The 288,358-nt window shown below is 45.7% G+C and overlaps 1 protein-coding gene and 1 long non-coding RNA gene across 3 annotated transcripts in view; one reads left to right on the top strand and one right to left on the bottom strand.

The window, feature by feature from the left end:
- Positions 1 to 67,648: 67,648 nt before the first annotated feature.
- MED13L (mediator complex subunit 13L) lies at positions 67,649 to 258,241 on the top strand. 2 transcript variants are annotated; one of them, XM_048513786.1, is made up of 31 exons: positions 67,649 to 68,319; positions 92,283 to 92,520; positions 145,127 to 145,211; positions 152,300 to 152,383; positions 195,740 to 195,885; positions 197,287 to 197,478; positions 198,071 to 198,259; positions 201,060 to 201,222; positions 202,227 to 202,331; positions 205,038 to 205,763; positions 213,124 to 213,346; positions 214,224 to 214,329; positions 214,652 to 214,776; positions 216,007 to 216,070; positions 221,717 to 221,937; positions 223,510 to 223,715; positions 226,834 to 227,780; positions 229,298 to 229,477; positions 229,946 to 230,169; positions 232,092 to 232,284; positions 235,060 to 235,510; positions 236,018 to 236,237; positions 237,150 to 237,338; positions 238,709 to 238,932; positions 240,843 to 240,985; positions 242,299 to 242,457; positions 244,601 to 244,777; positions 249,549 to 249,691; positions 252,301 to 252,462; positions 253,940 to 254,052; positions 255,359 to 258,241. In XM_048513786.1, exons 1-31 carry the CDS (start codon positions 68,260 to 68,262, stop codon positions 255,489 to 255,491), a joined length of 6,591 nt encoding a protein of 2,196 aa, XP_048369743.1. In that variant the 5' UTR covers positions 67,649 to 68,259; the 3' UTR covers positions 255,492 to 258,241. The 2 variants fall into 2 exon arrangements, with proteins under 2 accessions (XP_048369743.1, XP_048369742.1); XM_048513785.1 differs by having other exon boundaries at positions 216,007 to 216,106.
- Positions 258,242 to 284,494: 26,253 nt separating this feature from the next.
- The window catches only part of LOC125443122, a 4,434-nt gene continuing 570 nt past the window's right edge, over positions 284,495 to 288,358 (bottom strand). Inside the window, exons 2-3 of the long non-coding RNA XR_007246073.1 lie at positions 287,290 to 287,359; positions 284,495 to 284,790 (exon numbers count right to left, since the gene is read on the bottom strand). This is a non-coding gene — a long non-coding RNA (uncharacterized LOC125443122). The remainder of the gene's footprint in view (positions 284,791 to 287,289; positions 287,360 to 288,358) is intronic.

Here is a 288,358-nt window from a genome sequence, read left to right as displayed (position 1 = left end):
TTATAATGGCAAGTGGAGGGATGGAGTGGGAGACAATCAGTGACCACCCCCTCCCAAAGCCCAGTGGAACAGCTCCGTTTTACAGGCCCTGCGGAACTGTCCAAGGTCCCGCAGGGCCCTGGTGGCTGGAGGGAGAGCATTCCACCAGGCAGGGACCAGGGTAGTGAAGGCCCTGACCTGGGTAGAGGCCAGTTGCATCATTGAGATTTGCCTCCATGAAAAATATCTGGAGATTTTGGGGGTGGAGCTTGAAGAGGTTGGGGTTTGGGGAGGGGAGGGACGGACTTCACTGGGGTACAATTCCATAGATTCTGCCCTCCAAAGTGGCATTTTCTCCAGGTGAACTGATCTCTGTTGCCTGGAGTCGGAGATCAACTATAATAATGGGAGATCTCCAGCCACCTCCTGTAGGATGGCAACCTTATTCATGGGGTTGTTACTGTGAGGATAAAATGGAGGATGGGAGAAGGGTGCTGTAGGCTGCTCTGTGTCTCCATGGGGGAGAAAAGTGGGACATAAAGACCTAAATAAAAATGTTCTCAGCGTTTCCCAGCTGCAATGACAACTGGTTGTGTTGCGGCTGCTTTCCCTTCTCCTCCTCCTTGCCCTCTAATAGCCTGGAAAGTGGAGTAATTGAGAAATGAGCTATGAACATTCCTGCACTGAAAATATAGTGCATTAGGGCTGGCTGGCTGCAAATACCAAGTTCTGCATGTGGAATTCTGAAGGCCAGGAGGTGAGAGCTCTCAGCAAATGTTTACGGGATCCGATCCAAAGACTCAACTGCTTCTCAGACAGCCATAAGATGCCTTCCAATTGAGGGGAGGAGAGCGGGAAATAATGAACTCCTCCAAGGCTCAGTCATACCCAGACCCTTGAATTCCTGCTTCCTGTGGGTTTGTGTGAGTTTGTGCATGTTGCTGTGTGCACAGATCTTGCGGGATGGGCTAGGGAAGTTGCTTTGGCATCTGTAGACCCGGCTGCCCAAATGCCAAGGTAAATAATGACAAAAATATTGTGCGCACGTTTTAATTCCTATAATTTCCTGCCGCCCTGAGGCTGCAGTAACATACACACCCTTTCCCCCAAATGTTTCTAATTTATTTCTCGGGGCTAGAATTAGCTCATCTGTCCTCCTTTGCCACATTTTTTTTAAAAAAAAATTCTCCAGATGACGGCTCTGAAGAGGAACTGAGTCACTTCTGTATTCTGTACAGCACCTAGCACACGACTGGCACTGAATAAATGTTAAGGGATCCCATGTGATCCCTGGGGGTCCATATTGGGGGATGCCCAGGTGTATAACTTATGACCAAAATGTTTCTGTTTGCCCAGGCTTTTAATTCAGGGATTGATCTTTTATCCCTATTTGGGCTGGCTTTTTAATGATGGGTTTTAATTAATAATGTTCAATGTTTTGATTTTAATTATTTTATTTTGTAAGGCATCTCTGTCAGGATCCTGAAGAGGCAGCGTTAAAATTGTCTAAATAAATAAGCAAGCATCTCTCTCTCTCTCTCTCTCTCTCTCTCTCTGTGTGTGTGTGTGTGAGAGAGAGAGAGAGAGAGAGAGATGCCAATTGAAACAGCGGTGCTGGCAAGGAGAACATTAACTCTCCCCTCCAGCACCATTTCCTGATTAAGCAGTTCCCCTTCCTCAGCTGTGTCTAGTTAAGAAAAAAGACCTGCACAATAAAGGGGGGAAAAACCTGCAGAACTCCCAGTCAAAAATAACAGGTGAAGCCATTTCAAGGGGCAGGCAGGAAGTGGGGAAATTAACTCTTTCGTTCCCTAGTGTGGCACTACTGAGCTATATTTCCCCTTCATCTCTGATTTTTGCATCTTGGATCTAAGGATCCAAATATAGTCTAGTTCCTAGAGCTGATTCAGGACTCAGACTCAAGGTGATTTCCAAGACAGAGGGAGATCTGGCCTGTAGGCACTGGTTAATCACAGACGTAACTGTAATTGGCCATAAGGCCATTCTTAGAAGACTTCTAACTTAAATTCAGCAGTGAAACCTGGGATAGCACTTGGTGGACTTGATCCAATCCAAGAGGCATCTGAGGTCGATTCCCCACTGAAAAAATGAATGTAGATACAAACCGGTTTGGGAAAAACTGGAACCTTTTGAGCACAGTTTCAGTGTCCCCACTACAGCTTCTGCCCCACAAACCATCCTTGTTCCCCGAAACGTAGCAGCAACAAAGGATTCCCCACTGGATTGAACACGCAATTCGCTCAGGGGCTATCCTGATTGGCTGTTGCGTTGTGTTGGGGCGGGAATTTTTTTTAACCTTCTGGATCCACGTCTCTGCGAGCATGCGCAGAACGACCTTATGCGGAAACGAAGAAACAGGCGATTAAAGTGAAGCCCTGTTTCTGCGCACCTCCATGTCGTCGGATCCATGTGGATACGACGTGTAGCACTGCTTTGTATTGTCTTCTACTCAGTCAATCAGTCAAAACTGGCCCCATGTTGCTTCATATCCACGTGGATCTCTGGTCCACAAAATAAAAAAAGGCTGCGCGCGCATCGCGCACAGCCCACTGCATTCTCATTGGATGTGAGGCTCCACATCACTACCAGCGGCAGGAAAAACAAATCCGGATTCACCCCCCCCCCCCCAACTTCCCCACCGCTCCAGACTGCCCATGCAGTTTTTGAAAAGGTCTACTTTCTTCCAGGTTCTAAAATAACACATGCTGAAGGTGGCACGTGCCGGAAACGAGATGAAAGCGTGTTCAGCGCTGGTGCAGTGGGGAGTTCTGCTGGAAACCTGGATATTTGGTGTGACGAGCACACATCTAATCCTCAGTGGGGAATCGACCTGAGTTGGGAAAGAGAGCCAGAACTTCTTGGATTAAATACAGTGTTTTAAAAGGACATTTTGTGTGTAAAGTTCCGTCAAGTCGCATTGGACTTATGGAGACCCCAGCAAGAGGCTTTTGAAACAAGCGAGAAGCAGAGGTGGTTTGCCATTCCCTTCCTCTGCAGAGTCTTCCTTGATGGTCTGCCTTCCAAGCACTGACCCTGCTTAGCTTCCGAGTTTTGATGAGATCAGGCCTCCCTCCCAAATGACATTTCAGAGAGACAAAATGTTTCTTTGCAGGCAGTCACCTGCCCAGTGATTGCTTCTTGACGGGGGGTGGGGTGCAAAATGGGATGAGGTGGAGAAGAGTGATCCACGTGTAGCAGTGATCTCGGTGCTTCGTCCAGGAGAAGATGATGACCACGCATAGGGAAGACGGTAGCCCAAAGGTATGCATGAAAGGCAGATAGAAGCATACGTATCGGCGTAACATATCTGTGTAACACTGTAGACATAAAAGAGGTATACTGTATATTGCATTTGAGATTAGGAATATCGTTCTTGTTAAAATCTGTTTCAGGGTGTGGCCTGTATCAGCTCCCTAAATACCCAGCTGATTTTTCTTCCATTAAGCTCTTGTGAAAGAGAGCAGGAGAGAGAGAGAGAGAGAGAGAGAGAGAGAGAGAGAGAGAGAGAGACCCACTTGTGCACAATGGTTTAATTTAAGTTTTCGGCTGCTTCCTCTTTTCTAAATATAGACTTGATTAATTATTCAGAACATACCTTTTGTGGCTGAGCAGTTCCTCTCATAGCTGCTGAGACCCAAGACATGTTTTGCTTTTCAATAATTAATTTTTATTTCATAAGCATACAAAGAAATACCTTGCAGGGAAGGGAGGTTGAGGAGACCGGGGCGAAGCGGTGATAGTGGTGGGTGGTTAAGGGCATACATCCTGCTGGATCACACTGATATCCCATCAGTCCCAGCACCCTGTTTCCCACAGGGGCCTTTCATATGCTTTGGAATACCCACAAGCAAGGCAGGGAAGCCAAAGCGTTCTCTTTTTGCAGCCCTCATCCAGAGGATTAGAAAGGAAGAAAAGCTGGACACTGGTGCGTCCTCTGCCCCTGCCACGGCAACATCTGCCCCTGCCCCGCCCCACCCCACAACGCGCCCCCACACACCCTACCATGCCCCTGCCACGCCCCTCAACATCCCCACCACGTCCCACAGGACACGGCCCCCCCGGTGCATTGCACCCCCGTCTCCTTGGAGCTATGCCTCTGCCTCCACTTGAATTCAGAGATATGGATGTGAGGGCTATCTGGCTGCGACATGTGTCACCCCATTGATCGCCAGGGTTGATTCGGCTGATCTGGCTGGCTAAGCAGGTGTCCCCTACCTCCCTCACCGCTCCATGTGCGCCCCTCCCGAAGCTGCGAGCTCGGTGGAAGAGGACGACCATCCCAGATAGAAGGAGTGTACCGTTCTTCGGTCAAGGGTATACGATAGCTGCGCTCCCCTGCTAGAACCTCCAAACAATTCAGAGATATATCACCTGTGAAGATGTAGGTTCCAATTAGCTATCATGAAGACCAGCCTTTGAGGACCTCTCTCTCCTGAAAATGTCTAATCCCCCTTCAAAGGTGTTGCTACACCCAGAGGCGACAAGTTCCCCAGATTAATTAGGGCAGACACTTGCAGGTTGAAATGTGGAAATGTCTGGGTTTCATGCTTCAGGCATGGTTTGTCTCTGAATTCTGTACTAGGAGCTTCAGATTGTCATTTTCATTGTGTGTGAGCCTATGAACCCATTACGTTTGACACCGCCCAGAGCCCTCCGGGGATGGGGCGGCATAAAAGCTTAATAAATAAATAAATAAATAAATAAACTTAAGTGCCAGGTGAGGAGTGGGACGGGATGGGGGGGGGGCTTTTAGTGAAACATCAGCTGCGAGTGCCCTGTAAGAATGGAGTTCTCAACTGTGTGGAGCCCCGGTTTGGACCAGGACTGTGCTACAGAGATAGAAATGGCTCCCCCCTCCACCTCTCAAAGCATTTTCCTGAACCAAAATGGCCTGTGAACAGCTGGACATGTAGCCCAGTACACATGCAGCAATTGACAGGCCAAATATCACGTTCTTGGGGGCATTATGGGATAGGAAAATGGGTGTGGGAGGCAAACCCCCTTTCCCCTCACACATTATGGTTCCAATCCAGATCAGGGTCCTGCACACTCGACAACTGAGTTTCTGTGGGGAGCTTCTCCGACTGCAACTCTCTGTGCCAATTTGGTGTAAAACTTAGGCCCCTTTCGCACAGGCAGAAGAATGCACTTTCAGTGCACTTTGCAGCTGGATTTGACTGCTCAAGAATAAGAAATTAAGTTCATATCTGGCTAGAAATCCTTTGGTAGCACTCCCACCTGTCTACCTTGCTGGATTAACTGTCGCCCCTTCCGCACATGCAGAATAATGCACTTTCAATCCACTTTCAGTGAACTTTGCAGCTGGATTTTACTGTGCAAAATAGCAAAATCCACTTTCAAACAATTGTGAAAGTGGATTGAAAGCGCATTATTCTGCATGTGCGGAAGTGACCTTTGGCCCTGTGAAGTTAACCGTGTCCTGAGTGAGGTTGTTGGCCCATCTACCTCAATATTGTCTACTCTGCCTAGATGGCCTAGGATAGCACTGTGTGCATTTCATATATTTCCCATAGTTCCATTATGGCTGCCAGCTCTTGATTCTCAACATTCTGGTTCTTGGGCTGGGCCAGGTGGTGGAGCCAAGGAGAAACCTGGCAGTCTCTGAGAGGAGCAGAACTGATTGCCAACATTTTTTATGTACTCCTCTAACTAGCCTTAGCAGGCACAGAGGTTTTTATTGGGGCTGGGGGCTGGCGGGGGGGGGGGGGGTCTCTGCAAACATAATGTGTTCCAGTCTCCCTTTTATTTTCATTTTAAAGATCCCCAAGTTTTAAATTTATTATGAAACGTCCTCATTGATTGCAGTGGCAGACACCGCCGGTTTTCTCTTGCCTGCAATTTTGGCATTTTGCGTCCAAATTGCATAACATTTTTGAGCGTTCTGCTGATTCCCCAAGACATCAGAACTGCCAAATTTCAGGAAGACAAAAAAAATGCCCATTGTAGAGGCAGTCAAAAGGTACCCAAATGCTTCTTTGCTGTAGACAGGAGACCTTTCCAATCTGTTGTTTATGCTACTCCTGCCCTTCTGTAACCCCTCTGTGAACTCAACATGCTCCTCTAGCTGATGTATCAACTGCGAAGTGTGTCTACAGTGTAGCTTTGGATTGTCATAAAGCAATAGGAAGGCGCATGAACAATGAAACCAATAAGGTATCGCACTGGTTTTGGTCTTCTTCATTATGTTTGGTTTTCCATTTGCTTAAAAAACAAATGCACAGCACTGATTTGGGCTTGCATGGTAGTGCGCAGTATCTGGGTGGGAGGGCATTCTCCGCAGAGGGTGCTAAGACTCTTTGCTTCGCTCTGGTGGAAAGCAGCCAATACTTGTACCTACATGCCGGTTTCCGTCTAATCCATAAGTGAACAGGTAGAAAATGCAGTCTCTGATTTGGTCCGTAAGAAACTGAGTTACCATGTTGCTCTGCTTCCGTCCCACCCTGCCGACCAGGAATCAGTGTAACCTGTGGCACCATGAGGCAGCCATGTGAAGGAAGCACACAGGCATTCTGTCGTATGTGAACTGGTGAGCTGAGTTTGGTTTTCTTATTGTGTACCAGTGTGTACGATTGACACAGTTCAACCAGGAATGCAAACAAAATAATGCAGCAGAATGTGATGGCAATCAGCCATGGACCCTAGCTTCTATATATATTCACAATTCTGACAATTCTATATACACTCACAATTCTGACAAATAGCCAGAAATGATAAATAAACAAATAAAGCAAACCCCACCCCTCCTTTTACCATAATTTACCTGCCTTAGCATTGAAGGTTGTTTTTTGGGTCAAGGTAATTTAAAACATGGCAGACATTTCAAAAGTGCCAGGTATATACACTGAGAGTTGTGCTTTTTAACAGCCTGTGGTGTGATCTCGATGTATCTTAAAGTAACTCAAAGAGTGAACAATTGAGAGTGGGTTTTGTGTGAAGTTGGAAAAATCACATACGTGGTGAAATAATTCTGGGGTCAACATGAGCAGACCTCTGTCCAGGTGTACGCTCATGTGAATGAATGTAAGGTCTGAAGTTAGTGGTCATGATTACTGGGGCAAAGAAGGGCACATCAGCTTCCATCTCTCCAATCCTCCCGCGCATCTACAAGATAGGAAACAACCAACCTGTGGGATCACCACTCCCAGTATCACCCCGCCTCCTTAGATCATCTTTATAGGGTCTTCTAAGTGCCTGGCCCATGAATTGCCTGCTTGTCAATCACCAAGGCAAGGGGATTTTCAGTGGTTGTCCCTTCTCTCTAGAATCAGCTCCCCAAGGGAGTCAGTGCCCTGTGGGATCTTCCAGCATTCAGCAGGACAAGCAAGATTGCTTTATTTTGTACCGCCTCTACTTAACCAGGGAGTTATGAACGAGGGAGCTGGCCATTTGTTTAAACTTCTCCAAGTAATTTGTTGTCAAGCCAGTGTTTCGATTGGCTTTATTGCTCTGTTTGTTGCATTGATTTATTTGTGTTTGTATTTATGATATTTTGAAACATTGTAAGCTGCCCCAGTCCTCTATGACAGTGATGGCGAACCTTTTTAAGACCAAGTGCCCAAGTTGCAACCCAAACTCCAGTTATTTATCGCAAAGTGCCAACCCGGCAATTTAACCTGAATGCTGAGGTTTTAGTTTAGAAAAAACCAGTTGGCTCCCTCTTCCTCGGCCCCACCCGCTCGAACAGGGGCCAGCCTGCTCTAGCCTCCAGCAATTCCTGGTGCGCTGCTCTGTGCCTCTCTAGCCTCTCTGCCTCCTCTGCACCCCGCCCCCCTCGGGCAGAAGCCACCTGGACCACAGGCACCAGGCCTGCCAGCTGAATCCTCCCTGGTGACCATGGTGCGCGCATGTCATGCTCAGTGCCCCAGGCCAGCCTAGAAGTGTGTGTGTGTGTGTGGGGGGGTGATTTTCCATCCACCCCCCACATGACGAACTCTGTGTGTGCGTGCCCACAGAGAGGGCTCCGAGTGCCACCTCTGGCACCCGTGTCATAGGTTCCCCATCACTGCTCTATGGGTAGAGGGTGCTGGGTATAAATCAAATAAACAAATTTTATAGGAAGGGTATTTTCAAAGCAGTCCTCAATAAGGTCCGAGTTGCTACTGTTTCAGAGACAAACCAGTGCTCAAAATGCATCTCTTTCCCCAAATCCTCTAGACATGATCCAGCCGAAACTGAGGATTTCAATGTCCTGTTGAGTTTGGCGGTAGTGAAAATCATACATGCTTAATTCCCCCCCCCCCCCGCCTGCGCAATTAACAGAACAAAAAACTGTTTCATTTTGGTTAGATTATGACCTCTGTGAATATTTTGTCAAACTTTTGCCAGATATGGATATAACATTCTGACTTTTTATTTGAGTGTTTGATATATGATATTTGATTACAATATTTTATATTTGACAGGCCTTATTTCTCTATGTTTGATGCCATATGATATGTAGTTAGTCTTAGCTAGAGTTTGACAGCTGTCATGCGGCAAGCATTTAGTATTTGATCATACAGTTATTGGCAGTTTATGAGAGTTTTGAAAAAGTCAAAATCAAACCAAACAAGAGATTGTGATACGTCCAAAGCCCTGAGATCGTGAAACTGGATAAAAAAATGTATTCAGAATTAAATTCAGAAATTTGCATGGAGAGGGAAATTAATTCAAGAACTAGTCTATAAAATTTGACTGGTGAGAAAGGAAATGTTGTCATAGCTTAAATGTTCATGAATGTTTTCCAGCTCTTTAAAAAGATCCTGTTGAGCATGTACAAGTGCGTAGGAAGAACACCTGTTCTGCACAACAGTCTATTGGTTCACCAGACACCAGTGGAAATGGCTGTCTGCAGGGCTTGCAAGATCGTTCTGTTTCACTGGCACTTCTTTTGAAGGGTTATGGTTGCCGTCCTCCAGGTGGGCTACAGGAGACCTTCCAGAATTATAACTGATCTCCAAGCTACAGAGGAAATGGCACCCTTGGAAGGCAGACTTTGGGGCGTCACGGGCCAGCTGAGCTCCCACCTACCCCCAAATTCTACCATCCTGAGGCACTATCCCAGAAGCTTCATCTGAGAGCTAGTGTCTGCTGTTACTTTTATATTGACTATAAGCTCATTGTCTGTCTTGTCCCACCTGGTGGGGGATGTTTCTGATGGCGTGGGGGATGGGTGGGGAATGGTGCCACAATCAGTAGAGTTTGGGGTCAGGGGAGATGTTGGAGAAGAACAGGCCAGGCAATGGAAAGGGACAGCAGACATTTGCATCCAGGTGCACCTCTTGGTCCTTCTTCCAGCCAGGGGGATGCTGGTGACCATATCAATACCCCAATGGATTTAAATCTCTTGTTTTAAAATGTCAGGTCAGTTACAGGTAAAATGGCTGCCATCCACAATTTTATTCTGGATGAGAGGACTGACCTGGCATATATCACTGAGACTTAGGCTTTTTTTTTTTTGCATGTTTGGTCTCTTTGGGTCAAGTGTACGTTACCTTTGGGTCAGGCAAAGTGGTGGCTAGGCTCAAGAGAAGCATCAGGGCGTCTCCTCGTGTGTGACTGAGGAAATGCATGGAGACCCACTGTGAAGAATCCAGCCATGGCCAAAACTGTAAGTGCACAAAGGGCCTTAGTTGGGGGAGGGAGAGGTGTTGACTTTTCAGAACTGTGCCCCCCCCCCCAGATATTCAGTGACACATCAGCATAAACTTGGTGGGTGGGGAGGTACTGCTGCGTTAGTCTCTTGGGATTCTATCCCAGGTCAATACCCTGTCTGGGACTCTGAGAGCATGTAGTGTGAGACAAGATTGGAATTCTATTGGCATACGGCCCACAACTGTAAACTGTATTTCCTCAGTGGTGTTTTGAAAACCGCCTTGGGTTGCATAAGAAAAACAGGATATAAATATTTTAAACGAGTAGGTAAATAACAGAGCTGTCCTAGAGGTATGTAACTCTGCCTTGCAGTTCAAGTATTTCTCTGGATCATTAGTGGGATATTTTGTTGAAACCCTCCCGCTCGTTTTCCACTCGGCATAGAAATGGATGTCTGCAATCTCTCAAGACATTTTTATTTGTCTAAGCTCTTGTAAACTATGGTCGGCTTGTTTTTGTATCTCTCTTTTACTGTTTATTATCTGCTGTTGTTACCCAGCCCCATTGTTGCTACTAATCATTTTTTGTAAGTATTTTAGGGTGCAGTCCTGAGCAGAGTTATGCCCTTCTAGATGCATTGATTTCAATGGACTCAGAAGTGTGTAGCTCTGCCAAGAACGGCCCTGTTAATTATCTGTCGGATGCTGGTCTTTTAGTTTAATTGTCGTATAATTGTCAGTATCACTGAGTCTGGTTTTATAGTGAACATTTAATGTTTTTATGTTTTAATGTGTGAAAATCTGCCTTGAAAATGTTTAATTGAGAGCGTGGCACTTAAACATATTAAATAAATAAATCTTATTTGCAAGTAATGGAAGAGAAAGATAGTAGCTTTGTATGGGGTCCCAGTGTAAATTTCCCCTCTCGTGTCAGCAGATTTGGGCATGCAGTGCCATTCTGATACTTTCCTGAGAGCAAGCCCTGTTGAAGAACATATGACTTCTGAGAAGAACTGCTGAGGTCCTTCTCACGGAAGCAGTTGATACTATGCCTGGTGTCTGCCACTGCAGACCGGCTCTGGATCAAGTGATGGACCACTCCTCCATACCAAAAATACCCTGCACATATAAAACTAGCCCATCAAGCTTCGAAGAAAGTTAGGCTAGAATTCTCCCCTTTGACATCTAAATTTTGATGGGCAGGGGGCTTATTTAATTACTAGTTTTTGAGGAGCATTCAATTATGTGAGCCCCCTCTCATATTCTGAAGTGCTTCGACCCAGATTAGGAGAAGAGAATGTGATTCAGTGATAGGCCACCATTTAACCCAGGAGTTCCCAACAGTTTTAAGCAGAGGTGGGATCCAGCAGGTTCTCACAGGTTCCCGAGTAGGTTACTAATTATTTGTGTGTGCCAAGAGGGGGTTACTAATTGGTGATTTTGCCACGTGATTTTTGCCTTAGTTATGCCCCTCCTCTCAGCAGTAGCACGCAGAACTTGAAGCAGTCTAGCAGGAGGTGCACCGGCGTGCGTGGCAGCTTGCGCCTACATGCATTCGTTTCCCGCCCAAGGACCGGCGTAGCGGCTGCGTCCTTGCCACAGCCCAGCCCAGGAATGCCCCGTTCCCAGAATGCCCGGCCACGCCCCTGTTGTGCCCCGCCCAGCCCCATTGGCGCTACGCCACAGTTTGAATTCCACCACCATGGGAACCTGTTACTAAAATTTTTGAATCCCACCACTGGTTTTAAGCCCATGTGTGCCTTCAGAGTTTTGAGAAGGGGTGGTGAGTGGTACTCCAAAACGTCTGCTGTAAGAGGTGCAGCCAAACCCAAAATGACGGTCTTAGAGGTGAATTCAAATGGAATGCTTCTCTCCTCAAGCATTCCTGAAGGAATACCTGAAGGGAGAATGGAACTACACATCGCCAAGGGAAAGCCTAATGTTTACCAGACCTCCTGTTCCCCAGTGGGAAATCCTTTCATTTGAATGAACAATCCTGCCTTACAATGGGCCTGCCCACTTTCCGAAAGCTTGCCAGGTGCCAAAGGACATAGTGGCTGGCACTATGGTTCTCATCGATGCCAGTTTGGGAAGCCCTAGTCCAACTGAATGCCATCTTGGATTATCAGCAGCTTTTCTTGAAATCCCCAAACACTGGGACTTCTTTCAACTGGAGATGCCAGCTCAACCCCTTCTGCCTGCCAACCGTGTCCTCTTCCACAAAGCTGTAATCCTTGCCCCGAGTTTTTTTTTCATCTGCCCACAGAACTCAAAAGCCAGACTCCTGGATTCCGCAGCTGTTTCATGAATGGATGGAGAACGCTGAGTAGCCTCGGGTGTGGGGTTGGTGTTTGCTTTGCTTCACATCCTTCATTGATAACTCTGGGGCTGCCGCAATCCAGCCCCCAGGTGTTTATATGAACGGATCCTTTGCAGCTTTGCAGCAGGGCCGACTGGTTCCTTTTTGCCAATTTATTTGCTTAAGGTTTAGAGGGGATTTCTGAGCTTTGGTGAAAGGAGATATCTCATCTCTGAATAAAGCCTGGTGCGCTGTGGCGCTTTTTGTAAACTGGCAGAGCCTCAAGGTCCAATTATTCATCATGTTCTTCGCTGAACTGGGTCGCCTCACTGTACTTGCCTCAAAGTGCCATTTCTCAGCTCTGCAGCTATTTTCCTTAAGAGCAGTTCTGTAACGTTATGGGTATGCTGTGCATTGTAGAGAGATCATGCATCCTTATACAGATGCAGCTGAAAGGAGAATTAAGAAAGAAGAGCCCTTCTGGACCAATGGTCCAAAGAGTCCTGCATCCTATTATCCCATAATGACCAACCAGATGCCTTTAGAAAGTGCAGAAGCCGGGCACAGGCTGAAGAATTATTTATTGCTCTTCTTTCCCAGTAACTGTTGAACAGAGGTAGACTGCCTCTGAACATGGACGTTTCACAGGCATCCTGGTGACTGGCTACTGATGGGCTTCTCCTCCTATCAGATTCTCTTTTTAAAGTCATCTATAATCCATCACTATCATGTGTGGCAGTGAGTGCTCACTGTTAATTATGCATCGCAGCATTTTCTTTTTGTGTCCTGAGTTGGCTGCCCACCTGCTTCATTGGGAGAATGTTTTGGGAGAGGAATAATTGAATCATAGAGTTGGAAGAGACCCCAAGGGCCATCAAGTCCAACCCCCTGCAGTGCAGGAACACACATTCAAAGCACTCCAGTCAGATGGCCATCCAGCCTCTCTTAAAAAACCTCCAAAGAAGGAGACTCCACCACACTCCGAGATAGTGCATTCCACTGTCGGACAGCCCAAGAGACAAAGAAAAACTTCTCTGAATCCTCTGAATCTGATCCACTGGATCTGATCCACTGGATCTGAATCTGAACTTTGTAAGCCTCTTCCATGCTCACTCTTAGGCCAGTTATACACTGCTGCTCTGCTGTGCAGTAAGGGAACGTTTCCTTTGTGGCACAGATTTCTGTGCCTATGTGCTTACACTTATGGTGCCACTGATGCAGGAAACCTCATGCTTAATGAGCAGGGAAAGCCCGATATTTCCTCTTGCTTCAGGGTTTGCTCCTTTTGGTTGCTCCCCCATCCAAGCCAAGAATGTGGTTTGTTTGTTTTTACCCCTTAAATTTAATATCGATCTTCCTTATATCAATATTGTGCAGGCTGCTGCTATTCTTTTTAAAGGGCTGGGGGAAAAAACAAAACAAAAACTAGAATCTTCATTTTTGGCTTGACCAGGGGAGTGACCCAGAAGGGGGGCGCACTGGGCAATGGGGCACTTCCTTGTGTGTAAACAAGGAAATGCAAATAGACCCCGGTGTGAAGGCACTGAGGGGTAAGGAGTGGTCCAGGAAGCGCTACATGCATAATAAGCCTTAATCTCCTCCCCCGTAAAAAAAACCCCCAGAGGTGTGTGGTACTTTTATTGTAGGGAAGTCATTTTAATCCCTTGACCATTTAGTTTATCCCTTTCTGTATGTTTTCCAAATCTACTTCACCCCTTTTGAGACTTAGCTACCAGAACTCTACATGGTCTGCTAGATCCAGCAGTTTTTTTTGTCTTCAACCGTCTTCTTAGAGATGGTTTTTTTGGGGTGGGGTTATTCAAAGGGTTTTTTTTTTCAAAAAAAGGAGGTTCCCTCTCCTGATTTTAGTTATTTAATCTGTAAAACTAGACTTAGAATGGCCTCTGTTCCTTGTTCAAATGACAAATCATGTGGCGTGCAACTGTGTATTGTTTATTGGTTTACTCTATCATTGCACCAAATAATTTAGCAGAGGTGAAAAATCACCTTGTTTTCTTCCTCCCCCTTCCTCCCCCTTTCCTTTATTTCATGTTATTTCTCTGTTTCTGAGATCTGTACAGAATGTACAGTGATGCCATGCTGTTGCTCTTTGCCCCAACTTTCCATTCCTTCAATTCCTATGTGACTTTATTTTCTCTGCTTTTTTACCGTTGCACACTGATGTGCATAAAAAGCAGTCCTGATGTAATTGCCCACACTGAAGCATCAAGATTTGCGTGTGACGTCTTAACAATATGCAGAGGTGAATGGGAGCATCAGTAAAACACCCCATAAAAATAATCTTGATGCCATCGTGCTTACAAGTACATCAAAGTCACTTTTTTTTTGTACTGCTGCTTTTGATCTATGCCCCTGCGCACATCTCATAGGGGGAAAACACAAACAAATTGAAGGTACTGAAAGCTACAGCAACTTGTCCATCATCTAGTACCAAAATGTTTGAACATTTCTAATTAAAATAGAATTCAGGAAGAGAGGAACACAGTAGGGGAAATTCAGAAAAGTTAAGGAATGCAATCAGGAAAAATCTACTTACCCTTACATAAATGTGCAAATTGATATTTGTGTTCATGGTGACCATCAGCAACTGTATGTGGTTTCTCAGCATGCGTGTACCGCATATGCTAGCATTAATTTACACGTCTGTAGGTTCTTTTGGGGAATCGCAGAGGAAGTCGGTCTCCGTTTTATTCAACCTCTTGCTTTCCATTTCCAGTGGCATTTTTCCCTACAGCGTTTTGTTGTGCTGGATCCATGCTTTTATACTTCCCAAAATGTATCCACCATGAATGGTCTTTCAATAAAAATGGACTTTGGAGTATTCTTTGGAGTTGATTCTAATGGTATGATTTTTTTTATCTGAAAATGTAACAGCAGAATGCTTTCCATTGGCATAGGGCAAGTTTCCCTACACAGCACTGCCAAAATGTTTCATAGTTGCCTTGGAACAGCTTGGCTGCCGCATTTCGACTCCTCTTGCACAAGAGACTGTCACTCATGTCAGAATCGCTGCTCTTGTGATGCGCACCGAGGGTAAATTTAGGATAAGATTGTCAGACCCAGTTTGATTTTTTTAGACCACAGAAGTCAGCTTTATGTTGGTGTTTAAGTGGGAGAAATCTAACACATTTTCCCTTTGTTGGTATTTTTGTTCATTATATCCATCTGTTTCAGAATTGAAAAGAAATCTAAGTTAATAGATCCAGATAAAAGATTGCAATGTGAAGGTGAACAAATGTGCAGAGAGATCAGGGATAGTGATTCTAATATTTTTGACTGCCAGTGTTCTGATACAGTTCTCAACCTGATTGACCAACCTCTGTGTGTGTGTGTGTGTGTGTGTGTGTGTGTGTGTGTGTGTGTGTATATATATAAAAGGTAGAAAAGGTATATATATATAAAAGGTAGAAATCATATATATTAGGTGGAAATCTAGCTTATTCAAGAGAAAGGTTCTTGCCTAACTTTCCTGGTATGCTTGTTTTCTCTGTGTGGGGATTTTTTCAAACAGAAGAAAACTTGATTATGTGAAACTTCACCTACAGTTTAAAGTAGAACTATTACTGTAAATGCTGGCTATTTCTGTAAGAGCGGAGCCAGATATTGGCATCTGAAATTACTGCAAAATACACCTTGTTGTTATTGTATACGATTGCATCAAGATTTCCTTTTCTTCAAGGTTTCACTGACATTTACCTGTGCTCATCTATATTGATAAAACACATAAAATACGGCTTCATACGACTGTACATATAATCATAGGGAAATCACAGAGCTATTTTGTAGCATTGCAGCAATGTTCACATATATATCAGTATGTAGAAGACAGAAAAGCTGCACATGGACTGAAGGAACAGAATGTTGCAGCAAATTGTACAATTACACTTCTCCATAAAAAATTTAGAAATTTAAAATAAAAAAGCAGCCCAATATAGGGTTGACAGGCCTGGTCCAGTAGGGTTGGCCATCAGGGACCATGTGATGTCATTCCAGGGAAAACCCAGAAGTGACATCATGATTCCCTAAGAATGGTCAGAAATCAGAGCTTTCAGTGATATATAACTAGATAGGACTAATGCCACTTATGGATTTCCCCTGGAAGTGATGTCATGCTGTTGGTTCCAAAGCCATTTTTTAAAAACAACTTTCTCCACCATTGCTCTGAGCAGCAATAGGAAAGAGGGCTGGGGTGAGGGGGGGATTTGCTACCCCCACTAGGGATGGCAGTTCTCCCAATGGAAGATTCCTAATACAATGATCCTATTTTGAAAACAAGACCAGATGTCTGAAACTCTGAAGAAAGTGCCCCCCCACCAGCTGGTCCAGGTGTGCCCCAAGTCACCAGCTGGATGGGTTGGGGATCACTTGCCCACCAATGAAGCAGAACAAATTGTGTGTGGGAAATTGTGTGTGGGAAATTGCTCTGGAACCTAGAAGTGTTACCACTTTGGGTGATGTTCTAGGAGCCCCCCCCCCCCCAATCTCTTTGGTCTTTATAAATTAACATTCCAGGTTCTGATGCTCCCCCTTTCTCCCACCACATTGGCCAACTAGGGTGTGCCTGGAGCTGGCCAGCTGGCTAGGTTGTACGACACATGGCTGCTGGTCAGTGAGCTGGCTGGAACCTTGGAGAGCTGCTGTTAGCCCCAGTAGATGCTACAGAGTTAAATATACCAACAGAGTTAGATATACCAGTGGTCTGGGTCAATATAATACAACTTTATATGTTGGCTGCAATTAGAAGAGGGGCTGTGGCTCAGTGGTAGATCAGTCGTTTTGCATCCTGAAGGTTCCAGGTTCAGTCCCTGGCACCTCCAAATCAAAGACAACAGGACCAAGGAAGTCCTTTGCAGGAGAGCTGCTTCCAATCAAAGATGACAATACTCAGCTAGATTGACCAATAACGTGACTTGGTGTAAGACAGTTAGGCAGTGGTGGGATCCAAAAATTTTAGTAACAGGTTCCCATGGTGGTGGGATTCAAACTGTGGCATAGCACCAGTGGGGTTGGGCGGGACACCACGGGGGCATGGCAGGGCATTCTGGGGCGGGGCATTCCTGGGCAGGGCTGTGGCAAGGATGCAGCCGCTGCGCCGGTCCTTGGGTGGGAAACGAATGCACGCAGGCGCAGGCTGCCACGCACGCCGGTGCACCTCCTGCTAGACTGCTTCAAGTTCTGCGCGCTGCTGCTGAGAGGAGGGGCGTAACTAAGGCAAAAATCACGTGGCAAAATCACCAATTAGTAACCCCCTCTCGGCACACACACATAATTAGTAACCTACTCTCGGGAACCTGTGAGAACCTGCTGGATCCCACCTCTGCAGTTAGGTATCTGTTCTTGCTTGGTTAGTTTGCGACCAATCATCAAGTAACAGTAACAAAAAATTCAGGGCCCCAAGAAAAAGAGAGCTGTGAAGATGTGAGGAACACTGAGGGGGGGAAAATAATAAAGAGGAGCAGTTGCCTCTGAGCTGGCGAAGCAGAGACTGAAATGAGCGTCGACAACCTGCTGGCTGAAGTCCAGCATCACAATTAATGCTAATATCATCGAGCTCTTCCAGGGAAACAGCCTGCCCATCTCGCTCCCGACAATTTAGTTTTCAAAAAGGTTGGCCAAGGAGCTCCTAGAAAGGATTCCCACATTGCTGTGATTCCACAAGTTGGGAAAGGTGTGGTGATTCCGGAGGGCTTGCGACACTCACACCTAATTGCTTTTGACGATAGCTGGATCGTGCTTTTATTTGTCTTTTATTTTATTTGTAATATAATTTAGAGGCCGCCCTTCTCCAAACAAGCTCAGGGCAGCTTATAACACATTAATAACACAACTCATAAAATCAACAGTTGGAATCATGATTCCCCAATATAATAACCACCAATGGCACCTTAATCCATTGTAAAACAGAAGCTGGGAGTAGAGAGAGAAGTAGGAGCACAGGGCAGCCAGCTCTGTTGGAATGCCATTGCTGTCCACAACCGTAGGCCTTGGGGAATAGCTCTGTCTTGTAGACCCCGCAGAACTGTGCTGAGTCCCACAGCGCCTGAATCTCATTCGACAGGTGATTGGTGTTTGGAATATGCTGCCACAGGAGGTGGTGATGGCCACTAACCTGGATAGCTTTAAAAAGGGCTTGGACAGATTTATGGAGGAGAAGTCGATCCATGGCTACCAATCTTGATCCTCCTTGATCTGAGATTGCAAATGCCTGAGCAGACCAGGTGCTCAGGAGCAGCAGCAGCAGCAGAAGGCCATTGCTTTCACCTCCTGCATGTGAGCTCCCAAAGGCACCTGGTGGGCCACTGCGAGTAGCAGAGTGCTGGACTAGATGGACTCTGGTGTGATCCAGCAGGCTAGTTCTTATGACAGAGCATTCAGTTTTTACTGTGACCTGCCTCAAGGCAAGTTCAACCTGCTGTAAATAAGAAAATGAATTCTGGCAACTGAAAACGGCCTGAATTGGAAGCTTCAATCCACCCTCCTCTTCAGTATGAAACTTTGGAATTTCCTCCCTATCCATTTGGTGGATTTTTGTGAGAAGGGAAGGTCCTGTGATCCAAAACAAGAGAGTGGTGTGGCAAATCAGTTCCTATACTGCCTGCAAATGGTGCATTTACCAAATCAGCTCTGGGGGAAGCAGTTGGAGTGGAGGGGGGGGGGGCTGAGGGTTGTGGCAAAACACAAATGCCAAGAAAGGTCGGCGCCACAGGAGAATTTATGCATGCCATGGAATTTCTCCATGAGTTTCAGCAAGCTCCTTTGTCATAGGCAGCGGTAAAGAGCAGTAGACGACAATAAAGCTAATCTAAAACTAACAAAAAATGTGAATCACAAAGAGCCTAGCGGCATCTTAAAAGATTAACAAGTTCATTGTGGCTTAAGTTTTCTCTGAGCCAGAGCCTGCTGCCACAGAAGCATGATGTGCTATGTGGTCTTGGCAGAAAGATACAAACAGCAGTATACAAATGGGTACAAACAGTGGGGGCAGGGTTGGGAGGCCCCAGCAGTTGGATGTGTTACATTATTATTGTGTGTAAAGTACACGTCTGGTCACAGCTGACTTACGGTGACCCCATCAAGATACTTTCAGGGCAAGTAAGGAACAAAAGTGGTTGACCATTTCCTTCCTCTGCAAAGCCTTCTTTAGAGGTCTCCCTTACAAGTACCGACCCTGCTCAACTTATGATGTCTGATGGAATCTTATGATGCATCAACTTATGATGTCTGATGAGAAAAATTTTATTTATTTTAATTTTATTACATTTATTAATCACATTTATACCCCGCCTTTTTCAAGCAGGCTCAAGACTCAAGGAGACTCATGCCACCTTCCCTCCATACATTATTATTAGAACACAAATTAAAATAAAACTTTGTTAAGGGAATACATAACCCAGTTAAACCAGGTATGGATCATTCTCAGCTGCTGATAACCCAGTGCATATCAACCTTGAATGGAAGTCAATGGCTTTCTGTAGTTAACAAGCTACTTCCAGTCTCTATTGAGCCCAAGCACAATCTTTTCAAATCTGTACGTGAATTTGAACTGAGCAGTTGGAAGATTTGAATAACACTCGGAAGAAGAGCAACAGGGTACAAAATGGATGAAGACAGAAATTGCTGCTGAAAAGGACATAATTATCTTAATACAAACATCAAGATGATGTGGGGTTTTTTTTTTTGAAGAAACTCTTAATCAGATTTAGATAAGATATATGAAGTAGCTAAATAAGCTATGGAAAATACAGTACAGAAACTGATGTATGCTAAGAATGCTCCCATTCTCATCATCCCTTCTGAAGACAAAAATTGAGGGAGGGGGGTGTTTCTGTTCCCCAAGTGAAATATTATCTGGTGAGATCTCCTCCATTCCTGCTGGGTGATCTTGGGCTAGTAACAGTTCTCTCAGAACTCTCTCAGCCCCACATACCTCACAAGGTGTAGGGAGAGGAAGAGAAGGAGTTTGTCAGCCGCTTTGAGACTCCTCATAGGACTGAAAAGCAGGGTATACATCTAAATGATTCTTTTTCAAAATGGGCTATCACAGATTCATCAATGAAGAATTTAAATAATTAGTCTGACTCTCACAAATGATTTAGACATGACCTCCAACAACCTTAATCTCTTTTTTTTCCCCTGGCACTTGTTCCTGGCAAGTAACTATGCTTGTTTTAACTTTTGGGAAATGGCTGCTGAAAATGTTGTTAATGTGAGTGGCTAACACTGTCCTGGTCTCAATTTCAGTTCTCTCCTCCGGATCCTTTGCAGTTGCACCTTGAAGTAGGCACATGAACACATCTTCTCTTGAACGCACATTTATATGTAAACGCACAAGCAACAGACCTTCTTCTTGAACTCTGCAAAGCAGCACAAAGATACACACTGAGATGGCTATATAAATCATAAATAGTCATGAACACGGAGGTGCCATTTTCAGCGCAACCTGCCGATTCACCAGCTCTTTTTGAGCCAACGTCAACAACAGATTATGAGGTATTGCATTTTTTCTAGCATATCTTTGATCTGAAGAACAAACAAACATAATGTCTTGTTAAAACTACGTGATGGACAACGGCAAGCAGAAGGATCGCAGTTGTGGAGAAGCACAATCATGCTTGATGGGAGCCTTATCCCCCAGGAAGCCTGCAAATCTTGGGAGGCATTCACAATGCTGGGGAGCAAATGGGGATCATTTGGGATTTTTGAGGCACCCCCATATCTCTGCTTGCAATGTCTTCTAACAGCCTGCTAAAGAGAGTTGTTTTATACTTTTCATTCTTCTCTGAAGGTAAAATCCCAGATTTCTTTCCTAATATTTTTAAAATGTGGCAGACGGCTGACAGGAATCAATTCTAAGCTTAAAGACAGAATCCCCAACTTTGGTGAGGCTATGCATGCTTAATGGCATTTTGAGAACTGACAGTGCTTGCCACCACAGAACCACTGCCTCGAGGGATGGGACTAGTCTCAGAGATTCCACAAAACATTATAAGGTTCTAACCCAAGCAGTCTCTTACACTGAGGGCAGCTGTTTCTGAAGGGGTGCTGTCCCGAAACGCCTGCTGTTCCAGTGAAGAAGAAGAGTTTGGATTTATATCCCCCCTTTCTCTCCTGTAGGAGACTCAAAGGGGCTTACAATCTCCTTGCCCTTGCTCCCTCACAACAAACACCCTGTGAGGTGGGTGGGGCTGAGAGAGCTCTGAGAAGCTGTGACTAGCCCAAGGTCACCCAGCTGATGTGTGTGGAATTTCTGAGTGGAGGGGCCTCCTGGTAATAGCATCCAGGTTTAGATGTGCAGTCTGCCTCAGAAATTCTCATTAGCTACAATGGAGCAAAGTCACTGCAAAACAAAGATTCTTGGCCAGATTAGAATTTTCAGGGTATCATCTGTTAACTATTCTTACTGATGCTACCCAAGTTTGGTGAAGTTATGCTCAGGGGGACCAAAGCTAGGTCCCTCAAATGGGTAGCCCCATCTCAGGTTAGCTCCCCATCCCCACAATGGGATGATATCCATTTCCATAACTTTTGGGCAGGCCAGGAGAAGTTTCAGGACCCCAGATTCTCCCTTTAGGGTGGATTTAAAAGAAGAATCTGAGCTCCCTAGTTTAAACACCATGGAGTTGTTTCTTAGGCTAACAACCTACCTCCTGAACCCTGCCAGGGAAAGGGCGGCACACAAAACTAATAAATGAAATTAAATGTGGCCTGCCCTGACAGGAAAAGGCAGCTCCGGGCTCTGCCCAGCATGTAGAACCTCGGCTTGTGGGTTCTGTGGAGCAGAACTTGGGATGGATCTTGCAAACACTTCAAAATAAATTTCCTATTTTACTTTTCACTTAAATCTTATCTCAATGTAGAAATTAGTAATACAGCAAAAACATTACCTTATTCAAGTTTAACAATTCACTTTTCCCCTACTCACAGCTTGTCAACCCCAAGTCCATTTCTTCTAGGTGGCCCAAGAATGAATGAATGAATGAATGAATGAATGAATGAATGAATGAATGAATGAATGAATGAATGAATGAATGAATTCATTCATTCATTCATTCATTCATTCATTCATTCATTCAATTTGATAAACCGCCCTACCCCCGGAGGGCTCAGGGCAGTGTACAACAACAAATAATAACAAAATAAAACAAATCGAATAACCCCAGTTAAAATATACAAAACCTTAAAACTATAAAACTATAGCAGCAGTAACCCTCAATAAGTGATTAATAATAAGAGATGTCTGGCATCAAACCCCAGTGATCAAACCCTGGGAGGGAGGGGGTTGGCAGATGGTCAAATATATAGCCAGTGTGCAGGGCAGCAAAAGGGGGGCCTCCAGGTGAACTCTTGGGTGTGTTGGCCTCAAAAGATGAAGGTCCCAAGAGAATTCCCACCAAATAAACACAGTCCTGCAACAACAAATTTTAAAATTTACAATCCAGAACAAAAGCCTCCCTCCCTAACTAGTTCCCACACAAATATCATAGTTCTCTTGAACAAGGTGTTAATAGCCTCTAATTAAATTTCAAGCTTCCTGTCAGGCAGCTTTGCTTTCCCTCTTCTGCTTTTCATGCATTCTGCACCCTTCTGCCTCTAGAGGATCCACCCCTTCCTGGCTCATCCATTCCTATGTAGGGATTAAACAAACAGGCTTCCTGGGAAAGAAAGGCCAGGTTTCCAGGGCCTTGAGGGATGGGAGGGTTATTTTCCTTTTGCAGTCTGATTCTGAAATGTAGGATTAGCTTTTCACTTGGAGGAGGAAGTAAACAAGTACCAGAAAAATACTTTTGCAGGCAATATGGAATCCTCAGGCACCACACTGGGGTGATTGCATTCTTACTGAGTGTATACTTGAGATCTGTGGATTGTATGCTTATATCATAAACATATCTATATAAATGAAATAAACTGAGTCTTGTGCCACCTTGCAAGCTATAACAAAAATGTATTCTGCCATAAACTTTTGTGAACAGAGGCTTATTTAAATTAGGCATGTACAAATAAAGTCGCCTGTTTTTATATCCTGTTTTTATGTCCTGCATTTTTTTACCTGTGACTTAGGGAGCCGTCTATGAGGCTGGGGTGTTCTTGATGGGCCGTAATGGATTCAAGGTTAAAAACCTCTAGCAATGTATAAGGCCAAGAACCAGGAGGGGGTACTGATCCTCGGTAGGAGAACGGGACTGGAGCAAACTTCTGTGGAAAGGTTAGTGTGGATAATTTAAGACACCTTGGCCTGGTCTACACGGGCAGCAGAATTAGGGGGTAGACTTCTGAGGTGGCAAAGTGGGCTGTACCACTTCAGGCTGCTGGTGAAAGATGCTATTTCCAGTGCTCCTTTTCTAAAAACTCCTTGCATGCAAAAAATTAGCACAAGGAGAAAGGTTGCAAGCGAGTCTTTTAAGTGCTGTGCCAGGTAATTAATATAGGGAACTTTGGAAAATGTAACCCCTCCTCTGAAGTCTGAAATATAATGGTTCATTCTACCACCTCCTTGTTCAGCTGAGGTCATCACCACCTCATTGTGTTAGGTATATAGGACAGGCATTGACATCTCCTGTGCCCCAGCGTGGTGTGTAGCGGTTAAGGGCAGGTGGATTCTAATCTGGAGAGCTGGGTTTGATTCTCCACTCCTCAGTGGCAGAGGCTTATCCGGTGAACCAGATGTATTTCCGCACTCCTACATTCCTGCTGGATGACCTTGGGCTAGTCAAAGTTCTCAGCCCCACCTACCTCACAAGGTGGAGAGGGAGAGGAAGGGAAAGGAGCTTGTGAGCCACCTTGAGTCTCACTACAGGAGAGAAAGGTGGGGTATAAATCCAAACCACTGCTCCTCCTCTCCTCCTCCTCCTTGCATTAGAATTTGCTTGTATTTATTTAGGGATTAAGCTGTTTCGTACCAAACGGCCACATTCCCTCCACATGTGGCCCACCCCATAACCCCCACAGATTTCTGGCTACAACCCTGACTGTGAAGTAACTTCCGAGTAATGTGAAAATTGTTGCTGTGGAGAGTTAGAACATTTAGCCGAGGAAACGTTTCCCCCCAAATGAGCTGTTTAGGCGCGCTGATGGAGTGACTGACTGCCTTCTCCCCTCCCCCTGCTGGCTTTCTCCAGCAGATTCCATTAAACAGTGTCGAGGAAAATAAAAGGAGTGAGGCTGGGTCAGACTGCCGGGTAGAGAGGGTCAGACAAGGTTAAGCAGGTCAGGTCTCATTTCTCTGTCTTCCCAAGCTCCCCTAAGCTCCGGATCATTGCATAGAAATTATGCCATTTAATCAGCTGTTAGCAATTTGAGCTCTGCACAGGAGCTGCTGAAATCAAAGGAGGAGGAAGTATCATAAGGGAGGGGGGGAGGGCATGGACTGAAACAGTCAAAGAAGGCCAGATAATTAGCCCACGAGGTTATTGCTCTTTGGAATAAATTTGCCACGATCACTATCACTACAGTTCGCAAATGCAACCTTTTGCTTTATCATACATAAAAGACGGCAAGGTCCTGTCTTGATATCTGGTGATGGAGGGAAAAGCAGCACGAGGTGCCACAGCAAACACGGACCTGCCACGGATCTGGGCCCATTGCTTCTCAAGTTGTGCACCCGAGCTTGGCAACGGCATCATTACGCCGCCGCCAGTCGAGCGCGTCTCAATAGGGTGGTGAAATAACGATGATGTCCTGACAAAATCGTTTTCACCCCCTGACCTCCCAATGCTTCAGCAATTAAATAAAAAAGCAAACCAGCACAGAAATGCCGAGCAGAAGGAAGGTAAATCACCAGTATCGTTCTAAAAGCCAGGAAACTAAGGTCAATTCCCCACTGGTGGAATCATTCTGGGATAGCCCCTGCAGTGGTCCTGGAACTCCCCAAGGCTCCCGTCTCAAACTTGGATCTGTTCCAGCTCTGCCCCTTCTTCCCAGTATTTTTTTTAAAACCACCAGGGAGGTACACCTTTTTCGGTTGTTCTGTGGCGAACACAGGATGAATCCGGTATCATGGGGAATCCTAACCCCCTGGCATGTGTCTCCCGTTCGTGCTGTCAGCCAATCACAGCTAAGTGTCTTGGGCATGCACAGAATGGGAGACTCACGGTGGGCAGAAATGCGCCTTTTAAATTTTTTTTCTTGCATATGAAGCCACAACCATACAACTAATAGGTGTACGTTTATGCACTGTTTCTAGCTACATAGAACACTGCTTTGTGACGATGTGGCTGCATAGCCGTTACGTAAAAAAACAAATAAAAAAAGGAATGCCCATTCATGTTCCTGCTCTAAAGCAACAGCCAATCAGAAACGAGGAGCAGAAGAGGCGCCAAGGTGATCCCGCCCTCTGATCACGGTTCCAACACGAGACCTTGGCTGCCGTGGGGAGTGACAGACAGGTTCGACTAGGTACTGTAATTTATGGTCCCAGTTCAATCCCAGAACGATTCTGCCAGTGGGGAATCGACCTGAGATGTTTGGAAACGTGGTATCACCTGAGGGATTCTGCCTAATTCTGTGGTGGAACTCAATAAAGGCCCTGAGGGGAAGCCCGTGACTACATGCTGTAATCCTTGTTCTTGCCACCACATCAGACGTACATAGCAGGAAAGGGGTGTGTGGGTTCTCAAACATGAGAGATGCAGGTGTGACAAGATCAGTAATCTGTGGACCAAACTAGGACTCATTCTCAAGAACCGTTGTGGGTATGGCCCTAGAAAGGATCCACCAACGATGGGCAAACTGGGTTGAGGCTGCGGCTCTAAGCGGTAGAATGTGTTAACTTCCTCTCATACCATATCCCTGATTGTCCCCCCACCTGGCTGCTTTAAGTACCCCAAGCGAAAATATTCCGAAGCCACCATTTGGGGAAAAGACAGGTGTATATGTAATTCACGTCTCTTTTCCCCGCCAGGGCTTGCTTATAAGAACATAAGAACAAGCCAGCTGGATCAGACCAGAGTCCATCTAGTCCAGCTCTCTGCTACTTAGAGTGGCCCACCAGGTGCCTTTGGGAGCTCACATGCAGGATGTGAAAGCAATGGCCTTCTGCAGCTGCTGCTCCTGAGCACCTGGTCTGCTAAGGCATTTGCAATCTCAGATCAAAGAGGATCAAGATTGGTAGCCATAGATAGACTTCTCCTCCATAAATCTGTCCAAGCCCCTTTTAAAGCTATCCAGGTTAGTGGCCATCACCACCTCCTGTGGCAGCATATTCCAAACACCAATCACACGTTGCGTGAAGAAGTGTTTTCTTTTATTAGTCCTAATTCTTCCCCCCAGCATTTTCAATGAATGCCCTCCTGGTTCTAGTATTGTGAGAAAGACAGAAAAATTTCTCTCTGTCAACATTTTCTACCCCATGCATAATTTTATAGACTGCTTGCTTTCCCTCCCTCCCTCCCTCCCTCCCTCCCTCCCTCCCTCCCTCCATGAAGTTCTCAAGGCAGTTGAAAAGATGGCTTACAGTAGTCCTGCCAGAAGAGGCCAATTTTCATTCAGAAATCAGTCCTTGGACAGAGGGGCAAGAGTTTCCTTTCCTTTCCCAGTCATTCTTGTCCTGATCCAGATTGGGGAGCCTTTTAAATTAATCTCCCTCTTAAAATGACTGTCGTCGGGCCTTGCTGCCTTTGGAGAAAGAGCTTGGCCCCACGTTAAAAACACCTTTCAGCATTTTCCAGATGAAAATGGGGAGATTTTTGTCACATTCCCTCATCTCATACCAGAGATCACTGCCCATACCTCTTCCCTGCTATTATGAATCGCTAAAGGCTGTACTCCATCTGCTGTTTGCTTTGTTCATTCGCTCTCCAGCAGCCTCTGCCTTCCACTGATACCAAAGCCAAGAGGGTATAATAGATATAATAGGAAAGCACAGTTGTCCTACAGTATATTTGTCTCAGAAGATGGAAATGAGCCTCGGCAGCATTTGCAGTGGCCAGCTTTACTCTGCATGACACCTAAATTGTATGTTCATTAGAAACACGAACCCCCCCCCCCCTTTAACTGCTAGGGTCTGGAATGAGGAATAAATTCTGAGGAAGGGCAACTGTGTAGCAACTTGCACTGGAATAATGGAATCATAGAGTTGGAAGAGACCCCAAGGGGCCATCAAGTCCAACCCCCTGCCATGCAGGAACACACAATCAAAACACTCCCGACATATGCTCATCCAGCCTCTGTTTTAAAGCCTCCAAAGAAGGAGACTCCACCACTCTGAGGCAGTGAATTCCACTGTCAAACAGCCCTGACCATTAGAAAGTTCTTCCTAATGTTTAGGTGGAATCTCTTTTCCTTCACCTTGAAACCATTACTCCTGGTCCTAGTCTCTGGAGCAGCAGAAAACAAGCTTGCTCTCTCACCAACATGACATCCCTTCAAATACCTAACCATGGCTATCATGTCACTTCTTAACCTTCTTCTCACCAAACTAAACATCCCCAGCTCCCGAAGCCTTTCTTCGTACGGCATGGATTCCAGACATTTTGCCATTTTGGTTGCCTTCCTCTGGACACGTTCCAGCTTGTCAATATCCTTCTTGAATTGCGGTGTTCAGAACTGAACACAGCACTTTAGGTGAGGTCTGACCAATGCAGAGTAGAGTGGTTCAATTACTTCCCTCAATCTAATATCATTTTAACAAGAGCCTTGTGTCTGTGGGTACTGGCGCCCCAGCAACTGTGTGTACTACTCGTGTGTGCTACTCATGATGTTCCCAATATGTGTGGTTATCATGTTGTCTGAGCAGGGACAACCTACCGGTACGTATTTTGCATTACATATAGTTTAAATACACACAACGCAGAACACTGGAACGTCCAGTGGTTGGTTGATGATGTACTAAAGCTGTTTGTACCTGCAAAGTCCACATGTTGCGCCTGTTCAGACAGCATGATGAGGGTGCATACTGGAAAGATATATGAAGAAGAAGAAGATGAAGATGATGATGATGAAGATGATGATGATGATGATTTATATCCCACCTTTCTCTCCTGTAAGGAGACTCAAGGTGGCCTACAAGCTCCTTTCCCTTCCTCTCCCCATGACAGACACCTTGTGAAGTAGGTGGGACTGAGTTCCGAAGAACTGTGACTAGCCCGAGGTCACCCAGCAGGAATGTAGTGGTACAGAAACACATCTGGTTCACCAGATAAGCCTCTGCCACTCAGGTGGAAGAGTGGGGAATCAAATCCGGTTCTCTAGATTAGAAACCACCTGCTCTTAACCACTACACCACGCTGGTTACTGGTCTTCTGTTTCATCTGAACATAACATCTGAAAGAGCTACAGCTTTAAAAACAAAACAAAACTGGGTTTGTGGCTTGTTATGTGGACCTGAAAAATGGTCCACATTTTTTTCTTTCACAAAAAGAAACAGCCAACACAGGTCAAGTTGTACCAGTGTAGAATGCAGCGGCTTGAAGAACTTTTCCTAATGAATTATCCCAACTAATTGCACTATTTCAAGCCCCCAATTTGGTCCTTACTCAGGAGAGTAGTTCATTGTAGTTAATCCAGCCCTGCCAGGATAAGGAAATTGGGCTGCTATACACCAAAATGGGGGAGAGTTCGGAAATGCTTCTGTTTTTTATTTCTTCCTGCTTGTTAATTATTGAAGCCAAGGACTGAAAAGACAAAGGAACTTCCAGCTACTGAAAGTCAAGCTTGTCTCTGGTTTTACAGTCCTTTCAGGTGGCAGCAATGCAGATAAGATGTTGGGCTGAGTCTCCTCTGACATTAAGGACTTTAAGGACTTGCCTGACAATTAAGGAAGGGAAAACCCTTATCCCGATGACAGGCAGAAACATCGTGAAATAATTAAAGGGGACGAGGACAGAGTGGCTGTACTTGGGCTTCGTAGAAAGTTTCCCCCACAGATGTAGCTTATGAGCAAAAATAAATGTGCTTTGAGGCAAAGGATATGCCCAAGACACTGCTTGGGAGGAGATCTCTGAAGTGTTGTCTGTTGCATGTGTCTGCATCTGCTTTTGCTGCTCTTGTGGCTGCCATGGAGCCAGTCTGCCTATGGAACTCCGACATGGGGCAAATGTTACCCCCAGGGCTGTTTGGGCTTGGAGAATGGTATGAGCGGGGAGGCAGATGCCCCTTCTCCCTATGCCATGGTTCCAAGCCAAATTGGGCCTCTGCAATACTTTCGACAGCCATTCCCTATATCTGCCACCTGGCTGAAGGAACACTGAGAATGGGTGCCCGCCCTCCCCTGACCCAGAACTTTGCTAGTTAAAAAATGTAATGTAAATTTTAGCCTCAGTCATTATATTTGGAAGCATCCAACCACATATACTGCCAAGAGCATATGCTACTAACAGACCCCACCCCCAATATGCATGGGTACCATTTGGTATGAATAAGGCACCGACATGTATTTCCTGCTTACACACATCTTGCTATGAACCCTGTTTTTTATGTAATGTGTACTGACGCTGAAAATATGCCTGATACCCTTTTTTTTTACTAAATGGCAACCGTGCATATTGGGAGGATCATGGGTAATGCATGACCCTGGTTCATGTAAGAACTGAGAAGTGTTCATTAACATGCTGTATGTTCTTGTAGCATCTCTTGAGGGAGCAACTGAGGTTGGAGAAATGGCAAGGAGAAAGTATTAAAATACTTCCCTCTTCCATATTGCAGTCCTGATCTGAATCCCCATGACTACAGTAATGTATACAGACACTTAGGCACATTCAGGCATGGCAGTAGAATGTTGAGAGCCCAAGAAGTTAACATGGAACTCCACGTGATTTACTAGAGAGAACTATAGAGGGTTTTTAGCCAGAGCACCGAGAGTTCTGAAGAAAGAACTGATTTGAATGTCAGAGTGAACGGTTGTTCTGTAGTAGCTCCATTCTCTAGAGGCTGAGGGCCAGTTCTAATAAGCTGAGCTACTGTGATTAAGTGCCAGAAAGGACACATTAAAGTTAGGGAGTCTATGCTAAAGTCCTGGAGTTAACCATAACACAGTAACACTGATTAATCACACTGGTGGTTGATTTTCTTGATTGTCTTTACCATTAAGATTTGGTAGTTTTGTTTAGCATCATCTGGAAGTGGTGTCACTTCTGGTTTCTGGCACAATCCCTCCTGACTTTGTCCTGCTACAACTGCAGTAAGTTAGCCTGAACTGTCTGACAATTCAGTGGCTCAGGTAACTCCTGGGCTGGCAAGCAGGCACCGCCTGCCTTACTAAGGCACAGAAAGGCCTTTGGCTGGCAATTCTTAACAATTCTGTGCTTTCTTTTTTGTTTTTTGCTAGTAACTGGTATTATTAAAAGGTAAGGGTAGTCCCCTGTGCAAGCACCAGGCCATTACTGACCCATGGGGTGACGTCTCATCATAATGTTTACTAGGCAGACTTTGTTTACAAGGTGGTTTTCCATAGCCTTCCCTCGTCATCTACACTTTTCCCACAGCAAGCTGGATACTCATTTGACCAACCTCGGAAAGATGGAAGACTGAGTCAACATTAAGCATGCTACCTGAAACCAACTTCTGTCGGGATCAAACTGGGGGCAGAGTTTTGACCGCAATACTGCAGCTTACCAGTCATGCCACAGCGATCCTAACCGGGATTCATGACTGGGATTAAATTATGGGGGAATTAAAAAGCAGGGAATTTACTGGATATGTGCTTTTATCCATTGTAGTCATGGACTCCTGACTTGAAATCAGTCTCCGGGCAAGGTGTGGTTGCAAAAGCCCACTGAGATATTGGACTGTTGCTTTTCTTATCAGCCTACATGGAGTAGATTGAACTGAAAGTCTTAGTGAGAATTTAATCCATTTGCTTCACAGCTGGATTTTGTCACATGTCAATGCTGGAGCAGATGGCACCGTGTGTGTTTGGCATCCCCAAATCCGTGGCCAGGGGCTTTCTTTGTAAAAGGGAGGAGACAGGCACAGTAAGCTACCTTTCCCTTTAATCCCTTAATTATAACCATATAAAATACAAATCAATACAACGCATTACTTGATTAATCTAAACACCACATTGAAAAGAATTATGTGTATCTAAAGAGAGATAATCACAGTTGCGAAAGGAAGAGGAAATCTCCGGTAGCATTTTTTTGACCACATAGATAATGATGACAGAATGGCCAGTTAAACAGTGCAGGAGACTGTTCTGGGAGGGGATAGGCCCAGTTGGATTAGGTCCCAGTAGTAGGCCAATAGAGAGGTCTTGTCTAGTTGGCTACAGATTCCGCTTGGAAGATGATGTTTCCCAATACTTTTAACCAAAGGTTGATCCTAGTTACGAGTCTATGTGCCTTGGGGTGAGAATTAATAAAAATGGTGAGAAGGAGTGGGGCAAGACCCTTGCTACCGGTATCTCAAGAGCCTCTGGATCAGAGGTTACGATGACTTTTTAAGGAAGTGGTTTCGACGGATGGTTGCACATTGCACTTTGGAACATGCACACTTTAAATGTGGAGTTTCTACAGATCCTTCGGCAGAGGCCGAGCATTATCTCTTTGCAGTAGCAAAAAAGATCCTAGAAAGTAGGTCGTGGAATTAATCCTGCCGGTTCCAGCAATTAGAGTATACAATGGGGTCGAAAGTTCATGCCGAGACTGGAAATGCAGATTGAGACGGAGGGGTCCCCGCTTCCTTCGCACTGGATGTGGCAAACTCCCCGAGCCGCTTTGGGCAGCGGAACTTGTTCTAAATTGGAACTTGTTTCTTTCTCAAACCGTTTAGGTGTCGGATCCCGCAAAGGGTGTGAGCAGGAATGTGCAAATATGCCCGTTTTCATATGTTGTTATTTTGATGCCTTTTGTCTCATCCCTTTTCATTGTCGGAGGCCCCGATTCAGTCACTTTTACACCATTGTGATACCATCTTCGCTATTGATAATGCAGCCGGCACAAAAACAGACGTCTGTTTTAACATCAAGAATTCTGTCGGGTTTCATTAGCGTGGCCAGAAGGGGAAAGCTGCAGTTCCGGACTGGGCAGGGAGAACCCAGTGGGGATTTTCCAGACTGAACCAGTGTGTTTGGTAACATTTCCAGACACAAGGGATGTACAATGCAGCTCGGGATGCAATCCGGGATCAACAGGTTAATCTGCAAAAACTCAAGTTGATTAGTAGGAGGGGACAATATTAATCTGTGAAGGCAAATCTGAATCAACATGCCTGTAAACGAAGGCATTATTTATTCTTCAAAGGAACTATAATTCTGATGCATTGTAATAGGGCTCCTGGGGGGCGGGTTTCCGGATATCAGCTTGAATAATTTCTGAATGACTTCTGGATTGTTCTGGTTAATGCTGCACTGCTTTGAACTGTTTGCCTTTTCCTTTTACTCTTTTAGCTTGCTTCTCTTTGTGCTTTCTGCGCTCTGACAGCTATTACATGATATCTCCTGCTTATTGTGTGTGTTTATTGGCTTTTGTTAATTGTACTGTCTTGTTTTGTTTTTACTATTAATCCATTTGGGGCATTCTTTCGGGTTTATATGAAGAATCAACCGCAGGGAATGAAAAGAGAACTTCAAGGACAGTGCTTTCCTTTCCTTCTAGCTTTTGTTTACTCAACTGTTTATTGAATTATTATTATTTCTTCATCTTTATCCCAGCTTTCCTACAAAGACCTCAGGGCTGTGATGTAGGTTTGGTGAGAGAGAGGGATTAGACCTACGTCACCCATTTAGCTTCATGGCAGAATTACGATCTAGACCCAGATACAGGCCTTTTCTGCATGCATAGTTTAGCATAGATTGTCCCAGTGGTCAAACCTTGTGTCTTGGAAAATCGTTCCACATGCCTCCACCTGTGAAATCGTTCCACATGCCTCCACCTCCACCTCCCGTGTCTCTTCAGTTGCATTTATTCCACATGCTGCTGCTGAAAATCCATTAATGCAGGTGGTGGTGGGACATCCTCTGTGATGCAGAACAACCCTTTCCCTTATTTTTCTTTTGCTCGGGCTCTGCAGGGTCACCGTGCTGTTACAAGGGAGCAGCCATTCAAAAATGTCTTGGCCTCCATTTCTACCATTCAAAACTACCCACATAAAATGGAAGCCCCACCCCTCCCCAAACGTACTGGAGCAGTCACCCTTATCTGAAGGAGCAGAAATATGTAGCTTTCCCTTGCACAGAAAACCACATTTTCCAGGCAAATTGGAGCTTCAGTAACACATAGTCATTACTGTGGAACTCTCTTGTCAATTTCCTCCTGCAAAAGCAACTTTCCCTGTCAATGTATTGTCGAAGGCTTTCACGGCCAGATTCAACTGGTTGTGGTGGGTTTTCCGGGCTGCGTGGCCGTGGTCTGGTAGATCTTGTTCCTAGCGTTTCGCCTGCATCTGTGGCTGGCATCTTCAGAGGTGTATCACAGAGAAAAGTTTCACACTGTGTATCACAGAGGTGTATCACAGAGAAAAGTTTCACACTGTGTCTAAGTAAGTGAGAAGGGAAAGTTTAGTGTGGTATATTGTCCATGTCCCAGGGTGGGGAACCAATCATTAAGTGTTTGGGTGGAACTTGCTATGCAAAGGTGTGGTTGAGTGCATTGTATTGCGGGTAGGGTTATAAATCCAAAAAAATGTTTTGAAAAGGTTAAAGACTGCTGACACAGATGATCTGTCAAAAATGTGGGCTTTCCATCCAAAATATTGATTGTTGAACCACACAAATGCACGTGTTCATGGGACACACAGAACACTCTGATGTCTCAGCAGTTCCCATTCATTCCAGTGGTCCTTTCTGGTGGATTGTGCCCTGCAAAATCCAAAATAATCTACTCTGCATTGTAAACTTCTCATGGAATGGATTGTCAAAGGCTTTCATGGCCGGATTCGACTGGTTGTTGTGGGTTTTCCGGGCTGTGTGGCCGTGGTCTGATAGATTTTGTTCCTAACATTTCGCCTGCATCTGTGGCCGGCATCTTCAGAGGTGTATCACAGAGTCTGTTACAGCCCAGAAAACCCACAACAACCAGTTCTCATGGAATGGATTTGGATAAGGGTGAGATCTTTTCACATTGTTTTAAATTACTCAGCAAATGCATCCTCTATCCAGTGACCATTTTCCAACATACAATATCCCATATAAAAGCTTTTTGGGATCTACATTGACATGAATGTATCCTTTTATCGCATTCTCCTTAACATACCAGGAACTTCCAAGACAGCCTTTCTGGCATATATTCTTGGCTTTCTGGCGTATATTCTTGGCTAGCAGCAAAGAACAGGGAAAGGGGATCAGAATTCAAAGAGAATAAACCAGGCAACCGGCCCGCCTTAAAAGCCCTGCGTAGACTGTGAAAGACTGCAAAGTTGACCGTGATTCGCCCTTGTCTTGTTCCCGGATAAGACCCCGTGTTTCATTTGGGGGCACGCGGGTCGCTTTCTCCCACACTTTGGCATCTGTGATTGGTGCATTGTTTAAAAGCTACAAGGAGCAATCTTGAACTCCAGAGGAAGCTGGCAATAAAAGTTGGTGTCTATAAAAAGAAACATGTGGTCGGGAAATGGTTTCCTTTTCTGAGTCAAAGCAGAGCAACTGTGGAGTCAGAAATTCCAAAGCTGAAGGGTCAGGGAGACTTCCAAGATGACTGAACCATATGGTGAACACTCCTGCCTCCCCCCCCCTCTCCCACTGCCTGCTTCCCTTTGGAATTCCAATGGAGAATGACACTGTGTTGATAGCTCTTGCTAACTGCGGTGGGGCTACTTTCTCCCTGTTGCCCTCTGCTCCCCTTTCCAGCTTTGCATTGCTTTTTTTGATAACATTGTCCTGTGCAGTCCTAAACAGAGTCACACCCTTTTGACTCTGAATTCAATGGATGGAACACCAGTGGGGATCGCACCGTAAAACTATTATATTGTTATTATGCCAGGGAGGTCCAGGCAGTATGATCGGCCCTTCCCTGCTTTCCTTTTGTCCTCACGGCAACCATGTGAGTATCTGACGAAGGGAGCGTTGATTCTTGAAAGCTTATACCTCAACAATCTTGTAGGTCTCTACAGTGCTACTGGAGTGGAGTCTGGCTGTTCTACTGCAGACTAAAAGGGCTACGCTCTGAAACTAGCTTCATGTGAGCTTTGTTAGTTGAGAGAGCAAGCGAGAGAGATTGGTCCACAGCCGCCCAGCCAGCTTGGGGTCTGGATCTGAACCCTGACCTATCTGCCAGCGTGGTGTAGTGGTTAAGAGCGGCGGACTCTAATCTGGAGAATCAGGTTTGATTCCCGCTCCTCCATAAGAAACCTGCTGGTTGACCTGGGGCTAGTTCTCTCAGAACTCTCTCACCTGCCTCACAAGGTGTCTGTTGTGTGGGGAGGGGAAATGAGTGGAAGCTGCTTTGAGATTTCTTAAAGGTAGAGAAAAGTGGGGTATAAAAACCAACTCTTCCTCTTTCTAGTCTGCCACCCTCTACAATTACACTGGAAAAGCTTTGCCATTTATTCACATGAGTCTTGATTGACTACATTTGCAAATGACTAAAGGAATAGCACCAGAGGTGGGATGCAGCCTATTCGCACCTATTCGGTAGAACCGGTTACTAAAATTTTCTCAGTTTGGAGAACCGGTTATTAATGATTAACTCCACTAGGGACAAGGGGGTCATCTCTGTCCCTGGGTACAACAAATCTCATCAAGTGGGGGATGCAAAATCACCCCCCAGGGCCTCCTGCGGCCCCCCTGCCCCCCATGGCACCCCCCCCCACGTGTGTATGAACCATATGAAATAATACAATATATAGTAATTCTAATTTTTTTGTTCATTGGTATAAAGGTTGGGAAAGTATTTTAGGTAAAGATTTTTCATTTTCTTTTTTCCCCTTGAAATTTATATTGCGAACATGCGAAGCTACGCAGGTGCAGCCAGTCAGATTGCGGGAGGATCGACATGGCTGCGGGGGTTCATTTCTGCATGTCTTCGCAGCTACACGTGCGTTGTAAACATTTTTTTTAAAAAAGAAGCATTTTCAAAGGCAAGAAACCTGAATTGTTTCCATGGGCTCAAATCACTTTTTGAACGTGTAAACGGCACACATGCAAACGGAAAAAAGGAAAGCGGATTCGTTTACAATGACTGTACCTTGTTGTAAATATGCTGTGTGGAGTCCATCCTAGAAAGGGGATTTTAAAAAAATGATGTTCTTTTCTGTTCTAAAACCAGAGTCTTGTTTTTTAAATAATAGCCACTGTGTCAAAAATTGTCATTTTTTTAAAAGAAAAAAGGTGGGGCAAAACAGGTATGATTGAATGCTGACTGTTCCTACCCTGACTACAGCCTATTTTTAGGGTTCATTCAAATTGCATATTTCGAAAACAGATTTTTAAGATTTCAAACTGAAGATAACAATGAAGCTCGTGTTTTCCCCTAAAACCCCATCCTTGCCAAAAAGTCTACATCAAAACAATAAATAAAGCAAAATTCTGTAACTGGTATAAATTAAGTGAAACAGTTTTTGCATCTTTTGCAAGATTTATTCTGGAAGAGGAGCCAACAGTCTGCAAGGAGCCGGAATCAGCTTGAGCTTTCTTTTAACATCTGTTATTCCTTATAAGGAGCTCCATGTGCTATACCTGGACTGTCCCCATTTTATCCACACAACAATCCTGTGAGGTGGGTTATGTTGGGAGCGACATTTGAGCCAAAGACGTTCGGCAAGGAGCGTTGCAGCATTCCAGTTCCCTAACTGTGGGCAGCCTGACGAACATCCTCTGCAAACCAATGTTATGCAAATCAAGTATGAGAACATCTGCTAATTATGCTAATCAAGCACATTCATTATCCCATTGAGCATCAGTTGCTGTTTTGCATCTGCTCCAAAAAGTCAAAGGATCAGTGGAGCATCTTTTCACTGGACTGTTTTGTCATGCCAGAATCTTTTCCTGCTTTTTCCTCAGGCATCAGCAAACTCGTCAGGGAGAGTTCTTCCAGTCATGTCAGTTGTAGCCGAGACTTTCTTCCTTGGCTACAGTTACAGAAGGCAGAACTGTACTTGTCTATCACTGCACTATTGGGCAAAATGCTGTCAACACATTTTGAAGAAGCAGAAGAAGAGTTTGGATTGATACCCCACCTTTCTGTCCTGTAGGGAGACTCAAGGTGGCTTACAAGCTCCTTCCCCTTCCTCTTCCCACAACAGACACTTTGTGAGGTGGGTGGGGCTGAGAGAGTTCCAAGAGAACTGGGACTAGCCCAAGGTCACCCAGCAGGAATGTAGGAGATCTTACCAGATAAGCCTCTGCCACTCAGGTGGAGGAGTGGGGAATCAAATGCGGTTCTCCAGATTAGAATCCACCTGCTCTTAACCTCTACACCCACGCTGGTTGTCATATCCCTGCATCTAGAAGAGTTTGGATTTTTGGATTTATATCCCCCCTTTCTCTCCTGCAGGAGACTCAAAGGGGCTTACAATCTCCTTGCTCTTCCCCCCTCACAACAAACACCCTGTGAGGTGGGTGGGGCTGAGAGAGCTCTGAGAAGCTGTGACTCGACCAAGGTCACCCAGCTGGCATGTGTGGGAGTGTACAGGCTAATCTGAATTCCCCAGATAAACCTCCACAACTCAGGCGGCAGAGCTGGGAATCAAACCCGGTTCCTCCAGATTAGATACATGAGCTCTTAACCTCCTACGCCACTGCTGCTCTACCAGGACTTTTTTTTCCCATCAAGGCCCATCTGACTAATGGCGACCCCTGGTGGGGCTTTCAAGCCGAGAAACATTCAGAGGTGGTTTGCCATTGCTTTCCTCTGCAAAGCAGCCCTGGTATTTCTTGGTGGTCTCCCATCCAAATACTTGCCAGGGCTGACCCCACTTAGAGTGAGTTAGATGGGGCTGAGAGAGTTCCAAGAAAACTGTGACTAGCCCAAGGTCACCCAGCAGGAATGTAGGAGATCTCACCAGATAAGCCTCTGCCACTCAGGTGGAGGAGTGGGAAATCAGACCCAGTTCTCCAGATTAGAGTACACCTGCTCTTGACCACTATACCACGCTGGCTCTATAGGTCCATGTATTGTGGATGGTGAGTGGAGTCTGCCCTGGCAGGGATGGCTCCCCTTTCTCTGCAAATGAAGCTATTAGGAAATCTCTTCTGTTGGCTTGCTATTTAATAAAAGAAATGTTGGGCACCACAAAAGGAAATCAGAGCCAGCCTCTACTGACACCAAGTAACCTGCACAGGATCCAGGGACAAAATACAAGGCAACTTGGCTAATGACAACCTTCCAGAGAGTACCATTGCTGCCGGAGATTGAATGTGCAACCTGCAGTTAAAAAGGTAACGTTTCCCCTTCTGTTCTATCTGACCCTGGGTACCACTGCAAGCAGTGATTTCATCGGCAAGCCGTTTTTGTGGGGTAGTTTGCCATTGCTTTCCCCAGCAACCTGTAGACAGTGATACAAAAGCAGAGAAAGAGTACAATCAGCAACAGACTACGTCAGAGGTGGGATCCAGCAGGTTCTCACAGGTTCCCGAGAGTAGGTTACTAATTATTTGTGTGTGCCGAGAGGGGGTTACTAATTGGTGATTTTGCCACGTGATTTTTGCCTTAGTTACGCCCCTCCTCTCAGCAGTAGCGCGCAGAACTTGAAGCAGTCTAGCAGGAGGTGCACCGGCGTGCGTGGCAGCTTGCGCCTACATGCATTCGTTTCCTGCCCAAGGACCGGCGCAGCGGCTGCGTCCTTGCCACAGCTCTGCCCTGGAATGCCCTGCCCCTGGAATGCCCGGCCACGCCCCCGTCATGCCCCGCCCAGCCCCATTGGTGCTACGCCACAGTTTGAATTCCACCACCATGGGAACCTGTTACTAAAATTTTTGGATCCCACCACTGACTACGGTCCCCTGACTTTATCTGGACCTGGCTTTATTTTTATTGGTAGAATTTTCTAAAATGGATGATCTTGAGCAAGTTACTCTCTCCCAGTCTATACTATTTCAGAGGACAAAATGTGAACTTAGTTCATATACCACTCTGAACTTTGTAGAGAAAAACGGAAGCTGTATCATTCCTGGTCTTCCAAAAGGACTAGAGCATCGTTCCTTAACACCTGAATCACCGGGGACCTCTATCCATCTGTCGGTGAAGCTCCTAAGGTGATTTTTACTGTAATAGTTACATGATGTTTCCTTTTCAGCAGGAGATTTTGACACGGTGATTAATTCTGCAGTAAAAGCATTAAAGGCTTTAAACAGATTTAACACCTAACCGCGGTTTGTTTTTTCTCCCTCAACCCTTGTTCAGCATTATAGACAGATACCTGAACCATGGTCATAGAATATAAAACTGATATTCGAAGTGGGTTTGAAAACATATTTTGCAATTTCCACAGTTAAGCATTATACAGATTAAAGCTTTGCTATCTGACGCTTGACTATCCAAAATGCTCAGTTAACGGGTGTCACCCAGAAGGCAAACTCCTAGCCCCATGGCCAACATACCCCTGTGTCTTTGAATGCATACATACCTCACTCCTGTCTCTCCAGCTGGCTAGCTTCATGCCTCTGGCTGTTGCAGAGATTCTGATAGCTGGCACTGCCAGGTGATGTCATCTTCAGACGCCTTCTTCCACCTCAGTCTGCCTCAACCTGTTGGGAGCCAGTTCTGCAAGAGGGCTCCTGGGCAGCTAGCCTCTTCGTCTGCCTGACGCATAAGAGGAGTCTGTGAAGTTGGGATGAAGGGGAAGCGGGAGTTTACAGCAGATTCCTCTTAGTACATGGTGTGGCAGAGCAATAAAGTTGAGTATCTGGCATATTACCCTGTTTCCCCCAAAATAAGACATCCCCGGAGAATAAGACGTAGTAGAGGTTTTGCTGCAGTACTAAATATAAAGCATCCCCCGAAAGTAAGTAGCAAAACTTTTGTTTGGAAGCATGCCCGTCGAACAGAACACCAGAGCATGCAGCTGTGGAGCGGAAAATTAAGACATCCCCTGAAAATAAGACATAGCACATCTTTGGGAGCAAAAATTAATATAAGACACTGTCTTATTTTCGGGGAAACACGGTAGATTAGCCAGCACCATCACTACCTTTTACCCACAAGTCAGTTGTGTACCGCCCAGGGGGACATAAGGGGTCAAATGTCCCCAGACTGTGGCCATTCAGTCACGTGGGAGGGGCGGAAAATTGCCCTCACACCCCTCCTCCTTCTTCCCAGGTCCATACACTGACTTTGTGGTGGGGGAGGCCAGCACTTGTAACAGAGGCGTATCTAGGGAAAATGTAGCCTGGTGCCAAAGTTAGTTGCAAGATAGTTAGCTAGTTAGCAAGATAGTGGCATGCTATCTTTCCCTCTTTCCTGTCCTAAAGGTACTTCCTAACAGACATTTACCTTTTACCCTTTTAATCAGTGTGTTACCCGCTTCTTTGTGTGGTAAACTCCAACAAGGAGCAGAAGACAGGAGAACTGGGTGGATGAGAGGGTCAATGAGGGGCCATGGGAAAGGAAAGCATGGCTGGTTGCTTTAGGGCAGGGAATGGAGAAGTAAGAAAGATTGGGGGGAAGACATGGAGGCAGAACTGATGGAGGTCAGGCAAGCAGAGGCTAGCAGCAGAGGCGTAGCAAGGGGGGAAAGCGCCCGGTGCACCGGTGTATCCTCCACCCCTGCCCCGCCCTGCCCTGGAACACCCCACCCTGGAATGATCCAGTCACACCCCTGGAATGCTCTCGCTATACCCCTACAGGGGCGCGCGCCCAGTGTGTCGTGCCCCCCCGTCCCCTTGGAGCTACGCCTCTGGCTAGCAAGGGGAGGGAATGGGCTTTCCCCAACCCTGTGAGTCCTCATGGCCCCCCCTTCTTTGTGATACTAATTTGCAACTCTCCCCCCATTTACACAAAAAGTAATCATATACTTACAACCTAATAAGCAGCTTTATTCTTTCGTTTACTTGCAAAAAACCTCTTCTTTGTGAAGAATATGTCCAACTTGCTTTTGTCCTGAAACAGCACTTGTGATTATGGCTTTGTTCTAACACCGCCGCCAAAGCAGAAACAGCGGCATGCAGGTTTGTGAAATATTTGCGTCCCTTCCGTGTTGACTGCTTTTTGCAGATGGTCATATTTCACTGCCAAGCAACAGCTTTCCTCCCTGCCACCTTGTCAGCATCCGTGACAGCGAGATTTCCCTCTGACTAAGCCCCTGACCAAATGCCAGTGCATGGAGCCAGTTAGGGTCAGCAGGAGAAATAACCTAGAATGACAGAAGGCAATGTCTGTTGTTGGAATAAAACAGCAGCCTGTATACATTTGTCATTAACCTCTTAAAATATGTATTTATCAGAACAATAAATAAATGGCTAGAAGGATACATTAAGAAGGTAATGGGGGCCGGAATCGGAAAGCGAAATAATAACTGTTAGAAATCTGTATAGATTTGTCATTAAACGCTAAAAATATATGTTTTGCGGAACAATAAATAAATGGCTAGAAGAATAAGTTAAGAAGGTAAGGAGGGGCCAGTATCAGAGAACAGAATAATAATAGTCATTTGTATTCAAAGTTGTCAGTAGTGGAGGACTGGGAAAAGCAAACAAGATTGCTGGGCAGTTTAAATATTAACAGCATCATCCTAAATAGAGTGGCATTGGTTGAAGTTGTCGTTGCCAACTTCCAGGTGGTGACTGGAGATCTCCTCAGATTACAGCTGATCTCCAGGTGATAGAGACCAGTTCCCCTGGAGAAAAGGGCTGCTTTGAAAGGGGGACCCTATGGCCGTGGACCCTATGACCCTATGACCTTTGGCACTCCAGATGTTATAGACTACAATTCCCATCAGCCCCTGCCAGCATGGCCATTGGCCGTGCTGGCAGGGGCTGATGGGAATTGTAGTCCATAACATCTGGAGTGCCAAAGGTTCATCACCACTGCCCTATGGCATTGTGCCCCTCCCCAAACCCCACCCTCCTCAAGCTCCACCCCCAGAATCTCCAAGTTATTTTCCATCCTGAAACTGGAAACCCTGTCCTTATGTTTTGAAATGTGCAACTCTGTCTAAGATGGGACTGTTAAGCTGGACCAAAAATTACTCTAGGAAGGCCTGAATCTCATGTGCTTCCCCGGCTTTGATCATGCTGAGCTTCAGTCGGTGAACACATTTTAATTGGGGGGGGGGGGTTGCCTTGAAATCAGGATTCTAAACCAGGTTAAACATACTGGGCACGTGCGTCATGCCACAATGTGTTTAAATAAAGCTGGGGAATGAAGGTTGGGCAAGCATTGGATGCTTCAGCTCTTGGATGGGGCTGGAGAGGTGGTAGAGGCAGTCGACCCCAAAATCTGCCACTCAAGTAGGGCTGCTGTCTGACCCTAACCAGTGCACATTGGCCTGCTAATGCAGTCACTTGCCTGCTGATTCTGATCAACTTGATGGGACAAAGCATGCGGGGAAAGAATCACGTAGGAACCCAGAAGTAGTGTACAATGCTATAGGAAGCTCCCCGATCTCTATGGCTTTTTCTATAGAGATTTCAGGGATTCCTAGAGCATCAAATATATATAATGAGCCAGAGACAGGATCTAGTTTACAGAAGGGGGGAAAAACCTGTCTGGCTCTAGTGCGAACTTTAAAACTCTATTTTTAATGAAAATAATTAAAATAATTAAAACATCCACTAATGGTGTAGAAGTGAAGGATACCAGTGTCTGATGCCTTTAAATACTCAACTTCCATAGATGAGTTTCATGTACTCATAGATGAATGTGCACACATCAGGATGTTGATAGAGAAATCCTTGGCTGGATTAGTGAATCTCTTTCAAAGTGATAACTTTATTACATTTTGTAATAAAGAGATTTGATATTATTGTATTTGGGACCCCCTATGTGTGTATTATTCATTGTTTTATTGTTGTTGTGATTTATAATATGTATACTTTTGCTGTTGATTAAGAGTTGTGGTTCTGTTTTATAAATGTTTTAATTATTTTAATTAAAAATAGAGTTTTAAAGTTCTCACTAGAGCCAGACAGTATTCCTAGAGTATCACCCAGAAGTGATGTCTTTTCCGGGTTTGGCTGTAAATCCCCTCCTCGCCTTTCCACACCATGGCAATGGAGAGGCCTGGAAACTCTACGCATTGCCTGATTCCTGTATAGGTCTTTTTGAACTATTATGTCTTGGGGAAAACTTTGAAAGCCTTACTGCGCATGTGTGACTTTGCAGTGCTATATTTAAAACTGCTGCGAAGGAAAGAGGGAAGGAGTACAATGCGCTACCCTTGTTAAGGAGGGCCATAGGTGCAACATGAAGGCTGGGTGCGGCAGCCTCAGGTGGCATCCCTCATGGCCAAGGTGGCCAACCTATGGCACTCCCGATGTTCATGGACTACAATTCCCATCAGCCCCTGCCAGCATGGCTGATGGGAATTGTAGTCCATGAACATCTGGAGTGCCATAGGTTCGCCACCACTGCCTTATGGACTTCTTACTGCACATCCCAGCCTTATCTGAGGAACCCCCTTTCACTACCAGACTGATAGCTGCTCAACCACTCAACCAGCAACTTTGCTATTAAGGATGATCACAAAATCTGATTACACTGGATTTTTTGCAATTAAATCGGGTTGCGCTTTTATTCCCCTACCCTTCAGACTGCTCATTAGATCAAATCTTGATCCAATAAATAGTCCAATAAACTCTGCATTTTAATAATCATAATTTCCCCCAGTGCAGGTGGAGACAGTAGACAATGGAGAAAAGAATTAAGTCCCACGGATACTTGCACCTGCAATATTGAAAGTCAGGAGATTACTGGGAATATATGTTCGCACCTTTAATAATGTAGTACAAAACGCAGCTAAGGGAGAGAAAATAATTTGTAAATCCTGTCAGGGTCCTGTGATTTGGTGATCAATGAAGAGCAGCCACACTTCTTTGGCTCTCGGAGTAAAGGGATTTGTGTCTTTGGTTGACGCTCAGCGTCTTCTGCTCAGACTTAATGCGAAAGTGTGGTTCAACTTTGACAGTCTGTGAAACCATGCCAGGGAATAAGACTGGACATGCCACTTGCAACCAGTTAAGCTTACCTGTGGTTAACAAATTGCTTCCCTTCTTGGCACCTGTGGAAATCTAGGCAGGATCCAACTCAGTGTGTAAAAGCTACCGGATTGGCCAGAAGCGTACGTTTTCCTGACGAATAATTACATCGAGTTTGAAAGCGGGGAGGGAGGGCTCGTCCCTCATCCTCTCTAAACGATGCCCTTCAGTCCGATGGCACCCCAATAAATCTTTTGCTCGAGTGCTTTTGAGGGAGCATCCTCCTGCGCGTCGAGCCAGAGAATGTAGATGGGAGGGGGGGAAAACAGAGCACGTGGAACAGATGGAACGAGAGAGATATAGAGAGAAAAGAAACAGGAGGGAAATTGGCAGGGAGGCTGGAATGCTGAAATGCTATGGGTTGAGGGGTGCAAGGAACAAGGCCAAGATGACTCATGGTGACTATGGAACGATCCAGGTTTTTCTTAGCAGGAGAGTAGGGCTTGTTCCTTCTTCTCCAACCTCTACACAGCATAGACCAGCACTTTGGACCTGCTGCTCACATTGTTGCTGAAAAGCACACATTCCCTAGAAGTAGCTCGTCTCCAAGTAGAGTAGAGTTGCGCCCTCTTCAGAGCAGGGAGAGAGCTGGGGAGTGCTTGACAAATAGTGGGGAACGGGGCCTGAAAGGAACTATAAAAGCAACCATGAGGGCGGGGATTAGTTCAGGAATGTTTTTCCTATGTCTGGCAGCTTCCTGCTCGAATTAAATCTGTGGCTACTCAAACATAACCATTTCCGATGCTGAAAGAACTTCTGGGTAGTGGGAAAAAAACCCCGTGCGAATCATGTGTAAAATTGTCACATGTGAGGATCACATATCTGTTTAACTGTGTGCAATGGTGGGGTGGGGGTGGGGCACAATCCTTTCTGACTTGGAAGCAGAAGCATCAAAAAGGATCGGTAGATTATACTGTCCCTTGAAAGGTGATGGTTGTGGGGAGGGTTCCCCTACTTGTGCTGGCTGTCCTAAGTATGGTTTATTTTCACATGTATCTATTGAAATATTTATACCCTGCTTTCCTCCCCAGTGGAGCCCTTGGGCAATTAGGGATGGTGCCATTGTGGAGCTGTCCTGCTGCCTACAGGGGACTTTTGAGTGGCACAGGAGGCAACCCCCCCCCCCAAATCCCCTTCCTTCTGCCCCAAAGCCCTCCACTGGGCTCAATGGGGTTAAGGGTGGTGGAAGTCCAATCCCCGGGCACCGGCATCCCTGAGGGTAAAGCTAGGATGGAAGCTGACTAACGTTGGCTTCACCCCCAGCCACACCTCTGGAATACCCCTGATACACTAGCAAGGCAGAAGAAGAAGAGTTTGGATTTATATCCCACCTTTCTCTCCTGTAAGGAGTCTCAAGGTGGCCTATAAGCTCCTTTCCCTTCCTCTCCCCACAACAGACCCCATGTGAAGTAGGTGGGGCTGAGAGAGTTCCGAGAGAACTGTGACTAAGCCCAAGGTCACCCAGATGGAATGTAGGCGTGCGGAAACATCTCTGGTTCACCAGATAAGTGTCTGCCACTCCGGTGGAGGAGTGGGGATTCAAATTATGTTCTCCAGATTAGAACCCATCTGCTCTTAACCACTATACCACTCTGGTAAATGCCCCAGTAGGGCAAATCCACTGGTTTAGGGCCCACCACCTCCACAACTCCCTTCGCACCCCCCTCGGCCCAGATTGGACCATTAAACTGTTTTCCTTGCCTCTGTTTTATTCTCAGAGCAATGATGGGTAGGTAAGGCTGAGTAAGTGTGACTGGCCAAAGGTCACCCAGCAAGCTTATATCACAGCGAGGAATGTCAGACCCTAGTATGAAACTGGGTTATATCACGCTGACTCATTATTAATGTAAGCATTTTTAATATTCAAACTATCAATCAATCAATCATTTATTTACAGTCAACGACCAGTACAACAAAACAAATATGCATCTATTTCACAGTGCCATTAGCATAAACTATATGTGTACAAAAAATACACTAAAAGTACAGATCAAGGATAATATGTAATCTAAGGTATATACAAAGGGGATATTTACGTGAACTGAATATTGTTGTTATTATTTGTTTACAGTCAATGACTAGTACTTAAAATCTCACCATAGTAGCGAAACAGTAGATAAAATACATTGATTGGTACAGGAGTTAAGATCCTGGTATGAAACTGTGTTATATCACACTGGCCCCTTCCGCACACACAAAATAATGTGTTTTCAAACCACTTTCACAACTGTTTGCAAGTGGATTTTGCTATTCCGCATAGCTTCAAAGAGCACTGAAAGCAGTTTGAAAGTGCATTGTTCTGCTTGTGCGGAATGAGCCGCTGACTCATTATTCATGTAAGCATTTTTAATATTCAAACTATTTTTCCCAACAAACTTCTCACCTTTCCTTTTTGTTTTACACGCAGAGAACTGAGGCTTGGAGTAGGAGCTCCACTTTTCTCTCCTGAGACGAATGGAGTTGCTTGTGAATTGGTTAATTGTGCATAACATGTGTATTGTGGTGCAGTCAAAATAAAAGGGGCCACAGACAGCCTCAGATTGGTTGTACAGAGAACACTGCAGGTTTTACTAAACTGTTGTATGCAAAACAAACAAATGTTTGTATGGGTAGGTTTGTTAAAAGATGGACTTGTTAATGTTTTGGATCAACAAGTACTGGGATGGGGGTTTGACTGTGTATATTCTTTAAAATGTTGTATATTATTACTGGGTGTTGTTTGTTTCTGTAAATGTAGAATTTATAAATAACCAATCCTGGATTTAATCCTGTAGCCTTTGGGTAAAAGGATTGCTTCGTGTTGCACCCATTGATGTAGACCACAAGTTTTTAGAAGTTTCTGGAAAAGACCAAAGCTCAGCTGAGCCTGGTTGGACTATAGCAAAAGGGAGCGTTTGCTTGTCCTAATACACTTTTAGGCCACCTTCCGCACATGCAGAATAATGCACTTTCAATCCACTTTCACAATTGTTTGCAAGTAGATGTTGCTATTCCACACAGCTGCAAACTGCATTGAAAGTGGATTGAAAGTGCATTATTCTGCATGGGCAGAAGGGGCCATGGATTGGGAACGTGTGACCTAAATGCGTATTAGGACAAGCAAACGCTCCCTTTTGCTGTAATCCAGCCAGGCTCAGCTGAGCTCTGGGACTCCGAGGACTCCTTGGATGAAGAGTCGGATTGTGGCATTATGTTCCACCCCCAGGCAGCAGCAGTGGCGCCAACAGAGGCGGCGGCCCCTGTGGGATCGGACCCAGAGCCAGGAACCAGCCCAAAAGCTCCTTAACCCCCTGGCACCAGATCAGCTGCCTTCCTGCCACGTCCCCCGGGGCCCCGTAAGCATTGCAGAAGACAGCTGCACAGTGACCTCCAGGGCAGGAGGTGTAGCACACTTGGCAGCCTTGCAGTGCCCCAGCCTCAGCAATGGAGAGGAGTTCTTACAGGAGCAGGGCTGACACAAGGGTCAGGTGCATGGCATTTCCAGCTGACTGAGCAGTATCCTGGCTAAAAGAGGCTGAGAAAGGGGAGGCCATATGGAAGCGAGGCCTCTCCTCGCCACTATCCTTGCTGTGTGTATTTGAGCTGTTTACTCTTCCCTGATCTTGGCTTGTTCCTTTAGATTTGTACCCACTGTAACATCGTTCTGGATTTGAAGTTTGTGAGTGTGAACTCTTTTCACTGCCTTTGGAACTGGCTACCGAGGCCTTTTACACACTTATTGCTAGTGGCGTGGCTGTGTGTTTCTCAGTGGTGGTTTCCTGTGGTTTTCTGCTGAAAAGGGAACTCTCCTGCTGGGAAGTGGCCCAACTGCATTGCTTTGATCTGCCATTTTGCCTACCCTTCTTCTTTTCCTTCTTTTTTTTATGGGGTGCCATCTTTGGCCTATTGATAATTCAATACAGCATATCAGTTCCACTGGTCTATTGAACTATTGGTAGACCAGCAGCATGAAAATAAGAAGAACAGCCTGGCCGGAAGAGCTGTTGGATGGGCACTTCAACTGCTTTCAGAAACTGTGCGGATTCTCTGATCTGCGGCTCAGTGAGTTGGAAAATGTGTGCACAACCAAGAATCTGACCTGAAGGGAATGTACACTACTTGCAGACAAGTGCATAAATGGCCTCCGTGTTCTCTCTCTGTGTGCCTGACACCTCTTTAATTTCTTTCTCTACCTATTTATATCTTTCACTGCCGATTTTGTAGATTAATTAGTGTTTATTCGCATATTGCATTTTTGTTCATGCTGCATGTACAGTCAATCGTTTATACACATAAAGCCAATTTACTGATGCACAAATAATATTGAAAAATATGTATAATTTTATAGGAGAGATCTGGTGAGACTGGGGCGAAATAATGGCACCAAGCGAAGAATCATAAGTTCGATTCACAGAAGGCAGACACGAAAAAACAAAAGAGGGATTTTTTGGATCCAAACACCATGAATCAAATTTCCAAAACCATCCCTGGAAATACAGGCAATACATAAAGACAACACCTTTTAACAGCACTCCTGCCTATGCAGGCTCAGTCCTATGTTGGCACAGAAGCCAGTCATAAAAATGGACTTCGTTTACTGACTTTCTTTACATCCTGCCTTTCCCTCCAATGGCGAGTTTACATAATTTCCTTGACTTCCATATTATCTTCACAACAACCCTATGAGGCTGAGTATGTGTGACTGGTTCAGCATCACTGAGAAAGCTTCCACGGCAGAGCAGAGATTGGAACCTTGGTCTCCCAGGGCCTGGTCCAATGCTCTAACCCAGGGGTCTGCAACCTGTGGCTCTCCAGATATTCATGGACTACAATTCCCAATCAACCATGCTGGCAGGGGCTGATGGGATTTGTAGTCCATGAACATCTGGAGAGCTGCAGGTTGCAGACCCCTGCTCTAACCCATAGGTGCAAAGCTCACCGCCCTCCAGATGTTATGGACTACAGTCCCCATCATCCCCTGCCAGCATCATGCTGGCAGGGGATGATGGGAACTGTAGTCCATAACATCTGGAGGGCCGCAAGTTTGACACCTATGCTCTAACCACTACACCACATGGGCCTTTGTGCTTAGGGTGCATATGTATTTGTATAGGGTAGAATGCCCAGAGGAAGGGCTAAAGTGGGTGCTTAGGCAGTGGGTGGGGCTATTCAGTAGAATGTCACTCCTTCTCCACCTGTGTGGCTGGTATCCACCTATGCTATGAACGCAAACCTAAAGTCTTCATTTTAAAAGAACAAAAGTACATTAATAATTTACCCAAGAATCTGGCACTCTCTTTCCCTGGGATTCTCACTTACCAAATCCCAGGGGAGAACATTAGAAATTGGATGTATGCCAGTAACTTTCTACATTGTAGGCTGTCCTTTGGAGAGAGGGGGGAAAAATCAAGTCATTACTAGTTCCTTGAATAATTAAACCAGAAACACTTTCAGCAGAGTAATTCTTCATGGGGCTAATATCTGTAGCAGCAACTGGTTATAAAATAGGATTTTCTCGGTGATCCCCCCTTTAAAGTCGAGGCCCCAGAAAGTAATGTTCCATTTGCTTGAATGGCACAACTGAGGTGTTATCAACCCAGGGAACTGGTGGAAAAGTTTTCTTCTCTAGCCTGTCTCTGTTTCAGTCTTCTCTTCCCTCTTGTAATCCCAGCCAAAGCTTGTGGCTCTAAGTTTATCAAGATTCCATGAATCGCAGGCAGGCCTTTTAAATTGTCAAAGGAATGTCTTCAAAGGTATCCAGCCAATTCATTTCTTCAGAAAGGGGGTGGCTTTGTGTGGGCAGCACAAATACCTTGTGCCGTTTTATGCTGTCGGCGTTCGCTTGAGCTTTCCGAGGTCTGCATGTGGGCTGGGTGTCTTTATTTTCCTTTTCTCCAGTTTTGTATCTAGGCCAGTCTCATGGTGAACATCGCAAGTTTGTGGGCTGAAACATGCAGTATTCATAATCCTTGGCATGCAGTTGTGGCTCGAGTAGAAGCAAATCACCTACTAGTATGGTTGCCAATTCTGGCTTGGGAAAATTCCTGGAAATTTGGAAGCTGTACCTAGAGAGGACGGCGCTGATACCATTGAGTCCACCCTCTGAAGTTGTGGTTGCCTCCAGGGAAGCTGATCTCCATAGTCTGGAATTCCTGGCCCCACCTAAAAATTGGTTGCCCGGCCCATTATTGACATTCTTTCTATCACATCTTTTCCCAAGGAACTTTGGATGCTGCACATGGTTTCCTCCTGCTCCATCAAATGCTCAACGTGCTTATGAGGGAGGTTAGACTGTAAAAAAAAAAGAGACTGGCACTGAATTATGCAGTGAATTTTATGGCTGAGAAGTTATTTGAACCCTGGTCTTCATAGCTGGAAATGATCTCTGTCAATAAATGACTCATGGAGTCCAATCCTAAGCACATTTATTTAGAAGCATGTCCCCCTGCATTTGATGGAATCTATTTTATTTCACTTATTCTTAAGGTTATGCCCTAAGGTTTGGATCTTGACTAAATTGACCATTTCTAAAGTCACCTTTCCTACTGCAGCCACTTGTTCCTCAGGGTCTCCAATGCCTTAGGAGCAACATTTAGTGGAGATTGGTGAGCTACAGGAGAGGAAAAGCAGGAAAATTCAATTCTGCCTTTGGAAAATTTAGTCTGGATCTAACCGTAAGGCTACAGTCCCCATGTACACTTCCCATTGGGATGGACAGGAGCTGACCTAGGGCTGTCAAGAGTGGGAGACCTCCTGGCAACAGCTCCTGACTCCCACTGGTGCTAGCTAGGGTGGCAGAGAAAAATCAAGCTGGAAATTGATGTCACGTTGATAGTGTGATATCACTTCCTAGGTGAAGTGGAGCAGGAAGTGACATCAGACATTGACATGACACTCTAGGGTTCACCAGAAACTCTATGGTAAAATCATGAATTTTTCTAGTGAATCATAAGGTGTCATAAGGACATCATCTCTGAGTTCATTCTGGAAGTGACATTGTGCTGCCAACATGATGGTGCCCCCTTGTTCCCACCTCAGTTTCCCACCAGCTGACAGCCTTAGTCTAACTACACCTTTATAGTATTTCCAAATCCTGTCAAAACATACAGGTGCAGAAAGTTTTCTGTTCATAACACGCCCACCAATATTAAAAATTAATTGAGGTGCCTGGGGGCAGTTGGATATATTTTCTTCAACATGATGGATTTGATTATGATGCTGATGATGACGACGACAATGTCAACGACAACAATGACTCTGCTGTGCTTGTTTGCTGCATTTTGGAACCCCAATTGGCAAAAAAGAGACTGGGCAGCCATTTGAATCAGATAAAAGGCAGTGTAAGATTGAAACACCTCTTTTCTGCCTAGCATATCTCTGTTCTAAATGACTTTCCAGATGCTTTTCTTTCCAGAAAACCGTGTTGGGGCTTTGCATGTATTGTGTCATAACCCCCTTGCCCCCCCCCCCCCCCCGTAACACCATCCGGTGCACCATGCTGCTTTTTTGCATAATACTAAGCCAAGAAGATAATTCTGAACTGTTAAATATGAGAACCTGCGACAGACCTTTTACTTTTTCCGTAGTATATCTTTCACTGTTGCTCTCTCTGCTTGCACAGAGCAGGCAACAGCAGAATAAATGAATGCAGGAGACAGGAAAAAAACTTAAGAAATGGAGGTGGGAGTAGAAGCTCAGGGCAGTGTTATTTGGTATAAGAATAGAGGTGTTAGATGTAGATCATGTCCGTATATACACCTTTAAAAAGGGGAGGTGCGTTCTAAGCTAACAGATCAAACAGAAACATTTTGTGTGGTCTTTCCTTTGGTGAGATAGTTTATTGCATGCAGCGCACTTTTGAGAGCTTTAAAAATGTCACCCCTCCTTTAAAACTTGCATCCAAGAGTGGTATGGTAGACTGTCGATTCTACCAGCTGCACTGATAGGGTTGCCAATTGGCCTTTGGAAAAACGTCCTGTCTCTTTAATGGAAGCTGAATGTGTGGAAATTGGCAGTTGAAGCTTTTCAAGGCATGAAAATAAATGTGCCTTTATTAAAGGGACAGGAGAGCTTTCACCAGGCCAGTTGGCAACTCTGCCTATCAACCATTTCCCTTCACGTGGCTCAGCTGTCCGCAGACCTGGTTGTTGGAGTGGGTTGTAATTAAAGCCCCCGTTGAGGGGTATTCCCGCAGTCACCCACTTCTATGCTATTTTGGTTGAGGGGCATTCAGGCAGACGCCCACACTTTTATGCTGAATCAAAGAACTCTGTCAAACAAATATTTCAATGAAGGGATGTTTGTACTGCCAAGTTAAGCATGCTGTTTTTTTTAAAGGCATTCAGCCTGCATCAGGATGGGGTGAGTAGCAATATGGATGACAGAAAGTTGATGGCATATTTATTTAGGTCATTTCTATTTATTTTATTTCTATTTTTAAAATATGCATGTGCTTTCTCTCCAGAGACCTGCTCCAGCTGGCTTACAACTAATACAACAAAACCATTCACATATGACCATTAAAACCACTGGGCAATGCCACTGAAATATAACCATTAAAACACAGGCCTATTTGAATGCTTAAACCTTTGAAGAAGAAGAAGAAGAAAAAGAAAAAGAAAAAGAAAAAGAAGAAGAAAAAGAAGAAGAAGAAGAAGAAGAAGAAGAAACAACGTCTTCTTACAAACTCCTTTCCCTTCTCCCCTCACAACAAACACCCTGTGAGGTAGGTGGGGCTGAGAGAGCTCAGAAGAACTGTGACTCGCCCAAGGTCACCCAGCTGGCGTGTGTGGGAGGGCCCAGGCTAATCTGAATTCCCCAGACCAGCCTCCACAGCTCAGGTGGCAGAGCCGGGAATCAAACCCGGTTCCTCCAGATTAGAGTACACCTGCTCTTAGCCACTATGCAACCGCATGGGATATGCAAGGAATTGAATGCGGACCCTTCTTAGGGTTGCGAACTGTGGACTGGGAAATTATGGAGATTTAGAGGTTGAGCCTGGGTAGGAGAAAAGAAGGAGTTCCTAAGGGTTGTGATGCCACAGCATTTACCCTTCAAAGCTGCCATTTTGTCTCCTAGGGGGACTGATCTTTTTAGCCCAGAGGTTATTTGTAGCTTTGGAAGAACTCCAGGCCCCACCTGGGGATTGGCAATGGCATACCTTCTGCCTATAACAGGCCCCATTGATATGAGTACTGCCCGACACTGAATTAGATCACTGGTCCATCTAGCTCCTAGGTGTCAAACTCGCGGCCCTCCAGATGTTATGGACTACAGTTCCCATCATCCCCTGCCAGCATGATGAGTTTGACACCAGTTATTTTAATTGGCAGCAGGCCTCAGGCAGAGACAGGCTTTCCGCCAGAATCCTCTACCTAAGATCCTTTTAAACAGGAAATGCCAGGGGTTGAACTTGAGACTTTCTGCTTGCAAAGCATGTGCTCTTCCACTGAGCCACCGCTCCTCCTAACTTCATTGCTATATGTTAATTAGACGAGAATGTTAAGATTCCTGCTGGCTAACAGGGAGGGTGAACAAGAAAGGGGGAGAGCCTGTTGAACTGCTTGGCTTGCAGCTCTATTGGGTGACCTGGCTCTTTCCTTCCTTTATGGCAGGACTCCTTCCAGTTCATCCCTGTGACTGATTTTACGCCAAGTGCTGCATGACTGCTTCTATATAGATCTAAAATGCTCGCTGTGGGCACGTTCATGCTCATTTCTGTCCATGTGGCCTTCTCACACACACTCTTCAAAAAATCTCCGAAGTGTATGTATTTAGATCTAACAATCACCCCATTCTTAAGGTTTGGAATAAATCCCTGTAATATTAGAAAACAAATATCAGTTGCAGTTAGTTAAAACACTGGGCAGATTGCTGAGCAGGAAACTTTACAAGTCAAGATATGTTTTACAAGAAGATTTAGAAGAATGCCAAAATATATGCGTGTGTGTGTGTGTGTGTAATGTACTTCTGGAGAACAACAAGGAGAATAAGCCATTGTGGGAAAAGATAGTTGTCTGCTTTCTTGGCAGAGATCTTTTGAGTTAAATGGCTGCATTGCAGACAGAAATCTAACCGGTGCAGCATTGCTTGGCTCTCTGGGATGGAGAAAGCATCGGTTGTAGAAACTTTTGATGATCACGCAGACATTAAATTCACAGGAAAACATAAGAAGAGCACTTTGCCCTAAGCCAGGATCCTGTTTTTTGTAGTGGCCTCACAGCTGTTTCTAAGAAGCTATAAGTAAGGCATTGAAACAGCACCTTCTAAATGTCCCCAGAATAATTGTATTCTAAGGTATACTGCCTCTGAAACTGGAGGTTATACTGAGTTTCCAGTTTCTGAAACTGGAGATTATAATATAGTATATGGGTAATGTGATAAACTATAGAATACCAAAAAACACTATGCCCATTGGCTAACCACACTTATTACCCACAAAACCACGCATAGGGGGAAAGTGCAAGTGCTCTATTCATATACAAAAGTGCAACACAAACATATGTGCAAACTACAAAGACTATACATCCAGACCGCTGTTAAAGTGCATCCTATTATTATAATGCACACTCTTTTCTTAGGAATTTAAGTCCTATATGTATCACAGTCCGTGAGAGTTTCTAAGTATATGACAGTATTTCAATCCAGCATCAAAGTCCATGAATATCTCATTGATTCAGGCGGCAGAGCAGCAGTGGCGTAGGAGGTTAAGAACTCGTGTATCTATTCTGGAGGAACTGGGTTTGATTCCCAGCTCTGCCGCCTGAGCCGTGGAGGCTTATCTGGGGAATTCAGATTAGCCTGTGCACTCCCACACACGCCAGCTGGGTGACCTTGGGCTAGTCACAGTTTTTCGGAGCTCTCTCAGACCCACCTACCTCACAGGGTGTTTGTTGTGAGGGGGGAAGGGCGAGGAGTTTGTAAGCCCCTTTGAGTCTCCTGCAGGAGAGAAAGGGGGGATATAAATCCAAACTCCTCTTCCTCCTCTTCCTCCTCTCCTTCTTCTCCTTCTTCTCCTTCTCCTCCTCCTCCTCCTCCTTCTTCTTCTATGTGCAACAATATTCCAGCCCCAGTCGCAAATAGGGTTTTGGGCTGGAATATTGTTTCACATTGAGGATGCACTTTAACAGCTGACTGTATGCGTGGTTTTGTGGGTAATAAGTGTGGTCCTGCAGTGGTCAACCAGTATCTCTGGGAAGCCCAAAATAGCTTTGTGAAGGCAATGGCAAACTTCTGTTGCATATGCTCAGAATCATCTTATACTTAGAGGAATACTATCTCTGAACCTGGAAATTCTATTATTGATCATGTACAAGAATATGCAACACACCCACCCACACACCCACCTTTCTAGATCAGAGCAAGGATCTCTCTGATTCAGCATCTCCTTTCCTACATCAGGGTAACCAGGTGAATCCAGTAAGCACACAAGCAGCGCAAGAAGGTGTTAATTCCCCCAGGAAAATCCAAACCCACAAGAAAACAGAGTCGAGGGAGACGACCTGCAAGTGATTGGGAAGAACTTTTCAAATAAGTCCTGACACTTTAAAAGAAAAGTACTGGCTGAATATTAAATGCCTGAAATTCCTACCCCTTTTTTCTAGACCAGTAGTTTTTATACATCATAAATTTTGGGGGAGATTTTTTTTAACTTTGAAAAAGGCTTTTCCCGGTGGCCAGCTGTTACATATCAGTTTGTGCAGGCATCCTGCTTCTTTCACTCTTTAACTGGGGATCTTGTACTTTTACTGGATTTTTTAAAAAGAGGCAAAACATTAACCGTTTAGTTCATTTCAGGGCATGGGAGAATCAGACTAAAATAAAATATGCTGGACCTGAGCAGAGCAATGTTTAGTTGTTAAAACCCAGTGGCTGTTTGTATCTGAATGAGAAATGCAGCACAGAGATCTAACTTTGGTATAATTTTATTGCACAGATACCTACTTGCTTTTGCATACTCTTCAACATCTATCGGATGAAAGCATCGAAACTCTCCTTATTGAGAGTCAGTACTTAGGTTCTCTAATGTTAACACATTACTAACATTACGCACTAACTACTAACTATATTTACTTGCTCATAGTTTGCCAGGTACTAATTGAAATGTGAAAGGTATATTTTAGGGTTCTCCAACATGGAGCCTTATGGGCTGTATGACACCATCCAGTACTTCCCCTGGCGCCCACTGAACTTTTCAAAGAGTGAGTGGGGCCACTGAAGGCAGGACTTGTTATTGCTGTCCTAATTCAACTAAAAGAATGTAATAAGCAGCCACGGCCAGCATGGTGTAGTGGTTTAGAGCAGGTGGATTCTAATCTGGAGAACGGGGTTTGATTCCCCACTCCTCCACCTGAGTGGCAGAGGCTTATCTGGTGAACCAGAGGTGTTTTCGCACTCCTACATTCCTGCTGGGTGACCTTGGGCTAATCACAGTTCTTCAGAACTCTCTCAGTCCCACCTGCCTCACAAGGTGTCTGTTGTGGGAAGAGGAAAAGGAAGGAACTTGTAGGCCAGCTTGAGTCTCCTTACAGGAGAGAAAGGTGGGATATAAATCCAAACTCCTCCTCCTCCTTCTTAATGCAGTGGTTCCCAAAGTGGGAGGTAGTTCTGAGGAATATAAAAGCTTGCACCCTAATCTGTAATATTTTAGATTGGCTGTAATTATACTGCTGGTATGTTTGGAGTTGTTGTAGGGGAGGGAGTCATTGTGCTTTGTATTATTATTAATGTTCTTATTACTAAATTACTAAATACTAATATATTTATTAGAGTCCTCTTTGTTTGAGAAGGTTTGTGAAAATCTTGAATCACACTCCAGCGGTTTCCTCCACATTCCAGATGTGGTCACAATTGTGTCAGGAAACAGACAAAACAGAGTGTTTAGGGTTGCCAGCAGCCTGGGGAAAAAATGTCCTACCCCTTTAATAGTGGTCTAAGGGAATGCTGTTAACCACATGATGTTATTTACTTCTGTGCCTTTAAAAGCCTCACTTCCCCTTTCCATTGTTTGTATTGAAAGGAAGGGTCTGCAACCTGCCGCTCTCCAGATGTTCATGGACTACAATTCTCATCAGCCCCTGCCAGCATGGCACCGAGATGCCAATTGGCCATGCTGGCAGGGGCTGATGGGATTTGTAGTCCATGAACATCTGGAGAGCCAGATGGTTGGCAGCCCCTCCCCCTCCTGAGTCAGCTCAGTGGGTCCACCTGCAAACGGCAGAAGTTCTCCAAGCCCTAAGACAAAGATCTATTTGCAAGTGGTATGAATGTGTGTGTGAAAGTGTGAAGGAAACATGGGTGTACGGTTGGTGTTCCATTCATACGCATACTTTAATGAACTTATGCCACTCCCCATTTTTCCATCCGCATTCAGCCTCAATTATTTATGATTGTTGTTTGAAATAGTTTCTGTTCCCCAGGACCAAATCAAAGGGGATTTTGATCTAGCCCTGATCCCGAGTTCTTAAATCTCTATGTGCAGCATTAAGATTTACAGGACAATTTTAATTCCTTAGTCTCCGTGCCAAGAGTGATATGTTCCACATGTGCTGTACATGAGGTGTTACCTGATTGGACACTTCCAGGATCTCAACTTACCAGCAAAGGCACTTTATCCTCTGGGTAGCCTTTGGCAGGCGAAGAAGGAAGCTGGCTGGATTGCAGAAGGTCAAAAGGTGCTCATGAATAATGTCGGTATACTTCTGCTCGCCTCTTGCAGCCCCGGCGTTGATCAGCAGCCTTTAGTGAATGAGCTGAGCTCTTGGCAAAGCCCGATCATAACTATTTGCTTGATGCCGGAGAACTGCGACCAGACAGGCCCAACTTCTGCCTGGAGGGCTAGTAGGAGCCTGTTGCGGAATTATTAATTCCTTTGGAATTTCAGGGAGGGTTATTATTTTTTAAAAGCTGAAAAGGAGCACCGGACCCAGAGGGATACTCTTTATCCCTGTGCTGCTTGTAAAAGGCAGATAATGCTGCTTTTTTATTTATTTGCCAGATTTATACTCTGATTTTGAGACACGTATAAATACAGGATGCCTTCACCGAGATGCGAATCAAACCCAACACAGACTCTTTACCCTTATCTTCAAAGCCTTCCCATGTGTTTATCTTTGTGCTCTCATAAACTAATACGGGCCTCCCCTTGACCTTTGCTGTTGCAGATCTAAATAGGATTGCCAATCTCCAGGTGGGACCTGGAGATCTGGGATTACAACTGACCTCTGAACTACAGAGGTCATTTCCCCTGGGGAAAACAGGTGTTTTGGAGGGAGGGCTGTATGGGGTTACACTCTGCTGAGGTTCCTCCCTTTACCAAATCATGCCTTACCCAGGTTCCACGCACAAATCTCCAGGAATTTCCTGACCTGAATTGGGTATGTAAACCCAGCATTTCACATGCTTGTACAATTTCCCCCTCCGTGCCTGTGGTGGAGAAACCCAGTAAAAACTCTCTCTTATTACCTGTGATTTATGAAGGCACATTGCTGGGCTAACCAGAATTAGGGTCTTTCCCCACTTTCTTGGATTCCCCAGCGCGCGGCATCCCAGGTGCGCGCCCAGGCATCCCCACGACCCCACGCTCTGCGCGGGGTCATCAAAAGGTGCCCTTAAGAAGAGTGCCTGGGATGCCCCGTGCTGAGGGGGCGCGACAGCGGCAGCGTTGGGGCGGTTGCGCTGTCGCCGCCCCTCTCGTGGGGAGTGGGGCCCCTCGCTACTCTCCTCAAGTAGCGCGGGGTTTAAGGTAAGTGGGGAAAGGCCCTTAGTCTTCTACCTCAACTGGGGTGTTGAACCTAGATTAAGTCTGCACGTGAATATGGTTTTGGGTGCATGTGTGGAAACTATCTCCCATGAACACTAATATTCTTGACGTTCGGGAGGGCCACCTGTAGAAGCTGGTTGAATTGTTTCAGCAAGTGTTTGGTGACAGGTGGATGACTGCTCCATTTGATCATGTCTAACTACAGCTTGTCTGATATATCTGTTTTAAGGGTTTTCAAATTATCATTTTAATGATCATCGACCTTGAGTCTGTGATTGGAGATATGCTCGTGTTCTAATTGGCAGTGGTTAATTTTACACCTCCAGGTTAGCATATTATCAGTTTCCTTCGCCAGCATGGCCAATTGGCCATGCTGGCAGGGGCTGATGGGAATTGTAGTCCATAACATCTGGAGTGCCAAAGGTTTGCCACCACTGTAAGATGGCAACTCGAACAGGGACAGTGGTGCACCCTGGGTCTCAGAAAATAGGGATACTCTCCATTAATATTGACACAGTTCCTTCCACATTGCTGGGGTTGGGACATGGCGCCCCTGTGATCTGGAAAACTGCACTAAATTTTTTTTGACAAGGTGGCTGCCTCTGGGTTGAAGTGAGTGATGAAGCTGCAGTTTTTTTCTGGCGGCCCGTGTGTGGCGGCAGCTTTTTGGCTTCTCTGAGCCTGCTCTGGAGGTGGCGGATGGTGGCCTTGGCAGCAATGGCTCCTCGATAGCGGCAGACATGGACTTTTTATTGGCAGTCCCCTTGTGGTACCCGCTTTGGGGGGTGCTTGTGTTGGGGGCGGTGGGATCCGGCACCCACCCAAGATAAGCTGAAATCACGATGTGGAAAGTTGCATTGTTGAAGGGGACAACTGTAGATGTAACGCACATCCCTTTGATGTGAAAAGATTGTGGCAGCTTGAGTCACTATTAGAAGCGCAAGAACTGTCAAATCTCAGGGTAATCCTGGAGCAGGGGGTGCTTTGGGGGGGGGGAATAGAGGATTTTCATACAGGTTCTGTTCCAGTTTTGCAGGTGACTTGATTACAGTGTTGCGCTAACAAAATCAATCTGAGTTTATTTAGTAGAACCACATCAATCTGACAGTATAATAAGCAGTTGAACCCCCCTTCTCTCTTCTTCTTCTTTTTTTTTTTTGCTGTTTTCCCCATTATCTTCTTTTTCTTTGAAGTAATTTGGATTTCTGGATGTCTTTGTTAAGTCTGAATGTCACAAACACGTCCAATTTCCACAACTTTGGAAGCTGTACAAAGAGATCTACCGAGGCGCAGTCATAAAAATCTGTAGCACAGCCCTCCGTTTTGATTTGAAAGACACTCTTTTCATTAAGACCAGAAAATCCTGCTTGGGAAAGTGCAGGCATCTGACTGTTCGTTTTTCTGGGAATGACAATTTAAAAGGGAAAGCCGCCCCCCAACCCCACCTGCGTATGTAGATCGTCTGTCATAGCAAACAGCTATCTGAACACGAAGCCCTAAAATTTGGTTTCATTTATAACCTATCTTTGTCTCCAATGGCTTATAGCTTCCTCCATCCCTCCATTTTATCCTCACAGCACACTTGGAAGGATGTGGCTGGCAGGCTTCTATGGCAGAGTGGGGATTTGAGCCTGTGTGTCCCAGATCCTAATCTGACACTCTAACCATGCTGACTTGCAATAATGGACAAACAGCCCCTGCCTAGGGCCCCTTCCGCACATGCAGAATAACACATTTTCAATCCACTTCCACAATGGTTTGCCAGTGGATTTTGCCATTCTGCGCAGTAAAATCCAGCTGCAAAGTGCACTGAAAGTGGATTGAAAGTGTGTTATTCTGCATTAGAACTTGCCCATAGAATCCTGGGTGAACAGAACGAGCACAGTGCAGTAGACATGTGTCTGTTCAGCATGACCCCCATTTCAGGCAGCACTCCTGCCCCCACATAGCACAGGTTATTCAGAAATACACAGAAACGTGTATGTACATCTTTACCAATCTCTAGGATTCAGACCACACCATACAAATAGGGAGCAATTGGGCTATGGTCCTTGGGCACGACAGGGGCAGTCTTAGTGATTCTGGGCCACGTTGGAAGGTGGACACTACGGCATTATACCCCATTGAAATCCCTCCCAAACCCCACCCTTCTCAGGCCCAAAATTTCCAGGTATTTCCCAACCCAGCATGGGCAACCATTATATGCCATAGAATTTGTCCTCTGAAGCTGCCGTTTTTTTCCAGCTGTAACTCTAGGAGAACTCCAATCTCCACCTGGAGGTTGGTATCCCTGAGCCAGACCCTGTGCTCACTGCCTGAGAGAGTCAATGCTTGTTTCAGTAAAGACCTGGGTCCTTTTCTCCAATAACTCCAACCAGCTGAGTTCTCAATGATTTGTTGTAACAGTTCAAAGCAAAGAAATAAAACTTAAATGCAATTACTCAGCTGAATACAGTCTTATTTGGAAGTTCTTTGTCCCCATTCCAGGAACTCATGGTCCAGAGATCCTTCTCTGACCACGTCTCAAGATGGAATCCAAAAACCTTTGTTTCCCTCCTCTCAGGAAAACTCAGTTCAGGCACTAGGTCTCAGGCCTTTTAAGTTGCATCCCGGCACCTCTGCATAGTTTTCTGACCTCCCTCCTGGAGATCAAAAGGCAAAGATGCTTTTCCAGTCAGTAGGGATAGCATCATTCCATGACAGCATCCTATACAGGAGGCTAATAAAAAGGCTTTTTATCTCTTCTTTTCTCCAGCATTAAGAGCAGGTGGATGCTAATTTGTAGTGGTTAAGAGCAGGTGGATTCTAATCTGGAGAACCGGGTTTGATCCCCCACTCTTCCACCTGAGTGGCAGTGCTTATCTGGTGCACCAGATGTGTTTCCGCACTCCTACATTCCTGCTGGGTGACCTTGAACTAGTCACAGTTCTTTAGAACTCTCTCAGCCCCACCTGCCTCTCAAGGTGTCTGTTGTGGGGAGAGGAAGGGAAAGGAGCTTGTAAGCCACCTTGAGTCTCCTTACAGGAGAGAAAGGGGGGGGGGGGTATAAATCCAAACTCTTCTTCTTCTGCCATTTTAACAGAGGGTCTTGATGAAGAATTTTGCACAGCTCAAAAGCTTGTATACTATTCTGTGGTATTTTAGTTCGTCTCAGAATTAAATGGCTGTTGTTTTGGAGGAATAGTTTTTGTAAATAAATTCCAGCCCTCTGTAACCTTATGTAGCTGCACAGTAGCCTATTTTTTCCTATTTACGTTTACACTTCAAGGGACCTCCGCATGGATCCCCAATGTCATCTATCATTAGGATGATTCATTATATTTTCATTAGTTTTATTATGGCAAATATAATTAAAGAAGTGCAAATGAAGACAGCGATTCCCACAGAAGGAACACTGAAGTTTAATCAAAGGCTTTCATGGCCGGAATCATTAGAATGTTGTGGGTTTTCTGGATTGTATGGCCGTGTTCCAATAGTATTTTCTTCTGACGTTTTGCCTGCATCTGCCAGCCACAGATTCAGGTGAAACGTCAGGAGAAAATACTACTGGAACACGGCCATACAACCCGGAAAACCCACAACATCCTAACATTGAAGTTTGTTAAAAGTAGACTCAAAAATAGTAAAATCTAGAAAAATAACACATTGAAAGAAACCCAGCAGCAAATAAGTTGGTACTGGTTTCAGGAGGGATACGTCATTTATTTTCAACCTAACTTAAATCTAATGTAATTTTGGACTTAGTTCGAAACCGAAATCTAAAATAGTGTCGATTCCAACTCAAACTGATTACTAAATTGATAGTGTTTGTTGCAATCATTGTAGCAATGTAATTGTGAAAAACTTGCATTTAGCCTTTTATGATTTGTATTTTGTATTGCGTATTTTATATTTGTTTATTAGAAAGGATTGTTTTTGAAATGTTGATTGTAGTTGGATTTTGGAATTATTGTAAAAAGAAGAGCAGGAAGAGTTGGTTTTTATATCCCACTTTTCTCTATGGTAAGGAGTCTCAAAGTGGCTTAAAACCGTTTTCCCTTCCTCTCTCCACACAACAGATGCCTTGAGAGGTAGGTGGGATTGAGAGAGTTCTGAGAGAACTGTGACTAGTCCAAGGTCACCCAACAGGCTGCATGTGTAGAAGTGGGGAATCAAACATGGCTCTCCAGATTCGAGGCCGCTGCTCTTATCCTCTACACTACGTTGGCTTTTTAAAATATAAATATTTTATTCCCAGTGTTGTATGTAATGGGCTTCTGGGCCTCATAGTCTGTTGCTACTGCAAAAAATGAAGCACCTCCAAATTAATTTTTCTTGCTTTTGTGAAGCCATTTTATAGAAAGTTCGAGAAGGAAATGCTTATCTGTTGCAGAACACAAAACAAGGGAGACAAACGCTGCTGGTGTTTGAAAATATCTGCTATCATCACATCTCTTCCACTCTGAATCTACTTATGACATATCAGTGGTGCTTGGCCCCTTAAGATTTAAACAAGTGACTGGCGCTTACTTACGCTGCAAGCAACTTAAACAGGATATTAGATTTTAATGACCTGCCTAGTCAAGGGTATAGATACTAGGTAAACAGGAACCTCCTCATAGAACCCCAGAGAATGACAATCCCAAATACGCTTTGACTTATTTGAGTCTTGAGTTGTGCTTCGAGAATTGTAAAGTGTGCCCTAAAACAGTTTATTGGTAAATCACTCAGGGCTCTGGTTTTTTTTTTTTTTGGCAATTAAAACAAAAAGAAAACTGAATTGAGCTTTGCAGCATGTATAAAATGCTGCAGTGTAATAAAAATGTTTCATGATCACCTCTTCAGAGTGCTGAGTAGAGGCATCTTTTATAGCCCCTGTGTTTGCTGTTTTAGATATTATCCGTCAGTACCCTGGTCTTAGCGGCTGTGTTCCTTAATGTGTTTATTTCACTATATTCCGAGACTGTCTTTCAGCCATGGCTCCCATGGCAGTTTACAATAAAAACAAATTTAAACTATTTAAGTTTTTTAAAAAAGATTATAAGATGGAATGGTCATTGTGAAACAGGATGCTGTACTAGATGGACCACTAGTCTGATCCAGAAGCATAAAATATCATAAAAGAAATAAATGGATTGAGAACACCAGCAACGAGGCAAGCCGAGAAGGCTTACGACGTGACAACATATGAAAGCACAGAGAAATCAGATCAAATTAGACTTGATTAGAATCATGGACTAGTATGGCACAAAGAAATTAAAACAGGCGTCTTTGATACATGCCTAAAGGAAAACTTTTTGCCCAAGCCAGAGGTACTAGTAGCTTACATAAGAGCATAAGAAAAGCAATGCTGGATCAGGCCAAGGGCCTATACAAAAAGGTACACAGTACAAATTACAACCACCAGAGCAATACAGCGTGCGCTGTGTGTACTGGAACGTACAAGCAATAAATTGCTATGCACCTGTGTTTAAGGTTAATATACCTTCACTGCAGTAACAGCAAAATACAAGTATTCATAGTGCATGTACACAGAGCAACTGTACACTGTGTATTTAGAAACGATTGCTTGCAAAGTTACATGGGTCAGAAAACAGGTACAGTAAAAGAAGAAAACTAAATGCACTAATGACAGTGCTTCAGACAATTATATCTGGAGACAACAATACCCAGTTGTGCGAACACGCAATTAGGTTAAGAAGAAGCAAAGCTGGCCTTCAGGAGAAGTAAATGGAAAGCTCTGTGAATCGGTTTCGCTCTTTCAGTGCTTCTTCAAGACTTTTCTCAAAAGGATGCCACAGTTGCAAGCTTTTATGCTGTCTCTTATCTTCTTTTGCTTTAAGCATTGGCAGAGGTGGTATCTCGGGTTCAATACCACAACGTTCATAGCACAACAATCAGAAGAACTAAAAGAACCTCTGAAAAGTTTGCCTGTATGCTGCACCAGACCAAGGCCCATCAAGTCTAGAAGTCTGTTCCCACACTGGTCGCCCAAGTGTCTCTAGAAAGTCCCCAAACAAAATGACTGTGGCAGCATTATCTTGCCTCTGTTCCACAGCTGCTCTGATGCTAGAAAGGATAAGCATGCATTATGACTAGTAGCCATTTTGACTAGCACTGTCCTCCATGAACATGGCCACTTCCCTTTTAAAGCCTTCTAAGTTGACCACCATCATCATATCCTGTGGCAGGGAGTTCCACAATGAAACTATGTGTTATGTAAAGAAATACTTCCTTTGGTTTGTTTTGAATCTCTCACCCTTCAGCTTCAGCAAAGTCAGCTACAGTAATGGTAGGAAAAGGAAGGGGGCGACACTCAGTGGCCCACGGGGCGTGGGGGGGCACAACACCCTGGGCGGAGCAGCAGAGCAGGTGTGGCTGGGCTGTTGAGGGGGCATGGTGGGGGCGTTCCTGGGCACGGTGAGGGCAGGCGACGCTGCAGCAAAGGTGCAGGGTGTGCACCCTGGGCGTGGCTTCCCCTTGTTCTGCCTCTGACACTTAGGCCCCGTCTATACATGCAGAATAATGCACTTTCAATCCACTTTCACAATAGTTTGCCAATGGATTTTGATATTCCGCACAGTAAAATCCAGCTGCAAAGTGCATTGAAAGTGGTTTGCTAGTGCATTATTCTGTATGTGCAGAAGGGGCCTTAGATGGTGTTGAGCTGGGCTGCAGCTAACCTGTTGAGGAGCAGCAGTCCCAATTCTGGCCTCCTTTTCTCAGCTACGACTGAGTTTTGGCCCCTCCCCCAAATCACCTGCATTTAGACCAGTTTTTATGTCCAGGTAACATCTGGGTGCCTGCATTTTTATACTGTTTTTATTCATTCTTCCTTTTCAACTAGAGAAAAAAAAATCTCTGTAATGTCTAAAATGCTGTTCTCGAGCCTTATTAAACACACATATTTATTATGCTTTTTTTATGACAAAAAACAAGGAACTCTCCAACTTTCACCCACATGGCTGTCAGTTTTGGTTCCGTTGTCAGTTAACACACTTGTCTTTCAGTCTTGGAAACAAGCTCTCTCTCGGCCTGCTAACGGCTGCCTCTGCATCGGGGTTGCTTGGCTCTGCTAAAGCTGGCCAATGGTATAGCTCTTGGGAGCCCAGCAAAGGAAAAGGACTACAAGGCAGCTGTGAGCACATTTGACAGAAGGTCACAGGTAGGCTTGTGGGATGCAGGTAGGTGGGCTGAAAGGATGCTGTATGTTGGAGGCTGGTGGCGGGCAGAGGAAGGGAAGGGCTCTGGGCATTTTCTGTTCCAAATCTGGAACTGGCCCCAGGAGAGTCCTCTGCCACTTTAAGGACCAGCACAAAGGTTTAGAACTCCTGAGATGTGCTGAGGACCTTCTGAAAAGCATGGCCAGGCAATGGCACCCACAGGCACCATTGGCCCAAATTCCCTTCACTCACTGTAGGCCAAAATTCCTTTCACTCACGGAGGGAGGGGAGGGAGGGGGAGGGGTGGCATGCAAGGGAAGGGGGGAGTGAGTGAGGGGTGGCATGCGAGGGAGGGGAGGGAGGGGGCCCGGCATCTGGACATGGCCAACCCACCCTAGTGGAGGGAGGGGAAGGGGAGGAAGGGGTGGCATGCAAGGGAGAGGAGGGAGGGGACTCCATCTCAGCACAAAGGTTTAGAACTCATTTTTGCCAGGGGTGTGTGTGTGTGTGTGTGTGTATGGTACATAAGAGTGTATAATATTTTATTAGTGTACAATATTTCCCCAGATGTTTATATAAACATACATCCCTCCATCATGCCTGGAAACAGTTCCAACCGTAAGCATTCCTCCTTACCAATAGGCTGCGGCAGGAACATCCTTGGGAAGCAATGAGCTGCTAGCTGAGAATCCCCTCCCTTGGGGACCATTTTTATTGGATTGCCATTTGTATTATTTGTTGATTCTTGTGAGCTGCTTTGGGAAACGGGTTTTTTTTTGGGTGTTCTTTTTCGTTCTTTCTGGAGAACATGATGAAAACAAAGAAACAAGTTGTCTGCCTGTGTATAATTTGTTTGTTATCCTCAGATGTGTTCTTTATAATCCAGCTAAGGTAACAAACCTTTATGAGGATAACTATATTTTTGGGAGTGTGCTTATGCCACAACAACGCTGTTCAGATAAGTCCTAGATCAGTGATGGTGAACCTTTTGAGCTCGGTGTGTCAAAAATTTGAAAAAATACCTAACTTGATTGTGCTGGCATGTCCCCCCTCCTCCCCAAACAAAAGAGAAACCATTCTTTACGTATTCATTTATTTTAAAAATATATAATCCAATCATGTGTGGGGCTTTGTATTATATAAAGAAATGTCAAATAGTTACAAAAATTACAAATAATAATCATAAAAATGACTCACTCAGACAGAGTAATTGTTGTTGGATTTCACCCAAAAAGTTGTGATGTGCCATCACTGTCCTAGATTCTGTTTGGTTTTTTTTTAACTTGTGGACCTGGGGTTAAATCTGAAATTTACTTATCTGGGAGTGATAAGGCCCCTTCAATAAACTGGGACTTCTGAGTAAAAACGCACAGGAATATAATGCACATCCCCGCCCCTTCTCGTAGGGTAGCCGCGTTAAAAAGTGCGGCTGCAGAACTTTCGCGGCTGGGAGCTTCGTGCAATCCGACATGGTGGACTGAAGCCCATAAAAGTTTGTGGCACCACAGATGTTTCCTTTCGCGCTCGGTCACTCACTCCTCTTCGACACCGCTCAAACAGGTCGGGAGGGCGCGACAGAGACAGAAAGAGCGAGAGCCCGCTACCACCTTTGCGCATCCCACTGTGGCGAGGTGCCAGCCGGACAGCCCCACTCCTCCCTCCGCCCCTGCTCTCTAGCGCCCCTGGCGGCGTCGAAGAAGGCGAGCCTGCCCAGTTGTTTGTCATGGACGCCTCCTCCAGCCGCCGTCGCGCTCCTCTCCCTCCCCCTCCCATCCTGCCGGGAGACAACCCCACGTGGTCTGGGCTGAGCCAATGGCGATGCGCGGAGCTGCTGGCGGCCGCCATTGCTGTCAGAGCGGAGAGCGGGCGGGCGAGTGTGTGGTGCGAGGCGGCGCTGAGGGGGAGCCCGCCGGTGGCGGCGACGGCGGTCGTAGTGGCGGCGGGGGCAGGAAGGACGGGAGACGGGCAGGCGGGGCGAGCGAGGGTGCCCGGCGCGCCTCTGCCGGTCCGTGAGGAGGAGGAGCAGCAGCAGCCGCCGCCACTACAGCGGAGGAATCCGCGCTCGCTCAATCCTTGCGAGGAGAAAAGAGGCGGCGGAGCGAGAGGGAAGGAAGGAAGGAGGGACGGAGGCCGCTTCCTCCGCGTCGGCCCGACAGGGACCCACCCGGGCCGCCGCCCCGCAGCGCGTCACACCCTCCGCCGCACACCGCCCGGCGGGCGACTGACTGGCTGAAGGGGAGTCCGGCCCCGCCCGCCCGCTCGGGGGCGCCACACCGCCTCCCCCTCCCGCCTCTGCGCCGGGGGCAGGGGGAGAGGAGAGGGGAGGGGGGCCTCGCGCTCGCTACCTCCCCCCCCCCCCGCCGCCGCCGCCGCCGCCGCCGCCAGTCAATCGGCCGGCCGGGCCCGCCCACCTGCGCGTCGTCCTCAGACATGCCCCGCTCTGGAGGCCGGGCTCGCCGAGGAGGATCATGACTGCGGCGGCGAACGGGGCGAGCCTGGAGGACTGTCACTCCAACCTCTTCTCCCTGGTGAGTGACGGCTCGAGGGATCGCGGGCGGGCGGGGGGGGGAGAGGTGTTGCGAAGGGGCAGCCTTGGGGGGGGGGGAGGCGGGAAGGGGGAGGAAGAAAGAGACCAGGAGAGCCCGATCCGGCGCTGGCGGGTTTGCTCAGCTCCTTGCTGGGCGGTCTTTGCTTTCGCTTCCCAGCAAACGTGCAACGTTACTCGGCTCCTTCCCGTCCTGCCCTCCGCGCTGGGCGATCCTTGCTCTCGCTTCCCAGCAAATGTGCAGCATCAGTGCATCCCGGCCGTGCTTGCATTGAAGTCGGTGGAGGGGTATTACCGCTCGGCCCCGTTCAGTGCTTCCTCGGAAGTGGGGCCTGAGCCGGAAACGCCTTTCTCAAGGGCTGCGCAGCCCGATCCTGTGCAGCGTTTGGCTCGGAAGCATGCCTGGCTGGAGGCTTACAGTGCGCGGCTTGAAGACGGAAACGGGGGTGGGGGAGAAAGTGTGTGTCAAAGGCGACCCACCCGGGCTCAGTTCCAGGCCTCCTGCTGTTGCTGCGCCTCTGCCTCTTCTTGAACCCGCTTCCATCCCCCTCCCTGCCGGTGGCAGCAACTTCACCGGCCTTTATAGCTCAGACTTGACACCCCTGGCTCGCCCCTCCCCCCAGCCCCGTTGGCCCCACCCCTACTAGGTCCCTGCTACCTTTTTTTCGTGCTTCCCTCCTCTCTCTCTAGCCAAGCTGTCGTTTGCGCCCTGCGGGGCTTTGCGCGGATGGAGCTCTGCCTGCGCCACTCTCCTCCCTCCCCCGTGGAAGCAAGAGCAGTCTTGCTGTGGCCTGGGATCCCGTCCACTCTTCGGGGGCTTGTGTGCATTGTAAGGTGAATGGCCTCTCCTCCCCGCACCGTTTTAGGCAGCTCGTGCGTCGTGATCCAGCTTGCGAGGCTCTTCGCGGGCTGTCTGGCGACCTGCAGGCGTCAGCTGGCTTGGCTGGTGTTGCAGCCTGACTCTCCTTTGCCGCTGAGATCGCCCGGGGTTGGGCGAGGAACCTGGGAACAAAACAACCTGCCACCCCCCCCCCCCCCTCTTTGTTTTTTTTAAAAGCTGAAAATGCAGCGTTTGCTTGCCGGGTCTTCAGAGAGCAAACATGTCATTTTCTGTCTCCCTCCCCCCAACGTGAGGTTGGTAATTGACAACTTTCACTTTGTACTTGGATTGCCTGTCTTTATCTGAACCACTTCAAGGGTCAGCTGTTCAGACTAGCAGCTACCTACAGATCTTTTCAGAAAAGGTCAGCTGAACATGAATAAGGCAGACAATTGTTTCCCGAAGAGATCACCGAATGCATAGGGATCTACTTTTCTGAAAGACAGGTGAAAAATGACGTCTTGGCTGGCGGGTCTTTGCCTGGTCAGCAGCCTTCTGGGAGGTGGGTTTATGTAGTGCATGGGTTTGTTTATGACTGAAACATAGCTAATAACACAGGTTAAATTAGAGTGGCCTGTATGGACTCCATTGTAAGAGGAAGGGCACTGAGTTCAAGGTGTGGGGTCCTAATCAGTTTACCTTTGGTGGAATTGGTAAGGAATGAAGGACTGGAGTTTGTTATGTCTTTTGATCTCCAGCTGTTGGGTTGAATACACACTTGAATTGAATTTAAAATGGGTTGTGTCTGTGGGACCATAGCCCTTTGTTTGTTGATGGTGTTTCAGCAGGTCATAAAAGCAAAATGGATGGGGAGAAAAAAGGAACAAAAGGATAGGTGAAGTGGATCTCATACAACAGTTATGGTTAATGGGAAGCCTCAGGTCTGAAAGGGTTAAAGATAGTAGTCTAGCTTTTCTGCGAATCCCTGTAACATAACTCCTACCCTTTCCTCTCTGCCCTATTGCCCTGAAGGTTACTACTGTTTTGTTCCTTGTGTCTTTATAGAAACTGTGTCTGCATTCATTTATTTAGTATTTTGTAGACATCTGGCCCTCCTCTTTTTAAAGTGGATTGATGATGTATCTAATATTTTCTATAACTTCAGTGGCTTCCCATATTTTTCAGATCAGTTGAGTTTGGCTGGTGCTTCTTCCATTTTTGATGTAATTCTGGAAGGGTTGCTTCTTGAGAAACATGCTTCCTTGGTCATCTTTTTGCAGTGTCTGCTTTGATTTGTGTCTGATGATTGATTGATCTGCACATATATGCTGGTAGTGACTTGTGTGCAGATGATTCTTTCAGTGGTAAAAACAAAAAGGTCACAAACAAGCTGTAATAAAACATTTTTGCTCGGGATGTGGTGATCATCTATTAACTTGAGTAGCTTGTGTGTTTATTTGGTGAGGAATCTGAGTAGATTGGGGAGAACATTTATTTGTAGCTTGTCCACTCACACATTTATTTTTTAAATGTAACTAGGCAGCAACAGTGGCACTTCCGCATTTATTTTAAAAAAATAAATCTTCTGAAATAGAAATTGTGTCCACATAATCAGTGGGACTGAGTTTCATGTAATGTTTTACCATCATAGAGCTGATTTAACCCAGTTGTCTTCAAACCATAACATGTAAAATTCGACTGCAAGTTTCACTGGATTCAGTAAAGTCTTAAATAAGACTTCACAGTTTACTTTAAAAAGTGTTCTTACTTGCAACAGAAGAATCCAGAGTTGCATTAAACTAGAATTTCTTAAATCCACTTTTGCTTCAAAGCATATTTATCAGAAGTTTGTATTTTCTATTTCTTTATGCATTTACTTTATTTATGCCCCAATTTTCTCCCATGTGGGGACCCAAAGCAGTTTAGTTATTCTCCTCCATTTTATCCTCAGAGCAGCACTATGAGATTGACTAGGCTGACAGTGTGTGACTCTCCATGGTAGAGTGAGGGTTTAGACCTGGGTTTCCCAGATCCTTGCCTGACTCTCTAACTGCTATCACAATGACTTTCCTAATTTTATTTATATTGTGTTGTGTATGGGAATTTCAGTCTACTGAATGCTAACTTGTAATGCTAACTTGTTTAAAGGAATCATTCAACGCATAGGTAAGAAATGTTAAATGACCCATATAAAATATGGTGAAGAATGCATAATATTGTGCAATCATTAATTTACCAGGCTTTTTAAACAGAAAAACCCAAGATCATATCATTTGTTGTTTACCTGTAAGCTAAACTTTATAAAGGTTAAAGGTGCTATAGACTGAATAATAAAACTCAGGTGCTTCCCTGACAGGATTGATTTGTGAATTCCAGAGGTCTATAATAGGAAGTGTATTTCCTATTGCATGCAACACTTGGCATTCTGGATTGTGTCCATTGGGGTGTGATCCAGCTCTATTAACTTGAATATAATGGGGATTTAATTGTGTACCATTACCAAATGAATTAAACATGGCTGTTGCTGCTTTTTGATACATCAACATTTTAAGAAGCTAATATTATAAAAAGGCTGCCTGTTTGGAAAGAGATACAGGAATTATGATTTGCTTGTAATGTTGATATTTTTAAAAAGCGTCCAGTGCTTATACAATTTTTGCACAGTTAATAGATTTGCCAAAAAAGATACAAAGGTGTAGAAATCTCCCCCTGCCATAGGGATTGTAAAACATGCTGTGTTCAGAATTCCCTGTTAGTGAAACAGAATGCTTTAAAAGCACCAGTTATGCTTGTAAACTATACATGTCTGAATTAGTATGAATGATTTTACATGTTTTTCTGGTTTTACAACTGCACACTGTTGTTGCTATTGAAGTACTACTTGTTAAGTGGACTTTTCCAACCATAGTTCCTTTAAAAACAATATCCTTAAGTTTAACAGAAACATAGGAATGTTCAAGTCTGGGTAATCCCATACTTCCTCCCAAATCTCAAGTGGTGTACACCATTTTTCTCTCATCTGTTTTATCTTCACAACAACCCAGTGAGGTAGGTCTGAGGTCACTCAGCAGGTAGATTGGAGATTTGAACCTGGTCTTTCAGATCCTAGTCAATCACCCCACCCACTCGATGATGAAAATTGAAATGCAGATGTATTTAGTTAAGTGTCTATCGTTGAATGAGATGTTGTGTAAAACATACACTGAGGTAGGGTGCTTTTATTAAAAGCTCTGTAGTTCTGTGCAGCTTTATTTCATTAGAGCTGCTCTTACCCAGTGATATTTCCCAGTTTGTGGCTACAATCTTGCTCACAGGCAGCTTGAATCTCAGTGATGTAAATTGAAGTTGACAGCCTTACTGCATGAACAGCAGCCCATGTCTGCTTTACTTGCTAAGAAGCATTTTTTTTAAGTAGTACCTACCTGCGTTCGTATCCTTTATTTGCTTGGTAACCAGTAAAGAAGATACTGGTCAATTACTTAAAGAATGCTTTCTTGACACTATATGCTTTACTTTCATTGCCTTCCTAAACAGCCCTACTTAGAATCTGACTTACTTAGATCTATTTATTGGGGCTTATTCCAGGAAAGCATTTTTAGGATTGTGCTGTTTATATTGTAAGACCGCTCTATTTATGACTGTCAGTGATGCCCCGTCAAGTTTAATTACCTGCCCCCAAATGCTTATGACATAATACCGATAAAATAGAAGCAAACTAAAATTCATGAATTGTTTGGTGCAAATTTCTCTTCACCCCTGCTGTTGTCTTGCAGGATTAAGCAACAGCGGTCTTGGGTTCAGTTCAGCCTGGAGGAGTTTTGTCTTTGGCCCACAGTGTAGATCCCGTGCCCTTTTCAACTTGTTTTTGCATAAGCTGAAACAGACCGTTTTAACCACCTGTTCCCCAGCGTGCATGCCAGCAGAGGCTTGGGCAGAACAGTCCTTTTAAAGCAGCTCTAGTGCTACTTCTGTGGACAAGACACAGCAAGCAGCAATTAGCAATTAAGGTGCATGAAGAGGAGAGTTGGGAGAGCAGGACAATTCCACTTGAGATGGAAAGACATTGAAGAACCATGGGCTTGCATTGTGGAGTGACTGTGTCAAGGCCCAAATTAGTACTGTGTTGCTTCTTCAGCGTTTTAAAATTTGCACCATAAACGTATGGTTTATATGTTTTAACATAAGGTTTTATTATTGTGGCTTTACATTTATACTCAATTATAACGTTATATTCAATATTTATATTGTAGCATTGTCCTACTTAAATCTGTGAGCCACCTTGTGAAACTAGAAGGGTTGAACAGGCAAGGTGTATACATATGTACATATGTACATATTTAAATACATTTAAATTATTAAATTTAATAAATTAAAATGCACCCAGAGGACTTATGAGTCAGGGCACTTTAACCCTTTCCCTTCTGTCAATTTTCCTTTGTGGCATATTTCTTGTTTTTCCTGTGTTGGGAGTTGGACTACAGTCTTGAACTGTGCCACTGGGTTCTGGGAGTGAGTGAAGGTCTAATTATTAGCCTTCCTTTTCCCCATCAAGACTTCTTCCTGATGACTCTGCTCCAAAGGGATTAGACAGTTCAAGCAACTGGTTTATTCTCCTGTTTCTCTTTGGAGCTATGAGATAGTCTTTCTTGACCTGTGGTTGGTCAGATTTAGACTCACAGGAAGGTGTCATCTACCTTCCCTGCCTTCGGAAGATACTGGGCTTCCTTAACCTTCAGCAGTGTCGCTGGTACATCTCTCTTGGCCTCGGGTGCTCAACTTGGTGAGTCATTTGCTAAAAATCATTATCATCTCCTGCTTTTTTTTTCCATTTGGGGAAGGGAAGAGTGAAAAGTAGCTGCTTGGTATCAGTGGGCAAACAACCAGAGGGGAAAGGGTTAAGAACTTCCAATGTTCACTTGCCTTCCGAATTGCAACTCCCTTGACTGTGTTTTGTAAAAGAGAAAAAGGTCAGTTAATCTGAGAGGTTCACAGCAGTTTGACACGGGCCTGTGTTTATCATAGCATTGGCATCTGTCATATGAGAACAAATGCTTTTGAAAATAACTTTTCAGTGTATGAGCAACCTGATGATACCTGATATAAACTTATATAAAGGATCTTGTGAATGTTGGCTATTTTGTATCCGGTCTTTTGTTGGAAGGTTTCATTTGTTGCGTTTCAAGTAGTCTCCCTGGTGGGAATTCAAATGCCTGTGTAGAATCTGGCAGTATTGGGTTTCTCATGGATTTCCACAGGTCCTCAGAAATGCTGATCAGTGATGAAATTACCTGAATGTGGAAGAGAAAGGTATAGACATTATTTGCACAAGGGAGGCAGGAATTTTAGGAGCCTCCTCGTAGAAATCCAGATGGGGGGAGGTAAGTCCCAAGAGAATGTCCTTTGGGGGTTTGGGTCTGGCACCTGGATAGATTCTCTTGTAGTGCATATCCATCTGTTACATAGTAAGTTCTTATAATTAGATGGGAAATACAATACAGGTTTTGTACTGGCCAAATTTGGTGAAGGGTCTGTTTTGCTGTTAAATGATAGTTTTATCAAAAGTAATTTGAGATCAGATATAGACTCCACATTTCTTGTATTGTGCTGCATTCTGTCCACAATTCTGTTCCTTCAAGTGCTAACAGTAGCAAGAAAATGTATATGTATCTTTAAAAACTTGAAGTAAGCAAAGAGAAAATAATTATTTATCTAGGATGTAAGTAAAGGCTTCAGAAATCACTACATTCAGACTTTAATGAAGAACGTACAATGGAAGATGCAAGTTTCATTTTGGTTTTATTCATTAGTAAGATATTTGAATTTCTTTATGCTTATCCTCATTGTTTGGGATCATTCTTGTTTAGAGACTTCATATGTTGAATCTGAAGTAATTTCTGGATTGCAGGATTTGTACGAGTAATCTAATATTTAATTTCATTGAGCCTAATTAATTCTGAATTGAATTGTCCAATATATGGCCCAGAACATTTTATTACAGCCATAAACTTGATCTGTGAAAGTGCCTTAATAGTATTTGTCACTGAAGAGTTGGTTGTCTGATAAAAAGGATCTGTTTTAATACAGTGGCTGTAACCCCTTGTTACATTTTCTGTACACTGTTTTGTCTCCACAGACAATATCCTGTTAGCTCCAGTGTACAAGTCACTAAATTGCTTTTAAAAACTTCCTGAAGCTGAGAAACAAGGGTATTTTTTTTCCAGGGGAGTGGACTTCTTAAATATCCCCCCCCCAAAAAAATGATAGTTTAATCAAACAGTTTTAAGTCAAGTTGGGTAGCTGTCAAACCAGATCAAAAATATGGCGTAATCCAGCGCATGCAGTCCTTGTAGAGAAATTATATATTGGGATACAGGCAGACTTTTTTGCAAACTGGCTGTAGGGAAACCTTAATCTGTATCTATATAATATGCATTTATCCTTCTGATGAGAATTCACTTGTGCAGTGCACAGCTAGGCATTTTTGCTCAGCAGAACATGTTGCCTGTTTGTTCCTGCAGTTGTCTGGACTGAGGGTATATTGTTAAATTAATTTGTTTAAATGGATTAAGGCACTGAAAAGGCAAAGCATTATTCTTAAGCAAAAAGTAATATTGACTTTAGTTCTTACAAAGAAATGTTAATAGCTTGTACAAAATATTGTACATAAAGCCTTGAAAAAAAAACCCTTAATTTGCCAATATGTTCAGCTGTTACAAGATCTCCTTGTCTCAGTATGCTGGATTTCCCCGAGGACACAGCTATTCAATGGCCTCAGTTCCCTTTTGTCATTCTTTCAATCACATCACTTTTAAAATCTTTTCTGCTCTCTTCCTTCCCTTTGTGTCAACGGCTTTGAGCTCTTTAACTTAATAGAGAAGCGAACATTGATGTACAAATAACATATAGACATAGTGATGCAACTCTTGGATTCTTTTGTAAAATCGTTTTGATATGACATGTACTCTTAACTCATTGCCAGGGTAAAACACTAGGAACCCCCCCCCCCCCGCCCCTTATTTAGGAAAGAAAAGTTCCAGAAAACTATAGCAAAAAAAACTTTTTTGTCCAGGGGAAACCAGATTCAAGTCTTCTGATATGGTTTAGTATTTATGCTTTTAGAGCAGTTTGCTGGATTGTGGCCATTGTAATGAATATTTTTGATTGGCTCTTGGAGTCATAAAATATTCTAACTGTAGTTCTGTTATGTTAATGTTTTGTAGGTCAATCCACTATATAGATTCTGGCTTCCAAATTGGGTACAACCCAATACCCTCTGTGTCTTGCAAAGGGAAGTTGTGCAGCAACAATACCTTTTGGGTTAATCTGTTTTATTAAATGAATGGTGAGCTGTATGCTGTGAGTGCACATATCCATGGCTGTAGCATATACACACAATGCAGTGTCTAATGTTCATTATCTCTTTGTTTAGTATAAGTGCCTTTTTTATATAAAAGCGAATGGAAATATTTTCTCTTATGGTACTTCACGATGAGATGATCACTTATATGTGAGATGCGGTATTCAAAAAAAGGACGCTTATCCTTCTCAAAGTTGTGTAATAACATTCAAGTCATCGTGCCACTTGAAGATAAGTGCATGTTTCTTTAAGGACTGCCACAAATGGTGAACGGAATTTTCATGAGGTATAGCCTGTATTGAATAACTCGCCATCCATTCCCCATCATGCGTTTGAGGGTTGGATGTGTGTGTCTGTGTAAGCATTTTTTAAAAAAAGCTATTTGAAGTGTTGTTTTATTACTGCTGCTTTTTATAGCAATAGAAAATTTAGAGTTGTGGTTCATTATTTCACTTTTTTAATATGTTTGTGCTGTTGCCTGGGCTGTGGTGACTTTTGGGTAAATAGAATCTGTCAGTTTGATTTTTGGAATGTAAATAATGTACTTTTCAGCATCCAGCTATGAAGATAAATATCAGGCTTCTGGCTGAGGGTCAGCTTCCTTATAATGTTAAGCTAGAAGGAATTCTGTTGGTGCTAAGCTGAAACGTTCTTAGCGATGAGTGCTTTCTCAATAGTGTACTTGGGTACCAAGAGGGAGTCTCCTGTTCCTCTGAGAGACTTGTGAGATGGAATGCTTAGCAGGGCCAGCTTCCCACAGAATCCTGACTGGTTTGCTTATCTTCCTTCCTCCTTCAGTGCCTTATGTGGTGCCTTCACTTTGCCCTGCAGCAAGAACTGTGGATTTCTAGCAGGCAAGATTGCTGTACCAGAATGAGGAGTTAAAGTTCGACTACCAGTGCTTTTGCGACAGAGCTCTTGAAGGAGTAGAAGCAAGTGTGGGTGATGGTAGATTTGAGTCTTGAATGCAAAAATATTTGTATTCAAGCTTGCTTTCAAAAATAAAGCTAATTTTGGGAAAGGCATGCCCTCTTGTTGGGTATCTGAGAATTGGCAGCATGATATCATCTTTCAACCATGGTTTAAGTTTCTTGTCAGTTAATAGTGACTACTTTGTTTGGTCGGTTTGCAACCTTCCTCCAAGAATACAAAAGGCTGGCTATAGTGCATGATGTTAATGCTAAATTGAAGTAATGCTAAATTGAAGTAATGATATTTTTCAATTTCACCTTAGGTGGAACTGAAAAAGTCCTAACTTACCTTGATGTCAAGAAATTTGAGGGTCCCTTCGACTCCAGGGTTGGTGTAAAAAATGTATATGATACTTAGATCTTGTCTTGGATAGTTTTTTTAAAAAAATCTAGTACAGAAGAATCAGATGGCAAGGGATGGCTTGCATTTGCTGCCTTGAGTCAAGAGAAAATGTGGAATAGAAATATTTTAATACATTTTGTAATTTTTTAATTGTCTGATTTTTCTTCAAGTCCATGTTTGATTCTGAGCACGATCTACTTGCTGGTTTCGTTTCTTATAAAATGAAATATCCTGAAATCCTTCATCACTATTACAGACACAGTTTTTCTGAAGTTTGTTACTAAATTACGTTGTGTTGATTAACTGAGGTGCTTTTCCATAGAGTAGTACACTTCTTTTAAAATACAGTTCAAAGTTAGTTTCAGTAAAACATCTGCATGTGGTAATAAAAATCTGAAAAATTAAGTTATTCATTTCATAGCCAGATTTTTGTCTGACTAGGAATAGTTGCAATCCTATGAGGTCAGTCTGCGGTTATTTGATGGACTGGCTGTATAAATATGGAATCTATTTAGCTGGTGTTTCTGACTTTAACGTTCAAAAAGCAAAACTAAGTTTCTGTTCCTTTGTAGCATTTACATGTTTGGATTGTGTCTGAAGGCTAATAAAAACTGCTTTATCCACAAAAACATTTGCGCCTATTAGTAGTTTTAGGGTAATCAGCGGCTTGGATCGTATGCCACCTGTGTGAAGCTGTGCGGCTCAAATGGAGACATTCCTGACTGCCCTTGTTCCATGACAGACTTCTGTACACCACCCATTGTATATCTGTGGGTCAGTGGACTTTCAGGAAAACCTTTGGAGTCAAACTGGGAAGAGGGGTTTCAGTCAGAATGTAGAATTGGTGAGAATTGCCCTTCGTATTGTTTTCTACCTCAAGTGCCTACCATGTGTTGAAATGGCGCTTGGTGTGTGTGATGCTTTGCAGAGTACAAGGAAGGGTCCCTGTTGCGAGGAACTTATCTGCATTTTGAAGCCAGGGAGATGACAAAGGGAGGTGAAGGTGGAGATAGACAGAGGAAGAATATCCATTTCACATACAGCTGCTTTCAGTTTTCATTTCTGTCGCCTCAGTCCTTGCTACAATTACAATTTTGACAACCATTTTGCACCCAAGTACTCCTGCAGACACTCTCCAAGCACTGACAGATGATTTATCACTTTGCCAAATACCTTAACAAATACTTTGTCACATTAACAGGCACCTTTAGTGCTTTAAGCCAGTGCTTAAAACGCTTTGTCAGGCACCCAGGTACTTCAACAGATCCTGAAACACGTTGACATATGATTCACCTTGGGGACTGAGCTTCCATCCCTGGAGTTTTGTAGGAAAATCAGGAGCTGTGCTGTGGCAATCCAGAGGCAGTTCCTGTCACATATATGATTCTTGGGAACATCATCACCAAAAAGCCTGTAAACCTCTCCCCTCTTTGCTTGTTCCTGCTTTGCTTGATGCTTTTGAAGATGAATTCATGAAGCTGCCTTAAGCAGGCCGTTAATTCAACAAGGTCACTGTTATCTATTTAGACTGACTGTGACTCTCCAAGGTCTCAGGTCTTTCTCATCATCTGCTGGTGATGATGGAAGCTTCCATCAAGTTGCTGTCAATGTATGTCGACTTTGTAAGGTTTTCAAGGTGGTTTGCTATTGCCTGTCTCTGGGTAGTGACCCTGGATTATCTTGGTGGTCTCACATTCCAGTACTAGCTGGAACTGACCTTGGTTAGCTTCTGAGATCTGATGAGATCACTCTAGCCTTGACCATCCAGGTTAGGGATCACCTACTACCATCTCCTTTTAACCAGAGGTGCTGGGGATCAAACGTGGGACATGTGTTCTCAGTTGGTGCTCTGGCAATAAGTCACGCTCTTCTCCAAAGATATCAGGCAGTAGTTAGTAACAGACTGATTGCTGTACCAAAAATCCAGGAATTGCATAGTTTTCAGCAAAAGCAAAAGGGAGCCCTGTGCACCTTAAAGCCAGCCAGATTTATTGAAGCATAAGGTTCAGATAATGGAAGGGCGCTGTAGCCTGCAAACAGCTTATGATTCAATAAATCTTAGCCTTTAAAGTGTCACACAACTCCTGTTTGTATTTTCTGTACCATACTAACATGGATACTCCACTGGAACAATTAGAAAGACTTTTAAGGATGTAGAAGAGGCAGCGTAAACAACATTATAAAGTCTTGCTTTGTTCACACTTTATGACATAGAAAATATTTTGTGAGATGTTTCTCAATTTCCCCAGAAAATTTCTGATCCCCCCCCCCCCCCACTACACAAACATTTGATAAAGTCTGGGGAAGCCTCCTAGGGCTTCACATTTTTTGCTCCATTAATGTGATTCATTTTTAATTCATTTTAAATATCACCTGCTTAGTTCAAGTGGGCAAATGTATATTCTTGTCCCGAGAATGGCACTTTCTGGGATGTTAGCAATCAGAGTGTTCTTTCCTTCCTCTTTGCTGGAGGAACAAATGTTTAGAGTGTTGTTTTTGGTGGACTTTGTGCCCTTTGTTGGGCCACCTGTCTCCTGGACCCGTGCCAGTGTTGCTGCTAAGAGATTGAGACTGGGTAGATTATATATCTTGATACTACTGTGATTATGCTGCAGCCTGTAAAGCACAGAAGGCTGTCTGGTCTTTTACAGACCATATTATTTCTATTCCCTGAAATACAGTGGCAGAGACAAATATAAATGATTGGGATGTTGTACTGTATTAAGAAGAGAGATTATTTTTTGTGCCTCCTTCTGGAATGTCAACTTTTTAAATATTGAGACAGTGATCATTTGACATCTATGTGATGGACACTTAGAGAGGCTAAACGTAGGCAATTTTCCAGTCTTAAATCCTATATGGGCCTATGCGCTTAGTCTCATTCATTCTCATAATTCTTCTTTCTGAGATGTACATCTGGTGCAAAGTGCCTCAAGCTGCTATTTCTCCAAGATTAAGGATTATTCATTGATGGCACACTTAACTGATTGTTTTCTGATGTGCTGGGTTTTTTTTAATGTTAAAAGGTTTGCAGCGTCTTCATTCACAGTGCTTAATATAACTAATTTCTATGTTGGAGTTCCGACGGATTCTAGAGATGGTGGCTATTCAGGGATCACATTTTTCCAAATGAATGTTTATGATAGTTTTTGGGTCTGGAGTAGAATATAGTAGAATAATGGGCCCCAGAATATCAAGATTGGAGCTTCTTAGTGCTGGAGTGGTTTTTGTGAAACTATGCTCACCTGGAGCTTGTATATATTTTAGTTGCAATCTTTGATTTCTCTGGCAGTCTTATTATGGCAGTAGGTTTGGAATTCCAGCATTTATACACCTTACAGCTTTTTGGTAATGGGATATCTATATAAGCCAGTTTATACATCTTGCATGGTGCCGTACAAGTGTTATTTGTTTTGTTATGTGTACACTAGTCAGGAAGGTGTACTCACGGCAAAGTTAAATGTTTGTGCTGCAAACACAAACTTTCCCCTCCTGTATGCATTTATTGCCTTTGTGCTAGAAGAACGCCATGTGCAAAATGGCCGTCTGTGTACATGTTTATGTAGTGAAAGTAAGTCCCAGGAATGCCTGTCATCTGGGGACTCCTTACTCAGCTGCTATCACTCAACTGTGATCACAGCTGTTAAGAATCCCAACAGACCTTTGTCTTCTATTGCAAGCAGCAGTGCCATTGCTTAAGGAATCCCTAGTTTATTGATACTGACCTGACCTGACACCTTTTATTCCTGTGGTATCAACTGTCACCTTTCTCCCGCTGCCAGATATGGCACCTGAGGTGTAGTGGTTAGACTATTGAACTAGGACCCCAGGGTCAAATTTTACAAGTAGAAGCTTGCTGGATACCCTTGGACCGGCCATATGCGCTCAGCCCAACCTACCTCAAAGCATCATTGTGAGGATGAAATGGAGCAGAAAAGCCTCCTTGGGTCCACATTGGAGAGGAAGGTGGGATATAAATGAAGTAAATTAAATAAATGGATTTCTTTCTTGTTGGTTACTAATCCAGATTTCCCCTTTTCTTTTTTTGCTTCCTCAAAATTGCACAGTCCGGTAGTAGGAATAGGGGCAGGAAGAACACGCTGACAAGATGCTTTGTTTGGGTCCTGCCCCTGCCTTGCTTGTAGACTGGCTTGCGTTCCTTCCCTTTTGTGCCACCTATGAGAGGTGCACATATAAGTGAGGGGGCAGAGGAAGGGACAAAGGCAATATTAGATGGCCTTCCCCTTTTCCCCTTCTTCCTTGTTCATGGGCTACTTTGTGCTTCGGTTCTTCATCCAGCAAGTGATGTGCTTGTGGAAAATTGCTTATTCATGATAAGCTCTTCAGTTCAAGAGTTTTAATAAGAACAATCCTTAAAAATGCACTTGATAATCCTGAGAATTAAATTTAAAATGGCAAATTGTGAGGAGAAAACTGGAATCCTTGGACTAGCAAGAAGAATTCTGGAGGTTTTGCTGGAGTCTGACTGCTTACAATATGTAGCATGCATGCTCTGCAGTGATAATAGGACTCATTCTTTTCAGGGAATCTAAGTCAATTGGTAGTAACTCTATAGGACTAGGAGAGAGTACAGTTTGGTTAGGTGTAACAGATGAGGAAAATCATGGAGGTTAAGAAAACAATCCACTAAAAGTGATTTGTATGTTCAGAACTATAATGAAAATAATGTTCAACAATTGGGCTATGATAACTTACAGATATTGCACAAGAAATATTGGCTGCAGTGCAGTTTTTCAGATAGCCACCGGAGAGACAGACACTGAAATAATTTCTATTATTTTTCCTTTGCAAGTTTTAGCTGAGTAATGTATGAAATGGGGATCAGCCAGTGAGGTTGATACCTATTGAAAGTTGACAACCAGTTCTGTTTCTTGCAGAGCTGGTTCAATTTGTGTTGTAGATTAATTGAAAAAGCACTTACAGGAAGAGTCTAAAGTACACAGAAGTTGAAACAGGGTGGTGCATATGTAGTCAGTCTAATTTGTTAAAATGCATATGTAAGAAAGTTTATATAAGTAGCCTGCTTAGAAGGCATACACCTCCACTGGGGTGAATCTAAACCAAACAATGGGTTATCAAGTATTTATACCCATAGAATAAATATTCAGGGATCTGTTTCAACAGCACTGGCTATGATCTAAATGCAGCCCCCAAACTTCAGAGATTGAATAGAAACAAAGTTGCAAAATTGTTAGCCTTAAATCTTGTTATTTGCAGGTAGGAATAATTGGTAACAACAAATGGGGGACCTGCCAGATTGATGAAGGAGGGAGCTGTAATTCCCTCCAGCTTCTCCCTTCTCAACTATCCATGCCAGTCTTCCTCAACCCTCTTATCAGCCAGACTCCTCATCAGCTGGGCACCTGCAGGGAGGGAGGGGTGAAGCAGAAAGGGCATCTTTTCCTCTGAGCTGGAGGACATCTTGTGGGTGATTCCCATCATCCCATCGGGGAGGCAGGAAATAATTCTTTTCTCTTCTTCCTGTTGGAGTGGGAATCAGAACTGTTGGAGTCAGTTCTTTTCTTGCCTCAAGAAGTGGCTTAGCTAGGTTACCTAAGCTATTCTGTGCCTTCTTAACCTCTGTTCTCCTGTTTTTACTTATTTCTCTACCTTTAGTGCTAGGCTCTCTGTTTCAGTCTCTCTGTGTCTTCTCTATTCACCTCCTTTGACTTTGAAAGGGACGAGTGAAGTGCCAGCAGACTTCCAGATGTGGGGAAGAGATCCTCCTGCCATTTTAGTACCTGAACAGTTCTGTGGCCAGATGACCCAAGTCATTCATAAGAGTTGAAAATCAGAGAAGCGTGTCAGAGGATCAGATGGACGCTCCTCTGGCAGTGGGAACTTTGGAGGACCTCTTTAGCACACCAGCAATGACTGCTTTACAGGAGCCAGAAGATGTGGTGGCCTGCTCAGCACCGAAGGTGAAAAGCATGTGAATCTGCTCAGAGTGGCTGCCACAACATCAAACTGCTGTTCCCGAGGCTCCGAAGACTCCAGCAAGCTTCAGTTCAGTGCAGCCAAAGTAGGGGAGACTTCCAGCCCCCACCAACAGGTGCAGGATGGAAGAGCTAAATGGGAGGTATCACAACCATGACCAGTCACCCCCCTCCCCCCCATCTTCTCAGAAGATTTTTATTCCTTTGTCAGGGATATCCTGCAAGAGGAAGTTATAAAGCAGGATATTCCAGATCTGGACTCCAGAACCTCAAACTGTGCCTCTACCTCAAGTCCTAACTGGGGTGGGGTTCCTCTGGGTGGGCAAACCCTGACTTGCCAAAGCAACCTTAAAAAGATCTCATACTAGTCCCATTAGAGATCTATCATTCCCTCTTGACAGTGAGTCTGAGAGGGAGAAGGGAGAACTCTTCTCTGAAGGTGAAGAGTGGGTATATGATCCAGAAATCTTTGAGCAAGAGGCCATATTTTTTAAAGCAGAGGACTACAAACACCTTTCTAGATGTCTGGCAGCCCTCCACATGCAAGAACGTGGTGGTGGTGATGGGGAGGAACCTCTTGACCCTGAGATCAAATCTTCTCACACTGGTGACAAGGAGTTTTTTTTTTTGGCATATCCTCTCCAAGGGGGAAAACTGCTTGGCAAGGCCCTGAATCAGATACTAGTTGAGACTAAAGAGAAGACCAAGGCCATGCCCAAGAGCCTCAGGCGATCAGACATACATTCTTTTGGTCAGTAGTCCTTTTGTTGCCAAGTTTTGACAGAACTCCAAAAGGATCAGCTGGACTCAACCCAGATAACAGTTCTGGAAGAGCCAGTTTAACTGCAAGTTCTCCCCCAGGAATGATAGACCCAACCAGGACAACAAGTCCAAGAAAGCATGATGCCAAAACGCCACCGATGGAGACAGGCTAGCATCCTTTGCTCAAACATGGATCTAGTCAGAAGCCAACAGCTGGCCCATATAGGTCATATCCTTAGGGTACAAAAACGAATTCACTCTGATCCCTCCCAATTGCATGCTAGCATCCCCCTGTCCTTCAAGAGCAACAAAAGAGCGAAGACCAGAGCAGAGTCCAACATCTGCTGGACATTCAAACCACTTGTGCATTGGAACTTTTATATATATATGTGGCCCCACTGGATGGATTTTTTGATCTGTAATCTCTGGCCATGTTCAGAATTAGATGCATCAATAATTTTGTCACAATAGTGTTGATTCCTAGGTACAGTCTTATATGTATTATTCTCTCCCATCTTGCTGCAAAATTTGTCACTGAAGGATTTAGCTTTTCCAAAAGAAGAAGAGTTTGTATTTATACTCCACATTTCTCTCCTGTAAGACAGTCCTTCCTTTCCTCTCCCCACCACAGACATTTTGTGAGGCTGAGAGAGTTCTGAAGAACAGTGACTAATCTAAGATCACCCAGCTGGTGAGGCCAGTGAGACTGAGAAAGTTCTGAAGAACTGTGACTAGTCTAAGATCATGTGTAGGAGCAGGGTATCAAACCCTGTTCTCCAGATTACAGTTAACCACTGTACCACGCATGCTGCTTCCTTATCTTTATTTATTTAAATGTTTATATGTTGTCATTTGTTGAAGCCTCAAGGTGACTTACAGTGTATTTTAATACTGTTATAACCGAACAATGAAAACTTACAAGCAAAATAAAGACACCATGAACAATTAAAGTTGGGCAAACAGTGGAACATGGTTATAGTCTAGGCTCAGAATAACAGTGCTTAGGAATCACCGGCCAAATGTTCTTGAACAATATTGTCTTGGGTGCTTGTCTGAAGTCTGTTATAAAATATCTTTGAATCACTTTGTTTAAAAATAAACCGAGGCATTTAAAAATAGGTTGCTTAGAAACAAAAGGAATTCTGCTTTTTTCTTCATACACTTGATGAAATTTTGACTCATGTCTACTTTGGGTTTAACGTAGCTGCTGCAGATTTTCCTAGTCTTTCAAATCATTAGTTTGTATACATGTGCTGGCTAATTTAAATTTAACTGGAAGTAAGTCTGCTGGAGTTAAAATGTAGAATATAAGAAGATAATACAATCAACATCTACCCTGTTTTCCCCGAAAATAAGCCCTAACCCGAAAATAAGCCCTAGCGTGATTTTTTGGGATTTTTGAAGGATGCTTGAAATATAAACCCTATTCCAAAAATAAGCCCTAGTTACAGATTCCCTGACACAGCTGATCTGGTCATGTGGAGTGGGGGTGGGGGGTGCAAAATCATGGGAAAAAAATAAGACATCCCCTGGAAATAAGCCCACTGCATCTTTTGGAGCAAAAATTAATATAAGACCCTGTGTTATTTTTGGGGAAACACAGTAACATGTTTAGGCTTTCTCCCTAGTCCCTGGCAGGGGCTGATGGGAATTGTAGTCCATGAACATTTGGAGTGCCATAGGTTCACCACCACTGCCTTATTCTGTTAATAAGTCTCAAGCTATTTCTTTGTGGATGATCTACCTGTCGCTGTTTCTGAGAGAAAAAAAATTCTATAAGAAAATCCTTGATGAGCTGAATATGACCTGGTGGCTCTTGCTTGTAAGTATGATTGGGGACCAGCTGAGGCAAAAGTTCATTTGATGCATTACAGAGGCCTCTTGGGGATAATTTTTTAGACACTGTGAAATCATTAGAAGCTGGCTGCTCTCCTAGTAATACTGCAGTTTGGGCTGGGCAGTCGTAGCCTAATAAACATGGGGTTCTGTGTGTATGTTTATGGCCTTCCCATAGCCAATTGATTAGCTGCTGAACATCTAGTAAATCTTTTAGGGTCAAACTACATATGGCTGATCATTGTATTTAGCGTACACAGACATTTTTTACAGAGTACAGTCCCAGAGGCTGTAGTCTGGCAGGGAAACTCAGGACAAGGATTTGGAAAGGCTCAAGCTTAGTGGTGGTTTTTCCTGCTACCCACAGTTGTGTTTTACCCTGCAGGAAAAAACCCCTTAACATTACTGTTATCTGCCTTGTTGGGGGTGTTGTCCTTTCTTGTTCGCGAGTTTTAAGAATGTGATCTTAGTATTTATACTTAAATGTCTACTGTAGGAAATGCCAATGTATTCATTGCAAATATAATTGCTGCCTTAAATGTGCATCTACTCAAGTGGCAATGGTAGCTTTTCTGTACCAGTAAGAATAACTTTTTCTGCCTAGAGTGTAGCTTGATGGAAATATTAAAGTGGTAGCTGAACTCCATTGTTACAATAACAAGGAAGTATCAAAGGATTGCCGACGTATTCCTTTTTATCCTTTTGGGAAAGAGTCACGCCAACATTTTAGCCTAGGCCAAAATGGGTAAAAGTTGTATGTTTTCTTTAGTATAGCAAAGTCATGTCTTGCACAGTTACATATATATTGGACTGTGTCCACGTGCATTTTGATTTGCTGCAGTATACAAACTTCATTTGAATTTTAGGTTTATTGGCCTTTTGAAAATGTGGCATAAGACGAACCTCTTTCCTTGTAATGCTTTCTAGGAGATATGAATTATATGCAGTCACTGCTTAGATGGATTTTAGTCCTTGGAGACAGTGGTCTTTGAGCAAATAACCCTCATTGATGAATGAGGAGATTTGGCCCTGGGCCATGGAGAAGTTATGTTGCTTGGCTGCATGTAGCACTTAGGAAGCATCTTAACTCTGTTCCCCCCCCCCCCCCCCCCAAGAAAGAGCCAGCTGGAAACTAAAATACTATGAGATCTCAGGTTTCCAAATTACTGATACAGCATTTTGTGGGAAAAATTATGATGTATTCCGTAATGTGATCACAAAGCTCAGCTTTAGTTTAAATTGGCAGTAACTGCCTTGTAAGATGCTTATTGAGTTTGTTCTGTGTAGTGGTCAGGAGAATTTGAAAGGGTTTCTTAAAGTATTAAAGCCTGGGAAAGGCTCTGTCAGTTCTGAAATTATTTTGACAATGTATGAAACTTCAAATTATGTACATGCAGCTAGAATGTTGAACTTGGGCGCTCACATGATGATGGAATCTGGTTAGGTTGATATTGTGTTGATAGTTGCCATCAGTATTAAAATGGGAAGTCATGATTGAATCACTTATCAAGGAACTGTAGGGGAATTGGGTAGTGCAATTGTGTAGCACTCCACTTTTTCTTGAGGATAGAATTTTGGAAGTGTAGCTTTCCTTCTGAGTCTTAACTTTGTTTGACCGTAAAGATGAAGAGGGCAGCTTTTGTAATTTGTCTTGCATTTTGCATAGTTGGTGCTAGCAGGCAACATTGGTGTCCGCTGTGCTTGGCTTCATTTCAGAATGGTACTGACACTTGGCTTCATTCAGAATGGTACTGACACTGGAGTGATCTTAGGAAAAATGTGGAGAAATAGGGGAGGATCTATAGTTCAGTGGCGGACGTGCACTTCGTATGCAGAAAATTCCTAGTATCTACATTTGAAAAGAATGCAACAATAATATGAGGCTACTGAAACTATATATCCAATAGTAAGGTCGGTGGCACCATAGTCAGTGGATGTAGCTGAAGAAGCTTAAACCTAGTATAACTAGGACATTTGTTCTGGAAATTTGATTGGTATGCATAAGATTTAATACTCTACTTAAAAACCAAACAAGACACCAGCTGTTGGATGGTAGTAACATTCAGAGTAGTCAAAAACTTGCATGGTATTACCAGGGGAGCAATCAGATTGTAACACAAACTTGTAATTTGAAGTGCTTTTGGAATTGGAAAAGCTAAATGATGTCGTTGAAAGCCTAGCTTTTAATGTCCCTTTGTATTGTCATTTCTATTAAAAATGAGTTGAGGCATATGATCCTTACCCTTCTTACCAAATGTCTGGTCACTGAGCAGTCCTATTTTATTTGGGGAGGAAGAAGAGCTCTCAATTGCTGTAGTTAAGATCCTGGAAAGGAAAGAAGTTAGCAAAGTAGCTGCTGTTGGACAATGGGAGCAGTGTGATGCTGTCTAGAGAGGAAATGAGGGAATGGATGCAAGCAATGGGAAAGAAATGCTTCAACTAACAGGACATTCAGTGCCAGACAGTACATTGCAGTCATGTGATTTGTTATTAGGTGGTTCTCTTGGGGGGAGCAGTAGTTACTCTTGAAAAGGATAAGCCATATTTTCCTCTCCATTCAGCACCCTTTCTGTCTGCCTCCAGAGATCTGGGCATGCAGTCTCTAGTATATTGTTGCAGGCTTTCACGGCTGGAATCACTAGGGTGTTGTGGGTTTTCCAGGTTGTATGGTCGTGTTTCAGTAGCATTTTCTCCTGACGTTTTGCCTATATCTGTGGCTGGCTTCTTCAGAGGATCTGATGGTCTTCTAGTGTATAGCAGTTTTAATACCAGTGGTTCTTTAGGACTAACTTCATAATATTGGAGGGAGAGGGAAGGAACAGAATGTGAAGAAGTTCTCTATGGGAAAAAGAAATGAGGCTGCATGTAGGACTGTTTAATACAACATGAGCTGAAAGGGCAGTAGGATTGGGGTGATGTTCCCCTGTGTGATCCGAATCGCTCACTGGCAGATCTCCACATGTACAGTCATTTTTCTCAAAGGCTCTTCTTTTGCTTCTTTGCCTTCTGATCTTCCCAAAACATGTTTTTGTTGGAGGGTCAGGATTGCTTTCAGACACCTTGTGCACTCTCTTGACTTCCTCCAAGGATATTGTTGAGCAGTGGCCTCATGTCTTTTTGCTCCCCTGATTTAGAGGTATTCCCTGCAGCAATTTCTTGGGCACTTTCATACAACCCTTTTGTATGTTAATAAGATTCAACCATCTCATCACTGTTAGGATTCTGGACTCAGACCAGTGAGGGATCCAGTCCTTCATTCTGATGTTGCTTCACTCTGAAAATAACCAAAAGTCCACCAGTGAGCAGCCAGGTTATAGAGCTTTGATGCAATGTCAGTGCAGATCCTAATTGTGCTCCAAATAGCAGATGTCCTCCACTAGCACCCAGGAAAATAAAAAGGGCATCCCAAACCCTTAATTTTTGTGGTTGGCTCTCCTCCAGAGCCTTCTTCCACCCCAAGCACTAAATCACTGGACTGGTCATAGTTCAGAATTAAATCTCCTCTGCTCATTGTTGATAAGAATTTAACCATCTTGACTTTCTTTGTCTTTACATTTATATTGTCTTCATATTTTATTTTTAACTCTTCCCATGTTGGAGCATATATTTATGAAGAACACAGTGGATGTGCTAGGCACGAGAGCATGTAGCCATTGGGTGTACCAATTTAATAATTCACATAATGAATTTGGGTGAATGCACATGAATTTTCATTAATTTGTTTTACACATTTGTCTCCATCTGTAGGCAGAATATAAATAAGTGGTACCAGAACTCTAAATGTTTGTTTGCTTTTGAAACAAGGGAACTGCTTTCTGTTTCCCCTAACATGCCAAATGATTTCTGAAATGTATTTTATACTTTAGAAGAGTGATTAGTCACTAATGACCAAAATTTCTGATATTACATTAAAAAAATATGAACAATCTGAGTAGTAATCCTGTTCTTTTAGTCTTAGGTACGCCAGTAGCAGATGCATGTATTTGGAAATTGATGAAGAAGCATTACAAAACTGAGTGGTTTAAAAATGTAATTTCAGAATAGGTCATAATGTTATAAATTGAACTGAAATGAAGGAAAATGAAGAAAAACCATTTTTTATTAACATGAAGTAACTTAAGAGTCTCTCTGCTTCCATTTTGTAATGAAATAAATAGCTGCCTGTCTGGGGATCAATCCATCCCATAATGTTTGCAACAGTAGTTTTTGGAATTTCAGTAGACCCAGTGTTGAAATCAGGAGCGTCAACAGCAACATGCCCCTGAAAATGAAACTACAGCTGCTTGCCATTCGGGTTTTCACGTATTTTGTTTCTGTGGCTTCTTTGTTCCCTAAAATAGTCTTTACCTACAAAGCATAGTAAGTTCTGAAGGAGAAGAACTCCACAGAAACATGCTTAGTTTTTTTCTGAAGTTTCTCCTTATTCATTTTCTGCAGGATTAACCTTGAACTTGTGCTGCATGAATATCAATAGTCTTCCTTTTAAAGAGGCCCTGAAAGTTTAATGAGGAGCACTAATAGGACCTGGTGTTTTTTTTAAAAAAATTTGAACTGTTTTAAGGAACAGCCCATTCAAAGCAATACTCTTGTCCCATTAATTCAGAGTAAGGGAGGAACAGGGCTTTCTGACCAAAACCCGTTTGATTAATTGATCAATTAAGTATTGATTCAGGATTGTGAAATTTTATAAAGAAGAAGAGTTTGGATTTAAACCTTGCCTTTCTCTCCTGTAAGAAGGCTCAAAAGCAGCTTACAAATGCCCTCACTTCCTCTCCCTGCAACGGACACCTTGTGAGGTAGATGGGGCAGAGAGAGTTCTGAGAGACCTGTGACTAGGCCAGGATCACCCAGCAGGCTTCATGTGCAGGAGTGGGGGAACAAATCCAGTTCACCAAATGAGAGTCTGCTGCTCATGTGGAGGAGTAGGGAATCAAACCCGGTTCTTCACATTAGAGTCCCCCGCTCTTAACCACTATGTCATGTTGGATATTTTAATCATGAATAGTTAAATTACTAATAAATAGTGTTCTGAAACAATGAAATTAACTTTAAGAGCCCTATCTGGGGAGGGGGGGAGGTGATGAATCTGCTGTGAGTGGTGAGTGGCAGTGCCGGCAGATTTGCCCTTCCTGGGGCATTTACCTCAGCAGAGGGGTGAAATCACCAGTGTCCAACTGCCATGGCCCTCCCTGGGGCTGAAATGTGGCACTGGAAGTGGCACCAATGCTCCTGCAGCCGCTGGCGTGGTGGGAGTGGGTTAGGGCACATTATGGCAGCAGCCAAGAGTTGAGATGTAAGCCACCCTTTTGGTTTGGCATAAGTTGCTAAACCCAATGAAGACTTCTTGGAGGCAGGGAGGCTTTTGCGCTTTTGAAGCCTCCCCACGCTGTGCTTTTGAAGCCTCCCCACCCCCCTTGGGAGTGAAGGGATGGGGTGGCTGCTGGGCCGTGGTGGGCCACTTGGACTCGTGGACAGGGCTGTAAAAAATGGTAATGAAATAAGTAGTTCAAAATGCATACTAGAGGAGCTCTTAACAAGGCATGCTAATCTTTCTATCGGTGCGTCAAACAGCTTTTCTGGAGCATCAGGGTTAGTTTGCAATTGCATTATAGTAAACCTGGGGATTCAAGGTTTTTTGCTTGGAAATGAATGGATGTAAGTCAGTGGTTCCCAACCTTCCTAATGCCGTGACCCTTTAATACAGTTCTTCATGTTGTGGTGACCCCCAACCCTAACATTTATCCATTTTACAGATGGAGAACACTGATGCAGAGAGTCTTAGGAGACCCCTGTGAAAGGGTCGTTCAACCCCCAAAGGGGTCCCGACCCCCAGATTGAGAACCACTGATGTAAGTTTTCCTAACCAGAGTTTTAATACATTTCAATTTTGTTTCCTGCAGGCGGAACTCACTGGCATCAAGTGGCGGAGGTATAACTTTGAAGGCCATGGCGACTGTGGCCCTATTATCTCAGCCCCCGCTCAAGACGATCCAATTCTTCTGAGCTTCATCCGCTGTTTGCAGGCCAATCTGCTGTGTGTCTGGCGTCGTGATGTCAAGCCGGATTGTAAGGAGTTATGGATTTTCTGGTGGGGAGATGAACCTAACTTAGTAGATGTGATACATCGTGAGCTGCACAGTAAGTATTTTCTTCACCTCTCCCATTTTAGAATTATCTGATTTTGCGACGAAAGGCTCCTTTTCCACATTTCTTTGTCTTCAGACTATTGATGCAGGGAGTTGTGCAAAAGAGTTCAATTTAAGAAATACTAAATCAGAAATTAATTAGATGTGGACATATTTATGCTTTGATATATAGGTGCTTGTCTGCAGATTTAAATGTCTGCTGAGTTAAAATATATAGATGAAGAGTCCAAAGACATGGTGGCGTAATGCAAAGTTCAGGTACATGTGTTCAATGTTTAAGTGATAGGGAGGTTTTTCCTCTGCTCTGTAGTAACCTTTTAACATTAGATGTCCTTTCTGTTACCACAAATTTTAAACAATTTTGGTCCTTTACTTTTTAAATTTTTGTTTCCCCCCACAAAACTGTTTAGTAAACTCTGTAGAAGAATGATAGAACAGTGAGCATTCTCTTGGAGGTAGGTGATTTCCACCCCATCTCATGGAGGCAGGAAAAAGAATTCCACCAAACTGTTTAGTAAACTCTATATAAGAATTACAGAATAGTGAACATTATCTATCCTTCAGGTTGACTCTATGCCATTATCCTCGACTGAAGTCCCTCTCCTTCCCATATAGGGTCATTGTGAACATAATTGTAGACTATAAATTTGCAGCTTTGATGTGGATTTGAAAAGTGCCCGTACTTACGTCACAAATATCCAGGTAGTCATACAACAAAATACATAAGACAATTACTGTAGTGCAGGGGTCTCCAACATACGGCCCTCCAAATTTTCATGGACTATGATTTCCATTAGCTCCGCTAATTGGCCATGCTGGCAGGAGCTGATGGGAATCCGAGTCCATGAACATCTGGAACCACCCTGCTGTAGTGGTTTGTTTAGTTACATACTTTTAATGTACCTTTCTACAGGACCCAAAGTGAGCAAGGGATATGTGTATGATTTGTTGAATTGTAATGGACGTATGCAGTGCTGAATTTCAGAATTCTTCAAATGTGGCCAACTTAACAGCTGTAAGATTTTTTTTTTTGTAAAAAGAGATACACAGGAGAATTTTTATGATCTGCTCCAGGGATCTCCATCAGCATCCACTGCGACCTTTTCTGGTGCCCCCCAAGTATTTTTAGGAAGTGAGTGGTGCCAGATGGGACTTTTGCTCAGCAAGGCTTCATATTAACTATTGGAGATCTGGTTGACTGTGCAGAAATTTTAAAATATTAGTTTAGCAGCAGTTGCCACTAGTGGTGGCAATCTTTTCAGTATGTTCGAGCTTGGGTTTAACAGACCCAGAAGTTTTAAAAGATTTTTCTGAATTTTTTTGGGTTATTTAAATTGACCCCCCTCCCAATGCTCTTGCCTTTGAACGCCACATGGGTCTTGGAGGCAGCGGGGGACACAAAGCTGAACCTGTGCCACCTGCTGTCTCTGAGACCCATGTAGAGTCTGGAGGCAGGCACAGAATTGAATGCTGGACCCTGCCAGGCTGAGCCCAGCATATGGTGGGCTTGGTTTGACTTGGTCTAGCTTTAAACTGCAGGCTCTGCCTCCAAAGATCTAATGGACTTTGCATGTGGAGTCAATGACCAGGCCGAACCCGCAGTTCAATGCTGGGCTCGGCCTGGCCGAATCCAGCTATAAACTGTGGACTTCGAAGATAGTGAATGTAGTTTTAACACTAGACACAGCCAGGCTGCAGATGAGGAAGGGAGGAAGAGGGGGAGACAGTTTTGTTATAATGTGGGAGGCCAAAAATGTAATGCCAAAAAAAAATCTGCATTTTTTAGGATCTGATTTTTTACTCCCTTTTATTGCCACCTATTTCATTTGAAACCAACCCCAGCCCCCCAAATACCGACAAGGTATTTTGTCGGGGGTTTTCTGGTTTGGGCTTATCCACTCCTAGTTGCTACCACAGCACACAAATCTACATTGTGCTACTGAAGTTAAATTGTGGCAGTCATTTTGTGGCTGGCTCCGCCTTCTCTGGCAACCATTTTGCAACACCATCTTGTTGTCTTAGAATTCCAAATATGCCCACAGACTCGAAAAGGTTGGGAATCCCTGATCTGCTCTTTCTTTTTAAAAATCTACTAGATTGATTGCTCTTGGGTCAGATATTTAGATTCTTCAGTGGTGTTATCCTGTAATTGACTCTTTGTTATGTGTGTTGTGCATTGTATTGTATATTTTATTTGTTGGGAGAGTTTGAGTGATATAAAGCGGTGTTATGGGTCAATAAACTGTTTAGTTTGTAATCTGCTCGGTCAGAACACCCAAAAGGCAATAAATGACATATTGTAGTAAAGCTGACACTGTATTTCGCAAAGCCTAATTGTTTCTGCTTTGCTACATTAGTTTGGGACTGTGATTACGAAAGTTTAGCATGCTTCTGTTTTACTCTGCTTTGTAACATACCAGTGTTATCATCCATAGGTCTTTACAAGATGCATGTCTTCATGAATACCAGATTGTTTACTTGGCAAGGGAACCTGAGAAATCTCGGAACAGGGATGATTTCTGTGTGCCTCTTGGCCTATTTTATGCAGGTAGCAATGCATTCATGTATAATTAAAGAGATGGCTCAGAAGTGCTGCATCCAGCGATTCCAGGGATGTTAATTTTTTATGAGGCACCTGTTCAGAGTGGAGGCATGGGTGACATTCCTACTTACCCAGCTAAGCTTTAATAATATGTTTTCTCTTATGAAATGTAGTTTATTTAATATTTCAAGTATGGTCTGGGGCTTAAGTGTGTTCAGTGATCATCCTACTGGATGGAAATTGTGGCTTACTGCTTCCTTTGCTTTTGTAAAAAGGTGTCTCTACTTTACATGTAATGCTTTAAGTAACAGAATTGTAGTACTTTCTTTTTCCAGAGTTAGCTGTGAATTGAAAATCATGTGATATCTAGTGAGTTGAATTTGTCATCGCGTATTTGAGTTTGTATTTTGGCACTTCGTATGTTACAATGTAATCCATCTCAAAGAAAGAAAAAGAAAGCACCTGTCACTGGCTGAGATTTGCATAAGATAATGCGAAATCTTTCTGCTAAGGGTGTCTTCTAAGGAAGAAAAGAGAAATCTTCGAAATAAATTTGATAGTAGAAAGATCTGGGAGCACGAGGTCGAAAGAAAGGGCAAAGCAGACATGAATGGGGAAAGAAGGAACTATTGTGGTGGTAGGGGATTTATTTTGCTGGTGGTGGGGAGAAATTTGAAATACGTTCAGTACATTCTTACCAACCCTGAAATTATTGGACTGTTTTCATTCAAAAAAAAAAATCATTCAGAATTTAGGTAACAATATTTGGCATATTTTTGAAATTGAACAGGTTATTATTTTTGTTTTGTGAAAATACCCAGTTGTATCTATCTGTGCTATCTTGCCCATCAGTGCTATGGAAAGTGTTAACTCAAAATGCTGCAAGCAGTATAATCTTACTACTTTTTTTGGGGAAGTATCAGTCTTCTAATGCAACTCCAACATCTGGTTGACATCTTAGAGTAGCATAAGCCATTGTTGGGTGAGACGTTATAGCTGCTGTGTAGTTTGCTGGGCTTTTCCTGGACATCATATTTCTTTGCCATTTGCAGAACAGTTCCTGTGCATTCCATATGTATATATTTAGCTTCCTTCCTCCTTCAGGAAATGAGAGCTGGGAGTTCACAAAGGAATTTTAAAAAAATGTTTTTGAGCTTATTGCAGGCTAGTAAGAAGTACTGACTACCTCTTAGAAAAATTCCCTCATGGTTTTGCATGTATACAGTGTTGAATTTACACAGTGCTTGAGTGCATCTGTAGAAGAGCCGTTCTGGTCTGATTCGTAGTGCTCTTCTGAAGCTTTCATTCCTATTAATCATGGTGGATTCCTTTAACTTAAATTTGCAGTAAAAGCACTGTGGAAAATATCAATCCAAGCTACTTATTTCTGCCAGAGTTCCTTTAAATTCATGGCTGAGATCTGAAGAGTATTTGACATATTTCACGGAACGGCAGATTCCCACCCTGTGGTCTGGAAAGGCATATTGTAAAAATGGCTTCTCCTACATTACTGGGTTGGGGTAAGCTGGTATTAAAAAACAGAATTCTTCAGGGGACAGAATTATTTGGGAGATTCTTCAGATCCTGGCCTATGTATGTTTAAACCAGGGGTCCCTGACCTTTTTGAGCCTGTGGGCACCGCTGGAATTCTGATCTACAGTGTGGTGGGTGCAGCCACAAAATGGCTGCCACAGGAGGCGGAGTCAGCCACAAATAGTTAAGGAGCGAAGTTATACCTAACTTCTATGACGACTTCAGCATCTCAGGCAGAAGCTCCTTGTTTAAGATGCTTGTGCTGTGGTGGCAACTGTCGCCAAAGCAACGGTTTTAAAAATCTGCATAGCCAGTCAGAAACCCTGCAGGGCAAGAGCTGATCGGACCCCACCTCCGGAATCAGTGGGCGGATGCCGAGAAAGGTGTTGGCGGGTGCCACATTGGGGACCCTGATTTAAACAGCAGCATGCCAGTTCTCCTTATACTGTGAATCCATTGATCCACCTGGCACAGTATTGACATCTCTGTCACTTCCTCTTGATGGTCTTAAGCGGAGGTCTTTCCCAGCTAGGCTGCTTGATACTCTTAACTGGAGATGCTGGCTGAACTAGGAGCTTCTTCATGCAAAGTATGTGCTCAGCTCCTGAGTTCCTTCTTCTCTCTAAAATGTACCTGTTCACAGCTAAAGACAGCTATTATACTACCCAGGAGCACAATCCAAAACCAGCTGGCATGCGTCCTGAATGCCTTTTGCGCTATGGAATTTATATCTACCTAGGGAGAGTAATAATGAAATTAAGACTTTATTTGTGTCTAACTGGAAACATGTAAGGATGCTAAGCAAAAGCCCTCCAGATGAAGTGCCCAGAACTTTCTAAGAGCAAGAGAGCCTGTTGTTACTGGGTGGAGTGTTTTCCTGATTACATGAAAAAGTGAATGTCCATGCTGTTCGTTAGTGTAAATGTTCATAATGTGCACAGTAATATGACAATAGGTTGTATGTGTGTTTTATAATGCTTGACTTTCATATTTTATGTATTTTTTCCTTGGCTTATTCTTTTATTTAGAAAAGCTGGCTTTAATTCATTGGGCTTCCCTTCCATGAAAAACGTTTTTGTGATGACACAACTCTTTGGCTTCTAAAATCTCCTCAAGTAATGAAACAGAGTCTTTGGATTTAACCTGGTGTGTTGGTAGTTCTAGTTTAAAAAAATCATGAGCATAAACCCCACTTTTTAAGACAAATGTTTGTATCACAACTGTGTTTCTCTTTTGAAGGTTTTTACTCTGCCATCCACAGCACTTAGGCTGGCTTACGAATTTTAAAATTGTAAAATTAATAAAACGACTAAACAACAACTGAAAAAAACAATATCAGAAACAACCAGTTTAGTAAACATCAGAATGGTAGCAATAATAAAACTGATCAATCGTCAGAGTTGTCGAAGAATGGTCTTCAGTCTTTACCTGGCACCTAAAGGACACAGTTATTTGTTATACTTGTGAATTAGTTTCCCACTAAGTGACAGAAGGCAGTGAAGTAGTTTAATGAGCTTCCCTGGAGATTCTGCTCATAGAATAGGTGCCACCGATGAAAAGGCTTTGCTTCTTAACGTAGCTGATCCTCGATTCAGGTAGGTAGCTATATTGGCTTGACATCAGAAAAAAGGTTTGGTTCTAGACTCAGACCAACAAAGTTTTATTTTTGGTAGAAGCTTGTGTGCGAATGCACGTCTTGTGGGTGTTTTCCAACTGGTACTCAGCGAGGCGGGGTCTCAAAACTTGTCTCTTCCTGTGGTCTGGTTGGAACACCCCTTTTGTTCCTCAGTATGTTTCCTGCCTCAGCAGGAAGAGCAGCACTGAGAGAGCTCCTCCAGCTTAGAGCATTCTACCCTATCCTTCTATCTCTTTGTTCTGTGTGACTTTTTGTTTCTTGTCTGTCTGTCTCGATTTGTCTCGTTTGTCGGGGAAGGAGTCCTTGGTGTAAACTGGGATTCCCCCCCTCCTTCTGCTCCACTTCCCACCTAAAACTCCAGGGCAGTATGGATGCCCGCCATTTTTCTCCCCCTCGGGAGGTTTTTTCATGGTCCTCAGCGGAGAGGACTCGCTCCTCCCGCAAGGCACATTCCCCAGAAAAGGGGCAGAATGGCCAGAATTCGCCCCGCAACGCAAAATCAAAAGAGCCGGCCAAGAAAAAGGCGCGTGGAGGAGGCGCGCCGCCGGCGGGAACCGCGATCGGCATGGAGAGCTGAACAACGAGCACCAGCGCCCCCTACAGGGATGCAAAGGGTGCGATTCAGCCACAGCAGGCAGGAGAGGCCCGCGCAGACTGCCCTCCTTCCCGGGCTCACTGAGCACAGGAGCAAGGAACTCCAGAGGCCCGGAACTTCTTCACAGCAGCTGGTAGACTTATTCAGAAAGTCCATGAGGGAGGAGATCAGATCCTATCATAGGGAATACCATAGATGGGCTAGGTCTCCCTCCACCTCTGCCTCTCCTTCTCCATCTAGTTCCCCCAGACGCAGGTCCAGTTGTCACTGGGACTCCCTAATGTTCCCGGGGGAGGAGGGGATCAGTGAGAGGGAGTGCGATGCTTCCAATCATTCTCTGACCCAGAGGAAGCCCTGCCCTCCTCCACAGACCAGGTACATAGATTTTTCAAGGTGGAATATATTTCTCTCCCAGCCTCAGCACAGGGCATTAGGGAAGGTTTAGAGAGAATACTACTGACTGTCTCCTTCCAGGCAGATGCCAACTTTGACGCCTTCCTCACCATCGCCAGGGCTATCGCCACCGCTTCGGTTCCTAGATGTCTTGCCTGGCTCAGATCCTGGCAAGCAGATTTCCATTCCAAGCAGCTGGTATCGGGATTCCTCTTCCAAGGGGGAACTCTTTTCGGCCAAGAACGGGAAAAGATCTTAGTAGAAACCAAAGGCAATAAAAAGACCATGCCCAAATCCTTCAGAAACGAGCACTCCACTTCCAAGTCCAATACAACATTTCGCTCTCACAGGACCCTCCCTAGGCCACCAAGGGATGGCAGACAATGGCAACCTCAGCAGAGCTTCCGCAGAAGACTGAATAACAACATCCAGTCCTTTCGTTCGCAGTCCAAACCAGGCAAGTCCTTTGGAAATGACAGGAACAACAACAACAAGTCCTGACTACATGGCTCCAGTCGGTGGTCATCTTCAACACTTCCAATCCCATTGGTCAGGCGACCACGTGGACAACTGGACCAGGGACATCGTTCAATCGGGATACGTCATAGAATTCAACAGAATGCCCAAACCCCGGTTCCTCTCCTTTCCTCACAACTCAAGTCTCATCAAAGCCAAAAGGACACATCTCGCCATACAACACCTACTTCACATCAATGCCATCGAGCCAGTGCCCCAATTGGAGAGGTCCTCTGGAGTATTCTCTCACTTCTTTACAGTACCCAAAAGAAACGGCAACTGGAGGGCGATTCTAAACCTGAGATTCGTAAATCAGCACATCAAATTAAAACATTACCAAATGGAGACCTTCTGCTCAATTACAGAAAATCTTTGGCTGGGGTAATTCCTCACCTCACTGGAACTGACATAGGCCTATCTCCACGTGGCCATCCATTCATCCCATTGGAAGTTCCTCTGATTCGCCATAGGAGAGGAACAATATCAATTCTGAGCAGTTCCCTTCGGGCTCTCCACAGCTCTCCACTTCTCGAAGGTGCTCCTAGCGCCCTTCACCCTCTTATGACAGGAGGCCATCCACACACATCCGTATCTAGACAAAATTCTGGTGAGGTCCAGATCCGAACAACAAGCAATTATAGACGTCACAAGAACGCAGGAGGTTCTACGCCAACACGGGTTTCTGATCAATGCCTCCAAAAGCAACACAACACCTTCCCAGAGGATGGAACATCTGGGAGTGATCATAGATACCTCCAAGAACGTGCTCTTCGTCTCTGCGTCCAAGATTGCCAAGATCCAATCATCAGTGAATCACAACATCACATCCAAGAGAGCATCCCTGCTTCAGCTGGCCAGTCTCTTGGGACTCATGGTCTCCATCTTCGACATGGTCCAATGGGGAAGGCTACATGCCTGTCCTCTCCAGATGTTTCTCCAGCCCTTTCAGTTCCAGATCATGAAGAAGAGGGACCGCTCCCTGTTCTTGCTGACCCGTCTCAAATCCCGCCTCAGATGGTGGACCCAAAGGCACAACCTGGAGAAGGGAAAATATATATTTCCACCTACGCCGGATAGAGGTGTTCACGGATGCCAGCTTGCAAGGATGGGGAGCCACGGTACAGGACCACTTCATGCAGGGCCAATGGACAACAGAACAGAACGTTCTCGAGACCAGGGCCATCTTCTTGGCGCTTCAACAGTTCTTACCAGTGATCAAGGGATCCCATGTCCTCATCCGCATGGACAACATGTCAGCCAAGTCATACCTGAACAATCAAGGAGGATCCAGATCATCCTGACTGCACTGGGAGGCGATGATCGTCCTGTCCTGGTCGGAGAAGCACCTCCTGTCGATATCAGCAGAACACATCCAAGGACGACTCAACATCACGGCAGACTGGCTGAGTCGTCAGACAATAGAAGAAGTGGAATGGCAACTCAGTCCATCCATCTTCAATATGATATCTCAGAGGTTTGGTGAACCACAGTTAAACCTGTTTGCCTCGGCCTCCAACCACCAGATCCCAGCCTTCATGTCGAGGTTTCATCATCCGGCAGCCTTTGGGGTGGACGCCCTCACGGCCTCTTGGCCCAAGGTATTTGCTGAGCAGCCACCTGGTCCTTGGTGTCTTCTTTCATCAGACATTACAAAATTCGTACAATGGCAGCTTCAGAGGCCACCTTCGGCAGAAGAGTGCTGGAGCATATTATTGGGGATTGATCCTGACCCACCCATTGAGGGACACTGCTCTGGGAGGTCCCACAAGACGTCCTCCTCTGCCAGTAGAACAGTCCATTGGTTACTTACCGTGAAGGGGCCTTCTACTGGATGGAAAGGAGGACGTCTTGGCCCTCCTGGGATCATTATTACTCCCCAATACTTCTACACATTCTTCTCCTGAACACGGACAGACACACACACAGTGACAAGCCCATCCTCAGGGCAGCTTCAATACTTTCTCTCATGTTGTTGTTTATGATTACTGTTATGTAATTGTTGTTCTTGTTACTTCCTTTTTGTGGAGCACTTCAAGTTATGGTTAAAGTAGGGAGTGCCACTACTGCTTTGACAGTCGTCAACTGAGGAACAAAAGGGGCGTTCCAACCAGACCACATGAAGTGACAAGTGTTGAGACCCTGCCTCCCTGAGTACCGGTTGGAAAACACCCACAAGACATCCTCCTTTCTGTCCAGTAGAAGGCCCCTTCGCGGTAAGTAACCAATGGACCGTTCTTTAGATATCAGCAAATCCTATTTTCTGAAAGGAGGGAACATAGGACAGAGACATCCCTGTACAGCATGTCTGAAGCACTGCCTGCATTTTACAGTGAATTCTTGTACATCGTGTATGTGCACATCTGTTTGTAAGAAAGGGCCAGTGTGCATTCATTTGACATAGGAAACTGGGGACCAGTATCTAAGTAGATATGTGGATTCATTCACGTGGTCAGCTGTGGGGAAAAAAAGACAGCCCTTCCTTTTGTGTGGGCTTGAAATATTTATTTCGCTTGCCTGGTGTTAAAAAAATATGACGGAAGCTCTAAGGAATATTCCTGCCAATACTCTTGTATTGATAGTAAAGTTGGATAGTCAACTACTGTGACTTACTTAATATTTATAAATCACTATGTGGCCATTTCACTGATGGATAAAACTATAAATCTAAGGAATGCAACTAAATAAATCTTTTGAAAATGACTAAAAGTACATGCCATCAACATTAAATTAAACAGCTGTTCTTTGATGCAAGGCTCTTCCCTTGTTGGTGCTGTCCCATTGCCTTCAGCTGTCATGTCCTTCTATCTTTGTTCTCCCCAGGCCTCAGAATAAGGAGAGGGGGAGATGAGAGTTACTGTACCCAGGTCCACCCTCTTTGTCCCTGGAGTATTGCCATCTCTCTTACAGGCTTAATGTCCTAGTTGCTCCCTTTGGCCTCTTGATGTGTGTCTGTCCAGTCCTCCTGATTAGCCAGAACCCCGCTCCCTTGATCCTCCCTGGGCCACCAAATGGTCCAGCAACTGAAACACCATGCTCTGCCAATGCCTACCCTTCCCCACCCTCTCACTGGCCTGATCTGGGGCAATTACTAGCAGGGTTGTCCTTACCCAGTGTCTTCTGAGTCCTGATCTAGCTCCTCCTTGTCTCTGTCCTGGCTGGGCAGTCACTGACTTTTGCTGCTGGGTTGGCTGTACCAAGGATTATGTCCTCCTCCACTCTAAGGAGAAGGACACTTCACGGGTAAGTACAATGGTCATTCCCACAAATAGAGGCTGGCTGCTCAGATGCCATCATGAGGACTCCATTGTTGGACACTGTTGGAGATACTGTGAAGGAGCGAGGGCTTTGCTCAGTCCTAATTTTAGCAGTGGCAACCTGGCTTGGTGAGGCTGTCTGGGGTTGTCAGTGGGGTGGTTGGTTTGGCCAGTAAACCCAGACGCTCCATCTTAAGTTGCTGCTTAATTGGAGAAAGGCTCCTCAGGCTGGAAAAAGGACTCAGCGCCCTAAAGATAATGTGCTAAGAAGGAAATGTCCCCAATACTTCCTTACATTTAGTTCCTTAGGAAGTTTTGAAATCCTTAATAGGATTCACAGCAGAGTCCCTTTTGCAGATGCTACTGTGAATTGCAAAACAAAAAATTGATATGCATGATGCTTTCCAGTCATGACTATCCAGTGCAGAACAATCCTTCCCACTCACATACTTCGTTTCTGTTCAGCGCTGTTCCTGCCTTCAGCAACGAAACTCAGAGAAATCCAGTATTCTACTGGGACTGAAGTTGAAGTTAAAGCTGGATATCTACTAAACTTAACGTCCTAAAAAGTGTTTGCCCGATTATTGGGCAGAATTTCTGTGCACAGCACAATGAAAAGGTGGTTTCTTCCTCAGATATGAGGAAGACATGAGTCTGTTTTTGATGGTGTGGAGAGCCACGAGTATAATGAACTCAGCCTGAAACCAGTGATTTAATCTGTTATGCATGCTCATGCTCTGTATTGCAGCCATATAACACTACAAACATACTAAATTGTGTAGTAGACTAACCTGCTGCTGATTTTCCTTACAATTGAAACCGACATGAAATAATGAAAGGGAGCTAAACAGGTATCCTTATTAAAAGATTCCATATAAATGATTTTTGTTTTTTTTATTATTTATACTTTGGTACAAAACAAAGTGAATGGTAGGAATATCAGTTAATTTTTCTTGCTCTCCTTCCAGACCCCAGAGGGTCATGGCCCTGCTGGATTAGAATTACTTCGTTGACCTGAGGCTGCTTGCTTAATATGCGGGATTGCATTGTAACATTTCAATATATCGAATGGTAGCTAACATGTCTTTTTAAAAACGGGTTCATTATCTAAAATCAAAGATACTTTTACCCAATCACTCAGAGAAATTTTGTGCTCATGTTTCTTCTGACCTGAATGCTTCTTGGAAATATTACTGCTCATTTGATGTGCATGGACTTGAGATCTTTAATTTAATGGACAATGTCTTGATTGACTTTATTTTTCTAAAACCATTTGAAGGTTACATGCTGCTAATGTAGGATGGATTTCCCTGAATCCTTATATGTGGTTGTGGGATCCAATTAGCATTTTTCCTTGATAATGCTATACATGGTACTATTTTTATTGAAACTGTCTGAAATCATTAGATACAATGTAGCCTATGTCTAGATACTGATCCAAAAACGGTGGGAGCAGGAGATGGTCAGCAGTTAATTAATTGCTAATTAAATGTGTAATTCACAGCGTGTATAAACTTGGGTTGCATGTGAAGACTTCCTAGGATTTAGACTGTTTTAAAGAATGGTAAAAGATTTCCTTACTTCCCATTAACAGGATTCTTCTCAACCAGTGCAACAGAAATACTCTGAGAAAATATATCTGTATGCATATGTTGGATGCTTATTTGTGAATACAGTCTTGGGCTGAAATTATATTTAGCATAGAAGAACCATTTCTTAAAGTATAAAACAGCCATTAGGGAGGAATTATGCTGGGAAAGCAGCCCTAGGGGAAGGTTTAACCTCTATATCCCATAACACGTTTCTTCCATTTTCCATTTTTTGCTCCTGCCACCCTGAAAGGAAGTGGACCAGAGCTACTGGCACAAAGGGAAGGCTGTCCAGTGATCTGTGGGTGGTGAGTCACTGAGTTGAAGGGGTAGCTCTTCTGCTTCCTCAGAGATAAGACCATCAGAGGGCCTACAGAGTTCACACTCAAAGTTACTAAGAACACCAGCTTTCTGGTCTGGGGAGCTGTTCCCAAGAGCTGGGATTTTCCCTTGTAATAAAAAGGGGTTTAGCCAGGGCAGAGGTCTGCAACCTGCGACTCTCCAGATGTTCATGGACTACAAATTCCATCAGCTTCTGCCAGCATGGCCAATTGGCCATGCTGGTAGGGACTGATGGGAATTGTAGTCCATGAACATCTGGAGAGTCGCAGGTTGTAGGCTCCTGAGCCAGGGGAACCAAAAGGTATGGTTTTCTTGCCTTTTCCAGGCATCCATAAAACATATGTAAAGATTCTGGGTGGCATATACACATGCTCACTCAGGGTCTAATTTGCCATCCAGAACCGAAGTGGTTAAACTCAGCCAAGTGAATGGCAAAACAGTCTAGATTATCCGGAGGATGTTATGAAATTCTTACTAGCTTCCTATATAGCTCACTTGTCTGATGCTACCAACAGAGTTTTTGTAAGTTGGCGTTAGGAAAAAAATAATTCCTTGGTTCAGTCATTTTTTTCAAGCTGTATGTCTTAAAGTCCGTGGCCGTGGGAGACTACAGTGGATGCCAGCCTATGGTGTACAGGTTGCTTATTTTTTTTTAATCAAAACTTGTTCATGAGGGTCAGAAAATCTGGGTCAGTGTAGAATGGAAGGTATGGAAGGAGCCAGCTAGGGGGTGGAAACTGGGGAACATTGATAAAACCTTTCAGCTCTTACTTGGGGCTGTTCAGTTCCTAGCCTATGTTTATTTACGAAAATGTTGTAAAACCATAGTATGCCATTTATTTTTTAGAAGTTAGCTGAATAATACTTATATTGAAATGAGATTTTGTGTAGCAGGTAATTACATACATTAAAGAACCAAAAAACTTGAATTAATCAACAAATACATGCAAATTGTGGGAAAATTGTTTCAGTGTCTTCATGTAACCTTTGTAATCTAAACACTTGAAAGGGATTGAGAGAGCTATTAAATGTGGCTGGGATTAGTTAGAGTGGAGTGTGAACTGAGGTCCAACTTCTGAAAGTAAATAAAATCACTGTTAGCACAGGCAAGTTACTGAACCATGTAATTAGGTTTTTTCATTGAAAATAAGATATTATCTGAAGCGGCAGCAGGGCAGTATGTAAAGAATTTATATTCTAGTTATATGATAATTAAACAATCATTAAAAGATGCACTTTGAAAAAATGTTGCTTGAGGGAAGAATCTAATCAGGAGGAGGCTTTGCTATACTTTGGGAAATTTTGAGAAGTGTCTTTTACAGTAGCAAATATGCTTGCTTCGGGGGAATCCTTTTTCTAGTGAAATGAGGTCACTTAACTGTGTAAAGTAAATCTAAGTTAACTTCCACTGAGATCACAGTTAATAGTATTCATTGCTAATGTCTGTGTTGTAGACTGAATCATATGAACAAAACATAGCTAATTTGACAAACAGATGAACTGTTACCTGGGAATTTTTCTGTTTGAACCAATAATTATTGCTATCTTTCTGATTCATTCTGTTAAAGAGCATAAATCTGTGGGCAATATGTTGTTTGTCTTCTAAGAAACAAATAGACTATGCAGATGATTTTTTGTGTTAGTCATGATTAAATTTCAAGCATGTTTACTTTGTCCTTGAGCAACAGCATTATTGTTAAATTTTGGAGTTTTGTTCTTCAATTTTATTGTTTATACACCTCATTAGCTAAGATCAGAATCTAATTTCTTTCTTTATACACATAGATTTGCCCAGTGGATAATGTAATACGTTGACTTGCTTTCAATGTAATTAGGGTTAGGCTCACTTAAAAGTGGTCTGCAATGGATGTAAAAGAGTTTCTAGTGGGAAAGTTTTTTAAAAATTTAACATCCACAAGCACAAAATCAATCCAGAACAGTCCCTGGAAATATGTAGAAAAGGGAATCACCCAATCAAGATGTCCTCCTTACCTCAGAGGAGAAAGACCCTCCATGGTAAGTATCCAATGGGTCATTTTACTTGCTTACGAAATGTAACTTCTGCTATTGCAATTTGCTCAGGCTGACTAGGGTGGTGGTAATTCACAGTGATACTCTATTTAAGTATCTCACCCATTTTTTCCTGCTAATAGTGACCACCCTGCTTTTGGCCCAGTAGGGAATGTTTTCAGGTACCTATATGTTTTCCCCACTACAGACAAAGACAGCTTGGATAATGTTATCCAGTGGGAAACTATGGTGAGGGGAAAGTTTTTTCTCCTTGAGAGCCAGTGGGGTGTAGTGGTTAAGAGCAGGTGGACTCTAATCTGGAGGACCAGGTTTGATTTCCGCTCTTTCACATGAGTGGTGGAATCTTCTCTGGTAAATTAGATTTGCTTCCTCACCCCTACATTCCTGCTGGGTGACCTTGGGCTAGTCACAATTCTTTGGAATTCTCTCAGCCTCACCTACCTCACAGGGTGTCTGTTTTGGTGAGGAAGGGAAAGGAGCTTGTAAGCCACCTTGAGTCTCCTTACAGGAGAGAAAAGTGGGGTATAAATCCAAACTCCTCCTCCTCCTCCTCCTCCTCCTCCTCCTCCTCCTCCTCCTCCTCCTCTTCTTCTTCTTCTTCTTCTTCTTCTTCTTCTTCTTCTTCTTCTTCTTCTTCTTCTTCTTCTTCTTCTTCTTCTTCTTCTTCTTCTTCTTCTTCCCCCCTTTGTGTTGTCAACTTCCTATTGCAGCTCTAGAGATGTTCTATAAAAGCAAAGCATTGAAATAAAAACTTGATGAAAGACTATCCTAGCAATACATTATTTTATATCTTTTCAACTGAAGTTGTTTTGCTTAATTTGCTTGACCTGTGAGCATGTCTATTCAAGCAGGATATAATTAAGGAGCCTGTTGGATATCCAATGTTAGACATTGTTTTAAATAGCAGACTGTGGGAAACAATGGTAATTGATAAAGCACATAAAGACATTGAAATACAAAGATCATCAAAGTGATTTGAGATCTCTTTTTTGTTATGTTACCCCTTTAATTACTGCTCTTCCCTTGCTGAGCTTTTCCTTTTACTTAGTAAGATCTGTTTTGATGAGATCAAATAATAATTGTTGCAGTTCATTTGAAGAAATCACTCAAGCTTAGTAAAAGCACATAAAACTGAAAGTCTATGTAGTCTAAGCTCTTCCCTTTCAAAACAAAATATTATTTTTCTATGCGTGTGTTATTCTTGCACCTCTATTCCCCCCCCCCCAAAAAAAAATTAAGTGCATGTATCTAGGTAGTCTGCTTGAGTAAAATGGAAATACAGTTTTAGTTCTGCTTAATGCGATCGGAGGTCTCCTTTGGGAATATGTGGTTAGAGAAGCAAGTAGAACTTTGAAACAGCTTCTCCTGTAATAGAAGTTGAGGTATTTTTAGACCTGCATTTCATTTTAAAGATTAGGATGCAGAGAATTACTTTAGGTGTGCCGTGGTTTTTTTGCGCTCACGCAATATAATCCCCCCCTCCCCAGCTTGTAAGAACAACATAACTTCATGGTTTGAAAATCTTTTCTAGTTTCTAGAGTGGTTTGCTACATGGCATGATTGGATAGAAGTACCAGTCCAGAGTCTCCATTCCATGGGTTATGAAACTCATGTCGGTATTTTCACATGTGCCTAAGTGTTTGACTTGCTCTACATTAGTAGCCTGCAGCTCAGGGTTGTCAAACATGTGGTCAGAGGGCCAGATCTGGCCCCTTGAAAGACTTATCAACCCCATGAGCCAGCTGAAGCAGATAGCAGATTGCCTCAGCTGACTCGTTGACTCACAGGCCTGATAAACCCTCTCAAGAAGTTCTGATCTGGGTTGGCAAGTTGGCACGGGGCTAACCAGCTAAGGTTCCCTGTCCCAACCAAGTCACATTTATGTCATATCTGGCCCTCTTAACAAATTAGTTCAGTACCCATGCTGAAGATTTGTGGCATGAAATCACATCAGTAGGATTACTATAAACTATTGGCATATATGCAAGTTGCCTTTCCTTTGCATAGTTATTCTGTGACCCCAGTGTGGAAATCGCTAACAAATGTCTAGGCACTGTAAAGTGGATTCATGTGTTGTGGGACTGCTTAAAAGTAAAACAGAAAAATGAATGGCCTTAATGTGTTACACTCTGGACACAGTATGTAACAGATTTCCCTCTGTGATATACCTCTGAAGATGACAGCCACAGATGCAGGCGAAATGTTAGGAACAAGATCCACCAGACCATGGCCACACAGCCCGGAAAACCCACCACAGCCAATGGCCTTAATGTTTCCATGCCTGTGCAAGAACTTCTATATCATGAGGAACATTTTCCAAATTCCAAAAAGTTATTTAGGAATGCTTCCTTCAGACAGGTTGAATATTGCTTTTCATAGCTGTTTAATATTGTGTTTCATAGCTATTTGAATAGCATCTGCCTTTCAGGAAGATGCTACAATTCAGGCAGATGGTTTAATTCATTTTTAAAGATAACTTAAAATGCTAGTTAACACAGTTTTTATTGACATAGGCATGTTTGCCATAACTTGTTAATGCTGATGGTGTATTGTTTACCGCTGGGAACACTGTCATTCTAACAAGTAGGGTTAGAATGATTCTAAGACTCCATTTTAAGGACAATGCTGCATTAGCCTCTTGTGAAAATAATTTTCTATTGTCTGGTGTGTAGGGTGTACCTCAGTGTCTCCACGCATTCGATAGTATAAGAACATAAGAAAGAGCTGCTGGATCAGACCGGGGTCCATCTAGTCCAGCACTGCTACTTGCAGTGGCCCACCAGAGGCCTTTGGGAGCTCACATGCAGGATGTGAAAGCAATGGCCTTCTGCGGCTGTTGCTCCCAAGCACCTGGACTGTTAAGGCATTTGCAATCTGAGATCAAGGAGGATCAAGATTGGTAGCCATAGATTGACTTCTCCTCCATAAATCTGTCCAAGCCCTTTTTAAAGCTATCCAGGTTAGTGGCCATCACCACCTCCTGGATATTCCACAGAAGGAGTATCCTTCAGTTGCTGTAGTAGGTCAAACAGTGTCCATTACTGCAATGTTATGACTTCATATAATTATTCTGTTAGAGTATTAGTTTAGCTGGGCATGTAAAGGCTATGTATAATGGTCAGGTTTTACTTTCTGGCATACTGATAACTAACATAATGTGCTAACAAAATCCATATCTAACTTCTGATAATTATTTGCAAAAGCCAGACAGCTACTGATAGGTATCTATCTGTCCAGATACCCTATTATCAAGTCTGCAGATTTCTGTTTCCTGGAATGTCGAAGAAGATATTATGTACACAACATACCCACTGTGGCTTGACTGCTCAAATTAGAATATCTTTGTTCTACCCTCAATCAATGTTTTGTGAAAGCTACTGTCATCACAAATCACATCTAATCAGCTGCAGAGTTACTGTAGTAGTTTGTATTTACAGTCAGCTTTGGTATGTGCCTGTATGTATACCAATACAATACTTAATAACTGGGGGAATGTAACACTCTAAAGCAGCATTCTTTTCTTTTCTACTTTCTGTTTGTGGCTGACTGTATATCTGGGTATATATCACTATGTGAGATATGATTAGTGTTATAACTTTTCCTGTCCCCCTGCTCTAGTGCCCACTCAGTTTTGTAAGCCTCCTTTCAACAGACCTTTAAACTTTTTCACATAACTTTTTGACTGTGACATGCCAGTTCTGGAATGTTGATCAAGCTTCAGTGGCAAAGGAATACTTATTATGTTATAGATGTATGTAAGCTGCTGGAGGATGGTACCTTGTTCTTTCCTTTGCTTATACTGAGGTGTTCATTCCTTGTGTGTACTTTGAATGCACTGTTAACAGAAGATGAGCCTCTTTTCCATTGTGAAAAAGGATCCCATGCTGTGATTGATTCGGGATGTGTTAGATCAGGGGTCGGGAACCCGCGGCTCCTGAGCCGCAAGCGGCTCTTCGCTGCTTCTCCTGCGCTTCCCGGCGTGGCTGCCCCTTCCCGGGCAAGCCAGGCAGAAATTAAAGCCAGCGAGGCAAGCAGGTGAGCGAGCGGAGCGGGGGTGGGGGCAAGCGAGTGAGCGGGGCGGGCGGGCGGGCAAGCGAGCGAGCAAGGGTGAGCGAGTGGGCGGGGGAGCAAGAGGGGGGGCGGGGGAGCGAGCGGGGGGGCGGGGGGAGCAAGCGAGTAAGCGGGCAAGCGGGCAAGCGAGCGGGGGGGCGAGCAGGCGGGCAAGCAAGCGAGGGCAAGCAAGTGGGCAAGGGAATGAGCGGGCGGGCGGGCAAGTGAGTAAGCGGGCAAGCAAGTGGGCGGGCGAGCAAACGGGCAGGCGAGGCCGAGCGGGTGAGCGAGCGGACGGCAAGCAAGAAGGCGAGCAAGCAAGTGGGAGGGCGAGCAAGCAAGCAGGGGGGCGGGTGGGCAAGCAAACGGGCGGCAAACAAGCGGGCGGCAAGTGGGCGGGCGGGCAAGTGAGCAGGGGGGCGGGTGGGCACGAAAGGGATGACAACTGTGCCGAAGCCGGGCGGCGAAGTGGGCTGGGCGGGCAGAGTGAGTGAAGCCGAAACAAACGAAAGTGGGCGTGGAGGAAAACGAGCGGGTGGGCAAACGAGCGGACGGCAAACAAGCGGGCGGCGAGTGGGCGGGCAGGCAAGTGAGCGGGGGGGTGAGCAAGCGAGCAGGGGGCGGGCAAGCAAGCGAGCGGGGGAGCAGGCGGGGGGGGAGCGGGCGGGGGGGGCAAGCAAGCGGCGAGTGGGCGGGGGAAATTAGGCGAGTGGGGTGTGGATGAGCGAGCCAAATGGCTCTTTGAATGGAAAAGGTTCCTGACCCCTGTGTTAGATGATCCATTGTCAATGCATACTTTCTGATTGTTTGGTAAGGCACATATACCTTTTTCAGGATAATGATGCTAGCTCAAGTGTAGATCAATCTGCACCTTCTTCCTGACTCCTTCCTGGACCTTCTTCTGTGAATCACAGTCCTGCCTGATGGCTGAAAGTTTGCTTAAAGCATTCAGTCTTTGCAGAACACAACTCTCACAACATAGGAAAAGTAAACCTTCTTAGCCTGAGCTTTGCCAAAAAGGAAATTTTACTGAATTCCAAATCTGAAAGTTTCAAAGGTTGTAGTATATGCTGAGTTTGTATAGAAACTATTACATAGCCCAACACATGACTTTGCTAAACTTTCTGATTTATGCTGCCAAAAGGTGTGTGATGTAAAACTCCTCTAAATGTCCTAAATAATAATTGTTGCAAAATATGATCAATTTGTTCTTGGATTTATTCTAGTTATAAAGTCATTTATTTGTAAGTTATTCTTTAAGACTGAAAACTGTAAATTGTCTAGAACAGTGAAGAAATGCATGGTCAGGTTTTTCTTTCAAAGAGAGAGAACTCCATACATATAACTCAACATCAAGTCTGATTTTGTTCACAAATGCAACTGCCAGCTGCAGCCAGAAAAGATAGCATCAGTTCTGGCTGGCTTGAGGCATTCCTTTTTGAAAGGACATTAGGAGAATCTTTACATTCAGTACAAAATGAACTGAATGCGTCTTAGGGAATTACTCCTGCCACAATTGGAAAAGAGAAGTCCAGATGAACTGATTTTCAACACTTCGGATTATTGGAGGTATGAGAACTGGACAGGTGATCAAAAGCTATACATCTCAAATTTCCTGATGCATAGATCTTTCATGGAGATCTTACATAGCCCACAATAGATGAACTTGCTCTAGAATGTTTCAAGAGACCGGACTTCCATTCTAGTCATGACTTAACGATGGTTGTTCTCAGACTTGCTCCAGGATCTGAAGCTCCAGTCTGCGGTTCAAAGGGAGCACCACACCTCCCCAGATAAATGGGAAAGTCAGAGGAAGCCACACAGTCTCTTAAGACTACCTCCCCTGGTTGGGATCTCACAGGAAGGGAATGCTTACCATTGTGATTCACTGAGGTAAAGAAGTCGAGTTGGTGGTACTGCCATCATTCTTTGCCAGAGTCTTCGCCTTCCTTAAGGAAGATTATATCTAAGTCATGCACCTCTCATGAAGAAATGAAGACAACACAGAGATCCAAAGCCTGTTATGGATGAGTCCAGCAAAAAGTTGATCTCTCTAAAAGATACAGACTTACACTAAACCAAAAGTTAACAAATAAATAAATAAATAAAATGTGTAAAAGGCGTTGCAATAGCTGCTCTCTTGCTATAAAAATAAGACTGAGATGCCACATTAAGACCAGAACAGAAATGCTATAAAGGAATGAAGCTTTACTGAATCACAGAGAGGAACAAGATGGAAAGAACTGTTCCAGTTATACTCTATTGCTAATGTGGGTGCCTGTTTCGCAGTGACATTTAATGGAAATGATTGCTATGAGAAAAGGATCTTTGGAAATACAGGAGCTGGCAAATGTCAAAACTATGGCTACAAGCATACAAAGTCTACAGTTGCAAATTGACTCTATAAAAAAATAGTGTTGAATGAAATATACCATCAAGCATGGCTGAGTGATTGAAGAAATTTAAAGAAATAAAGAAAGACCCCAAGAAGAGTGGTCAGTTGGAGAAGGAATTAAAGGTGACTAAAGGAGAAACTAAACATTTGGAAAAAGGCGTTAACTCAGTACAAATTGAAGTCAAAGCACATGAAGAAGCCATACTTCGATTGGAATATCAGACTGGAGAAAAAACCATAAGACTGAAAGAAGTTGCAGATGAACAAGACCCTTTGAAAGAGAATCTTAAAAAGAAACTCTCCTCAGCTTTGGCCAAATTTATGGTGAGCTGCAGAGACAGTTGCAAAAATTGAAAAAAATATACAGAGCAAAAATCCCAAATCAACAGGGACTGTATAAAGACAGTGTTGTCTTATTCAATGCAAAAGATACTCCAGGTCAAATTATGGAGGCCATCAAAAATTACTGTTTCAGATGAATGACAAAGGCTGTTTCCGCACGAAGGCGGAAGCGGCCGGGTCGACGTTTACGACGCCGACCCGACGACGCTGGGACCGTCCGCATGGACAGTCCTGGAAACAGCCGGGCAGCCGGCAGCTACTTGGTGCTGGCGCCCGGCATTCCGGCATGTCAGCGAGCCTCTGGCGCGTCGCCCGGCCTGGGGACAGGACCGCGCTAACCCTGCGCACCTGCTCCAGCGGCGCAGGGAACGGAAAGCGTGTCCCCAGGCTTCAGCGGCAGCGCAAAAGAACAAATTGAATGCGAGGTGGGGGGGGGCGTTAACGAAGCTGCTACCGTTAAACGCTTGGCAGCGGCTTCGAGGTAGCGTTTCCCCAAAAAAAGTGCTGGGAAGCGCTCTGAAGAAGCGCCGCTTGACTTCGCGGCGGGCGAAGCGGCGCTTGGGCGGCGTGGCTGCGATGCAGCCGCTCCCCCTGTGCGAATGGCGGCCTGGAGACGGCGTTTTTACCGTCTGCAGGCCGCCATTCATTGCCCATGCGGAAACGGCCAAAGACATTATTATTATGAAGGAGATCCTGTTGAGAGTCCTGCGGAAAAGAAAGAATGATCATTTTCTAGTTAACGCTTTAAGGAAGAAACTAATGAGATTCACTTGGTTCAAGTGGGAGGAGCTCCTTTTTACATTCAAAGGACAGCTATAGAGAACCACTTCTGCAATGTACCAAATAATTCTATAAGAAAAATATTAAAGAATTTACTTAAAAACATCTAGTGGAACAGTCTAAATGAAGAAAAAAGTCAGTAAAACAGATTAGAATGCTAGATATTAAGAAGAGGATTGTTTGATAACAGTCTTAAGCATTTACTTGGTAGGTTAGAAGGATAAGGAAGAATTGAAGTATTTTTATGTAAATTGCCTTTACATTTGAGAAATAAGTTAGAGAGATAAGGTTATACTATTGCTGTACTATATATTAAATGGGATAATAATTGAATAGGTTTTTTTTTTTAAAAAAAGCTGCTGGTCTAGATATTGAAGGTAACAATACAACGCTGAAGATAAATTTAGCAAACTGTTTTGGACAGGAAGTCAAACAGTTTTCTGTTGTTCTTTTTTGCTGTTTATGTAGTTTTAATGTTAGGGTGGCTGGATCACTTGTTGAGCATATTGTTTTAGTTGTGATGTTTAGTTGCTAGAAATTCAATAAAGTCATTATTTTTTTTAAAAAAGAGACCAAATGAAATGCAATAAAAATTAACCTGGTCAAAAATACTACAGTTAACAATCCATGTTTTCCCCAGGACTCTGCCTGCAATATAGCAGCCCAAGTCTTTGGACTTATACTTTTTAAAACAAAAAACAGCAGTTGCAACAAAATTCACCTTATGGAACAAGGTTATCTTAGAGCGGGGAGGGAGAGAGAGAGAAACCTGAAAGTGGCTTCCATCTGAACTATAATTGTCTGCTCTTCTGATTATAATATTCTTCCCGATTAAATAAAGAAGCCCCAAGACCATGGAATCACAGGCCGTTTCTGCACGGCCACACTCGGGGCGGGGGGGGGGGGGCGTCGGCGTATATGACTCCGACGCACCCTCACAGGACTGTTCGCACGAACGGTCCTGGTAGGGGCAGCGAAGAAGGCGCAGTCTGCGCAGAGGCTGCACTGTCGCCTAAACGCCATACCATCCCTCCGACCTTCCGGCGCGTCGCCCAGGCCAGGGGACAAGCCCCCCTGCCCTGCGTGACAGTTCTGAAGTCGCATGGCAGGGGGGCGTGTCCCCTGGCCTGGGCAATCCGCCGGAAGGTCGGAGGGATGGTAAGGCATTCAGGAAAGGGGGGGGGGAATGGTGTCTTCCAGCCGCTGCCGTACACATGGCAGCAGTTGGAAACCTCTGTTTCCGAAAAACCTCGCTCAGGGAGCAAGGTTCGGAAACAGTGGCTTCGTGCTGCTCGGGGGTTGCGAGGCCGCCGCCGCTGCCTTGCGAACCCCTCCCCAGGGACGCTGTTTTTAGCATTCCTGGGACACTGTATTCTGCCCATGCGGAAACAGCCACAGAGAGCTTATTTAATAATTTTGTTATATATTGTTTAATTTGGAAAACTATTTCAGGTTCTCAAACAAGATATGAAATTATTCTTACACTGAGATAAACATACACACACCAAGTTACCTTGGTCAGTGGCATTACCACAAAACACACAGACTGGGAAGCCAGAGACGCTTGGCTTCTCAACTCATGTAGTCATAGAAAAATAAGAACTCGTTGACTTCACATATCTGTGTACATTTTTTTCTATGCAGCAACTATCTCGCCTTTTTTTTTAAAAAAAATCATAAGTATAGCACACAAAAGAACCAAATTTCAGGCAGTAGTTGAAATTTCTTCAGCACTGCTTTTCCAGATGTCAGTTCACATTACATTTGTTATTCTAACTGTGGCACAAGAGGGGCTTAAAATGGAGGTTAATCCAATCCTAGGAGGCAACAGACAGAATGTAATTTAAAATGGTGGGAGATAGTGACTTTTTTTTACTGTATGCAGAATGACACATCAGAAGGGATCCAGTGATATGCCTTTGTAAAGCAAGAGATAAGTCATGGAGAACATAATCTCAAAAGGCTAAGATCAACCATTACAAGCTATATGAATAGGAACCCAAGTATACAATTAAAGAAATTACACAAGAAATTCTCTGACTAGTATATGTTAAAAACCCAGTCCTCTATCAGTTTAATTCTGATCCCAGAGAGAACTTGCATCTCTTCCAAGATTAGGGTGGCCCAAAAATGTTAGAGAGTCAGAAAGAAAATCTCTATGCACACAGCTGCTCTATGACACACCGGGCGCACACCCTTGTGGGGGCACGACAAGGGCGTTCCATAGGGCGTTCCGGGGACAGGACTGGCGCGGAGGATGCACCAGTGCACCGGGCACTTCCCCCCTTGCTACGCCTCTGCACAAGACTTCATGTTTTTGCTTTAGCAGACAGTTTTTTAAATTTTAAATAGCAGCATGTTTTTGCTTTAGCAGACAGTTTTTTAAATTGTGAAAGAATGCTCTCAGTGTTTTTTTTTTAAACTACCAGTTGTTCAGGCATGATTTGAATTTGGATCATGGCTTGCAGGGGTGTTAAAGCTTTGTCCTTGTGCTGTTGTCCTGAACATCTCTATGACATTGCCATTTGCCTGTTGGATACCAATATATTCAGCTGAAGGGTCAAAGCCAGCTCCACAAACTCTTTCAGTTCAGTAGAAAGGCATAGGAGGGGTGGCTTAATTCCATCTTCCCTTGCTCTGCCATCATGAACTGAGTGGGTCGCCCTGTGGCTACTGTTTAAAGGGAGAAAAATGTTTGGAGTTCTGTTCATCGAACTCCCATTATTGTATTTGGTTTACCCCAAGAGAGGAGCCAGGACAGTACAAGGCTAGATTTCTCTATTCCAGTTATTTGTGAACATTATTATAGTCTATAAAAAAAGTGTATTACCAAAGGATAAGGCTTATACATTGCATGCCCTGTTTTTGCTGACTGGAGTGAGAAAATAATGAGGGAACTGCATTCAAGTCAACCCAGGATTGCCTAGCTCTGGCACCAGAATGGTAACTGCGTGTGGACTCAAGACTCTCTCCTAGTTTTTTCTTCAGTGATATTCTTGGTGACAAAATATTGCCTGAGCAAACATACTAGGGGTTCGTTTACTTTTTCCTAGGCAAGCATACTAGGGATTCATTTACTCCTTCCTAGGCACCTCTGCATATTACATAGAGGAAGACATTTTTTCCCCTTTGGGAGAGTGCTGGAGACACGGCCTTTTAAAACATGACACGCTGTATGAAGAAAAGCATTTGGGAAAGAGTTTTTTTCCTTTCACTTTAGTGTGTTCTCTGGAACATACCCAGCTGGAATATCTTATATAATTTGCCTTTGTTCTCATGAAAGCTGCTTTTGGCAGCAAAGTGATGCCTGGCATCCTCTTCATGCTTTGAGGAGGAGGCATCTTGAAGCTTGGGTGTTTCCCACTGGCTGCTCAGGGAGACAGGACTAAAACTTTCCACTTTCTGTCTCCCAGGAGGAAGCTCCTGCCTCGCACAGGCAGGGCAGCCAAAATTAATGCTCTGCAGCACCTACTCTTCCTTTTTGTTGCTATTCCTCCTCTAACTTCTTCAGTCTGTGCTGCAATAGCCAGAGACATCTCCTCCTCAGCCCTAATCTATTGCATCTCCTTTATTTGCACACTTTCTATTCCTCTTTGGCCCTTCTTCTTCCCCTGCCACTTATGGAGGATGCTAAGGTCTGGGAAGAGGTGAGCAGGGATGAATTTTCAGGGGTGGGAGCCCACTCTGGGCGACCGGTATGTCCAGGGCCGGTGGTTCCCTGAGGAGACCAGACTTTAGATCAATATATTGGAAACTTGGACGGTGATGCTGGTACTTCAGCACTTCCAACCATTTCTGCAGCAGCAGCAGCATGTCACAGTCAGAATGGACAATATTTCCACAAAAATTTACATAAACAACCAGGGAGGATCCCGATCTTCCAGACTGTATCTGGAGGCATCCCACATTCTCCATTGGGCAGAAACTCACCTCTGCTCCTTAGAAGCCATCCACATTCAGGAAGCACTGAATCTCCAGGCAGGCTGGCTCAGCTGCCAACATGTCTTGGAGCAGGAATGGAAACTCAGCCCAGCTGTATTTCAGTTAATTTGTCAGGGATTCGGGACTTTGACCCTGGACCTGTTCACCTCACCGGAGAACGCCCAACTCCCACTTTTCATGTCCAAGCATCATCATCCGACAGCATATGGGACAGACGTTTTGACAGCACAGTGGCTGAACCAGTTGCTGTACACCTTTCCTCCCTTCCCAGTCATCCCCCGACTGCTGCGGAGAATATGGATGGAGGGAGCCACGGTCATTCTGGAGGCTCTGCGTTGGCCGAGGTGACCCTGGTACTCCACCATCCAGCAGATGGGCACATCACATCCTCTACAGCTTCCAACCTCGCCAGGGCTTCTCTCCCAGTGACCCATATGGCACCCGAACCCCAGCTGGCTCAACCATGGTGCTTGAATGGAGACAGCTGAATCGAAAGGGCTACTGAGAAAAGGTTACTTCTACATGCTGGCATCTAGGAAAGCGTCTACAAATAATATTTATAATTCCTCATGGAAGACCTTTGTGAGATGGAGTATAAATAACAAAATCAATCCAGAACATCTAGAACATCCATCAGCGCTTGACATCCTGGAATTCCTTCAGCAGGGATTTGAAAAGGGCCTCTGTAACTCCACTGTACACCAACAGATTGTAGCCCTGACTACTGTATGGCCTTCGATCAGAGGAGCACCAATCTCACAACACCGTGACATTATGTGATTCCTTAGGGGAGTACGGCTCTCTCAGGCCCCAGCCATTCATGATTCCCCTCTTGGCACCTACATTCGATCCTAGTGGCTCTAACAAAACCCCCTTTCGAACCCATACAGACCATCCCTCTAAAATGGCTGAGGATGAAGACCCTTTTCCTGGTAGCTGTCACGTTGGCAAGAAAGGTCTCTGAATTAAGGGCTTTGTTGGCCAGTGCTAATTTCTGTGTGTTCCACTAGGACAGGGTCGTCCTAAGAACCGATCCAACCTTCCTTCCTAAGATAAACACCAACTTCCATTTCAGACAGGAAATTGTCGTCCCAATTTTTTCCCCAAATCCAGCTCATCCAAAAGAAAAAGGTTGGCGTAATTTGGATGTCAGAAGATCTTTCAAGGCTTTCATCATTAGGTCAGAGTTTACCCGAAAAACTCAAGAGTCTTTTCATTAATATTTCTCCCTCTAACTTAGGTGGACAAATGTCCAAAGCGGCAATAAGCTCTACATTAAAGTCCTGCATAGTTGAGACCCATAAATCTATTGGCCTCACTATCCCCCAAGGCATCACGGCCCACTCTATTAGGTGTGTGGCTACCAATGCAGCATTCAGAAGACATACTTCAGTTGAGGAAATTTGTAGAGAAGCCACATGATCTTTACCATCCACCTTTGTCCGACACTACAAAATCCAATCCACTTCTGCTGAAACAAGCCTTCAGTAGAATAATGTTGGAATACAAATTTGGGGATTAGTGTGAACCCACCCATAATTGCGAACGGAGAGACATCCCATCCGAGATGTCCTCCTAGCCTGCCAGGAGAAGGGCCCTTCACGGTGAGTAACCAATGGACCATTTTGTTACTGTTCTTCTAATACCTTTTCACTACTTGCTCAGAAAGTATTTGAACTGAGCCAGGAATTTCCCACCTGGGACATAGGAAGTGGAAAGCTTTTGTCATTCCTCCCTGAGCAGCCAGTGGGAAACACTCAAGCTTCAAGATGCCCTCCCTAGCTCAGTGCAGAAGGAACCCTCATGGTAAGTTTCCAATGTTCTGTTTGTCACCGTAATAAGCTTGTGACAAAGCAGCTGAAAACAAGGGATGGAGACAGAACAACTTGGGGTCTGTCTATGCATTTGAATGCGTGGTGGTTTGACTTCATGGGGAAGCAGAATCTTATGATTGGTTGCTGATACTGATCAAGGGTTGTGCATAAATACTGTTTTGCATTAAGTTGGTATTTTCCTGCATATCCACTGTTGCCTTGTCCCTGGAAGTAGTTTTACTACATCGTATTGGATAGGAGAGTCTCTTGCTTGAAGTTGTGAAGCATATTTTGCTTTTCTCTAGCGGGCCAACTGTTCTACCTTCCATGTACTTTTAAATCATGAGTGTCGTGGAAACAAAACCACACAGTTTTTTTTCTTTCCCTCTGTAAAATGAGGCATCATATAAGTAGGTGTGTACAAATAAAATGGTTGAACAGGACCCACATCAGTTTTAGCCGTGCATTGCAGTAGTTTTTTGAGACTGGGTGGCTTCGTAATATGCTTAACAGATTGCGCAAAAGGCCTTTTAAATTGGAAGCAGTGGTGTTGCTCAGATTATTGCAAGCATGAGAAACTCGAATGAATCCCACAAATGGGTGAGAAATGTGACCCTTTTGTTGGCACTCTGTTGCTCTGCAGAGGCTTGCATTGTAGACAGAGCAGACTCTCTTCTTGCTGTGTTCAAGAGGCATTTCATTGATTTCTGTCAAGAAGAAAAGCTTTTCTACAGCAGTGCTCTTCAAGCCCTGTGGGTTATTAAGATCTGTTAGTAGCCAGTTGCTCTTTCTTTGGGAAACTGGCAAAGAGGAGTTACCTTAGCAGTTCATTTGGCTTCCTGGTTAGCGGAACCATTGAGTCAATAACAGATGCCAGATTCAGTTTTTCATATAACCAGTTCTCTGCAAACCCGGTAGTTAGCATAAATTTCTATAATTTTTTCCCCTGTTGCTGGTCTAATGTGCCCTCCCATCATGTGTCATAATTCTCATAAAATCGTAAACACATAGAAAATACTGCATTTGTAAAAGAACGTGTTGAGAAAAATTTCTAGACAGGTCACAGTCTAGAAATTACCCTGAATGGCCCCATAGGAGGGAGAAGGGGACTTGTGGATTCCTCTCCTTTTTTTGTACTACCGTAGATTTAGCTCAAACAGAAGGCAGAAAATAGGGGGAGGGGGGGGGATGTTTTAATATCTCAAATGACCATGCACACGTTTTGTAGTGAAAATGGATGCTGGATTAGTAGTATAGTCATGTATCTGCTGCAACAAGTAAAACTAGATATACTGGTTCATTGAAAACGGATGCGGGAAGAACTGTCTTGTATTTGATCCTGTCATTTTCTATCCTCTCAAAATTAGCCTAAGCAAAATCAAAATGTTCAATTCTGCACTCGGAGTCTTTCTTCTAGTTTTGGACGTGACACCACAGCTTTTTAGAAAGCTTTTTCTTCATGTGAAATTTTGGCTGCTTTTTAAATTGCCAGGAGGAAAAGTAAAGGAACAAGTGTAGTCAGTGGTGGGATTCAGCCGGTTCGCACCACTTCAGCAGAACCGGTTGTTAAAATGGCGCTTGTAAATAACCAGTTGTTAAATTATTTGGATCTCACCACCGGAACCGGTTGTTAACTATTTGAATTCCACCACTGAGTGTAATCCTTCCCCTCCCTTTGCACTTCTCTAAAACTCATTTTCCATGCTGAAAAAGCTCTTCACTGGATCAAAAAGATTTGTTTTCTGTTAGGAAGAAGATTTGGATTTAGTTTTACCTTGTCTTACTCACTGCTGCCTTGCAGTTCTCCTCGGCTAAAATAAGAACTGCTCCAGAAACATCAAGCTGTTAGGCTGCAAGTATTGATTTACTTAAATCCATCCTGTAAGTTACCAAGGTTTGTGCATCTGAACTGTGCTTCATAAGAAGAGGGCAATGAAAAAAAATTACTGTGGCATTCAGAATGTCTAAGTAGCGGAGCTCAGGTACAGTGGCTGTTACAGTCCTGTTCAAATCCATGGCATTGAAATGGTATTTGGGTCAAGAATTAGATTGACCTCTCGTTCCTTGTTCAACACAGTGAACTTTTATGTAAAAATTCATTGCACTGTCACAATCACATTGCACTGTCATGTATATATGTGCTTGCACTGGTGCACTAGATAATTCCCCCCCCCCAAAAAAAAATATTCATACATGGTAAATTTAATTTTCTATTTGTTGAGTATATTATGTCAATAAAGAAACTATAGCTGAACTGGGGCTTGTTTGGCCATTTTATATTTTTTCTGTGTTAGATTAATTTTAACCTTAAGTGTAATCCCAGTTTCCATTGTCTTCCAAGTTAGAGGTCAGTTTGTGGTACCAATCTATTCCCCTGAGTCCAAATATTGCAAACCTAGAAGATCCTTAACAGACACATGTCTATTTTATGGAAGGGGTTGTTGTTTCATTTTTTAGTCCACTTTTCTCACCAGAATCAAAGATAAATTGCAAATATGATTTTTAAAAAATCCTTTTCACTCAATCCGTAAGCGGATTCTGAAATATGATAAAAATCAGGGAATCAGTAAGTGGTTTACAAGAAATGGTAAAACTTGAATCTAACAGCAAAGATTCCTAATAAGACATAACTAATGTGGTTGGGCTGAGATTGTAGCACAGGACAACCTCCCCCCCCCCCGCCCCCCGCCCGCAGAACAACACATGCAGACATATCTGTTCAAGATAACAAGATAATCAGTCTTGGCACATTCCTTTCCCCCTCTACAGCCTAAGCAATGGAATAGACCTACAGCCTTTCTCAGAATCTCTTCCCATCTGCTAAACTGACAGATACTTTGTTAGCATGTCTGTCTGTCCGTCCACTGGCAGAGCAATGCAAATTAATTACAGGCTGAAGCAGGACTCAGTGGAGCTGAAACCATCTTATTACCTCAGATGTTGAGATTATGAGGGGCAGGTTTAGACCCCACCCATTAGTGTCCCAGTTTCCTCTTGTAATTGACTTTCTGCCACTCTCTGTTATGGAGAAATATAATATATTGTCCTTGGGACAACACCCAGCACTGAGTGGGCCTCTGAGCTATGCCCCCTTCCAATTCTATGATTCTGTGCAGAGTACAATGATCTTTATTCATATACATAATGTATGCCATAATGATGAGTAGTATAACAAATAGTAATGTGGTCACATTCTACTTTTGTTTTTTAGTTCATTCCAGTTGCTGAACCATTCCAAATTGCTGCTTTATTAATAGAAAAACATGTAGAGAGGATTGTGGATAATATTAAAAACTGACCTTATAACCTGTCAGAAGGTTCTAAGTTGGCCTTTCAGTTTTGCCAACAAGTTTGGCCAGCCCAATCAGAAGTTACTTTGAACTAGAAGTTACTTTGAAAAGGAGTTACTTTGAACATGATTTAAGTCCTGCTGAAGACTCTGACTTAACTGGAATGTTTGCATTTTGCTATTCCCAATTTTATATGACTATAGGTCCTATAGTCCTTTAATCCTATTGAAATCAATGGACCTTAAGGTCACCATTATCTAAATATGCTTATCTCTGCCTGGATTGCGTCCATTGATTGTAATGAACTTTGCTTTCACATAAAAGCTCTTAGAACTGCAGTCTAACCCAGACGTGATTTTTTTAAAGCCCCCTAGCAGCTCAGTTCTATTTATATTGGATAACAGGAAGTAAATAAAAGTTAAAGGTCAGATTCACCTCTATATGTTTTTGTAACTTGAAAGCACTTTATTCAACACTCTCTGCAAAATTAAAACATTAATAATTAAACCAGCAGACAAACTTGATATTTCAGTGTGTTTTCTATAGAGGAAAAAAGGCTTAGTCAAGCAGGGGTCTGCAACCTGCGGCTCTCCAGATGTTCATGGACTACAAATCCCATCAACTCCTGCCAATTGGCCATGCTGGCAGGAGTTGATGGAATTTGTAGTCCATGAACATCTGGAGAGCCGCAGGTTGCAGACCCCTTAGTGAATAGTGGCATTTGAGAAAATAAATAACTCTAGTTTGGTTTGTAGATTATTCACTAAATAAGGGTGTTTACATAGTACGCACACGTCAGATTTCCCATGTAATAATAATTGTTAAAAATCCAAATATCCTGAGCTACTTCAACGTGAGCTATTACTGCGGTTTGGAAATTAATAACAATGAACAATTGGTAAAATGCTGCTTGCAAAGAATTTTTATCATGTTGATATTCCGCTGTAGAGGTCCTGTCTGTCATCAGTTCTTTTTACATTCTAGATAGTTTTTCGTTGTAAGTTGCACTGTTTAACCCAATAGAGACAAGCGGGAAGCCGGTTTGGAGAGAAAATAAAATATATGATTGAATTGCGAATGACTGTCTTCTAACCAATGATTAATTGACAAAGTTAAATAAATCGTATCCATAAAAGAGAGGCTGCTTCTTTCTGTAGTGATCTCCCCCCCCCCCCGGGGGGGGGGTCTCTGTTAAGGCTATGTTTAATAATGTCAAATTGGTAAATAAATTCTATCAGGCTGTGGCTCAATAGAAATGATGAGTACCTAGCTTGCTACAGAAATTGTTTCTTTTTTCCCAGATGCTGATAAGCGTTAACAAATTGTATACTACTCCAATCAAATTGCCAGTAACAAACTCTTGTTCTGAGAGGTGTGTCTTGGCTCCTTGGAGGGCTTTAGAGAAGGGTCTCTGAAGACAGGACCTAAATTCTCTAGTTGGGCACCTGTTCCTAAAACATCTGACTGTGGTTTCTCTTCAAATCGTATAAATCTTTCGCCTTTTACTAAAACAACTGACTATGTAACCTGTTACTTAGGGCAGGTCTGAACATTACAATCGCTGCAGGAAGCATTAGTGGTATCTGTGCTTGTGTATTTCTGGAATCCTTGTTTCAATTAGGCCTGCAATAGATATGAAAGATGTACACATGCATCTGAGGGTTGTCCTTACTGGTGTTTTCTGCAGTACTTTTAGCAGTACTTGAAAGTGCGAATTCCACTGCCTGATTACATTAAGAAAATGATAGTGTAATCCTAATCCTCACTGTAACATCAGAAGGGGTGTATGTGTGAAGCTTGCTGATACTTTCTTACCTTATCTGCCTGTATTCTAACCATCCCAGGTGCTTTTGTTAGTTTCATTTCTCTTATCTGCAGTGTGAGAGAAGGATCTAACATTTCCAGAGTATAATATTGACAAGAGTGTAAAATCAAAGCTGGATATATTTTGTGATTAAACCAGGATATGAATTTTGTATCTTTATTGGTCTAAATAAAAGCCGTGGCAGACTGCAGAAGAAAAGTTCATTTATGAGCGCAGGTTTGTCAGAGACATTATTGTTTACTTGTTTAGGAACAGGAGAAGCCACCAGATTGATTGTGTCCTCCTGTATTCTGGCTAAAAAAATTGATGCACAGAGCTATCTGTAAAGAACAATCTGAGAGTAAAGAGCTAACTGCCTTTTCTGTGCTTAGTTTAGTTAGAGTGTGGAAAATTGACCAACTCTACTGCTGACACTGTGTGTTAAGCAAATAATATACACAGACTGAGAACTGGTGGTGGGGTTTATTGAGGGGCCAAGCTGAAGGGCCATATAATTAAACCAGTGAGCAGTATATATTCTAGTGAGGGAAGAATTCCTCACTACCAGTTAGTCTGGTATATTGGGTTTTTGCTTTGTTTTTCCTCAAAAGAGTGGTTTACATTTAAATTTGGGTTTCTAACTGTGAGGGTACTGAGTATACTTACCAAGCTTGTTAGGACCCTGTGTGTGAACAATCCATTAGCCAGCAACATCTTAAGAAACTATACCAGCTTTGTAACATTTAAGCTAGCTGAAAACTGAAACCGAACAAACTTATTAAGCCTGTACCCAAAAGCAAATACTGAACCTCTGTGCCAAGGTTCTTTTTCTCTTACCTTATCCATTTCTTCCCTCCAAGTTATTTATCTCCCATCTCTGTTAAAAAAATATTTGATTTTGTTTAAGTTTAAAATTTGCCTCATTAATTTTTGTGCGTGCCTTATAAGGGTCTTGCCTGGGAAAGTTATAGTAACAGGCATCCTTCACCTTCTGAATCAGTTACAGGGCTGAAGGAAAGTACTTCAGTTTCACCATATGCTACCATTATCTGAAGCAGCTCAATCCTTAGATGAAAAGGCAGGAAAAATCTGACAAGATGAGTCAGTGTTTCCTAGCCTGAGAAAGTTAGGAAGGTGCGGAGGGGGCTTTGCATATGCCACCTTTCTACCCAATCATTTCATTTCTGTTGTTACACCTAAGGTTGTAGCACCAGCATTCCAAATATATGTCTCCCTGAAAGCGCAGTATTCTTACATTTTCATTTGAGTTTCCCCTGATTTTATTGGTAGTCTCTATTGGAAATCTCAGGTATCTGACTATAATGATATGTGCTTTCAGTTTTTAGATATTATTTTATAATGGCTAATTACACAAATGATCTTAAAAGCAGATCAGATAAAAACATCCTTGTAAAGTCTATGAATGGCTAGTAGGTATATTATTGAGGAAGACCTTACCAGACCAGGTGCTCAGGAGCAGCAGCAGCAGAAGGCCATTGCTTTCGCATCCTGCATGTGAGCTCCCAGAGGCACCTGGTGGGCCACTGCAAATAGCAGAGTGCTGGACTAGATGGACTCTGATCTGATCTAGCAGGCTTGTTCTTATGTTCTTATGTTCTTAATTTTAGAGCTCTGCATTCAGACCTTCCTCTAAAACTGATGTAAAATTTTACAGAAATTTTGAAGTTTGACTATTAAGCAAGGATTTTAACATTGGTAATACTGAACATTAATAATATATTCTCATTAAACACATTGTAGCATTTTAAATGTAGCCAAGATCATTTACATTTTTGATTTTTTTTTGAAAATATTGTGTATAGGAGATTTTTTTTCAGGTGCTAGTCCAAACTGCCCATTTTTTTGCAGTGGAAAAAGTCCTTGTTTTCGTGCTGTACCTTTTGAATATGAAGAACATGGTTCAAGAAGCATTTTAGTCATTATAAAAGCAACAATAATTCATAGGAGTTTTTTTCCATTGCTTCCCTAAGTTTTCCCATATTTCCCAAAGAAATATGGAACAAAAATGCTCTACCTATTTTTCTGTTTTGTTTTTCCAAGGCCCTGTAGAATAGTTCAGAATTTTTTTAAATTAAAATTTTGAATAAATTTATCTTTTTTCTCAAAAACAAATTGAAGATTTCTTTTGAAGTGCCTCAACAGCCCAGATATATTGTAACCTAGATATTTCAACCGTGATTTACATCTAGAGAGTAAAAGTTATCTGCACGCTTACTGCAAAAAATATATAAACCCCCCTAGGCATTTGCCACTAAACAAAGATGTGCTCACTTGTGCACAAAACAAGATGTTTTAAACAAATTGCCTTACATGATTGACGAAGGAAGTACTGTGATGAAAGTATAGACTACCCACTCTTCAGTTAGCTATTTTTGGCTAGCTATAAGAAGTGCCTTGCCCAGATACGAGACTATGCTTAAAAATTTCTTGGTGTTTCTGGAACTGTGTTTCTCGCTCCTTTAACAGATATTTCTGGTCCTTCTTGAGGTACATAGTTGAAATCCAAAGGTACATAGTTGAAATCCAAAGGAACCAAAAGGTTCTGGTCTGGAACTGGTACATAGTTGGAACTGGTACATAGTTGAAATCCAAAGGTACATAGTTGAAATCCAAAGGAACCAAAAGGTTCTGGTCCGGAACTGGAGATAATGATTTTGATTGCAGATTTCTGTACCCACCCTCTGGGGAGTGAAAATGGCATTGAGGATTATTTTGGTGCCCAGAGAAGCTTCTACCAAATAAACCATTCTCTACCAAATAAACAGCCTGGAAAACCCACCACAACCAAACCATGCTCCGTCTTCATTGAGGCAAACTGTTCTGAGGTAATCTGGATGACATCTTGGAGCCAAACCCAGAGACAAAGCAATGCTCTGTATTCCTCCAATAGAGAAAGCAAGCACCCAGAGATCTAGAATTACTTCATATTCAAAGACCCCTTCCCACTGGTCAGTTCTCCACTGTTTCTAAGGGAAACAATGTCAAACAGTAGAGAGCATCCTGCTAACATTCTGGTGGGAGGGGAATTGCAGCTTCTGCAACAGGTCTGAATAAAAACTTCTCTCCCAGTTGTTGAGTTAAGGACATTAGTTGTATGATAAAAGTTTATCCTGTTTCTTTCAGCAGATCCATTGAGTCACCATTCTCTAAATGTTCTGGATCATCTGGTGACATCTGGGCCAGAGAGTTGAAGTGGGACCCAGTGATACACCATGAGAAATGTTGGTGTTTCAGTGTCACCAGGTGGACCTATTTTAATCCCCACAGAAAGCATTCTCAGAGTCTTCTGTTTTTGATGCCTAGAAACAGGGTGGATGAATGCCCTTCAGAGTCTTGGCCTCCAGGTCTCTTGTTTCATCTTCTCAGTATTTCCCTAAGAAGGAGAAAGTGAGGAGAGTTTGTCAACCCACACTTATTAAGGAAACTGTCAGCCATCCACACATTAAAAGATTCTTGAAAGGAGCTGCACTCAAGATTGCTTCTGTGTGCCATCTCTTTCCCATTTGGAAACATAACACAGTACTGGCTGGTCTGACAAAATCCCTGTTTGAACCAATCAAGGAGATCTCATTGAAGTTCCTATGAATGAAAACCATCTTAGTTGCCATTACGTCTGCCAGTTGTGTATCTGTATTGAGTGCCCTTTCTGTGGATTCATCATTGTGTATATTCTACAAGGACAACCTGAGAGGGTTCTGAGAGAACTGTGATAGTCCAAGGCAGGGGTCTGCAAACTTGGCTCTCCAGACTGCATGGACTACAACTCCCACCAGCCCCTGCCAACATGTACAGTGAGCATCACTAATGGGAGTTGTAGTCCATGAACATCTGGAGAGCCAAATTTGCAGACCCCCTGGTCCAAGGTCACCTAGCAGATTCATGTGGTGAATCTAATCTGGTTTTCCAAATAAAAGTCCACCACTTATGTGGCGGAATGGAGAATCAAACCTGGTCCTCCAGAATCTGCTGCTTTTAACCTCTACAGCACTCTGGCTGTCAGTGATCTTAACAGTGACATATCATTTGCCACATAACTGGTTCTGCTAATATAGCTGCTGATCAGCCCATCTAAAATGGAAGGTGGACAATTGAGAGACCTACAGAATTTGGTATTAAAGAGTTAGGTTGTTTCAGATTGTGTGTGGCCTTTTAGATATTGTCTCCAATTAGAAATCAGTTGCCTAAAGCTTCGATGCTTACTTGGAAGGTAGTCTTGTTTTCTTAAACAAGTGTGTGCAAGAACGTAGTTTCCATTTAATTTTATGCTTTGGAAGGTGCTCTGTCTCAGTACTTGGGAAACATTTGTTAAGTTTGTAGCTGCTTAATTACATGCTAATGCCCCCCTTGAGCTGTGTGTGTTCCTGTATTGAATAGGGATAATTTGTGTTTAATTGTGTGAATGTTGATTGCCTATTGTAAAGAAATGTCTTTCTGAGGCAAGGGTAGTATGCTGTGGTAATGGCCAAATATTGTCACAGCTTTGGGAAAGTGGGCTGGGGTGATTAAGAGATGTCTCTTGGCTTCTGTGCCTTGTTCTGGAAAAAAACATTGGGCTTTCCTGCAGTCTACAATTTCGTCACAACTTGGGGCTGGCTCAGCCATATCATCAAACTAGGCAGCCTTTAATGGGTGCTATACTAATGTTAAAGTTAATAAAGTGTCAAACAAGTATGGTACATATTACTGATCATGATGTTTCTTTAGTAAAATTTGATAGTTCCCAAAAGTATGACGGTGCACCTTAAATATGATACAACTACAATACTATAGAGTCATGTTTGTCGCACAGTATGACATGTAGATTTGGTGTGATGGATGAATTGACCACCCATAGCGACTGACAATATTCAGGCTCTGGAATCGCCTGTTCTAGAACAGTTGAAAAAATGCACGCAGACATGAAGCATTTGTTTATATTGTAAGAAATGTTGATGCCAATTAAGGTTACATGTATATATGTATGTATATTGTTAGAAGTTCAAAACATGATTGGGTTCTAAACTAGATAAGTACAAATCATGATTTGGTGCAGTGTCTGAACTAAACCACTGAAATTACGATGTATTAAAATACCGCATGTGGTAAAACACAGACAGTTTCTAATGAGTTGAATTACACTTGACACAAAAAGAACACAAGTGTCCTGAAATAATTATTTAAACAAACAAAAAAACAATTCTTCTAACGCAGTGTTTTGGGTCATCTAATGATCTACGGTTCACCTAGGCTAAAAGTAAGATTGCTGTTTCTGTTCTAGAGGTAAAACATGATTTTAGGGACCCCTCATCACACTTGGCCAGTTTGCCTGCCCAGTAGTCATTTTGATGATAAGTAAAAGCAAGCTTTGGTCTCAGGCAAGTGCAAAAGGGATGGGATGGTTGTTGGCTGAGTTATCTGAAGTTAATGCGTGGTGACATGGGCTGCATGGTCATCCAGAACAAAAATATCAGCTCAGGGCTAGACTACAACCGTGGGGATGGCAATGTCAGTTCAAATTCCAATTAAGTCTTTGTAAGGATTTCTGCAGATAAAGCTTTCTGCTTGACTGTGAAGGTCTTTGTTTTGTATGCACCAGGGATGTAGTTTTCACTGAGAAAAAAATAGGGCATCTAAGAGGGTAGAAACATATACTTATGAATATTTTTCAGGGAAAGGAGGTAGTTGCACTTGCAATATGGTAAGTTATAGCACAGATTAAATCAGTTGATTTGTTTAGACTCGTTTATACACCCACAGTCTGAAGTCTAGCGTAGCAGCTACTCTCAGTATCATGTTTAGTGACATGTGATTTAGTTATAAAAGTGAGTAAATAAACAGTTTTAATCAACAGGAATAAACAGAGTTTCTAGACAGAGCAAATTGCAAACGTACCACACATTTATTTACAAAAGTGACCCTACATTTTGCCTGTGGGACCACAGTTATACAGGCTACCAGTGGCTCTGTGGATTCTCACTCTGTGTCTTGCTGATAAGGTCTTCTGTTTTCCTGTGGTCCACTCGTATGTACCTATTCTAACAAAACAAGTTGCAGTGAGCACAGGAGATGTGTATTCTGGGGTCATGGATCATGTTAAGAAGCCAGTAACAACGCTGAAATGCCAAATATTGAACAGAGGATTTTGCACACTGATTTGCCAATATATAAGATAAGGAAAACCAGCAGTTCCATTAATTTATGAAGTTTTGTATGTTCTTGGAACACAGAAACTTTAATGGCTTGATGAGGGCTTTGTTTATATGATATGTATGTACTAGCCTGTCAGTATTCATAAGTTCAACTTAGAATTTAATTATCTCCAGTTGTGTAGGACAGAAGCTTCAAATCAGTGAATTTTCATGATATAAAAAGCCAAATTTATAGTAGTATTTCTGTGCATGAGCACTACTAAATACCTCCCTTAATTAGTTGTTTTCAGTCTTCATAATGCCATTCTAGGTATGTTTGGTGCATTCCTTTGTATGAACAAAGATATTTAGTGGGAAAAGGGAAATGTATGAGGGGGGAGGGGGCGGGGGAGGAGGCCCACAGTGATTAATAGATGGCTTTCTTAAGCATACTGATTGTCTTGTATAACGATATATTGAAGAGACATACAAGGTCCCCCATTAGCTGTTGTCTGTGTTTGTGAGTTTATTGCTTATAGGTCCTTTGCTGTTGGTGCTATACAATGACTGCTGCTGAAATACAGTACAATACAAAAAAGTGTGTTTTGTCCCATCATGTCCAGTTTTTCAATGGGAGAAAACTGGAAAACCAGACAAATCAAAACTAAGTGTTTATTACCGTGTATTTAAGAAATGAAAAACTGTTCTGCACGTGCTTGTATATTAATGAATTGTTCCAGCCCTGTTCTCAAAGTGCTTCATATCTGTACAATTGAGCTTTAGGTTGGTTGCCATGGAAGGTGTGAGAATGAAGCCTGAGGTGCATGTGGTGTTTCCTGCTTCACATTTCATGTCATGTATCCTTTGTTGCTTTGTATGTGTTGTAAATTTCAACTTTCTCCCGAGTCTTGTTTGTAATAACTTAACCCCTTCCCCACCAAAATGCTTCATTCTGAAGCATTTTAAATTGTATTGTAAACCTTCAGTTGGTGCGTTTTGCGCACAACCTATGTTTGCAGTGTTGTGAATTCATGCAAGAAGTTGGGGTTTTTTTTAGGTGTATGTGTATTTGCAGTGCTGACTGTACTCTTTGATGCAACATTCTAAGATGGGTCTGCAACCTGCGGCTCGCCAGATGTTCATGGACTACACATCCCATCAGCCCCTGCCAGCATGGCCAATTAGCCATGCTGGCAGGGATGTATGGGAATTGTAGTCCATGAACATCCAGAGAGCCGCAGGTTGCAGACCCCTGTTCTAAGATAACCCAAGTTCAGTCCCCTACATAAATTCCGTGGTTTATGATGGACAAGATTTATTTCCCTTTGCACAACTTGTTCTGCTTCTGGTAATCAAGAGCAGTTGCACTGATAGCTGAATATGCACATATAAAGCTGCCTTAGACCAGATCAGATCATTGATCCATCAAGGTCAGTATTTCCTACTCAGACTAGCAGCAACTCTCCAGGGTCTCGTGTCTTACTTGTTGGCAGTCTGGCTTCTGAAATTTTACCAGGCATTGATCAAACACCTCCAGACATGTTTGTCTCCCCATGAGAGCTCAACACTAGCTTTTATAACATGACAGCAGAGTATCTCGAGACACTGTACCAGTTACTATATTGTGGATTTTCCTGTTTGCACAGAATTGCAACATGCACACTGCCTCGATGATCACTGCGTATGCTAATTGTCAGTAGATTGTAATCACAAAGTAGGGAATCTGTTTCAGGGTATTACTGTGGGATGAAAGTTTCTACAACTTTATTCCTTGGGTCCTGATTTGTTTACCTCGTAAGAGACTTTTCTTGCTCACTGCAGAGTTCCATAGGGCGTTGCATATATCCCATAGTAGTAGCATTACTGGGTGACAGGCGGCCCAATCCAGAGTAGGTGCCCACCCCACAGGCGCAAGGGGGTACTTAACCCGGTGCTCGGGCACCATGCAGCTCCACGGTGCCTGACCTGGAAGCCGTTGCTTAGGACAGTTGGCACAAAATGTTGTGTTGGTGTGTCCGAGAGTGAACCAAGGGTGGGGCCAAGCTTAGTCAGCCTCCACGGCCCAGCCACTACGGGGAGTTTCGGGACTTTTTTTTGTTTTTACTTTTTTGGACTTCCCATGCTTCAGGAAAGCTCTTTGGGAGGACTGGGGCAGTGCTAGAGTTGCACTGTCCTCCCCTGCCAACCCACCCAGAATCGGGCTGAAAGCTTGAGAGTGGTTTGGCTTAATTTAATAATTTTATAGAAGGGAGATTTAAATTGAGACCGCCCTGTTCTAACATTCTGTTCTAAAGATTGCTTTCGCTTTTGTTTTTTTGCCCATCAGGTTGCAGCTGTCTTGTGGTGATCCCACAGAGTTTTGAGGGCAACAGATTTCAGAGGTGTTTTGCCATTGTGTAGTTCTGCATTAGCAACCCTGGCATTCCTTGTCGGTCTTCTATTGAAATACTGACCACGGCCGACCCTGTTTCGTTTCTGAGATCTGACAAAACTGGGCTGGCCTTAGCTAGCTGGATCTTATAAGTTATGAATGGTGGATGTTTTTTTTGGCTGACCCATATAATATTAAAACATGCTTAGGAAGTTTAACTCAACAAGCATGAAGTGCTCGATTATTAAGAAGATAGCTCAAATTTAAGTGTTTCAAGAGTTGAAGAAGCAAGTAACTCACCTGAATTGTTGCGGGGGGTGGGGGTGGGGAGGGCACACCACTGTTCTAGGTCTTTTTGCTTCCTTGGTTCACAAGTTGCGAAGCCTCATGCAGAGTGGTGAATATGAGGCTAGTACAGGGGTAGGGAACCTGCGGCTCTCCAGATGTTCAGGAACTACAATTCCCACCAGCCTCTGTCAGCATGGCCAATTGGCCATGCTGGTAGGGGCTGATGGGAATTGTAGTTCCTGAACATCTGGAGAGCCACAGGTTCCCTACCCCTGGGCTAGTAGGTGGCTGTATCAGAAAGGGTGAGTCTGTTCTTGCTGATCTTCTTGTCCTACCAAAAATACGTTAAATTCCACTTGTAAAGCCTTCCTCTCTCTTTTCTCCTAGTTACCCGTTGCTTATCACTAAAACCAGCTTCTTTATCTATTTTACTCATTGTAGAGTTGATTCTGGAGTTTCCTGTTTTCAACTGATAATGGTGCTTTGTGGAAATCTTTTGTGTATCTTATTTTAGCAATGAAGACAAAGTAACCTCACAGCGCAGTGTTTTATGCTCCCTCTGCTGGCCATTCAGCAAGTGATACAATCTTGTTTTTATGCACTTAAGTTACTTAAGAGCTTGTGTGCAGTGGTGTAGTGTTTTTTTTATTTATTTCAGCAGGTTTTTAGTGGATGAGGGTAGATATGGAGAGGTTTCAGTCATTATGTTTTTGTATTATTGCTGCCTGTCCTGACTTGTAAAGGGTAGGGCAAGATAGAAATTGATCAACAGTAAAAGAAAGCACTAATTGCAGCGTTTCAGTACTGGTGGAATGTAGAGATGGTGCTTAATCAACGTAGGCTTCATCGGGTGACACGTGCATTTCCATTACTCCCTGAGCACATATTTGATTTAGCTCTTTCCCTTTTGTATGGGGGTGGGGGCAGGGGGAGGTGGTAAGGGCGGTTATCCTTCTGTTGACTGTGAATCTGTCTCTGGGTGGAAGGAGACTTCCTGATGGCCAAAAGGTTTTCCCTCCAGAGGAAGGCTCCTTTTGCCAGATGAAAGATCCATGTTGAACTGTGGTATGGTAGTATATGAGCAGCAGGTAAGGGCCGAAGGCAGTCTTCCATAGGGTTCAGCAGAAGTCCTGTTTTTGTTCACGCTAAAGCACTCCAGCTCTCCAGATGTTCATGGACTACAATTCCCATTAGCCCCTGCCAGCATGGCCAATTGGAGAGCCGGAGTGCAGACCCTGCACTAAAGTGAACCTGACCCAGAAGCTTTAATTAACATGTTGAACAATATCATATGATCTGATCTTTCCTGTTGTTAAAAGTTCCCATTGTTTCTTACTGGTTTTCCTGAAGTTCCCTCCTCTGACCAGAGCCATTCCGCAGGTACATATACAGTGTGTAAGTTACTGTATAATATCAGTTTCATAAAGTCTTGTTTTATTGTGTTTGGCCATCAGACTATCACAGTCTGAATATGTACTATTGCAGTTGTATTTCAGATTGAGCTAATCTGTTTGAAATGCCATTCTAATGTGTAGCATTACTGTTTAAGTCATGTTTTAACAGCAATGTTTATTTTTTAAAAAAATAGATTTGTTTCTTGGCTTATCAACCAAATTAGTTTCTAGAAGTGAAACATCATGGGTTAACATCTGCTTTTCATTTGTCTTCTGTTGTACGGGTTCTGAGAAGAAAGTGGTTTGCTGTTGTGGAAAGAGTAATTAAACTCAGTTGAAGATAGTTGTGTGTATACTTTTCCATGAAGTCTAAAGTACTCAGTTTTGACTGGGTCAGTCAAATAGTTTTTGGCTTAGATACATTAAAAGATTCCCGCATGTACTAATGGCAGTGTGAAAAAAGACTCTCTGCTAGTTTTTACACTAAGTTGCATTCATTCTCACACATTTTTCTGCTTGAACAAGTTGTTGTGAAAGAAGTCTTCAGCCACTGTTAGATATAGGGGAGAAAGTGCTAGGCATTCACAAGCTTTTGTGTAAGCAGAACTGTGCTTAGGCTGTCTGTTTCTGCTTGCACATCTCTGAATCTGAGCCTGTGGCTGCATTTTATACAAGTTGATTTCCTGTAGTCTTTATAAAATTACTCTATATAAATCTGCAGCTGCTTAGTTTTTGTTTGAATTATAGATAGATAGTGATGCTTGAAAACTAGCAGCACATTATTCACAGTTCTCCAGTAGGTGGTTTTTTTTTTAATGTTGTTGATAGTGGATCTTGTATACAGTTGATCTACATCTTGTTGTTTTAAGTTTATAGGATAGATTTTATAGAATTGGCTAAGGAAAGGAAAGTAGATAAGTAGGAATGGAGACCACAGGGCAATACAATGCTGAAAGGAAGTGAAAGTAGACACAAGGACATTGTTTTTAATGTTACAAACTGTCTTTCAGAAGAAGCCAAACATTAAACATGGGGCAGATAAACATAGCAATCTTCAGAGTATTGGCTGTTAACTGCTATTACTGCTATTTTTCAGTAGCAGCCATGGTTAAAGATAGATGCAGTGGTTGAGAGTCATCAACATATTATTGCATGTTTCATATCAGGAAATGGAGACTTGTTAAAGGCAGTTTATTGGATAGTGTTAGGAGGAATTTTACGCCTGTGGGTATTTACCATTTAAACACGCTGCCATAAAAAGAGACCATCCTGAGTAGCTTCTTATCATAGTGAAAACACCATCTCTTTATCAAAGGTGATTACAGTTTTCTTCTGGATGTAGATTTTGTTTGTTGTGCAACGAGAATGCATTAGTCTCAGTGCTATGCAAGAGAATGGAAAGGCCGCAAGAAGCAGCTCCATTGTTATCACTCCAGGCATGTCTAATGAATCATGTTCCCATGTTCTCTCGATCATGCCACAGAATGCCCTTAGCCAGGGCTAAGTCTCCTGCAAAATGCTCTCTTAAGATTATTGTTGCAAGCACAGAAATGCTGGATGAGTGGTGGTTTGGGGAAGGGGGTGGGAAGGAATGCTAATGAGGCAGCTGCATTTCAGCAAGTACAGCTGCACAGCTTCCTTGCCATTACTAGAGTAGTTGTGACAGACAACTAGCTCAGTATTTTTAACCCCTTTCCCGTTGACAAAGGTGGTCAGATTTACAGATGATAACCCTTTCTCTACTAATAGAATTGTTTCATGCCTCTGTCTGACAAAGAAAGAAAACACCATGTTGACTAAGAAGTGTCTGCTACCGTGTTTCCCCGAAAATAAGACAGGGTCTTATATTAATTTTTGCATCAAAAGATGTATTAGGACTTATTTTCAGGGTAGGGCTTATTTTAGGGGAAATACGGTACCTTCACAATTCATTAAGGCGGGCTCTTGGCAGCTCCTATCGCGTGTGATGCAAGCTGCATCCTCATTGGCAAGGAGCACCCTGCTGGATCACACCAGCCTGGTCTGTAACTACCGTTCGGGCTTATTTTTGGAGTAGGGCTTATATTTTAAGCCTCCTCCAAAAATCCTGAAAAATCATGATAGGGCTTATTTTCGGGGTAGGTCTTATTTTCGGGGGAAAACGGTACTTAAAACATCAAACCCCCCTATATAAAACATCCACACCACCTTAATTTTAAAAAAACAAAGCATTCATACTACCTTAATTTCAACCATTTTAACCCTTCCTTCCAGGATGACTTTTTAAATCCATCAATAATACAGCAAACTACTTTTCTTTTTAAGGCTGGTAGAAAGATGTTGCTACTTCAGTGTCTTCTTCCCTACTCATTCCTGCCACTTCTACTCTGACTGCTGTTCTTTTATTTATGAACAATGTGGTGTTAAAACTAAAGTTCACCTGTTACGTGAAACATAGTAACAAAAGATGTTCATGATCCAGTCATAGGTAAGCAGTTCAAACTTCATGCCAAAGTATATACTCACCCCATGGTGTCAAACTCGCAGCCCTCCAGATGTTATGGACTACAGTTCCCATCATCCCCTGCCAGCACCATGCCAGCACCATGCCAGGGGATGATGGGAACTGTAGTCCATAACATCTGGAGGGTCGCGAGTTTGACACCTATGCTCCAAAAGGTGTTTGCCAAGATTGTGTTCTGCAGTCAGACACTGTCCGTCCATCTGAAAGAATGAGGTAATTACTTTGCTGTGGAATGATGATGAGCGTGAGTACGAACTATGTGAGACAATATATTGTTCCTTTAATGGGATTAAATCTTTTGAATCTCATGGTAATGAGTTACCTGACAGAAAGTTTCCAAGTAGCAATGTAAAACTTCCAGAAATGTTGAAACCAGGGGCAGACATTGTCTTTTTCCCCTTGGCTTTTTTTCCAGGGAAAAAATGGAAAGGCTTCAGTTTTTTTCCTTTGGTAAAAACTGTGGGGGTGGGGGGTGGGGAGTTTCAACTGGAAAATGGAGGGAAGGCCTCAAACGGTTTTGCGCCCCCCCCTTTTCCCTTTGTTTCCCCGAGTTGTCATATCTCAGCATTGAAGCAGGTAAACTGTATAAATGATGTTACCTCTGGGCTCTGGCTCTTGACATTTTCCAAAAGAAAACTCCAGTGAGCAAAATATGTCAAAAATAGAAATGTGTAATTTGTGAAACTTCCATGGCTTGTGAGCTGTATTTTTGTAGTAGTAGTAGTAGTAGTAGTAGTTGTTGTTGTTGTAACAGATAAAAAATGTTGCTGCTTGATGTAATTTGTTGTTTTGTGCTTTGGATTCCAGTCCTTTTCTCCTAGAGGCATGTGTTTATCAAATCATCCCATACAGCAAGCGGCTTTTGAGACCAAGTGGATTTTTCAGGCAGTTTCTGATATGTCATAGGGTCTGGCTGTTCAAAGAAAATATCCCCAAGTTCTACTGTACATAGAACTCTTTGGGATGTGGGCCCAGAGTGTCAGAATGTTTTAAATTGGCCATTTGTTTCTTTTTATAAATTGTCAGCAGTTTTGGAAACTGTTCAACTGTGAAGTGTTTAAATTAATAGTGACTCTCGGCAAATTTTCAGCAAATGATGCTTACATTGGGCTTCCTTTGTTCGTGTGCAGCCTCTCTTGATTTGATATTGCCTTTCCCTTGAGATTTAGTAGGTGGTGTGTAGATAATTGTATGGAAGCTAGAATGTTTTAGGTGGCTGTGTTGGTCTATGTAGGATCTTTTTGTAACGATCAACACAATTGTTACTACACAGAGAGCAAGGTTTGGACTTTCCCAGAATTCTGCACTGGGCTTCAAGTCATGTATAAAAAGGAGAGGATGAGGAGAAAAGATTAAAATTAGGGCATGATGGACAAGGACAGAGTTTGCAATTTGTCACCTTGTTGACAGAGAGATCTGAAGATGTTACAGACTTAATCAGTGATCCACTGGTGTGGTGCTCACGAGCCCTGTGGCACCAGCCAGTGGCATCTCTGGTACTTATTAAATTCTTTAACATACCATCTGTTCAAAAAGCCTCTCATAGCTTTCCCTAGCTCAGGGGTTCTTAATCTGTGGGGTATGCCTCCCCAGGGGAGGTACAGACAGACTCTGGGGGAGGTGTGAGTTCCCTCTCAGCTATAAATTGGTTTATCCATATTTTACATACACTTTATTTCCGTAAAACGATTTCATTTGTGCTATTTGTTTTCATTTCAGTGAGTGTGCATTTTTGGCCCACTCCAGAACCTAAAATTTATTTTTTTGATTTTTTTAATTGATATTTTTTATGTATTGTCGAAGGTTTTCACGGCCGGAATCACTTGGGTGCTGTGTGGTTTCCGGGCTGTTGCTAGAACACGGCCATACAGCCCGGAAACCACACAGCACCCAAGATATTTTTTATTTTTAGGAACTAAAAATGCAAACTCTTCCTGCCTAATGTTCGGCCAGATTTATGGCAGGTGTGGATCATAAGATCTTTCCTGAGGAAGGTGTGATGGCAAGAAGTTTAACAACCACTGCCCTAGCTCATTGGAGCAGGATATTCTTCAAAAGAATTCAGGAACCATCATCTTTATGTCTGCAGAAACACTGACTCATCTTCATAGGAGAATGCATGACTTGGAATCCTCCAAACAATTTGTGATCTGCTAGTCCCCCATAACCCCCATGTTGTGATTGTCATTTGGGACATCTGATTTTTCTTGCTGTCCACTGCCCATGTTCAAAATTCTATAAGTACCAACAAGCTCACATTAGATAGGGGTTATTTAACATAAAAGAACTCCAACCATATACTAAGCTTATTACTTACCTTACGGCGGTAGCAAGGTTACTAATTGCAGCCAATTGGAAATCAAAGAAGGTTCCATCTTTAGAAGAATGGTTGGAAAACATTTATATTCTTATGGACATGGATTGTATTGCATTATCTTTCTAGGAAGAAGATATGAAGAAGAGAGAAAATATATGGACACCTCTAAAAACTTTTTTTTTTACAAAAAAGACAGAATTGAGTTAGATAAATTTAACATTTAATGTTACAAAGTTAGTAGTGTAATGTTATATAAGTGAAGCTCTAATTGGTACACTTTCCGTAAACATGTTTATAGGACAATATGACAATAAGGAAGAGAAGCCTTATTTAACTATTCAGCGAATATATACCCCACTGTGGGAGATTGAAATCAAAGGTTATAAGAAGTACGCCGATAGATTGTAAAGAGAAAGTATGTACAACTATACATAGTAAGTTTTTTTAATGTATAATGCAAATGATTTACTGTTGTAATATATTTTAATCTATTAATAAATGTGAATTAACTATTTAAAAAAAGAAAAAAAAAGAAATGCCACTCTCAGTTTCCCACGGCATATATGATGCCAGTGGAGCCTCGTGGCCCAAGAAGGGGCCTCTGCACGCCTCCATTTATCTTCTCTCCCTGTGGAGCTCCGCAGGGACAGGAGGCTGCCCTCTCACCCCCGCTGCCCTCTCACCCCTGAAGGTCAAAGGACAGCGTGGGCGTGCCTTTCTGCATGGAAAGAAGATAAGTGTGGGGAAAAATGGAGGCACCGAAAAGCGGTGCCTCCAACCTGGTCCATTTGCATGGCACAGGCTGGGAAACTCTGTTTCCCAGGAAAACAACGTTTCTGCCCAGGTGAGTGGGTGGGGGAAGCACGTGCTGCCTCGATGCAGAGGTGGCAGCCGTGCAAACAGTGCCCCTGGAACAGTGTTTTTACCATTCCAGAGGCACTGTTTTTAGCCTATGCGGAATCCGCCTCTGTTTAAAAGAAAAGAAGAAGATAGCACTCCTTTTCCGGTACTAATTGGAACACATTAATTTCTGTAAAGTCCAAGAGCAGTAAAACCACTGTAGTCTTTATATTTAAAATGCTGAAAATTGATTTCAGATAATATACTGCACAGAGTTAAAGTACATAAGGTCTCTTTCAGATCCCATTCAAATACTGTAATACAAATATTGTATTTCTACTGCCTTTTGAGGTTAAAAACAGTTATTACACTATTTGGAAGCTCTAGACTATCGTGTAGTAAGGTCCATTGTAACAGATGAAGCAACTGCTAGTAACATAAATGGGTGTTTAAAAGTATTCTGAGTGTATTTACAAAAGGGTCAAAGCAAACAGCTTAGCTTAGTAAATGATTGTTTCCGTTTTACTGATGACCCGATAGGGAAGTTACTTCCTCAGAATTTTGAATGCTGGTGATGGCAAATTTCATTAGAACTATAAACAGTGCCAAGGACATTAGAATTGCAAGCAGGATTGGATCTGATAAAGTAGCAAGTTTATTTAGTCACTAAGGATTTCAGACACACATTTTATAGGGGAATCAATGGCAGCATAACAATGATTGATCAATAGCATTGCACTTAATTAGATATTTTATGGCCTTAATTCAGTATTTCAGAATCAATGTAGCATTATAGTACTTGCTACTTTTTTTTAATGTCATTTGCTGGGATACACTGATACTTCTGCATTTGTCACTAAATTGTTTCTCTACTTAATCAAAAATAAAATGAAGGGTTTAATGCAGGTCTGTGGTAATTGAATTTTTGATATATTTATTTAATGCATACATCTGCCAATGAATTGAGTTTTTAAATTGATTTTTTAACATGGAAGAAAGGAAAGCATAGAGGAAAGCAATTTGGAGCTATGTCCCTGATTACAGAACAACCTCTTTTGTAGTTGTTAAGATAATCATTTTCTTATGCACTCATTCTCTTCTAGGGTACCAGTCTTTTAGGAGACCAGAGGAAGACATTGATTTTCAGTAATTTTAATGTCAAAATAGCTAGTTTTGTCCCAGGGTGTGTACCTCCTTGCATATTTACAGTTGCCAATATTGTTACAGCAATCAATGTTCTGGATAATAAGATTTAATTATTTCTGATGCCCAAGGTAGTAAGTGGAGCTAGCCTCTGGTGGGTGTGTGTGTGTTTAAAAAAATGTGTAGCTGTTTGTTTAAGCTTTAGCTACATTGTGGTGCATGACTAAGGACCCAGCAATCTTGCCTTGTATTGATGCCCAGCCAGATTTTGTGGCTGCCTCAACTGGCACTCCCTTAACGTAGCAAAGGGTTAGTCTTGGTTTTGATACTATGCTGGGCATCATACACTGTGAGTGCTTGTGAAAAGGTGTTGGGATTTCAGCTGCAGTCCCCTGCTCTCTTCCTTGGCTTGGAAGAAGGACTTAGCTCGTCATACTTGGCAGTGGCTAAAGGCACTTGCTGCAGGAAGCAAATGTGTGAATCCCAGTGCATGAAAAGAAAAAACGTACCATCTCTGAGCACTTGATGTTGACTGGAAGTTATTCCTCTTCTAAACCGTATTGGATTGGCATGAATTTTAATGTTGAAATTATAAACCACAATTTCCCTTTTCATCTTGTTGTTGGGTGCTGAGTTAATAGTCAACCATATCTCCATAGAAATCAAAGTCCTTGGAGCAAGACCTTTGTGCACTGACACTTGCAACTCCTTGCAGAGACTAAGCATTGTAACGTTTTCAGTATCCCGCGGATCTCAGACTGGGGGTTTTGGGAGGTAAAACTGGAGGTTTTGGGAGAGGAGACTCTCAAAGGATCAATGGCAAGTCTGGGTTTGTTTCTGCATAGTGTTTTTCATACATATGGTAGTAAAGCTATATTTTTGTACATTTTTATAAATACTAAGCATGAAAAATAATGATACAGTTTTTTTTCCACTGTGGAATCTCAGTATATTAAGTTGTTGTTAGTGTGGAATTACTTTGTAAACGAGTCTTGAAAACTTTAGTTAGTTTAGAAGTGGGACCTACTTAGAATCGCTGTAATATGCTGTCTTCTCACAGAAATTATTTGAGCCATTAAACCAAACTATTGTAAATATCGGTACATTTGTTCCTCATCCATTTAACGTAATGCTAAAATAGAGAATATACAGATCTGCAAGAAAAACTTGGGCACTAGGAATGACAGGTACAGAGAAGGGTGTAAGAGATACTTGAATACTAATAAAATCAAATCATTTTTTGTACAGAACAAGTAGGAATATTAATGGCAAAAGAAAGACCATGGCCATATTTCTAGAAGTGTATCAAAGGTTTAAAATACTGAACTATATTGGGAAACAGAAGTAGGTTAACAGGTTTTTTAAATGCTTGTGGCATTCTCCATTGCAGTGTAGATGCATAATAATTTCCAGGTTTTTTTTCTCATCGGTAAGCTGATTGAAGATTTTATTTGCATGTACCTGTTTCCTTCGCTAAAAATACTTCTGAAATTTACATCAGCAGGAATTGCTTTTTTGTTCCCACATGCAACTTTAATTGTAATGTATTATATTTATGTTACTCTCTCTCTCTGTGGAAATTCATATAATAATGAAAGTTATATTGTTTGCTTTCTGTTTTCCGCTTTTTTGAAGGTTCCGAAGCTTGACTTCCTGCAGGTTGTAGTTATACAGGCAGGCAAAAATATTTACACAGAAAGCTTCACAAATTAACTGTTATTTATGGGGAAGTAAAACTGAGGGAGGCACTTTAAAAATCTGGTTGACATGCTGTATTTTATTGGCAGAAAATTGCTATTGTTTAGTGTGTCTAAAAATGGCACTTGTGCCATATGACCAACAAATTAAAAAATCCTGTGTCTCGTTTGCTATCTGTTTACTGAGATGCACTCATACTCTCAGCTAGTTGCAGACCTAATAATCTCCGACTGATGGCAGCTTGCTACCCAGTATGGAGCAACAAAAGAAGTAGAGACTGAGAGAATGGAAGCACTGCTTCCTGAAGGAGTGGTACTAATACAGGGAAAAAAAGCTGTCTAGCCTTGCATTTCAGTATTCCTGTCTGCTGGTGCATGTCTGCTTGCTTCTGAAATGTTTATTTTTCATTTGTGGCCAAATATTTAGCTAGTTGATGTATGTGGAAAGTTTAGTTTTCTTCTTCACACTTTCCTTCCAGAACTCTTTTGCATGTCTTTTTCCTTTTTGCCAATGTCATGCAGCCCTTAGGGAACCTTTTGTTCCTTTCTGCCCTCAATGTTACACCTCTTCTGCCCCTTCCCTTCTGTCTGTAACCTCCTGCACCTGCCTTCCCTTAGATCTTTGTTTTTCAGCACTGAATCCACTTACTTATCCTTCTTTCATCCTCCTGTCCTTTTAATCCTTCTGTCTTAGGCCCCCCGAAGCATCCTTGATTCCATTCTAATTTTATGTCTCTTGTAGAAGCTATGACATGTCAGCACACTATTCCTACCAATTTTTCCATAAGAATTAGTTTGTGAATAGTCTGTGACTTGATAATAGCTTGACTATTGACCACGGTAATGGGGTGTACAGCTGTGTTTGCAACCAGTTTGATCCGACCACATTGGCTTTGAAAATTACTGTTTTAGGATAGTTTGCTCTTTGTTGTTTGTTCTGAATCTGCATTCTGATATTTTATTTATTTATTTACCTTGAGGATACCTTGAACTAAATTATTCATCCTCTCCCCCCCACCCCTTTTGTTGTATAATATACTAATCCTTTTTTTTTTTTTAATGTTCACAGTGGTGGAAGAAGGACTCTGGGAGAATGGGCTTTCCTATGAGTGCAGAACCCTGCTGTTCAAGGCAATCCACAACTTGCTAGAAAGGTAAGGCATGTCAATGTATGCTTAATATTACATGATAGCAACATGGCTCCTCACAGCCCTTCCCTCCTCTTGCTAACATACACTGGTTTGTGTGGAAATTTAGAGTTGGTGGAATTTTTTTTTTTATATGGAGAAGATAAGGAAAAATTGGAGAAATCCTTGTTACTTCTTAACTTCTCCAAACGTAAGCTGCTCGCCGAGCTCTCTTCATTTTGCTAAAAAGGTAGGCAGAAAATTTTGGACAGGCAAGCAGTGAAGAGGCAGTTTCAAGAGGGAGGGAGGTCAGTTGCTGTTGGGAGAATTTATTGGGGGCCCATTTAGGAGAGCTGCAGCTTTTTGTTTTATTATTTCTGTTTATACTGTGTCCTGACCTAAGTCTAAAACTGACAATTGATGGAAGACGCCAACAGAGAGGAGGGAGAGAGATGGGGCGAACTTTAGCATGGATGCTCTCGCACGTGCAGAGATGCTGCTTCAGTTTAGGTTGCAGTGACACAGTACATTAACTTGACCTTGAGCATGTATCCTTACTGTTCAAATGTGTGGACTGCTGGTAAATACTAGACAGTCTTGGATGCAAAAAAAAAAAAATACTGATTTCAAGAGTACCAGAAATTCCACTGTAACTCTAGAGCTCGAGTTTGGCCCATACATAAAGCAGAGCTAGCCAAAGAAATATTAGGGTCAGGACAAAGTGAATTTTGGAAAAATGTTATCCAATTTTTGGCTGATGATTCCTTGGCTCAATCTTTGCTGCCTGGTTAATTTAATGCATGAGTGTGGAAAGAGAGAATGAAGTATATACTGCTAAATCAGTAACTATATGAACAAAAATTCTTGGAAAACCCATTGCGGAGTGTTCTTGACTTGCTGCTTGAGGATTTATGGAATACTTTGTTTGTTTGTTTATGCCTTTTACGGGCCAGTTTTGTGTTGTATGTTAAGCTGACAGATCATTTGAAATACCTTCACTACATTTGGAATTTATTAGTTATTTAGCCTTTTTTTTTTTTTGGCAAATGATGCCGTAAGTCATTAGCCCAACTGTCCATTCACATAAATATCTTGTAGACTAAAGGGGAGTCCAGAAAGGGTGGGCCACAAATCAATCTATCAGTCAACAATAAGTATAAATAAAAAGGGGAGAGGAGAACAGTAAAATCTGCTTTGCATCCCTATTAGGGAAAAAGGTGGGATATAAATGATACGAGTAAATAAATAAAATACCTGCCTATGTTTAGAAGATGCAACAGTAGCTCCAAACATGATAGGTGAAATGATAGTAAAAGTAGTGTTGACAGTCATGAGATTTAGAATTACAGAATTACAGTTTGTCAGGAATGTTTGGAAGAGCACCTTTTCCATAACATACTTCTTTTCCCCTCTCTGCAAAATGAATATGGAACAGAAGCCACAAAAACCATGAGATCAAGTGTAATTTTTTAGAAAATTATATTTGTAAGCCTTCATGCTTTAAGAGCTTCCTCTTGAGGTTTCAGTAAATGAACAAATAGTGTTTGTGGCCTAGAAATCCAATAGAATTAAGGGGCTGGCATTCATAATAAAGTATAAATCCTCATTGTGTTTGGGTCTATGGCCTCTGTGTGAGACTCCAGATTGATTTGTTACAGGGAATGTATACTTGGTAGCAGTAATAAAGCAGTATTAATTATGCTTCCTTTGACAGTTGACTCAGATTTTATGCATTGGCTGGTAAACAAGTTTCGGTACTTAGGAAAGGGGAGTAAAATGTGCACTATTTATCGATTTGATTGATTATATTATATGTACTACTCACTGGAAACAGACTCTTGCCATCTTTTTGTGCCAGCTGTGTTTTCTGATGAACAGGCCATTTTTGTTGCAGTGATAAACGGAAACGCACACCAACCATGTAAGGACAGTGGCTTCAGTGGGGATAAACTGAGCATTCTCTGTTGCTACCTGTACTGGAGCTATTCTGTAGTGCTGTACACCCATCTTCAAGTTCTTCATTTTAAAAAAACCCCAAAACTCTACAATGGCACATTAGTCTCCTAGCCTCTTTTTTCTAGTTCAGTCTTGTTATGACTACATTTTTTGTAGTGTTGTTAAATTTGATACCAGCTGTAGAACAAAGTTGCTGGTGGTCAGCATGCTGTATTTAAGTCAGATTTTCAGTAGCATTTAGGTACCAGATTTGATGAACAGCTGTTTTTGTTGCAGCACTGGCAGTTCCAAGTCACTTCTGGCTCACTTATGTTTACATTCAGGCAGGCTGGTGGTGCCTAAGAGCCCCAAAGGCACACACATGAAGCTGCCTTATACTGAATCAGACCATTGTTCTATCAAGATCAGTATGGTCTACTCTGACTAGAAGATCTCCAGGGTCTTTCATACCACCTGATCCTTTTAACAGGAGATTTCAGGGGCTGAATCTCAGACCATCTGAATGCAAATCAGATGCCTTACAAGAGCCAGCGTGATGTAGTGATTAAGAGCAGGTGGACTCTAATCTGGAGAACCAGATTTGTTTCCCCACTCCTACGCATGAAGCCTGCTGGGTGACCTTAGTCTAGTCAAAGTTCTTTGGAATTCTCTCAGCCCCACCTGCCTCACAAAGTGTCTTTTGTGGGGAGAGGAAAGGAAGGGAGTTTTTAAGGTCCTTTGAGTTTCCTTACAGGAGAGAAAAAGGGATATAAATCCGAGCTCTTCTTTTTCAATAGCCCCTTCTCTTCCATTGACTGCTGTGGGTCAAAAAATCCAGATGTTTCTCTCTCTCTCACTCTGCTATGGCTTTTAATGGCACTCCTTTTTTTGGGCAATAAGTTTTATTTCAACATTCATAAAATACAATGCATAAATAGAAATTTCAACTTAATATTTACATTACAACTAAAGGCACTTCCAGCTATTGCATCGTTTAAGAATAAATACATGTAAAGACAAGTAATTAAATAAATAATCCTAAAAATAAAAATAAATAACAGTAAAAAATAAAGAAAATAAAAATAAAGAGAAGCTATTGTCGTTGTCGTCGTCATCATCATCATCATCCACAATACACCAGACATTACCGTGATCGAGGACAAGAAAGTGACCATCATCGACGCAGTCCCTGGTGACAGCAGGGTCATTGAAAAAGAACATGAGAAGGTCACTAGATACCATGATTTGAAAATCGAGCTTCAGCGTCTATGGCACAAACTAGCTGAGGTCGTCCCAGTGGTAATCGGCACGCTGGCCGCCATCCCAAAAAAGGCTCCCACTAGGAGGCATGCACTTTGAAACATCTTGAGATTCGATAAAATTAACATCTGTCAAATTCAGAAGGCAGCCTTGCTGGGATCTGCACAAAGACTACACTGATACATTACAACTTCCTAGGCCTCTGGGTGAGGCTCAAATTGTAATGAAGGCCAACAACCAGCTAAAGATCTGGCAGCTGTGAAATCTACCATAATAATAATAATAATAATAATAATAATAATAATAATAATAATAATAATAATAATAATAATGATGATGATGATGATAAAACAAAACAATAAAAATAATAAAAGAAAAAAGAAAAATGCAAAATTATATACAGTATATAGTTACACGGTTATATTTATATTTTCCTCTTATGTAAGTTATCCAGTTTCTCCATTCCTCCCTAAAATCAGAGTCCAATTTGTAATCTATATAACTAGAGAGCTTAGCTATTCTAACTGTATTTATGACCTTATGTTGCCATTCTGTTATTGACAGAGTTTTCTCGACTCTCCAGTATATAGCTCAAAGTATCCTAGCTGTTGCTGACAAATATCTAAACAGACTGGCTTTATCTTTATCTATATTTTTGTCAACAATCTTTAATCGATACATCTCAGGTTTTTTCTCAAATCTCAAATTTAGTATTATCAATATTTCTTTATGTATGGTTTCCCAAAAATTCTCAGCTTTAACACAGCTCCACCATTGATGGGAAAAGGTACCCAGATGTTTCCCACATTTCCAGCAAAGCCCTTGAGATCAGTATATTTTTGCAATCTCCAGAGGTGTAAAATACCAATGAAAAATCACCTTATAATGGTTTTCTCTTCTTTAAAAGCTCTTAGAGTATTTCAGATCTTTACTCCATAAGTTTTTCCAAGTTTCGAAACAGATATTATGACCCACATCCCTAGCCCAGATTATCATATATTCTTTAATATACTCATCTTCAACCTTTAAAGTTAGATATAAGTCATACATTTTAAAAAACAAATGGTCCTTTTGTTTCAATAATTTTTCTTCAGGCATATCTAATTCTTTAATTTTTTAAAACTTATTTTTATCAGAGTCACAACCTTTTAGTTGGCAATAAAACCACCAATTAATATTCCAACCGATCCGGTTTAGTTCTTCTTGAGTCTTCAATTTATATTTAAGTTTTCCTTCAATTTCCTCCTTAGTACTTTATCCGAATATCGCAACCAGTTCTTACTTGTGTTGTGCCTACTTAATGGACCTTCATAAAGGCAAACCTGAATATAATTTGCAGCTGTATTTTTCCAAGTTTTTAATAATGCTGTTCTTACTATATAGTGTATGTAAATTGTTTATTAGATTTGTCTTTTTGAAACCATAAGTAAGCATGCCAACCAAACCTTTTGCCTTCCCCGTCCACTGTTAATAATCTCATATTGGTTAAAGACAGCCAGTGGTGGGATTCAGCAGGTTCACACCACTTCAGCAGAACCGGTTGTTAAAATGGTGCTTGTAACAGTTGTTAAATTATTTGAATCCCCACCACCGAAACCGGTTGTTAAATTATTTGGATCCTACCACTGAAGACAGCCAATCGTTAATCCAAACTAAGCATCATGGTCAAATTTTCAATTAACCCTCCCCTTTCAATACTATCAGTCAGAATTTTATAATTAACTCTGAGTTTCTTTCCTCCACATAATAATTTAGATAAATCAGTTTGCCATTGTTTAAACACTTTATCTGATGTAATAAATAGGAGGCATTGAAACAAGAACAACATTTTGTTCATTTTGATTACAGATATCTTTCCCATAAAAGATATTCCCCATCTTTTTAAGTCTTGTTTGATCATGTTCCACTTTTTAACATAATTATTTTTAAATAATGAAGATTTGAAGGTGATATATATCTACCAAGATATTCTACTAGATATCACTTGAAATCCCAATAAAATTGCCAGTTGATTACTATTATTAGCCTCTGTGTTCTTAAGTAATATCTTCGATTTATTTTCATTTATTTTTAGTCCAGATATACTCTCAAATGTATGTAATATATCTTTGACTGAGTCAATTGAGTCCAAAGGGTCTTCTAGAATAAGTACAGGGTCATCTGCATAAGCTCTTAGTTTTTAAGTCTCATATTTTATTTTTACACCTTGAATGTTCTGAACTCTTCTAATGCTTTCATTTAAAGATTCCAGAGTTGTTACGAACAATAAGGGCGAAACAGGGCAGCCCTGTCTTGTGCCACGTTTTATCAGAAATTTATTAGATAATTATTAACAATAAATCTGGCCCATTGTTCTGTATATATTTGATTAATCTAAGAGTTAAATTTGTCACCAAATTTCCATCTATCCAAAATCTCCAAGAGAAAGTCCCAGCTGAGTTTATCAAAAGCTTTTCCCATATCAATAAATAATAATGCTAGCTGTCTATTAGAGGACTGTTCAAATAGTTCTAAAATATCAGGTATTATTCTGACATTATCTTTAAGCTGCCTTCTCGGGAGAAATCCTGACTGGCCTTCATGAATATATTTATGGAGAACTACTTTGAGTCCATTAGTCTAAATTCCTGTGAAAATTTTGTAATCAGAATTTAATAACGAGATCGGTCTAAAATTCCAAAAGCACTTTGTCTAATTTGGGGATTAAGGTTATATTTGCATCCTTCTGGGATTCCTCTAAGACTGATCTTGTTAAACAACAGAAAAGGCACTTCTCCCCTGAACCAGAGGACATCTTGTGAATGTTTCCCACCATCCGATCGAGGATGCAGACAATGATTTTTCTTTTTTCCACTTCCTGTTGGAATGGGACTGCCCCCTTCCCCAGTTCTATTCCTGCCTCAGAATGAATGAATGAATGAATAAATAAATAAAAAAAGAGAAACAATACATTCACGACTGGGCAGTAGTTGGATGTATTCAAAGGATCCAAAGGATTATTTAAGAGCCTCCGTTAGTTGCCTTGGGAAAATTTCCTGCTGGAGGAAGAAATGGATTATTTCCAACAGGGGGCCTCATACCTCATTACCACCCACTGTCACCAACCATGATAGGTGCTGATCTATTGAATTATGCTCCTTTGCCTTATTGTAATCCACCTTAGGAGCCCTTTTCCTGCAAGTTGCCACCTGAGGTCATATTTTCCCCAAAACTTTGACCGGATCTTATCCCTGGGTGACCATGGTTTTGAATGTTGTTTCAGCTTTTAAGTTTGAAAAGGTTTTTGGTAAGTTGCTTAAGGAAGTTCTTTATGTTGTAAAATGCAAACCTTTTTTTTACATGTGTCAACTTTTCTGTCTTCTCCCTTCATCAGTGCCTTTATTGTTGTATCTTTAGAAATATAAACACTGTTAGAAACTAAAGATTATTGGCTTTAATTATACTGTGTCCGCTTGTTCCTGAATTTACTGCTAGAAATCAGATTTGCTTAATGTTAAATGATCCAGGACCAAATCGACATGACGATTTGTTTTCTATTTGTTTTGGCAGCCAAAGAATAAACCGAGGAATGTTTATTGTGCATATTTAAAAGGTTAAATATTTGGTTTTCTCAGTTTTTTGCATCAACTAAGGCTTTGGTACTGTGCATGCTTGCAGAGGAAGGAAGGTCTGTGGCACGCAGTATGACTTAACTTGAAATACATGCATTCAGGATTGCAATCTTGGAAGCTGATAGGGAGGATTTCATGCAGTGATTTTCATGATGAGAATGGCTAATAAGAAAGGAAATACTGATATTTGTAAATGCAGAATCGACAAAGTTATGAAGGGTTCCACATGTGAAATGTAAAATCTTGAGGTGGTGGAGTCCTAATATTGTCATCAGTTGCTGAATAATTGTTATTGTGATTCATTTACAGATGCTTGATGGATAAGAACTTTGTGAGGATTGGAAAATGGTTCATCCGGCCTTATGAGAAAGATGAAAAGCCCATTAACAAAAGGTAAAGGATCCCATGTACTTCGAAACAAACTGGCACAACTATCAGGATTCTTAGCATCTGTTAGGTTTCAGTCCTTGAATCAATAACAAGGCTCTGGCTTGTTGATCAGAAGCGCTTATTGAAAAGGCAACGAAGCACCCAGCTTGCAAAAAGTCAATTCTGCCAGACCTGGCTTTTGCACCCCTCTTTATGTGAAATGAAAGCTCCCCTCCCGTTTTCCCAAAGAATGTGAGAAAGAGTTAAAGTCGGCGACAGATAGAGATAATGCCACCTGGCCATCTGCCCCCCCCCCCCCCGATAGCTTAAAAAAATACACACACACTAACTCACACACTTTGCTGAACTAATTTTTACCTGTTTTGAACATGACAGAAATATAAACAGTGGCAAGTGTTTACTAAACAATGCATAATTAATTGGTAGAGAAGTACAGATTCACATGTACAACCATTGACAGGATATTCTAGACCATAGTGACAACCAATAAATAATTTTGTTTTTATTCTTAAAAGCCTAGGGCTGTAAGTACTCCTATTCTTATACATGTTGGAATCAAAATGAAAATAGCAAAACTGATTAGTTTTTGATATTGTATTGTGCGACTGTTTGCAGCTTCCAGCTGTGAAGGATGTTTTCACTTTGTTCTGGTTTCAGTGATTCTGCCAGCCCAGCGTTTTATTATGAGTTCAGCTTATTCTGTTTAAAAGCTCCGTTTTGCCCCTGAGATGACAGTTCTTTCATAGGCTTTGACTCCAGCTTTGCATCCCTGATAGTAAAAACTGGCAACATGCTCTGTGATTTTTAACTTGTCATATTGAAAGGAGGATGACTTCTCCATTGGTTCCAAGTAATGGCGAGGCGCTGCTGAACAGATACCACATTTCTGGAATATGGGAATGTGCTGGCTCGAAGTTTGCCGTCTGCTTGCTTTGTATCCAGCATGTCATCTCTGAAAAGCACTTTTTGTAGTTGTTTACGGCTTCAAATAATCTGGCTCAATCTACATGTATTGTATGTTCTTTTGACTGAGCACAGACTTCCAAAGTCTGGGAGGACTGTTGTGCTTAGAATGTAGAAATGGCATGTCAAAGCTTTTCATTCTTTTCTGCTCCTTCTGTGGTTGCTGCGAAAGACATTTCACTGTGTGTCTGGGCACATTTCCACGTATTACACATTTCTATGGATAAAGCAGTGGCTGTTCCTGAAAGTTTCACAGTATGTCAGCTCCCTGCAACACACACATGTTCTGGCTTCTTCACTGTCTCTGATTGCTGATTTTTTTTTTTTTATTCAGCAAGCCCTTATTTTAGGAACCTTCACTGAAATACTGAATATCAGCTTCACAGAGCTTTTTGTCTGGATGTTTGGGACTAGTTGAACTGGCTTATGATCATTGCCCCAAGCTTGTGTGTGTGTGTGTGTGTTTTTTGAAGTGTAGCGTAAGTGACTGTGAACAGCTTACTATCAGCTGCCCTTTTTGGTTGTGCCTTGGGAAATGATAGCACTTGACCATGTATAAGAATTGGAACAGGAAGCTGTATCCACGTGTTCCTGACCTTGTCGTGCAGTCAATCACAAAATGAGTGTGACTCTACTGAGATCATCTAGCAAATGTTTGGGATTCTTTGCTGAACTGGCAGTGCCAAAGTTGTACTGAGGGTGTTCATGGTATGCTGCCAGTAACTTCCAACCCAGGTTCTTCCCTAATCCTCCAGAAGGCTCCATGCACTTTTATCTCTTTCTTTGATGTGTCTTAGGTTTGCTGCTTTCCATCTCTCTTCTGTTTAATTCCAAATGTGGCATCTAGCATGCAGGTCCAAATATCTGCACTGTGAGGTCAGCTGTGGACTGTAGAAGGAAAGCCCGGAGAAAGGCCCACAGAAAAATCTTATCTTCGCCCACCCCACAAGTGTTAGGGTTTACAATGGAGAAAATGGTCTGTTTCCAGATCCTGTGGAATTGCTTCATGAGAATGCAGAAGCCATTTTGGATTGTCAAGGCAACCATATTCAGTTTTCCTGATTATGTATTTGGTTGGCTAGGCAATCTAAAATGGCTTCTGAGATCTCATGGGTGTCTGTCTGTTGTGCTCTCTGTCTGTCTGTCCATCAGTCTCATATATCCCATTTTTCTGTGGAATGGGGACCCAAAATGGTTTCCAATGCTCCCTCTGCCTCCATTTTATCCTCATAGTAACTCTGCAAAGTGGGTTAGGCTGAGTGTGTGTGACTCCCCTAAGGTCAGCCAGCAAGTTCCATGCCAGAGTAGGGATTCAAACCTGCGTCAGTCAGCTGCTAGTCTGACATTCTAACTCCTGCACCAAACTGGCTTGGACTGTGAAGTGGAGAAATGGTGTGAAAGGTGATTGGTACCTGGCCATATGACGGGGCCACAAGTTTCCCTCCACCTCCATTAGCCAACTCCCTCCTCTGCAGTCCTAGCAAGAAACTGGGTATGCTGCTTGGCCCTTCTAAATGCTATGTGGCTATATATGCATGTTCCCTGGCCACTTTCAGCCTCACAAGAGTTCAGTAAATCGGTCTTGGCAGCCTTGTGCTAATTTCCTCTGCCTTACAACACCTTCAGTTAGCTGGAGAAAATTGTACAGGCATGGAGAACAGAGGAAGGAGAAAGGGACGGAGCAGAAACAGGAGGGAAGGAAAGTGAAATTTAGAGTGGAAAATGTGTCCTGTGAATATCACAGGTTCCCCCTTTAAAGTATATATAGTTTTGGTTTTACTTGAAGTATTACTCTTTGCTGTTCTTTAATGAGATCAGGAAATTCCGAAGAACATGTTCGAGAGCATTTGCTTCTCATCCTCCCTGCAGGATTTGCTGAGGTTTTGATAACTCTTAGCTACTCAGTTCCCGCTCTTCCCAGACTTACAGATGGCCCCTTCTCGCTTAGAAATTAATAGCCTTTTTGCATGCTTTTGGAAACACTTTTGAGTGCTATGAGATGGTGGTATTGAGGGCACAGCTGTGTGATTTTCTTAGTGTGTTTTCAAGAAAGGCTACATGGGACCTATGTCATTCAAAATTTCACAGATTGTGTGGCTGCGGTATATTTCTCCCAAATAGGAAAACCTGGTGTTATATTTTTAAGGCAACTTGTAGGTGGTGGCTGTGATTTATATTGTGTGGGCTAAATGGTAGCTTTCGTAACTTGGAATGTTGTGAGTAGTGGTACATTTGTTGCAAAAGATTAAATATTACATGCATTAACTTTAAACTTGGTGGATTGCTACAGTTGTATGAACACTTTGGCCTGTAATATATGAACATTTGGTGTGTGGAGGCATGCTGCAGGAAGAAGTGAATGAATGTAAAAGAATAGGTGTCAGTTGAAATTAAATAGATGACAGTAATTTCGTTGCAGGAGCACGTAAGATCCTTTTGTCTGACCTTTGGGGGTGTCAGCACAATGCACATAGGTTAGAAACCAACACATTTAATATTTTAATTGCTTCAATTATAACATTAACTCAAAACTACTCATGGTTTGCAAATGGCAGCTGACCATGAGGAATGTCCGCTCCTTGTCTGATGATATTCCTCGGTCATTATTATTGAGAACTATTTTGGGTCTTCTTGCCGTGAATGAGTTTTGTTTACCCAAACATACTAAGCATTTGAACGCTGGGGATTACGAGCAGAGGCCTAGCTGCAGCTGTTTTGTCCTACGACTGAAGTTCGAGGAATGTTTAAGCTGCTTTCCTCATTAGACGCTCAAGACTGGCAGAGTATGTAAAGGATAAGCAAAGTACCCCTGATGTGCAGTTAATTAGATTTGTCAGGAGTCCCAGTTGTGCAGCCTGCCACGCAATGTTGTCACTTACTATATCCATAATGAATTGTCTTAAGGGCATCTGTAAATATTGAGCAGCTCTTTTATTTTCTGAATGGCTACTCTTAATATTGTTGCCCCTGCATGACAACTCGAATTGTGCATCAGGGAAAAAACCTTGATTACAGAATAAGCTTCCTCTTAAAAAAAACAAAACCATCTGATCGTTAACATACTCTTGCCAGCGCGAGCACCAAAGATAGCTAATTCTGCCATTTCTCAATACAAAGTTGTGCTACATTAGGATTTTACTTTTCTATTTGGGAAATGCTTGTAGAACCATTTTCTATCATGATACGTTTGACATGTATGCTTCAGTTGTAAATGAGGTACTCTGTTCCTTTGAATATAGCAAACAAAATATTTGCAAAATTTCTATTCTGATTCTTAACCCTCAGCTCGGCCGCCAAGACAACTAACAGATTAAAAAACACACATATAATAAAACCCCTCTCTAAAACCATTCAAATCAAATTAAAATATGTTTAAAACTTAAAAAACAAATAATTCAAACCTAGTGTAAGAAGGAGGGATCACCGAAGGAACACCAAGAAGAAGAAGTTTGGATTTATATCCCCCCTTTCTCTCCTGTAGGAGACTCAAAGGGGCTTACAATCTCCTGGCCCTTCCCCCCTCACAACAAACACCCTGTGAGGTGGGTGGGGCTGAGAGAGCTCTGAGAAGCTGTGACTAGCCCAAGGTCACCCAGCTGGCCTGTGTGGGAGTGTACAGGCTGATCTGAATTCCCCAGATAAACCTCCACAGCTCAGGTGGCAGAGGGGAGAATCAAACCCGGTTCCTCCAGATTAGATACACAAGCTCTTAACCTCCTACGCCACTGCTGCTCTCTTTTATCTCAAAAAAGACAAAGCAAAGAAGTCTTTACCCATTGGCGCAAGACTACAACAGAAGAGGGCAGGCATATCTTTTTTTTAAAATCAGCATTAGCATTACTCATTGAATTGGAATGGGATTCATTTTTCTGTTGTCTTTTGCAAATGTATTCACCTAGGCTATTTTCCAGCCTGGGATGTTAGTTCATATGTCACAGAAGAAGAATAAGAGCCATGTGTCGTGTTTATTGCTAAATGTCTTAACACAGAAATTGGGCAAAGTGTGATCAGCTGTTATTCATGCCTGTCCCTGGAACCTTTAACATGTGTGAGAGATTATTTTGAGCATTACCATTATGTACTGCTCTTCCAGTGCTTTTTTGACTGTGGCTTCCTATTTAAACCTATTTAAGGAATCTTCCACACAGTTTCTCCTATATCAAACATAGATATATGTCAGGTTCATATTGCCAGTGATGTGTGGTTATTTTGTGGGGTGGGGATCAGAAGTTTTGAATACCCTAAATAGAATGTGATCTAATTTTTGAATGTTTGTGTTGACTTAAATTTTTAAAACTAAATGCACTTTGTGTTAATTTTAAGTCTCAATAAAAGTGAATTTTGAACTGACATATTAGTAAATGAATTAATTGTAAGGTTTAAATATTGTATTCAAACTTATACCAAACTTTATATAGACATTATTGTATTGGTATAATATGCTGTAAAAAATTAAAGGTGATATAGCATTTTTTAATTTAAGAAGAAATCTTGAAGATTTAAAAAAACAGTTATACAAATTTTATCACAATTGAATAACTTTACATCAGTTGTATTACTTTTTAGTTCTATAACAACATTGGTGATTACAGTATCCTTACCATCTTGTGAGAAGAAATATATAAATAATTTTTAAAAAACTTTGGCTGTGCAGGGCATATGAAATCAATCATGTGAGTTCATAACTTTTTAAAATTTGCATTATTTTATGTAATTATGGCTTTATTTCCCCCTTTCATTAACAAATGAATAAACATATTTGTGAACAGATTTTTTTCCTTGCAAACTTTCAATTTCTAAAGCATTGCTTAATAAAATGAATAGATGCCATTATTAGACAAGAGTCCCATTTTTAAAGTATTTAAAGTTTTAATTAATGTTTTTCAGATGTTTGCAAAAGGAACATTTATGTTTTAATAATTTCTAAGTGGAGAATGGGGAATGCACATATTAATCCAAATTAACATGCTAATCCTGCATATTAATGCATTATTTTACGAAACTGTCATGCCCCTGGACGAGCCTCTGTATTCAGATGATTTCTTTATTATGAAACAGCATCAGGAATAAGCATTTAGACTTCTTTTGCCAGAGCTAAAGCATAAGCAACAAAGTGCCTCTGTTATACCCCACGTCATACCACGCCACAGAACGCCACCCCTGACTACCAGTTTCCAAGGTAGGATGGCTCCCCATCAGTCCCAAGGTCCAGAGACAATGCAGCCTCCCCTGGGGTCCAAACAACCTACATTTCACAATACTGAAAGAACTACAACAGCAGGTGTTTAATGAGTTGATAAGGCATTGCCCTGGAAGTGAAAATACAGACAGTAATGAAGTACAACTGTTGTAATTAATGAGAAGAGAGGAAAGACCCCACATCCTGGCTGGGAGACATGGCAGGATCAAACCAGAAATGGGCTGATCATGACAGAAACGTAGAATATTTATGAATGGAAAAAAATCCATAGTAAATAAAGCATTCAAAAATTTTCAACCCCACATCTCTGGAAACAACACTGGAATTCTGATGCAACATCATATAGCACTGGACATCTAGTGTGACAAATTACACTGTTGTGATGATTCCAGACCTGGTAAGTTCCCTGCATTTGTGCTGGGATTCCTGTGGGTCAGACAATAAGAAAAGATAAATGGGGTCAGTCATGTTCCCACAGAGTAATTCTTGCATATTAGTGCAGATGTCTGTGGTATGCTGAATAGCCAGGATGCTTATTTAGAGAACCATTTGAGCATGTAATAAAACTCAGACATGTCCTGATTACCACTAAATCATACAAGTTGTGGAAGGTGCAAACTCTTGCAAGTTAATTGTCTCATGTAAAGGAAGCCATTTCTAAAGATGAGGTGAATTACAGCATCATTTCAGAACTTTTATAGCGTTGGCTTCTTTGATTTACACATTCGTGAGAATAATGCCACACTGTGTAAAAAAGGCTGGTGCTTAGTATTAAATATTAATTGCTGCTAGTTCCAAAGAGAGGAAACTTGGAACAAATGTTGTCTGTTTCATAAATTAACCTTACACAAGATTGTAGGAAGTCTCCTTTCTTGTAGCCTGTATAAAGTCAGGCACTATTCTTTCGTCAAGGAAACAGAAGTCCTGGATAAGTTGAGTTTTGCCTGACTACTGTCCAAAAGCCATGTTGAACAAGCGATGCTTAATTATATTTTTATTCCCCCCTTTTCATTTTTCACACAGTTCCGAACCCCCTCAAGATGGCAAAGGACCTGGTGCTGCATGTTAAGTTTGTAACTGGAACTTCACAGTCCATGACATCCTTGACGCATAGTCTGGCTCACATGTGTGCATGCTCTTTATATGCAGCCCTGTCTGACTTTCTGGGGGTCTAGGAGGTGAGGGAATGTAGTCCACTGGATATACTGCTAGCAACTGAGCAGTAGCGAAACTATCCCCAATCAATTGTCAAAGGCTTTTATGGCCGGATTCAACAAGTTGTGGTGGGTTTTCCAGGCTGTGTGGCCGTGGTCTGGTGGATCTTGTTCCTAGCATGTGTAACAGACTTCCCTCTGTGATACACCTCTGAAGATTCCAGCCACAGATGCAGTGAAATGTTAGGAACAAGATCCACCAGACCACGGCCACACAGCCCAGAAAACCCACCACAACCAGTATCTCCAATCTGCTTTTCTTATATATTGCCTGTGACAGTTGTGGCTATTCTTCCTCTCTTAAGTTTGTATCCTACTATGGCTTTTCCAGGGGCAGAGACATAATGGCAAACTACTTTTGTTATGCTTTTTGCCCACTGTATCAACTTGATTGCATTTGTTTGGAAAATGGTTTCCAATTCCTAGATACTCAGATTCTTTTTTTGTTTAAAGTCACCAGCCCTGCGCAAGGCTGAGGGAAAATTTTAAACACTAGCACTAATTTATAAAGCTGCTGGACAGACAGCTAGTCTTATGCATTTTAACAAAGCTTTTAATTTGATTGGCTGTTCTTTTACAGGAATGATGGTCTGTATACTGTCTGGATCTGGGCACAAATGGGATTAGCACACTGCACTTCCTCATCAAGCAACAGAGGAGAAAATTACTTCTGTGACACCTTGTTTGGTCTTGTGCTTCATAATCCATTTGCAATTTACAGTGACCTTGGCTAGGAGCCTGTTAAGTCGAAACAAGTGAAGACATTGTAAACCCGGCAGGCTTTGTTCTGCCTTTCCAGATGTCAGGCATCGCGGTAGTCATTGATGCCAATCATATATTGTGATGAGAAATAATTTACAGGTTCTGGATTGAAAATTAAGTCGCTTCTAAAGACACTAATATGACATATCATTAAACTTTGAGAGGACAAATTGAACCAGCTTCTTAAGCTATAGTGGCGTGTGTACTTGTCATAGAGACGGTAGGCAAATGGCACATGTTATCGGTGATTATGTCTGCAGTGGTCAGCAAATGGAATATAATTAGAACTAGTAAAAGGATGAGATGATTTTTAAAAAAACCCTGTACAGACATATGCATGGCTGAGGAAGAAATGCACAAGCAGACAAAAAAATCTGTCTTCAAAGTTTTTATTGTAGCTAGTCTCCTAGCTCAGTAGACAAATTAGTTTTAAATGGAACATGATTTTGCCTTTTTGCCAGACAGATCAGCTGCAGTAAAAGCATTCAGAACAGTGCTGACAGCTTATGAGCCTATTCCCACCCCCCTCATATGGACATCCAGGACTCGGAACATTAAGTGGTTTGGACAAGAGGCAATAAGGAAAACTGCCTCATTGGGGCAGTTTAGTAATGTTTTCCTTAACCATAAGAACATTTCCTTGGTTAGCAAGATGCCGGGGGAGATCAGGGAAGCTCAGTGGTTTTACAAAGAGGGCTGTCTTTAGCTGTAAGGTGCTTCAGGGCATGATTTATTTTCCTTCCAGCCCAAGGCCTGTATTTTTGTCCAAATGATAGTTGTTGAGAGCTTGCTTTAAACCTCAGCAGCTTTATGAACCAATTCCCCAAGGAGATAAATGGATTTTTTTTGTTAAATGTATTGTCGAAGGCTTTCACGGCCGGATTCAACTGGTTCTGGTGGGTTTTCTGGGCTGTGTGGCCGTGGTCTGGTGGATTTTGTTCCTAACGTGTATCACCTCTGAAGATGCCAGCTATAGATGCAGGCGAAATGTTAGGAACAAAATCCACCAGACCACGGCCACAAAGCACAGAAAACCCACCAGAACCAGTTTTTTGTTAAGTTTCCCAAAAGACTTTTCTCTGGTTTTACTCTTTTTAAGCAACAAGAATAAATAGTAGTCCAGTGGCACTTTAAAGACCATAACCATAAGCATAAGCATAAGCATTTTATTGTCATTGTGCACGCACAACGAAATTTACAGCAGCATTCCTCGATGCACACAATTTCAGACTCATATATCATCCTCACTTTCTCCTTCCTCCACCCATCCCTACACAGCCCCAAATACATCAATATGAAGCAGCGGAGTTTAGCATAGCCACAGCTCTAGAGTAGAAGCTGTCTCTAAACCTCTTTGTCCTTAGTTCTGAGGGCCCTGTATGCGATCTGCCAGATGGTAACAGTTTAAAGAGAGTGTGCTGGATGAGGCGGGTTCCCTCAGAATATTTTGGAGCTTTTATTTGAGGCTTCGGGAGATTATAGATTTCTTCCACTGGGAGGAAAGAGGGCAGCCACGATAATCCTTTGTGCAGTAGTGATCACCCTTTGGAGGCGCCTTCCCACAATGTTCGCCACTGTGCAACTGGAGGAACCATACACAGATGCAGTAGAGTTAGGACACTCTCTCTATAGCACAGCGGTAAAGGGACACCAGAAGATTTCCATCTAGTTGTTGCTTCCTTAAAAGTCTCAGAAATTACAGGTCTTTGCTGGGCTTTCTTAACCACCGGCTTGACAGATCTATGCAGCCCCAGGTCAAGTCCTCTTTAATCATAGCGTAGAAATTTAAAACTAGCGAGGCTCTCCAGTTGATCTCCATTTATAGTCAAGGGCTGAATTTCTGAGCTATTCCTTCTATAGTCCACTATGAGCTCCTTTGTCTTGTTAGTATTAAGAACCAGGTTATTTTCCCTGCACCATGAGAGCAGTCGGTCCACTTCATTCCGATAGGCAGACTCATCCCCTCCAGAGATGAGCCCCACCACCGTTGTGTCATCAGCAAATTTGATAATGGTGTTACTATATGATAGACAGGAGTACAGTCATATGTATAAAGGGTGAACAGTAAAGGACTCAACACACAGCCCTGTGGCGTTCCCATATTTAGAGTAAGAACTGAGGAAACCCGATTTCCCAGTCTAACCCTCTGGGAACGTCCAGACAAGAAGTCCCTAATACAATCTTTCCAATAGAATCTTTCCATCATAATTATCTGATGGCATGAAGGGTGATTCAGTTAGCAGTCTAGCTTATATTGGTACCTGTGCTGTTCCTGGAGAAGGAAGTTAACGCAACTGTAGAAATCCATCCAGCTTCATTTTTACTTGAAGATCATAGAATCATACAGTTGGAAGAGACCTGAAGGGCCATCAAGTCCAGCCCTCTGCAGTGGCCCCCTACCTTGACTCAGCTGACATGGCCTCATGGATCCATGCTGTGGTCGCCCCAATATTAGTCTCCACATGGGTCTGCCCTTAAAGTCAACTTGGAAACTCTAACTGGAAAAAAAAAACCCACTGCAGGTCTGTTACTCTCGGACACTAGGTGGAAGATGTATGTCACACTGATTCTATATCTGCTCCACTGGTTACTGATCAGTAAGCAGGTTCTGTTTAAGGTACTGACTATCATCTATAAAACACTTTATGGCCCTGGACCCACATATCTGCAAGACTTCTCTCCCGCTATGCTCAGAACGACAGCTTCACTCCTCCGAACAAAGTCTCCTAAAGGTGCCACTGTATGAAGGGGCAAGATTAGCAACTGCTCATTCAAGTGCATTCTGTGTGGTATCTCCCACGTTTTGGAATGATTGACCGTGGGAGTTTGTGAAGGCACTCACATTTCTGTCATTCAGTAGAACCTGCAAAACAGAAGTATTCAGGAGGGAACTTTCAAGCCTTGGCTTAGGCCAGTGGTGGCGAACCTATGGCACTCCAGATGTTCATGGACTACAATTCCCATCAGATGATGAGAATTGTAGTCCATGAACATATGGAGTGCCATAGGTTCACCCTCAAGGGCTTAGGCAGTGACTTGTTTCCATTACTTTTTAATCCTGCACTATTGCACTGTTAATTGGGTGTCTCTATGTTGTTTTTATTCTTTTATTCTCTTGAGCCTTAGTGAGAAGGGTCACCTATGAGTAAAGTAAATACATAAAAACTTATACTGAAATAAACTTTTGTTGTTTAAGAGGCCACTGGACCACCTGGGGTATTTTGCTGTTACCGATCAAGGCAGATACTCATCTGGAACTTGAGTAAAAGATTTTGTTTGTGTAATGTAGCAACAAAGACTGAACAGCTAAGACAGTGCTAAAATTGTATGTATGCATACACAAAGTATAATTCATATCACTTTAGCTTAATCCAAGCATAATGTTTACAATTTAACCTTGATTAGAAGATCTGGAAAAATCCTGCTGGCATGAATACCCTCTTATCCTTCCTTTTAAGAATCCTAACCATGGTGCAGAGCTTACCCAAATGTTCTCTGGGTTTGTTTTTCACTTCCAAAGTAGTGATTTCTGAATTTTGGAGGAAATCCCATAATACTACTTTTGTGACTGTTGGTTACTGCTTACAGCTCCTGTCCCCTTCCTTCTGTTTTAGTGGATGGTTTTTTTTTTCTAAATTTCATTTCTCCTCAAGTGATCCAGTCAAACATAGTAATGTGATGTTCTTTGTGACCATCCAGATGTTACTGCTGGCTGATGCCACTAATGGCACATGAAGCCCATTTAAAGTAAGAACTTTTTTCGTAATTCACATGGACAGCCCTAGCTGCTGAGTGAACATGTATTATCAGTAACCCCTATATGTTTGCTTCCCCCTTTTGTAACCCCTCCATTATCTCTTAGATACTGATATGCTTGCAACATGGAATCTTTTGCCTTTTGTCTCAGCCCTCGTTATGTCTGCGCAAATGTTATTTCTGAACATGATTTAGCTTCAGACCAGTTCAAAATGTGGTTCTAAAGCAAAAAAAGGAAAAAGAAAATTAGATGTAAAACGAATGGTTCGTACCAAAGTGAGAATCCCATTGAACAAACTAGCTCTTCATCAGAGAAAAGTTGTAAAAATTTAATTAACTGACTCTGCATTTTACACAAAGAAAACAATATATTCCGATAATTACAGGACACAATTCAAACACACTAGAAATAGGAACAGTTTGAAAAATGTCTACACTATTCCCTAAAAACGGAATTCAGTAACAGTTGGTACCAGCTCCTGTTTTCACTACTGAATGTCTCCATCTGAGGAGCCTGGGTTTTATAGGATTTGAACTCTGAATAAGTCTACCTATTGAAACAGATGTTACCCTACCAGTTCAAAGTCATCGTAGTATATCTGAGGCTTTATCTAATGCCTTGTGTGCTGAGCTAGTTATGCTAAAATGACATGTCATTAGGGCTCTTTCTTAGTATCATATAAAATTGCATTTTTAGTAACTGAGTTATAAAATATTAGCTGTAAATAAGTTTGAACAAGTGGCAGTCTGTTAAGGAATATAAGTACGATTGAATAAAATTGAACATTTCGCTTCGGGAAAATAAGTATAGACGGCCCTGTAGCTTTGCATTTCAGTAAATGGGGATGTGTAAGAATTGAGGAAACGTTCGTGAAACATAATATGCCTGTGATGAATTTGTATAGAAAGTACTGAGCTATGATGAAGAGATTATTGCATCTGGATCAGATTGCAACTCTGTCCACATTGAATCTGATTTATTCTTTCCTCTGATGAACAGTGTGTATTTTAGCATGACTATCTGTGCTCTTCACATTCTTACATGGCATGATGTTTGTCACAAACTTTTTTTAAAAAAAGAGGTTTTTCTTAAAAAAAAGTGCAACCATTTGGACGTAAGTTTTTATTCTCACTCTTTCTTCCTTCTTTTGAGTTCTGTTTTCTTCCTGCTTCATGCAATGCTTCTGAAAGTTCGTTGGGATAAAATATTTATATCCTGGCTTTTCTTGTGCTTTAAGAATAATATAAATTCTCCAAGAACATCTTCCCCTTTTAAAAGACAAGAAAAAAGCAGAAACCGGTGCAGCTTTTTAAAAATCCAGTTTGAATATACCTGTATTCAGTCTGGGTTGAATGTGTTACTCCTGTGCAGGAGGTCTAAATCATTTAACCCCATTAGTCTTGGGCCAAAATTAAAGGAATCATGCAACCCAGAGGTGTAGCCAGCCCAGAGTGTGCCCGGTTCGCACTTTGTGTTTTCTGCCGCTGCCCCCCCCCCCCCCCATTCTTACCTTCCATAAACAGTGCAGGCTGGAGAATCAGTCTGTTCCCTTCAGGCTAAAAACAGCCTGGTGGGAATTATATTTCCCATGAGACCTTGCGAGCCCCAAGGTCTTATGGGAAATGTAGTTCCTGAGGCCATTCAGCCTGAAGGGGAACAGGTGTTTCTCTCAACCTGCACTGTTGATAGAAATGAAGTAAGTCATGTCAATGTGGGTGAGGATTGCACTATTAAGGCGGAGGAGCCTTATGAAGCGGCGGCGATTTTCCATGCTCCAGGCGCGCGCCTGTTGCAACACACACACCTTGGCCCCCTTGTATCTCCGCCTCTGGTGCAACCAGTAATGCATATGCCTCAGAGGGCTTTGAACTTGTTTCTCAAGCAGATGGTCTTACATGATTTGCCTCGTTTGTTTGCAAAGCATGTTTGATGGTAAAGGGTGTTTCAAAAGCCAGTTTTGATAAGGTATTTGGGTCTGCAGTACAAAGAATATTGGCTAGAAATCCCACTGGCTCCTTAGGTGTGCTGAAAATGACTCACTGGGCCTGGATATGATAGCTATTTTTGCAGTGTTGTTGAGTTCTACTTTCTCCACCCCCCTACCTTCCTTTCCCCATATTCATTGAAATCCCTTCCACTGGTAGGCCATAGGGTAGTGTCTGGTAAATTACTTCAAGTTTGAAAGGGGAGGGATGGTATTGAAGTTTAATAAAACAAACAAAAATAAAATTCTGTAAACATCTGTCTCCTATCTCTTCTGACCTCCCGCATTGCCGCTTCCTATACCTATGTGTGGATTTTTTGCAGTGTTTAGTAGTTGGTAGTGTTGGTAGTTTTGCAGTGTTGAATAGTTGGTAATATTTTGCTTATTGAGGTCAAATGTGTCTGCGAGTTTGGTTTTGCTGACATAGAACATTTGTGTCCAAACAGGTCATTCAGGTAGTTATTCCTTTTATTGACAGTGGGTCGACCTGGATGGTTTGCAGAGCTTTTACACTACAATAAAGTTTTTTCTTCTCTGTATTTTTGTCTCATTCCAGCAGCATAATATGCGATGAATGGACTAAGCCTTGAAATGAATTTCTTGTACATCTTACCTAGTGGTTTGTAAGAACTATTTCTGTTTCTGAAACATCCATTATTACTGTTAGTTAGCTTTCTACTTCTCCATTTGGTAGTCAGAGCATTTTATCAGAAATCATGCAGTAAAATTTCAAATGTTAACTTTGAAAAAAGGTGCGCGCGAGTGACACGTAACTGAATGTGGAGCCCTAAAATTACACCTACACGTTGATTCTTGATCAGGATGGAATAAAGATTGTTGGTTTTATGTGGAACATATTTTGAGCTGTATGGAGAAAAGAGTATGCAAATATTATTAGTAAATAAAGGTTAACAACATTGGGAATCTGTGCTCATCTAAATTCTCATCTCTGGATTTCGCTATGGCTACTGCTCTGTTCGCACAGCTATTATATATTAGTCTGAGAGTAATAGTACGGTAATATTACTGCCATTACACACACACTGTTTCATAATTGTGGCTTTTCCTGATACCCCTTTCCAAAGTGAGCAAATAAATTAAGAAGTTCCAGTAGTGTCCAGAAGGCTGGAATCACATTGGGGTAGCTGAAGAAATATTTAACCTTCTGACATTCTTTTGACTGCCTATATTAGGACAACAGAGAATGTTAAAATGTGTAACATTTTGCAGTTGCGATGAGAGAGAGAACAAAACTATTCTGTATCCTATTACTGTTAAAAAATACTAATCAGTACCAAATCTGTCAATATTGTCCAATGGAAAAATGGAGATTTTAAAATAGCTTATAGTTCCAGAAACATATTTCTATATAAGTGACACACAGAATTTTGCATTGCCTTCCAGAATGTAAAGTATTTACTGAAATAGGTTTAACTTCCAAAACAAACTTCCATTCCAGCTATACCCCCATTTCATAATTTCAGATTGTCTTGGGGAGGAAAGGATGGTATAAAAACTTGTTCCCCTTTCTGGGACTTAAAGGGGGGGAGGGGGGAGGTGAACGGCTGTCTGTGTCTCATCTCCCCCCCCCCTTGTGGCAGAACAAGGTAATCTACAGTCCTTCAGAACTGGGACACTTGTCAAAGTGTGACAAATCTGATGCTTTGAGACAATAGGAGAGATGAAGTGCTCTGAAAGCAAAGATCTTTTTGCTTAAGATATTTCCACATTTCCAAGAATTGTGTAAAAGACTTCATCGTTTGGAAGACCTTACAATAGATATTTGGGAGATGCAGGCTCCTGTGAATTTTAGCTGCTTCCAAGCATGCTACGCTCGGAGAATACACTCTCTGAGCCTCCTTGTTTTGGGGAGAAAAGGGAGAAAAAATATCAGCATTTCAGAGACCGCCCATGAATGGCATAGTTGCACTTCCCAGACATAAAGAGACTGCCGCATTTCAACTGTGGGTTCCTCTGAGACACAATCACTGGTCTACTTAAGACAAAAGGAGTCTTTGCTTTGTTCTTAGATATCTAAATGCTGCTGTAACTTAAACATTTGACTTTCTAATGTCAAGTTGAACATAAGACTCTTTATTTTTTTCCTCGCTTTTGAATATAGAACTGCTGTGATTGTAGCACTCTTCATTTTCAGCCAGCAATTATTCATACTGTGACATTGAGACATTAGCTGTTGCCATGGTAACAGGTTCTAAGTAGCAAAGATATAGGCATGATGTCAGCAGAAGAGCATTGCCTCAAACCAAGTGTGTGTTCAGGTGTTTTAAAAATAAATTACTTGAAAACATTATGCGAGGGGATGGCCTTCCTATTCTCCTCCTCAACCCCCCCTCCCCCAGCTGCATAAAATCAAGACATGGATCTTTCTGTGTGACTCTGAAGGGCTTTGCAATATTTTTTTAAAAAAGAAATGTCAATAGCGTTAATATTTCAGCTAAACTGGTACGATCTGTTTAAATCACTGAGAGCCAGATTGACCTCAGAAAATACATAGCTGGTCCTGGGTTGCTTCTGTCGAAGTTCTGCCTGCTGCAATAGTGTAACGTTGTAACTCGTTGTAAACAGATGCCACATGTTCACTTCTCAGTGGGATTTGCTGTGGTATGTGTGTCCTCAAGTTGTGCAACAGAATTTGCAGGTGGAGCTGCTCCGAATTCCGCTTGTGTATGATGGTCCTTCACAGGTTCCCATTTGGAAAACAAATTACAGAGAAGGATTTTGCCATTTTGGATTAATAAATGCAATAAAATTTTTAACTTAGTACTATATACTATTACAACTGTATTGGTAAATAGGGTGTAGTTAGAATGAGGCAAGGAAATAATATTAAATTGTTTAGTTTGAGTTCTGCTGTGGGTTCAGCTGAAGCTGATTCTATTACAATCAGTAAAACTTTATTCTAGTTTTCATGGTAGAATTTTGTATTTACATAATTTGTTTTAATCAACTTCTGAAAGAAAGCTATGTCATGTATCATACACAACCAATATATATTCAAAAACTTGCTACACTTTAGCTACCAGCTCTCCAAAAATGCCAACCAGAAATACATACATATCTGAAAGTTCAATAATATCGGTGAGGTCTGTGGGACAAATGCATACATAAAATAGACCTTAAGAACAAAATAACAAACAAACAAACAAACAAACAAACATGTTTAGCCAACTGGCAAGTACAGGAAAGTTCCAATATTGATTCAACTTTCCCCCCCTTGCTTTATATAAGTTATTGTACTTTATATAAGTTAATTTCTGGGATGGATGAATTGATTTATATGTATTTACTTTTGAATAGAAGCTTGGAAATTTAGAAACTGGTCTGATCCATTAGGATTCTTTATATTTAAATTAGAAAATATCCTAATACCTGATAGTTGTATGAAGATTTTTCTCGTTGATAATTATCAATTTCTGTAACCAAATCTGTTTGCCAAGGTTAATGTTCAGTGATCTGGCTGAATAGGGAGGTACTTCCTTTACTGCTCTATATGTGTCTCTTCCAAAGCTGTACACTTGGTGGAAGAGGATGACCATCCCAGATAGCAGAATACCATTATTCAGTCAAGGATTAGTCATTCATTTATTTACGATATTTATATACCAGCTCATACTAGTGTCTCTAGACTGCTTACAAAGGTTAAGAAGTATAAAAACTATAATAACAACAACATGGATAAAATACAATAATTAAAACAACAATAAAAATCAAATTAAAATAACCCCAGCATCCACTCCCACCCCTCATCCCCCCCCCACCCACACCAGAACTATAGAGGGGATTTCCAGGGAGGCTAACCAAATACCTGGGTGAAAAGGAAGGTCTTCACCATACATCTAAAGCCATAAAAGGTAGGAGCATAGCAGTGGTGGGATCCAAAAATTTTAATAACAGGTTCTGATGGTGGTGGGATTCAAACAGTGGCGCCGCTGCACACACGCACCTCCAGTCCCAATTGGGCAGGGAGGTTGCTTTAGTAACCCCTTCTCGGCACTCAGAAAAAATTAGTAACCACTTCTAGAGGAGTGGTGAGAACTGGTTAGATCCCACCTCTGGAGCATAGTATATCTTTGAGGGGAGAATATTCCAGAATCTGGGGGAAAAAATGTCCTCCCATGTGCTCCCACCCCCTGCACCTTGGTGGGGGGAAGTACCACCAAAAGTGCCTGCCCCTGTGATCTCAGTGCCTGGGCAGGTGCATACAGTCTCAGGCATTTTATTGACAAGTCCTTGACAATGCATTGACTACATATCTTTAGAAATCTGAATTTATTTATTTATTTATTTATTTATTTATTTATTTATTTATTGTTTCGGCTTTTATACCGCCCCATCCCCAAGGGGCTCTGGGCGGTGTACAGCACAAGCATAAATAAAATGAATTACTAAAATCTTTAAAACAGCGATACAAACATAATGATAATAATAGTAGAGGCGTCCGACCAACCCCACTTTAAAATTCTCCCCAGGAAAGAAGGGGGGAGGAGAGCGGCAAGTCATATTAGGTGGTGGCCTAGATGGAAAGGCCAACTGGAATTTCCATATTGGGAGGTTTTTGCTAGACAGGCTGTTTAATTTTTTGCTCCTTCTGCTGGCCAGAATTAGCAACCTGAGGCCAGAGTTCACGCAGATCTGTCTGTGCAGGAAATGTGGCTACTCTGTAGTAATTAATATAGTGCCAGCTGTTGAAGACTAATTGCCAACTATGTTTAGATGTCACATTGCAGTTAGCTAAAATGGCTTATGATCCACACCAACAAATGGGGACCTTCCACCATAGAATGTCATCAAACTGACCTCAAACTTCATCTATTTTGTTTCTGCCTGTGGTTGAAATTACACTGCGCAACTAATATTCAGAGGGTTTTTTTTTTTTAAAAAAAAAATTGTTTGAACTGGCAAAGCTCCTGAGTCAGCAGAGCACTCCACTCTGTGCCAAGATGCTAAATGTTCTGTCAGGGGCTGAGCCTCTTTGGGATTTGCTGGAGGATTTCAGGCACCTACAGAACAGCAGGATTCTATCACTGCTGTTCGCATGCTTCGGAGACATGTAGCGAACTGTCAATGAAGACGAATGAACAAGTATGGCAGATTTCCTTTTATTCAGTAAATGGCCTTCGTCTACTCTAAATCATTGTGATAGCTACATAATTTTTATAAGAAAGTGAACTTTATCTTGTAAACTTCCTTGTAATTTATTTTTTCCTGAAAATATAGATACATCTCTTTATATATGATGCTAAGTTTCCATAGTACTGCTATGTTTTGGTGCTCTGTTGTGTTAAAACTTTGGTATGTATTCTAGTAATGGCTTCCATATTTAATTATGATCTTTTTGTGATCTGCCTTGAGTCTTTTGAGATATGGCAGGATACAAATGCAAACAATAAATAAATAATGAAATTATGCAAACTTGGGGAGAAGTTAATTTAGGAGAGAGGTTATAGCGACAACCTGAGTTATTCCATATTTATTTATATCCTACAACATTTTTGTCAATAGGCCCCTTCCGCACACGCAAAATAATGCGTTTTCAAACCACTTTCACAACTGTTTGCAAGTGGATTTTGCCATTCCGCACAGCTTCAAAGAGCACTGAAAGCAGTTTGAAAGTGCATTATTCTGCATGTGCGGAATGAGCCATAGCTTTAAAAGAATTATGAGAAGTACTGTGAATTTGCAAAGCGCTTAGGATTAAGTTTTGGGGTGGCAATAACTGGTCCCTCACTTTTTTTCTAAGAACCTCTCCTCCTTTCCATTTTTCTGCTAGAAAAAAAATTGAAGTTGGGGGAGCACTGAGGAAAAGAACCTCTTTTGATATGTTTTCATTTGGAATGAATTAAAAACCAGGTTTTAGTCACTAAAGACCAACATGATCAGCCTTGTCCATGCAGTTTCATTAATCATTCTCCTAAATATATCTGATCTTTCTGCAAACGAGGGATATCATTTTGAATGCGTGAAGAAGAGGCTGAGAAAGTATCAGCACAGTGATGATCTAACTATGTGAACTGTCGAAAGTAGGAGACAACAGTTATAAGGAGGAGTGGAGAAGTTCCAGTTATAAGGAGGAGGGGAGAAGTTCTATGTTGCTGTGGCCCCCTCAAACTTTTGCTAGCATTTAAACCTTTTCAGACCCCACAGTATCCTTACACTGCCAACACTTTTTATTGATTTTTGCTTAAATTGCTCATTTTTGAAATGAATGAGAAGTGGAATCACGAACTAGAAGGCCAGTGTTTGGAAGGTCAGATTCAAGATATCAACATACTTAAAGATGGACAAAACATGATGTGGGATCGACCTACTTGGGGAAGAAGTGTGGACTCAGAGGAGTTCCATAACTTCAGGCTTCTTTGCATTCCTATTTTTACTTTTCAGCTGCTTCTGCTCTTGTCTTGCCCTGCCTTATTCCATATCAGATTTCAAGAGAAAGTCTTGAGCAAAGCACAAGGCCAACCCATTTTTTTTTCTCACCAGTGAAAATACTTTTTAGCACCAGGAACAAAACTGATACCAGAACACCAGCTGGGTGTGGGGGTCAGGACAGGACTTTCATTAGATTTGGAACAGGTCGGCCATAGGCCTTTGAGTGAAAGACACGGTTGTAACAGGCTGGTCCATAGTTTATTCTCTCCCCCACCTATCTGGATAGCCAGAGAAACAACAGTACATGATAAAAGTAATCAACCATCTGTTCAATAAATGAGCAATAAAGCCAATATCATCAATTGACATTTATTTCAGAATTTACTTAATTTTTCAGGCCCCCCCCCCAAAAGAATAGAGACTGGGGAGGAATATTAGAGTTGAAATTTCAAAATTTTCAGTGAATTCCTTACCCCCGCTGTCTTTGACAAAGGGATCCAATTTTGATAGTAAGCCACTTTGCAGCTCCTCGAGGTTGAGAAAAGCAAGATATAAAAACCAATTCTGATTATTCTTTTTGTCATGGGAAATTTGTCTGGGACAAAGGTAGGAACAACTATATAAATTGGCTAGAATTGAAAGCAAACCATCTCTCAATCCCTTCCTCTCTTTGATTCATCGTTCTGTGGCATCTTGTTAATGAGACATACAGATTAAACATTCCCTAAATTGTGTATCTCTTATCAGTCTGCCAATGGAACACAGATTCCCTTCTCATCTGGTTCTGAGAGCTCTTACTGGAAGTCCAGTGTTGTATCATCCTTTTGAACCCATTACAGAAGTGCCTCTGAAAATGTTTACATTAAAAGTGTAACAGATCATCTCAAAGAATCTGAATTTGTTCACAGCGCTGTGTTTTTCAGAAGCAAAAGGTAGTACAGATCCAGCATTTGTGCCCAAAGGAAATTACGGTATTTCAAGAGGAAATCAAGCATGTTAGTCAGTCTTAAAGCTGCCTGTTCAACTATGGTGTGATCTGAACTGAAAGTGGAAAATAATATATCCAGCACTGACTCTGTTTCTGCTTTGCTCTATACATTGCTTTATTGTACCTTTTGTGTAAAGCAGTGTACTGAGTCCTAATTGACAAAGGCAGAGTTTTGCAATTAACTAACAGCGCAATCCAGAGGGGTGCCCCAAACCCTTCAGGAGGCAGCATGACCCCAACTCTGGCATAAATGCCACTTGTGCTGGTGTAAGGAGCATTTGTGCTGGTACAGAGGCACTTAAACCAGTGCTGGCAATCTGTTACCCTTTGGCACCAGTGCCGCTTGGCACCAGGATTCCTGGGGGCAGTTTTGTTAAGCTTCCTGAGACTTTTCAACATGGGAACACCACATTTGTTGGCTTATGCCGGCATAAAGGTAGATGCAGCCCATTCTGCCTAGAGTAGTTCTATGGGGGTTGGGGGATGTTCATGTCAGCCTGCTGGCCACAACACAGCAAACCTCTTTAGAGGCTATGTGACTGTGCTGTGGCTGCCCTATCCCTGACCACAATGCCACCCCCCCACCTTTTCAGGATTGCACTGCCCGTGATCTTGTGTGTGTACTATCATAAATGAATTTCTGTGCTTGTTAAAAATAACTCTAAATTGAACAATAGATCATTAGACAGGAATGGATGTGTCTGTTCCAAGAATGAATCTCTTTAAGAAATTAGATTGAGTCTTGAATCACTACAAAAGGTATAGTTGCAGTGTTGGGATTCAGCCGGTTCGCACCACTTCGGCAGAACTGGTTGTTAAAATGCTGCTTGTAAACAACCAGTAGTTAAATTATTTGAATCCCACCACTGTATAGTTGGTAATGTTCAGAACATAGTTATTTAAATCATTTTATCTAGAGTTGTCAATGAAGCTTTTCTGTTACTTTTTCTAATAGGAATCATTCCAGAAGTATATCAGTACTTGTGTGTTTTGGCAAAGACTTCTGGTTGCATCGTAAGGAATCTGACTCAGTCTAGGCATTCTGCCGAACTGTGGCTCATACATACCAGTGTTTAGAATTCAGATTATGGTTGAGGCTTCCAGATTTACAAGTAAACCATTATTGAGAGTTTACTTGTTTAATTTAAGCAGCATTCCAGTTTGAAACTATTGGCTATGGAAGCACAGGAACAGGGAGGATGATGTCACACCAGTTCCTCCCATAGGCACAAACTATGGCATGCCAACCCTATTTCAAACCACGGCTTCTGATTCTTGTTTCTTGGCTGCTCACAAACAATGTTTTAGTAATACAGCCATTGCACCAAACTTGTTAAGGTTCCACAACCGTGTCTTGCAACTGAATGGCTGCTTAGCAGTTGTTGTGAAGTGAAGGTTTGTAAATCCTAAAGCAGTGGTGGCGAACCTATGGCATGGGTGCCAGAGGTTGCACTCAGAGCCCTCTCTGTGGGCACGCGCAAACAGAGTGCCCCCCCACACATCTAGGCTGGCCTGGGCCGCTGAGCTCGATTATTAGCATTAAACCTAAGACCAAGTTTTGGGGAAGCACTGTAGGTAACCCTGTTAAGCGCTGTTAAACCCCACTGATTTTCATGTAAAGAACAAAAGCGCAGTCCTTTACCTAGGAGTAAGCTCAGTTGCTGGCAATGGGGCTTGCTTCTGAGTAAACCCTCCTAGGGTTGTGATTCACCCATTGGAAGAGATGCACGGTTGCTTCAAAGCAAAGCCACCAACTACCACCAAGCTTACTCTTGAGTAACGCACGCCTAGGAGCCAACCAGTTTTTCTAAACTAAAACTATTCAGGTTAAATTGCCGTGTTGGCACTTTGCGATAAATAAGTGGGTTTTGGGTTGCAGTTTGGGCACTCGGTCTCAAAAAGGCTCGCCATTACTGTCCTAAAGTGAACAGAAAAGGGTTTTGCTATGAGTTGTAATTCTGAGAGGTTTTTATTCAATACAGAGAAATATGGCATGAAATACTTTAGCGGTTGAGATCTTGCAAAGTGTCAGGTGATATTAAGTTGCTTTTTAATAATAATAATAATAATAATAATAATAATAATAATAATAATAATAATAATAATAATAATAATAATAATATGCAAGAAGATTGCACAAGCTGATTATAAACATCAGAACACTGTTTCTAAAAATAATTGGAACATCTGTAAAAATTATAATTTACCTGAAGAAAAAAAAATGGTGGAAACACACTGCTGAAACAGTAGTTGAAAATGAGCGGGTCAAAATATTGTGGGACTTCAGAATCCAAAAAGTATTGGTGCATAATACGCTAGACAATAATTGATGTGGCAAAACCTAGTGACAGGGTTGAAGAAAAAGAACTGCCAAAGGTGATGAAATACCAAGATCTGAGAATGGCATTAGTGGTATCAGGTACAATTTTGGGAGTCTTCCAGAGGTTATGGATTCATAGTTCTATCATCTCATTGGCAGGGGATGATGGGAACTGTAGTCCATAACATCTGGAGGGCCACGAGTTTGACACCTATGGATTATGGCATAAACCAGCAGTTGTGGCCTCAGTAATTATCGGCACACAGTGCGCCATACCAAAAACTTTGGCTAGCACTTGAACCCTCTACAACATGTTGATGAAATCTCCATCTGTCAGTGATGAAAGGCCAGATGGCTTGGATCTGCACATATACTGCACTGATACATTACGGCATCTTAGGTTCTTGGGAAGAGCCTGATGCGTATGAAGGCCAATGATGGCTGAAGAGCTGGTGGCTGTGATTTCATAAAATAATAATAATATAAGCAATTATTGATAACAGCATTAGAAAGCTCTAAATGTTATGAGAATGTTTTGTAATGTATTTGGAGATTTCTAGGTTGACACAAAGTTCACTTAGGAAAGTAGGGACATGATATAGCCAAAGGTTAAAAGCACCTTTTAAGTTCCCCTGATTTAAGTGTTTTTAACTTTCCAATTGAAATAAATTTGAGTTACATGTGCTTAATTTTCTTGACTTGTGATCCAAGTGTGCTGCCTTTCATGAATGTTTTGTGTGTGCGTGCATTTTCTCTCCTCTCTCTCCCTTCAGTTTTTCCGAGCTGGTTTTATCCTTTGGCTGAAACTGTTCAAAAGCTGCAAAATTCAGTAGCTTTATTGTAATGTGTTCTCAGTGGTGAATTTTTGAAATAAAAATGAATGTTCTAATGAATAGATGAATTTCTTATGAAATGTCAGAACTAAGCTTGTTGTATAATGCAGCTTCTCCAGCTGTTATTTTTACACAATGTAGATAACTAGGAAAATATTTCAGAATCCTAAAAGTCAGCATCGAGTGGTTTAGGCACCTGAGATTTTCAGCTCTGTAAATAACCTTTACTGTTATTCTAAAGACAAAAGCCTGTAGGAGTAGAAATATAATGTGTTTTTTACTAGTAATGTATTTCAATTCCTTATAGTTAGAGAAGTGACCTGTTACAAAAAGAAACTATCAGCACAGTGCTAACCATTCTCTCTCTCATACACATTCACATGAAAGTGCCTTTTAACACAGGGAATATAATAAAGCTATCAGAAATCACAAGGAAGTTGAAAGCGGAATAATGAAGTGGTACATAATGCTGAAACCTTGAAGCACTGAGGAACAAGTCCCTTTGCTCTGAATATGGCTAAGTCTATTAAGTCTATTAACATTAAAGCTAGCCTTTACTGTTCTGACCCTTTCTTCTTTCCCTATTTCAGATAGCAAACAAAACCATCACCTATTTCTGTGGCCCTCTGGGTTGTTCCCTTTATCATTTGAATAGGTGCCTAAAAGTACTTTTTCTCCTCCCCCCCCCCCCAGCCCAGTGTGGATATTAATAGATGACTTGAAAAAAAACCCTGCTCTTTAAGTAGACATAAATTTATGTGTCCAGAAAGCCCAGCCCAAAGTTCCAGAGGTTGTACTAGTTGCCCCAAAGCAGATAACAGAAGTTACCTAAATGGAGCACTTTGCAAGGTGAATTTGAATGTGCACTCTGGGAGTGCTCAAAGCTGAACTGGAGTTACCTTGACAAGTAATCAGAAAGTTGCAGAGCAGAGTTTTCCTTCTTGCTTTTAATCTCCAGGTAACAATTCAAATGTTGATAGATCAGCCAGAAGAGAACTGTTTCTGGGAAGCAGCAGTATTCAATGGAGGCAGCAATGTCCTGCTAGGGTTTAGCTGCTAATTTCCACACATGATAGCAGAGGAGAAGCTACATAGAGAATCCCTGATCTTTTTGTAAGAGGCAAGAGAGCTCATGGTCAAATGAAAAAGCGGGCAGAGGAATTATTTAGGAGGGGAGAGACGCATCAGCCTCGAGGTTAACGATAGAGAAAGCAGATGTGAATGCATGTGTACAAGGCATCTGGAAGCTTTAAGAATACTCCACCTTCCTAATTTACCAGTATAGAGTGTCAACTTCAGACACTGGGTGAAAAAAAAAACATGGATCACTCATTTTATTTTCCTTTGCTCAGATATTCTAGTAGTCAGTTGCTCAATTGTATGTTTTTTCTTTCTGTAATTAGTAAATGCTAGACATAATTTTTTCTTACTCTTAGGCTCAATCCGCACATGCAGAATAATGCACTTTCAAACTGCTTTCAGTGCTCTTTGAAGCTGTGCGGAATGGCAAAATCCACTTGCAAACAGTTGTGAAAGTGGTTTGAAAATGCATTATTTTGCGTGTGCGGAAGGGGCCTTAGACTGGTATATGTAGTCAGCCTCTGTACCCAAATGTAAAAACCTAACTTGACTTACTAAGATTTAAAGAAAAGGGAGGGAGATGCCTACGTGATTTTGAATTTCTCTGGTTTCTCCCTATAACCATAATCGTTTGGGCTGCCAGGTTTTCCCCTATATCCGTAATTGTTTGGGCTGCCAGGCTACCAGGCAAGTAGGCTTCTATTCCCAACCTCGTATTATAAATTGTATTTTATTGTATTTATAAAATAACAATGGTAGATATTGTTACAGAATTAGTTGCACTGCTTATGGAGTTGCCAAAACTGAGACTGGGGTGACTCCCACAGGAAGAAGGAAGCAAAAAAAAAAATCATTTCCATTCTTCCTGATTGGAAGGTGGGAATTACCCCAGCAAGATGTCCTCCTATCCTCTGATGAGAAGGACCCGTCATGGTAAGTGCTCTGTGGGTTGTTCTCTGTGCCTGATTTTGCTTTTGCTTCGCCTTGCCAGCTGATGACAGCCCTCTTTGGAACACAGGCTGCTAGATTATCCCTTTCTGCTTTGCTTGTGGATGGGAATTGTAGGAGAGGGTTAGAGATAAGATCAGCGAGAAGAGAATATCAAGAGTCAAGCAAATTAGTTCTAGCAACTTAGTTCTGGCAAGAAAGCTTACGAAGTGTCAAGATAATGGGTTCATAACATTATCTAAACACTTTCTATGTTATCTAAACGCTTTCTGCATTGTGAAATTGTTATCGTAACACTCTTGATGCTACTGAAAGAAACAGGCTAATTAATATTCATGGAGTAAGCAAATCTTTCAGTTTCTGAAAGGTCCTTTACAGTTACAGAGTCATTTGCAGGGCTCAAAGCAGGTTAGGTCATAGATCATGAGCTGGTAGGTCAGGATTTGCAAATGAGGCCTTCCCTGATCTAAGGTGGATTGCATTTGTTGCCCTCCACATTTTTCAAAAGAAGACACAGTTATTCTTGTAAAAGAAGGGCATGAAAGTAGGGGTAAAGATGGACTTGTATGGGGAAAATAGTCCCCATTGCGCAGATGGCAATTAAAGTTGGGTTTGGTCACTCTTTCAAAAAAATGACTTGGTGCCTTGTGGTATACCCCCAGATGCAAGTTAAAATAAAAGTAAATATTTAACCTGACATTTTATTATTATTATTATTATTTATTGTATTTGTATACCGCCCTCCCCGAAGGCTCAGGGTGGGTGAGTTTACTAACTTTTTGAGTTTACTAACTTTATCCATTAATGAAAACATATTTCAGTGCCAAAGGCAAGTAAAGATTTTTGTACAATATCTGAAGTTTGCAGAACAGATCAAGTAGATTCTCGTGCACTGAGATAGTATAGGTAAAGAAACAATTTGTAAAAATTTCCATACATCATTAAAGATCAAGGAATTGACTGAGGATTTAAGGAACATGTATAAATGAAGACAGTATTTTTTTAAAAAGCTACATGGTTGTTGGGCTCCTAAATTTCTTAAGATTCAAAAGTACTTCAGGAGGTTGATGCAGCAAGCTCAGATTTTTGTCTAATAGATAGATAAAACTCTATGGAAGGTATAGGTGTTCAGTACCTGTGCAGAACAACCTGTTCCTTCCTAAAGCATTTGCAACAACTGTTCTGTAAAATTTATGTTGTTTGTGGCTCAGAACATACTGGCTCTGGTCCAGCAAGTTACTTACCTTCCAGTGGAAATACAGTTGTTCTTCCATGTGTATGAATGTGCTGAAACACTGTGTTGGATTGTATAAAGAAGCTTCACTGCATTGTCGAAGGCTTTCATGGCCGGATTCAACTGGTTATGGTGGGAAAGGTATGCTTTCTTGATACGGAGTATCTCCATTTTCCGGGTCAGACCACGGCCACACAGCCCGGAAATCCTACAACATCCAAGCTTCAGTGCCTTACTGAACTGACCACAAGCTAAGCTTCAGTTATTCAGTGCCATGTAAAGCAACATGCACTATGAAACAGCATGCAAACTGGCTTTTAAGAAGGAATGTGAATAAGGATACATAATATAATACTGATCAGCCAAAAAAGGTACTGTAAACTGTCATTGGAACGCACTGTGTATGGCAAATCAAATATGCTATATACAGCATTCTACTGATGATGATTGCTGTGGTTAATTGTGTAAGGTTGAGACTTATATCCTCAATCACTACTGGCAAGTCCCTCAGTTTCCATATGGTAATCAATATTAGAAATCATTTGCATCAAATTAGCTTTCTTAATTGGTTTAGGTCAGTGTTTGAGCTCAGTATTGACAGTAGGTTCCTCCCACTTAATTAGGTTGTCTGAGAGACTTACAGGTTCCAGGTTTGATAGTTTGTCAAAATTACTGGAATTTTCAGAGCTTTGCACTATGGGATTTCTCTTGGGAACACCCAACATATTAATAAATGATCCATACCAATGGAACTTACTTGGGTTCTTATAAATTAGCATTGGTACTTTTGGACTTCTAAAGGTTGACAGTTATTTTTAAAATAATTTTCGTCCTAGAAAGGTCTGAGTTCCTTTTGGATCTATTTGACACGTTAGCATTCTTTTGGAGACAGCTTAAATGCTGGATGGCTACCCTGTTCTTGCCCCAAAGGGACAAGTTGCCTTTATAAAGAAAAACAGATAGATGACTTCAAGATCAGGTTACAGTATACACCCAAGGTGGTTTCTGAGTCCTTCCCAGACTACCTTTAGGAACCACTCTTCTCTCAATTAACTGGGAGGGCTTGTCAAGTAAAGTTAACCTCTCAAGTTCAGTCCAGATTTGAATTAACTGATAATAGAATTGTTATACTGTTCTCCTGGAGGCGATCTCGGGCATCTTGGATGGGTGATTTCCAACCTATACTCAGGGAGGCAGGACTAGCTGCTGATGTTTTCTGAGGATGGTGCTTCAATGTCAGGGCAAAGAGGACCAAAGTTGTTGCTTCTGGAAATAGCTAAAATTGTTGAATCAGCCTCACAACCCTTGGAGTGAAAAAAGTTTTGGTGTAGGCATCATCTTAAATTCTGTTGGGCTAAATACATTCTTTGATTTGCCCAATGTGAAGTGAGGTCCACAAAGATTAGCACTAACTTATGGCATCTTTAAAACATAATTAAAACATACTTAACACATAATTAAAATATGATAAACAAGAGCATCCATTTAAACCTGTTAACCAATTTTGGATTAAAATCTTAGAAAACGTTTTAAATTATTTGAAAGAATGGTTGCCACCAATAACTACCACTCATATCAGTTTGTCCTAAGCAAATTTACAGATGGCGGCTGAAGTTTTGGTCTGGAGCAAACAACAGATTTACACAATAAATTAGGAGCCTCCAGCAAAGTTCAGGAATGTGAGGCAGTGAAGGAATACTCTTTTCAAAATAGTTGCTCAAGCAAATCCAAACAGAGCCATAGAAAACTACAAATAGAATGTTAGAATAGACTAGCGGGGCCCGGGCACGCGTTGCAGTGGCAATTGTCCTTCTCATCACAGTCCGCGACCCACACAGATGTCCATGCAGGTGCAATTATCCCCAGCATAGCCTTTTGGGAGCAGCAGTGGCATAGTGGCTAGGAGCAGGTGCGCTCTGATCTGGAGGAACTGGGTTTGATTCCCAGCTCTGCAGCTTGATTTGTGGAGGCTTATCTGGGGATTTCAGATTAGCCTGTGCACTCCACACACACCAGCTGTGTGACCTTGGGATAGTCACAGATTTTCGGAGCTCTCTCAGCCCCACCCACCTCTAAGGGTGTTTGTTGTGAGGGGTGAAGGGCAAGGAGGTTGTAAGCCCCTTTGAGTCTCCTACAGGAGATAAAGGGGGGATATAAATCCAAACTCCTCCTCCTCCTCCTCCTCCTCTTCCTCTTCTTCCTCTTCCTGTTCTTCCTGTTCTTCCTCTTCTTCCTCTTCCTCTTCCTCTTCCTCTTCCTCTTCCTCTTCCTCTTCCTCTTCTACTACTACTACTACTACTACTACTACTACTACTACTACTACTACTACTACTACTACTACTACTACTACTACTACTACTACTACTACTACTACTGGATGTGGGAGGCATCTTGATGGGTGTTTCCCAACCGGATCTCAGGGAGGCAGGACTTATTAAAGTTGTCACTTCCTGTGGTCCGAGTGGGCGTCGCCTTCCCTCTTCAGTATTTGTTCCTGCCTGACCAGGGAAGCAGCACTCTTCTGAGCTCCTGCTCTTTAAAAAATCTTTTTTCTTCCTCTAGTTGGTTTGTAATCTGTGTCTGTCTTGTGCTAGTGTTAGGGAAGTAGAGGGTAGTGGGAGCCACCTTTCTCTCCAGAGAAAGGGTATTTGTCTGTCTTCTTCCCCTCGCCCCCCCTTCCCTCCCCTCCCCAAACTTCCGACTCAGCTATAAGCTAACTGGGGCAGCGCCAGCTACCCAAACCCCAGCCGCTTCTCTCCCCAGAGGGAGACTTTTTTCCCGGCCCTCGGCAGAGAGGACCAGGGCAGCCTATAAGGCACACGCCGAAGCCGCAGGGACGAGCTGGACAGCGCATAGGCCTCGCTTGCAAGACGCGGAAAAGCCGGCCGCTTAAAAGGCGCCAAAGGACGACTTCCAGCCAGTAACGCGGCGTGGAAAAAAAAGCCGCTAAAGAAGACGCTTCGACGCCAGCTCCCTCTCCCGGCCAACGGAGGCCCCTTTACAACTCAAGCAGCTGCGCAGAGGAGACCAGGAAACGGCTCCTCCCCTTGCCGAAGCTCAGAGCATTGTGGACTGAGGGAAGACCTCGCGAGCCCCAGTAGCTGGCGAGGGACCAGCGCCGGCTGCCCCGAAAGGGCCGCTGCGAGCCGCGAGGTGGAGAGGAGACAGCAACCGAGTGAGGACGCCGGGGCGCCCCAGCCCCTCAGGCAAGATCGCTGATGGGGGGGAAGGACCATCTTCGGCCCCCACCTTGCCAGGGCTGGGTAAACAGGCCTCCCACCAGGAGTTGGTGGACCTTTTCAAAAAAAAGTCAATGAGGGAGGAAATCAGGTCCTATCATAGAGAGTACCTCATAGGACGGAGACAGATCCATTTCCACCTCCCCCCCCTCATCCCCTGTGATCCTCACAGCTCCAACACTTCTGCTACAGGGACCCCTTGTCCTTCCCCGGGGAGGAGGGAACAGGCTTAAGGGGAATGGGTGGTGACTCGGACCACTTCTCTCTGATCCAGAAGAGGTCACCCCCCTGAAGTGGTGGAACAAACCCCCAAATTCCTTCAAAGCAGAGGACATCACCCTGCTTATCTCTAAGGCAATCTCTGTTTCAGCCTTGGATTTGAAAAGATTCAGGAAGACGCCATCGACTTCTCTTCTTTCTTCCTCTGGCCCCTCTGCGGCCCATCAAAGGATGCCCAAAAGGGGATAAAAAGATCTTTCCCCAGGGGGAACCTCCTCCTGCGGGTTTCTCCTCATCCCAGAATATTCTCGAAAGGCGCTACCAGGAAGGAATGGGACAACCCCTCTGGCGAAAGCAAAGGGTTTCCTTCCTACTTCAAAAAATTGTATGTTTCCCCAGATTACATCCAAAACCTCCTGACAACACCTCATTGGTAGATGCCCCCATAGCAGCGCTCCAATCTGGAGGCCTCGTGATCTAAGGATGGGGATGGCAACATAAGAGACACCTTGGACAAACGCGATAGACGTGGTATCCAAAAGACTAATTTCCAGGTCCTTGCCATGGCTTTTAAAATTCTGGTGATCTTTCGCCACCATGGCCAGAGCGGGCATAGTTTGGTTCCGAAAGCTCCTTTTGACATGATTCCTCACCTCACAACAAGGTGTGTGTTAGAGAGGGAGTGGATCGCGACCTACTGACAATGTCGCTCCTAGCAGACTCTAACTTTGATGCATTCATTTCAGTAGCCCGCTCCTGGCAATGGCATCGGGTTCCCAGGCGCATCGCTTCGGCTTCGCTCCTGGCAAGCTGACCAACACTCCAAACAACTGGTATCCGGGTTTTCATTCCAAGGAGGCATTCTCTTCGGCCAAGAATTAGAGAGGATACTAGTGGAGACCAAGGACAAAAAGAAGGCCATGCCAAAATTCTATCGGGCAGACTCCAGCGCTTCAAAAGCCAGCTCCACCTTCCGGTCCCACAGAACCCTTGCCAGAACACCCAAAGATGGCAGACGTTGGCAACCACAGCAGAACTTCCGCAAAAGAACCAACCAGGGCAACTTCAACCATTCCTTTCGTCACCCAGCCAGATCGGGGAAAAACTTTGGCAACGACAGAACTCCAAACAACAACAAATAAATCCTGATTCATAACACAAAGTCGGCGTCCGCCTTCAAGAGTTCCAGGACCAGTGGCTGGGCTTTAACACGCGGATGCTTGGACCAAGGAGGTCATTCATCTCGGGCTACTCCCATAGAGTTCTCAAACAAATCCCTCTACCTCACTTTCGCTCCTTCCCGGCCAATTCCAACCTAGCCAAAGCAGAGCGGACACAGAAGGCCATCCAACACCTTCTAAACATCAGAGCTATAGAACCCGTACCTCCTGCAGAGAGAAGCTCTGGAGTGTTCTCTCACTTCTTTACCGTTCCCAAAAGAAACGGAGATTGGAGAGAGCCATCTTAAAACCCGCGGTTCAATAACCGCCACATCAAACTCCAACACTTCAGGATGGAAACGCTTCGATCCATCGTAGAACATCTAAGACCCGGGGACTATCTAACTTCCCTCGATCTAACCGAGGCCTACTTACACATCCCCATAAAGCTCTCACACCGTCAGTTTCTCCGCTTCGCAGTAGGGGAACAACAATTCCAGTTCCGGGCCTTGCCGTTTGGACTCTCCACGGCCCCGAGAGTTTTCTCCAAGGTCCTCCTGGCCCCCATCATACTCCTTCGTCAACAAGCCATCCACGTCCATCCCTATTTGGACGACATCCTGATCAGATCTACCTCGCAACAACAAGCGTTGAAGGATGTCGCCCAGACCCAGGCAGTCCTCCGTCAACACGGATTCTTGATCAATGTGCCCAAGAGCAACACGATCCCATCCCAGAGGATGGAACACCTGGGAGCAATCATCGACACGTCCCTGAACTCTCTGTTCATCCCGGCGGAAAAAGTCGACAAAATCAGGAGATCAGTAAATCTCATCATAGCGGCCAAGAAATCTTCACTACTTCACCTGGCCAGTGTGCTAGGCACCATGGTGTCGGTGTTCGACATGCTTCAGTGGGGCCGATTCCACGCACGCCCCCTCCAAACCTTTCTTCGACCTTTCCAGTACCAAATAATAATGAAGGAAGACCGGTACGTGACGCCACCAAATCACCTGAAAGTCAGTCTCAAGTGGTGGACCGTGAAACGCAACCTCTCCAAGGGCAAAATCTACCTTCGCCTCAAACACGTGGAGATCTTCACCGACGCCAGTCTCCTCGGTTGGGGAGCCACACTCAACAACCAGTTCATCCAAGGACGGTGGTCCCACCAACAAACCAAACTCCCCATCAACCTTCTGGAGACCAAGGCCATTTACTTGGCCCTCCAACACTTTCTACCCATAATCAAGGACTCTCACGTGCTGATCCGCACAGACAACGTTTCGGCCAAAGCTTATCTGAACAACCAGGGAGGATCCAGATCTTCCCTCCTACATCAGGAAGCGATGAACATTCTCCGCTGGTCGGAACGACACCTGCTCTCACTCACCGCAGAACACATCCAGGGACGTCTCAACGTCTCGGCGGACTGGCTGAGCCGCCAGACTATCCAGGAAGCCGAATGGCAACTCAACCCCATCATCTTTCAGATGATCACGCGGCACTTCGGACAACCGCAGCTGGACCTGTTTGCGTCAGGGGACAACCACCAGATCCCGGCCTTCATGTCCAGATATTACCACCCAGAGGCCAAGGGAGTGGATGCTCTATCAACACCATGGCCCAGATCACTTCTGTATGCTTTTCCCCCGACACCGATCCTCCCCAAGGTACTTCGGAAGATCATATCGGAGAAAGCCTTGGTGATCCTAGTGGCGCCATTCTGGCCACGTCGTCCGTGGCTATCATCCATTCTCGACCTGGCTGTCTCCACCGGACTGACGCTTCCTACCCCGAGAGACATGCTGGTCCAGGGCCCCGTCTGTCATCCCAAACCTCAGTGGTTCAAACTAACCGCTTGGCTGTTGAACGGAGACTCTTAATGGGGAAGGGATACTCGGATCAGGTGACCAACACCCTCTTGGCTTCGCGCCGAAAATCCACCAACAACATCTACAACTCTTCGTGGAAAAGCTTCACTAGGTGGTGCAGAAGGAAATCTGTCAATCCAGTAACTCCCAGCATAGCACAAATTCTTTGTTTTCTGCAGGAAGGCTTCGAACAGGGACTCCGCAGCGCCACTCTTAGAAGACAGGTTGCGGCTCTGACCACCATCTGCCAACCAGTCCAAGGGCTACCTCTGTCACGTCATCCTGACGTGGTCCGGTTCCTGAAGGGAGTAACACAACTTCAGCCGCCCACAGTGCACCGATTCCCTACATGGCGACTGCACCTGGTGTTATCAGCTCTTACAAAATCCCCATTTGAGCCAGTTCAAACGATCCATCTCAGATGGCTGCGCATGAAAACCCTGTTCCTCATGGCCATCACCTCAGCCAGACGAGTTTCTGAGCTACACGCCTTGTCCGTGGACAAAGATAGATGCCTATTCCATAAGGATAGGGTTGTCCTCAAACCAGACCCCACCTTCGTCCCTAAGGTGAACTCTTCCTTTCACGTCTCCCAAGACATCGTGGTACCCAACTTCTGTCCCAACCCATCACATCCAAGGGAGAGACTATGGCATAACCTGGACGTGCGTAGAACTCTGAAAGCGTTCCTGATAAGAACCGAACCCATCCGCAAATCTAACCAGATGTTCATTAACGTCTCTTCGCCGAATCTGGGTCACCCGATGTCAAAAGCGGCCATTAGCCGCACCATCAAAGCCTGCATCGTAGAAGCGTATAAAGCCTCCAATCAGCCAGTTCCTCATGGGATAGTGGCCCACTCTACACGCAGTGCAGCAACTAACGCAGCCTTTAAAAGTCAAACCTCAGTATCTGACATTTGCAGAGCGGCCACCTGGGCCTCAGTTTCTTCTTTCATTAGACACTACAAAATTCAATCCATGGCAGCTTCAGAAGCTGTTTTCGGCAGGAGAGTGTTGGAACACATTATTGGAGACTGATCCTGACCCACCCGATTTGGGACACTGCTCTGGGAGGTCCCATCAAGATGCCTCCCACATCCAGTAGAACGACCCATTGGTTACTCACCGTGAAGGGGTCTTCTGCTGGATTAAGGGAGGCATCTTGGCCCTCCCGGGATCGTCATTAGCCTCCAATTCTCTCCTCACTCTCCTGCCATATTTGCCCTACTACTACTACAACTGACCAGGCTGCATTAGCTTTCCTAAATTCCTGACAGTTCAGGGTGGACTTCTTACGGTTCACCATAGTTATAGTTCGTGTTACGTTGTTCTTATCGTTGTTACTTCTGTTGTGGGTTAATATACATGTTATTCCGAGGGAAGCCTTCTCACTGCTTGGACAGGTGTCTACTGAAGAGGGAAGGCGACGCCCACTCGGACCACAGGAAGTGACAACTTTAATAAGTCCTGCCTCCCTGAGATCCGGTTGGGAAACACCCATCAAGATGCCTCCCTTAATCCAGCAGAAGACCCCTTCACGGTGAGTAACCAATGGGTCGTTCTTCTTCTTCTTCTTCTTCTTCTTCTTCTTCTTCTTCTTCTTCTTCTTCTTCTTCTTCTTCTTCTTCTTCTTCTTCTTCTTCTTCTTCTTCTTCTTCTTCTTCTTCTTCTTCTTCTTCTTCTTCTTCTTCTTCTTCTTCTTCTTCTTCTTCTTCTTCTTCTTCTTCTTCTTCTTCTTCTTCTTCTTCTTCTTATTCTTCTTATTATTCTTCTTCTTATTCTTCTTCTTCTTCTTCTTCTTCTTCTTCTTCTTCTTCTTCTTCTTCTTCTTCTTCTTCTTCTCTTCTTCTTCTTCTTCTTCTTCTTCTTCTTCTTCTTCTTCTTCTTCTTCTTCTTCTTCTTCTTCTTCTTCTTCTCTTCTTCTTCTTCTTCTTCTTCTTCTTCTTCTTCTGCTTCTTCTTCTTCTTCTTCTTCTGGGTTGGTCAAATGGAATCCCTTTTTCCTTTTTTTCAATTCACCACATTATTATATGGTGCTTGTCTTAGTTTTTAGTATGAGGTAGCCTTTTCCATTCCACCGGCAAGACTATCAAGAGTCTGAATCCATGTCCATGAGGCTGGAGTTGGAGCCTCCTGGCTTGAGAGTGGAAGGCAGAGACGCACGAACTGGGGCAAGGAGGCTATCCCAGCCAGGCAGCAGAGGCAGGGTGGTGAGGCGCTCAGATCGAGGCCAGCTCCCTGGGTTTTTAAAGGGCCATGTGCAAAAGAAGCAGAGGCAGTAGGTTCACCCCCACCCTGTGGATTTTCTTAGAAGAAAAAGGCAAACTCCAGCTTGCTTTTAGTAAAAGAGAGCTGTGGCGAATATTGGTGAGGAAGTGGGTATGTGGTGGTTGAATGTGAGGAAGGGCAGAGTGAGGTGTGTGAGGATGAGCTGGATGTATATTGTGTAGTAGCAGTGGGTGAGGCACAGAGAATGAAAGTTACCAGCATGTGAGGGGGGGACACCCCACCTGACGTCTCACATGGCAAAGTGTGTATGTGTTTCACTTCTCCTCTGCATTATTACTTCTAACAGTAAGTTACCTATTTTACTGTTTCTCCAGTATGCTCATCTCTGCCCATCTGCGCAAACATTCTAAGCCCTCCATACCAAGCCTCCTCAGGCCACAACAGGACAGACAGAGCTGCACGAGAACATCTTCTAAGCAAGTGACAGTTAAACAGAGGAGGCAGCTTCATGGCCTGGTGCCAGTGGAAAGAAGACATTCTTACCTGGCCTAGGTATGGGACTCCTTTGATGCGATTTGAAGGGTGGACTACCTGCCCGTCTAGCTGAGGAGGAGGGACGTCATGTGGAAATTTGGGGGCGATCCGTCCAGCCGTTTTGGCGTTAGGAAGTCACCAACAAACAGATGGTTAGCATTTTATATATATATAGATATAGATATAGATAGATGACTCAACAGTTTCTTCTGCCACACAGAGAACCCACTTGAAGTTGTTGACCAACTAAAATTGTAAAGTCGTTAAGAGTGGCAGACCCTAATCTGGAGAACTGGGTTCTCCACTCCTCCACTTGCAGCCTGCTGGGTGACCTTGGGCTAGTCACAGTTCTCTCAGAACTCTCTCAGCCCCACCTACCTCACAAGGTATCTGCTGTGGGGAGAGGAGGGGAACAAGTTTACAAGCCACTTTGAGACTCTTTACAGTTGAGAAAAGCTGGATATAAATCCAAACTCTTCTCCTCCTCAAATGGTGTCGCAGAACATGCCAAATGTACCCAGTCTCCTGGGTCCATATCAGAGTTAGCTCTACACCTTCAGGTCTTCAATGCCATTCCTAACAAATGTCCAGCAGGTGGCACTTAAATTAGGAAGGGGAGCACGTTGACCCAGAAAGGAAAGCGTGCTTCTCACAGTGTTTGAAATCAAAGGATAGATAGTTATCTCCTCCTTTCATCCTCTGTAGACTGAGACTGAATCGCTGGAGAAATCAGTAGTTATATCTTCCTCAATCCTACCAACAAATTTAACTCAAGTTTTGTTATCCAAGTAAAACAATTAGGGGGTCCAGCTATCATCAGCTCCCTGGTTTGCCTGGTGCACAGTCAGAGCTCCCAGTATTATCTCTATGTCACCTCTTCCACTGTGCGTCTCCATATTAAAGTTATTTACTTTTCCTGGTGTGGATCCTCCCTGCTTAATATACAAAAGCACATTAAAATTATTTATGTATAATTAACTCATCTATTTCCTCTGTACTGTGTATATGTCTATGCACATGCAAACATACTTATGTTTATTTCCACTGCATATATCTGACAAAGTCGGCTTGAGTCTACAGAGGCTCATGCCATGAATGGCTGCGTTCAGGCATCACTGACAAGAAGACTGCCTGGGATAGGCTTTAAAACAATTAGTTGCTGGTTTCTCCTGTTCCCCCTGTTCCTCCCATCATGCGTGCAGGTGCCTGGGTGAACTGGAGTTTCTCCCCCACCCGTTGGTTTAATACTAGTTTAGAATTCTGATTAGTATGCCTGCAGTTGAACTTCATGGTGAATGGAAATTTGATTGGAAGCTTCCCAAACTAAATGAACACCACGCTAAGCTATTTATGTACCAGAGATAGACAAATCTTTGAATGCTACCATAAGTGTAATTGTTTGGGTAAGAACATCTTAATAAGCCTGAAGGAAAATGTGGAGAAAACACAGTTTGCTTTTACCAGTGTGGAGGTTTGGTATGAGGGCAGAGTATGATAGGAGACATTTCTCAGACAGCAGAATCTTGTTTCCTTAAGCAGAGGTAAAAAATAGCTCTCTTAGAGGAGTTCTAAGACCTAGAAGGAAATATCATTCTGCTTTATATGTGTGCCTTCCTATGGGTCTCCTGATGCTAGTAATCTGTTAACAGTGGGAAATATCATACTATATTTTAGAACCCTCGCTGTTATAATAGCCTCTTTTTTTCTGGAACCTAATCTTGGTGAGACAAGCAGGACATTTCTCCCTTTATTCTACTTAAATAGAATAATTGTAAGACAAGGTCACACAAGCAAGTGGTTATGGAAGACGACACTACTGGAATGGATATCATAACAACTTTCCAAACTAAGCTGATATACATGTCTGTTCTTTGTTATGATCCTCATCTAGGAGACTGTCAGAACTGTTGTAAATTTAGAAGGAAGGCGTGGATTCTAGTACTGGGGACAGTGTTCAAACATTTCCAGTTCAGCTCTCACTGGTAAAAAAATATGAACTGCTTATGAAGCTTGGTTGAAAGAGGATTTTGTCATGTTTATACATTTATTCTTGTTTATAAAAGATCAACTTATAAGCATGCAAGAGACCAGCAGCTAGAGCAGTGATGGTGAACCTATGGTATGTGTGCCAGAGGGGGCAGAGTCCTCTCTGTGGGCACACGCACCGTTGGGCACTCGGCAGTGAAGTAGCGCCAAGGGGGCGGGTGTGTGTGCGTGCGACGCACTAGGTGTGCACCCCCTGGGTGTGTGTGGCAAGGGCGTTCTGGGGCGGGGGCAGATGGGGGCGTCGCAGGGGTGCAGGGCGCACGTCTCAGGTGCAGTTCCCTCTCACTCCGCCCCGGCACTCGGTCTCTAAAAGGTTCGCCATCACTGAGCTAGAGCAATGAGCAAAGCTGCTGTGGTTATGCCTAAGCAGCGTCTCTTCTTCGGTGGCTTTTTCAAAGTGCAAGTTTCTGCTTCCACCCCATGATTTCTTTGAGGGGGAGTGAACGAGACGTGCTGTATCTTGAAAAGGATAATGTCTACAGTTTGTGGCTTGAAAGAAGCACAGCATTTATATACCAATGCAACATGTTAAAAAAAAGAGACAAATATAATAGCAAAGTAAACGTGACTTGCAGAGAATGCCAGGAATGCTCAGGAGAGATCAGGGAGTCCCTAAGCCTTGAACTGGATTGTTTTTTTGGTTTTGAAAACCATTCTCAAAATATATAGTCTCTTGCCAGAAGGATGACTTAATTTGTCTTCCACTTCATTCTCTTACTGCAAGGGAGCCCCCTGGAGGAAGACTAAAGGAGCTTTTTACTACACATATCCAAATGGTTTATCAAAGGCTTCCTAGTTGAGGCACCGAGCACTGCAACCAACCACAGCTTGACTGAAGAAATGTTCACACGCTTAGAGATATTGGAGGCTGAAAGCCTGAGTTTGTTTCCCCCTTGCTCCTGTTCTTGTTCATAGTCTGCACACAGGTGCCTTCTCTTTGAAGTGTCTTCCTCTGTGTGGCTCTTCAGTCTTGCATATGTGAATGCTGCTGAATGTATGGATGAATAAAGTCCAATTTCATTCCATACACAGTTTGGCTTCGCTTATTGTGTGAATACAGGTGAAAGCTGCGGAGGCCAGTCCTAAATAAACATAAGATGTTGTTTGGATTTTTTTCTAGCCTGCAGGAATGTAACATGCATCTTAGAATGGCTTTGGATGATAATAATACACAGAGAAAGTGATATGCCGCTTCCGTTTTTTTCCCCTTTTTTGCTGCATTTTTGAAACGTCTGAAAAAGAGAATCACACCTGGTACAGCATAGTTGTGAAGAGACCAAGCTATGAACTGAGAAGTTTTCAGTTTGGATCTCTGCAATGAATGTGCTCAGTAATCTTATGCAAGCCATTTTTTTCACGCTGGCAGAGCTTTCACAATCAATACTGTACTGGCGGAACCAGGAGTGTATCTGCGTACAGTCATAAATGGAGGGTTTTTTTAAACAAATAATGTGATCCACTTTAGAAAATTCGACTGTATTCTTCAGAGTAAGCCTGCATAGGAGTGTGCTGTGGATGCTGCTCTACAACAGCTTAATTCTCTAAAGTATTGTCAAATGTAGTAGATTTAAATTTGCCACAATGCAGTGTTAAGAGTAAAAGTGTAACATAAAAAAATCTGTGACTAAAATATAGCCATCCCCCCCCCCCATCCCTGCTGCTGCTACTGCTACTGCTACTCCTCATTCCTCATTCCTTTCCTGACCTACTCTGGGCTCAGAGCAGCTAATAACATAAGTAAATACAATTATACAGGGCAGTAAAAGATGAGTCATTTGTGGGAACGGAAATCTTCACACAGGCTTGCAAAGATCATAGGCAGGAGTGTGTCGGAATGGAAGAGAAGGCTGTGGAGGGTAGAAAAAATGTGTAAATGTGACAGCAAACAGAAAGCTAGTATAGAGAAATAAGGAGGGATGTTGCATGGGCAGAAAAATAAGAGGGATGAATGAATTGATGGTAGAGTGCTAGATAGAGGTGCGTGATGTCAACAGGCCACATGAAAGGAGGTGATTATATAGTAGTCAAAGTAACAGATTCATTTTTTATTTATGTATCTGATTAGATTTCTATCCTGCCCTCCCTCTGCCAAGGTAAGGCTATGGCAGCTCAACAGTGCAAGGTGACATAATATAACAATTTTGAAATAACGCTGATTCAAAAAAACCCCCAAGTAATGGATAAGGTTACAGTTGTAATAAATAGACACAATTAATCCAAACCTATCTATCCCTCAGTAAATAGGACATAAATAAATAACACTTCACTATTAACAGATGAGTTAGGAATAATACAATGTGAATAGTGACGATGATGGTTGAAATGATGGAGAAGATAAAAAGATGGAAAGGATGGGCGAGTAGGCTTCAGTGATCAGAGAGAGCGCCAAGTTTTTCACTGAAGCAGGAAAGAGGAAGAACTGTATTTTTACCGTGCTGCGAAGGGTTAACTGAAATGATTTGGCAACAGTTCTGAGACATTAAGAGTAAAAATAAAGTTAATAATTGTTTTTGTTCATATAAAAATCATCAATCTGCCCAGAGTGTTTTTGAGTAATCCTTTTCCTTTATTGCTTATTTTCAGAAGTGACTTTTAATTCACAGTAAATGAAAAATAGATTAACTGAACTATAGAGACTGGAAGTGAGGGTTACTAAATTATCCCTCTTGTTTGTGTTTTTTCCTTCAAGTGTACTCATGTGTTGACCTGAATAGTGTGTTTCTGCTAGGGCTGGCTTTATGCCAAAGGTAGCTGTAAGGATCAAATACACAGGCCTTGTAATTTTGCCAAAATCAGCTGAGTCAACACTCACTCTTGGGGAATGTCACTCAGAAGCAGCTCATTCTTTGGAAAGACTAGTGTCCCACTCTCCCGTTGGTTAAAAAGGGTTTTTGGGGGGTGCTGCTTGCATAGAAGGAAACAGTCTTGCCTCATGGGTAACAGAGAACAGTACAGTAGAATTTCCTTTGTTCAGGCAGCAAAAAAGTTAATGGCAGCCAGGAACACTCAGAAACAGAAGTTCCGAGGGCTCTGCAGTATCTGGGGGTTCAGGTGAAGAAGACAGAAAAGAATACAAGGACTAGAAGTATTGCCAGTTCAAAGGCTCTGCTGAATGGTTTGTTGAGAAAATTGACATAGACCTCTTCCACACATGCAGAGTAATGCACTTTCAATCCACTTCCAGTGCACTTTGCAGCTAGATTTTATTGTGCGGAATAGCAAAAATCCACCTGCAAACAATTGTGAAAGTGGATTGAAAGTGCATTATTCTGCACATACAGAACGTGCCATAGTCCTGTCTGATGAACTAGCAGTGTTCACCTTCCCAAGGTTTAATGCTCTTCTTTACCATCTTAGGAAATCTTTACCATCTTAGGCAATGCTAAGCACACTTACTAGAAGGTAAGCCCCATTGAGCTTAATGGGACTTACCTCTGAGTATACATGCAGGACCCCCCCCCCCTCCCCAATATTATTTAGGTCAGGGTTTAGCGTCCCAATACATGATGTTATCATCTTCAGGATACACAATAGCTCCATAGGCGTTTGCCAGAACTGGGTGGGGCTGTTTTATTTTGCAAGATACAGATATTGATAGAAAGTTGAGATAAATGTATATTTATTTTTAATAATTATTTTGAGAAAAACCTGACTTCCGTCTGTGTCATCCATAATAAAATGGGTAAAATGATGAGAGAAGATTGAAATAATAAGCCACTTGAAATTGTAAGCTGCTTACAGTCCTTCAGGGAAGAGAAGCAGGGTATAAATAGCCAAACTCATCATGGAAATGATGCATATTCCTTATCTGACAACTTTCTTAACTTCAGGTTCTCTGATTTTATGAAATGACAAAAAGGGAGTGTTGCCTCAGAAGACTGGCTTATTGTAGCAAGATCTTTGGAACGCAACAGCTTTATCACATCTGATCTTGTGATGCTATGTAATGTTGAACATGTGTGATCCTTCCCCTAATCAGCATTTTGGGTTTTCATAAGATGGTTTTGCTTTGCTTGTCAGGATGAACAGAGAAAAGAACTCTGTGCATGCTCAGGTAGAGATGGTTGCAAATTCTGCTTAAGTGAGACGTTTCGGTTAGTAGAAAAAGATGTGCAGATCTACCGGATTTAAGGGCTGTGTTCACTTGTTTATAAAAAGTTGTACCACAGGCTTGTGGTAAATCTGCTGCTGGTTCTGCCACCTTTGTGAAGTTAATGTTTTTCTCCTGCTGTTATCTTGGTTACTTATATTAGTGTACACAAGAGTACAATTCCTTGCCATTCAGACATTTTAGTGCTCATTTTCAGAACCCATAGGATTCCAACTCTTCCATCTGATGCATTGGTACTCATAATAAACAGTATTTTTAATCTTCTTCTTCCCTCAGTGAACATCTATCCTGCGCCTTCACATTCTTCCTTCACGGGGAAAGCAATGTGTGTACAAGTGTGGAGATTGCCCAGCACCAACCAATCTATCTTGTCAGCGAGGAGTATCTCCACATGGCTCAGTCCTCCCCTACACCATTCCAAGGTAAGGACGTTCACTTCCAGTGGGGTGTTTCTCTGGAGCAAATTGAGAACCATCATATTGTGGGGGTGAAGATCAGGTGGATTCTAATCTGGACAACCGGGTTTGATTCCCCACTCCTCCGCCTGAGTGGCAGAGGCTTATCTGGTGAACCAGATGTGTTTCCACACTCCTACATTCCTGCTGGGTGGCCTTGGGCTAGTCACAGTTCTCTTGGAACACTCTCAGCCCCACCAACCTCACAAGGTGTCTGTTGTGGGAGAGGAAGGGAAAGGAGCTTGAAAGCCACCTTGAGTCTCCTTACAGGAGAGAAAGGTGGGATATAAATCCAAACTCTTCTTCTTCTTCAAATAAAACTTGAAAATAAAAAAGTGGTCCTTTCCTGTCCAACAAATGTGTTGAATTGGGAATAAGTCTTTCTGGGCATGGAGCAGACCTCTCTATTATAGGCATAGCCTACTCATTCTCTGGCTTTCTAGAGTATCAGTTTCTACCTTCACTAGTTGCTCAGTGTGTGCCTTGTCAGGCTTGGAAAATTATTCTCTCAGGGTAGCCGAATATTTCCCATAAAACAGATTGAGAAACCTCTCTTGTAAAATGATGCCCCCCACCTGTACAATAGTGGGATTTGAACCTTGTCCTTTCTTGAGAGAGAGCACCAGAACAAAGCAAAGGAATTGCGAATATAGTATCACAAAAGGATATAAGGAATATAAGAATATTCACAATTCCCAGTATATAAGAATCTCAAAGTGGAGGAGCTTTGTGGATGCTAACTGAAATGGAATTCCAAGAGAAAGGAGGTGAAATGCTTAGAAGAACAGAATGTTCTAACATTATTAAACTTCATAAAAGTGTGGTTAATGTGGAAGTGGACAAAGCGAGAGATAAGAGATGTTTCCAGTTAACATACATTTAATATAATTTGCATGTCAGCCATGTGCAACAATAGGTGCCGAGCTTTAGCTGGAGGGCACATCACCCTTACTTCGTAATTTTTGTGTTCCAGAGTTAGGCTGGAACCCACAAGCTCTGCTATCTGAAAAGTATCAGACTGGATTTAAGAGATGATATTTCAAAGCCTGTCTGTACTACTTAAGACTGGCCATCAAGCTGCCCAGAGTACTTTGGAGGCCTTGCGGGGTTCATTGGTTCAGGAGTCAACTGTGAATTGAAGGATGACAGTATTAAACAATTTTCTAGAAAAAAAAAAGCACGTTTCTGGTTTCACACTCTGTATTGGGGAAAATGTTCTGTGCAAGGCTCCTTACATCTTTCTGTGATCTTTGAATAGGGAAGAATCTGTTTATTAAAGAAAATGTTGACTTAATGAGGAAGAAGTTGGAGTGACAGCTGAGGGACCTTTGGAGCCTGCCTATTTAACAGTCTGTTTTGTTTTATCAGTGCTGATAAGCCCTTATGGCTTAAATGGTACTTTGACGGGCCAAGCGTACAAGATGTCAGATCCAGCAACCCGTAAGCTAATTGAGGAGTGGCAGTATTTTTACCCAATGGTGCTGAAGAAGAAAGAGAACTTGAAAGAGGAAGAACTCGGATATGATGACGATTTTCCTGTGGCTGTTGAAGTTATAGTTGGTGAGAATCCATATTTTGCTTGAAGATCTTCTTTCCTCTCCAGTTGAAATTAAAAGGTCCAGAGCTGACAACAGCAGCAGCAGTGGCATAGTGGTTAAGTGCAGGTGTACTCTAATCTGGAGGAACCGGGTTTGATTCCCCGCTCTGCCGCTTGAGCTGTGGAGGCTTATCTGGGAATTCAGATTAGCTTTTGCACTCCAACACACACCAGCTGGGTGACCTTGGGCTGGTCACAGTTCTTCTGAGCTCTCTCAGCCCGGCCTACCTCACAAGGTGTTTGTTGTGAGGGGGGAAGGGAAAGGAGTTTGTGAGCTCCTTTGAGTCTCCTATAGGAGAGAAAGGGGGGATATAAATACAACTCTTCTTCTTCTTTACTGGGGAAGAATTCATTTTCTAGAGAATTCCAACATACTAACCCACTTTAAGATTTGGTTAGCATAATCTCACGCCATTTATTTGTGCTGTTTGTTATAAAAAATTACATTTCAAATATTGAGCTGTCTTTGCTATGTTAAATATACTTTTTTTTAAAGCTGTAAAGGGTTTTTATTCCCAACCTTCCTGATGTCCCTTCTTTCCCTTTGCTTAACAGGTGGTGTACGAATGGTGTATCCTTCAGCTTTTGTTCTTGTCTCTCACAACGACATTCCTGTGTCTCAGAGCACTTCTACACTAGGAGGCCACGGCAGTGTGGCTCAACAGGGAGCTGGGAATACGAAAGATCCCAGCAGTTGTGGAATATTACTCACACCACCCACCTCACCAGAGCAGACTATAATAGGTAAGCGGGAGATTACCTGTCTCATAAAGGGCTTCTTCTGCCCACCTTCAGTGATCAGCTGGTTACCCGTCTCGGGCTGATAATGCTTTGTATGCTACATAATTGCTACTTAATTAACTTTGTCTCTTTCTTTATGACCAATGGATCATCTCAGTAACAGAGAGTATGGAGTAAGCTTGAAGAAAAGGTTGTAAGCCAAAAAATGGCAAGCTAGGAAGGACTTAGTGGTCCCCTGCCCCCTCTGTTTTGTTTAAATTGGTGTTTCTGACACACAGGTCTATTATTGTCACATATTGTCATCCCCAGGATAAAATAAATGTAAACTCTTGATAATGCAGTGATGTAATCTGTAACTCAGTCCAGATTTATACTTTCTACAGCTCACTGCTATTACCTCTGCAGTGTCTTTGTGAATGCTGCCATGTCCAAGATTTTTGATTGCTGATAATTCAGCCTCGTGCTCCAACAGTAATTGAAACCTTAAAATTTTGATGCTGGTGAACAATTGTTGAAGCCATCTGTTTTTTATTAAAAATTCTGACAGCTGTGGGAAAAATGGAATTCGTTAAACTAAGGATTGTTCCACTGAAATTTATCTAGATGCCTTTCATCATTCACTTGCTTATTTTAAAAATGCAGTGAAGTACATTCTAGAGTAACAGAAATCTATTGCAGGAAGCTGATTAGAACAAAAGCTGTACCAGTTTGTGAATATAGTATCACAAAAGATCAGCTCCAGGAAAATCCCAGTTTTTAATATTCCTGCCTCTCTTGCGGCTGATGTCTAGCATTGTGATGCTTGCACCCAGGGGCTTGAAATTCTCTTCTTACCCTGCAAAAACATCCTGACGGAGTTATTGCAGCTGCACAATTGCTTAAGCAGCATGCCAGTCATTATTTAAAAGATCAGAAATGTTCCTTTTTTATTAGAGTTGCAAGTTTTCAAAGGAAGATTTTTTTTTGCTGACAGTGTAGTAATCTACTGGTAAAGGCAGGGCCACTTCTCAGCCTGGCTGGCAAGCAATTGAAAACACGGTGTCAAAAATTGTGTAGAAAGTCTTCCAACAGTTGCAGAAAACGCAGCTATCAACAAGTAGATTTCCCACCCCCTCTGATGCAGTGTGGCTTTGACTTCTTTCAGTGTTTTAGTCATACGGTTATTGGCTTTTTTCCTGCCCATGCCAGATGTAAGGACAAGGAGTTCTGTAAACATCTTTGACCTTGTTTGAGGATTTGTACTATTACCTCTTTTTCCAGCTCAGGCATACAGTAAGCAGTAGGCAGCTGGGAGACTGAGAAAATGAAAAGCTCCCTCTACTGTCCATTTTGGATTTGCATGTCCTCATAACAGAGCGTGTCTTCGTAAACACAGAGAACAAGAACAACTTTTCATGGTGCCTATAACATAGTTCGCTGGTGCTGAAGGAAAAAACCTTGTCCCCATACTTGTATTGTCATGAAGAACATCTGAGCATACTGGTTGTGGTGGGTTTTCCGTGCTGTATGGCCGTGGTCTGGTAGATCCTGTTCCTAACGTTTCATCTGCATTTGTGGCTGGCATCTTCAGAGGTGTATCACAGAGAAAAGTCTGTTACACGCTATGTCTAGTGAGAAGGGAAAATTTTGTGGGATACATATTGTTCATGACCCAGGATCTACCAGACCACAGCCACACAGCCCGGAAAACCCACCACAACCAGTTGAATCTGGCTGTGAAAGCCTTCGACAATACATCCAAAGAATACTTTCTTAGGCCGTTTCTGCACGGCCGTAAGGGCGCCTCCACGCCGGCAAGAATTCCGCCGGCGTGGAGGCGGAGGCTGTTCGCATGCAAGCATGCGGACGGCCTCTGGAGAGGCCGGCAGACGGCCAGCAGCTCCGCATGGAGCCGCTTTCTCTTCTTCGCCGTCGGAGCTCACCTTGTCCTCATTAGAGCCAGCCTGCTGGCCGCCGAAGCCCCACTCCATCAGCTTGCTCCTCCCGGACCTCCAGGGGTCGGGAGGACAGCGCGGGTGGGGCTTCGCACGGCCAGCGACAGGCTTAACGACGAGGGACAAGGTGAGTCGGATCGGAGCTGAATAACAGCAGTCGTTCCCAGCGGTGCTGTTCGCACCGGGCTACTCGGAACATCGCTGTTGAAGCGGAAAAACAACCCTTTAAAGGGTTGTTTTTCAGGGCGGCTTGACACCGCCCTGGGGGAGAGGGAGCAGAGTCAGGTCGGCGCTGCTGCGTTGCAGCAGCGCCGCCTGTGCGAATGGCTCCCTGGGGGCGGCGTATTTCCCGTCCCCAGGGCGCCATTTACGGGCCGTGCGGAAACGGCCTTAGCTCTGTGGCAACTCTACAATGATGTTTAGAAATGCCTTGCACGTTGCCTTGGAACATAGCCTGATAGTGGATATTAGGCCGCTGACAGTAAATGTGAGGTTGAAAAACTAATCCTAGGTATAAAGAAGTATAGCATTGTAGTGTGCTTGTGTGACACCAGTCTTGAAATATTTTGTTGCTGTGATAAACATGGCGATACAAAGTTTTCATTAGATACCACTTTCCCAAATATACATTTTTTGAAATTTATGTAATATTACTGGTGGTAGAGGTTATGCATAATTTTCCCATTTCTTTCAACAACTGCAAAACATATGCTGTGCTGGCTGCAGGTGACCAATTCTAGGTTTGTGAAAGTATTTCAAAAGCCCAAACTGTGCAAATGTGGTGACTCGGTCTCTGAAGAGCATCTTCTTCAGGAAACTAACTCTTGCCCCTTTTGCCATTTACTACAATGTCCCCGTTTTTCTTGCAGGGGAAAGTGGAGGCATTTCGAGCATAGTCAGTCACCCGGCCACATCAGATGTGGTGGTCACTGTGCAGAGTCCAAAGAAATCAGGGAAGATTCCTCCGAAATTCCAGAATCGTATGGTCCACAGAGTTTGGAAGGAGTGCATCCTCAACAGGCCACCATCCAAGTAAGAGGCCACCTGCTTCCTTTATTAGAATTGAGTGCCTGTGCAGATTCTTTGCATTCAGTTGTTTGACATTTCGACTTCGTTTGTATTTTTAGCAGTATGCAGTGTGAATTACTGTAAAAGCCTTTAATCAGTCACCTTGTTTGTTAGTCAAATTGCCCTTGGAAACCCACCAACTAAGTAAGGAGGCAGTAGCCCTCTCATGTTTTTGGTGGTGCATTGCCTCTGAACATGGAGATTTTTTTTGTAGCCACAGGAGTATTGACAGTTTTTGACACTAAGAAGGGTAAAATCAATTCTCAGTTAAGGCTGGGCAAGTTGACCATGGTTGGCAAATGGTAGCAGGGTTTATGTGGATGTAGCTCTTGCTATGCAGCACTGGTTGCTCTATCATGAGCTCTCTCTGCATAGTATCCCTTAGTCAGGAAAGATTTTTACTCTTTCTGAATTTTATCATTTATCCATAACAGTTTCATTTCATCAACAAACAGCAAAACAAATTTATTCCAGTTTCGTAACTTTTAGGGTCAGAGTGTCTTACAGTGTTGTTACCTTCCCTCTTGTCTTCTCAGTTTGAACTCGTTCTGTTTAAAGGCAAATTATTTTAAATGATGAAATAAATTTGTTATAGAATATCCTCTGTCTTTTTCCATTATCTCTTGAACATCCATGCTCTCTTGCACAACTCCGAGCAACAACCACTGCCTAGCAACTGATGCTCAATAAATCAGGCTGGGGGACTGGCATCTGGATTGTTTCAGAGACTAGGAAACTGTTTCCTTGTACTCTTTGGCTCCTAGTTGACCTTTTAACAAATTTTGCAACTATTTTTTTACCCTCTAGACAAGGTCTAAGTCAGAAACAAAATCTCAAGTTCATGAAACAAGCATTATTTGGATTGAGAATAATTCATTGGCCTCCACTTTTATCTTGTTAGCATATACACTCATGCATGAAGGACTGCTGGTGTGCTGATGTGTCTGTGCATTTTTCTTCTCTTACAGGAGGAATCAAATTACTGCTGGGGTTGTGGAGGAAGAAGCCCCCAATAACAGTGCGTCTTGGGACTTCGTTGATCCTGTCCAAAGAGTCTGCTGTTCTTGTTCCAGGTGGGTACAAAAAAGAACAAATGTCAGCATCATTTGCGTTCACAAAGCAGGCTTGCCATCCAGAATGCCTCAGGGGTAGAATTCTGAACATACTGGCCTCTTGCATAGTTCATACATAGCAAAAGTGGTACAAGTCATAAAGTTGGTTGCAAAAGTCTGCACCCAGAGTTTTCATAATTGTTCAGACTATATTAAAGTCGTTGTGATGATGATGATGTATTTTATTTACAAAATTATCCCATCTTTCTGGTCTTACAGGGGCTGCCAGGGCAGCTAACAGTTTAAAATGGTACAAGATAATATTGCATTATAAATCATTAAAATCAACCCTCCTCTTGAACGTGCATCATTGAAACGATTTGAAAAACAGTTTAGAATCCAATTAAAATAGATACAAAACAGTTGAAATACGCACAAAATGTAAAAACCATTGGTTAAGAAGGAGGGACCATTGTGGGAATGCCAAACGAAACAAGAAGTTGGCAGAGCATCTTCAATTCCTGCTTTTCTGGCTGCTGATTCCAAACCTACTGAGAACATGTGCGCAGTGAAGGAGTAGCAGAGCCCCGTCTACACGAACCACTACTAGGCACACTTATTTTAAATTCATGTCTTCCAGATTTCCAGTCTTTGGACATGATGCTGGGATAGGACCTAAGTAAATAGGGTACAATCAATGCACGTAGGCCCAGATTGTGCAGTTGTTGTCAGAATTAGTAAAGTCATATGGATCAGGGCTATGTAGCTGGGACACAGTGTTGGGTACAATGCTTGGATTTTGGGACAAGCATATGTGGTAGAAAAGGCAGAATGTTGTGGTCCTTCTACCACACACCCCTTGGAGGTTGTGTACTTGTGTAATCTGACCCATTATGTGGGAGTCTTCTCCATTCCCCACTCCCCTCTACTAGAGAGTGGTAACGATGACAGGATACCTGCTCTTCTCATTATACTTTTTGTCTTTATGGCAGTCATGGTAGAGTGGGGGTTCAGCTACGCAAGGGAATGTCCAGACATCTATTCTAAACAGAGTTAGACCTGAGTCAGCCTCCTTTCTGTGAATCGTCTTATCACAATTATGAGGACTGATGCGCCATTGGGTCATAATCACACCACTCTATAGCTGAAAGCTAAAGGATGGAAACATCCCACAGATTCCAAAAATCAATTTCAAAACTTCTTCCTTTTATTCACTGGTACACAGCACAACACATATAGGAGATATTATATCACTTCCATTTCCCACTCAGGCATACACAGATGCCTTCACAGTAATTAAATACGTACAAGAAAAATGTGTGTAGGCAACTGCCTTTACAAAGAAAATACCCAACAGGCAATAACACTTCCAGATTTGGTTGTTGTGGGTTTTCCAGGCTGTGTGACCGTGGTCTGGTGGATCTTGTTCCTAACGTTTCGCCTGCATCTGTGGCTGGCATCTTCAGAGGTGTATCACAGAGAGAAGTCGGTTATACACTGTGTCTAGTGAGAAGTTTAGTGGGGTATATATTGTCCATGACCCAGAGTGGGGAACCAATCAGTAAGTATTTGGGTGGAACTTGCTATGCAAAGGTGTGGTTGACTTCCAGATGTGTTGCCATTTCACCCAGACTTTATGAAACCTATTGCTGTAAATAATAAATACAAATGAAAAAAATCAGGTGTGCATACATTCATGTAGTCAGCTGAGTGAATGACTAGAAATTGCAGCATTGGAAATAAACCATTATATTTATTTCAAAGTTCAGATGAGCTGCCTTTAAAGGTACTTCTAAAACCTTTTATCATGAGAGACTTTTCTCACTAGAACAATTTTGTGATAAGCCCACAAAAGTTACTAGCTCCTTCTTCCCCCCTGCCCAAGTTTTCTCCCCACATCAAGGCGCGACTGACTTATGGCTGCCCCATAAGGATTTCAAGGCAAGAGACGTTAGTGGTGGTTTACCATTACCTGCCCTACATTGTAATCCTGGTATTTCTTGGTGGCTTCCCATCCAAATACTGACTGAGCCTGCTTAGTTTATAAGATCAGGCTATCCTGGGGCTATTCCCTTCGGGGATAGGGCAGTATACCAAAATTTGAAAAATAAATAAATAATAAATAAATAAAATTCCATCTACTAATCCATACAAATGTAATTTATTTGTGTTCCACCGTAGGCCCCTTCCGCAATTGCAGAATAATACACATTCAATCCACTTTTGCAATTGTTTGGAAGTGGATTTTGCTATTTCTCAAAGTAAAATCCATCTGCAAAGTGCATTGAAAGTGCATTATTTTGCATGTGCGGAAGGGACTGTAGCCTGACCGAAAAAGCTGTTCATATCCTCTTCACAAAAGCTTTATTTGGAAAAAGTGGCTATTTTTAAGTCTGAGTTGAAAGTGCAGAAGGAAAACGTGGCTGGGTCTTGCCAAAATAAAGTCTAAATCAGTGGTGGCGAACCTATGGCACTCCAGATGTTCATGGACTACAATTCCCATCAGCCCCTGCCAGCATGGCCAATTGTAGTCCATGAACATCTGGAGTGCCATAGGTTCGCCACCATGGGTTTAATCATGCCAATACTTGCTACATTTGCAAAGGAACTCCCACTTGAGGCTGGGCAGGAACTGGGGCTTCCAGGGGTGTCGTCATATGTGTGAACCACTTGTGCTTTTTGTTTTCACAACCAACTCAGCAAAGGCTTCCTGATTCCCTTTTCCAGGCACAAGCTCCTCAAGCAACGCTGTGCTGTGGGTTCCAGTCGTCCGCCAACGATATCACAGCCAGGATTTGGTGCAGGTTCCTTGTCCTCGGCCTCCTTGCCGCCTCCTGCCTCTAAGCACAAAACCACCGAGAGGCAGGAGAAATCAGAAAAGCTTCAGAAGAGATTGCTGCTGCCATTTCACCATCGTCCTTCTGTCACTGAAGAGCTGTGTGTGGAGCAGGACCCGTCAGGACAGAAGCTGGCCTTGGCAGGGATGGACCCTTCCTTGGAAGCCTCCAATAGCAGGAAATATGAGAAGCAGCTCTCTCTGCCTCCAAGGCACCTGAGCAAACCAACAAATTTGAATCCTATGGATTCCCCCCATTCCCCCACATCCCCTCTGCCCCCCACACTCAGCCCCCAGCCAAGAGGACAGGAAACAGATAGTTTAGACCTTCCGTCAGTTCCTGTGAATCCAGCTCTCTACACTAGTGGATTAGAACTTCAGCCAATGGCCAGCGCAGAGGACAGGACAGTTCTTGTAGGCCAAAGGCTTCCTCTGATGGCGGAAGTCAGCGAGACAGCTTTATACTGCGGCATCTCACCCAACCAAGAAGCGTCAACGAAGTGGCAGGGGTATGTTCTTCCATCAAACGATGATTCAGAGTTCAAACCCCCCGAGCTCCATTGTGAAAGATACGACAGCAAGACGGATGCAGTCTCTGACAGCACTGCGCTGAAAAGGTACCACAATTCCCTAACATGACTGAATGTTCCAAATGTTGTTGTTCGAGATTTTTGTCTCTAAAGATAAGGGAGATCGAGCAGGAACATGGGAAAGACGTGAACTCTCAAACCCCTTTTGGAATTTTCCCCCCCCCCCCCCCCCAATGGATGAATTTTCTTTTTCTCTCAGGCCTGCATTGAGGTGCTGGGATTTCACCTTCCCCCACCAGAAGGAAAATAAGGATGCAGGAGGGCTGGACTTCTCAAAGCCAAATATAAATTTTGGGTCTTGTCATGTGAATTTTCTGTTCCATAGGACGGAGTCTTGCCCTATGAGGAGAGACTTCGGGAGCTGGGTATGTTTAGTTTGGTGAAGAGAAGGTTAAGAGGGGACATGATAGCCATGTTTAAATATTTGAAGGGATGTCTTGTTGGTGAGGAAGCAAGCTTGTTTTCTACTGCTGCAGAGACTAGGACCCGGAGTAATGGGTTCAAGATGAAGGAAAGGAGATTCCACCTAAACATCAGGAAAAACTTCCTGACAGTAAGGGCTGTTTGACAGTGGAATACACTACCTCAGAGTGTGGTGGAGTCTCCTTTGGAGGTTTTTAAAGAGAGGCATCTGTCAGGAATGCTTTGATTGTGTGTTCCTGCATTGCAGGGGATTGGACTTGATGGCCCTTGGGGTCTCTTCCAACTCTGTGATTCTAAGAGTGCATTATATTTTTTAAAATAAAAAAATAAAAACGCTCAGCATTTTGCGATGCTGGGTGCAGTGGGGGTGATCCATATGCAGTTAGGGAAAAATACCTAGATCTTCTGAACTGTGATATCTGACTACATGTGCTTTTAGGTCTTGCCTTCAGTACTGAGACTGAAAGCACAGTGTGTATAAAATGCCCTTTCAAATGTTGTTTCCTGTTTTGTGCTGAGCTGTTAAAAATAACTGTTTCTCTTTGAAGATTGCATCAATATCTCCTTAAGGCTAGTAAGAACTGAAATTACCCAATTCTTAGCAGAGTAAAAACACAACAGAGTTTAAAAAGGAATTATCCTTTGTTAGGATTCTAGTTACAAAAAAAATTAGAATGCAAAATATATACAACAAAAAGAAGTAGGCAAAAGAAATCAAAAATGCACAAACAAGCGAACCAGCTTACATAGTAACAAACAGCAAAGCAGCATCAACAACACACCATAAGGAGAAAAAAGCAGCAGGAGAATAAGGTAAAGGGGTAAAAAGAGGAGGAGTAAGAAGCATGCAAAACGATACCATTATATTTAAAAAGGAAGGTGACCTCCAATTAACCTATTAGCTCACCTGCCCTGCATTAACAGAAACAACCAAGTAAATGCAGCTATCTTACTCCTGCAAGCAGAGGCGGAGCTACCAGAGGGCGGGGTGGGGGATGCGTGTTGCACTGGGTGCTCGTGTGGAAAATCGCCCCCCACAGCGCGCCCCACCCCTCCGTGGTGCCCCCCACATACCTTAGTAAAACAGTGCAGGCTGGAGAAGGGATCTCTTCTCTTCAGGCTGAAAATGGCCTGGTGGGAACTACACTTCCCAGGAGGCCTTGCGAGCCCCAGGATCTCATGGGAAGTGTAGTTCTCACCAGGCCATTTTAGGCCTGAAGAAAACAGGCCGCTTTTCCAGACTGAACTAAGGGGCGGGGGGCCGAGGGGAGGCGCCGCAGGGGGGCAGAAAACACAAGAGTGCGCACTGGGCGCACTTTGGCCCAACTACGCCTCTGCCTGCAAGGACTAACTGAAAGAATCACTCGGAATGCCAAATATTCTAACAGTAAGAAAGGCTGTATTTTAACAGACGAAAAGAGACATGGCTTTTGCGTACAACTTTACAAGAAGCTTGGCGGGTGTTTATCAGTTCATAAGCTTTCAAACAACGTCTCTCATTGTGTATGAAGAGTTACATGTTCATGTAGAATTGTATAGTCTTTTGAAATATAAGACCACATTTGAAAGAATGATTGCTTTTCAAGTGTGCCCTATGTTTATGTATACATGTGAATTAGTCGAGATGATTTAGGAGGCAATAAAGGCAAGGAGGAGTTGCTAGTGATTATAGATGACCTGTTTTTATTGTGACTGCCATGGGTCAGTATAATATTTGTATGGAATTACTAGACTTCCTACCAATATAACACTTCCACTTTGGGTTTCAGTTGCTTCATAGTTAAGTTATTCCATTACACATCAAAACAATTTAATAAGACACTACCCCGGGGGCGAAGAGGGTGGTCAGGCTGCTGACCCTTGTAGAAGAAGAAGAGTTGTATTTATATCCCCCTTTCTCTCCTGTAGGAGACTCAAAGGCGTTGACAATCTCCTTTCCCTTCCTCCCTCACAACAAACACCCTGTGAGGTAGGTGGGGCTGAGAGAGCTCTGAAAAACTGTGACTAGCCCAAGGTAGCCCAGCTGGCATGTGTAGGAGTGCACAGGCTAATCTGAATTCCCCAGATGAGCCTCCGCAGCTCAAGTGGCAGAATGGGGAATCAAACCCGGTTCCTCCAGATTAGAGTATACCTGCTCTTTTCTACTATGCCACTGCTGCTCCTGTAATCATTGTAAGCAATGAAAGGTCCTTATCTCTTTGACAGTGTTTTGGATCTCCCTATAAACAGAGCTAGAGAATCCTCATCAGGATATTCAGAATACTCATCCCTTCCTCCAAAGCTAGGCCCTTCAGGAGATGTGTGGCTGCCACCTAATGAGCATCTCCTCCTCCTCCCACCTTAATACGGCAAAATATTCCAATATGGTGCCATGCCATGAATCTTCCCACCCATTCTCCATTGGCTACTATTTGCTGGGGGGAAACTGTGTAGAAGCCTAGACCACTGTGATGACACAGTAAAAACTTTCTTTAACTGGATGTTGCTGGGCGAAGAGTAAGAGGGATGGCGTTTCTGTTTTAGGAGACAGTTCCATGCCTTTCATAATGTCTAGTAGTTCTTCGTGCGCTCTGCCCACATATATGCTCTGTTGTAGTGCAGTCTCCTTATGTGTTGCTGCATAGATAACTATTCTTAAAATACCAGTTGGAGGTAGGCATCTGTTTAGTTTTCTTCTCCCCTCTTTCTGACCTAAAACATATTTTGTGTATGAGGGGGACAGAGAGACCTGGGCAGGGGAGGCCGGAGAACTTCACCCACAAATTGTATAAGACACTACCCCGGGGGCGAAGAGGGTGGTCAGGCTGTACAAGAGGGTGGTCAATTGTACAATTGTATTATGTCCACTCTACAAGCACCCCTACAGACAATGCAAGAGAGAAAAGAGGCTTCTTGTCTAGCACACCCATAAAGCCCGGTAGATCTCAGGCCAAAGGAAATAGTTGTAAGCTTGGGATTAAAGATGATTATGTGGGTTCTGAAGAAAAGATTGTTGCTTTAAATTGGTGTCCCTGAGGGTAAGATGTGATTAGACAAGGATACAGCGAATACTTTATTAGCAGCTCTAGGAAGTAAACAGTGAATCAACTCCTCAAGTTCTGGCTGAGCAGGCTTTCATGGGCTCAAGAATGATAATCACTTAATTTCAGAGGGCAAAGAGGGTTTTTTTTTTTAAGCAGTGGGGATTATTCCTTGTTGCAAGACAGACAGTTGACCAGAAGGGAATTTTACAGCAGAGAGATCCACTGCAGAGCAGATCTTGAAGACAAGTTCGAGAGAATCGTTAAGTGAGTCCTAAGATACAGGCTGAAGAAGGCTAGGGAAAAAGAAGGTGGGAGGCAGCAAGATGGGAGAAATGTTTGCCAGGAATTTGTGTTACCAAGGAGAAGGGTAGAAATATTGTGTTGGACAATAAGCATCAACGTTAGATATAGGAGTTGAGAGGGGATAGACCAGTGGTGGCGAACCTATGGCACGCGTGACAGAGGTGGCACTCAGAGCCCTCTTTGTGAGCACGCATGCTGTTGCCCCAGTTTGGGCACTCAGCAGTGGCATAGCGCCAAGGGGGCGAGGGGGGCAAGACGCACTGGATGCACCCCTCTTTGGGGGTGTGACGATGGTGTTCCGGGGGCGTGGTGGGGCACAGGACACATGCATGCCCCAGGCACAGTTTCCCCTTGCTCTGTCCCTGGCACCCGGTCTCTAAAAAGTTCTCCATCACTGGGATAGACAATACAGAGTTGCTGCTGTTGTTGTCTGTAGCCTGACTGTTGCAGTGGCATCTTCCACATGGCCACTGGTCAGAGAAATCTTTGACCTGTTGGATTCTGTTCATGCTGAGATTGGCTGCTGTTAACAATGACTTTGTATGCAGATATACTGGATTTGATTACTTGAATTGACCATGGCTTTTGGTTCCAAAGGACTTCCTGACTTCCATGTGGCCATATATTCAGATAGTTCAGTTACTTCTATACCAAATGCTTCCATGTGTGCTTGGCCAGCCTTTTACCAATCCTCTCCAAAATTAATGCCTGACTTTTGAAATAATGGCTCGGTTGGAAAAAAATTCTTTTAATTATCAGCATATTAATGCTTTTGATAATTGTAAAAACAAATCAGCTATGTTTTGTAAACAAATCAGACTAATAAGCATAATAAACTAATTTATTTAAAAAACATGAATTAAAACAAATAAAGCAAAGTAGTATCTTTGGTTTCTTATGCAAAGGAGGAGTAGGCCAGTTTTCCTAGTTTGAAGGTGTATAAGGCTGATTGGGAAGCGTTGCTGGCAGGTCTGTCCATGACCTGTCACAGGAGGCATAGAGCTCTTACCTCTGACTGACATCACAATGAAGCAAAGTATATAGATCGCCGAAGTATTTAATGGCCGGACTCAACTGGTTGTTGTGGGCTTTCCGGGCTGCGTGGCCGTGGTCTGGTAGCTCTTGTTCGTAACTTTTCACCTGCATCTTCAGAGGTGTATCACAGAGAGAAGTATGTTATTGGATACAGTGTGTAACACACTTCTCTCTGTGATACCCCTCTGAAGATGCAGGCGAAATGTTAGGAACAAGACCTACCAGACCATGGCCACACAGCCTGGAAAGCCCACAACAACCAGTATATAGAGTGCCATCTTTATAATGGCATTTTTGGTTTTGTGCTTTATCTCACAATATTTATCCCAGTCAGTTGAGAGATCAGTTAATAAAATTTAACAGACGGTTGACTTGGATGCCATGGTTTTCAACCTATTGGAACACAAGTGTGGCGTGTGTTTGCAAAATCTTCCACAGATTAGCAGTTTTTTCTAGAACTGCCCAACGAGTTAGTGAAGTTGTAGATTTGAGGAAGGCAGTGGCGTAGCGCCCAGGGAAAGGGGGTGTCTTGCATCAGGCAGGACACACAGTGCCCCGGGCGCAGTTCCCCCTTGCTGCAGCTCTGGAGGAAGGATCTCTTTTATACATTTTCAACTATAGAAAATGCCATATCAGAGGGCAGAAGTTGCTGTGTGTATCATATAAAAAGTTGGATGCAATTTTCAAATTATCTGCTGTGGGAAATTGCTTTCATCCTTAAAGTCTGTATGAGTTCATTGCATGATTATAGAATTACCCTTTATGGACTCCGGTTGAGTCAAGAAACATTTAAAGAAGGCATATCAGCTGTTTCCTGAGGTTAACCAGAGCTTTCAGTTTCCAGTAATGTCTAAATCCGTGGCTTTAGAAGCAGCTGCTAGCAGGTGATTTAACTATTTGTTCCCTTAGAAACAGGCCAAAACAAAAACGAGAAACTTTAATCATCAGTGGACGAAGCACCAATATTTCAGGAATTGTAGGGAGATTAGCCTTCATGGATGATGACAACTTGCAGACAAAATTCAGCCTGAAAACTAGATAGCATTTTTGCAGAATTCGGAGTGGAAGTCTGAGCAGAAAATCAGAGGCCTCCATTCAGAAAGTTTTATCGGAGTTGAGAACAAACACATTCCATATGGCCATAATTATGTGATTGCTCTGCAGAATAGGATCTGCTGGCTCTTGGCATACTTCAAAGCCTTCAACCTGCCAACTGTAAGCTGTGCTTAAAAGCCTTGTTTGTCACAGTTACATTGGTAATCCACTATACTGTCTTGACCATAGGCCTAGAAGCCTCCCACACAGCAAGAAATTGTTAACCGTGACTGAGTGGTAGAGCATACACTTTGTGTTGAGAAAATGCACCGGTTTAAAGCTTGACATGTCTAATTTAGTCTAAGGTGGTAGGTACTGGGCAAGATTCTTCTGTTCATGAAGCCCTGGAGAACTGCTTCCAGTTAAAGTAAAACTGAGCTAGATGGACCAGTGCTGTAGCTGTGTAACTGTGTAAGACATCTCCATGTGTTGATAACTCTCTGCCGTATTGAGAACGTCCAGAATAACCTTGAAAAATGGGATATTGAATACACTCCAGAAAATGTTCTATTCCAGTTGATCCCCAGGTTGTAGTCTGGATTCTGGATGAGCAGAACTTTGCCCTAAAACCGAGTGCCTTTAAACTGCTCAACAATCAGTTTGGAAAGCATTGCTTTTTAAAAACTTTTACTAATTTACCTGTTTCTAGTTAGATTGCCTCATTATTTTGGTTTGCTGAACTTCTTTTCTGGCAAATATCAGAACTGTATGTTTTTACACAAATACACGTGGAACCACAAAAATGCATCTTTGTGATGGTCAAAGTCAACTGTGCAGTTCAAACTAGATCTATAAGTATTACAGAGAGAAGATGACTGACTGTGCCTTTTGGCATGATTATTCTATCTAGGAACCAGTCCCTTTGTTCCCATGCAATGACATCATCGTAGAAATAGCACTCTCTTGCCTCCAGTGGGAGATAAATGAGGGGAGTATGTTTTCAGTAGGATGCTCATTCATGGGAAAAGGCAATTTGAGGCAGTAGTACAGAGCTGTGAGGGGGAACAGTGACTGGGGCACATGCATGTCTTGTGCCCCTGCCACGCGCCTGCCCCGGAACGCCCACGCCCCCAATGCCCCTGCCCCGGGTTGTACCCGGGACAAGATGCCCCCCTTCCCCTGAGCACTATGCCACTGCAGTGGTGCATCTTGTTCCTGTGAAGTAAAATAATGCCCAAAGCAGACATTGAGGATAAATTTGTACCATCGTTCTTCTGGCCCCTGTCACGACAGATGCTATGGCATACTCAGATGTTGCTGAATTTGCTAATCTGTGAGGCACCTGTAAGTTTCTAGTTTCATTGACCCAGAATGTCAGTCTGCAGAGGAGCCAGAAAATGTTTAATAGTGGCAGGAGTTTAAGCATGCTGTACTAGAGAAACACGTTGTTTCAGTTGTATTGAGTCAGACAAAGGGATTACCGTACATTCGGTGTTTTTCCTGTAAGAAAAATCTATACATCTGCGAGACAGACTTGACTGAATATTTTTCCTGTTCCTTTTTTCTAGGCTCTTAGCACAACCTAACAAACGGTTTAAAATCTTGGAAGAAACTCCCCCGGTGTCGGCAATGAATTATCTTGATTCCTTACCTCTGATCCAGCAGTCTGGCGAATGCTTGGGAGAAGTCAGTGATCCATATACATTTCAGGATGGTGACATCAAGTACAGCTTCACTGGCACTAAAAAATGCAAACTTGGGACTGAGAGAGACTCCCTGAAGAAGAACAAGGTACCTTGTTCTTTTATTTATTTGGAGATGTTTATCCTGCTTTGCTACCAGTTGGGACTCTCACGGAAGTTAAGGTTTTATGAAGCACACACTTTCAGTATAGTCAGCGACGGAAAACCAACGTGGGAATACGTTAAAAAGAAATTTATCACCCCTGCAGTGACCCAAAGCAAGTTTTGAGAGGAAATAGTCAAGCAAGTATCCCTGGACAAGGAGTTCCTACAGAAGATATATGTCGTACATATATTAAAAGGCTTCTGTAGGAACTCCTTGTCCAGGGATACTTGCTTGACCATTTCCCTGGGTAAAAGTGGGTCAAAGGAGGGGGCCGCAAAGGGGTCAGCTGCATATGGAGAAATGGATAGTGGATTTGAGAGCCAGCGTGGTATAATGGTTAAGTGTGTCATGAGTACTATCTGGGAGACCCGAGTTTGAAACCCTACTCATGCCATCAAAGTTCACTGAGAGACCTTGGTATCAGTTACCCTCTTTCAGCCTAAACGGAAAATGCACTTCGTATTTCCTTGCAACACTGGAAAACAGTGGTTCTTCCACATTTGTTTAACAAGTCTAATCTACATTTGTTCCACATTTGTCTCTTGTGCAAGCACTAATTTGACTGAGCACAGTTGTAAAGAATGATGTTGAAGAAGCGACAGTCTCTGTTGTTCACTAGTATTAGTCTTAGGGCAGTTTCATACTGGATATGGGGAAAGTTTTCTTTGTGGTTTTTGTTTCTTCTCTGTTGGAAAATGCTGGGCATATTGGCCATTGAAAGCAAGCATAGGGCAGAAGTATTCAAATTACAAACACAATTTCCTTTTCTAAAAACCCTTCTTCTTTGATTCAATTAACCTTTTGTTTTCTATGCTTACAGTCGGAAGATGGAACTGTAACTAAGGAGATTTCTGCATCCGGTCATTCCACCACCATGCCAGATGGGAAAGACGCAATGTCCATTTTCAGTTCTGCTCCTAAAACAGGTGTGTGAAAATCTCTGTGATGCTTCCTGGAAGGGATACTGGAGGAAATCTCATCAAGATTAATTGCAATACATTTTGCTATTAACTGATAAGAAGCAAACTGGGAATTGTCACGATGCTGTTCAGCATCTGAATGCGTTATTCTACTCGGCTGTCCACATTCATTACGTTTCAGTCGAGGCTGATTTTATGTCTAGGATAAACTTCTGAACTCTTGAGTTGCTTTGTGATGTTTTCTTGCCATTTATTTTGTCGTGCCTTTTATATTTTCTTCCCTAGTCTGGAAACACTTCAGTTTTCCCCCCCTTCTTTTCTCTCCTAGATACCCGGCAAGATAATGCAGCAGGTCGAGCTGGTACTGGCAGCCTCACACAAGTAACAGACTTGGCCCCATCACTACATGATTTAGACAACCTCTTTGATAATTCAGATGACGATGAGCCTGGAGTAAGTGTGTGATGAATGAAGCTGTGCCATGGTGCACTTTGTACTTGCATGGCTTCAGAATAATATCTGATCTCTTGTGGGGCAGGGTGGGGGGGGAGGGCGTTACAGGCTTCATTTCTTCCTTGTCCAGATTGTTACAGAGAAGGAACTGAGCAAGGAACTTGGTAGGAAGAAGAACAGTTTGGATTTATATCTCCCCTTTCTCTCCTGTAAGGAGTCTCAAAGGGGCTTACAATCCCCTTCCCCCCTCCCAACAAACACCCTGTGAGGTGGGTGGGGTTGAGGGAGACTAGCCCAAGGTCACTCAGCTGGCATGTGTTGGAGTGCACAAGCTAAACTGGTTCACCAGATAATCTGGTTCACCAGATAAACCTCTGCCAGGTAGAGGAATGGGGAATCAAACCCAGTTCTCCAGATTAGAGTGCACCTGCTTTTAACCACTGCACCACGCTGGCTCTCAAGCATCACTCAATTTCCTGTCCGCTGGCCCAAAGGAGGCTTCTATATGGGGAATGTCCTGTCTGTTCTAATAGCTTAGTCCTTTTCATGACCATAAACTAGGTTTGGACCCAACAAAGGTTTCTGTAGAGAGCCAGCATGGTGTAGTGGTTAAGATGTCAGACTGGGACTTGAGAAACTCAGGTTCAAATCCCTAATTGTTCCATGAAAACTTGCTGGGTGACCATAGGCCAGTCACACACTCTCAGCCCTGACCCTGACTTGTATGTGGATGGGAGATTTCTACGAAATAGCAGGGGCGTAACACAGAAGCAGGCAAGGGAAAACTGCCTCTGAATGTCTCTTGCCTTGAAAACTGTGCGGGGTTGCCGTAAGTCAGCTGTGATTTGATGGCAAAAACTGGTACCTGTGTTAGCAGAGGTTTTCTATTATTTGCTACAGTTTCTCAATATCAATTAACATTGGAATTCTCTGGTGCCAAATTTATGAAAATGACCTGTGTATTTAATTAATTAATGAAAGGAAGTATAGACCTTTTAAAAATTAGAATAAACAGGAACAAGCAAATGACTCCGTTATTTTCACCAATGACAGTTTTTTTCATTAAAGCAAAAATTGCTGTGGCTGGAAGTTGTGGCTGATTCAAGAATCAAAAATTATCACCTTTTCAGTATTGGGGTGGAGTTTGAAATTCATGTTGTCATCAAATTAGCATCTTAAACAATTTTTTTGCAAGTTTTATTTATTTATTTTTAAAAATTTCATGTCTAGGCTGTGTCACCTGCCCTACGATCATCAAAAATGCCTGCTGTGGGAACTGAAGAGCGCCCTCTGGGTAAGGATGGCAGAACAGCAGTACCTTATCCACCAAGTAAGTAGCAGAGTCTGACAACAGGTTAGGTCAATTAGGTCAGTTGTTCTCAAATTAGGTCAATTGCAATTCCAGATGTTCATGGACTACAACTCCCATCAGCCCCTGCCAGCATGGCCACATCTGGTGAGCCACAGGTTGCAGACCTCTGGACTAGCCCAAGGTCACCCAGGGGCCTTAACCAAGAGAATAAAAACCAAGGTGTGACTTCATACACCAGCTTTCATTCCTGATTGGCCAGAGACAGCTAAAATTCAGTCTGAATAAGAATTAAAAAATGCAATTAAATGTGCTCACCTGGGGGCTCCATCCAGTGATAAAAGTTGGTAACTGGAAGGAGGAGGGAAGGCTGCTCTCTGCAAGCCATGATTTTAAAATAAATCCTTTGCAGATATGCATCGATCTGTTAATCGGAGTAACTCTTGGGTGATCTGTGATGATTTCCTTACTGTTTTCTTTTTGATTTGGATCCTGAGTTGCAGACGAAATAGAAGCTGCTTCTGAGATCCAAGTACAGCCCAAGCAGCTGCTCCTCTTCCATGTCAGTGTTCACACAAAAAAAATCATCATTGTTTTATTAGCTGCTCTGCTGAGGCAGAGTATTGCTATCCAAATATGATTGTATAAGAACCGTGAGGGAAAAGTAATTATTCTTAATTTGAGCTGTTTTCGTTTAGAAGCTATCAATTTACAAGTGGGGGTGGAATTTACTGTGAGCGATAGAAATCAATGATGTCTAATTGAAACTAGATTATATATATCTTTATTAAATATGCTGAACGAGGGAGAAGTTAAAAGTTGTCAGAAATACAGCTGTTGGTTCTTAGCACGTCTTTAAACAACTTTGATGAAGTCAAAGGGCATTTCGGGTTGTGTGAAGTCTTTGGATCTTGCATATATTTATGCAGATTTCAGTGTCATTCATTTCTGTCTCGGCAGAAACTTCTGGGAATTTAAGTGTAGTCTCAGATCTTCAGATTCGCCCGCTGTCCCCCGTCCCCCACAATCCCCATGTACATAGTATGCTTTAGAAATGTTTTATGTGTATTTAGAAATCGAATTTTGTGTGATACTAACAGATGTCATGATGAGTTACAAGATCCTTAGCTTCAGAGGAAAAAGGTACGATAGCTACTCCAAGCAGAAATCTCGCTCCACTGCAAATCATTCTTGAACGTTATCTCATTAACTCTGGCTGGTAATGAGAACAAATTGAGGGGAAAAACCATGGTGTCACAAGGATGAGTCAGAGAGTTTTATGGACCCATAAAAGCAGTGCTGATTTACTCAAATGCAGAACTATGAAGTACACAGAGATTGGATTTTGACAGTTTTAGTAGATCTATAGCTTCTTAAAATATGCAAAGCTTTCTCAAGCATGACACATATGGAAATGAATAATGGTACCCAGTCAGTCTTGTGGGTTTATTTAATTAAACATTTTTCTTCTTTTTTTATGACACTGCATTGCAGAAATGATAAAAAAAAGAGGGGGAACCCCCCACCCCCAAAATAGAATATTGTGGAGCAATTTGAGAAAGGGTAAATAGACGGGACTGGGACCAAGGTGTTAACTTTTTCTCTAGCTGGAAGCGATTTCTGTGAAAGACGTGAAAAAAGAAACGGTGGCAGGAATGGGAGGAGAGAGATGTCAGGGAGCTCAACAGCAGAACCTGTCTTTTTCCCACAGTGCATGCTGTGATGTGTTAGAAATCTAATCCCTCTGTGAGGGTTTTTCTATTGGATTGTTGTCCAAGAATTGTTGCCGGGTTATTGTCACTGAGAAACTACGAGGACATCAGATGCGGGTGTTGTCGTTTTAACAACAACAATGGCCCTTATTGGCATACAAAAACAAAAAAAAATACAAAACATGTATCAGAAAAAGAAATTACACGTGAGAAAAAGAACACAATCAGAAATTACTAATAAGAACATAAGAACATAAGAACTAGCCTGCTGGATCAGACCAGAGTCCATCTAGTCCAGCACTCTGCTACTCGCAGTGGCCCACCAGGTGCCTTTAGGAGCTCACATGCAGGATGTGAAAGCAATGACTTTCTGCTGCTGCTGCTCCTGAGCACCTGGTCTGCTAAGGCATTTGCAATCTCAGATCAAGGAGGATCAAGATTGGTAGCCATAGATCGACTTCTCCTCCATAAATCTGTCCAAGCCCGTTTTAAAGCTATCCAGGTTAGTGGCCATCACTACCTCCTGTGGCAGCATATTCCAAACACCAATCACATGTTGCGTGAAGAAGTGTTTCCTTTGATTAGTCCTAATTCTTCCCCCCAGCATTTTCAATGAATGCCCTCTGGTTCTAGTATTGTGAGAAAGAGAGAAAAATGTCTCTCTATCAACATTTTCTACCCCATGCATAATTTTATAGACTTCAGTCATCCCCCCTCAGACGTCTCCTCTCCAAACTAAAGAGTCCCAAACGCTGCAGCTCCTCCTCATAAGGAAGGTGCTCCAATCCCTCAATCATCCTCGTTGCCCTTCTCTGCACTTTTTCTATCTCTTCGATATCCTTTTTGAGATGTGGCGACCAGAACTGAACACAGTACTCCAAGTGCGGGTCGCACCACAGCTTTATATAAGGGCATGACAATCTTTGCAGTTTTATTATCAATTCCTTTCCTAATGATCCCCAGCAGAGAGTTTGCCTTTTTCACAGCTGCCATGCACTGAGTTGACATTCCCATGGAACTATCAACTAAGACGCCCAAATTCCTTTCCTGGTCTGTGACTGATAGCACTGACCCTTGTAGCATGTATGTGAAGAATGAAATTTGCAACATTCTTGCAAAAAAAGTGCATCACAACTAATCAGGAGATATGGAATTTTACAACACTTGGGAACACTGCAGAAAAAATAAAGTTCATATATTTCATCCGTATGTTATCATATTTGGGGCATACAAACAAAGAATGGTCAAGTGTTTCGACAGTAACCAGATCATAAGAACAAACCCTTTTAGAACTTTCCACATTTTTGTGTCTCCCATCCAAAAGAGCTGATGGTGGCACATTACGTCTTGCGGCAGCCAGTGCTGTCTGGGTGGGATTAATCAATAATCAATGCTCTCTGGGTGGGTGGGATTAATCAAAGATGCCAAGATGTGCTGCCATAACTCCACGCTCACATGGAATTAACAATGTGGTAGGGGAACAAGTTGTCTTAGCTGCAAGGATCGAATTATGAAAGTCAAGATCCCGGAGTCTGTTCTCAACTAACCTTCAGGCTGCCATCAGACGCGGGTTGCATCGGATGTGGGTTGCTTCCCACATCTGCAAGCAGGGCAAGGATGTCTCAGCAGAGCTTTTGCTACCAATGTTGGTCAGATTGGGACCCACAGGAGAGAGATATGATCAGAGTTGCTTCTGTATTCCCGACGTCTGTGTTCGAGTACAGTTTATAGACTTCTGCTACATCACCAGCAGCCTTTGTCTCCATTGCCAGCCATGACTGAGAATTCAGCCAGGATTGGAAACCCCGCTTGTTTATGTGGCTTGCCTGGATTACGATTTAGAGAATACAAACGTCTGCTGTTTATGTTGATCTGTAGCTTTGGTGCCTCCCCTCCCCCCTGCTTTTGTGGTACCGGTAAGCTGGTTTTCCTGCTGTGATGGGATCAGTAAAGAGATTTGGTGGGCAAGGCTTGGAGATTAGATCCTTCGTAACACTTCCCAGCTTGTATTGTCAAAGGCTTTCACGGCCGGAATCACTAGGGTGTTGTGGGTTTTCTGGGTTGTATGGCCGTGTTCCAGTAGCATTTTCTCCTGACGTTTCTCCTGACGTTTCGCCTTGTATGGCCGTGTTTCAGTAGCATTTTCTCGTTTTGCCTACATTCGTGGCAGGCATCTTCAGAGAATCAACTTATTACTTCCCAGCTTGTTACTTCTAGTTCTTGTGCCTGTTGAGCAAGTATTGTCATTGAGAGGACCAGTATAAACAAACTGCATTGCTGTAGCAAACAACAGAAATATTGGGAAAACTGTTGTTTCTTTTGCCCTTGCAGCTGCCAGAGTACACAGTTTTGTTTAACTTTTAGCAACAAAGGGTCCTTTTTTTTGAACTTGCTTCTTCCTGATTTGTTTCTGTAGTGTATTTTCCCTTTCCAGATATTTTTATTAGAGATTTCTTATGCCCTATAAACTACATCTATAAATAAGCAACATTGAAAAACTGTGTGTGTGTATCGATTAATAATCAATTGGTTCTTGAGTGTGTTCAGACACGCCCTTTTAAAACACCTTGGTGCATATTGTCCCCACAAATTTGAAAGCTGACCCCCAAGGAAATAAATAAATATACCTAATAAATGTCCATTAGGGAGGGGAAATCATTTGTGCTAGTTAGAAAGTAAAGATAGTACGGTTTGCAGAGCAGTTTCATCTGATGCTTACCTCAGAGATGTCTCAAGGCAAAATTGCTAATTACAATCCATTTTAGTAGGAGGAATAGCTTTCTTTTGTAGTCTTCCTAAATTGGGTTATGAGGCTGATTAGATAGGGAATTTCACAGGTTTTTAATGTAAGTCAGCACTTGCAGCATTGGTGTCGCTTTGTAAGAAACTTTATTTCTGCAATTTACCCCTCTCAGTCTCGGGGTAAAGTTGTAGAGGCACAATTTGCTAGGCTGCACTGCTGTGCAAGCTCCTTGTAAACAACGGAAGCTTGTTGTAACAAGCGCCTGACGGATCGTTCATGAGGTCTCTTGTTGGTTTTGTGACATATTACTAGTTTGTGGTGCAGAGCACTGGAGTACTCAGAAGGCCTTTTCCTTAGCTTCTGCTGCTCACTATGCTGTTTTGCGTTTGCTTTTAAAAAGTGTTTCCCTGTTCTTGTAAGGATGCAGCTGGGAGCACATGTCACTGCTTAAACCTAGCACTAGACGTGAGCATTCTCTGTGGGATTTTGCTCTTATGGGCTACAACTGACTTGTGAGACAAATTCTGCAACTGACGGCAAGCCTGCCTTCCTTTCAGCTGATTCTGCACGGGCCAATTAACACGGATTGAGGCCCTTTTTTAAAGCGTTTGTGGTGGGGGAGTTCCCACAGAACTCACCCCCCAAATGCTGCTAAGCTGTTTTAATGGCCAGAACCTAGGTTTAATGAAAATTGGTAGTTCTGCGACTTTCCCCCTTAAACCCAGGTTAGAAACCTGCTTCCTGCTTGCCTGTGCGAACCTCAGCCAGCAGGAGTGTTCACTCCCCACCCCTCCTTCCCTCCATGATTATGGAGGCCGCCATTAGAGGTAATAATCTAATAGGCAGCTGCCTTGCCATGCAGGTAGGTGGGGGGTATTCGTGGGGGTGGGGGAGGAATCTCAGCTGCGTGGTTTTCATGGAAACACAGCGTTTCCATGTGAACTGTGCTACCTTCTGCTTCCAGGATCCCAGATATTTTGGCTGGTCCCTGCAACTGCTCTGCAAACAGCAGCAGAGGCCGCAGAAATAGGTGCCACGAACCCATTGCTGCCCCTGCAGAATCAGCCTTCCTGTCTCAATGTTTAGCCTTGTATTTTTCCTTTTCCTGTTTGTTATCTTTTGAGCATCTTGGAAGGTTGAGTTTTACAAGGCTTAAGACTGGACCATGTATTTCAGCTGTGGCAGATCTGCAGAGGATGTTTCCAACACCACCCTCCTTGGAGCAGCACCCTGCTTTCTCCCCTGTGATGAGTTACAAAGATGGCATCAGTTCAGAAACCGTGACTACCCTGGGGATGATGGAGAGTCCTGTGGTCAACATGGTTACAAACCAACTCACTGAGTTTAAGATGGAGGTAGAAGATGGGCTGGGTAGCCCCAAGCCAGAAGAAATTAAGGTAAGCCAGTGTGAACCCTGTTTCAAGAAATCCCCCCCCCCAATACACTAATTTCTTATGGCACCCACCTTTGTAGGCCATAATTGTGTTGATCAGATGAAAACTCAGGCCACAATAATCAGACTTTGAATTACTGTGTGTTTCAGCATTATCTTGCAGGTACAAGTTGGCATGGCTACTCTTCTACTCCAGTATCTGTAAAATCAAATATTAACGTTGTATACTTTATTCTGCAACTTTATGGCTGATTCGCTGGTTTATCCCCTAAATCAGTGGTTCTCAACCTTCCTAATGCCGCGACCCTTTAATACAGTTCCACATGTTGTGGTGACCCCCAATCCTAACATTTATCCGTCAGTCAGTTTTATTACGGCCCTAACATTTATCCATTTTACAGATGGAGAACACTGATGCAGAGAGTCTTAGGCGACCCCTGTGAAAGGGTCGTTCAACCCCCAAAGGGGTCGCGACCCACAGGTTGAGAACCATTGCCCTAAATGAATAGTTACATATAATGGGCTTCGTTGAAGTATCATACCAAGCCATCGTTAAAGAAGCTTGTATGGTTTGCTATGATGTCTAATCACAGTGTACCTAACCAACCAGAACTAGATGTTTTTTTGTGGAAGTAGGTTCGCAAACCATGGTTTGTGCTAATTGTGGTATAGTGCATCAGCACCTCTATATTCTCTCCCACCAATAGATAAAAATGCAGTTCTCCATCATTCGGAAGAAGTGAGTGTGCTTCCACAGTAGAAAAAAGTCCTGATATTAAAATAGCCACTGTGGATAAAACCACCTGTATCTCTGAAATCCCTTGGGCTATCACAGCTGTTTTAACTGCATTCTTCTCAATATCCCCTGAGGACCACCCCCAATGTTTCCAAAATGGCCGCTGCAGGTTAAAATGCCTGAATCTCTGGAATCCCTTGGGCTGCCACAGCAATTTTAATTGCATTCTGCTTGGGGTCACCTAAGGATTCTTCCCCACCCATTGTTTTTTCAAAACTCAAACCTTCCACTTTTGTCATTTTTTCCCCTGGTCCTCTAAGATGACTACCACCTCCTTTCAGTACAAAGAAGGCGCAGGAAGTGGCTGCAGATTAATTCAACATTGAGGTTCCATCTTTCTGTGAGACATGGCATAGTCCTTTCCAGATGTTCGGGGGGAGGGGGGTTGCCAGAGTGAGGGAACTGAATGGAGTAGATGGAGTCAGCAGCTGACTTTGGTGTCCATCTTTTCCATGAAGGGGAAGTTTAAATTCTGCTTCCACTAAAGTAGGCTACAACCATCTGTCATGACATTGTGTCATCCTGTGTTGTATTATGGAAAAGAAATACAGAAAGAGGGGGCAAGAGAGAGGGCCGCTGTATTTGGCTACAGCTCTACATTCTAAGGAATACCTAATTCCACATTTACTTCCTGTAAAAAAACACAAGTGCTGGAATGAAAATGTCTAGCATCTGACTGGTTTCATATAAGAAAAGTCACCCAAACGTTTTGCTTTATAAGGAATGTAGATGACCAGGACAACTTTGTTTACAAACAGTATGATTTGTTTGGCATTGCAGGATTTCTCCTATGTGCACAAAGTTCCAACCTTTCAGCCCTTTATGGGATCCTCCATGTTTGCTCCACTGAAGATGCTCCCAAGCCAGTGCCTGCTACCTCTGAAGATTCCAGAGGCCTGTGTCTATCGGCCTTCCTGGGCAATTCCTCCAAAAATCGAACAACTTCCTTTACCACCTGCAGCTGCTTTCATCAGAGATGGCTACAAGTAAGTGCTGCAGTGGATACAGGGAATGGGTTTGCATGTCTTGTATATTTGCATGGGAAAGCAAGCTTCCTTGTTTGAGGTGCATCTTTACTTATGCCTTTTCTTTCTGTCTTGAGATACGACAGAGTTCTACTAGTTCCACACTGCAGGATGGAGAGGGGACTAATTCAAATAGCCAGCTGATAAACTTATTCACATCATTAGATGTAGGCTTTTTTTGTACCTAGAATATTTAGAGAATGCAGTGGGATCATCCTCCGTTTGTGTTCTTCTCAAACCATAGCAACGTAAATGATTGATTAGATCTGGCCATCAAGCTTCATAGAGTTTTCTGTCTGTCTCTGTCTCTCTGTCTCTCTCTCTCTCTTGCACACAGAACTTTCTGCATTTTTTTCAAAACTCAAACTTTGGTACTGGTCTTTTCAAAACTCTCCTCAGAGAACAGAGTGCTTTCCTAGCTGACCTGTTCTTGTGTATCTCTATTTTCCTTGAATAGATACAGAGATTGGGGAATGGCTGCTCTCTCCTGCTCCTCTCCTAGCTTGTGTTCTTTCTTTTCACCCCTTTATTTGTGGCATTGTAGCTGTTGGAATATCTCCTAGTAATGGAGATTATCCCAGTTCACAACGAGCAGAGTGCACGGGTGGCTGAGGCACAGCGGAAGCCTTACCTCGTGTTCACGTGTGAGGATCCCATTTGCGTGTAAGCTTGCACAAAAGAAAGTCGGAGTCAGTTGTAATCTAATAAATTCGGAGTCAGTAATCTAATAAAAAGGGTATTTATTAGCGGACTCCATTCTGGATAGAAAGGTAGGTAGATAGATTCACTAATCTATCCTAATCTAGCTGGATGGAGACGGACCCATCCTCCCTCTAGGCATGTTGAAAGTGAGATGGAGAAGTGTGCGAGAAGAAGGCGGAAGTCCCTGAGAGTATCAGTCTAACATCAAAGGGATAGAACCAGCATGATAGAGTAAAGGTGTCAATCCCTAGGTCCCTATCTAGCCACTGGCCATCTAGTAAAACCCCCTCTGTGGGTCGAGGCAGGAAACACCATAAAGTCCTTCTCTTCCAACAGTAGCCACACTCAGGTTGTGTCTTCCTTGGTTTGAATGTATGTTGTTGAGGAGGCAACACTTTGGGTCACAAGAATCATTTAGTGCCCCAGAAGTGATTGTATCCCATTTCTGTCCTGGAAGCCCGCTCCAAATGATGTCATCTCCGGGCCTCCCCCAGAAGTAGAGATGCCCAGAGTCCTAGTAACTATGAATCTGACACTCTAGAGAAGGAGCTGCTTACTCAGCTGTTCGTCTCCAAATGGTATAATTTAAAAATGACTATTTTATTTTCAAGTACATTATTTTCATAACTTCGTAGAGTCACTGAGGTATGACTAGCGGGTACTGTTGACATTAGACAAATTTAGCATGTTTTATTGTGCTATTAAAATATTGGTTGAAATAAATACTTCAGTGTTGTAGCTGTCAGAAAGGAAAAGCACTTGCTTCGGTGCTGATGGATTGTTTCTCCCATAGTTTTTTTCATTCGACTCGGTGGCTCTTCCTACTTCTGATATAACACTCTACCAGCTGGCTCTGCCTAATCTTGCCCACTTTGAAGTGGGTACCAGTATGTTAACCAAAAATTAATTGCAGGCCAGTTTAGCTGTTTACATGAAACTCACCCCCCCGCTTCCCCCCGGTGGCTGATCTTGAAGCACAGCAAAGATTAAAAATGTTAAATGCATAAAGCCCTTAAAAGCTAATATATAAGATAGGGTTCTCCCTCAGCAGTGAATTAAATTTAGAGAGAGGAAGCAGCTTGTATCTTTATATCAATCTTTTTTTTTGTATCTGTCAGTTTCCAGCTCCAAAGAATTTTGCAGTGCCCTCGAAGGAATTGCACAAAAGAGTCACAAAACCCTTGACACAGCCTAGGCAGCAATTTAATTCTCAGTTTTCTGTAATAGTAATGGGTTCCCTAGGCTTGAGCTGATTATTAATTGCAGGTGTTTATTGGGATAAAAATCTTTTATTTCCAAATGTAATCCAATTAGAACACAGACTGTTACTGCTGGCTTCTGCCCAGGAGGTGATTACTAATCAAGATTTCTAGGTCACCTTTTGTGATGCACTTGCTGCTCCTCAGCCTCCTTTCCGAACCTACAGGCTGCTCTTTTTTTGCTCCTCCTGGCTGGCACTCGAGTCTGTTGAGATAAAAAAAGGAAATTATTTCTGGAGAATCAGGTTTCGCTGCGTTTCCTTTTCAAACGGCTGGCAAAATGGGAGATGAAAATGAATATTTAAACCTTCACATTAGCTGAAAAGGAACAGTAGAGGTGTTTAGGGGGAAGCCACCATCCCCCTCCCCGCAGGTTTCCACTTCTTCATCAAGGGAGTGATTGCAGAAAGGAGAACATTTTTCAGAAAAGTGTTTTTTATTAGCAATGCAAGTAGGACTAATTATGAAGATCTTTACCCGCATTGCCCTGACTGTGAAATTCCGTGACAAGGGGCTCTGAATACCTTGTCGGAAAGTTGCTGCCATGTTCTGACCACAGAGATGTAACACGTAATGGGGTAATATAAAATGTGGTGCCGGTGCCATCCCCTCTACTCTTCTAGTAGTTGTGGCATAAACAGATGTCATACCAACTGAAGGTTGCTTGGCTAAAAGACACGACAGGTAGTATCTGTATTTCAGTAGGTGGGATCTTGTTAAATTCCTGTGGGCTCAAATCAGTAAAACATTGTACCCATCTGAAAACATGATCTCCTTAAATCCTAACGTTCCTTTTAAAAAATGACATATGTATAGGAGGAGTCTCATAGGAGGTGTCTTTAGAATTCTGTTGTTTCTTCAGAATGTGTCAATGTAGACTTGATTGACTTGAATACAGGCACCATACAAGGTTTGGTAACTTTCTACCTCTTTCCTGCTGCGCTAATAAAATTTGCTCAGTGTGGCTAAGATCCTATATGATGTGCAAATGTCTTTATGTTACTTGGGGGAATTCTTGTTAGAATACTTTTGCCTGCTTTCCTTTTAGACTAACACTGTGTGATGAAATGAGAAAGCCAATCAGTTGAGCTTTTTTTTGTTTGCTTATCTGCTTGCAGCAACGTGCCCAGTGTCGGGAGCCTAGCAGATCAAGACTATCTTCAAATGAACACTCCCCAGATGAGCACTCCTGTGACGCTAAATAGCACTGCCCCGGCTAGCAATAGTGGAGCGGGAGTACTGCCTTCTCCTGCCACACCTCGCTTTTCCGTCCCTACACCACGCACACCCAGGACCCCAAGGACTCCTCGAGGTGGGGGCACTGCTAGTGGGCAAGGATCTGTAAAATATGACAGCACAGACCAAGGGTCACCAGCTTCAACACCCTCCACGACCCGGCCTCTCAATTCCGTGGAGCCAGCCACTGTCCAACCGATTTTGGAAGCTCACAGCTTGTATGTCACACTCATCCTTTCAGATTCCGTGCTGAATATCTTTAAAGATAGCAACTTTGACAGCTGCTGCATTTGCGCTTGCAACATGAATATTAAAGGTGCAGATGTGGGATTGTATATCCCAGATTCGTCTAATGAGGACCAGTATCGGTGCACTTGTGGATTTAGTGCAATTATGAACCGCAAACTAGGGTACAACTCTGGGTTGTTTATTGAGGACGAATTGGATATTTTCGGCAGGACTTCAGACATCGGCCAAGTCGCAGAGCGGAGGTTGATGATGTGTCAGACCACCTTGATTCCTCAGCTAGGAGAGGGATCCAAAAGGGCTCAGGAGCTCCCCATGAGCCTTCTCCTCCTCCTCCAGAATCAACACACCCAGCCTTTCACCTCACTTAGCTACTTGGATTATATGTCTGCTAACAGCCGGCAGGTGCTCTCTTACACAAACTGGAGTTACGACAGAGTTCAGGCAGAAAGCAATGATTCCTGGATGGAGTGTTTCAATGCCCTAGAGCAAGGGAGGCAGTACGTGGACAACCCTACAGGTGGGAAAGTTGATGAAGCCCTCGTCAGAAGTGCCACAGTTCACTCTTGGCCTCACAGCAATGGTATGATTTTCTGTATTTTCAGGGAACATGTTTACATTTGCTATGTTTGCTGGTTTTAAGACACTTCACCAAAACATACCAATACAAAACATTGCCATTACAAAAGTCATGCAAGTATAGCTAGGATGGGCAGTATAGATAAATTAGAATGCTTTGTAACACGAAAAGTGACACAATGTTTGCTTGTTCATTAGTGTTATACTGATGGTCATATATCAGTGTCATAATACTTTTCAGCCATTTGCTGGGGAATATCAGAGGGGAGTGGCTAGAGTTGTCTTCAATACCTCCAGTCTTTTTCAGCAGGAGCGAGCAGTCAGTGGAAATGCACGATCGTGGTATGTTCCTATTAGTCTGTCCTCATTTACAAAAGGGATTACTCACAATTTCTTTTTTTTGCATTTTACATACAGCGATACAAGCAAGCTTTTGAAGTAATTTCCAACTCTGTTTTAAGTGTTGCTGGGCTGTATACAAGGGTGAAGGGCATACATACCTCTTGATTGGTTATGTATAGCTTTGGCACAGTTAGAACAGGAACATCTCATACCAAACATTAGAGAATAATTTAAAGTTAATTGGTACACGAGGTTCAGCTTAGAAATGTACTAAATGAAATTGCCTATAAAGTGCACCTCTGTTTCTTTGTGATAGTTTGAATTTACAGCTTCATTTAAATATGGATTGGTTGCAACAAACTTTAGATTTAGCAAACAAACTTTAGATTGCGCTTGTGGCCTACAATTTTGTTCTAACTCATTCACTTTAGTGTCTTATGAGTTAAACTTTAATAAGCTACTTTATCTGACAATGAACAAAACACAGATAAGTAGAATTTATCATATCCTCTTGCAAAAATCTGGTCTAAACCATGAAGCTTGCCTACCTTACACATTGGTCTTTTGAGAGAGACTACAGTTACAATTTCCTCTTTGCAGTTCTGATATATTGCAGGTTGGCGTAAATGGGAATTTGGGGGGAGTTTTCGGGAAGCCACAGATGACATGCAAAGGCCAGCAGACAACACAGAAAAGTTTAGAAACTCAGAAGTGCATAAAATATATGTGTAGTATTGTATAAAATTGACATATTATATCTTTAATACCATAAATATACACCATTTCTTTTTTTAAAGTGAAAAGAAAACATTCAGACCTATTATTTGGTGTGAAGGGAGGGCCAAAAAATATCACACAGATTTCAAGGGGGGGTTGCCACATCCCTAACCCCACTGATGTGGAAGGGTTAACTGTATATATGCTGCCCAGACCTCAAAGGAAGAAGGTGGAGTTTTTTTTTTTAAGTAATTAATTTGATGAAGACTGGTATTCTGGTTAAGGGAAAAACTAGCATTTAATAAACGGGGATATTCTGTAAGAGAAATTATTAAATGGAGCATCATTGTTATGTTCAGAGTTTTTTTAAAAAAACTATGGAAATGTGTAACAAAAGGAACTAAGCCGTACAGATGGATGTCACACAATCTCTGAGTCCAGCTTCTCCTTTTTTCTCCCCAGTCCTAGACATCAGCATGTTATCCTCCCAGGATGTAGTTCGCATGCTCCTGTCTCTCCAGCCTTTTCTACAGGATGCCATCCAGAAGAAGCGGACTGGCAGGACCTGGGAAAACATTCAGCATGTTCAAGGCCCCCTTACCTGGCAGCAGTTCCATAAAATGGCGGGACGGGGAACCTACGGTACAATATTTTGTCCTATTAAGATGATTCACATCTTAAAGCATCTGTGTTACATTGTGGTGCAGGGTAGCACAGCATATAGATTCTTTAAAAGATCAGAATTTGCAGCTGACATAGGAACGGGGTGCATCATCATTTCTTGCATTGGAGCGGGTTGGACTGGATAGCCCTTGGGGTCTCTTCCAACTCTATGATTCTATGAGTCATCATTGTATTAAATTACAGTGAGAATGATCTGATGACACTCAGCACTGTAAGAAGAATTGCATTTTCCCAGCACCAAAACTTTTATGTTTTGTGTAGGGGGGAGATGTGGTACATTTGCAAACGAAGAAGCATCTCCACAGAAGTTTTTGGAGCTTCCCAATTATTTGGATTCCTCACTTGTGTTAAAACCTTTACAATCCCCACCTGGGCATGTTATCAGCTCTTCCCCGTCGATTTTCTGATGCCCTTTTCTTGCTTCAGGTTCAGAGGAGTCTCCCGAGCCTCTTCCAATCCCTACTTTGCTGGTTGGGTACGACAAGGATTTCCTGACAATCTCTCCGTTCTCCTTGCCGTTCTGGGAGAGGCTGCTGCTGGACCCATACGGGGGTCATCGAGATGTTGCTTACATCGTGGTGTGTCCAGAAAACGAGGCCTTGCTTGATGGAGCCAAAACTTTCTTCAGGGACTTGAGCGCCGTATACGAGGTTTTATTTTTATCTAATTTACAATTTTTTCTGCCTTTCTACCCTCATAAGAGCTACTGAGGGTGCTGACAAGCTAAAGCGTATGTGATGAAATTGCATTTTAAAACCGTTAAAAGCACTCCCAACATATCATTAAAACAATTAAAACGTAAGTTAAGATACATTCAGAAACATAAAAAGCAACAATTAAAACATTGAGTAGGAAGGAAGTTGGTGTCACAGAGGACTTTTGAAGTTCTCTGTTGCATTCTTTACCATAAACATTTGGAGAAGATTTGCAAATCATTGCTTTGTACTTGTGTCCAACGGAGTATAGCACTTACAGTTAGTATTTCTGAACTGCTTTTGCTCGTCCCAACTTGAGAGAATTAATGGAACAGTGACTTTAAAAAGTAGCCTTGGTATTTAATCTAGCCTCCCATACTTTGAGAAACACCAGGTAATGCTGTTGTTACTCGTTGCATGTAATACTGCGAAACTTTGGTTTTGGTGACATTACAACAATCCCTGGGACTTAAAATCAGTGAAGAAGAATTCAGTCTATGCTTCAAGCTAATTTACCACAAGGTGGTGGAAATTACACTGATTCATTTGATTTAACTTCTTATTGGCATTTCAAAATCCAAATTCATTTAAATTTTGAAATCTGTGTGGCTGTTTAGGTGGGTGCATGCTTCTCAGTGTGCGTGTGTGCGTATGTATGTGTATATGTGTATATTGCAGCTTTTGAAAACTCAGAAGTAGATTTGGCACCCGGGCATAACCACCCGAAACAAAATCTGTAATTTAAAGTTTTGAACATGAAAACTATCTGTAAAGTCCTGTGTTAACTTTGTTAATGTCAGCCATATTGCTATGTAGCAATGCCAGTCCGTTCCTGCCTGTTCTTAGAATCTTCAGCAGCAATATTTTCATTATCCACTAGGATGCAGTCATGCTTAAACAATGGAAGATGGTAACCTTCCAAATTAGCAGTACAACATGTGATTGGTGTTTGGAATATGCTGCCACAGGAGGTGGCGATAGCTAGTCCAACTTGAGAGAATTAATGGAACAGTGACTTTAAAAAGTAGGCTTGGACAGATATATGGAGAAGCAGTTGATCTCTGGCTACCAATCTTGATCCTCTTTGATCTGAGATTGCAAATGCCTTAGCAGACCAGGTGCTCAGGAGCAGCAGCAGCAGAAGGCCATTGCTTTCACATCGTGCATGTGAGCTCCGAAAGGCATCTGGTGGGCCACTGTGAGTAGCAGAGTGCTGGACTAGATGGACTCTGGTCTGATCCAGCAGGCTCTTTCTTATGTTCTTAACCCAGCTAGCATTTCCACAGTTGTAGATATTGTGGAGCATGAAAAGCTCTGCTGCATCTGCTTGTTTTGGTGCAACCAAAGCAAGTGTTCATAGGGTCTGAGTCCCACTCAAAATAGCATCCAAAGTAACTAGTCTCATTTAGGCACAGTGTCTTCCTTGTTTGTGCATACGGATTTGGATCTTAAGCAGTGTGAGCTGTCTCATGCTAGAGGAAGACAGCTTCTCCATATACTCCCAACAGACTGTGGTCCTGTCAGTCAGTGGTCCTCCAGGAACAGTCGGTTGGGGGCAAAATGGGGGTCTGCAGTCAGAGGGGAAAATCCCTGCATCATTGAAAAGGGTATTCTTAGTGGAACTGCGGCCGTGCCACTGGAACATCAGCTCAGGATTCGAGCCACAAGTTGTGTAAAAAAATTGTCTTTTAAGTCCGACTCTTAATTATACTCTTATTGGAAGATTGATTTTTCTGCTTGTGCAGTTTGCTTATTGAAAAGTTTAATTCTTAGGTGAAGCGAATGCGTGCCCTTGCTTAGCATTCCTCTGTGTCTATAAGCATATAATTGGTGAGTGTATTATGCCACTGCAATCATTTTTTCCCTTGCGCCCTCAGATGTGTCGGCTTGGCCAGCATAAACCAATTTGCAAAGTGCTGCATGATGGGATCATGCGAGTGGGAAAGACGGTGGCCCAAAAGCTGACAGACGAACTTGTAAGCGACTGGTTTAACCCACCCTGGGGCAATGACGACTGCGACAATCATTCCAGGCTCAAACTTTATGCTCAAGTTTGTCGTCACCACCTAGGTAAGCAAAGATGGGGGAGGATGGAGGCAGCAGATCTTCTGCAGTTGTTTCCTTTGCATAACAGATCTCTTCAATTCAAAAGTCAAGTCACTCTCGATTGGCTGTTGTGAGTTTTTTGGGCTGTGTGGCTGTGTTCTGGTAGTTTTTGTTCCTAACGTTTCACCTGCATCTGTGGCTGTCATCTTCAGAGGCCTGTCACGTTAAGATGTGTTCTTCATCTTACTGGGACAGGTCTCTGAAGATGCCAGCCACAGGTGCGGACAAAATGTTAAGAGCAAAAACTACCAGACCACAGCCATACAGCCTGGAAAACCCACAACAGCCAGTTGATTCCAGCTGCAAATTCCTTTGACAGTACATAACTCTCCATTCTTCCCATAGATGTGTCTCTCCTGAAAGTTGACATGGAAAAGTGGATATAAATTTAAGAAGCTTAATTGAGGACTGGTGGTGTAACCTTGAAACCATGAGAATAGATCTAATGAGCCAGAGCAAATGTCCCTCTAGCCAGGGGTGTCCAACCTATGGCACTCCAGATGACCTGGTGGCATGGACTACAATTCCCATCAGCCCTTGCTGATGGGAATTGGCCATGCTGGCAGGGGCTGATGGGAATTGCAGTCCATGAACATCTGGAGTGCCATAGGTTGGCCACCCCTGCTCTAGTCCAAGGCCCTGTGTGAGCATTCTGCCAGGTGCTTCTGTGACACTTGCAATTTTTTCTGAGGCATGCCTTCGTTGTACATGGCGGTTCATCAGCTTGGCTGTCAAATTAATGACTGTTTATGCATCTGTCTTCCACGAATGTGCCTAGTTTCTTTCCAGCATCATCTTGAATAGGTTAAAATGGTTGAATGACTTGCCTTAGTGCCCAGTGCAGCCCAGCTTTTACAGCTATTTCGTGTTCTTTCAACCAACCTGACTGTTGCTTATGGCCTGCCCTCCGATCTAAACAGGCTAAATGGTGGACCAGAAAAAAATGAGAGGAACTTCCCCGGGTGTCCTTTATATCTGTCTTGGCTGCTAGACTTGAGTCTGGTCCAAAGCCTGTGATTCCCAGACTAAGCTCATTTTTGTTCTGGGGTGGTATATTCAAACAAATTAGCATTTATGCTGTGATTATGTGGAGGCTGTTTCTGCCAGACAGCTCTGTTCTCTGCGTTCTGGGAGACTTGAGTAATTGCGTTAATCAGATTTCAAATAGCTGCTTTCCTTGCGTTTCGTCTGCATATGGACCAGCAGTTTCAGACTAGTGTCCTAGATGCCTTCATTCTGCATTGAAGAACCGCCCCTCTGCAAGAAGGAGAGGCTTCCTAGCTGGTATTTTCCTATGTAAATCTGTCAGTCTCTTGGTAAAGACAGAGACAGGACTTCGCTTTCAGGTTTTCCATTTGGTCTCCTTACAGCACTATAAATTGTAAGCTGCCTGTAGTGACTTTAACAAAGGTGTTTTTATGGAAATGCATATAATAAATAGCTCTAGCTAAAATTTTGGACAGTGTTCTAAATCTGGCCACTTATAATTTTTAATATTTTCACCCATAGTCTTGACACTTCGCCTAGCCCTAGAGTAATGTAATAAGAGTACTACTTTTTGGTTTTGTACTTGGCTGATTTTGTAGTAATGGTTTTAAAATATACCCTACTGTTTATGTGGCAGTTCCTTGGTGTTGCCTTTAGGTAATTTAGAAGCTCTTGTACCCACCATTAGGTTCTAGCCCTTTGAGTCCAAACTTTATGTCAGGAGAAGGTACATGTCTTCTGCCAATCCACTTTTTCCCTGATATTCTACAGCTGGGAAAAACCATGGTGTGATGTCATGGTTTTTAACAGTTCCTTGCCCCTAGCAAGAGGTAATCAATGAAGGAAGTGGCAACAGAGGACCATTACTGTGATGTTGTGTCAAGTCATTTTTCAGCTACTCATTATTAGGAGAGGTGTGGGAGTCGGGGAGACACAGATCAACGGCACCCACATGTCTTCTCGTTGTTTTTTATTTTATTAGATATTTATACCACCCCTCCCCTCTCGGATGTGCGATGTGGACCTCAGAATGTATTACCGTCAACTTAGTTAGTAGGGAAATAGGGATAAATCATATGGTCGGAGAGCCACCTGAGTGAAAAAGGTTTTCGATCAGGTTTTTTTCCTCGTCCTTTTCCAATATGGGCATTAAGAAAGAAGGAATGGAGAGGTAACAGCTGCTCTGAGTTCAGCCCCAGTTTTCTGCTGATGCATTTCAGAAATGATTCCAGTCTGCATCTGTGTGCAAAGTCTATAGTACTCATCTTCCCACTGCTTCTGGGTTTCTGGCTAGAATGGGGCATGGGGTTGCAGGAGATGTTGGACCTGTGGTTACCAGATGGGCCATGCTCTCTTGATCCTTGGATAGTTGCAGGATTCCGGAGCTTTGTAAGCCCAGTTCTGAGCTAAGAACAGCCCAAAGGCGTGAAATCTGCCAATAATGTGAATTGTGAGCGAAGTCCTGGAGCATTTTGCAAACCTGAATGTGATGTCCAGCTACAGATCTCTTGCTCTCACGACTCATCAGCAGTAACAAGTCAAGTTTGTTTCCTTTCCCTCCACCCATCATACTGTGGGAACTGCAAAGGCATTTAAAAAGTATTTATTTAAAAGTATTTATAATGGAAAAAATCCATTTGTTTGCCTGGATGCTGTTTCGAAACTCTAATCAGTGCAGTGCTTTCTCTTTGGAATTGCATTGAATTCCAGTGACGGTCTCTGACCTTTCTTTGTGTTTTAATATTCTTTCAGCACCTTACTTAGCCACTTTGCAGCTTGATAGCAGCCTGCTGACACCACCAAAACACCAGACTGCACCGCCGCCCTCAAGCCAGGAACAGATTATATCTGGGAACTCAGCACCAATCCCCCCCAACTCTGCCTGTCTTTCTGCACCTGGTGCTCCCCCAAGTGGCAGTACGTTCACTTCCACACCCAATGGTGGTGGGACCACAAACCTCCCAGCAGGTGGCAGTTTAGCCTCTGGATCCACAGTGCCACAGCTATCAGCACCCTCCGCCGTACCCAGTATTAACCAGACAAGCACTACCTCCTCGTCAGGGTTCAGTGGCAGCCTGCCGCCAGGTCAAAACTCAGTCCCTGGGGCAAACTCCTCAGAGAGACCCCAAGGAAGCACAATCTCGGGAGGAGACACAGAGACGGGAAATAACTCATCTCAACAGCAACAAGAAGGGCAGGAAAAGTAAGTTCAGTGGGTGGGGGGACATCCCCACTGTGGGTTTTAGCTGGGGAACTTATTAATGTGGTGGGTTTTACCCTCCCCGTTTTAAATATGAGGGGTGAGGGGCTGTGCCTATATTAAGTCAAAAACAAGTAAGCATTTCTAAACTACAGTTTGCCTGTATGGCTGGAACTTTACACTGTTTGAGTTCTGACAGAGGTTAATGCAAACTGTGGTTTGATGTTTCAAACTGTGGTTTGTCTGAACCAAGCCTTAGTGTTCCATTGAGGCCTCTTGTTTGACAGGCTCAAACTTAAGCTTGATAATAGGAGAAGAGAAATGGATCTCTTAAGTTGGCACATTTCTATAATTTATTTGTTACTAGCTGCATTGAATTCATTTTCAGCAAGACTGCTCTTTCTTGGTCTTCTTCAGACTTTCCCCTTTCTGAACCGTGATGCACACCCCAGTCTTAGTGCCTTCGTGAAGAATCTTTGAATGTGCCCCTAATGGCCTATTCTTTTCCAGCTCTACGGAGAGGGAGAGGATAGGCATTCCCACTGAGCCAGAGTCAGCAGATAGCCATACCTACCCTCCTGCGGTTGTCATCTATATGGTGGATCCGTTTACCTATACTGCAGATGAGGAATCTGCCTCTGCCAACTTCTGGCTCTTGAGCTTGATGAGATGCTACACGGAGATGTTGGACAACTTGCCTGAGAAGATGAGGAATTCTTTCATTCTCCAGGTGATTTTCCCTCCAGTGTTTCACAGGAACATAAAAGAGGAACTATAGCACCTATGTGTACCTGGGAGAAGCATCTGCACTTTATCATAGGCTAGTAGCATATATGTGCATAAGCATGAAAGCCTCTCTGCCACCAAGGAGCCCCCATTGGGCTTCGCAGACTTACACTACCCAAAACAGTGGCATAAGTCTCAATTCCTGCCGGTGTAGTTCACCGAATAGCCAAGAGGGTTCCAACTGATGTTGGCTCCTCCCCCAGACCAGTCCCACTATGCTGGTTGTGGGGGGGCAGGGGCACTGGAACACTGGCACCACGTTCAGTACCATGTTCCAGCACCGGGGGGGGGGGGGGGCGGCGATGGCCGCAGTGGCTGCATTCATCCGTATTCTCCACTCTACTGGAGCCCCGGGGAGGGCAAATTCACCAGCACAGCTAGCACGTCACCTCCACAAGTGGATTTGGACCCCTTCCCTTTGAATAGGGCTGTTGATTCTCACAAGTGGGAATGTACTAAGTCTTTAAAAGATTTAATTTGCCTGGATGTTCTCAGGCAAAACTGGCTGTCTCTTGCTGAAGATGGGCCCATTTTGTGTGTGTTTCTTATCTGGATTCCTGGAGGCATGTTTAAAGTTTGATGAATTTCTTCCTGGTCGCTGCAATCAGCAGCAAAGGTGAACCCCTATTTCTTTGTCGGATGGAGCAATTTAAGGGATTCTTCACACATTAGCAAAGCCATGGTTTTGCAACAAGGATTGTTGTGAAGCTAGCTGTCTAAAGATAGTGCCTGTCCATTAGGTAGTTTTTTTTTTGGTGTGTTCCTACATTTTTGCTGTCTTGTAAAATGGTTGTATGCATGCAGAGGTCCTTTTAATGGCCTTTTAATCTTGACTTGCATCTTCATCACACTCCAGATTGTGCCTTGCCAATATATGCTGCAGACCATGAAGGATGAGCAGATCTTTTATATTCAGCACTTGAAGTCTCTGGCATTTTCAGTCTACTGCCAGTGCAGGCGGCCGCTGCCCACGCAGATTCACATTAAGTCTCTGACTGGCTTTGGGCCAGCTGCTAGCATCGAGATGACCCTCAAGAACCCCGAGGTGAGCGCTTTAACCCAAGGGATACAGGGAAAATTTCAAAACGCCCAGAAAAGTCAAAATAGCAGCTGTTATGTAAAACAAACACCAAATTATTTGCTTCTTAAGTTACCATGAGGAGCAGACATAAAAGACAGAGCAAGTGACCTGGACAGCGCTTCCAAGTGGTGCTTGAGAAACTTAGGCAGCAGCCGTCTCCGGAGCTGTTAAATTTTCTTCTGTGCATGAAACGAGTTAACTGTACGACTGGTTTTGCAGAGGGCATTTCCCCCCTGAATTCCAGAAGTCTCAGCTGAGGAATAATGTGCTTCCTTTTCATATGTTCTTACTGCAGTGCTTCTCTCTTGGACTGAGGAAAACACACAGATGAGGTTACTTATGCCTCTCATCAACCTTAATTACTCTAAATTGGAGTTTTTATTGACTTAAACACCAATTTTGTGGGTGTTAAGCTACTACTGAAACATGTAACCCCTTCAAAAAAGACCTTTAAAGCGTTTCTGATGGAAGAGCTCTGTATATAGTTGGCAGTTAATCAGTTGCCCAGTCAATGGATCTTCAGGGAATCCAAATTTATCCTGCCCAGTGGCTTTTATTCAGCCCACTGAGTCCAGAAGACGTGGCATTGATCTCATTCTAAATTGGCAATGGAACGATGTGCTGTTGTTGCCTAGCATATATCTTCCTTACAGGTCACGCATACCTTTGGTTCCTTCAGTGTATTGTCTTGAAAATTAAACTCTTGAACTGGTTCTGCATTGTTTCAAGATGACATGTTCACTCTCAAAGTGGGAATTTATCCCCTAATTTTGTGATCTGTTATGGTTTCTAGTGTTGGTGTTTAGTGTGTACGGTGGGGATTTGATAAAACTCACCTGCACGTTGGCATGTTTACTTTTTCCACATCTGTCTCTACATCGGTTATATGCATTTGGTTGAAGCTGTCCTTGGGAAGATATGGCAAATTTTGCTCTGATTTCAGCTAGTTAGCCACAAATTTGGTTTTAGACCAAGGATTGTCTTTTATTTTCTTGACATTTGACTTTTTATGGTTTCTACAAGTTTGCTGGAGTACTGGTGCACATGTGCTCATGCAACACCTCAGAGCTTGTGCCTCTTGATGTGGATTGGCTGTGCTTGTTGAACTCAAGCATCAGACACTGCTGCAAACCCAGCAGTCACAACTCGATGGTACACGGTGGAGCCATCCTGTTTCTGCAATTGAGCACCACGCAAAGTATTCCCAACAAGCTGATTCCTGCTATACTCTTAACTTGTATTACTTTATAATTAGTGGTATTACTTCATAGTTAGTATTAATCCACAACCCATTTCTTTTTTGCATATCTTTACGAAATGTTCTGTTCTTACAGCGGCCCAGTCCCATCCAGTTGTACTCCCCTCCGTTTATCCTGGCACCCATCAAAGACAAACAGACCGAGCTGGGGGAGACCTTTGGAGAAGCCAGTCAAAAGTACAATGTTCTCTTTGTGGGATATTGTCTATCCCATGACCAGCGGTGGCTTCTGGCCTCCTGCACTGACCTTCACGGGGAGCTGTTGGAAACGTGCATCGTCAACATAGATCTGCCAAACAGGTAGGATGCAAAAATAGCCTTATGTTTCTCTGTTTTGCCCTGGTGGCATAAAAGAGCTGGTCTGATGGAGTGTTGGATCGAGGTGTTGGATTGGGAAGACCCAGATTTGAATTCTTCCTTAGTATGAGGCTCTGTGGTTGGCCTCGGTCTAGTCACATTCTCTTAACATATCTTTCAAAGTTGCTGATGGAAAAAAAACGGGATAACAAAGTGGAGCTCCCTCTGCACATGCAAAATAATGCATTTTCAAACCACTTTCACAACTGTTTGCAAGTGGATTTTGCTATTCCGCACAGCTTCAAAGAGCACTGAAAGCAGTTTGAAAGTACATTATTTTGCATGTGCGGAATGAGCCCAAGATAAGCTTTGTCTGTGTGAGAAAAAAAGACAAGTTCCTGTCTGCAAGCTGCATGCATAAATAACTATCCATATGAACCTGTTTGACTTTTTTTGATTCCTAGTTCTTAAAAGTGGGCATTTTAGGACTGAGACCTGAGACAAAATTTATATTACCGTATATACTTGTCTATAAGCCAAGGCACCTAATTTTACCACCAAAACCTGGGAAAACTTATTGACTCGTGTATAAGCCGAGGGTGGGAAGCTGGGGTTTGAGGAAACCCAGCCACCTGACAGGCAGAGGGAGCTCCTTATTTGGGCAGTGACATCAGGGGGAGTCACTGGCTGGGCTTCCTCAGACCCAGCCGGGAGGCAGAGGGAGCTCCTTATTTGGGCAGTGACTCCCCCTGATGTCACTGGCCAAATAAGGAGCTCCCTCTGCCTCCTGGCTGGGGTTTGAGGAAGCCCAGCCAGCTGGGGTGCCTCGGGGTTCCCCCTTCACCCTCCGAGGAGGGCAGCAACGGCTTGTGCAGCCGCAGGGAGGTTGTCCCGGGCCACGCCTGAAGAGCCCGGTGACTAATGTATAAGCTGAGGGGGCATTTTTCAGCCTTAACACAGGGCTGAAAAACTCGACTTATCCGTGAGTATATACAGTAAAAATGATTTGATATGCCAGGCTTTAGTTCTGGCGCTTGGGAAAATAGTGAAGGGTTTTACCTTGCCTTTCAGCCTGTGCTGACAAGGCAGGTTGACAAGAGTGAACTGAATATGTGAAAACAATCAAAACAATACAATGCAACCATGATGAAATAGGAAAGCCAATAATGATAAAATCAGAAAACATGTATCTTCAGAACTTGGAAGATTAAATTACTTCCACATGGCCTTCAAGTTGCCAAAGTTGGCCCCAACTGGCTGTCCCTGAGAAGAATAAAACCGCAGCCACTGAGAGGAGTTGTCTCCAGTTGCCTCCTGCCTGTCTTCTGAAGGCTGAGGGCTCCTGGAGAAAGGTGTGCAGTAGAAAGTCCTGGCATCTTCATTCAAGACTATGCAGTCTTTTAGATCCTTCAGACGCAGGTCTTATAGATCAAAAGCAGTGTCTCAGATTCTTTCTAGAATCACACTGGTAACCAACAGAGAGTTTTAATATTTGTGGGATCTATTCCAACCAGCTCACATCAGTGATCAATCTGACCACTGTGTTCTGAACTAACTGAAGTTTTCGGATTGCTTTCGAGGATGACTCCTCGCACAACACGTTGCAGCAACTGGTTTTGATGTGACGAAGGCACGGATAATACTCTTGTGTTTTGATCTATGTCACACAGATTAGAGCAGTACAGCTCTCTGTTCCCTTACTGCTGATGCAAATCGTAGCGAGAATGGCTTGCTTCAGGATGGCTTGTGGCTTCACAGCTGAGCTGAATAAAATAATTCCAGAAAGGGAACTGTTTGGTCATATGGCGTTGAAAGGAAGATGACTAAGTATCTCATCATCAGGGATGAGGATTTGCAATGACATAAATACCTGATTGAAATGCAAATGAACTCCAGTGCTCTCTTCTTCACAGATCAAGAAGATGCAAGGTGTCAGCTCGGAAGATTGGTTTGCAGAAGCTGTGGGAATGGTGCATCGGGATTGTTCAGATGACGTCACTGCCCTGGAGAGTTGTGATTGGACGCCTTGGACGCCTTGGCCACGGGGAGCTGAAAGGTGGTTAAATTATCTTTAGCTTTCTTCGTAGTCTACCGAGCATTGTGATAAACATTAGTTTGCACAGCCATTAGGATTTGAATAGTTATAATTGTATTGCTTTGAAAACAGCAACCCTGGATGACAATGTGTCATTTATTTAAGATATTAATAAAGTTGTGCTCAAGCCCATCTTACTTGGCTCAATTTTACAGTCTCATCAGTGGCCCAAGGCTCCTGCCTTGGACCTTATCGACTTAATCCCTTCAGGAGACAAAAGGTGGTAGCCCCGGCTAAAGGTGTTCTTCCTGGGTGCAGCTGGTAAAGACAGTCACAAGGCCTGCACCCTTTGTGATGGTTCATGAGTCTCTTTATGTTTTGAGTAGGAACATTGAAGCAGAGGGTGTAGCTTCCTGAGTCAGGCCTGGATGCCCTCAACTCTCACGTACATGATGGAGACCTTAAAAAAAACTTTCTAAACATTTATGACTAAATGAACAGAAAATAATATAAAATACAATTGTGCATCTTTTATTTTGTTGTGGGTAACATATGGTCCTCATAGTTCCCCATTCTACTTGCATGGTCATAACCAGGAAATATAGTGTGGTTTCACCTTCTGAAGTGGAACTTGAAGCAGATGTTACAGGCTGGAGAGTGGTGATCTGAAATGGCATGTTGTGGTTGCCCTATAATGCCAAAGGTACAATTTAAAAACTGATGAATAAAATTAAAATAATAGAACGGCATCTGTTGTTGCTGGGGAAGGTAGCAGAAATTCCACATTTCCTTTAAGTGATGCAATGTAGAGTGAGTCCTTTAAAATGGCTACAGGAGAGAGCAGTTATCTCTCTTCAATACCATTCCAGCCACTGGAGAGGGAGTGAAAACAGGGAACAGATTGAAAATACGAGTTTCCTCAGTAACTCCTTTCCTTTGGCTCAGAGTCAGGGTGTGAATGCAGAGGTTATACATGGTGAGACTCCCTGTGGATCCCTGTGAATGCAGAGGTTATACATGGTGAGACTCTCATACTGATGTGAAAGGAAGACTCGTATAGCAGAGAGACTGTAGGAGGGGATACCCTTGCAAGTAGGAGGTAACAGTAGCCTAAATCGGAGCAGAGCAAGAACATGAATGTCTGTAATGCAAAGAGGAAAGGCGAAAGTAGCAGGTCACTTTCAAACTAATTCTGCAAGAAATTTTGCTGTTGTGGTCCATCCAGTCCCGTAAGCGATGGCTCATTGTGTTACAGTTTGACTTGGGTGCGAAAAAAATATTCCTACAGGGCAGTTGCATTTTACCTCTCTCCTTCCCCCCCCCACCCCCCCCAGACTGGAGTATCTTGCTTGGGGAGTGTTCGTTGCAGACAATCAGCAAGCAGCTGAAGGAGGTGTGTCGAATGTGTGGAATCTCATCTGCAGACTCTCCCTCCATTCTCAGTGCCTGTTTGGTTGCCATGGAGCCCCAGGGGTCCTTTGTGGTGATGCCAGGTAATCCTTGCTGTTGTCTGATGATGTCCTTAGGGATTTTTTCCCTCCTTGAAATATCTTCCTTCCAAAATTTTTTTGCACGATGCTCTGTATTATGAAAATATATAGCATGAGGGAGTTGGACAGAGAATGGCTTTTCTGTTCTGAAACCAGTAAAAATTTGAAAATGCATTGATCACCATTTCAGTCTGTCAGCACAAAGAAAGGTCTGTTATACAAATCAGGGGGTGGGTGGAAGAAGGGTACAAGTTTAAAGGGCAGTGAAAAGAATTGACCAGCCTGCCAGCCAATTCATCAGACATAGTGTTTTATTAATAAGAATCTTATTAATGAGTGCCAGCATGGTGTCGTGGTTAAGAGCAGGTGCACTCTAATCTGGAGAACTGGGTTTGATTCCCCGCTCTGCCACTTGAGCTGTAGAGGCTTATCTGGGGAACTAGATTAACCTGTGTACACACCAGCTGGGTGACCTTGGGCTAGTCACAGCTTTTCAGAGCTCTCTCAGCCCCACCCACCTCACAGAGTGTTTGTTGTGGGGGTGGGAGGAAGGGAAAGGAGATTGTAAGCTCCTTTTGAGTCTCCTTACAGGAGAGAAAGGGGGGATATAAATCCAAACTCTTCTTCTTCTCTTATTTTTATCAATCATTTCTTCTGATTGTTTCCCTGCCCAAAGCCTTCAGATTAGCTGCAGCCCAGTCATGGGCATTTTTGGTAGTGGTACCATTACCTCTTGATCAGGTTTTTAGAGCATGTTTGGAAGATGCCTGCCTTGGCAGGCTTTAGACAGCAGTGCAGAGCAGAGCAATACTGATGGAGGCTGACATCGTGCGCAGTGCCTGCTTCAGTGGACTCGGTGTTTGTAAGTCACTTTCAAGTCTTCTTGAATGGGGGAGAAAAATATACAAGAATACATATAATTAATAAATATATTAATAAATATAATAAATACACCAATAAGCAAATGAAGTGTGTGCCAAAGACAAACCAATCGTTACCACTTGCAAAAGCTCACACAGGTCGGGTCTCCGTGGCTTTCGGTCCATGTGAATAAGCTTTATATGAGCAGTCTATCAACTATGCAAACAAGCAGAGATCCTGGAAGGACAGATGTGTGGTTGTGATCATCACTTCCAAACATTTAGCCTGCACATATTTAATGAAACGCCCAGATATAAAGTGGCCGACACCTGGCTGGATAACATGGGAAAGGGATCTGGGAATCTTAGTGGACCGCAAGCTGAACAGGAGTCAACAGTGATGTGGCAGCCAATGGAATTTTGGGGGCTGCATCAGTAGGAGTGTAGTGGCTAGATCAAGGGAATTAATAGTACCACTCCATTCTGCATTGGTTAGACCTCTCCTGGAATTCTGTGTGCAGTTGTGGGCACCACAATTCAAGAAGGATGTTGACAAGCTGCAGGATATCCAGAGGAGAATGTCCAAATGGTTAAAAAAGGCTGGAATGCTTGCCCTATAAGGAGAGAGTTGGGGAGCTGGGAATGTTTAGTCTGGAGAAGAGAAGGTTAAGGAGTAACATGATAGCCATGTTTAAATATTTGAAGGGATGTCATGTTGAAGAGGGAGCAAGCTTGTTTTCAGCTGCTCCAGAGACTGGGACACAGAGTTATGAATTCAAACTACGAGAAAAAAGATTTCACCTAAACTTTAGGAAGAACTTCCTCACTGTAAGGGCTGTTCAGCAATGGGATATGCTGCCTCAGGGGGTGGTAGAAGCTCTTTCTTCGGAGATTGTTAAACAGATTTTTAAACAGGAGTGCTTTGATCGTGTGTTCCTGCATGACAGCAAGTTGGACTGGATGGCCCTTGTGGTCTTTTCAGACTCTATGGCCCCTTCCGCACACGCAAAATAATGCGTTTTCAAACCACTTTCACAACTGTTTGCAAGTGGATTTTGCTATTCCGCACAAAGAGCACTGAAAGCAGTTTGAAAGTGCATTATTTTGCATGTGCAGAATGAGCCTATGATTCTAAGATGTGTATCTTTGTGGCTGTAGTTGCCAATCCCTGGGGATAGGTTGAATTCACATTCAAGGCTGGTATTCCTGGCAATAACCTTATATTCATTCCTGTATGAGCGATCACTGACTTGCAATGATACCTGACAACTGTCTTGTGTTCAAAGATGCTGTCACCATGGGGTCCGTGTTCGGCCGTAGCACTGCCCTGAATTTGCAGTCGTCCCAGCTGAACACGCCGCAGGATGCATCGTGTACGCATATTTTGGTGTTCCCGACCTCTGCAACCATCCAGGTCGCTCCAGCGAACTATCCAAACGAGGATGGATTTAGCCCTAATAATGGTAAGTTAGAAGGAAAGGGGAATGATCGCCCTCTGGAATGTGCCACGGGGCTTCTGGCCTTATACTCTCATGAGGTTTTGGCAGCCTTGATGGAACCTTCCTGTCATTCACTGAGATGTGGAAGATCATCAAGCTTTTCTTGAACAGGATGTTATGTTCTAGTGCTCTTATGCCACTAAGTTAGGAAGGCCAAACTGACCACTTTCCACTGGCCGGATGTGCCAAGAAGAGATGAAAAAGAATTTGGATTTATACCCCCCCCCTCCTTTCTCTCCTGCAAGGAGACTCAAAGGGGCTTACAAACTCCTTTCCCCTCTCCCCTCACAACAAACACCCTGTGAGGTTGGTGGGGCTGAGAGAGCTCTGAGAAGCTGTGACTAGTCCAAGGTCACCCAGTTGGCGTGTGTTGGAGTGCACAGGCTAATCTGAATTCCCCAGATAAGCCTCCACAGCTCAAAGGGCAGAACGCGGAATCAAACCCGGTTCTCAAATTAGAGTGCACTTGCTCTTTACCACTAGGCTACTGCTACTCCTAAGCCAAGTTGTCTTAACTGGTCTGAAAATGTTGTGAAGACTGTAGCGGCATAATGGTTACTGAGAATTTTCTGCGCTTAGTATTAAAAAAGAATCCTCAGGCAAATAAATAATTATGTGACTTTATAATTGGCTTTATTTTCCATTGCTGGCACCATCCTGTTCAGATAGCATGGCTATGGTTATGCAGAGGTGTTGCCCCCCCCCCCCCCACTCCGCCTGCCGTGGAGTCATGTAGAATGTTGCTGTACGTTTTCAAACAGAACTCCATAGAATTAAGTAATATAAGAGACCCAGTTTGGTGTATTGATTAAGAGTGATGGACTCTAATCTGGAGGACTGGGTTTGATTTGTCACTCCTCCTCATGAGCAGCAGACTCTAATCTGGGGAACTGGGTTTGTTTCCTCGCTCCTACATATGAAACCTACTGAATGACCATGGGCTAGTCCATTTCTTTTCGAACTCTCTCATCTGCCCCTGTCTCACAAGGTGTCTGTTATGGTGAGGGGAAAGGAAGGTGACTCTAAGCTGCTCTGAGACTTAATGGCTAAGAAAAGCAGGGTATAAATCCAAGCACCACTTCTTCTTCTTCTTCTATTTGGAAATTATAATTAGTAGCAGTAGGGTCAGTGTGGTAAACTTGGGAGTAAATGTATTTCATGCTCCCAACCGTCCTGTAAGGTAGAGTGGACTGAGGCTACTTAGCAAGCATCACAGCTAAGTGGAGACAGGAGTTGTGATTTACCCAATTCAGTGACTTGTGACATTCTCCCCATCTCTGTTGCATGATGCTGGCAGGGGATGATGGGAACTGTAGTCCATAACATCTGGAGGGCCGCAAGTTTGGCACCTGTGATAGGTTATAATTAACTTTGTAAATAAACTACAAAAAATTTTCTTCAGTGTCTTTCCAAACTATAGGAGCAATTACAAGAACGGTTCTTTAGGTTTGAAGAAAGTTGCAGTGTGGGTACCCTTCACCTTTATATTTAAAAACCTGCTTTGATCTGGCACTGGAACGTAGTGGGCCTCGCAGGGAAAGCCTAACCTTAATGCATACACGCCACGATCCTCTCACAGCTCCGGAATCCTGCCTGAACACAAAGTTTACAAATATTTAACCTGCATTAACCTGGCCTTCAGGGTTTCACATTCTAATTGGAGCCGTGTCCAAAGGCTAGCGTTTTCCGAAAGGGTGTTAGATTTAATTTTCTCAACCTGTTCTGTGTTTAATAATTAAAAAAGCTTTGCAGCTATTAGGTCTCTCAATTATGGCTTGGAGGCTAAGCAGAGCGTGGTGTGGTTTCTGCTCCATGTGCAGCCTTGGAGGAGGGTAGCTTATTAAGCAGGATTAAATCGCTTGGGGATGCCGTTTGCTGCTCTCTTTGGCAGAGGAAGATGCACGGCAAACTCTTAGGAAGGGATTGGCCACTTCCAAAATGAGTGGATTAGTCAAACTGACACCCTTTGGGAGTTTATCAGGAAGGATAATTATGACCTGGATTGCGTGGCTGAGACCTTGCTGAGATTTATAAACTCCTTTCCCTTCCTCCTCCCACAACAGACACCTTGTGTGGTAGATGAGAGTTCCAAAGAACTGTGACTAGACCAAGGTCTAGAGTCTAGACCAAGGTGTAGGAGTGCGGAAACAAATCTAGTCCACCAGATAAGAGTCTGCCGCTCACGTGGAGGAGTAGGGAATCAAACCTGATCCTCCAGATTAGTGTCCACCTGCTCTTAACCATTACATGCCAAATAGCTTGCGAGAAGAAATGTAAAAAGCAACTACTGATAAGGCAAAAAACAGGAAAAAAATTAATGAGATTGAGGGTTTTCATCCTCCTTGAAAGTAACATTTAATAAAGACTTGCTTTGAGCTGCAAAGGTTAATGTCCATTCTGTCTTGTACATTGTATTTTTGTCCCTAAATAGTGCAGTTTTGTACAGGTTTCAGCACAGCATAAAGGACTGTACCTCTATAGTATCGAAAGTGACATAGCGTAAAGTTATTTTGTTCCCTGTGTTCAAATTACTAACTTTCCATCATCTGAAGCAGTCAAGTAATGATAACTCTGTCTCAGATGACTGAGCAATAAGTATGTGTGATTCATATGCCGTTTTCCTGCTTTAAGAGACCCTTTGCAAATAAAAATTCTCTTTTGAGACTTGTGAAATGTTAGCGTTTTTGCATCAATAAACCGATGGAACAGTCATAGTCATTTCACACAAAGGTCTTTTAGAAAGAAGGAAGGAAACAGATTACAAACACACTGAATAGGCCGAGCAAATTATTGGTAACCAAACCATGGAGCAGGCAGAAATCCAGCAAACCTAAGTTTGTTTGATAAGTCCGGATCTTCCTTGGTGCTTGTCATCCAGCAGAAGTGGCAAATTGCTTATTTAAGGGGCAGGTGAGGATTTTTCTCCTTTCAGGGATAAGCTCGGTTGATACACCTCACTTATTCTGACTCTAGGATCGTCTGACACAAGGAAAGCAGATGATTCCTGAAGCACTTAAGAACAAGCCTGCTGAACGTTGAACCAGATGTTAAAAATGCTCATTAAACTGCCCAATTTCTTTAGCTCCAAGACAGCTTTATGTGTAATTGTAATTGTATTCTATCCAGAGATGATGAAATAATCAATAACAGCCCCAAGGAACTTGAACAGAGCCTTTACATCTTGACAGTGTTGTACGCTACCAATGATGCAGAATAAAGCTAAGTTGCTCCCAAGCTCATTTTACCCTGCATACTTTTTATGACCACCTAGTCCATAGGTGTCAAACTCATGGCCCTCCAGATGTTATGGACTACAGTTCTGGCAGGGAATGATGGGAACTGTAGTCCATAACATCTGGAGGGCGTGCGAGTTTGACACCTGTGACCTAGTCCCATAGGAGTCTGTCCAACCATTACGGCCATCTTTAGGGACCTTGCTTCAGGTGCCCCCTTTATATGAGGCTAGACTGGCAGAAATCTGAGAAATCACCTTCTTTTTATTGTCGAAGGCTTTCACAGCCGGAATCACTGGGGTGCTGCGTGGTTTCCGGGTTGTGGCACAAAAAAAAAAAATAACCTTCTTGGTTGTGGCACAAAAATAATAGAATTCCCAGTCGAAAGGAAATTTGTCTATTCCCCTCTATCATCCGCCGGCAGGTGAACACTTCTGTGTTTTCTGTTTCTCTTTGTTGACACTCATTCTTGTTTGTGTTTAACTGCTCCTTTTATCTATAGTTACTGGTTTAAAAGTTGAATTTGATTTTTTTTATTCACCCCCTTTGAGGACCATTACTAGGCATAAAGGTGGGATGCTGATGTTTTAAATTAGATAAAGAGATCCATTGTTGCTGTTGGATTGTAATGAATGTTTAGATTCTGATGTTCTTTTAATGAACTCGTTAAGGTTGACTGCAGCTTCCTTGAGCTGTTTGCAACAGCTGTCTCTTTGCACAGAAACATGCCCTGACTAGCCCAATCTTGTCAGGTTTTGGAAGCTTAGTGGGGTTGGCTCTGGTTAGTATTTGGTTAGGAAACCATCAAGGAAGTCCAAGGTTACTATGTAGATGCCGTCAGTGGCAAACCACCTCTGTTGATCTCTCTCCTTGTAAACCTTAAGGGGTCTCCATAAACTGGTTCTGATTTGATGGCACTTTCCACTACCCCATGTTCAACTGCTGTTGCTTGACATGCCCAATTTATCACACTAGATTTCAGTGGTCAATCCCAGTGTTCTCCAAAGGGTGTGATGAAAATAGTTTCAGGCAGGACTCTACAGTATTGGTAACTGTTTCTTTGACCCAGCCTCCAAATAGAAGAGATTCTGCTGCCTCTGTTTACAAGGTGTCTGTGGTGGGGCGAAGAAGGGAAAGGAGCTCCCTTCTTTGCCCCACCACAGACACCTTGTAAGCCACCTTGAGTCCCCTTACAGGACAGGTGGGGTATAAATCCAAACTACTTCTTTCTTTCTTTCTTTCTTTCTTTCTTTCTTTCTTTCTTTCTTTCTTTCTTTCTTTCTTTCTTTCTTTCTTTCTTTCTTTCTTTCTTTCTTTCTTTCTTTCTTTCTTTCTTTCTTTCTTTCTTTCTTTCTTTCTTTCTTTCTTTCTTTCTTTCTTTCTTTCTTTCTTTCTTTTCAAAAGCACAATATTGGTAAGTGTCAAGTGGAATGTGAGCAGTTCTATATACCATATAGGCAAAGAGAGGTTATCTCTTACTGTGTCTTTATTTCTTCTTTCAGATGACATGTTTGACCTTCCATTCCCGGATGACATGGACAATGACATTGGAATTTTGATTACTGGGAACCTTCACTCATCTCCAAACTCCTCCCCCGGCTCTCCTTCTGGGATTGGAGTAGGACCATCTTTCCAGCATAGTCGGGTAAGTGTCTTTGACTTAACAAGCCAACATCATGCAGTGGCCAATGGGCTAAACTTCTTAATGATGCGGCTTTCTGTATTAGTGTTGCTTTCAAGCTTTTTTCTTTTGTGTCTCTCCCTCTGAGTTCAGTCCCAGGGAGTTCATTGTAAAGAAGTCTGTATTGCTTCAGGTAATATTTTGTGTGCCTTAATGAATTCCTGGAATCCAGCAGCAAGCATGGCAGTTTAGCACAAAGCTGGTTCTTCCACAGCACACTTGTTATCAGGAGACCATCTTTAAGGACTTTGTTCTGGAAATGGGGCTAATTTAAGACTCCACAGAAGAGTTTCCGTAAGAGAAGAGGGTTTTTTCTGCTAATCATAAAACCACACATCGGAACACAAGCTCTCCAGGTGCTGGAATTTTATGCAAATTTTGTTTTCTTAGCCCTGGGTGCCTGCCGCTCAGCAGTTGATTTCACTTTAAAGTGGCTTTTAAGAGGCTTGTTCCAACATCAAAGCTTATTTAAAATGCAAATTAATTTCAGAAAGAAAATGCTTTTCTTTTAAAAACCTTAACCTTAGCACAATGTTGGGGTGTTTAGTGGAGTTCACCACTTGCAGACTCTGGTGCGAAACACTTTGTGGGGGTTATTATAGACGTCCGTGATCCTTTGCTTGGGAAGCTCAACGCATCTGCAGGCTGTGCGCTTTTGACGTGACGGCAGCCGCAGGACTTTGAGTGTGTTTGGTAAGAGGACATGTTGCTTCATCATCTCCCCAAATAAATAGAGGATAACAGGCATAATAAAGTCAGTAAAAGGGTTCTGATATGGCTCTCCTGAGTGATTTCACATCTGTGAGTTTTGCAACCGCAGTAAGGGTAACATCTGTTTCTTTCTCCCATTCAGTACTGAATAACGATTTAAAGTCTGAAGGTATTCCAGTGACTGGTACTGAAGTGATCTTTGTCCAGGTTCTTGGTTGTTATTGTTGTGTTTTGGCCACAGCTGCCCCTTAGTAGGGGCTAAGGTGTGAATTTATTTTGGTTGCCAAATAGAAACCTCGATGGCAGTTGCAGTAAGTGATGTCCCCATACTGGAAATGAGAAGTGACCTACATTATTTGTGTAGAGGTTCCTTCCCCTTCCCCGTGGAGATTAACGGTATCCATTTTTTTTACATTCACATTATACTAGACATATTGTAACACACACTCCTGTTCACCAATGCCTCCCCCAACAGAAATTCTGTGAGGCTATTTCTCGATGTATAAGACTGCTTTCAGAGTTTTTGTTGTGTACCCAAGCAACCAAAAACAGGTTGTTTCTACCAAGTTACAGCAATCTTTGAAGATTGTTCTAAATGTGGCAATTCTGTGTGGCTTCAGTTTTTACTACAATGAGCTGAGCGATGAGGGAGCTAGGAAACTTGATGAGGCCTCTTCTAGATGAATGCCTGTTGCAAGCTCTGTTTAACTATTAACACAACTCTGGTAATTGAGGTGTAATTTTTGTTTTTACAAAACCAGCAGTGTGTGATCGCCTCCCTCGCCCCAAGGGAGGGCACCTCTTCATCCATCGCCCTCGTAATTGAATGCTGAAATCTGCAAGTGCAAATGCCTTCTATAGCCTGCTGTTGGATTTTTATCCTGGCATGTTTTGAGGCGCATCAAGGTGTTATGCCAGGAGGGATGGATTACAGTGAGAATTTTCACTGATAGCTTGATGCAAAAGGAAGCCGTTTTAACAGGATCCTTCCAGAAGGGGACAGGAGGAGGGTCCCCCCCCCCCCCAGTAAACAGTAGCTCTCTGTAGGGCTTACATATCTCCAAAACATTGCAGACTGCACAAAAAGTTTCACTTCTGCTTCATTTGTTGCTGAGGTTATGTAAGGTTACACTGTTCCAGCAGCAGAAGAAAACCTGTCTGCATCTTTCCACTACCAGTTGGTGCCAAGTCCTTTAAATAGTGGGAATCTCTGTCCCAGCTGATCCCTGGGATTGTCAGTGTCTGCTTTCTCTCTCAGTTGCTGAACTTAGAGCCCAGTCTGCTTTGGGAAACTGACACAATTCACAGTTTATTTGTGTTAGCTGATTTGTAGGCATAATGCCCGCTTAAGGCAGCTCGCAAATAAAATATGAGAAAAGATGAAACCAGCATAAGATAATAGCAAGCGGAAAACCTAGTTAAAAAATGAACCAGTAGAGCGTGAAACCAGTACAGCTAAAACCCACAGATAAAATGTGTTTATTTCTATCAGAGAGCTGCAAGATGCAACGTTTTCAGTTGAGATAGCTTTCAGAAGGGATAGCTCAGAAGACTATTGTCTGGGGCCTGGCCAGTCATACCTGTGAGTATGCAGGTTACTGCAGTAGAGCCACCTTGGCTACTCTTGCCAGGGATGAACATGCAGGTAGAGACAATCCTTTTGGCAGCTTTGACCCAGGCTGTTGAAGGATTTATTTAAAGGTCAAAACCCCACCCTTTGCACTCGATCTGGAAACATAGTGGATGCCACTGCAGAAAGTTCAAAACTGGTGTCAGCGTGATGGTTAGCTAAGTTGCTGCACGTGCTCCTAGATGACTTGCTTTTGATGCCTGACTTTCCTTTCCTCCTCTTGTTTCTCCAGAGCCAAGGAGAACGTCTCCTTTCCCGGGAAGCCCCCGAAGAGCTGAAGCAACAGCCTCTTGCGCTGGGGTACTTTGTCTCTACTGCCAAAGCTGAGAACCTTCCTCAGTGGTTCTGGTCATCCTGCCCACAGGCCCAGAACCAGTGTCCCCTTTTTCTAAAGGTTTGTTGAGCACCTTACACTTGGTTGAGGACCTTACGCTTGCTTGATTGAAATCTGCCACCTGAATGTAGCCCTTCCTTGATCAGCAATACATGCAGCTTCTACTCTAGTCCTGTAGGCCCCCCTTTCAACTGGATTCTGTGTGACTGTGGAGAAGAGAGCATCACTCAGTAATACAGCACATGGTTGACATGCAGAAAATTCCCGTTTCAGTCACTGGTGTTGTAGACTTAAAGGTCTTGACTAGCAGGGCTAGTCTCTGCCTGAGACTCTCTGCCTGAAGCCTTGGAGTGTCGCTGTCAGCTGGAGTAGCGAGTGTGAGGCTGAATGGACCAAAGATCTGACCTGGTATAAGGCAGTCTTGTTGGGTGGCAGAAGGAGACAGAAAAAAATGTGTCTGAGCAGTTTCCAAGCCTGAAATATAAGACTGTATTTATTTCTTAGCTCGTGGTGGCTTGTGTGGGTTTTTTCCATTTTTGTTCTCACAAGTATCAAAGAGGCTAGACTGAGAACAGGCTCCATTGTTATGGGGTCTGGATACTGGTTTCTGCAGTCTAAGTCTGTTGCGCCACATGGGAAGTCTAGCATTCGCTTGCCAGCCTATCTGCTGGGGAGCTAAAGTGGCAGTTGGTGCTTGTAACAGTCCTTCTATAAAAAAACACTCTTGAAGAGACGACAGATAGCCGTTGAGCTCTGCAAAAATAGGAGGATGATTTGAGTAACACAGTCAGTATTCTCTTGTTCTTTTTTTCGCGCAGCGCTGGGTAGATTTGCAGTAAAGCCCCAAAATGATGGGGCCTTGGGTGATTGGTTTATTGGGCTCCCAACACAACCATCCTAGTTCATATAGTACAGTTTCTTTTTTTAATATATTTTTTAATTTTCTTAGCGCAGACAAGGACAATAAAACAAAACATAAACACTTTCAACACCGCACCACATCAGTACAAAACAAAAACACGAAATACAAAAAGGGAAAATAACCAAATAATGACTTCCCACTGTCTCATTGTTGAGTTCTAATCCATTCCAGGTTCATGCATCTATTTGTAAAAAATGGAACAGTTTCTCAGTTAACACACTTGATCGTTTCTAATAGTCTGCTTCAGTCTGCTGTTTTCTTTTAAATCTCAAATCCTGCAATTGTGTCTCTTCTGCCATATTTTTCCCAATAGACAGCCCGTAAAAGCTTTCCAGTTTTCTTACAAACTTCTCTATATTACACATAGTACAGTTTCAAACTCTGACTGAAGATGACTCGCAGCAGTCTTGCTAAGAACCTTTCAGAAGTATCTTTGGGCATTTGAAGGGTGGTTGGTGTAGTTTTGAGAAGGGGAGCAAGTCAGAAGACCCCAAGATGACAAAACTCTTAGGTGACTTGTGAGGCTGCCTGCTTAAGAGTAGCCGTGTGATCCTCATGACGTTGGAAGGAAAACCGTTAACCTGTTGCATGACATGTGCCTTCTTCTTCAACCAGGCATCGCTGCATCATCACATCTCTGTAGCACAGATGGATGAGCTTCTCCCTGCCCGGAACTCACAGAGGGTTCCCCACCCCTTGGACTCTAAAACCACATCGGATGTCCTGAGGTAACGGATCTCGCCAAGCGCTGCATTTTCATATGACCCCCTCCCCAGTCCTGGGTGATTTAACCAGCTTTTGTTCTTGAGAAACTCTTCTCATTTTGAAAGAGTTTAAGGGCTCATTCGGCAGATTTTTGCAGGAGGGGGCACATGAACTTCAAAAGAGAGGATTCAGTTTCTTTCTGTTGGGGCATCCTAAGTATTGCTGTGGTGGGAATTCCCAGTCCTAGCTCCCCGTTCCATGGTTAAGGAACGCCTGTGCTTTTCTTCCAGGGAAAGGTCTCCCTCATACCTCAAAGATGGAGCCATTTTTAAAATTTAATTCCTGCGGTATTATTTCATGGTCAGGAGAAGTACTTGTGAGCTTCTGCTGAAATCTGTCCATATCAAAAGTTTTCTCTCAGAGAAAGAAACTGTTATTTTGGCTTCCAGATCACTTCGCTTTAGGAAGTGCCCTCAAGATTCCACTGAGTGCCGAGCTCAAACCCCCCCCCCCCCACACACACACACCAAAGTGTTTGGGCAGCTTCTGATTGGTGGAAATGTTGTTGTTCTTTGATGTTGATATGGGTGTTAAGGAGCCACTCTGAATGTAATGAAATTTGGCTATGTCTGAAGCCATTCAGCATAAGGATGGCTTGTACCTTTTTCTTAAGAGAGAGAGAGAGAGAGAGGAGAAAATGGTGCAGGAGTAGGAAATGCAGAGAGCCAGCATGGTGTAGTGGTTAGGAGCGGTGGACTCTAACCTGGAGAATCGGGTTTGACTCCCCACTCTTCCACATGAGCAGCGGACTCTTATCTGGTGAACTGGACTTGTTTCCCTGCTCCTAACACATGAAGCCTGTTGGGTGACCTTGAGCTAGTCACAGCTCTCTCCAGACTCTCTGAGCTCCACCTAGCTCACAAGGTGCCTGTTGTGGGGAGAGGAAGGGAAGGAGTTTGCAAGCTGCTTAGAGACTCCTTACAGGAGAGAAAGGGTGAGGTATTAAATCTAAACTCCTCCTCTTCTTCTTCTTGCTGCTAGGATTGTGTGAAGCAGCAGCGGCGGCTGCAAAAACAGTTATAGTTTCATGAAACCTTTTGCAGTTCTGCTTCTCATTTCGCTCCTTGTTTTGAGCAAAAATAAAAGTTCTGAGAAGACCTTGTGATTCTACGCTAGTCCCATCTCGGTCTTCGTCTACTCTTAAATGTGGGACCGCAGTGGAAGAAACAGTTTGATGGCTTAACACCCCAACCCCTCACCCTAGCTAGCTGGTGGCATATAAGAAGAGCTTGTGGTGCCTTTCTTTCTGACTCCATCTCTCTCCTGCAGGTTTGTTCTAGAACAGTACAATGCACTGTCGTGGCTCACGTGCAACCCTGCAACTCAGGACCGCAGTTCCTGCCTTCCTGTCCACTTTGTGGTGCTCACACAGCTATACAATGCCATCATGAATATCCTTTAATGGTGAAGAGTCGCCTGGCGGGTCATCCCCTTCAACTTGAGAAATGTGCCATGGCCTCGTAAGGGTTAGAACTCTCCTTCTGTTCAGACCAGCCTCAAAAGGGCCCCAGCCGTGCTTTGTTTCCACCCCAAGAATGGAAGGGCCCCCTTCAGTGTTAGGAGTGGGGCATGTGAGCACTTCACGGTCAAGAGTCTTGGACAGTGGATGTATCACAGTGCCACCAAGTCATTGGTTATTTGGTGGCTGGACATTGCGGAAACTCGGGGGCACAGAGAAGACGGCATCATTCCGGTGCACGGATCCCTTTGCTAAAGAGAGAAAGCGTCTGTCACCCTCAGAAGTGAAATAGCACTGTGACCATTTTGGGTGGTCCGAAGCTGAAGATGTCCTTTGAAGACAAATAAGATGGGACTTTGGCTACAAAGGAGGAACCGACTGTAGTAGCTTAAAAATGTGGGATTTTCTGTCTGCCTGGAATTCCTGTCAGAAGTGCATTGGGATGAATACCTGCATTTAATACCTGTCCATGTAGATATGAATGGTCTGGAGATCTTCTAAGTTTTTTGTTTAATTTATTTATAGGCGCTGTTTTAAATTATAGAGGACCAGGTACAGTAGGTGATCCAGCTCCGTTCTGCTCGGAACCGTTTGTCGACATACCTCTCGCTCTTCCGACCTTGAAAGAAAGGGGTGAAACCCGTTAAAATTCAAATCTCAGCTAGGAGGAGCAAACTGGCAAGACCTTTTAGGAGCTGCCAGTTTTTAGGGGACATTTTGGATTAATGAAATCTTTCTGCAGCAAGGTTTAAATAACTCAGATGAATAATAATGTGATACAGGAAAAACCGAGAACTGTGGGGAAACCCATTTTAGTTAGTCCCGCATTAAGGCAAATTGAAAGTTGAAGTATCAGTTTGGAGGAACTTGTAATAAATTTCAGAATTATTCCTAAAGCCTGGGTCATCCACAAAACGGGACAGGCTGGTCCCCCCATACGTATCGGAGGAATACTTTTTTGTTTACACTCGAATCAGTTTGAAATCTGGTGTGTTTTTTCTGTCTATAGGAAAAAATATTATTTCAAAGAAATAATTTTTTAAAGTTATATCATTAAATTAGTACTTGAAAGTGAAGCCACTGTGGTGTGGGGGGGGGGGGGGAAATGACTTGGTTTAGTTAAAGCGTTTGCCATTTTAAAAAAAAAAAGTTTAAAGCAAATCGTAGTATTTTCGTGACTCCTTAATTCTAGGATTTGAGAGGTTTATTACGTGAACTCCCATTTCTGGCGTTCGTTGTTGCACTGTGCGGCGGGCATGGGCTATTTCTGAGAGGAGTCGGGCGAGGGGGACCGGCTAGCCAGCCGTCCTCGGAGAAATACTCTTAAACCATTTTTGAAGTTCTTCCAAAAGTCTGTCTTGTTCTGGTTAAAAAAAAAAAAAATTAAAAAAGTTCTATGAATTTTAAAAGAAATATTTTTCTCGAAATGATGTAAAATTTAAATCAAATTTATTATTAAAAAGAAAAAAATTAATCCCGTGCGAGAGCAAGGAAGGACCGGTCAGAGGAGGACCCTGTAAAAATGGATTGCTTTTTTTTTTTCTTCTCTGCTCTAGGCCGTCCACCTGGAGGAAATCTTTGCAATGTACAGGAGGAGAACCAGATATATCGAAACCATTTGTATCTATTGTATACAGTGTAAAATTGATTTTAAGAATATCGCAGCGCTATTTTTTCTTAATCAGAAAGGAGAATTCTCAAGGCCTTTTGAAGAGCATTAAAAGATGAAGATTGTAAACTTGTATACAAAAAAAAATTAATGGTGAGGAAAACTATGTAAAAGCATCTTTTACTACTTTGGGCTTATTGGTTCCCAAGATTCACCTGAACTTTGGATTCTAGTTAGCTTATTTTTTTTCTTCTAATGGGCTGTTTTTATCAAAGGGGTTCTTTTCTTCCCCAGCGATCCAGTTCTAATGCAAAAATTAATATCCCCCCCTGCCTCCCGAATGAGGGGGAGGGGCAGCGAGGAGTTGTTTTCATCCGGTTGTTGCTTTTATTTAATTTTTTTTAAGTTAAGAGAAAACTGGTAACATATTTATACATTTTTGTGCAAAAATAAATGAATGGCAATAGATTTTAAAAGAAGAAGAAAAAAATCTTATGTACTTCAGTGTGAGAAAAAAAAATCTGTATAATATTTCCCTTAAATATGCATTATTTTACTTGTGAGTTTTTTACTGAATTAATCTGAAAATGTACAAGCCCTGGCTTTCCTACAGAGTGAAAAAGTTATTTTATTTTTTTTAATTTCTAATTTTGGAAATCATGCAGAAATCAGAATTATTACAGTTTGAGCAAAGGGAGGGGTGGGGGTCGCGCAGGGGCGGGGGGGGGGGGTCTGGCATGCTTGTATGTATATTTCCGAACCTTTTTTAATGTAAAAGCTGTACATTTCTTGGGGAGTTCTGATTTTTTTTTTTTTGGTTTTTTTCTTGAGCATTTTGCAGTGAGCCTCTTTTATATCTAGCCAACAATTTGAAACAAAACAGAACAAAAGAACTATGTGGTTCATTTTAAATCGACAGTATATCGCTGGTACAATACACTAAAAAAAAGACTTTGATAAAAAGAAACAATAATAAATAAAAGACCTCCATTTTAAATGTCATTCATATATACCTTGTGGATGAGAGCTATATACTTTTACACACTTTTTTAGATGAATAAATTATTGAATTACTGAAATCTGACTGTGGCTTTACAGCTTATTTTGCTTGAGTGACTTATAAGATGCTTGTGACTCTGCTCTGGCTGCTACTGGGAGCAGCAGTGACATAGTGGTTAAGAGCAGGTGCACTCTAATCTGGAGGAACCAGGTTTGATTCCCCGCTCTGCCTCTTGAGCTGTGGAGGCTTATTTGGGGAATTCGGATTAGTCTGTACACTCCGACACACGCCAGCTGGGTGACATTGGACTAGTCACAGCTTTTCGGAGCTCTCTCAGCCCCACCTACCTCACTGGGTGTTTGTTGCGAGGAGGAAGGGAAGAGATTGTAAGCCCCTTTGAGTCTCCTACAGGAGAGAAAGGGGGGATATAAATCCAAACTCCTCCTCCTCCTCCTCTTCTTCTTTCTTCCTCTTCCTCTTCCTCTTCTCCTCCTCCTTCTTCCTCTTCTTCCTCTTCTTCCTCTTCCTTCTTCTTCTCCTTCTCCTTCTCCTTCTTCTCCTTCTTCTCCTTCTTCAGTTACTGCAAATGACAAACAACAGCTGTGCCTCAGGGACCCCTGTTTTTATGTTCTCTTTCTCTCTTCCCCTTCCTTTTAAAGAAAGTGTCCCTTGTGTCGCTATTGGTATGCTTAGGGCAACCAACAAGTGCTCTCCGCCCTCCTAACTTGCACCCAGTATTGTTTGTTTTCAGCTCAGTGTGTTGAGCCAACATCAAACCAGTGTTTGGTACTGTGGTGAATGAGTTTCAAAGGATCCCCCCTCCCTCTTGTTTCTCTTTCACACGTGGAGTCAATTGGCTATCACAGTTTGCTATAGAATTGGAACCAGCATGCTGCGGTTTGTGTTTTCCCTGCAAACCAACTATTAACAACATCAATTCCTAGTATTCAGTGTCAATTTTCAGGCAATCCAGTTTGGTTTTGACCTCAAGCTATGGTTTGTCACAAACCAGGAAGTCAGTAATTAGCTGATCAAAACATACATCTGAGGGGAGGAAGTAGATCCAGACCCTCTTTCAAGGTTTATTCGTGTGGCGCCAAACTATGCTTTGACATTACATCTGAACCAACAAAAAGTCTTGCCACAGTTGAAAGCAGAATGAGCAGAAGAAACATTTAGCTAAGGAGCGATTATATATCCTGCTAAGAATGAGGTAAGATTAACCATTTTAAGAGGGATGGGCCAAGCTTGCTGTACTGTTTCTGCCTCGCAGCGATATCTCTGGCAGGGCTGAGGCAATTCTATGGGATTTTGGCATTGTTTGCCAAAATGAGGGGAAAAACTGATTTCACTAGAAAGATTTTGTAAAGGCTCTGCATAACCCCAAAGTCACTTTGCAGTTGCTTAAAGTTAAAATAGTCCCTATAGGAGCAGCAGTGGCGTAGTGGTTCAGAGCAGATGTACTCTAATCTGGAGAACCAGTTTTGATTCCCCACTCCTCCACCTGAGCGGCAGAGGCTTATCTGGTGAACCAGAAGTGTTTCTGCACTCCTGCATTCCTGCTGGGTGACCTTGGGAAGTTGTCTCAGAACTCTCTCAGCCCCACCTACCTCACAAGGTGTCTGTTACGTGGAGAGGAAGGGAAAGGAGCTTGTAAGCCACCTTGAGTCTTATTACAGAAGAGAAAGGTGGGGTAGTGGCGTAGGAGGTTAAGAGCAGTGGCGGAAGAGGTTAAGAGCTCATGTATCTAATCTGGAGGAACTGGGTTTGATTCCCAGCTCTGCCGCCTGAACTGTGGAGGCTTATCTGGGGAATTCAGATTAGCCTGTACACTCCCACACATGCCAGCTGGGTGACCTTGGGCTAGTCACAGCTTCTCGGAGCTCTCTCAGCCCCACCTACCTCACAGGGTGTTTGTTGTGAGGGGGGAAGGACAAGGAGATTGTAAGCCCCTTTGAGTCTCCTGCAGGAGAGAAAGGGGGGATATAAATTCAAACGCTTCTTCTTCAAGCTACTACTGCTACTACTTCTTCTTGTGTGCGCGCACAAGGGTAGCTTGGTGATTCAGATCCGATTGGTAAATACTTGGGGTTTTGGAATGGAAGTGCTGTAAGCAGAGAGGTATTTCCTTGTCTGCTGTTTTTCTGCCCTAAATTACATTCCCCTTGCCATATGAGGTTAGGGCCCGGCAGTGGGAGAAGCCGAGATGGAGTGGGATACAATTTGGAGAAGGAAAGACTCATAGACAACTCTTTGCCACTTTTTATTCTCCGGGTGTGTAGGGATTCCTTTTCAGCACCAGAGCTGAACTACAGTTAAAAATGTAAAAGGAAAACAGGTATTTTTTATTATTGTGGCCCCTTTTCTGCCCGTAGTTGGCCAGTTCCCTTTCAGTGTTCCCCTCTAGAACTATTTTCTCAATGTGGGAAGATAGATACGGAAGGAAAGATGTGTGACGACATTGAGATTTGCATACTCTAAAAATAAAAAAGACGGCAAGTCTAGTTGCTGACTAAGGTTTTCCGCTTTACCGAGTCTTGCAGCTGTAACCCTCTGTATACATTAAAATTCTATTTAATGTAGTGGAATGCATTTGCCTTGCTGGAAAAACTCCTGCTCTGCATTCGCAAGGCTGAAACCTTCTGCTAAAAAAAAATATCTCAAGATTGCACTGCTGAGCTAGATGGCCCTGTGGTTTGATTCAACAGCGTGATGTCTAATGGGCCAACGAGTGCTCTAAATCTCATCTTTGTTCGGGCCCAGCCAGTTTGAAGGGGGACGGGGAGGGAAAAATATCTGCAAAATGGAAAGATTCCTCACTGACTTGGGAAACGTTTTGGCTTTCATTAACATGCAGTTCAAAGGAAGACTGAATAGTGCAAAACTCGAGACTGTAAGACGCAGGCTGCCCCCATGAAATAAACATTAGCTCTATGTCAAACTTCTTGCAATGTTGAATGAAAACATAAACATCCTCCACATCCCCAAACAGGAAGGCTTTGGTCTGCCACGGCAGCTTCAGGGTTTCCAACACGGCTACTGAGTTCCTTGTGTTTGAAATGCGATCTTATCGCTTCGGCAAATGTTTGCACAGGGGACAGAAGACTGATGCCTCCGAGGCAGAGCAGACTCCACCTCTGCACTTTGTCAGCATCAAAGAGACAGCCCCAGTCTAGGCTGAGTACATGCAAATACATGCAACAGCACTGGCTCATTTTCCAGGAAAAGCCACTGTAGAAAAGCCACTGTAGAAGCGGAGGAGCAGGCGAGAGGATGCTTAACTTTTTCCTGTGCTTTCCCTTTGTTCAACAAAAATCCCCCCCCTCCTGCAGCTCTTTTCCCTCTTGTCACTCACTCCGTATTTGAAGCATGCTTTGCAATGGACCTTGTGGATGCGTAGTGGAGAAATGAATGAGGGAAGAAGGGTTAAGACCTTGGGCTAGTCACAGTTCTCTCAGAACTCTCTCAGCCCCACCTACCTCACAAGGTGTCTGTTGTGGGGAGAGGAAGGGAAAGGAGCTTGTAAGCCGCCTTGAGTCTCCTTACAGGAGAGAAAGGTGGGGTATAAAGCCAAACTCCTCCACCTCTTCCTCCTCCTCCAATTCTTCTTCTCTTCCTCCTTCTAGCATGGTGTAGGGGTTAAGAGTGGTGGGCTCCATTAGGTTTGTTTCCTTGCTACTTCCACATGAAACCTGCTGGGTAACCTCTAGTCACAGTTCTCTCAGAACTCTCAGCCCCACCTTCCTCACAAGGTGTCTGTTGTGGGGTGAAGAAGGGAAGGAGTTTGTAAACCGCTTTGAGTCTCCTTGTAGTTGAGAAAACGGGGGGTACAAATCCAAACCCCTTCTCTTAAATACAATTCCAATTTAAATAAATAAAAACCAAATTTAAAAATCAGATGGCGGTAAATCCCCCCCCCCCGCCCCGGGCTTGGGAGCAGCAGCAGCAGCAGAAGGCCATTGCTTTCACATCTTCATGTGAGCTCCCAAAGGTACCTGGTGGGCCACTGAGAGTAGCAGAGTGCTGGACTAGATGGACTCTGGTCTGATCCAGCAGGCCTATTCTTATATTCTTATGTTCTTAACCCCGTAGGGTTCATTGCCTTCCTCTGTATGGCAACTCTGGTATTCCTTGGCGGTCTCCCATCCAAATACTAACCAAGCACTAAACCTGCTTTGTTTCTGAGATTTGATGATATTGGGCTATCCTGGGCCATCCAGGTCAGAACCAACACATCTTTACACACACATATTGAGAAACTGCAGTCACGCTCTCATCTGTCCACCAGGGGTCAGGCTTTGACGACAAATCCGTATGCGCCTGCCAGAGCAAGTCCTGCCTGCTGCCCCCATTTCCTTGCACTAAACTCTCCGCTTTGAAGTTCCAACATAAAAAGGTCAACTTGGTCCCCAGACACAAGCTGCCTAGTTAAAATATCCATTGGATAATCAGTTACAGTGGTAATCTCATTAGTGCCTGGGGAAAGGCAGGCCAGGAGCAGTGTGCGCACTGGAGCAAGGTGCGGAGGGGTGGCTGGAAAGGGGCGAGAAGCCGTTTTTTCCAGAGCACTGGACTGTGCTAAACAAGGCCATGCAATTGGAAGGAGTGATGTTCTACGTGCTGGAGGGTTAATAATAATTCATGAGTTAATGGACAATGTCTTACGTGTGGGTAAGGGTGAATGAATTTCCCCTTTCCCCCTTTGTTTCGTTCTTTCACTTTGCCCTGAGCTCCATTCCTGACACATTCCAAAGAGGCAGTGTTGTGTGATGAGAGCATCGGTTTAGGATCTGGGAGAACCAGATTCGAATCCTACCCTGTTTCCCCGAATATAAAACATCCCCCCATAATAAGACATAGTAGAGGTTTTGCTGAAGTGCGAAATATAAGGCATCCCCCGAAAGTAAGACATAGCAAAGTTTTTGTTTGGAAGCATGCCCGACAAACAGAACACAGAAAAATAAGACATCCCCTGAAAATAAGACATAGCACATCTTTGGGAGCAAAAAATTAATATAAGACACTGTCTTATATTCGGGGAAACACGGTACTCTGCGTGGAAGCATACTGGGTGACCTTGAGCAAGTCACTGTCAGCCTACCCACAGGGTAGTTGTTCATTTGTTTACTTTATTTATACCCTGCCCCCCCCCCCCCGAAAGCACAAAACAGCTTTCTTCATTCTTCTTTCGTCTCTGTCATCCTCACAATAACCTGGTGAGGATAAAATGGAGGAGCAGAGAACATTGTTGTAAGCTTCTTTGGGGTCCCAAAGAATTTGTAAAAAAAATCCAGAATCTGCTGCAAGTTCCTATTCCTTCAGACCCTTTGACATTGTTGTGCGGCAGGATCAGCATTAACGTATGTGTAAAGTGCCATCAAGTGTGTGAAGGGCCATTGCAGCCGACTTTATGGCAACCTCAAATAATAGAAGTTGGGGGAAAGTTTTGTTTGCCTCAGGGAATAGGGAAAGGGCTGGACCTCTTTTGCTGTTACTCTTGCCCCAGTCTGAAGTACACCACACTCTGCTTTTGCATGTAAAAAAAGAGAGAGGGAGGCTCTGATCGCGAGCCTGCCATCTTTTGTTGATCCAGAAACTATTTTCCTAGGAGGAAATTGGGTTGAGATGGGGGAACAAGATGACTGGCCCCCACGAAGAAGAGGAATGGCTATTGTCGTTGGCTGACTTTGAGAATGCCCTGGCATTGCGATGAGTTCAGATCCTTCCTTCTATATTTGAATGACAATATGAAAAAGCACTGCATCCACCTTGGCATTTAAATCAATTGGCGTGTTATTTATATAAGCCTGCATTAATGGAGATCGATAGGGGGAATAAAACAACACACTTCAAATGAAAAAGAAAAAGCAGGGCAATTTAAAAGGGTTTTAGAGGACCAAGAACTCCCGTTTGCCCTGATCATGAAGGGGTCCAATCAGAAGTGGCAATTTGAAAATTCCAGGAAGTAGATTTGATTACGTGTCACCATGAATTTTCCAAATGCAAGAGAAGTTTAGACAGACAGACAGACAGACAGACAGACAGACATTAGATTAATTAGATAGATATTTAAATTATATACCGCCCTCCCCCGGAGGGCTCAGGGCAGTGCACAACATAGTAAATAAAAAAATAACATAATAATTCAGTAGGACTAAGCGAAGTAACAATACCAATTTCACTAGCCCCACGATGGGTGTAAGACACGTCAAATGGGTGTAAGACACATCAAATCACATTCCTTGGACAACGTAGAGGCAGCATTAGAAATGGTCTAAAAATCCTGTCAGGATCCCTATCATGGTACTCCCAAAGAGTCTTCCCAGTGGTGTGAAAAAACAGTGGAAAAGTCTCCCTGGCATTGAGAAGCCTCAATAGGATGAAAGGCATCCTGGTAAATAAAGCCCATTGACAAAATTTTGACAGATTATTATTAAATTTATGCATAACCTCACTCCCTGGTACTGTGTGGTTGAGTCTACCACCCTGTGGAATCCAATGTTGTTATTGCACCCACTGCCCTGTGTCAGAATCTTGAACATGCCTGCTGTCTCAAAAAGGCTGAGCATTTCAGTCCTATGTGTACTCTTGGTCCATGGTTTTGTTTATAAAATGCACACACATATGCTCTTTCTTAAAAAGAGGTGCATGCATGTGTTCACTATGACTTAGCAGACCAGGTGCTCGGGAGCAGCAGCAGCAGCAGAAGGCCATTGCTTTCACATCCTGCACGTGAGCTCCCAAACGTACCTGGTGGGCCACTGCGAGTAGCAGAATGCTGGACTAGATGGAATCTGGTCTGATCCAGCAGGCTAGTTCTTATGACATGTGATCAAGGCTACAGTTAAACTCCAATGAATGCCCAGGTGCACAAACTGCACAGGTACTCCAAATGTAGCTGAATTAAACGATGCAGCTATCCTATTGAATACCCCCCACTGCTGCAAGAACACAAAACTACTCCAGATGCTGCTTATTTTGAATGCGATCAGGAAAAGGAACTTGATTCATGAGGAAGTGGAAATTGCAAGGAAGTTCAGTTTTCTATTTGGATACCTTATTTGTGGGCATTCACTCACCTGCTGCTTCCTCGTGTGAAAGGGCTGCAGGAGGAGAGGAGGCAATGGGGGAGCTGTCCCCAGTTAGCGTCGCTGAAGAAAGTTCAGAGCCATGTGGCCACTGAGATGTTGGCAGACTTGCTGGGCTTTGGCTCTGTTGCTCCTGGCCACTTGCCACTGTCTAAGGAGGCAGCCCACCGGGAAAGTTGAATGGCTAGTTTGCCCCCAGTCTGGCATTTGAAACTTCAAGGCTGTTCACTATATTTTGGGGACCTGACAAGCTTGCTCTGGGGAAGCCTCCTTTGTGCTAGCTGCTGTCCCAGTAACTGAATTCTGCTTGGCTTACATTGTCTTACTGATGTTCATTCCTGTCTCCAGCATGGCCAAGAGCCAGCGTGGTGTAGAGGTTAAGAGCAGGTGCACTCTAATCTGGAGGAACCGGGTTTGATTCCCCACTTTGCCACTTGAGCTGTGGAGGGTTATCTGGGGAACCAGATTAGCTTGTCCACTCCAACACATTCCTGCTGGGTGACCTGGGGCTAGTCACAGTTCTTCGGAGCTCTCTCAGCTCCACCACCTCACCGGGTGTTTGTTGTGGGGGGTGGGGAAAGGAAAGGAGATTGTAAGCCCCTTTGAGTCTCCTTACAGGAGAGAAAGGGGGGATATAAATCCAAACTCCTCCTCCTCCTCCTCCTCCTCCTCCTCCTCCTCCTCCTCCTCCTCCTCCTCCTCCTCCTCCTCCTCCTTCTTCCTCCTCTTCCTCTTCCTCTTCTTCTTCTTCGGGACATCTGAGTCCTTATAAGTGTCCACTTTACCAAGAACAGCTCATCTTTAATGGCTCCACTGTGAAGTTGCTGTTCAGCTTTTAGGTCCTTTTGGAAAATTGTTACTTAATCCATCTGCGCTGTTTTGGCTGCCTGTCAGATAACAGAACCTGACATGGCTGGTTTTGTTGCAGAGTGATCAGAGGGCATTTAACAATAACAAACCAATAATGATAGCCTTGGAAAAGGAGTGGGGCGGGGGAGTCATCTAATTCCTATGGAAAGTGGTACAGATGCCGACGTTTGCAATTAATAGGATCAGAAGGGCCATCCCAGGGGATGTGAAAAAAGTACCATCCACTTATTTTTCTGCACGGTTTAAAAGAGAATTACATGCTGAGTACAAGTGAGAGGGAGTACACTGCACATCAAAAAAGGGTGCAACACATTGAAAAGATAATTCACATTGAAAAGATAAAAGATAAAGCCAATGCAATTCTGGAATGCATCAATAAGAGTATAGTGTCTAGATCGAGGGAAGTAATTGTACCACTCTAGTCAGACCTCACCTTGAGTATTGTGTTCAGTTCTGGGGCACCGCAATTTAAGAAAGATATTGACAAGCTGGAACAGGTCCAGAGGAGGGCAACCAAAATGGTAAAAGGTCTGGAACCCATGCCCTACGAAGAGAGGTTTAGGGAGCTGGGGATGTTTAGTCTGGAGGAGCGAAGGTTAAGGTGGACATGGTAGCTATGTTTAAATATTTGAAGGGATGTCATGTCGAAGAGGGAGCAAGCTTTTTTTCAGCTGCCTCAGAGACTAGGGCCCCTTCCGCACATGCAAAATAATGCGTTTTCAAACCACCTTCACAACTGTTTGCAAGTGGATTTTGCTATTCCGCACAGCTTCAAAAAGCACTGAAAGCAGTTTGAATGTGCATTATTCTGCATGTGTGGAATGAGCCTCCGACACGGAGCAATGGATTCAAGGTGCAGGAAAAGAGATTCCACCTAAACACCAGGAAGAACTTCCTGACCATCAGGGCTGTTTGATAGTGGAATTCACTGCCTTGGAGAGTGGTGGAGTCTCCTTCTTGGGAGGTTTTTAAAGAGAGGCTGGGTGTACATATGTCAGGAGTGCTTTGGTTGTGTGTCACTGCATGGCAGGGGGTTGGACTTGATGGCCCTTGTGGTCTCTTCCAACTCTGTGATTCTATGATTCAGATAGGGCCAGACTCTGCCCTTTGAGGGTTTTTTGTTTAAAGTTTCCCAGAAAGAAATTTTATGTTGGTGGAGGGATCTACATTTCATTGTATTTTATTCATTCATTCATTCATTCATTCATTCATTCATTCATTCATTCATTCGGGGGGGGGTGGGGGGGGGGGGGGGTGGGGGGGGGGGGGGGTGGGGGGGGGGGGGGGTGGGGGGGGGGGGGGGTGGGGGGGGGGGGGGGTGGGGGGGGGGGGGGGTGGGGGGGGGGGGGGGTGGGGGGGGGGGGGGGTGGGGGGGGGGGGGGGTGGGGGGGGGGGGGGGTGGGGGGGGGGGGGGGTGGGGGGGGGGGGGGGTGGGGGGGGGGGGGGGTGGGGGGGGGGGGGGGTGGGGGGGGGGGGGGGTGGGGGGGGGGGGGGGTGGGGGGGGGGGGGGGTGGGGGGGGGGGGGGGTGGGGGGGGGGGGGGGTGGGGGGGGGGGGGGGTGGGGGGGGGGGGGGGTGGGGGGGGGGGGGGGTGGGGGGGGGGGGGGGTGGGGGGGGGGGGGGGTGGGGGGGGGGGGGGGTGGGGGGGGGGGGGGGTGGGGGGGGGGGGGGGTGGGGGGGGGGGGGGGTGGGGGGGGGGGGGGGTGGGGGGGGGGGGGGGTGGGGGGGGGGGGGGGTGGGGGGGGGGGGGGGTGGGGGGGGGGGGGGGTGGGGGGGGGGGGGGGTGGGGGGGGGGGGGGGTGGGGGGGGGGGGGGGTGGGGGGGGGGGGGGGTGGGGGGGGGGGGGGGTGGGGGGGGGGGGGGGTGGGGGGGGGGGGGGGTGGGGGGGGGGGGGGGTGGGGGGGGGGGGGGGTGGGGGGGGGGGGGGGTGGGGGGGGGGGGGGGTGGGGGGGGGGGGGGGTGGGGGGGGGGGGGGGTGGGGGGGGGGGGGGGTGGGGGGGGGGGGGGGTGGGGGGGGGGGGGGGTGGGGGGGGGGGGGGGTGGGGGGGGGGGGGGGTGGGGGGGGGGGGGGGTGGGGGGGGGGGGGGGTGGGGGGGGGGGGGGGTGGGGGGGGGGGGGGGTGGGGGGGGGGGGGGGTGGGGGGGGGGGGGGGTGGGGGGGGGGGGGGGTGGGGGGGGGGGGGGGTGGGGGGGGGGGGGGGTGGGGGGGGGGGGGGGTGGGGGGGGGGGGGGGTGGGGGGGGGGGGGGGTGGGGGGGGGGGGGGGTGGGGGGGGGGGGGGGTGGGGGGGGGGGGGGGTGGGGGGGGGGGGGGGTGGGGGGGGGGGGGGGTGGGGGGGGGGGGGGGTGGGGGGGGGGGGGGGTGGGGGGGGGGGGGGGTGGGGGGGGGGGGGGGTGGGGGGGGGGGGGGGTGGGGGGGGGGGGGGGTGGGGGGGGGGGGGGGTGGGGGGGGGGGGGGGTGGGGGGGGGGGGGGGTGGGGGGGGGGGGGGGTGGGGGGGGGGGGGGGTGGGGGGGGGGGGGGGTGGGGGGGGGGGGGGGTGGGGGGGGGGGGGGGTGGGGGGGGGGGGGGGTGGGGGGGGGGGGGGGTGGGGGGGGGGGGGGGTGGGGGGGGGGGGGGGTGGGGGGGGGGGGGGGTGGGGGGGGGGGGGGGTGGGGGGGGGGGGGGGTGGGGGGGGGGGGGGGTGGGGGGGGGGGGGGGTGGGGGGGGGGGGGGGTGGGGGGGGGGGGGGGTGGGGGGGGGGGGGGGTGGGGGGGGGGGGGGGTGGGGGGGGGGGGGGGTGGGGGGGGGGGGGGGTGGGGGGGGGGGGGGGTGGGGGGGGGGGGGGGTGGGGGGGGGGGGGGGTGGGGGGGGGGGGGGGTGGGGGGGGGGGGGGGTGGGGGGGGGGGGGGGTGGGGGGGGGGGGGGGTGGGGGGGGGGGGGGGTGGGGGGGGGGGGGGGTGGGGGGGGGGGGGGGTGGGGGGGGGGGGGGGTGGGGGGGGGGGGGGGTGGGGGGGGGGGGGGGTGGGGGGGGGGGGGGGTGGGGGGGGGGGGGGGTGGGGGGGGGGGGGGGTGGGGGGGGGGGGGGGTGGGGGGGGGGGGGGGTGGGGGGGGGGGGGGGTGGGGGGGGGGGGGGGTGGGGGGGGGGGGGGGTGGGGGGGGGGGGGGGTGGGGGGGGGGGGGGGTGGGGGGGGGGGGGGGTGGGGGGGGGGGGGGGTGGGGGGGGGGGGGGGTGGGGGGGGGGGGGGGTGGGGGGGGGGGGGGGTGGGGGGGGGGGGGGGTGGGGGGGGGGGGGGGTGGGGGGGGGGGGGGGTGGGGGGGGGGGGGGGTGGGGGGGGGGGGGGGTGGGGGGGGGGGGGGGTGGGGGGGGGGGGGGGTGGGGGGGGGGGGGGGTGGGGGGGGGGGGGGGTGGGGGGGGGGGGGGGTGGGGGGGGGGGGGGGTGGGGGGGGGGGGGGGTGGGGGGGGGGGGGGGTGGGGGGGGGGGGGGGTGGGGGGGGGGGGGGGTGGGGGGGGGGGGGGGTGGGGGGGGGGGGGGGTGGGGGGGGGGGGGGGTGGGGGGGGGGGGGGGTGGGGGGGGGGGGGGGTGGGGGGGGGGGGGGGTGGGGGGGGGGGGGGGTGGGGGGGGGGGGGGGTGGGGGGGGGGGGGGGTGGGGGGGGGGGGGGGTGGGGGGGGGGGGGGGTGGGGGGGGGGGGGGGTGGGGGGGGGGGGGGGTGGGGGGGGGGGGGGGTGGGGGGGGGGGGGGGTGGGGGGGGGGGGGGGTGGGGGGGGGGGGGGGTGGGGGGGGGGGGGGGTGGGGGGGGGGGGGGGTGGGGGGGGGGGGGGGTGGGGGGGGGGGGGGGTGGGGGGGGGGGGGGGTGGGGGGGGGGGGGGGTGGGGGGGGGGGGGGGTGGGGGGGGGGGGGGGTGGGGGGGGGGGGGGGTGGGGGGGGGGGGGGGTGGGGGGGGGGGGGGGTGGGGGGGGGGGGGGGTGGGGGGGGGGGGGGGTGGGGGGGGGGGGGGGTGGGGGGGGGGGGGGGTGGGGGGGGGGGGGGGTGGGGGGGGGGGGGGGTGGGGGGGGGGGGGGGTGGGGGGGGGGGGGGGTGGGGGGGGGGGGGGGTGGGGGGGGGGGGGGGTGGGGGGGGGGGGGGGTGGGGGGGGGGGGGGGTGGGGGGGGGGGGGGGTGGGGGGGGGGGGGGGTGGGGGGGGGGGGGGGTGGGGGGGGGGGGGGGTGGGGGGGGGGGGGGGTGGGGGGGGGGGGGGGTGGGGGGGGGGGGGGGTGGGGGGGGGGGGGGGTGGGGGGGGGGGGGGGTGGGGGGGGGGGGGGGTGGGGGGGGGGGGGGGTGGGGGGGGGGGGGGGTGGGGGGGGGGGGGGGTGGGGGGGGGGGGGGGTGGGGGGGGGGGGGGGTGGGGGGGGGGGGGGGTGGGGGGGGGGGGGGGTGGGGGGGGGGGGGGGTGGGGGGGGGGGGGGGTGGGGGGGGGGGGGGGTGGGGGGGGGGGGGGGTGGGGGGGGGGGGGGGTGGGGGGGGGGGGGGGTGGGGGGGGGGGGGGGTGGGGGGGGGGGGGGGTGGGGGGGGGGGGGGGTGGGGGGGGGGGGGGGTGGGGGGGGGGGGGGGTGGGGGGGGGGGGGGGTGGGGGGGGGGGGGGGTGGGGGGGGGGGGGGGTGGGGGGGGGGGGGGGTGGGGGGGGGGGGGGGTGGGGGGGGGGGGGGGTGGGGGGGGGGGGGGGTGGGGGGGGGGGGGGGTGGGGGGGGGGGGGGGTGGGGGGGGGGGGGGGTGGGGGGGGGGGGGGGTGGGGGGGGGGGGGGGTGGGGGGGGGGGGGGGTGGGGGGGGGGGGGGGTGGGGGGGGGGGGGGGTGGGGGGGGGGGGGGGTGGGGGGGGGGGGGGGTGGGGGGGGGGGGGGGTGGGGGGGGGGGGGGGTGGGGGGGGGGGGGGGTGGGGGGGGGGGGGGGTGGGGGGGGGGGGGGGTGGGGGGGGGGGGGGGTGGGGGGGGGGGGGGGTGGGGGGGGGGGGGGGTGGGGGGGGGGGGGGGTGGGGGGGGGGGGGGGTGGGGGGGGGGGGGGGTGGGGGGGGGGGGGGGTGGGGGGGGGGGGGGGTGGGGGGGGGGGGGGGTGGGGGGGGGGGGGGGTGGGGGGGGGGGGGGGTGGGGGGGGGGGGGGGTGGGGGGGGGGGGGGGTGGGGGGGGGGGGGGGTGGGGGGGGGGGGGGGTGGGGGGGGGGGGGGGTGGGGGGGGGGGGGGGTGGGGGGGGGGGGGGGTGGGGGGGGGGGGGGGTGGGGGGGGGGGGGGGTGGGGGGGGGGGGGGGTGGGGGGGGGGGGGGGTGGGGGGGGGGGGGGGTGGGGGGGGGGGGGGGTGGGGGGGGGGGGGGGTGGGGGGGGGGGGGGGTGGGGGGGGGGGGGGGTGGGGGGGGGGGGGGGTGGGGGGGGGGGGGGGTGGGGGGGGGGGGGGGTGGGGGGGGGGGGGGGTGGGGGGGGGGGGGGGTGGGGGGGGGGGGGGGTGGGGGGGGGGGGGGGTGGGGGGGGGGGGGGGTGGGGGGGGGGGGGGGTGGGGGGGGGGGGGGGTGGGGGGGGGGGGGGGTGGGGGGGGGGGGGGGTGGGGGGGGGGGGGGGTGGGGGGGGGGGGGGGTGGGGGGGGGGGGGGGTGGGGGGGGGGGGGGGTGGGGGGGGGGGGGGGTGGGGGGGGGGGGGGGTGGGGGGGGGGGGGGGTGGGGGGGGGGGGGGGTGGGGGGGGGGGGGGGTGGGGGGGGGGGGGGGTGGGGGGGGGGGGGGGTGGGGGGGGGGGGGGGTGGGGGGGGGGGGGGGTGGGGGGGGGGGGGGGTGGGGGGGGGGGGGGGTGGGGGGGGGGGGGGGTGGGGGGGGGGGGGGGTGGGGGGGGGGGGGGGTGGGGGGGGGGGGGGGTGGGGGGGGGGGGGGGTGGGGGGGGGGGGGGGTGGGGGGGGGGGGGGGTGGGGGGGGGGGGGGGTGGGGGGGGGGGGGGGTGGGGGGGGGGGGGGGTGGGGGGGGGGGGGGGTGGGGGGGGGGGGGGGTGGGGGGGGGGGGGGGTGGGGGGGGGGGGGGGTGGGGGGGGGGGGGGGTGGGGGGGGGGGGGGGTGGGGGGGGGGGGGGGTGGGGGGGGGGGGGGGTGGGGGGGGGGGGGGGTGGGGGGGGGGGGGGGTGGGGGGGGGGGGGGGTGGGGGGGGGGGGGGGTGGGGGGGGGGGGGGGTGGGGGGGGGGGGGGGTGGGGGGGGGGGGGGGTGGGGGGGGGGGGGGGTGGGGGGGGGGGGGGGTGGGGGGGGGGGGGGGTGGGGGGGGGGGGGGGTGGGGGGGGGGGGGGGTGGGGGGGGGGGGGGGTGGGGGGGGGGGGGGGTGGGGGGGGGGGGGGGTGGGGGGGGGGGGGGGTGGGGGGGGGGGGGGGTGGGGGGGGGGGGGGGTGGGGGGGGGGGGGGGTGGGGGGGGGGGGGGGTGGGGGGGGGGGGGGGTGGGGGGGGGGGGGGGTGGGGGGGGGGGGGGGTGGGGGGGGGGGGGGGTGGGGGGGGGGGGGGGTGGGGGGGGGGGGGGGTGGGGGGGGGGGGGGGTGGGGGGGGGGGGGGGTGGGGGGGGGGGGGGGTGGGGGGGGGGGGGGGTGGGGGGGGGGGGGGGTGGGGGGGGGGGGGGGTGGGGGGGGGGGGGGGTGGGGGGGGGGGGGGGTGGGGGGGGGGGGGGGTGGGGGGGGGGGGGGGTGGGGGGGGGGGGGGGTGGGGGGGGGGGGGGGTGGGGGGGGGGGGGGGTGGGGGGGGGGGGGGGTGGGGGGGGGGGGGGGTGGGGGGGGGGGGGGGTGGGGGGGGGGGGGGGTGGGGGGGGGGGGGGGTGGGGGGGGGGGGGGGTGGGGGGGGGGGGGGGTGGGGGGGGGGGGGGGTGGGGGGGGGGGGGGGTGGGGGGGGGGGGGGGTGGGGGGGGGGGGGGGTGGGGGGGGGGGGGGGTGGGGGGGGGGGGGGGTGGGGGGGGGGGGGGGTGGGGGGGGGGGGGGGTGGGGGGGGGGGGGGGTGGGGGGGGGGGGGGGTGGGGGGGGGGGGGGGTGGGGGGGGGGGGGGGTGGGGGGGGGGGGGGGTGGGGGGGGGGGGGGGTGGGGGGGGGGGGGGGTGGGGGGGGGGGGGGGTGGGGGGGGGGGGGGGTGGGGGGGGGGGGGGGTGGGGGGGGGGGGGGGTGGGGGGGGGGGGGGGTGGGGGGGGGGGGGGGTGGGGGGGGGGGGGGGTGGGGGGGGGGGGGGGTGGGGGGGGGGGGGGGTGGGGGGGGGGGGGGGTGGGGGGGGGGGGGGGTGGGGGGGGGGGGGGGTGGGGGGGGGGGGGGGTGGGGGGGGGGGGGGGTGGGGGGGGGGGGGGGTGGGGGGGGGGGGGGGTGGGGGGGGGGGGGGGTGGGGGGGGGGGGGGGTGGGGGGGGGGGGGGGTGGGGGGGGGGGGGGGTGGGGGGGGGGGGGGGTGGGGGGGGGGGGGGGTGGGGGGGGGGGGGGGTGGGGGGGGGGGGGGGTGGGGGGGGGGGGGGGTGGGGGGGGGGGGGGGTGGGGGGGGGGGGGGGTGGGGGGGGGGGGGGGTGGGGGGGGGGGGGGGTGGGGGGGGGGGGGGGTGGGGGGGGGGGGGGGTGGGGGGGGGGGGGGGTGGGGGGGGGGGGGGGTGGGGGGGGGGGGGGGTGGGGGGGGGGGGGGGTGGGGGGGGGGGGGGGTGGGGGGGGGGGGGGGTGGGGGGGGGGGGGGGTGGGGGGGGGGGGGGGTGGGGGGGGGGGGGGGTGGGGGGGGGGGGGGGTGGGGGGGGGGGGGGGTGGGGGGGGGGGGGGGTGGGGGGGGGGGGGGGTGGGGGGGGGGGGGGGTGGGGGGGGGGGGGGGTGGGGGGGGGGGGGGGTGGGGGGGGGGGGGGGTGGGGGGGGGGGGGGGTGGGGGGGGGGGGGGGTGGGGGGGGGGGGGGGTGGGGGGGGGGGGGGGTGGGGGGGGGGGGGGGTGGGGGGGGGGGGGGGTGGGGGGGGGGGGGGGTGGGGGGGGGGGGGGGTGGGGGGGGGGGGGGGTGGGGGGGGGGGGGGGTGGGGGGGGGGGGGGGTGGGGGGGGGGGGGGGTGGGGGGGGGGGGGGGTGGGGGGGGGGGGGGGTGGGGGGGGGGGGGGGTGGGGGGGGGGGGGGGTGGGGGGGGGGGGGGGTGGGGGGGGGGGGGGGTGGGGGGGGGGGGGGGTGGGGGGGGGGGGGGGTGGGGGGGGGGGGGGGTGGGGGGGGGGGGGGGTGGGGGGGGGGGGGGGTGGGGGGGGGGGGGGGTGGGGGGGGGGGGGGGTGGGGGGGGGGGGGGGTGGGGGGGGGGGGGGGTGGGGGGGGGGGGGGGTGGGGGGGGGGGGGGGTGGGGGGGGGGGGGGGTGGGGGGGGGGGGGGGTGGGGGGGGGGGGGGGTGGGGGGGGGGGGGGGTGGGGGGGGGGGGGGGTGGGGGGGGGGGGGGGTGGGGGGGGGGGGGGGTGGGGGGGGGGGGGGGTGGGGGGGGGGGGGGGTGGGGGGGGGGGGGGGTGGGGGGGGGGGGGGGTGGGGGGGGGGGGGGGTGGGGGGGGGGGGGGGTGGGGGGGGGGGGGGGTGGGGGGGGGGGGGGGTGGGGGGGGGGGGGGGTGGGGGGGGGGGGGGGTGGGGGGGGGGGGGGGTGGGGGGGGGGGGGGGTGGGGGGGGGGGGGGGTGGGGGGGGGGGGGGGTGGGGGGGGGGGGGGGTGGGGGGGGGGGGGGGTGGGGGGGGGGGGGGGTGGGGGGGGGGGGGGGTGGGGGGGGGGGGGGGTGGGGGGGGGGGGGGGTGGGGGGGGGGGGGGGTGGGGGGGGGGGGGGGTGGGGGGGGGGGGGGGTGGGGGGGGGGGGGGGTGGGGGGGGGGGGGGGTGGGGGGGGGGGGGGGTGGGGGGGGGGGGGGGTGGGGGGGGGGGGGGGTGGGGGGGGGGGGGGGTGGGGGGGGGGGGGGGTGGGGGGGGGGGGGGGTGGGGGGGGGGGGGGGTGGGGGGGGGGGGGGGTGGGGGGGGGGGGGGGTGGGGGGGGGGGGGGGTGGGGGGGGGGGGGGGTGGGGGGGGGGGGGGGTGGGGGGGGGGGGGGGTGGGGGGGGGGGGGGGTGGGGGGGGGGGGGGGTGGGGGGGGGGGGGGGTGGGGGGGGGGGGGGGTGGGGGGGGGGGGGGGTGGGGGGGGGGGGGGGTGGGGGGGGGGGGGGGTGGGGGGGGGGGGGGGTGGGGGGGGGGGGGGGTGGGGGGGGGGGGGGGTGGGGGGGGGGGGGGGTGGGGGGGGGGGGGGGTGGGGGGGGGGGGGGGTGGGGGGGGGGGGGGGTGGGGGGGGGGGGGGGTGGGGGGGGGGGGGGGTGGGGGGGGGGGGGGGTGGGGGGGGGGGGGGGTGGGGGGGGGGGGGGGTGGGGGGGGGGGGGGGTGGGGGGGGGGGGGGGTGGGGGGGGGGGGGGGTGGGGGGGGGGGGGGGTGGGGGGGGGGGGGGGTGGGGGGGGGGGGGGGTGGGGGGGGGGGGGGGTGGGGGGGGGGGGGGGTGGGGGGGGGGGGGGGTGGGGGGGGGGGGGGGTGGGGGGGGGGGGGGGTGGGGGGGGGGGGGGGTGGGGGGGGGGGGGGGTGGGGGGGGGGGGGGGTGGGGGGGGGGGGGGGTGGGGGGGGGGGGGGGTGGGGGGGGGGGGGGGTGGGGGGGGGGGGGGGTGGGGGGGGGGGGGGGTGGGGGGGGGGGGGGGTGGGGGGGGGGGGGGGTGGGGGGGGGGGGGGGTGGGGGGGGGGGGGGGTGGGGGGGGGGGGGGGTGGGGGGGGGGGGGGGTGGGGGGGGGGGGGGGTGGGGGGGGGGGGGGGTGGGGGGGGGGGGGGGTGGGGGGGGGGGGGGGTGGGGGGGGGGGGGGGTGGGGGGGGGGGGGGGTGGGGGGGGGGGGGGGTGGGGGGGGGGGGGGGTGGGGGGGGGGGGGGGTGGGGGGGGGGGGGGGTGGGGGGGGGGGGGGGTGGGGGGGGGGGGGGGTGGGGGGGGGGGGGGGTGGGGGGGGGGGGGGGTGGGGGGGGGGGGGGGTGGGGGGGGGGGGGGGTGGGGGGGGGGGGGGGTGGGGGGGGGGGGGGGTGGGGGGGGGGGGGGGTGGGGGGGGGGGGGGGTGGGGGGGGGGGGGGGTGGGGGGGGGGGGGGGTGGGGGGGGGGGGGGGTGGGGGGGGGGGGGGGTGGGGGGGGGGGGGGGTGGGGGGGGGGGGGGGTGGGGGGGGGGGGGGGTGGGGGGGGGGGGGGGTGGGGGGGGGGGGGGGTGGGGGGGGGGGGGGGTGGGGGGGGGGGGGGGTGGGGGGGGGGGGGGGTGGGGGGGGGGGGGGGTGGGGGGGGGGGGGGGTGGGGGGGGGGGGGGGTGGGGGGGGGGGGGGGTGGGGGGGGGGGGGGGTGGGGGGGGGGGGGGGTGGGGGGGGGGGGGGGTGGGGGGGGGGGGGGGTGGGGGGGGGGGGGGGTGGGGGGGGGGGGGGGTGGGGGGGGGGGGGGGTGGGGGGGGGGGGGGGTGGGGGGGGGGGGGGGTGGGGGGGGGGGGGGGTGGGGGGGGGGGGGGGTGGGGGGGGGGGGGGGTGGGGGGGGGGGGGGGTGGGGGGGGGGGGGGGTGGGGGGGGGGGGGGGTGGGGGGGGGGGGGGGTGGGGGGGGGGGGGGGTGGGGGGGGGGGGGGGTGGGGGGGGGGGGGGGTGGGGGGGGGGGGGGGTGGGGGGGGGGGGGGGTGGGGGGGGGGGGGGGTGGGGGGGGGGGGGGGTGGGGGGGGGGGGGGGTGGGGGGGGGGGGGGGTGGGGGGGGGGGGGGGTGGGGGGGGGGGGGGGTGGGGGGGGGGGGGGGTGGGGGGGGGGGGGGGTGGGGGGGGGGGGGGGTGGGGGGGGGGGGGGGTGGGGGGGGGGGGGGGTGGGGGGGGGGGGGGGTGGGGGGGGGGGGGGGTGGGGGGGGGGGGGGGTGGGGGGGGGGGGGGGTGGGGGGGGGGGGGGGTGGGGGGGGGGGGGGGTGGGGGGGGGGGGGGGTGGGGGGGGGGGGGGGTGGGGGGGGGGGGGGGTGGGGGGGGGGGGGGGTGGGGGGGGGGGGGGGTGGGGGGGGGGGGGGGTGGGGGGGGGGGGGGGTGGGGGGGGGGGGGGGTGGGGGGGGGGGGGGGTGGGGGGGGGGGGGGGTGGGGGGGGGGGGGGGTGGGGGGGGGGGGGGGTGGGGGGGGGGGGGGGTGGGGGGGGGGGGGGGTGGGGGGGGGGGGGGGTGGGGGGGGGGGGGGGTGGGGGGGGGGGGGGGTGGGGGGGGGGGGGGGTGGGGGGGGGGGGGGGTGGGGGGGGGGGGGGGTGGGGGGGGGGGGGGGTGGGGGGGGGGGGGGGTGGGGGGGGGGGGGGGTGGGGGGGGGGGGGGGTGGGGGGGGGGGGGGGTGGGGGGGGGGGGGGGTGGGGGGGGGGGGGGGTGGGGGGGGGGGGGGGTGGGGGGGGGGGGGGGTGGGGGGGGGGGGGGGTGGGGGGGGGGGGGGGTGGGGGGGGGGGGGGGTGGGGGGGGGGGGGGGTGGGGGGGGGGGGGGGTGGGGGGGGGGGGGGGTGGGGGGGGGGGGGGGTGGGGGGGGGGGGGGGTGGGGGGGGGGGGGGGTGGGGGGGGGGGGGGGTGGGGGGGGGGGGGGGTGGGGGGGGGGGGGGGTGGGGGGGGGGGGGGGTGGGGGGGGGGGGGGGTGGGGGGGGGGGGGGGTGGGGGGGGGGGGGGGTGGGGGGGGGGGGGGGTGGGGGGGGGGGGGGGTGGGGGGGGGGGGGGGTGGGGGGGGGGGGGGGTGGGGGGGGGGGGGGGTGGGGGGGGGGGGGGGTGGGGGGGGGGGGGGGTGGGGGGGGGGGGGGGTGGGGGGGGGGGGGGGTGGGGGGGGGGGGGGGTGGGGGGGGGGGGGGGTGGGGGGGGGGGGGGGTGGGGGGGGGGGGGGGTGGGGGGGGGGGGGGGTGGGGGGGGGGGGGGGTGGGGGGGGGGGGGGGTGGGGGGGGGGGGGGGTGGGGGGGGGGGGGGGTGGGGGGGGGGGGGGGTGGGGGGGGGGGGGGGTGGGGGGGGGGGGGGGTGGGGGGGGGGGGGGGTGGGGGGGGGGGGGGGTGGGGGGGGGGGGGGGTGGGGGGGGGGGGGGGTGGGGGGGGGGGGGGGTGGGGGGGGGGGGGGGTGGGGGGGGGGGGGGGTGGGGGGGGGGGGGGGTGGGGGGGGGGGGGGGTGGGGGGGGGGGGGGGTGGGGGGGGGGGGGGGTGGGGGGGGGGGGGGGTGGGGGGGGGGGGGGGTGGGGGGGGGGGGGGGTGGGGGGGGGGGGGGGTGGGGGGGGGGGGGGGTGGGGGGGGGGGGGGGTGGGGGGGGGGGGGGGTGGGGGGGGGGGGGGGTGGGGGGGGGGGGGGGTGGGGGGGGGGGGGGGTGGGGGGGGGGGGGGGTGGGGGGGGGGGGGGGTGGGGGGGGGGGGGGGTGGGGGGGGGGGGGGGTGGGGGGGGGGGGGGGTGGGGGGGGGGGGGGGTGGGGGGGGGGGGGGGTGGGGGGGGGGGGGGGTGGGGGGGGGGGGGGGTGGGGGGGGGGGGGGGTGGGGGGGGGGGGGGGTGGGGGGGGGGGGGGGTGGGGGGGGGGGGGGGTGGGGGGGGGGGGGGGTGGGGGGGGGGGGGGGTGGGGGGGGGGGGGGGTGGGGGGGGGGGGGGGTGGGGGGGGGGGGGGGTGGGGGGGGGGGGGGGTGGGGGGGGGGGGGGGTGGGGGGGGGGGGGGGTGGGGGGGGGGGGGGGTGGGGGGGGGGGGGGGTGGGGGGGGGGGGGGGTGGGGGGGGGGGGGGGTGGGGGGGGGGGGGGGTGGGGGGGGGGGGGGGTGGGGGGGGGGGGGGGTGGGGGGGGGGGGGGGTGGGGGGGGGGGGGGGTGGGGGGGGGGGGGGGTGGGGGGGGGGGGGGGTGGGGGGGGGGGGGGGTGGGGGGGGGGGGGGGTGGGGGGGGGGGGGGGTGGGGGGGGGGGGGGGTGGGGGGGGGGGGGGGTGGGGGGGGGGGGGGGTGGGGGGGGGGGGGGGTGGGGGGGGGGGGGGGTGGGGGGGGGGGGGGGTGGGGGGGGGGGGGGGTGGGGGGGGGGGGGGGTGGGGGGGGGGGGGGGTGGGGGGGGGGGGGGGTGGGGGGGGGGGGGGGTGGGGGGGGGGGGGGGTGGGGGGGGGGGGGGGTGGGGGGGGGGGGGGGTGGGGGGGGGGGGGGGTGGGGGGGGGGGGGGGTGGGGGGGGGGGGGGGTGGGGGGGGGGGGGGGTGGGGGGGGGGGGGGGTGGGGGGGGGGGGGGGTGGGGGGGGGGGGGGGTGGGGGGGGGGGGGGGTGGGGGGGGGGGGGGGTGGGGGGGGGGGGGGGTGGGGGGGGGGGGGGGTGGGGGGGGGGGGGGGTGGGGGGGGGGGGGGGTGGGGGGGGGGGGGGGTGGGGGGGGGGGGGGGTGGGGGGGGGGGGGGGTGGGGGGGGGGGGGGGTGGGGGGGGGGGGGGGTGGGGGGGGGGGGGGGTGGGGGGGGGGGGGGGTGGGGGGGGGGGGGGGTGGGGGGGGGGGGGGGTGGGGGGGGGGGGGGGTGGGGGGGGGGGGGGGTGGGGGGGGGGGGGGGTGGGGGGGGGGGGGGGTGGGGGGGGGGGGGGGTGGGGGGGGGGGGGGGTGGGGGGGGGGGGGGGTGGGGGGGGGGGGGGGTGGGGGGGGGGGGGGGTGGGGGGGGGGGGGGGTGGGGGGGGGGGGGGGTGGGGGGGGGGGGGGGTGGGGGGGGGGGGGGGTGGGGGGGGGGGGGGGTGGGGGGGGGGGGGGGTGGGGGGGGGGGGGGGTGGGGGGGGGGGGGGGTGGGGGGGGGGGGGGGTGGGGGGGGGGGGGGGTGGGGGGGGGGGGGGGTGGGGGGGGGGGGGGGTGGGGGGGGGGGGGGGTGGGGGGGGGGGGGGGTGGGGGGGGGGGGGGGTGGGGGGGGGGGGGGGTGGGGGGGGGGGGGGGTGGGGGGGGGGGGGGGTGGGGGGGGGGGGGGGTGGGGGGGGGGGGGGGTGGGGGGGGGGGGGGGTGGGGGGGGGGGGGGGTGGGGGGGGGGGGGGGTGGGGGGGGGGGGGGGTGGGGGGGGGGGGGGGTGGGGGGGGGGGGGGGTGGGGGGGGGGGGGGGTGGGGGGGGGGGGGGGTGGGGGGGGGGGGGGGTGGGGGGGGGGGGGGGTGGGGGGGGGGGGGGGTGGGGGGGGGGGGGGGTGGGGGGGGGGGGGGGTGGGGGGGGGGGGGGGTGGGGGGGGGGGGGGGTGGGGGGGGGGGGGGGTGGGGGGGGGGGGGGGTGGGGGGGGGGGGGGGTGGGGGGGGGGGGGGGTGGGGGGGGGGGGGGGTGGGGGGGGGGGGGGGTGGGGGGGGGGGGGGGTGGGGGGGGGGGGGGGTGGGGGGGGGGGGGGGTGGGGGGGGGGGGGGGTGGGGGGGGGGGGGGGTGGGGGGGGGGGGGGGTGGGGGGGGGGGGGGGTGGGGGGGGGGGGGGGTGGGGGGGGGGGGGGGTGGGGGGGGGGGGGGGTGGGGGGGGGGGGGGGTGGGGGGGGGGGGGGGTGGGGGGGGGGGGGGGTGGGGGGGGGGGGGGGTGGGGGGGGGGGGGGGTGGGGGGGGGGGGGGGTGGGGGGGGGGGGGGGTGGGGGGGGGGGGGGGTGGGGGGGGGGGGGGGTGGGGGGGGGGGGGGGTGGGGGGGGGGGGGGGTGGGGGGGGGGGGGGGTGGGGGGGGGGGGGGGTGGGGGGGGGGGGGGGTGGGGGGGGGGGGGGGTGGGGGGGGGGGGGGGTGGGGGGGGGGGGGGGTGGGGGGGGGGGGGGGTGGGGGGGGGGGGGGGTGGGGGGGGGGGGGGGTGGGGGGGGGGGGGGGTGGGGGGGGGGGGGGGTGGGGGGGGGGGGGGGTGGGGGGGGGGGGGGGTGGGGGGGGGGGGGGGTGGGGGGGGGGGGGGGTGGGGGGGGGGGGGGGTGGGGGGGGGGGGGGGTGGGGGGGGGGGGGGGTGGGGGGGGGGGGGGGTGGGGGGGGGGGGGGGTGGGGGGGGGGGGGGGTGGGGGGGGGGGGGGGTGGGGGGGGGGGGGGGTGGGGGGGGGGGGGGGTGGGGGGGGGGGGGGGTGGGGGGGGGGGGGGGTGGGGGGGGGGGGGGGTGGGGGGGGGGGGGGGTGGGGGGGGGGGGGGGTGGGGGGGGGGGGGGGTGGGGGGGGGGGGGGGTGGGGGGGGGGGGGGGTGGGGGGGGGGGGGGGTGGGGGGGGGGGGGGGTGGGGGGGGGGGGGGGTGGGGGGGGGGGGGGGTGGGGGGGGGGGGGGGTGGGGGGGGGGGGGGGTGGGGGGGGGGGGGGGTGGGGGGGGGGGGGGGTGGGGGGGGGGGGGGGTGGGGGGGGGGGGGGGTGGGGGGGGGGGGGGGTGGGGGGGGGGGGGGGTGGGGGGGGGGGGGGGTGGGGGGGGGGGGGGGTGGGGGGGGGGGGGGGTGGGGGGGGGGGGGGGTGGGGGGGGGGGGGGGTGGGGGGGGGGGGGGGTGGGGGGGGGGGGGGGTGGGGGGGGGGGGGGGTGGGGGGGGGGGGGGGTGGGGGGGGGGGGGGGTGGGGGGGGGGGGGGGTGGGGGGGGGGGGGGGTGGGGGGGGGGGGGGGTGGGGGGGGGGGGGGGTGGGGGGGGGGGGGGGTGGGGGGGGGGGGGGGTGGGGGGGGGGGGGGGTGGGGGGGGGGGGGGGTGGGGGGGGGGGGGGGTGGGGGGGGGGGGGGGTGGGGGGGGGGGGGGGTGGGGGGGGGGGGGGGTGGGGGGGGGGGGGGGTGGGGGGGGGGGGGGGTGGGGGGGGGGGGGGGTGGGGGGGGGGGGGGGTGGGGGGGGGGGGGGGTGGGGGGGGGGGGGGGTGGGGGGGGGGGGGGGTGGGGGGGGGGGGGGGTGGGGGGGGGGGGGGGTGGGGGGGGGGGGGGGTGGGGGGGGGGGGGGGTGGGGGGGGGGGGGGGTGGGGGGGGGGGGGGGTGGGGGGGGGGGGGGGTGGGGGGGGGGGGGGGTGGGGGGGGGGGGGGGTGGGGGGGGGGGGGGGTGGGGGGGGGGGGGGGTGGGGGGGGGGGGGGGTGGGGGGGGGGGGGGGTGGGGGGGGGGGGGGGTGGGGGGGGGGGGGGGTGGGGGGGGGGGGGGGTGGGGGGGGGGGGGGGTGGGGGGGGGGGGGGGTGGGGGGGGGGGGGGGTGGGGGGGGGGGGGGGTGGGGGGGGGGGGGGGTGGGGGGGGGGGGGGGTGGGGGGGGGGGGGGGTGGGGGGGGGGGGGGGTGGGGGGGGGGGGGGGTGGGGGGGGGGGGGGGTGGGGGGGGGGGGGGGTGGGGGGGGGGGGGGGGGGGGGGGGGGGGGGGTGGGGGGGGGGGGGGGTGGGGGGGGGGGGGGGTGGGGGGGGGGGGGTGTTAGTGTGATGATTTGATTTGATTTCTTGTCACTTTGTGTTTTACATACCTTTGTAAAGGTAAAGTTTCCCCTTCAGTCGTGTCTGACCCTGGGGTACCCCTGCAAGCAGTGATTTCATAGGCAAGCCATTTTTGTGGGGTAGTTTGCCATTGCTTTCCCCGGCTATTCTTTACCCCCTAGCCAGAGGTGGGATCCAGCAGATTCTCACCAGTTCCCGAGAGTGGGTTACTAATTATTTGTGTGTGCCGAGAGGGGGTTACTAATTGGGTCCGCTTTTCCGCCTCCATGCCCTCGCTTCCCTGAGAGGCATCCTGCCTTTGAACATGAAGGTTCCATATAGCAATTGCGATTAATAATGTAACTCCCTGAACTGGGTTAATCCCTTTCAGGTACTGCAATTCATTGATTCTCAGCCTTTCGTACCTTTTATCTCCCCAGTCTCTGTCAAAGAACCTGTGTGTTTCACCATTGCTGTGCTCAGATTTGTAAGTTGGGGCATTTTCTATAATGTGATGATGATTTAGAAATGACCTGGTGCAAAAAAATTTTGGGGGGTCTTGGTGGGGTGGCTGCCCGGGGGGGCATCCAACTCAGGTTTTGCCCAGGGCTCAGGTTTGCCTAGGTACACCTCTGCCCCCTTTGCTGAGGGGGGCTGGCAAGGGAACCTGTTGCTAAAATTTTTGGATCCCACCACTGCCCCTAGCTATGTGCTAGGTACTCATTTACCAACCAAGGAATGGATGGATGGCTGAGTTGACCATGAGCCGGCTGCCAGGATATCTGACCCACAGGGGGCTCGAACTCCTGACCATGTGCAAGTACTTAACCACTACGCCATGCGGCTCCTGTCTCACCTTTATATTTTATCATAAATAGTAAAAAGGTTGGGTGCTGTGTGGTTTCCGGGCTGTATGGCCGTGTTCTAGCAGCATTCTCTCCTGACGTTTCGCCTGCATCTGTGGCTGGCATCTTCAGAGGCATCTTCCTCTGAAGATGCCAGCCACAGATGCAGGTGAAACGTCAGGAGAGAATTCTGCTAGAACACGGCCATACAGCCCAGAAACCACACAGCACCCAAATGGTGTCCAAATGATGGGTTCAGAATACCTGGGGTCACCATCTTTTCTTCTTTTTTCTCTCCCCACCCCTTTCTGGCAGAATCAGACCCTGAACTCTTAAATTATCACTAAACTCAGGGAGATAAAAAGGCATGCAATTTGGGTCATGATAAAAGGAGGGGGACATGGTGGTTTTAAAAATGTGAAGTCTGATCCTGCATTTTTCCTTTCCCTCTGATTTTGTTAGAACTGACAATATTACAAACTGCACTTTGTAAACGGTGGAGCAGATATTCCATATGGAGCAACAAAATCAGAGAAATAACACTCCCCTCCCCCACAGTTTTCACGCGAAATACTACTGGGAGGGCAGCTGGCCTTCCTCCCTCATGGTGCAATTTTAAGCCCTTTAGGCCAGTGGTTCTCAACCTGGGGGTGGGGACCCCTTTGGGGGTCAAACGACCTTTTCACAGGGGTCGCCTCAGACTCTATAATGGGCACAAGAAAACAAAACAGGAGTTCGGTGGTGCCTTAAAGACTAACTCCCCTCACTACCATCCTAAGCTTTCATGAGTCTGTATTCATTACATCATATGTACCACGTGTCCCATCTGTTAGGCAGACTTATATACACAACAGAAAACTATGGAGGGGGTGCAGATTCAAAGAGAGGCCAGTTCAGAACAAGCCCCAATCCCAAGATTTATTGGTTCACTCCAGATGTGAGACATTCCCAGCAGTTTTTCGATAGGAAAAATGTAATACCCAGTGTAGGAAAGACCTAGCTTTTCCTCTGAAAAAAAGAAAGAAGTAGTAGGATATAGAGCTAAAGTCTTTTTCTGTCAGTCTTGGCTGAGGGAGAAACTGCATATCTGTTCCCCAACCACTATTATGGGCTTCAGCTCTGGATTGGGCTGCTTGTCTGTACCTGTTCTGTAACCTCCGCTTGTACTGTGTGTGTGTGTGTTCGCAGGGAATAAAAGGTTTCCCTACAAGTTGACCCAAATGTCTTCCCTCCGCTGTCTGTCAAGTCTCCTTTTATCAGAGCAGATATTTCAATGGAGCCCCGATGATTTACTGTCCAAATAGCACTGTACCTTGTCAGAGATTGCGATCGAAGAGGCATATTTTGTAGCTAATAAGAGACTTTCCCCCCTCTCCTTCTCTTACTCTTGGTGTTATAAACTCCCCTCCTTCTTCAAATATTGTTTTATGAGTCTAGTGTTTACTATCTTCCTGACACAGAAGTTGTGCCTCAAGGAATAATTCTTTCACCTCGAAGCCTTCGGCTTGATGCTTTGATGAGTAACTTGAAGAACTTGGAACATTTCCATGAAGGATCGCCTTTTTTTCTTCCCTTCTCCAAGCCGGTGCACTTTCGGTGACTGGAAGAAACAGAAGAGAAACCCCTCATGTTAAAAGGAGGATGCCACGCCTACCTTGGAATCCATTTTATATACCTGGACTAATTTTTTTGTAACTATAGCAGTAACAAAAAGCTCATTTAGGGAAGCTCTAAGCAGTGTGTTGTAGTGGTTAAGAGCAGTGGACTTTAAGCTGGAGAAGTCGGCTCTATTCCTCATTCCTCCCCATGAGTGGTGAACTCTGATCTGGTGAACTGGATTCTTTCCCCTGCTCATACACATGAAGCCTGCTGGGTTTACTCACTGTTCTCTCAGAACTCTCTCAGGCCACCAACCTCACAAAGGTGTCTATTGTGGGGGCAGGAAGGGAAGGAGTTTGTGGGCTGCTTTGAAACTCCTCACGGTTGAAAATACCATGGTATAAAAACAAACTTTTCTACTACTTTACGAAACCAGATTTTAAAAAAGAAAACGTGTAGTATGAGGCTTGCCAATCTCCAGGTAGCTACTGGTGATCTCCTGGGCGGTGGCGTAGTGGCAGGAAATGTTGCCTGGGATGCCACTGAAATTGTGCACCCCCCAACTGGGGGGAGTGGCAGCGGCAAGTGGCCCAGGCAAGCGGAAGACAAGCAATGGGAGTAAGTGGGAGAGCAGCACCAAGTGGCAGGGGTGTCTTCCCCCGCCACCACACAACTGGCCTCAATTCCCCTCTGCATTCACTCACGGGCTCCTGACCCTCTTCCTGGCCTGTGAGGGTGAGGGGGGAACCCCAAAGATACACCTTCCCGAGGTAATCCCCTGCTCCTGAGATTACAACCGATCCCCAAGTGACAGAGATCAATTCACCTGCAGGAAACAGCCACTTTGAAAGGTGGACTCTGTGGCATTATATCCCACTGAGATCCCTTCATGCCTTAAACTCCATCTTCCTCAGGCCCCATCCCCAATTCTCCAGATATTTCTCAACCCAGAACTAGCAAGGCTATGACAGTATATTGGATTAGAGGCTGACGGTAAAGTCCTAATCAGAGAGACACTCTGTCTGTTGACTTTAATGGACATGCGGTGTCCGCTGTGTGAGCCCTCAGCCTTGTGGAATCACCTGCCAGAGGAGGTCAAGAAGGCCCCCTTCACTTCTACCATTTCGCAGAATATGAACAACCGAGAACTCTTCAGGAGGGCATTTGTATAAAGGCACTAGAAATGTAGGATAATGGAACAGCTCAAGAGGTAGCTTTTATAAAGGAATATAATGGTAGTCTCTTTCAGCGTTTATTGTATGCGTCACCTTGCTTTTACTGCATTGTCTTCTACCTTTGTAGTACACTTTCTGCCTTGGTCAAGTGTGTGAGTTTGCATTGTTCTTGCATTGAGCTTCTTTAACCAGGAATCTTCTTAGCGTAGCAACCAAGCTTTGCTAATGTACTGTTGAAGGCAGAGGTGGGATCCAACCAGTACTCACCACTTCTCTAGAAGTGGTTACTCATTTTTTCTGAGTGCCGAGAAGGGGTTACTAAAGCAACCTCCCTGCCCAATAGGGACTGGAGGTGCGTGTGTGCGGCGGCGGCACTGTTTGAATCCCACCACCATCGGAACCTGTTATTAAAATGTTTGGATTCCACCACTGGTTGAAGGCTTTCATAGCTGGCTGCTGTGAGTTTTCCTGCCTGTGTAGTCGTGGTCTGGTAGGTTTTGCTCCTAACATTTCACCCACACCTATAGCTGGTATGTATAGAGTCATGTCATGGTAAGATGAAGAGAAGAGTTTGGATTTGTACAAAGCCTTTCTCTCCCGTAAGGAGACTCAAGGCGGCTTACGAACAACTTTCCCCTTTCCCCCCACAACAGACACCTTGTGAGGTATAGTAGGGGGTTTGGACTTGATGGCCCTCATGGTCTCTTATAATGGACACAGCATTTGGCTTCATGAACAATAAGATAACATTTGTGGATGAGTGAATGTTCCCAACCTTTATTTCCCTTTGTACTGATTTAAATATTGCCCCTTCATTGCAACGACATACATATGCACGAAGAAAAATACGCATCCAGCATTACTTCAGTCAGAAATTTAGGATTTAAATTTGCTGATCATCGAAAGGAACAGCCACCAGGTGGAGAAAAATATTTTCTTCCTTTATTTTACAACAAATGCACAGTGTATAATATATGGAGCCAGAGAACAAGTTAACGGGCATTACTTTCTGCCGTAAGAAAATGGAGTTCCTAACCATTAGTACTTTATAAAAAGGTCAGGCAAAGTGACAGGCAGTGGACCCCAGATGTTCTAGGCCAGGAAGTGCATAAAAATACAGGAAATAGTGATGCTGTAAAAATTAATAAGCACTTGTAGAGAACTCAGCAATTTCACAGGATCGCATGGATGTCACAGAAATAATGAAACATGTAGAAATATGGCTTGAAGAAGAAACTGCGTTGTATATTTTGGTCGAAAGAGAAGGGGGAAATTCCTCAGTTTATCCTCCTTTAATAAATCATAATCTCCAGGGAAATTATTACCTGTTTCGACAGGGGGACTTTCCCAGGAAGGAAGACAGAATCCCTTCATGTCCACTGGAACTGGCAAAACCTAAAGCATTTGGTAAAATGATTATTCCTCCTTTTGTAAAGGATTCTGAAAGTAGTCGTTCAGGAAACATTGCTATGGATCTCTGATGGAATTCTCAGCAAACTACTATTCCCAGGATTCTTTGAGAGAGGCCGTGACAGTGACAGTGGAGTAAATCTGACATAAATGTAACGATCAGATTAGTCAATATATTTGCCCATTGCTTGTGAGCCTGCCCTCCCCAGCTATCTGATCAACCACCCTGTCTATAAACAGCTGCAATGCAACTTAATATTTTAACAACCCAATGTCAATAATCGAAGCCTTTGACAAATAGATGATTCCTCTGTTTTATCAGGGAAACAGACCACATAGTCTGGATGTAGGTTCTTTGAACTGGACATGTTTCAAAAATTAAGACCCTGTATGGACAAGCCAATGCACCTTCACTTACTGCATGGGTACCGACCTCCAGTTGGTGTCTGGAGATCTCTTGGAATTACAACTGTTCTCAGGTTTCAGAGGATAGCTGTGTTGTCAGGCATGGAACAGCTAGATTCGAGTCCAGTAGCACCTTAGAGGCCAACAACATTTTCGGGATATGCCGAAACATTTCGGCACATGCCGAAAATCTTTTGGTCTCCAAGGTGCTACTGGACTCGAATCTGATCTCTGAAGTCTCCAGTTCTGCTGGAGAACGTGGATGCTTTGTAGGGTGGATTGTATGGCATTGGGCCATGCCACGGTCCCTCCCCTCCCCTCCCCTCCCCTCCCCAAACTCTAACTTCCCCAGAGTCTTACCCCCCCACACCCAAATCTCCAGGGATTTCTCAATCCAGAACTAGCAACATTAGTTCCTGCTGTGTATGCAGAAGTTATCTGTAAAAGTTATGCAGAAGTTATCTGTCATTGATGTGTCAACCGCTGTTTTAATGGTTTTTAATGGATTTTAGTTATATACTGATTGTTGTGTGGTCACTATTGTGAACCTTATTTAATTGTATATATATTAATGTTGTG

Source organism: Sphaerodactylus townsendi, linkage group LG13 (genome assembly GCF_021028975.2).
Source record: "Sphaerodactylus townsendi isolate TG3544 linkage group LG13, MPM_Stown_v2.3, whole genome shotgun sequence".
Lineage (NCBI taxonomy): Eukaryota > Metazoa > Chordata > Lepidosauria > Squamata > Sphaerodactylidae > Sphaerodactylus > Sphaerodactylus townsendi.
Note: the sequence above shows the minus strand (reverse complement) of the source record. Positions and strands in the feature narration are given on the sequence as shown.

What these genes read in the sequence shown, in the direction of transcription:
- MED13L (XM_048513785.1), top strand. Translation starts at nt 68,260, where the DNA reads ATGACTGCGGCGGCGAACGGGGCGAGCCTGGAGGACTGTCACTCCAAC. An exon ending in CAACAAGAAGGGCAGGAAAA is followed by an intron (nt 235,511 to 236,017) that starts GTAAGTTCAGTG and finishes ATTCTTTTCCAG; the next exon opens with CTCTACGGAGAGGGAGAGGA. An exon ending in GGAATTCTTTCATTCTCCAG is followed by an intron (nt 236,238 to 237,149) that starts GTGATTTTCCCT and finishes ATCACACTCCAG; the next exon opens with ATTGTGCCTTGCCAATATAT.